This window comes from Filicampus tigris, chromosome 1 (assembly GCF_054856515.1).
Source record: "Filicampus tigris isolate MCC_2025a chromosome 1, RoL_Ftig_1.0, whole genome shotgun sequence".
Taxonomy (NCBI): Eukaryota; Metazoa; Chordata; class Actinopteri; order Syngnathiformes; family Syngnathidae; genus Filicampus; species Filicampus tigris.
This window is the reverse complement of record NC_141217.1, coordinates 30248788-30457448: the sequence shown is the minus strand read 5'-3', so window position 1 is coordinate 30457448 and position 208661 is coordinate 30248788. Positions and strand designations below refer to the sequence as shown.

Here is a 208661-nt window from a genome sequence, read left to right as displayed (position 1 = left end):
TAGAGCAGCTTGTGAATAGGACTGAAAGGAAAAGTGAATCAAATCAGTCACCAAGTTGCATCACATTATAGGTACAGTATGGGACTGGGTTGTCCTGCAGGAAATGTGATGCACATAATCTCCATCTCCCTCCTTCCTCCTCTGCTCTTATCTTACAGCTGCACTGAAAAGTGCATGTTCAATATGAACCAACATACTGGCATTTCTCTTGCATAGCAGTGAATGCAAGGCAGGTGAATGAGTGAGTAAAAGATAGAGGATGGCCAAAGTTTTGAGAATCATTTCACACTTAAAGGGGGAAGTAAATCCAAACCATTTTCTTTCCAGAAGATGCTCTATGTGGGCTCACTAGTCCAAACACGGCATTCTGATTAATATTGTGTTTGTGGAATATGAGAAATCTACCCGTTTTGGGCTAGCTCAGGGAGTGGCCATTTTGTCTCTTCTGTTGAATGAAGATGACATTGAAGTTGCTCAGATAATGACCAATCATGGCTCACCTGTTTTCTGAAGCTGAGCCATGATTGGTCGTTATCTGAGCCCTGAGCAACTTCGATGTCACCTTTAGTCGACAGAAGTGACAAAATAGCCGTCCCCTGAGATGGCTAAAAGTCAATGCATTTTGCTGCTTAAATTATATTCTACAAACGCAATATTTATCAGAATGCCTTGTTTCATCTAGTGGGCCTGCATAGAACATATTCTGGAAAAAAATATGTTTGGGTTGACTTCCCTTTAAAAAAATAACATATAAGCGCAGTGTGTCTACTGCAAAGCAGAACTGTCGAACTCAAATGGTTAATCGCCTATAGGCCAGTCCGACTAGCATTATAAACGGGCTACCGTTAGTGTTTCCGTCGACCAACTTCGACCAACTTCCACTCGCACAGTGATTTTTAAAACTAAAGACTCACCGCGGCATGGAAGCCTCACCACGAAAATAGACGATAAACGATTACATAGATAGAAAAAAATGGGCTTCCAACTATGCTTAGTCCGGCTATTTTTTTTAAGATTCCCGTGTTTTGTTTATCACCTACAAAATGAGTGTCTGTCATAGGTGGATAGACGGTCCGGTCCGTCAGATAGGCGGAATGCCCTGCTCTGCTTGTTCGAAGGAATTATAATCCCTCCACAGGGGGTCAAAAATTGATACTATATTGAGCAAACGGCAACAAAATAAACTAGCACATTCATAGAAGAGCTGCAACAATTGACTCCCAGGCACTCAACACGCGGATTGTCGAGCAGGTTAGCCTATTAATAGCCAGCCAACTCTCACCAGTTATAATAAATTTGGATTTTCAACGACTACGGCAATAGCGAAATGAATACAGTTCATTTGAAATGAACCCCGAAAGCTCATGTAGGATATTAATTGACAAAGGATATTTTTGCTATAAGTAGCGTGTTATAGCTGGTTTTATGTTTATAAAATGCTGTTTCAGTTAGGTTTCATTAAAAAAACAAAAACATTTTGTTTTATTTCGTTAACAAAAATGTTTTTTCAATTTTAATTTTAGTTATTTTTGTAGTTACTTTTAAATAGTAACTTTGCTCCACACGCTCCTTTACTAATGCACACATCACTTAGGCCAGGCCCTGCCTTTTAAAGCCAGATACAGTGAAAAATGACAGATACTAAAGTAGGATGTGAGGATGATGACCACAAGTGCACGAAAGTAATACCTACACCCCAATGCATATTTTGATATCAGGAAAAATCTGTTTTTATGCAGTTACTTGATTAATAGATGGGATGATTGGTAGATTAATCGATTCCAAAAATATTAGCTTGTCCCATCCTGTTTAGGAATGGGGCGGGCCAATACTTTAATTCCAATAGGAAGTTTTTATAAACATATGGAATGTTAATATGAGTGGCGGGTGAATCATAAAGCTGTAAAATGTGTAAAACATGTATGGTCACTACATTGTGGATTTTCATTTATCGCAGTATCATTTGTGACACTAGTCCTGGAACTTTTCGGTACCTCGTAAATTCTATTTGCCTAGAGGCTAAATTCAGCAAAGGGCCTCTGGGCCTTAACTCTGCCGTCTCAATATTTGGAAGACAAAAGACAAATGGGTGCTATCACGAAACCAATTTTGGCACACGTGACGTTTTAACAAGTGTCTGGTATAGAAATACACTTGTCATCTGACTCTCTATTACGTTATTAAATTAAATAGCTGATATCCAATGTGCCATCAGTGTCTTTTCGCACCAGAGGACACTTATATACTATGCAGCAGATATGAGAATGTTACCAATTTGATCCACTATGCAACATTGTGTTGCTTGCAAATATAAGATTGTGATTAAAGAAGTCGATTGAAGTCTAACTACGTGAGTGGATAATATAAGTAGGTGTTTTAATGGACTTACTGTGGAGGCACAATTTCCAGTGAAGGATTAGTGGCATGCTGAGATAAAGAAAATGGGCGTTTCCTGGGCGTGCAAACAAAACTCCCATGTCATTATCGTTGAACTTTATCTGTTAACTGAAATTTCACCGTCAAGTGAATTGAAGTCATTCTAGTCGTGTCATGTACTCATGGCTGGATGGTTCTGAATACTAAAATGTTTCCTAAGGCACTAGAGGCATTAGAAAAATCTCACAGCACACCACCAAACAAAAATGTCACAAACATGACAATATATACAGGTAGGCTACCGGTATACTGAAATAATGAAGATCTTGTTTCAGGTTTTTCCCAAATGTACTTAGTGTGTGCGTACTGTGACTTGTTCTGTAATATGACTGGCGATAAGTGGATACACAGCTTAGTGGACGAGCATTTAAAGTCCCTGTAAAGCAAAAATATGATTTGTAAATTTGACACACCACAGACACGAGTGCAGTTAACAACCGTGCCAAATTTCAATGATTAAAAAATTTGCCATGTGTATACAATGTTCTTCATAATGGTGAAAAATCAACCCGTTCTCTTCGTTGAATGCGCTGAAACCACGCCCCACTCGAATGTTCAACTGCCATTCAAATTCCATACAACAGGGAAAAAAAAAGGATCGTTTTTCATCCAGAATCTTTCTCCAGCCTACGCGTAACTGTATTTTTAAGCCACAAAAGTAGATATGGTTAAAGTCTCTGGTGACTGTAATGTATCCCAGTAGGTCGGTATCAGAGCTTTTCTACACTGTGACAATGAGGCGCTCTAAAGTGTACCATGCCAGCACAAAGGTCCTGTCCACGCACTGGCTGTCAGTTTGACTTCTTAAAAAAATGTGTCTGCCCTCCTCACGCCTACGCCTTCTCTCCATGATGTGCATGCACTCACGGCTAACAACGAGACACTCTAAAGTCTCCACGCAAGTGTGTAGCCCCAATCCATACACTGGCTATCAAATTGGACTTAAAAAGATCCCCTCCTTGATCTTCTCCCTTTCAATACCAGACATGTGCATACTCTGTACAGACACATGCTCTTAAGTGTCCTCGCCAGTGCAAAGCCCCGGTCCAGCCACAACTGAGCACTACACAATTCTCAGTCTTTGCACGTTTCCAGCAGTTATCTTCAAACATGGATAATGTATTTCGGAACAAATTCCTCTGTGTTCACCTTACAGGGCATTTTATTGTTCTGCTTGCCACTGGTATAGACAGTTGAACAAAGATACATTATTCGTAGTAAATGAACAATGAAGTGAAACGGGATAGCTACCCGCCACACACCTGTCGATGACTGACAGCGCGCTGACGAGCCGCCAAACAGTGGTTTGCAATCAGCGGTCTATAAATTCTGCCTTCCCTCCTCTCGTGTCTGGCTGGGGACTTACATGACGACTCACACACTGTTTCCACTCGTAAGCGCAATCACATGCTGTCAGCCTTAAGAAAGCACTTATCTACCTTATCTGCTTAACCAATATAGCATCACTGTGACTTCCAGCCTCCGTGAGGATCCACTCCTGCTGCAACAAAGCCCACCTCAGGTGACATCCGCTTTGCCACTCCTCTCCGCTTGCATAAGCAGCAACGGCATAGGAATGTGTCTCCGCTTCCATTTGCAGTGCACAGTATGTGACTGACTGACTTGTGCATTGCAGCTTTGAGCGACAGACCGTCGACATGCTTCAGCCGATTGCTTTCTGAGTTTCTTTCAGACTGTTGTGACAGCTTCCCAGTTCAAACACCCGCTTGTCTCGGAATGGGAACACTACCTGTGGTTGAGCAAAGGGTTAACTCGGGCTCTTCCTCTTCCCCCTCGCTCCCTTCCCAGCCGGTAATCTCTCTACTCTCTCCTCCCACCCGTCCTGAGGAGCTCTGGAGGGAGTAAAGCGTTGTAATTATACCCAGCAAAGGTCTGAGAACGGGGAGAAGGCGCACACTGATTATTTTCAGTGCATTTCAAGGACCTTTTTGTTTTGGTTTTTTTGTGGAAAGAAGGTCAGCTGTATTGTTTGACACCTGGGTGAGTGGCTTCATGCGAGACAAGTGTGTGTTGTGCATTTTGATGAAGGGAGTTGTAGGCAGTAACTGTCAATAGTGAGCCGCTCTTGCATCAGACAGCACCATGTGGTAAGCAATGCTGAACACAGAGAAGTTATAGGAATTGTTCCACTATTATAATGATTCATTTGTACATGCAACTTGTACTTGAAAATGTTAAATAATGTAAGCATTCGTCTTGTACATGAATTAAATTAAGTCTTAGTAAAAAACACAACCCCAAAAAAATCCACCAAACAAAAAAAAAATGCAATTTAATTTCCTGTTATTTTTGGGGTGAATTTGAGCCCATTCAATTCATAACGTTTCTAATTATATGGTTTACATCTTTCTTTTTTTTTTTTTCATATTCACAACTTTTCCTGATTTAATGAGGACAAGTGGCTAAACATAAAGTTAATACGATTACATATTTTCAATGTCCTTTACATGTTGTTCATACCGGTGTTCTTTTGGGCCAAAATATATATTATATATCTAATATAATATAATGTTATTCAAAAACTTTAACAATCATTAGTACTGAAATACAGATAGTTCACTCTTCACTTGATCGATTTTGAATTATTTCTCTTGCTGTTTGCTCTTTTTTTCTCAGTGGAGTGATGTCACATGTATTTGACTACAGAAGTGCCATATGCAACCTCAGTGCGGACCCCACCCCCCACCCCCCCTTCCGTTTTTGTCCATCTCAGGGGGCACACATTTTGCCCCTTGCTGTTGACTGAAAATTAAATCGCAGTTGCTCAGGGTTCAGTTAGCGACCAATCGTAGCTGAGCTACAAGTCAGTCGACAAAAGTGACCAAATGGCCGCCCCCTGAGATGGGCAAAAACGGGTAAATTTGGCTCCTCAATTCATATTCCACAAACGCAATATTAATCAGAATGCCATGTTTAGACTAGTGAAGGCACATAGAACATATTATTTGCAAAGAATATTTTAGGTTGACATGCCCTTTAGGTCATCAAAATGGTTCTAGATATGCTTACAATATTGTCTAAGATGTACATAAAGTCAGAATTTCAGCTGTTCATAATGCCAACAATCGACAAAAGATTGACTATCACCTGATTATGTTCCAGACCACCAATGCAAAGTAGTGACTATGTTTATACTCTAAAGATTTATGCGTAGTAACAATACAATAAGCATGTGAATTGAATGCATTATTTTTGTCCACTTGGGATCACCATCCTCTCGTTCTGCAGTACTGTATCTGTGGCTGTGACTGAATGCGTGTCACTTTAAAAGGTGGGACCTGGCCTGTTGAGTGAAGTCAGCGGATGAGCGTGTAGATTTGGCTGGCTGTTACCTGCTTACACGGTTAGCCACCCTGTGTTGAGTTAAACAAGGAAAAAGTCAACTGCGATGTGACGGTGGATGACTGCATGTTCCTTTCTGACGTTCTCATGATGTTTCACATTTAGAATCCTTCTAAATTTAGACATATTTTTCCCTGGGGTCAAATTGAAGCCGGGCATAATACAGGTGCATTGTTACTTTTCGTGATAACTGAAACAGGTTTTCATTTCAATTGTTTTAGAGAGCACAATCGTACTTGGAAATAAGACGAATGCATTTGAAGAAGAAACTAGAACTATGTCTCTTTTCAATCTTCGGTCAATCAGTGGGATTTAAAATGATCTACACATTTCTCAATCTTTGTGCAACAGGTATTTGGGATGTAGAGACGGTTTAAAATGCTGTGGTGAAATTGATCCTAAACATAAAAAATATTAGTAATTAATAAGGCAACAGGAGCTAAACCTGACGTGAAAAAGGAGTTTCAAGTTAACCAGGCTTCCCAAGATTCTTACTTCCCGAAGCCTGGATACATTCCACTCATCTGTGCTTTTGCAAAAGTTGCGTAACACCACTTTAAAAAAAAAAAAGAAGCTAGAGCACAAGTCAACCGTTAAAATAACAACATTCGCACAAGAAGCCTTTCAGTGCTTTGGCCGCTTTAAGGCTGGTTCTACGTCAGCAGTCCTCTTGTGTGACGAGTGTGGGTGTGGAGGAGCAAAAAGTCGTTGGAATGTCACATATGTTGTATGAGTGTGGCCTTTGGGCTCACATGGGCGCCCAAGGGCGTGCGGGTGACCTGCGCAAAAGGGTAGAATCTCATGACCCAGTGGCACGAGAGCAGACCTCCGCTCCTTGCACCACGTTTGTCATTTCACCCCGCAGCAGTCAGCTCGTTGGCAGCGTGTGGGTCTCGAGACTGCTCAACTCAAGTCACATTGTTTTTCTTGTTCCTTGTGTGCATTACTTGACGTTTATTCCATTACAAGTCGCTCTCTGTCTTGCTTTGTACAGTCTGAATAAAAAGTCGACACACCCCTGTTCAATTGCAAGGTTGTCATGAAATTTAAAAAAAAAAAAAAAAGACAGAGATGAAAATAAATCATTTCAAAACTTTTTTTTACCCGGACAACCCAGCTGGGAAAAAACATCCATCAAAGACGTAGAAAAATAACAGAAATAATATGTTTTCACGAAGTGCGCTTCCCTTCTGGGGGTGTGGCTGTGTTCAGAATGAACCGATGGCATTCAAAGTCATTTGAAATGCAGGTCAGCACACACCTGCCACCATTTAAAGGCCTCTGTTGAATCCAAATAGATGTTCTAGTAGGCTTTTCTTGACTTTCTGAATGTGGCCTGAATGTGACAGCATGATGATTCGGTGCTGTTTTTCTTCAGCCTGAACTGGGGCACAAGGCGGAAGGAGTTATAAACAATTTGCAGTCAGAGTTAGCAAAAAAAAAAAAAAAAGTATTGCTTCAGCTAGAAAACAAGCAATGCCCGTAAAAGCCTATACTAGAACTCTTGGATATGCTTTGGGTAGGACTGAGATGAGCAGATGGTGTACTGAGAGCAGAACAAGGTCTGTGTCAACTCGACCTAACCACCTATGCAACGTCATATCCTTCTAGTGTATCAACAGCACGTATCAATACGATCCCAACTGAACTAAAGCGTGCATAGATGATGGCTGCGTCTACAGTATATGTGAATACTGGAAGTGTCCTAAATTCATTGCGTCTGCTTTTTTTTCCCACTTACAGCTTGAAGAGGATTTAATTAGTTCAGCAAATCCAGCTTTACACTGTATCAGAATGGAGCTTCAGAAAATGAACGGACACAGTCGAGAAGATGGGTGAGATTTATAGCTGAATAGCAGAAATATTGTTTTTTATTGTCAGAAACACTTGACAGCAAACACATCATTAATGGCACACTCGATTGGGCAGTTTATAAAACGCTGAAACAGTAAGAAAACGGGCAGATTCTTGCTTAAGAAGCTAATGTTTTTATCAGATCCTTTACAACAAATTCCCTCATCGCGCCCACTTCTACTTCTTTTTGGTGGAAAATGAAATTCCAAAATGAAGCTTTTACATCGTAAAATAAGATCAAACCACAATACTTACTTCCTACTAAGGAGAAGAAGCACATTTGTGGACACGCGTGGACAGGGCCTCGACCAAACGTGACCGCACCAGTCCGGATAATCAAGCCTCGGGTGTTTCTGGTCACATGCTGCATGCATTCTTGATGGTCCTACTCCTAAAAGACTCACTGTAAAAAGATTTATCATAAAAAGACACTCTGATTTGTTACCTGGAAAATCGTATAGACATGTTAAATACTGGACACAAACACATCTAGTTATATACACAAATGCACAAAGTATAAGAAATCATTAAGGAATCCATCAATTTTCTTTTCATTTTGTTCCCATTTTTGACATGAGAAAAATCTCACCACACATCACCAAACAAACATGTCACAAAAAAGTATACATAATGAAATAGGATCATATCTCAATTAATACTCATTTTCAAATACTCCCAAATGGACTTAGTGTAAAATATAAGTTGAACACAAAGCAATTGCTATGTTGTATGAACGGCTTCTTCTTTGGCCAACTAGTGGAAGAACACTCATTCATCAGAGGTGGGCATTTTACTCATTTGTGCTGCTCCGTCATTGATTATCCGTCAGCGTCCTGAGTACCCGTCCGCCATTCATCAGTCTGTTATTTTTCAAGCTCAACCGAATTGTAATCAGCGGTCATTCCGTCAGTTAGGTCAGAGTGATTTGTCTTTCCGCCATATTGTAAGCCAATTTATTAATAATATATAAGAAGTAAACTCCCTTCTATTTTGTATAAATATGTATATATATATAAATTATATATATAAATTAATAATGCACTAATACAGACCGACAACCGGATGTCACTGGTGTGTAATCGTTGGATTAGCGTGACCTGGATGACTGACAATTTACACAGACCTAGAAAGGAAGTTGCACACAAAGCATGAGGTCAACCCAAATCAAACAGAAGCCAACTGATAATGGTCATAAAAGCTTTTCCATGGCTCGCTTACAAGCTGTACTTTTGTTTAATTTATGTTCAACATGTGCTATATTTGCATTGTAGATTTGATGGGCTGGATGCCATGGCTGAACATGAGGAATTTCTCCCACATAAAGATGGTGCTAAAAAAGAAACCCACTTCACTGATGTGAGGGTTTTTTTTTTTTTTTTAACTCTCTCTCTTGATTAATTCACCTAACGTGTCACTCATTCACTCATCTTTCTTTCTGTTACAGTTCGAAGGGAAGACTTCATTCGGGATGTCCATTTTCAACCTCAGTAATGCCATAATGGGCAGCGGAATTCTGGGATTGGCATTTGCCATGTCCAACACCGGAATCCTTCTTTTTATGTGAGTTGGACAGTGAATGACTGAGCGATTTGGTCTTCGATCCTGATTTTTGTTTGTTACTTTGCGCATTGTCAATGCATGTGAAGACCATCAACCAGTACTGGGCAATTAATCGAAATTTTAATTGTGATTTCAATTCTGGCTTCTCACCATCATAAAAAGAGAAATGAAGAAAAAAAAATGTGTCGAACGGTGCTGCGTGTGTATGGAAGTTCCTGCGCTGCAAATGCACTCTGAGTGATCTGCGTGACGAATGTTATTCTACCCTCCCTGAGGATGTTTTAAGATATTTATCGACACCAGTTTGAATTTATTATAAAAATAAACACACAATAAAAAGAACCACACACATTGTCTATTTACACACTTTAGTCAATTTTAGTTGCATCACCATTTTACTGTTAGTACTCAATGGAAAACCCTATTTAATTAATAGCATTAAATAGCATTAGACATCACGGGAGGGGTTTACCTTCAAAGAACAAATATTCACACACAAATGCTGTAGTAACATATATGGACAGTATATGGTCAATACCCTTGGGCATATATTACTCCTAATCTGTGAAAAAATAGTTTTTTTTTTCATTTTTCCATTTTCTTCTACTTTTTTTTATTTTTTAAATCAGAAGTGTACTATCTCCATGCTTGCACCACACTGCCCCAAACAGGCCAAAGTATGCACAGCAAGATTTATTGGGTTTTTTTAATGCTTTGATTTTAACATATGATTCTACTTTTTACTCATTTATATTGTGGTTGTTGTGGTTCGTTTGCGGCTGGTTTGATTTCAGTATCAAATCAAACATAATCGTGAGTACCTGTATATTTTTTTCCCACAATTGCTCAGCTCAACCATCAACCACAGTCAGGTTAACATTGGCAATGACTAGGGATGTAACGATTCACTCAAGCCCCAAATTGATTCGATTTTAAGGTCACGATTTTCAATTCGATTCAAATTTTTTTAAATCGCCACAATGCTCATCTCTGTACGCTCGTGTGGTGCTGCAACTATCCACAAACGCAATACGCAATGCAAATGATTATTATGCTACTCGATTAATCACCAACAGTAGTCGCAATAGTAGACTAATCGGATCATATGCACATCGCAGCATAATTACTCCAGTCTCTTATATAGCAATGACACACCACTGTGTCAGCAGAGTAGATGCACGAATCGTGAGTGTGTTCACACGTGCTCAGCAAAAAGTGATTGTCTTTCCATAAGTGGTGTAGGTGTAACATATACAGGTTCTGCAGCATGTAGCTTGTTATGTCACGTTGTACCTTGAAACAATTGTACCGCACAATGAGCTATAATAGACACGAGTGCGCATGTGCGCGCGCACACACACACACACACACGCATGCACCCCGGCACACACAAGCACGCAGCTTCCCTAAACCAGATTTAAGAAGTTAAATTTAGCCTGCAGTGATCTGATTCAAGACACGCCTGCCAGGATCAGTCGTGCGCTATCCTATGTTCAAGAGGAAGGGAAGGAAAGGGTTATCCAGCGGGGATGCATTGGACAGTTGTTAAATAGCAGTGTTTTCTTATTTCCTTTCTTTTTTTTTCTGTTTTATTTTATCTTATTATTTAATTGTCAAGCGTTTAACTTTCATAACATATTTTCACACATTTGGCAGATTTTGCTACGATCCGTTGAAACCAAGAAGGTCTGGCATCATGCTTTAGAGATGTTTTTCCTCAGCTGGAATTGGTGGTCAAGGGGAAGGATTTATGAAGAGTTCCAAATAATAGTCAGTGTTGGCACAAAACTTTCATTTATTTATTTTATATTTATACATATGTATGCATGTTGACACCATCCACGTCCATTTTCTGTATCGCTTATCATCACTATATGTCCAAATTAAATACAGTCACTTCATATACTGCCATATACTGGTCAGCCATTTATTTATTTATTTATTTATTACCTGCAAGTGACTCCAATAATACAGTAGAAGGAATGGACTGAGATACTCCTTCCTTTTTCACTCTTGTTCATAACCTGGCCTAAGAGTGGCTATTTATATGGCAAATAGAGAAAATGACATTGACGTATTAGTATAGTATTAAACAAAGGTATTTGCTTTTATGTGTTTCAGAATTTTGTTGGTGTTCATTGCTATTCTGTCCGCGTATTCAATCCACCTACTGCTGAGAAGTGCGGGAGTTGTTGGTAAGCCCAACAAATACAATGCTATTGCTACTGGACGTCAGGGCTCCAAAATCAATCTGCTAATGCAGACCGTGCTATTTGCATGCATTGTACCGCTTACTTTCTACACCGGGTGGCAAACAGGTGAAGTGAAGCACGGACTTGCATATGAATGGATGGACAATGCGCCGTAGGAAGAAGTGAAGCCACCGGCGACCATCTTATGTTGCCACATGCTAAGCCCGCCTAACTTGAACAGGCCTACCTTCATTTCTCTTTGGCGTTTTCATGTTATTTTTTGTCTCTACGTCTAAAATGCCACCGTGTATGGCATATGGTTCATTTACAGTATATAAATAAAGGAATATCTTATCTTCAAAACATTTCATTCATTTCGCCAAATAACTTGCAAGGAGATAACGGCATATCTTCACAGTCAGTACAAATCATGTTGTGGCACGTGAAGTTATTTCAAATAACTAAATTAATGTAATAATAAATAAATAAAGCTGAATATATATTTAAAATCTTGTAAATTATGTTTTGCCGTTCACGGCTTGTCTCTCCATGGGGTGACAGATGCACAGACTGTTTAATTTTTTACATTGTTTATTTTTTATTTTTAATAAAGTACACTACTGTAGAGAGTTTTTTTTCCCTATTACTATTGCGTTGCAAAATGTTTTTGTTGGTGTTTGTATGTCGCCCTTGGAAGAAATAGTTTGCACATAGCTCTGTGGCTGCTTTGCTAAGGTTTGGGTCTTTTCAGGAATCCGAGCATATGAGCAGCTTGGGAACAGAGCTTTTGGCCCGCCGGGAAAAATTTTGGCAGGGAGTATCATCACAGTACACAACATCGGAGGTAAAATGTGATAATTTGTTGTCTTTTGCTATTAAAACTGAAGGATTGTACTGAGAAAATGTGTTTCTTCTCAGCAATGTCCAGCTATCTCTTCATTGTCAAGTCAGAGCTCCCACTGGTTATTCAGGCTTTTCTTGGCAAACATGAAAACACGGGGTGAGTGTCAAATATCATCATTTCATTTGACTTCATTGACAACTTCAAAGATGAATGCACTGATTTTTATTTGTATGGTCTCAGAGAGTGGTTCTTGAATGGAAACTACTTGATCATCATTGTTAGCGCTGCCATCATCCTTCCACTTGCACTCATGAAACAACTTGGTATGATTTCACATCCTGTCATCACATTTCCCCCTCCCTGTTCCCTTTCTCCCCTATACATTTGTGCTCAGAACTTGCACTGGTATGAAACTTTATGTACAAATGGTTTTTGTTCATCATCATCATCATCATCATCATCATCATCATCATCATCAATGTTCATGTTCAATCATGTTGTTTCACTTCAGGTTATCTGGGATATACTAGTGGCTTCTCTCTTTCTTGCATGGTGTTTTTCCTCATTTCGGTGAGTCTGTTGAAAACAAATGTCATCTTAATTTTAAATCCAAATGTGTCGGGTCTGACGCAATAAATGGATGTGCACCCCCATTTCCCCTTCCAGGTGATCTATAAGAAATTCAACATCCCTTGTCCGCTAGAGGACAGTCACAACACAACCCTCATTGCCGACAACTACACTATCACAGAAGATGCGGACGACTTTTGTGACGCCAAGCTATTCACCATCAACTCGCAGGTGAGACCACAACGTGTTTCTTATCTCTCTCTCGTCGTCATTTGTCACTGCAAGTTTTTTTTTTTCCAGTCCAGTGAGCAGACTTTGTCACTAACCCTTTGCATGATTGTTTTTTAGACAGCATACACCATCCCTATTCTGGCCTTTGCATTTGTCTGCCACCCCGAAGTGCTGCCCATCTACACGGAGCTACGAGAGTAAGGAATGCTTTACACGGCGGAACCTCGGTTTTCGCATGCCCCAGTTTTCATAACATTTGCTCATTCATCCACTTAGTTTTCAGACACCCCCAAAAAACCCTCATTCACGAGAATTGCGTGCCCACGCTGCCGTGCAAAGAATACAGTGCAACATTGTCGAGGATTTTCTCACTGAGTGGGCATCGAGCCACACATTATTCGATCATTTCTAGTTTTTCCGTGACTCGCAATTTTGAGGGGGAAAGAATCTCCATTCAATTATTTCCCATAATCGTTCATCCCTATTCAAAACCAAAAGCCCCTATGATCAAGACATTGAATGATGTCAATCATCAATTGTATTACCGTAACGGCACGCAATACATGTTGTATCAAGCACATACACCAAAGCTAACATTGACGTCAACCGCTCTAGTACGAGCAAGGTCGAGTTGTCTCAGTAACCTTCTGAAAGAGGTGAAGACATCTCATTCGGGTGAAGCAGAGAGTTATGAATAGATTTCCAAATTCCCTATCCCAGAGCCATTTTCCAGTCACTGCAGCTACAGTAAGTGAGTGGAGTGAACAGACCTCTCTGTCGCAGACTTTTTGGCGCAGATAGGTATACACACACAAGGAGAGAAGGATATTGCTTTGTTGTTTTTAGCATTAGCCTTCCTATTAGCAGTGGCGTTACCAGGGTGTCAGTGGCCACCCACGGACACGCCCTGCCCACCCAATGAAAACTCGATGTAGTTCAGATGAATGGGTTATAAAAAATCAAAATCAACTTGTATTTGTTTAGCCAAAATCCCAACAACAGTTCTCTCAATAAGGAGAAAACAGAACACGTTTTAAGGTCCAGTAGCCCTACGCTGGATTTCGACTTACTTGAGCATTGAAGCACTTTTTTGCCCAGCCTGCCAGGTAAGACTAATGCCCACCCACACCTGGCATCCTGGTAACACCACTGGTTTTGAGTGTGTGCTACAGACTCCTACTTGACCTAAGTGGAACATCAACAACCGTTTTTCCAAGTTTATGTATATATCTATTCTTGGACCAAAATGTACAGTATTTGAATTGCAAAACTTTTTGAGTGAGATATTTTTATTCACCTTTATTACATCATTAATTAGTCTCAACTTGATATATTTTCTCACAGAGATATGTTAAAATGAGGGCGAAAATACAATCAACTGTTGTCTTGCCTCTAGTGCCACCAAGAAGCGTATGCAGAATGTTGCCAACATTTCCATCTTGGCCATGTTCATCATGTACCTGCTGACAGCACTTTTTGGCTACCTCACCTTCTTCGGTAAGACTCAAAGATCACCTTGTTCTTATGCTGGATGTGAAAAACACAACGTTTAAATGAATGACCGGCTTGTTGTTCTCCTTAAAACTGCATATACATTTTGGGGTGTGATGAATGAGGGGCAAGACAGGGCAGGACCTCAAAGCCTGTTTGCTTTTCTTTCTCTAGGTGCCGTGGAGTCTGAACTGTTGCACACCTACATCCGGGTGGACCCTCTGGACGTGCTGATGCTTTGTGTGCGCCTGGCCGTGCTCGTGGCTGTCACATTGACTGTGCCTGTGGTTCTCTTCCCGGTGAGAGTTGGATCATATTTTTTATCCAAACTGTTATTCTCAACTATCCTTAGGATTTTAGGAGCTTGATTTTTGAAATGCAAATGTCTGATAAAACAATTTCTTCCTCTATAGCGTTTTGGGCCATAGAGCATACACACACAACCCTACAAAAAAAAAAAATGTCTCCCTTGTCTGAGCGTTTAGAGTTAACTAAAGAGGTAACTAAATTGGGAAAAGAACAGAGCCATGCGGCACTCCACATGCTTTATTAGGAGTGAGAACTCATTAATACAGTTGAGGGAAACCCCGGTGGAATCAACATGAGTGGCAACACCTCGTGCTTTTTTACTCGTTTGCGCACTTTACATCTATGGGAATTCTCCTGTCCAGAATGCTGACACCGTGCGTGAACTGACGTGGAAATAGCAAAGAGGTGTGAGTCAATCCTGGGAACATGTACTTTTCTTGAGACTTGTCAAAGTCATTGAAATCTATAGAAAAGATAAAACACACTTTAAATTTGAAAATTGGTTACACCAGCGGATGTGTAGACAGCCAATCACAACATGAAGATTGCTTCAGTTTTATGTACTTAGCTTTTGAAAGACAGCATTTTTAAAATTCTGTAGGAACTAAATCATATCTTCTAAATCAGATCTCAAAGCCTCATTTTATAATAATAGACGATTTTTTAAACATTCAAATTTGCCGTGTTATTCTTATTCTTCCGGCTGAAGTGGGTGCAACCCGTGTCATAACATACTGTACGCTGCCTTTCCTTCCTTCCTGCTGTAGATCCGGCGGGCCATACTCCAGATCGTGTGCCCTGACAAGCCTTTCCACTGGGCCAGACACATTTCCATCGCAATGTTCCTCCTTATTTTGGTCAACCTGCTCGTCATCTTCGTGCCGTCCATCCGTGACATTTTCGGACTCATCGGTAGGTGTCTACGCACCATTATAGCCTTGGCTTCCAACAGCCTCACCGAATAGCCTCTCCTAATTCTTCCACAGGAGCCACGTCGGCCCCCAGCCTCATTTTTATCCTGCCCGGAATCTTCTACATACGAATCGTTCCCACAGAGCAAGAACCTTTCCTCTCCAGACCCAAAATTCAGGTAGTGCTCATCGCCGTCATACACAATATATGTATTGCTGTTGCGCTCATTTCACGCAGCAATGTTTTCACCTGTAGGCTGCATGCTTTGCTGCATTGGGATTCATCTTCATGGTTGTGAGTTTGTCATTTATCTGCATCGACTGGGTGAGCGGAGAGAATCGAAGCGGCGGCGGGCACTAGTTGCTTGCTGAGGTCCCAGCAATAACGCAATGTGAACTGAAGCCCTTCCCTGTCAATCAATGTATTGTTCTCCTGTAGCCACTCAGTACATGCTGGCCTTAAACAAAGAAACCCAAAAAAAAAAAAAGAATGTGACACCTGAAAGGCCATGCGATGGAGGAGAGAGAGCACGGGCTGTTGTGACTGAATTCACCCTTTGCTACAGCCCAAATATACTTTTTTCATCTCGCAAAGGGAGTTAAGAAAAAAGAGCAACAGTGTGACTCACATGCATATCCAATCTAGGGTATGTTCTGCGGAAAAGCAGCAAGTCACTGCCAAAGTTATCTTTATCTACTTCCCATCTCGGCTTTGCAAGAAACAGTGTTGCCTTGAGATACGAGCGACTTGACTGCGTGTCACGGCTGTTTAATGCCACTCACTGTTCAAGTTTACTGTCTAATTTAGCATAGAACAAAGAGAATTATACCTTGTCATTTGTATTTAACACAACCAAACAACTGCCTCAAGAAAGGCCAAGCTAGGATAATGCTAACATACAATGGAAAATACCATTGGCATGCTAACTATTTCCAGCGATATTTGGTGTCTTAAAACATAAGCATTGGCATGTTTAAAGACACTATTGGAGAAACACATGTAGATAGATAATAACAATATTCACAGGCATATATTTTTTATCCTCTGCATAAAAATGACTATTACAGCGTTTTCTAGAGTCACTTAGTGTAGTTGTGAAGCGATTCTTCATTTGTGTCTGCATGACTATATTATACTGCCTCCTGGTGGCCAAGCCACATGAGAAGCATTAGCACATTGAACTGGATTGTGGTATTAAATCATCATGCACAAGCTATTTAATTCCTTGCATTGTATTCTCCTCTTATTTTTTTTAAAAAGTGAAATATAGTTCTATTTTTCTTTCTTTTTTTTTAATTAAAAAAAACAAGAGGTTGTAACGGATTAATGGCATTTCCATTCATTTCAGTGGAGAAAGATAATTTCCATAGCGTGGTCACAGCATGAATTAAACTCATATCTCAAGGCACTGCTGTAAAGTCACCCGTCATCGTTTCCTTGTCATCAAAATGAATTCAACATTTCATGTGACACGTGTGACTCCATTTCAGAGTTTGTTCCTCCATGGTGAAGTTTTGTGCAGTTTACTTTCACTTTCTTTTAAAATAAGAATGATGAGGGAATGATGAGGGTTACTGCCACGCTGAGGTTTTTACACAAATGCCCATGTTGTTGACTTTAACAAGATATGTGAAATTTTACTAACCTACTCTGACAGTTTGTGGATGTGAGGATGTTGTGTAGAAAAGACAAAAAAAAAAAAAAATGCTGCAACCAAAAATGATGCAATTTGTGGGCTTTTGCTGCTATAAAAGAAGGTCAATTGTATCTGTTGTTGCAAACCAAAGAATGAATGCAGTTACTGTAACATGTTAAAACCATAGAGCATGGGTGTCAAACTCAGCATTACGTTCAGGGGACACAATCACCCCAACTTGCTCTCAAGTGGGCTAGGCTGGACTAGTGTCTTTGTTTTTGGCCTAATACGTTATAAATAATGACTATTCAAAATTTTCCCCATTTGTTTTGGTGAAAATAATTACAAGTAGATTCTGAAAAAAATATTCATATTTACTGATTATTAACTTGTTGCAAATCATATGGGTAATTTTGGATTACTGAACAAAAATGAGTGCAGTTTCAAAGATATTAGGAATCAGTTGTTCACTTATAGATGACAGTGGATCAATACATTTCCCTTTTATCAAACCAACTTCAGATATATGAATTATTTTAAAGTTACATCAATTTCCGCATCCATCTGGAAATCTCGACTACTTCAACTGACTCATCACACCATAGAACCAGAAATGGGAACTTTTTTAGAAGGAGAGTGCAGCTATTTACCTGGCTGCCTTGTAAACATAAAAGGGTCATTTTTGTATAATTTGATCATTAACATAAATACACTGGATTTTATTTTACATCTAATTTAGCAGTTTTTGTATGTCCCCCTGATTTTATGTGTACATTTCTCCCACGCTGAAATAGCCATGCTTAAAGTCTTCAAAACGTTATTGATAATTGAAAATTTTAGGCTTTTGCAGGAAAGGCATTCCTAAGTGACAGAGCAAATGGTGGTGGTCCACTGAAATACACTTCCTGCATAATAGTAAAGACAATTAAGCTTCATGGAAACTGTGTGAGTTTCACAATTTCCATGTGTTGCCCTTTGAACACTACAGATACAAATGCAATAATGATCCAAACTACTCATTAAATTCACTACTACTTTCAGTCATAATAACTGTAAAGATGCGCATCCCTTTCATAAATTCACACATACCTCAGAAATAACACCATTTATTTTGCTGTCTGCTATTGTGCAGACAGCTTAGGTGACAAAGACGCACCATTTGTATTAAAAACAACAACAACAACAACTAAGATGCATTTGTATAGTTTTGGTGGAAACAGCATATTAAGCAATAGGAGAAAAGGCCAATATATCAAAAAATGGAATTAGCATCTTCAGAAAACATGTTTCAAATCATGAAACTTTATTTGGGACACATAACCAGAAAAATATTTTGGCAATGAAACTTGGAAAAATACAACTTTAGAATATATTTTTTTCTGAGAAACATTTATTATCATTTCAATGATAATGACTGCCAATAATTCAAATACTCCAATCAGTCAAATGAATTGGTTTTCAAAAGGAAATACATTGGGCCATGTGTTTACCGTTGTTGATCAAATTATATGAAACTGACCTGTGCATTAAAAATACAAAGTACATACAAGTTGTCTGAAACTGGTGACTTGGCAATATTCAGTGTCTTTCAATAATAAGTATTCATTTTCACAGAAATAAAATGTATCACCAGTGCCCCCTCCAGGGGACCAAATTAGTAACAATAGTTGCTTTTATTGAAAAAACAAAACGGCACTTAATGTGTGTTCTAAGTTTTTTTCCCCACGGGCTGTATTGGAACCCGGATGAGGCGGTTCTGAGCCGCGGTCCGTACGTTTGACACCACTGCCACAGCGTGTAACGTAGCTGAAAAAGCTCAACCTATTTGTGTTAAGTTTTTACTAGAAAACATTCTTCATGACAATCAATGGTATGTACATTTTAAATCAAGTCTTTTCGTGTCTGTAAATGTTTGTTCTTCCTGTACAGTTTTAAGTTAATTTGAACTGTCTGTCAATAAAGAATGTCTCATTTGTAACCCTTCTGAGCTCTGAGAATAGAATGAGTGAAGTAAAGAAAAATGGAAGTAGCACACTATCTGAGAGAAAACAAGTGGGGGATGGAGAAGTATGTCTGTGCATTTCCTGCAATGAGTTGAAGTAACAGAGAAGAGACTCAACTTCCTCCATTGCGGTGGAGCGTGGGCCTGTGCTGAGAAGACGTCGTTGCACGCCACCGAGCGTTCGTTCCAGCTGCGCCATGAGCCGAGCGGCCAAAACCAAGACGGAGAACGCGCGGAGCAACCTGCTCAGCCCACAGGAAAGTCAGGCCTTGGACAACCTGCTTGGCAGAAGGTGTGCTGTAAGTTGTCACTCCAATCTCTGGATCACTGTGCGTGTGGGTGTGCGTGTGGGCGTGTGTTGAAATGACAGCTCTTTATTTCAAGTTGATGCATAAAATTGTTCAATTTTCAACAGCTAAGATCGCCTTCATATTATTTGATGAGCACACTAAAATGAATTCATTATTTTGCCAGGTGCTCACTTGTAATATTTGTGGAAAATACAAATCGGAATTCTAACGGCGGCTTGAAAATACACTTTGATATCCTAACCGAGGTTCAAAACCCTAATAGAGGCTTGAAATCCTACTTTAAGACCCCTACCCTGGTGTGAGAGTACCTTATTTTAAACTCTAACTCTGGCTTGAAACCTCACCTCGAAACCCTGACCCTTGCTTGAAACCCTTTTCAACACTTATCAAACCCCTGTAAACTTTGAAAAACCCCAAAATGGCTTGAAAGATGTCATTTGAAACCATAACCGAGGCTAAAAAACTCATTTTGAAAGCTTATCTCCACCTTGAAAACCTAACCCTGAGTTGAAATCACAATTCCAAACCCTAAAGTGAAGCTATAACCCTGGCTTGAAACCCCGAATTAGAAACCCGGACCCTTGTTTCAAGCCTTAACCCTGGCTTGAAACCCTAACCCTTGTTTCAAACCCTAACTTGGGAGGCCTAACCCTGGCTTGAAGCCACTAAATTGAACATAACCCTCACTTGAAAACACCCAACTTTGATGCCCTAACGCATGCAAACCCCTGGTGTTGGGTTGAAACTCTACTTTGAAAGCTGCACCCTGACTTGAAAGCCCTAAATCGAAACCCCAACTTCAGGCCTGTGTTGAAACAGTCATTAAACCCTAATCTGAAACTAACCCTGTCTTGAAACCCCCTAATTTATAACCCCACCCCTTGTTTCAAAACATAACACTTTCTTGCAACCCTAACTCTTGTTTCAAACCCACATCACTTTTTTCCAAGCTATCTATAAGGTCACATTTTTGTATTCAAACAAGCTGCTTGCATGAAGTCATCAAAAAGGAGGAAATGGCGCCTGAAGCCTTCTTCCTCTGGTGTCAGAATTTGACACAGTCTCTTGTGTCGGTGTGCAGGCGTCTCTTTTTGTCTGCCGTGCTCAGCGCTGACACAACAATGCCGATTAAGACAACTGCAAATGCATGCAAAGAAATCAACAACTCCAAAGTGAAAATATATGTTGCTGATTTCCACGAATGTGTATAAAGTGAAAATACGCGTGCGTGGGTGCGTGTGTGTGCGCGTGCGTGTCTCTACAGTCCATGGCCACTGCGGTGGCGCAGTTGTTCATGGCCCTGCCTCACCAGCCGTCCACGTGGAGCCTGCAGCACACCGGCGTGGTCTGCCTCATTAAGGACAACCCCCAGCGCTCGTACTTCTTTCGCATGTACGATTTGAAGGTAACGGCGGCATATCACATGTGAAGAACGTTCCGCTCAAGCCGCACGAGCCGCCTCGCGTCACATGACCAGGAAATTCGAGTACAGCAATCCTTCGTTTATCGCAGGGCTTCCGTTCCAGACCACCAACGCAATTGACAAACGCCACAAAGTATAGCAGCCAAAAATTCATTTTGTTATCTACATGTTGTAAAACTCCGTGTATATAAAACCAAAATATATGCACGTGGGGTGAAGGTATTATTTTCGTCCACTTGGGGACATCTAATTCGTGAAATTCAGTGAATGAGAATCAAATTCTCAATCAAGGTTGGCGGACTGTCAACAGGCAAAACCGTGAGCCACAGCGTGCTGAGCGATGGCGTCACGCGGTTCGACCAGCCCAGAAATAATCCGGCCATTCGGGAAAATCCAGAATTTTCCAGAAATTCCCGAGGGCCAACATGCTCCTGAATCACCACAATATATCAAATCATCCACAATAAACAGTAATTACGAGATAATGAGGTATGACTGTTTTCCTATGTATCGTGCAAAGCTGAGGTGGGGGATTCGAGTGACTCGACTTGAGTCGCCAGTTTTGGGACTTGGGCCTTATTTGTCTTGAACTCATTAACGAAGCAACTTGACTTTGCCTTGGTGTTCATGAGTTTTGACTAGATTTAGACTTGAACTACAACACGTGATAAAGTCTTTCCTGTCTACGAGGCGTGCAACAAAATCTCAATGGCACAGTACGATATCGTCACCGTAACCAAGTCAACGGTACGGTACGTTTTAATTCACGAGCATGGTCTCCGAATGAATTCAACTCCTAAATCAAGGCACGGCTGTATCGGGGTGAGCCGAAGATGATCCAGATTGGATTCAAGAATGACGTTTCTGGTAAAATCGGGAAAAAGACAATACCAACATCAGAATTAGTGACTCAAACACCAAAGGCACAACTACGACATCCAACCTAATCTGTCAATATTAAATCCTCAAAGACATAAAATACATTAACTTCACACTTGAGCTGACCAATAGCTAGTCAGACATTAATCAAGCTTCATCTTCACAGTAAGAGTTTACCCTAATCCGATAAAATAAAATGCACACATATTCAGAACCCTGCCCAACACACATAATACAAGTAGGAACAAATCAGAGTAAAAAGCAATGTTTTGCTGATCTTAATTTTGTATCTTAAGCCTTTTCCTTTGCCGTTTCTTTACTTTTATGTACTATCTCGTCGTCAACTTCGAGCTCATGCACTGATTCGCCTGTTAACAACCAATCAGTTGACTTCATTTTGCATACTGGGCATCGAGGGGTCATTGATTCAAATCCTATCGAAGAAGCACAATGACACAACAATCTCTTAATTCTTCACAAGTGTAAACATTGCATTTTACTTAGATTGGTTCTTGCTTGCCGCCGCCACCATTGGCTGCATATCTCAACTTGGCCATGTGCCAGACTGCCCCCGCTTGGGCCATTAGTAAACTCTATGATTGTAACAGTGTTACAGCTAACTAACTCAAGTACTGATATTGAGTGCAACGTGGCTAATTTGTGACTATGTTAGCCACTTGACTATAACTATGAGTGAGCAAGATGATGTAATTTGCTTAATCCAAATAATGGCTTGACTCGATTTAGTTCATTTTTGCAACAGTGACTTGCGTGAAACTTGAAAACACTTTAGGAGGGGTGAGCCTTACTTCTGACTTGTCTAATTCCCCACAGGCTGGGAAGCAACTGTGGGAGCAAGAACTCTACAACCAAATAGTTTACTCTGCATCTCCACAGTTGTACTTTCACACCTTTGCTGCTGATGTAAGCGTGCCCTTTATTGACATTTCACCAGTCTCTGTGCGCTGCTGTAGTGACTCACAAATTTCTCTTGGATCATTGCTTGGCCGCCGCTCTTCTGCCTGCCGTGCAGGACTGTCAAGTTGGACTGAATTTTGCTCAGCAGCAAGAAGCAGAAGCCTTCAGAAATGCTGTAGTGGGAAAAATCAACCAAAGAACCAACCGGCAAGGTACCACAGTACTCTGATTAAAAGCCATTTTATGTGTTCTTTATTTTTAATGGTAAACGCGAGAGCTGTGTCCAAAATTCTGCTTTTTGAACGAGAACAATACTGTCATTCATTCAACAATTTCTTTGTAAATGTAACTGTGGGGTTCACACTGCCAAATAATGAAAGCAAGATGATGGGGGGGGAAAAAAAAGATTGTTCATTGATTAAATGATTCGTCTCGAGAGTTGGCAATCGAAAACCGGTTCTTGTTGAGAACCGGTTCCCAGAATTTCACTTTGCATTATTTGCCGTTCTTAGAAACGATTCCCTATCGATTCCAGTCGGTGCAAATGACGTCAGCACGCACGTTGCGTAGCGATGTTATTTACTTATACGGCTAGCAAGAAACATGGCACCGAACCCTCGCTCTAATGTTTGTTGATATTGTACAAGAATGGATAAAAAGAGGTCAACTTGAAACACTTGCAAATTATATTAATATTTCGTCGAAGGGGGGAAACGAACTAAGCAAGGACGGAAGTGGGTTTTCTTCCGTCCCTCTATTCATCCCTAACTGGGTCAAGAACCGACTGAACTCATTAATTGCCTGCACAACGCTTTTCATGTGCATTCCCTGTAGTAGTAACATTGCACAGGCATAATTTGCCCTTTAGTGGTTTAACACATGTAATTCCATGGATTATGCCCCTATTTCACTGACAGAATCACGCCCAGCCTGTCTTGTGTGTGTGACTCTAGAAATCCGGGAGAAGGTATGTATTGGGCGTAGGAAGAAGGTGAATAGCAATGTTGTTTTGTTACCCAACTGTTAACAATTAGCACACACCTTTTCCCTTTGCATGCGAAGTATGTCCTTTTGTGCCACATCTTTAGAGCATAAAAATCTCTGCCAGCGTCTAACATACTCTTAAATGACCCGGAAGTGGGGCGGCACGGATCAGTGGTAGAGTAGTATTTGTGGGTTGTGGGTTCGATCCCCAGTCATTGTGACCATGTTGAAGTGATGCTGCGACATCAGGAAGTTAAATGAGGTACAGTGTGTGAAGCGCTTTGAGTACCAAAGGGAGAAAAGCGCTATATAAGTGACAACCCGTTTACCAAGTGGAAGTCATATGTCATGTCATGTCATGTCATCTTCCAAACCGCTTATCCTATATAGGGTCACGGGAAGTTGCTGGAGCCTATCCCAGCCGTCAATGGGCGAAGGCAGACTACACCCCGAACTGGTCGCCAGCCAGTCGCAGGGCACACATAGACACTGTCACTGAGCGGGAATCGATCCCACGCTGCCCGCACACAACTCAGGCGTGTGTACCACTACACTATCAGCGGACGGAAGTCATATGTTTTCTCCCAAAATAACCTGGCGTTATTTTACAGTAATTATTTTATTGCGAAATATAGCAATAAAAACTGAAAACCTATTGTGCTGTAACGCAAACGTTTGGCAATAAAACTCAACTGTATTGCATTATAAAGCAATCTTAAATATTCTCGCGAAGTCACCTGGCGGGCTCCAGTGTCTTACCCTTCGTGACGTCCCACCCTTCGTGACGTCCCACCCTTCGTGACGTCCCACCCTTCGTGACGTCCCACCAATGCTTAGTGAGCACGCATGCTCACAACACGGCAATAGTGAGGTGTCTTAGTGTTGAGTTTTTGTTTAGGTTAGGGGTAGGCAGTCTAATTTTATATATATATATATATATATATATATATATATATATATATATATATATATATATATATATATATATATAAACGATTAACATTTTTTAAGTAATTAATCACAAACATTTCCATAATTAATCGCGATTAATCGTATTTTGCAACTACAATTTTTATGAAGCTTGGAACTGTAAAATCTTGGAATTCATGTGGAAAAAAAATTAAAGTATATTTCGATTCAAAGACCGTTCTAATAGCTTTCTTTGATCCTAGAATACAAATTCTATTCCTGTAAAACACAACAGTTGAACAATTAAAGACGTACAACTAATATGGTATTTGAATTTGGCTTTATGAAGTGTGCAAATTGTTTTGGATTTCTCCAATGAGCGGTCAAACAACTTTTTTAAAGTAAAACTACATAAAAGTCCGTCTCTGCGACAGTGAGTCTCCTCTAAGTTTACCTGCACAGTGAGCAGAGGTCAGCTGCTACAGGAAGTAAATAAAACTGAGTTAACTGAGTTATTTTTTTTTTTGTGCGCCATGAAATTTAATTTAATCTCCATAGTTAATGCTTTAATTTGGATAGCACTAATATATATATATATATATATATATATGTATATATATATATATATATATATATATATATATATATATATATATATATATATATATATATATATATATATATATATATATATAGTTTGTATGTATATATGTATATATATTTATATATGTGTGTATTGTATTGTTAAACAGTCCTCTTCATCACGCTGTTTTAACACGATGAAACACAGATGACATACAACAATTGATCGCCATTTCAAGGCTTTAAACAGGTTGTTCTCAGATGCAGTGTCTACAGAGTTTAGAATGTCATCAGCAAGTTGCGAGAGAGAGACTGGAAGAGTCACAGACAAGTGTAGAAGTTTACATGAAAGGATTTGTTTCTTTCTGAAATGCCTGTGAATTTTGCTGTTCAGTTCCTTGTTGTCAAACAGTTGGACATTTGCATTCAAAAAATTATAGAAGGTCAAATTAAGGTCACCTGAAAAGGTGAAAGTGTGTTTTAGGATTTACACAATGTATACTGCTTGCAATGTATACTGCTTGCAATGGGTGTGCCTTAGTCATTTTCATGTTCTCATTTTTGTGTAGAAAGAGGGTCCCTTCCTCCTGTCCCACCAGAAAAATGTAACTCCTTCGCCTCTGTAAAATGATTACCACTGATGATGTGCAGCAATAAATGAATGACAAGCCTTTATGTACTGTCCTCCAAAGCGGCATCCAGTAGCCGTGGTTCATTTCACAAAGCCTCTGTGGATATCCCGAGCCCCGATACCTCCTCACGTTACCGCATGATTCCCTCGGCTTCCTCATTTCGGAGTGGCAAAGGGAAGAAGGACAAGAAAAACAAGAAAAAGGGAATCTCTAAAGCTGACATTGGCGCCCCCAGTGGATTTAAGTAAGTCATCTTTACAATGTGTGGGTTTTGATGTTTTGGAAAATATTTCTGGTGGCTGACGTGAGGCCGTCGCACGCCGAAAAATAATCGTCGACCAGGGCGGAGAGCGTGTGTTGGGGAAGGGCTGTTGCGGCCATCATGTGGAGAAAAATAATCGTTGACTGGAAAAGTTGTCGGCGGCGGGCCGTCATGCACCGAAACATAGTTGTCGGCGTGCGGCCATCATGTGCTGAAGACAGGCAGGCATTCATGGCTGTTAGCTCCTGCTAGCTTCCGCGGCTTGTACAGCCTTTTTTTTGCCCGCCGGAGTGACCAAAATTACAGTAAATACAAATTGTCCTTTAATAATGTTTGAAAACAAACAATAGTAAATGTTTAAATGCAAATTTTTCATACTTAGAGTTAAATACACCTAAATTCTACCATTAGAAAGAACCTACATATGAACGCTCCGCTTTGAGTATCACTGACCTCTCGCATTTGTTCCTTTATTCCTTCCTTTCAGGCATGTTAGCCATGTTGGGTTTGACCCCAACAATCTGGACCCCGACCTGTGGAACCTCCTCTCCCAAGCGGGCATCGGAGAGGATGAGATGAGGGATGAGCAGACATCCCAACTGGTCTATAACATCATCGAGCGCTCGGGTGGCATGGAGGCGGTCAAAAGGGAGGCCAAAAGAGGAGGTAATTGCTTGAATACAAATACAGAGGCACTTTGAGAGACGGGTAGACGAACAGAACTAGGCATTCCGTCCGAGGGATGGAACGGACCGTTCCATCATTTTTGGACGGACGGACGGAGGACAAGAAGTCTTTTAAAAAGGACGGACTAAGCAAGGACGGAAGTGGGTTTTCGTCCGTCCCTCTTTTCGTCCCTAACCGGGTCAAGTACCGACTAAACGTGTTGTGTTGGGTTCTTTTAAAAAGTTATAAAGCAAGACCACTGCATGTTCTCTTCTACAGAGCCGCCTTCATTAATTGCCTGCACAACACTTTTTATGTGCTTCCCAATAGTCACATTGCACATGCATATTCTGCCCTCTAGTGGTTCAACACCTGTAATACCATGGTTAATGCCACAGGAGTCAATACACCATTTCGTAACATGCCCAGCCTGTCCAGTGTGTGGGTAGCAATTTTGTTTTGTTAACTAACCATTAACATTTTGTACCTTATCCTTTTGCATGCAAGTATGTCATTGAGTGGGACATCTTTAGACCGCAAACATCTCTACCAGTGTATACATTTAAACGTCCCGGAAGTCTTTGTTTTCTCCTCAAATAACCTTGCTTTATTTTGCAATAATTATTTTATAAAAACTAAAAACGTCTTCCGATAAAACACAAAATGTTTGCAATAAAACGCAATAGTATTGCATTATTACTCAATCTTAAATATTCTCCTAATGTCCGCTGGCTTGCTCCAGTTGGCATCATCATCATTATCTTCATCACATCACGACGGTCTTGTTTTGCAGCTAAATGCTATCTTGGTTAAACATTTGAAAACAATTCAATCCACTCACGATACAGAGTCTGCTCATTGTCACATTGTGTGTGCGTTGCAGCCGCTGGGCCTCCAGCACCTCCCCCGGGCAGGCAGGGGCCACTCCCTCCTCTTCCCGGCTCCGGCCCGACGCCGCCGCCTCCACGGGGGCGTTCCGGCCCCCTGCCTCCTATCCCGATGCAGTCGCAGCGAGCGGCGCGGGGAGCCGTCCCGCCGCCGCCGCCGGCCAACCGAGGCTGCCCGCCACCTATGCCGCCGACACACGGCCCTCCGCCGCCATCCGCCCCTCACGCAGGCATCTCTCATAATGCGCGCCCCCCGATGCCGCCCGCCCAACCTCAGCACGCGTCGGCTTTCCCACCTCCGGTCGCCCCGTCCCCGCCCATCAGGGGATCTTGCGGAGATCCGGCGCCACCTCCGCCACCACCTCCGCCACCTCCGCCTCTCAAGCTGTCCTCGGACCCTCACGCGCCTCTTCCTCCTCCTCCGTTTAGCAGCCTGCCGTCACCCGCCACTTCGTCTGTGACGGGAGCAGACAGCAGAGGCGCTCTACTGGATCAGATACGACTGGGGAAGAAGCTCCGAAATGTAAAGTACCACTTCCACAGTTCAGAAAGCCTGAAACCCAGGCTTGAAACCCTAGTTTGAAAACTAGATTAAGTTTGAAACCCTAACAATAGTTTGAAACCCTAATTTGAAACCCTAACCCTAGTATGAAACCCATCCATCCATCCATCCATCCATTATCTGTACCGCTTCTCCTCACAAGGGTCGCGGTGCATGCTGGAGCCTATCCCAGCTGTCTTTGGGCAGTAGGCGGGGGACACCCTGAATTGGTTGCCAGCCAATCGCAGGGCACACAGAGACAAACATCCGCACTCACAATCACACCTAGGGGCAATTTAGAGTATCCAATCAACTTACCATGCATGTTTTTGGACTGTGGGAGGAAACCGGAGTGCCCGGAGAAAACCCACGCAGGCACGGGGAGAACATGCAAACTCCACACAGGGAGGCCGGAGCCGGGATCGAACCCGCGACCTCTGAACTGTGAGGCGGACGTGCTAACCAGTCGAACACCGTGCCGCCTTAGTATGAAACCCTACTTTAAAATCTTAATTTGAGACCTTAACCGTAGTTTGAAACCTTAATTTAAAACCCTAAATTTGAAACACTAAACTGGATTTCAAATCCTAAATTGACAACCCAGTCCTGACATGAAACCCTAATTTGAAACTCTAACCCTACTTTGAAACAATTTTTTGAAACCCTAACCCTAATTTGAAACCATAATCCGAAACACTAACCTGGATTTTAAAATCGACACCCTAATCTTACCTCTAAACCCTCATTTGAAAGCTCAACCTTAGTTTGAATCCCTACTTTGAAATCCTAATTTGAGACCCTAACCATAGTTTGAAACTCTAATTTAAAACCCTGAATTTGAAACACTAACCTCGATTTGAAATTCTAAATTGACACCCCAGTCGTGATTTGAAACCCTAATTTGAAACCCTAACCCTAGTTTGAAACCCTACTTTGAAACCCTAACCCTAGATTAAAACCCTATTTTGAAACCCTAACACTAGAGAAACAATATTTTGAAACCCTCACCCTAGTTTGAAACTCTCCTTTGAAATCCTACTTTGAAACGCTAAACCTAGATTAAAATCCTATTTTGAAACCCTAACCCTGGTTTGAAACTCTACTTTGAAATCCTACTTCGAAACCGTAAACCTAGATTAAAACCCTATTTTGAAACCCTAACCCTAGTTTAAAACCCTAATTTGAAACCCTAGCCGATGCTTGAAACCCTAAATTGAAACCTTATCCTTAGTTTGAAACCCTATTTGAAACTCTAAAACTCATGCTTGAAACCCTCATTTGAAACTCTAAAACTCATGTTTGAAACCAGTAACCCTGATTTGAAACCTTTATCTCAACCACGCCCCCACACACAGACACACACTCAAACACACAACACACAAGTAATTCTATTGTAATGTCCTAATGAGCGCTTGTACGTGCCGTTTTCCCACCATTGCATTGCGTTGTTGTTGTGCCGCAGGTGAACGAGTGTCCAGATCCGAGCACAAGCCTGCCGGCCGAGTCGGGCGAGGGCATCGTCGGCGCGCTCATGATGGTCATGCAGAAGCGGAGTAAAGTCATCCACTCCTCAGGTAAACACGTCGCTTGTCCTGGGCCGGCCGAGCGAAAACGAAAGATGACCGACGTGCGTTTACGTTCTCTTGCAGATGAAAGCGAAGACGAGGGCGGCGATGATGAAGACGACGACGACGAATGGGATGACTAACGTGACTTTGACCGATTCGTTTGTTGTTTCCAGGCAGACTTCTCAACATTTTTGTAATGTCAAGAGTTTTTCCACAATAAACTCATTTGTCTCTTTGAGCAAGTCAAGTCCGTTTGTGCCGTTTCGCCCTTAGTTAACCACAAAAGCATCACAGAGGCTTTCACAGGCCCACAGTTCACAAAGGTCGATGACATCACCTAATCCAGTGGTTCGCAAAGTGTGGTCAAGTTACCACTGCTGGTAAGCGGTCTCCCGCTAGTGGTATATGAAAAAAATCCTTTTATATGACAATTTACAGTACGAGTAACAGTCCTAGGACATCCCCTGCTTAGTGACCAGTGAGCTGAGAGCACATTCATACACGAGTATGCCGATACAGAATCCGCTTATCTTATTGGTCGAGGTACTGTTGACTCCAATATAGGTCGATAAAGTGCGAGAAAATATCTATCATTGCACTACTAGACAAATTTGTTGTCCACCAGGTAATGCCAGAGCTTAAAGAATGATTATTTTTTTTAACCATGTGATCAAGTTTATTATGGGAATGTGCAATGAATGTCAGCATTGTATGGACAAACACAATCATTTTTGAGTGGATTCAAAATGTACAATTGATTGACAAGTGCGTTAAATAGATTGATAATACATAAAAGTAATACATTAATAATAGATAAAGAATACACACACAGCCTAACATTAATTACAAGTTCAAACAGACGTGCATAATTCTTACTGTACAGGCAGTTGATATATTACTTTAACTATAAATATATACAGTAAAAACTTGTTTACATTATTTTTTTCTTTTATGAAGATTAAGTGGATAAATGTGCAAAACAAATGTTCTGCTGAACTGATTAAAGGTGCAGCAAGATCTCAGAAGAAATATAAATGGAAAAAATAGGCTGTCTCCACATATTGTGGCATTGAGCGGTTCAAAAGTTGTCAATGTTCTGCTTATTATTTATTGTTTTATATTCACTTATACAGTTTCAATTTCAGCAGGAAAGATTTGTGTTTGAGAGATATTTGTTTTGATGAGTACATTTTGTTAGTTTGTATTAAAGTACATTTCTGGATAATAACTTTTTCACGTGTTCATCCATCCATCCATTATCCAAACCGCAGCTCCTCACAAAGGTCGCGGGCGTGCTGGAGCCTATCCCAGCCGTCTAGGGGCAGCAGACGGGGGACACCCTGAACTGTTTGCCAGCCACTCGCAGGGCACACACGAACAAACAACCATTCGCGCTCACAATCTTACCGAGGGAGAATTTAGAGCATTCAATCGACCTACCGTGCATGTTTTTGGAATGTGGGAGGAAACCGGAGTACCCGGAGAAAAAGGCCAGGGCCGGATTCGAACCCACGACCTCTGCGCTGTGAGGCGGACTGCCAACAAGTTACCACCGTGCCGCCAACTCGGGTTTAAATAGTTAAAAATTGTTTCGCCCACAAAAAAAAAAAAAAGAAGTCACACATGGAAGGTTGAATCCAGTCAGGTCAGCTGTCTCTGAAGTGTCCCCTCATTTATTTTTCCGGGAGTTGGCAACCCTATCGGACAGCCAAGTATTTTTTGAGGTGGTACGCGGTTAAAACGTTTGAGAACCACTGCCTGGAAAAATTCAAACAACAACAATTTGGGGGAAAACTAGAATAGATATTCAAGAAGAATGACCAGGCAGAAATGGATGCCAAGTGGGTAACTTTAATCACATAGTGTTGTGCTGTACATTGTTATTAAAACAACATGAGAGTTTATTTCTTGAAATGAAGTGCTGCAGGTGGAAGTGGTTCTTCCTCAGGACCTGTCCCGCGGCGTCACTCGATGCAAAATCCTTACGGAAACAGTCTCACTTCCGTCATCTTCACTCACCTCCTCTCAGAGCAGCAGAGGAGGGGGGGTGAAGAGAGAGGAGAAGTGGCGGTAAAACAGACCAAAATCCAGATATCAGGGAGTAAGGCAGGGCAAGAGAACGTTTGCATCGGGGGAAGAGCGTAAAAATAAGTCTTGACATCGAGATTTCAACATTTCTACAAAGGGAGCCAATCAAATTTCTGCAGGTAGGGCATTCGAGAACTACAGCCTGAATAGAGAATACTGTAGAACCTGCCAAAAGACCAGCATGTTGTGAGCGTAGGTCTCGTGATGGGAAAAAACAAAACGTACAATTAAGTCAGCTAGATAGTAAGGTGCATATAAGCCATGTAATATTTTATGAGTAATTAACAAAACCTTAAAATTGCATCTCCTGTGGACTGGGCCCCAGTGCAAACTGGCCACGATAGGAGAAATATGATCAACTTTCTAGTCCTAGTCAAGAGTCTTGCTGCAACCATTTGTACTAACTGCAGGCTTTGATAGTAGACACGGGAAGACCAGATTGTGGCACGTCCCAATAGTTAAGACGAGACATGACCAATCCTTGAACTCACTAGCAAAAAGCCGTATCGTAGCAATATTGCTGGGATGAAAAAAACAAACAAAACACAGTCCCGGTAATGTTCATTTGATGTGCATTTGAATGGAGAGTTTCGTATAACCCATAAGAAGCATACATAAAACACTGAGTTGACATCATTCCACTTTTTATAACAAGACACTGTACATTAAAAAAAGATTTCACTTACCGATAACATCTGTGCAAACATCCCAAATTTCCCACCACCACCACCACTGACAAAGTGCATGACTGGAAGATCACCGTGAAATGCGTCTTCAACACTCACATACAGGGGGTGACGACAGCACAGGACCGGAAGGGAGGGGCGACATCCACATGGCTTAGCTTAACACGATATTCATATTTGACATCTAAGGACATTGTTTCACGGCAAAGCCCAAGAAAAGCGACAGACAACATACAGAAGCATGCAAACAGTGATGAAACGTCTTTGTTTCCTCATACAAACAGTAATCCACTGGCCATATATATTATATTCATCATCAATATATTACATTTGTTCTCAATACACTCAAAAGTAGCACACTTGTGGTTTTGCCGCTTGACACCTTCTTGTGACAATCGAGTTAAATGTTTCAAAACATCCCCATTTTCCCGGCACTGCCAGCTTTCAGTGTCATGCAGTCGGAGTATGAAACAATGGTGCACTTGCTTATTATAAACTACTCAGAAAAAGTTGGGGATATTCAGCTTTTAGGTGAACATTCAGGATGAACCTCAACTGCTGTGGAACCACTACAAGGGAGTTTAATTTGACCTTCTCTAAGCTATCAATTGTTGGCTGTGGTCTTGGTCTCCTAATGTCAAAATGTGAACAGCGTAATGAAGAGGATTGATGATATGGCAATGCTCATTCAACCGGGACATTATTTGGTCCATTCAAATTAGTGAAACACTGAACAGTCGGAAATGCATTCGAAAGTTTAGAGATGGTCAAATTTAAAGGGAAGTTACAAATTTAAACAAATACTTTTTCCATAAACTGGCAGTATAAACGTGACAATAGTACATGTGTAAAGTGATCGGGGGGGGTAAATCAGCCCTGCCTGGCCCCATCTTGTACCTGTAATATTAACGTGACAAGATTTCCTAAAAACGACAGTCTGTCAAAAATGCTGAGTCTTGTTGGAATTGTCACTTCAACCAAAATACAGAGCACCAAGAATTTGAAAATCTAATGATGGGTTATGGAGAGAGGGTTGTTTTTGTGTCAGAAAAAAAAAAAAAAGGACAGTGTTTTTTTTGTATGACATCACGTTTCGAAAATCCGGTCACAAAAACGTCTTCGAATTAGGGTAAAACAGTATCGGCTGTCTTTTTGTGTCAAAGTTACAAGCCGTGTAACTATGCTGCACAGTACATAATGCTGTAAAAAAACATGAAAACAAAAAAAGAGGACACATATACCTGCATGGGGTTGCGGCAGTGACCTGAACCGGAAGGTATTGCGTTGTTTTTTTTGACAAATGCTGATGTGAAGTGTCGTTTTAACATTATTATCACATTAAAACATGACATTTACCATTGTAAAAACATGAAAATATATAATATTGGAAACATTAAATTCATCACATTAAAACATGAAAATATTAATGTTAAAATGTGAAACTTATCACATAACGTGAAATTTATCACATTGACACGTGACACTGAACTTTTTTTTTCTGGTATCGCAGCAATACCCTTCCTTACGATATCGCAAATAAGCCGCGATATAAGTACAATAAAAAGTGTGCAATACACTGAACCTGCAAGAAGTCAACTGTAATATAGCGAGGAACGACTGTAGTGCATTTTATGTCCACCCTGATATTTAATCCGAAAGCCCAATATGTAATTTTTGGCAAGTTGTGTATGTCATAGCAGTCATGTGGTTGTGTCAGGAAAAAAAAAAAAAATTCACGAAAGGAATATATTATGGTTGGTCTAGAAAGGAACTTAATATTAAAAAATGACTTCAGTTGGGACTATATCCTGAACTTGAAAGCTGGACAAACAAGAGTGTCTAAAAGCTACACTGGAACCATTGGAATGCGCTCAGTGGTGAGGTGTGCTATCCACAAAATGTACCCGCTAGGCAGAAGACAAAACCACCAATATGGTACTCGAACGGGATGACAGCGTCGACTGTCAAACCAACGGAGGGGATATGCACAAACATGCATGAACAACACCAATAAAAGTCCAACCAGGCCAACTCAGACGACAGGAGCGCCCTAACCGAGACCGTGCTCCTGTCCCTCCGTATGCCGCCGGCTGGTGCGCTTGCGCTGGTGTTGTTTTTCTTTCGGACTGGACTGCTCCCAGTACGACTGGCAGTACTGATTGATCAGTCTGATCTCGGGCGGGAAAGGTGTGGAAGCGAGTGACGATCGAGGGTAGGGTCGCACGTCGTGAGTCTCGGGCTCGTCCTCGTCATCGTCTCGAGCGCTGAGAGCCAGAACGATGTCTCGATCGAGGATGCGCAGCGCCACGCGGGCCACCGTGTGTTTGAAGTTGTTCTCGGTGGCCAGGCAGTGGTACAGGCCCGCGTCCGATCCATTGAGGGACTTTAGAAGGATGCCGTGGTTTGTCTTCAGGACATCGCCAACACGGTTCAGCTGAAGATCCGAACAGTCACAAAAAGACAGTCTAACGTTTTTTTGTACCTTTAGTTGCACAAGGCATTTAAAATGAACACAAATCAATCATTTACAGGATATAACTGTTACCGTAGCAGCAACAACAATAGTCATATTGACAAAAGCGAACAAGGGACGCTAGGCACCGTTTTAACACGTAATCCTATTGGTTGACATCAAGGTGCTATGGCGCAGGGGTCTCGTCACACTACATGGTAGATATCACCCCCCAAGAAATCAAACACGCTCGACTTTTCATTTTGGCATCTTAGGGTTTCTCAGACGATGAATCGTCGTTCATGATAGCAATCACACTTATAATGAGGCTTATAGTCTGATCCAGCCATTATGTGTATGTATACCAGGAAATTATTTTTTATTTGTCATGATAAGCCTCTTTTTGATCTTATTTTTGACTTGTAGTTTGAGGTGTCACAAAAGCAAAAAATATTAGCATCAAAGTCACTGTTCAGCTTGACATCAAGTTTGGCTTGTTCGCCTTTTGGTCTGAAACCGGTGATTTTGGTGAAGCCAAACCATGTTGATTACGAAAGAACGGAAAGACCTAGAGACAAACTTTTTTTCTGGTGAAAGAAGAGATACTAATCTTACTTTTTGGTTGGTCGGTTGCTAAAATTGTCATAGAAAGTGCTCAAAAGTGATTGGCAATATAAGGATTTCGGCTTTGAAAAACGGCTGCCAGTCAATGAGTTAATTAAGGCGATCATAAAAAAAAAAATTGGGGGGTGGAATCAGTTACTTGCATTTTTTTCACTATTTGCAACAGGGCTCTGTGTCGATCCCCTGCAAGTATTCCTTCAAGAGATGTTCTTACCAATTTCCTTTTGCCATCCCTCTGGAAAAGCCACTTGACGGTGGCCTGAGGAGAGCGAGGCTGACACTCCAAAAAGGTGCTGCTACCTTTCACCCCAAACTGCACCGTTTCCTGCAGACGTTTCTCCACTGGAAGCACACACAAATATCTTGTAACATGGTTTTTGAACAGATACGAATGGACAAATTTGCATAAAACATTTGCAGATTTTTTATTTTTCTATTTTAATAAATGCAATAAAAGTGCGATCTTGTAAAATTGACTTTTTTTGTGGTATCCACCCATTATGAAAACACTCAATCCATCTATTTTCTATGGCGCTTATCCCCACTAGGAGTCAGCTGGAGTCAGTCCCAGCTGACTTCGGAGGAGAGGCTGGCTACACCCTGGACTGGTGGCCAACCAATCGCAGGGCATATTAAAATGCTGATTAATTCTATTGAAATGTCACTTTTGGCCCAATTAACAACAAAAAGAAGGGCAGCCAACCTTTGGCGTTAAAGCCTCGGCACTGCCTGAGAGGATCGCCATGCTTGACGTCCTGTCTTCTGCTCCTCCTGCAACGGACGACAAAAGCACCGTAAGTTGCACCGTCGCAATTTTGTCAGCAATGTGCTCGGCACCTCTTGGTGGAAGGAGTGAAGGCAGAGCAGCTCTCCCCGTCCCAGGCGCAGTAAGGGTCACGGGCCAGGCAGCAGTCGGAGCAGGCTCTGCCATAGACGCCGCAGCGGTGTAGCGATACCTGCGTCAAGCCCGCGTCCGACGATACGTACAGCTGTTGCTGAAAGACACAGGACAAAACATCGCAGAGGTGAGTCGCGGTGCCCTCACACAGGTGTGATGCGCCGAGACGCTTGCTTACTCGTTTAGAAGAGATCTTCATCGTTTTGACAGGAGCTCTGCTCTGTGAAGATTTTTAAAAGAGTACGACAACTGAATGAGACGTGGACGTTAAGATTGACACGGCCGCGTGACAAAAAGGTTAAGAGGAGACAAACCCGGAAAACTTCCACTTCCTCTAGCGTCAGCTCCTCCATGCTAGTTGGGTCTTTGGGCAAAACGATGACCTTCTGGATGGTGCCGCGATCTGAGGAGAGTGAAGGTACATAACATAAAACAAGTAAACACAAAACAAAGACAATTACACTTTGTGTATTTGAAACAGCCACATAGCCTAGCTTTTATGGCTGTAATCTTACAGCTAATGCTAAATAGCTTTTATGTTGCAGTGCTTTACCCCTTTAAGAATGCCCAGGGTTTTTTTTTTTTTACAACTATTGAACTACAAATCTGGGTGATATTGGACAAACAACTATGCTGGCTACAATTAGCCACCTTTCATTTGTAAATTGGCCATTACCTGCCAAAGCAGCAGGTGATATGGCGGTGTGACAATGTAAAGCAGAAATAGTCGAATGATAGGCTTCTGGCTATTCTAGTTTAAGTAACGGAATGAACACAAACAGTGCACCAATGCATGTAGACATACAATAAAACAGTACTTAGTCATATATTCTTTCTCCTCTAAAAAAATGACTAATATTAATGCTGTACTGTGAGCCGAGAGGGAAGTTCAGACAGCATTTATGTCTGACCTATTCTGAGCCCGGTTGGCCAAGGAAGGAAGCAGAAAGAGCAGCACAATGGCCATTCAATTGCTGCAATGTGACACTAATTTTTTCTTTTTATTTCTATTTCATTATGTCATGGCTGTATGTTGTTATAAAGTACAATATTATGGAATGCTGTTTTCCCCCAATGAAAACACATTACAACAATTTTTGTTGCTGTTTTGGGGAAGGCTGGAAAGGATTCAAAATGCTATTTCATCCAGAGGTACATATGAAATTTTAAATATTGTAAATATTGTTGTCATTATTGTTGTAAAACACAATACAGCATATGTATACTTTATACTGCATTTGCATGGATCGGCAGCCGGCTGGGTCTTGCTAATTTAAAAAAAGAATATGTTCATTTTGATTTGCTGTAATCTGTGCCATCACCACATTTTGCAATTTTGAATGAGTGAGTGAGCGGGCACTCATGAAACAAGTTACTGAACCCCGCACACTGCGCAAATGTTCAGTCAAGTTCCGCAGCATCGCTCGGTGCGCAGCAGGCTTCAAGGGACTGACTGGGAAGCAAACCTCCATAATCAGATTTGCGGAAGGTATTTTCTCACAGCTATGTAGAAAATGTTTGCTCGGGTTGTTTTTGAGTAATTTAGCAAAGCAAAGAGGCTAGCTCGTTAGCTAACACAACACATCTATTTTTTAATCAAGCTTCCTGTTCAAATGTAAACTAGAGCCAATGTTCTCTTTTGAAAGCAATTCATCTCACATCACGTGTTTTCGACTGATACTTCACACATTCAAACTTTGGTGTGAGAGAAGAATGCTAACATCATCATTCAAGCCATTGACAATGTTTTCTTAATTGCTCTGCTTTGGTCAAATAAGTAACAGTTTGCTTAGTATGGTGCAATCAGAGAACGATTGGAAGTATGGTGTTGCGTCAATGTGAAAATATGTATAACTGTCAATTACTTAGAAGAAAACTGAATTCCGAACCGCCTCGTGGATTGTACTGTGTTGTAGCTCTACTGTAAAAAGCCTCACCTGTGCCCAGAAAGAGCACCTCGTAGCGTCCATCCACAGCGTCCACCTGATCCACCACTAGGGCCGTGAAGCGATAGTCTACACCGGTCCTCACCACCAGGGGGCGGCGGTGGATAGGATAGACGGGCTGGAACATGAGGGGGTGAGCCCGAATGAAATTGACAGCCTCATCAGAGAAGCTCTTGGAGGAGCGAATCCCCGGGGTGAAGGTTCCTCCAGGGCACTAGACGACAAGGAAGAGGTGCGCATGAGTCTTTTGTTTTCGTGTGCTTGAGAGGAGCAAAGAGGGCTGACACGTACCGTTCCCGGTCGTGGGTACGGGATCTTGCCATTGTACTCTGTCCATTGGTAATTGTGGCCGTGCTTGTGGGCAAACGGCCCGTTGAAGACATTGCGGATGTCGGTCATGGAGTACACGCAGACAGCTGAGCCCTTGAACACTGAACTGGAACACAAACAAACAGATACCGTTACTGACTGAACTGTTCATTAGTTGAACTTATTTCCAACATGCGGTAAGAAAAAAAAAAAAATGAACACAGACATGGAAAACTTGCAATATAAATATACCATCCAAAATATATTTACGGAGAAAACCAGTAAGTGAATCCTAATCAATTTTAAAGACTCTATTTAATGTATTAAGAAAATGACACTGTTGGAATGTAAAAATCTGAAGATTGAGGCTGCTCACCCTGCGGTAGCGAAGAGTGCGAACACCATCGGGTTCCGTTCGTCCTGCGTCGGTTGAAGGAATACGTCACCTGCGAGGCAGAATGAGCACAAATCAATAAGAGAGAAGTTGCCGTTAAAATGCAATTAGTCGCAGTCGGCTCACGTAGTTCATCAAATCGCGTCTCCACTCCATCGTCGCCTATCACCGAGCAGATCAGACGCGCTTTGAGGAACGTCGTCCAGCGGTTCACCAGAGATTTCTGGCCTCCTTCGTCATTCTAGACACAAAGGAAATGAGGTTGGGGTTCATTATGTCCAGTTACGCATTTCAGTTTACAAGATTAAGTGCATAAAGTAGTGCCTCAAATTAAGAGTATGGTCACAGTTGGCCTCCTTCTTTTTTTTTTTTTTTTAGAAATTAGATAATTTCCCACAGCACACTGATAATATCTCGGGGCGCACTGGCACAGAGTTTGAAAAACACTGGATTAGAGGGACGGAAGACAACCCACTTCCGTCCTTGCTTAGTCCGTCCTTTTTAAAAAACTTTGAATCCTCCAACTGTCCATACACAAAATGGGTGTCCGCCGGACGGATGGACCGTTCCATCGCTGGGACGGAATGCCCGTCACAGGTAACTAGAGACATATTTTCTACATACATTTTGCATGTAACTTGAAAAGTTTGTAAAAAGAGTTGTTCGTGACTCAATGTTCCACTTTATTTGTTTCTTGTTGTGACGTTTGCTTTCACCATCTAGCGCTTGGAAGTTGAGATTTTGCTTGCAACTCAAAACAAGCAATTGCTTGTATCTCAAGTAAGTCAAAGCACCATTTTATTTGTACTGGTAACTCACCAGACACACTCTCCCCACCCTGGCCAAGATGTTGGGGCCGCCGCTCGAGTCTAAGCTCTTCTCGCGGAAAAAGAAATACAGCTTGTCATCATTGCTCTCTGCGCTGTCCGGGATCTGCTGGATTTGAACAAACACTGGTTCTGAAGGACAAAAAAAACAAAAATCAGATAAGCAGGGAGACGATTGAGGCAAGTGCCTGATGAGTAATGAGACAGGAAGCCTAACCTGTAATCGACAATGTTTACCTGCACACACTGTCCATTACTCACCATTGAGCCACCTGGAATCGTACTGTTCCGTCCGGATGGCGGTTCTCCCGCCCATGGTCCTAAAGAGAGCTGCATCTGTGCTCATAAAGTCAATATGGACACCTGCATACAGGTTGCCATCTAAAGTGGGGAACATTTAAAAACAAAAACAATTAAAAAAAATATCCATCCATCCATTATCCAAATCGCTTATAGTTTGTCTTATTATTTTTTTTTTTAGCTGTCTATCACGTAAGGGTCTTACGAATAAGAACTGCAACGTTCTCCTCTTTGGGATCATAGGAACATTTTCCCTTCCCGGAGTCGACGTACCCGGGAACCAGTCGAAAAAGGTAGTCCTGCAGAGACGGATTACAGTAGGCATAAAAATAGATGGCTTTAACGTCACAAGGGAGCACAGGAAAATCATAAACAAATCAGTGTCCCAGTTTGTACTCCTGAAATATTTAGCAGGACAAAGTTTCCACGTCTGCCGCGTGGAGACTTTATCCACGAATGCCGCTCGAGGCGGTGCGAATGTGTTCACCTCTGCCCTCCAGCCTCTGTTGATGAACGTGCAGATGGGTTGGTAAGCCCCCGTTCCGCAGGTGTAGAGATGGGTGCGGTTCCATGGCTCGATCAAGCGTACAAAGTTGGCGCATTCGCCCTGGACAACGAGGAATTTCAACATGCTCTTGACATGCTCTTAATTTTGAAAGCAAAAATGTAAATACATGATCACACCTGTCTTCCTTTTCCTGTCATCTGGCATTCCCCTTTCCTCTTGGCAGATGCTGGCCAGTGGATCTGGTTTGAAGACACAAATGACTTATTAGGGAGTCAGCATGTATAATAAATGTATCTAATATTGTCATTCATTATGTAGTGATTAAAAAAAAAGAATTAACCAACAATAAAATTGTATGCATGTACTGTAATGTCAAATCACAGATAGAATATTGGGAGGGGATAAAATTGAAATTTGATTCTATTCACAGGTACGAGAAATAATGTTGAAGCTGCGAGGATAATTTTCAGTTTTAGGAATATCAGAGCATTGCGAAAGCTTTAATGATTCATGGACAAGGAGAAAAAAAAACACAACATCTGGTTTCAGTTTTTCCCACATTGCTCACTGAATTGTTCTTCATTAATTTTGTGTATATTTGACTTGGTTTATGGGCTTGCCTTATGTAACTGCTATGATCTCAGCACAGCACACAATTCAACGTTTAAACATAAGTCAGTGAGATCAGTTTTGGTCACTCACAAGCAAGGCTTCAAAAAAAATGTTTAATGCAAGGTATGCTTTCGGAACAAAAACACTTTGTGAGGGAAGGAATGCACTGTGCACTTGAATACCAACAACAAACAATTTAAATAACTGAAATGTTCCCATGACTACATGGTAATTTTGTGTGATGGCAATTACTTTAATCATGAACAGTGCAAAGCATTGTAGGATCTTTAAACATAAAGTTTAAAATCATAAATCAGAAGTGCCTGAAGTTATCACACACTTCACTGAGGTTACACTGTTGCCAAAAAATGTAGACAAGTTGTTTCACTTCAGTTAGTTTAAAGATGGGTTTATGCAGTATGATTTTACAACTCGTTAGCCTCCTAATAGCGAAATAGCCGAAATCATTTTTCATTTTCTGTCACAATAGCAATAAAAACATAGCAGTGCGCTCGCTAAAAATGTTGTTCTTTTGTCTTTATGCCTGTTAGATTTTCAGTCATCCAGGTGATGGTAATCCACAAAGGTTGAGACGACTGGACTCGTGCTGTTTGTTTTTTTGTTTTTGTTTTCCGAAATCATTTAAATATGACTTCGGCAAATGTGCTATTAGGCCAACTAGGTGTTAATTACGACTCACACTGTGCAGTGGTGCCTTGAGAACCCAAGTAAATGTGTTGGGTTTTTTTAATAAGTAAATAGCACTCTATAATATTGTGTAAATTACATATATATATATATATATATATATATATATATATATATATATATATATATATATATATATATATATATATATATATATATATATATATATATATATATATATATATTATAGTCATGAAATGAAAGAATTAAATGTTTGTGCATCATGATTTATTCTTATTACTTTTGTGGTAAGCACAAAATGGCCACCGGGGGCAGTACAGCACAGTCATACAGCTACATATGAAGAAGAGGTTCATGGCTACCGTCAGTGATACAGTAAACCGGAATAATATTAGCTGTTTTTCACAGAGGATAAATCATATCAATTGCTCAAAGGGTTAGAGCACCGCAACTATCAATGCTATGTGTTAGCTTGTTAATGGTGTTTTCCATGATATGTTAGCAACATATAATGTGACATAGTGGACTGTGAGGCTAAGTTAAGTGGTTGTTTTTAAATATACAATGTTTAATTGTCTTTGTTTGTCCCTAGTTTGCCAGTAAGTGTCAGTAGCAAGCAGTAGCAAACTCTTCCTGACTGTCAAAACAAATCAAGAAGAAAAAGAGGATTTTAAATTGACTCGGAATACTAAAGTTGAACTCAAAGCGAAACATTTTTTTATTTTATTTTGTTTTAATCAATAAATCAATTTAATCTGTGTGTGCGTGTGCTTGTGTGCGTGCATGCGTACTATTAGTGGCTCTTTGTTGACATTGTGCATGTCCAGAGCCACCAGGTATTCTCTGCTGCCCAGGTACAGGCGGCCCTGGTCCTGATCCATCAAGAGAATTCGGTAGTCGCTGGTGTTGAAGGAGAAACTGAAGGGTCGCGCTGCCCGCGTGTCCATCAGTTCTGCGAAAGAAGTGTTGCCGTTACTTGCTTCTACTTCCTTATCTACTGAAAACTGAAAACACAGGTCATTTTATTATTTATCTCTGGCGTCCCTTCAGTTGTAAAGTGTAGTTTACTTGAATACTTGTGTCACATGAACGATGTTCATGGATCACTGTGACCCAGTGTACAGAATAAAAAAAACAAAACCAATATTTTTTCCCCATTATATAAAACAATAAGAAATTGGGGGGAAAAAAATAAGAGCAAAAAAATATAGCAGAAAGGAATGTCAATGTGGTACATGCAAAGTGACATAATTGAGATGAAAATTTTCCCGTCATAATAGAATCGTTTTATCAATTATTTAATCAATCAGAAAAGTATGTGTTTTTAAAGTTTATTGCAAAATATATATTTTTTTCCCACTGTTCATTAACCAGTTATTGTTTATTTGGTATTATTTAATGATGAAACAAAACCAAATAACAAAGAAGGAATAGCACACCAGAGGGAGTGACGTACTCGCCAAACTTTTTGAAATTGAGAGCAACAGTACTTCTTGGGCTACTGATTAATACGAATGAAAGGCTGATTTGCTAACCACTTCTGGGGCTTCTTCAGGTTCAACTACAGTACATGTCAATAACAGGTTAATCATACTACTGCTACAAATAACCATAATTTTATTAATACATTAAACAGGTTATTTTTTGCCTATAAATTGATTAGGATTCAGTTCCCGGTACTTGTTTGCTCCGTAACATGTCAGTTTCATGAAGGACTACATAAGTCACAGAATATCTATTGCTGAAAGGCTGAAAACAAAGGATTTGCATTATTTTAAGTTAAACGATAGCTTTAAACAATTAATTGATTATCAAAATAGTTGTTGGCTAATTGGATTTTTGATTAGTTGTCAATTAATGGATTAATTGTGACAGCCGTGGATGAAGAAAATTTGGCATGGCTCATCCGTAGCTCGAATGACATCACAGTAAAGCAACTGGGAAAGACAGATTGCGGTTGGAGAGCTTTACTTACAATTTTGATAGTGGCACAGTTATTGATGATCTAGAGCTAGAAGTAGGTCTATTTCACGTACTTTACCGAAGATGGTAGATAGTACTTCTCCCGGAGTGTGTGTCCCTGAGAATTAAGTTGATGTTGCCATTTCGTGTGTGTACAATTTCTTAAAGTTAAGTACGTGTTATGTGTTAGCATGTGCTACATTAGTTTAGTGAGTGCTATGATTTATGTCTCGAAATCAGACTTATATCCACCTTTAAATTCTGTCTGATAACATGTATTTTTACTGGTTACTGTGCCTTATTCATCTGTGGAATGTAACTAATACTATACAGTAGCTTGTAATCCAACTGAATAATTTTCAAAATCAAGTAATTAGTAAAGTTACTTTTTAAAGAAGTAATTCAAACTCTGATTGCTTTTTCAGGGTAACCGTGGCAACACTGATTATATGACTGATGAAAAGTCTAATGATGATTACAAATTGCGGTAGCATCAGCATGATTTTCAAAGTGTTATTTTAATAACCGAGCAAAGGTTGCTCAGTGTAATCCAAATATCTCTAACATGTTCCATGACAGGCTTGGATGAACGCACAGCCCCTGAAACAACAGCCTTCTCACTTGTTCTCTGGGAAATGCATGCCGCTGATTAAATATAACTCAACTTGGAGCATTTTAAGAAACATATTTGCTTTTAGGATGTGAATATTTCATGTGTCCTGACTGTGTGATTGAGCTGAAGGCACCACATGCCCACTGGAGGTATGTGAAAAAAGCAAGTCCCTTAAGGAACGCCGGTCAGCGTGGCAAATTCTTAAGATCAGGATTGTGCTCAGCCGAGCAGAACCTGTTAAGACATGCTCCTGGAAAATGTATTCAGCATTTTTCTTTCTTATCCTGAACACTCTGATTGAACCATTTTCATCTGCTGTGAGAGAAATGCACACTGTGAGATTTGGTTGCACGCTTCCGTTCAACAATTCACCGTGGCATTTGAAATACAATTTTAAAAAGAACACAGAAAATATATGGTACTCTTCTGTATCTTACACTAATATTCACTAATGAGACTGTTGAGTGTGCTTGCGGTTAGGCGTCATAGTTCCTGTTTAATCACATCAGAATTAGACTTGATCTTCCTGGGTTGTGAGATTTATGTTTATGTAGTACTGTAGTTATGTTTAGTGAGCATAATGTGGTCTGATTTTCCCAAACGTGTTTGGGAGATTCCGTTACGGTCCAGTGAACCAAGGTTGATTAGGTGTTAATCAGAGTTATTTTAAAGGGTGGCAAGTACCGTATGTGATGACTCCTATTTACCTGAGTTTGAGTGGGATTGATTCATTCTAAACGAATGAACGTCCCCAGTTTTGAAGAGGTGTGCTCACTTGTGCAACCACATTATTTCAGTTGCTTATTTTCATTTCCCCTCTTGGAAAGTTGAACTCTTTTTCAGAGGTGGGTATTTTACTCAATTTTGCTGGTCCGTCATTAGTCATCCGTCAACGACCTGGGTACACATCCGTCATTTTTCGCGATGAACCGAATTGTAATCGTCAATTGGCCAGTCCATCAGTTAGTCCATCAGAAGTCTGTTGGTCCGTCAGTTGGTCCGTCAGTCCCCCCCCCCCACCGTCACCCCTCCAAAAAACGTCAGCAAAACAAGCGTCAGAGACGAACTGACCGTCTCTGACGGGCGCCTGTTAGTGACAATCATGCTGATGGATGTAAATCCACTTCAGTGCTTAGTCCGTCATTTTTAAAAAGTGTCCAGTCACTCGTCAATCTTCAGCAAAACAATTGCCCAAATCAGTCTGACGGAATGCCCACCTCTGCTTTTTTTATAGGTCACAATGATTAAAAAAAAGTTTTGAAATGTTTATGTTCATTAGAGTGCATTGTTAGTGTGCTGTTACCAACACTCTGGCGCAAACATTAACTCATTTTGGGTGGTATGATGACTTTCTCCATCCTAATGTTACACATTAGCCAGCTTTCATCGATTGAGAAAAATAGAATTATTATCATGATATAGTATTATTTTGTGCATTAATATGGTATATTTTTGGTGTTGAATACAGCAAAGGCACAGGCAACATAGAGCATTTACTTACTCATTTATATTGTACATTTGCTAACTTCATAGTGTTATGCTCAACACTTAACAGTATTGGTTTACTCAAAATGTATTATTTTGCACTTGAATTTATTTTGAACAAAAACTAAAACTCAGTTGACAGTTTTGTCAAGTCAAGTCAAGTCAAATTTATTTATATTGCCCTTAATCACAAGAAAGTCTCAAAGGGCTTCACATGCCCATAGCTGACAATATATTAACAACATCCCCTGATCATAACCCCCAGCAGGGCCAAGGAAAAACTAAAAAAAACCCATCTGGGGAAAAATGAGAAACCTTGAGAAGGGACCACAGATGGAGGAATCCCCCTTCCAGGGTTTTGTTTTGTTTATTACAAATGAATCCTAAACTCAATTCAGGGTAAGTTGTTTGTGTTTTATTTTGGACATAAATTCTCTATTGCAGAGTGACTGACTGCCCTTTCGTCAGAACTAAACGAAATGTCTTTCTTTGAAATGATTGATCGCTAGAAAAAAAATTGAAAACAAACCCGATCGCGGCATGATGCATGATGTCGGCAGCATGCAACCGTCTCCAAACACGGAGAAGTGAAACCAACGAAGAAGAAGCATTTAAACCCATGAAGAAGCAGCAGCTAACCCAACGGAGCCCAGCAGCTGTGCGCCCTACTTGCGGCGAGTGAGCGGCGTAACTCCGTTCAAATAAATGACCAGTCGACTCAGTGTAACTCTTACAATAAAACGATATTGTGCATGAAAAGCCGATTAAACACATCCAAATGGAGACGTGATGTACAAGTAAAGGAGTTCTCTGTTTTTGACATGCTAGCGCCAGTTAGCCATATCCGACCCTCTGCATCGCACTCAAGTTAAAATCAACCAAGTAAAATATAAATGAACTATGGCAATAATGCGTCCGCTAAAAAGATAAAGTAGTCCTAAGACGGTTAGTCAACGATAATGTATGCACTGTAAGAGAGTATTAGTTCACTTACATTGTATGAACATTGAATGAAGGCCAATGTATGTGTATCAGTAGTACTGCTTTGGGGTAGCACCTAATGCAAATAAGCATTTACAATCCACTGGTGGAGTAGAAACTGCACATTACGCTAAATAACAATGTACACAAAAACAATTAACTGTTATTTTTTAAAAATATGTTAAAACAATCAATAATTATCAATATTGACTGATATGAAATATTTAGATTGGGACGGTTTTTCAGAATATCGCCCGGCCCTCCTAAGCACATTATGTTTAAAACGGAGTTTAATCTTTATATTGACCAGTTTTATCTGTGTTTTTTTTTCTTAAGGGGTGCTAGAGTGCAAATTGGGGTTTGTTTTTTTTAATGGGATGGCAATTTCACCCATTCCTGATGTGCGTGCAAAATTTGGTGAGTTTTGAAGCCTGTTAAGGGGGCAACGGCGTAGATGACATAGCGTTGGTCATGGTCTATTCTTGGCTGACTTATTCCTTACTTTTTTGGCTTTTTTTCTGTCCTCTGTTCGCATGTGCAATGTCGGGCCCCTCTGATTTCAAAACCCTTGTGAAATACAGCCCAGCTACGACAGTGCCCCGCCATATGAGTGCACCATATTTGGCTGGCTTATGTCACGACAAATGGTCACAAATGAGCCTCAGAAGCTGGCTTACGGGGATTGCGGATGACGCTCAATCTTTATTTACATCAAAGTGGCCACCGTCTTCCTTTGCGGGGGTCAACATTAAACAGGATGTAGGCAAAGTGCGACCAAAATAGGCCGTGCAATCGGATCTCCGGGATGCCGTCTTTGAGTTGGGACGAGGTAAACACAGGATGAGCGCAAGTGGATTCATTCAAGGGCTAGAATGTGAATGCCACACCCCTATACACGTCTCTGAAAATAGCCAACAATGTCCTGCCATCATCGGGTAAACATCCAGAGAAGCCCCGACAGCATTCTGACACTGATAGGGAAACACTGGGAAGGGCACACAAGTATTATTCAAGTATGACACTACAACTGTGTCATTCCAAGCTCTCTGGTTACAACAGACGACGGCCGCTAATGATGCGTTCGGACACGGCTCTCCGACTTCCATTACGTGGCACGTTTTGCTCTTGAGCAACGCAGACTAATTCCACCCCGCGTGCCTCCCGTTCAACAGAAACAAGAGAGTGAACAAGGCCTTGGGGTGTCACTTGGCCCAGCTCATAGGAGTCACATGGGCCCTCGCAGGCACCGCAACCTCCTCCGCGGGCGCCTCCAGGAACAAAGAGGCTCGCTGTGGCAAACAATGGACAATAAATCCTTGGAGTCGCAGAAAACATTTGGACTAAATCCAACTTTTCGCCTTTTTGTTTAGTATTAGGGGGAAGGGTCAGTGCGGTTAGGGAATGAGGCTACCAAAGCAACAAGCTAATAAGTGAACACCTCTCAGATGTTGTGGACGTGCCCTCGTGTCGTGCGTGTTAGGCGGGGGCGGACTTAGCATTAGGCAAACGCCATGAACTGCCTGCGGGCCCATAAACATCTCTTAAGAAGTGATGACTGATGTTTTCTTGCATTTATAGCAATTATTATTGTTTGAGTCTCAATTCACATACTTGAAAAAAATGCTTAAAGAGGGAAGTCAAACATTTACTTAAGAGGAAAATGTTCTATGTTATTATAACCCACATAAAGAAGCATGAAAATAAATCCTAAAAGCTATTAAAATGCATGAATAATTTAAACGGTTAAAATCTAATATTGTGTTAAATAAGTAATTAAAATAGTATGATAAAAAGACAATTTGACTGTCTATCAATCCATCTATACAAAATAGTGTACTGTTCCTTTAAAAGGCGCCGTGCCTGGCCGTGCATGCATGGTCTTGCATCATCCGCCAGCCACTCACACACACGCACGCACGAGAGCAGAGGAGAGAACAGATAATTACGACCGAATACAAAAATACTCTTGGAGACTTGGAAACATTCTACATGGTCGTCGATAAATAAAATACTTATTTAATCGATCTACAACCGTTTTGGTGAGTTTAAAGTTATCTTACCGTAACTTTCTTGTAATGCTACATGTGTGGATGTTAGCTAAATGTTACCATCATAGCTCGGTGGAAATGATGTGCACAATTTTATTAATTTGATTTATATGGGCACATTTATTTGCTTTACTTGGATTCCGAGAGGGGGTGGCGGAGGGGGGCGACTTATACTCCAGTGTGACTTATATATATATATATATATATATATATATATATATATTTTTTTTTTTTTTCTGTATTATGCATCTTATGACTGGTGCGACTTGTAGTCCGGAGCGACGTATAGTCCAGAAAATACGGTACATAAGTGCCAATGTTAAGATAATCCCAGTGTCTCTTTAATATTGCATTAGTGGAATATGAGTTAAGCATTAAAAGCTACACATTTTTGTCCATCAAAGGGGAGGCCATTTCACCACTTGTCGTCGACTGAAAATAACATCACAATTGCTCAGGGCTCAGGTAATGACAAATCATGGCTCAGCTTCAGAAAACAGGTGAGCCGTGATTGGCCGTTACCGGAGCCATGAGCAACTGCTAAATGTCAAATCATCTGACGAATTCTGTGTTTTAACATCACTCACTCAGATGTTACAGAACGAGACAAAAAACAGCTTCAATGCTGAAGAATGTCATAATTCTCATTCCCGGAATTTGTATTTACTTTTACGAGGTGGCGCGACATGTGCGAGTGTGCCAGATGAAGGGAAAACATGTTAGTGTAACAACAAAAATGCTCCTCCACTGTTTGGATCCCAGCTGAGTCAAGCACTACAAGGTGTTAATCAGAAATCATTGCATGGATGGCGCACTGGCTTGGATTAAAAAGAATCTCATTGTTGCCATGGCGACACCATGTCATCTCCTCTTGTGGTCAATAATGTTGGTGGACCAGCCAGGACACATCTTGTGTCAAGTTAGCACTAGTGGTGGGAAATCACAGAGTAACTCACAAGACCACAAAACACTAGACACCAAGATCAGGCTTGAAACCCTAATTTGAAACCCTAACCATGGCATGAAACCTTAATCATGTCTTGAAGCCGAATTTCAAAACCCTAACCATGTCTTGAAATACTACAAATTGACTTAAACCCAAATCTGAAACCCTAACTCAGGTTTGACATCCTAATTTGATACCATAACATTTGCTTGACACCCCAATTTGAAACCCTGACTTGGGCTTGGAACCCTAATTTGAAACCTAAACTTGGTCTTGAAACATAATCTTTTCTTAAAACCCTAATTTGAAACACTAATTTAGGATCAAGACCCTAATTCAAAACCCTAACCCTGGTTTGAAACCCTAATCATATATTAAAACCATAATTTAAAACCCTGAACGCATCTTGAAACCCTGCAACTGGCTTGTAACACTAATTTAAAAACCTAACCTTTGCTTAAAGCGCTCATGTTTTAAACAATAACTATGTCACTCTCAAAAGCCTAACCCTTGTTTGAAACCCTCACTTGAATACCCAACCATGTCTTGAAACCTTTCGACTAGCTTGAAACCTTAGTTATAAACCCTAACTCACAAGCAAGCCGAAAAATCTGCTCCTTAAATAAGTCTGCCCTGCCTGATACATCGAAGTCTCCTCGGTAATCATCAAAGAGTTGTGACAGCTGAGAGCGCGACGTACAGGTTAGCAATTGTGACAAGTCCAAATGACATAACATAACTAAAATAGAAGTTCAACGAGTGTAACTTATTAAGTGACGACCAGCAAGCTTGTTCCCACTGGTTGCATTTAACGAGGTCATGAATCAGCAGTGTCGTTTCTCGATAAGAGAAGTCGCGCACGTACCCAACAACGACGTCAAATGTATAAAACAGAGGAATCCCTCATTCTATGCTAATACTTCAATCAACCAAAATTGTGCCATTTGCGTCCCCATGCAATTACATGAAAATACATACAATATATGATATGTATTGTGTTTAAAGTTAACATTCAATTAGCGTAAACGTTATGCTATAGTGCCTGTATTTGCTAATTTTATGCTAAAAAAAACATTAAGAGTTTCAGTACAAAAACTGACATGATAAAACAAGTTCTGAGATGCACAACAATACACATTTTTGTTGTTCAATATGTATATCAACAAATTTAGGGCTTGAAAAAAGAGGAAAAAAATATATAGGACTTTGACTTTATTTTGAGAATATTACAAAAAACAATTGGCACTGATTTGGTGCGATGCTCCATATAATATCAATATACATAACAACTAGGGCTGTCAAGGTTAAAGCGTTAACTCTGGAGATGAATTTAAATTTTATAAAGCGTTAACAAAAATTAGCTCAGTTAACTCAGTTTTATTTACTTCCTGTGGCAGCTGACCTCTGCTCACTTTGCAGCCAAACTTAGAGGAGAGTCCCTGTGGCAAAGACTGACTTTTACTTAGTTTTACTTTAAAAAGTTGCTCAACGGCTCATTGGAGAAATACAAAACAATTTGTGTACTTTGCAAAGCCCAATTCAAATACCATATTAGTTGTACGTCTATGGTGTATCGTTCAACAGTTGTATTTTACAGGAAAAGAATCGTATTCAAGGATCAAAAAAAGCTAATAGAACAGTCATTGAATCAAAATATACTTTTAATTTTTTTCCACATTAATTTCAAGATTTTACTCAAGTAAATATCGGTTCCAAGCTTTGCAAAAAAAAATGTTGAAAAATACGATTAATCGGGATCAATTATGGAACTAAATAGTTTTTAAAAAATTAATCGCTTGACAGCACTAATACAAACATATAACATACATACATGTACAGTATGTATATCCATCCATCCATTATCCGAAGCGCTTCTCCCCACAAGGGTCGCGGGGCGTGCTGGAGCCTATCCCAGCTGACTTCGGGCAGTCGGCGAGGGACACACTGAATTGGTTGCCAGCCAATCGCAGGGCGCACAGAGACAAACAAACATTCACACTCACAATCACACCTAGGGGCAATTTAGACAGTCCAATCAACTTACCATGCATGTTTTTGGAATGTGGGAGGAAAGCAGAGTACCTGGAGAAAACCCACGCAGGCACGGGAAGAAAATGCAAACTCCACACAGATGGCAAGAAGATATTTTTTAAAGCAAGTCTTTTTCAACTGCATCGCCAGTTTACAATGCTCCCGCCTTCGGTCATTTTTCAGAATCACTCTGGTAATATCTGCGCATATTCAGGACTTGTTCCGAGATTGTTGGTAGAAACAGAATCTTAATGTGTGGGGTGCTCTGCATTGAGATAATCGAAGCAGACCACACACAATACAACCCAAACAGTTTAATGCCTGATTTTTGATCTTCATGTGTGGGGTCTGTCACGGATAAACAAAATCTTTTAAGATTTGAAAAATCCTAATGTGTGTTCCACGCATAAGCGCTGGTATCCGCTATTGCTGAACGGGCGTCATCACGTCGGATGTCCAAGCGCTGAAGGAATGACGAGTGTGACTTAAGTGCGTGTGAGTTTCAGGGTGTGGACTGGCTCCGTTTTCACCAACAGCCCTGCCAGTTGAAAAACACACGTAATATCCACCTTTTGTTTCCACTCTTGCACTCTTTCGACATGTGGCAGGAAACACGCTCTTTATATACTGTACGCATGAAGAGGAAGCCAACCCTGACGCGCGCAGGTCTGTGCAAGTGCAGAAAAAAAAAAAAAAAAGACGGCCGAGCGTTCCGGCTCACCTTTGAAGGAGAGGCGAACCCGCGGCGCCGACTGCTGCAGACTCAGGCCTCTGTAAACACACAAGGCCACCAGGAGGAGTTGGGCTCCAGATGTTGTCATGGTAACAGGCATACAGGTAGCCCACACAGATCTAAATCTGGACAACAACAAAAAAAAGACTGATTATTATAGCGTGCCCCATGAGGAATAAGAGACAGAAAAAGACGCACACTCTCTCTCTCTCTTGCGCTCCCTTTGAAGCCTCTGATCAGAAGTTTGGCCTGCAGCTGTCCAATAAGGCGAGACGCACAGCGCAGTCCAAATCTTCACACCTGCGCTGGAAAGTATGACAGCCCCATTATTTATTTAAAGAGTAAATGTAGTGAGGTGTGTGTCAAGACTGCATAATCGTGTCTCCAAGCACAGATTGGTGGAAAATGTTCATTCTACAGCATACTGTGATGCCTTGAGATGCGGGCTGAATTTGATCCACGACCGCACTTGTAACACAAAACACTTGCATCTCAGATCATCCTTACCCATTGAATGGAAATGTCTGACCAATCACGGCTCATCTTCAGAAAACAAGTGAGCCGTGATTGGTCGTTACCTGAGCCCTGAGCAGTTGTGATGTCATTTTCAGTCGACAGAAGTGACAAAATGGCCGCCCCCGGGGATGGTTAAAAACGAGTGGATTTTGCTGTTTAACTCATATTCCACAAACGCAATATTAATCGGAATGTCGTGTTTCAACAAGTGGGCCTGCTGGGAACGTATTCTTGAAAAAAATGTGTTTTGGTTGACTTCCCTTTAAGTGTACTGTGGCGCTGGCATGAGCATGAATGACAGTTTGGAGAGGTTTTTATGCTCTAGAGAGGTCTCAAACAAGGACATACTTCACATGGAAATGGATACGGGTATGTACTAAATGTAGGTAAGGATAACAGTAGGGTTAACAAAACAAAATTGATATCCACCTTTTTCCTTGTCAGTAAAATAGGCGTCCTGCGGCGTAATCCAAGGTATTACAAGTGTTGAACCACTAGAGGGCAGATTATGCCTGTGAGTGTGGTATCGCAGAAGAGAACAGTGGTCTTTAAAAGAACCCAAGACAGCACGTCAGTCGGCACTTGACTTGGTTAGGGACGATTACAGGGACGGACGAAAACCAACTTCCGTCCTTGCTTAGTCCGTGATTTAAAAAAATAATTCTCATCCTCCATCCCCCAAAATGGGCGTCCATCCCTGGGACGGAATGCCCATCTCTGTATATAAGGTATAATAGAACTTGAACGAAGTGGTGTCTGGGAACTCAAACAATCTGTAATTTTGATAATACACTCTGTTGTTTTGGATTTTGATAGGACTGTACAAAACTACAAATTTGGGTCAAGTTGACCCAAGTAGTGGATCAGTACATTTTTTTACTCCAAATTGTGTTATTTTTAACCCAACTGTTTTTAGAGTGTATGAAGATTCCACACGACAGCAATTACATACGTATATACAGTGGGTACAGAAAGTATTTTTCACTCTGTCATTGCAGTCATCTGCCAGAATAAAAAAAAACCTTCATTTTATTTCTCAATGTACACTCAGCAGCCCATCTTGACAGAAAAAAAAAATCAGAAATGCTGACATTTTTGCAAATTTATTAAAAAAGAAAAACTGAAATATCACATGGTCATAAGTATTCAGATCCTGACGCATTTTATTGAGTAGACGCACCCTTTTGAGCTAGTACAGCAATGACTCGTCTTGGGAATGATGCAACAAGTTTTTCACACCTGGATTTGGGGATCTTCTGCCATTCTTCCTTGCAGATCCTCTCCAGTTCTGTCAGGTTGGATGGTGAACATTGATGGACAGCCATTTTCAGGTCTCTCCAGAGATGCTCAATCAGGTTTAGGTCAGATCTCTGGTTGGCCAGTCAAAAACAGTCACAGAGTTGTTCTGAAGCCGCTCCTTTGTTATTTTAGCTGTCAATGTCCTTTTGAAAGGTGAACCTTGGGCCCAGTCTGAGGTCCTGAGCACTCTGGAAGAGGTTTTTCCTCCGGGGTATCTCTGTACATGGCCGCATTCATCTTTCCTTCAATTGCAACCAGTTGTCCTGTCCCTGCAGTTGAAAAACATCCCCACAACATGATGCTCCCTCCCACCACCATGTTTCACTGTAGCAATTGTTTTGGGCAGGTGATGAGCAGTGCTTGTTTTTTTTACTCCACACATATTAGAATTAACACCAAAACGTTAAATTTTGGTCTCATCAGACCAGAGAATCTTATTTCTCATAGTCTGGGAGTCCATGTGTTTTTCGGCAAACTCTATGCGGCCGAGGCTTCCGTCTGGCTTCTCTGCCATAAAGCCCCGACCGCTGGAGCGCTGCAGTGATGGTTGACTTTGTGTAACTTTCTCCCATCTTTCGGTTCTTCTTCACCTCTCTCACCAAGGCTCTTCTCCCACGATTGCTCTGTTTGGCTGGACGGCCAGGTCGAGGAAGAGTTGTGGTCATCCCAAACTTCTTCAATTTGAGGATTATGGAGGCCACTGTGCTCTTAGGAACCTTGAGCGTTGCAGAAATTCTTTTGTAACCTTGGCCAGATCTGTGCCTTGCCACAATATCTGTCTCTGAGCTCCTTGGACAGTTCCTTCGACTTCATGATTCTCATTTGCTCTGAGATGCACTGTCTGCTGTATCTTTTATAGGCAGGTGTGTGCTTTCCTAATCAAGTCCAATCAGTTAATTAAACACAGCTGGATTGCAGTAAAGGAGCAGAACCATCTCAAGGAAGATCAGAAGAAATCAACAGCATATGAGTTAAATATGAAGGTTTTTTGCAAAGGGTCTGAATGAATACTTATGACCAGATGATAGTTCAGTTTTTATTTTCTCATGAATAAGCCAAAAATTCTACATTTTTGTTTTCTTCTATCAAGATGGGGTGCTGAGTGTACATTAATGGGAATTAAAATTTGATTTTTGAATTTTGATTTTGGCAAATGGCTGCAATTGCTGCGATTACACAAAAAGTGGAAAATTTCAAGGGGTCTGTACAAATACAATTGTAAAAACATACAGTGATAACATAATTAAACAGAATGTAAAGAATTCATACATCATGATTTCATGCTTCAACGCCCATTGACAGTGCGCTGCTAGTTCTGGTGTGCCTTGGCCAGCCGGGGCAGTATAATATACATAGATAATGTGCAAAAATACGGTCACACCTACAATCTGTAAGCTTCAGTAATATATATATTTTTTGCAGATAATAAAAAATATATACTATTGTTATATTGTCTGTTGTTGCTCCACCGTTTATGTTCAAATATCTACTTCTTGAAGGTCATAAAACCGCTCCTATTGATGCTACGTGTTAGCCACCAATGGCGGGTTCTATTATGTGCTAGTATTTAGCTAGCATCCCTAAAGGAATACAAAATGTTTTTTTTTTCTTTTTACATTTAGTTTTCTGACTAGTAAACTTCAAGTGAAACAAGACGGCCATCGGCTCTTCTCTTTGCCTCGCTGCATCAGCGCAAGACTGCTGCGAGCCGACGCGGCACCGAGGTGACAGTTCAAAGATGCTGGGAGCCCCCGCACCGACTATTTCTCACACTTTCTCGGGTGTTGAAACCAAGACTTTAACTCAAGCATTCATTATGTAGCTGCACTTTGCCGGAGAGTATCCCATCTAAATTATGAATACTAAAAGCTGAGTCCATTAAATTGTCTCCCTGTTTGCTGGGCCGATAAGCCATCCCGCGGGCATTTCTCGCTCGTGAAATCCGTGGGGCCGAGGCCCACCGAGGCGCTCCACGCACGCCTTTTAGCAAACGTTTGACGACAATTTGAATCTTACCAATAAAATTCAAACAACTCACACGAGTGTATGACAGAGGTTAGGCACCAAATCCTGACGCAAATAGTGAACATCTGTGAGTAATTGAAAGTATCTATTGTTTAAACTGTAAATCATCATACCACACAGTATATTGCCTTATAACAATACCCTGACCGGTGATTTGATTGTGAAAAAAAAAAAAATGTAGCAGCGGTGTAAGACTTTGGTGTATGGCACCACTTCAGTAAATGTAAAAATACCAATTTCTACTTTCCAATTACGTTTTTGTTCAATGATACACAACAGTTGACCATTTTTTGGTATTGTGACCATATTTTTTCATTTTATGCAAATACAAGACAATATTTGTGTTTTAGAATATAGGAGTTACTGGATGTTATAGTTCATAAAATAAAACATACCTTAACTAAAATCATCTTTCCCCACTGAAATGAATGGAAATGCCATTAATCTGGACCAGGCTCCTCCAAAACCAAAATGTATGATGTGTAGATGTGCAACAATGAATCAACGACTAATTGATTATCAAAATAATCGAGAACTATTTTAAATCGTTTAGAGCCATTGTTTAAATTAAAATTGTCCAAATCCTCTGATTTTCAGCCTCTCAGCAGAAAATATTCTCTGATTTCTGCAGTCCTCCATGAAAGCAGACATCAGGTTTTTGAGATCATTTATTTTCTTTTATTTTGTTTGACCAATAAAAGCTTGCGCAATACGGATTTTATCGTGCGTTGTAATTTATAGCTATGCACGTTTCAGGAAAAACAATCCACATTTGGCTGAACCTAACCCTCAATCAATAAAAAAATTCTAAATATATTACTATATTACATATTATTATTGTTAAATTATTATTCAGAGGTGGGCATTCAGTCAGTACTGGGCGCCCGTATTGCTGATGAATGACGAATGATGGGAAACTTAAAAAAAAAAAAAAAGACAGACTAAGCACTGATGGAAGTGGGTTTTTATGTCGAATCAAATACCGACGGGCCTCTCAGTCTGTCACTGACGGACGCCCATTTTGCTGACAACTGACAGAACCAGGCCCACCTCTGTTATATATTATGAAAACCTGGTGTGCTAGAGAAAAAGACACGGGCATATTTGCAATCAGCGCAGAAAAATCCATCTCAGTTTATTTGAATCTCTGATTTTAAAAAAATGTAAAATTTTGTTGACCTGTGTGATTTTTGTGTTGAATGGAAAAAAAGACATTTAGTACCATCTGCTTTTAATTTGGAAAAAAATAAACCAGTAAGTGGATCATAATCAATTTATGTTAGTGAATTTTCTACGCTGACAAATTGAAATAATCCTGTTTTTGAATAAAGGGTTGGAAATTATTATCATTATTTCTTTTATCCAATTCATCGATTGATTTAAATAAAAAAAAAATCAACAACAACAACAGCACAGCACAGCACAAGTCACCAAAAACGTTCAGCCGCCAAATAGCAGACAAGTGCATTTTAAGTTTTGGAACAAAAAACTTTTATCACCGAAACAACGAAGCAGAAACTGTCATGTCCTGTGTTTTGGGCGATTTGTTAATGTGTTCTCTCCACCCACAGTCTACCCTAGTTGAGTGTGGGCGGAGTCACTAAGCTGCAACACTTGCAATTAGTCAGATCACCTGTCTCCAATCAGCGGTTGATAGTATTTAGGCTCTGCACCAAAGAAAGGAGGGTGCCGGAGTATTGTTTGTATGTTGTCTTGCTGCTTGCCATTTCCGCATTGTTCCAGTGGAACTTAACTATAAGTTCTACTGTGATTATGTTTCCATTTTTGTAAATAGTCCTTCGGTCCGCTCTGCGGCTACCTTCCTTCCGCTGTGGCTTTGTCCACCAATTTTTGTTAGTGTTTAGCATCACTTGTTATTGTTCTCACGACATTTTGCCATTGTAGTTTTGTGTTACCTTTTCTTTGTGCTTAACTACTCGTTGAAATAAAGCCTGTGTCGCTGCTCTCAAACCTTTTTGTCTGTGTAGTGATCCATTCTCTGGCCGTAAAGCCTACCATAATAGAAACAGGATGTTGTGATGACACCAAAAAAAAAAAAATGCAACCAGCATATGCTTGACTGGATAAAGGGTCATGAATCAGGGTTAGCCTCGCTAGCTTCAGCTAGCCCAATCACCGCTAACCTATAGTCTCATACCAGCAGGAGCTGACTAACCCCAGCCCTAACCCTTTGAATGGCAGAAAAAAAGTAAAGTGACGCTTTGTCCCGAGATTATGTCCAATAATACTCTACGCAGAGAACTTTACTCATTATAAATGTTGTAGTACAAGACGCACCAACACCGTAACACTGGCGGGAATCCGGCCTCCGACCCTTGCTGAAGCGTAATTAATGATGTGTGATATTTGAAATCATTTGGTTTTATTCGTTTCTATAACAGTCCTCCAAAATATTTCCTCACATGAAAATGGTCGTGCTGCTTGGGCCTTGCTGCCCTTATTAATAAAAAATAAATAAATAAAAAAGTTTAAGCTAACCATATAACAATGAGCAAAATTAGTTGTCGATCAATTTGATAATTTATTAGTTGTAGACTAATTGTGACACCTCGACAGTAGGTTGCTGCAATGACTTGGGGGTGGTACCTTCAAAAATGTTCTACCTTGGTTAGGGTTCAGCTTTTGACGCCATTGCTTGATCGACTATATGGGTAAAACTCACGAGTCATGACCGAATGTTCTGAACTCCTGCTCCCATGTCGTATGGAGCGCGTGCTAATAATACTCCAGGCAATGATGTGACGACAAACTCACAGTATAGTACTTGCCACTTTAAAATAATCACCACTTCAAAAGGACCTCTAGGAAACACAAACTTGAAATGAAAATCTGTCACTGTTCTCTTCTGTCATGTCAGTTTTACGTCTATATTTCGACTAAAATGTGTCTTCATGTACAAACAGCTTTTGTTTTTAGAACACCACATGGAGAACAAATAAAGTGAGTCGCTATGCGGACCTCCATGTGTGTTTGCTGTGGTTTTGACAGCTGGGTGTTGACTAGAGGACAGATTGGGGCCATCTCTTGTAATAATATACCATAGGGAGGTTTGGAGTCCCATCAAATAATTAAAGGACGAGCTCTGACGCACATGGGCGCAGTTTACCTGTCAAGTCAAACCATCCAGAAATAGGAACCGATCAAGCAAAAACGTTAAATTGTCCACCAAAACCACACGCACACGCATACACATAGAGAGTAACCAAACGCCGGTTAAAAGTTAAACTCAAAAAGTCCTACCTTGATGTCCACTATTCACAAAGTTGTCACAGCCACATTCCCCCACGCGTCGTTCCAAGGGCGGAAAAAATCTCAACGCGTGGAAAAATAATCCGTTTTGTCAGTGATTATTCTTGGCACGAATAAAAGTAGAAAAGCCTGCAACCAGTCGCTATTTAGTCGACTTTTGCTCCACAGAGGAAATCCTTTGGGCAAAATTTAGGAAGCCATCGCGTGGATTATGTGACTCCGCGTCACGCTGTTGTGGACGAGAAAGACTTCTGTGAGTGGAAATGGAGCGACCAGGTGCAGGTGTTGGTATTGAAAGTGTGTGTGTGAGTGTATGTTGAGTCCCGCTGTCCTCTCCCTTCTGCCAGCCAGCCTCAGCCTTCCCTTTCGTGGTGGACCCAACCCAACCCAACCTCCCGGTGCAGCATATGGGTCGGATTAACCCCGTACGTCCCTGCGGCTGCTGCTGCTGCTGCTGTTGCTGTTGCTGCTGCTGCACTTGAACGCATCAGTGGTCATGCCTCCTGCAAAAACAAAATGTCACCTCAACAACCTTGTCTATTGGAAAAGTTAATAATTTAGTGAGGGCTGCTGTTTTATATTCATGCGTGGCTGTTCTCTGAGTGATCCACTTCTTGGTCACCGTTACTTTTGCAAGCAAAAAAAAAAAAAAAAAATTCCCAGGATTCCACAGTGGCTGGCTCCTGCGTGCATGACAACCGTGACAAAAGAAGGGTGGGAAGGGTGAAGGCTGGATGTGTCCATCCTTGTTAAAAGAACCTGATTGAAAAGCAGGCGTAATAGATTCTCAAACGTTTTACACCGAGTAACACCTTCAAAAATACTGAGCGCAGGACCAAGGTAAAACAGAAAGATGTTACATACATTTGTTATTGCCACTGTAAGATTGTGCACAGTTTGAATATTAACACTGCATAATATACTCGTTGCATTTTTTTGTTAGCATTAAGATAAACACCATTTTAAGGTAACACTGTGTTGTCCTTTTTCTTGTTTAATTTGTGAGCACACTTCAACTGGGAGTGGCATTAAACAAGTTGAATCTTATTTTTTGATGAATTATTTCATGTGTGCCAAACTGCTGCTTATTGTGAAGTGAGCTAACTGATTTCACTGCTACCAAATGGCGCTTGCTTAAATACAAAGAGAAAAATCCAACACAATACGAATAATAAACATCATTTAGAATCAATAACAAAGTAAAAGAAATAGAAATAAATAAGACACCAGTCTCAAGTTCTTTTTAGTAATCTAAATGAATATTAAGGCAGGTTTTTAAAAATGGGCAATGAGGGTGCTTGACTGACATGCACTTGGGAGGTCGTTCCAAAGTTTGGGCCCAGCAATGGAAACGGCTCTTTTTATCCCCTCTAAGCTTCTGCTTAGACTTTGCTACCTCCAGGAGCAGCTGGTCAGCTGATCTGAGTTGCCAGGCAAGGGCGAGACCATTTTGACATTTGAAGACAAATAGTGGAATTTTAAAACGGACTCTAAGGCACACAGGCAGCCGGTGGAGGGAGGCAAGCACAGGAGGTAAGTGCTCCCTCTTACGTGTTCCAGTTAAGCAGCGAGTCATTTCAGGGAGGACGGGCTGACTTCAAATTAAATGCACTGCAGTAATCAAGCCAAGATGTGATGAAGGCATGGATTACTGTCACTGATTCAATTAAAATGTTTTGCATCTCGTCGCTGTCAAGCGGAAGGCCCGTCTGCCTAAATATGGTCAATTCAATATTTTTTAACAAATCGATACTATTAGGCTGTCTCCATGTCGTCTGTTATTCTTTAACATTATTAAACAGTAATATAACCATTATTAGAGCATTTAAAGTATTGAATCTTCCAGTCCAGGGTGTACCCCGCCTACTGTCCGAAGACAGCTGGGATAGGCTCCAGCACGTCCGTGACCCCTGTGAGGATAAACAGAAGAAAATATCTTGGGCACTTGAACTTCTGGATGGTGAGCTGAAACAGCACAAATATTGGACAGTGAAAATAATACACAAAAAAATCTATCTTTGATGAGTAAAGCGATGAGGAAAGGTTGTTTTAGGGGTATGGTTCTATATTTTTCATAACCAAAGATGCACATTCTTTGATGGAGCAAACAAATGGGGAAACGCTGGTTTACAGTATGTGTGTTGAATAGAATAACTGATTAAAACAGTTGAAGAAATGTAGCACCACATGCGTTACATTTCTTAAACTGGTTTGAATTATTCCGACTTCTTTTCGAACACTGCTATGTGTCTTTTTAAATTTATTTTGTTGATCTAATTGTGTATTTGGTCTTTGACATAAACTATTTCATGCATTCATTCATAAAAACTGTATGAGAACTGTCATAAAAATCCACCTCTTCCTCCCTCCGCAGGAGCGGTGCATCATTACATTGCCTCAAGACTGAAAGTCTGGAAGTTTCTTTCTTTTTAAGGCAAACGCTGCTTAAATTAGTACATGATTTTGGCTGGTGTTATGTTAATGTTAATGCAAATTTGGGGGGGAAGTTCTGAAGAGTAGTGGTGTTGGCGTCACAATCATATAAAAGTCAAATGCAAAATTTACCCAAACAAATGTTTGAAAAATAATGTTTTAATGCAAATGTGTTATATTTAAAAGTTAAAAACAATGGAATTTGCTTCACAAATTAACTGTGATGAATCAAAAAAAAAAACAACACGGTAGCATTAAGCACAGTTTGAACATTCAATCTAATGATTCTGTCACATACTACTAGAGGGAGTCCGCACACCGTGGGGCATGTTTTTGGAATGCGGGAATAATAACTAAAAAGCATCTGTTTTATCGAGCATTTTTCTGGACGAACCAACACAAGCAGAGGGATGTTTTGTCCAGGTACTCCAGCAAACAACACGTACGAAGGCTGAAGCCGAGATTTGAGCTGAGAACCTCAGTGCTATGATGCAGACGTGCGAGTTACCACTATTCTACTGTGCTACCTCCTTAAAAAAAAGGTAAAAAAGGGTAGTATGACTTTTTGTGGCACAGCACAGTATGGCGCACAGAGAAAAACTGAATAAACACATGAGGCAACGAGGTGTGTCAGTGTGGAAAAGGTCAACAAGGCAAGGAGCAGTTCCTGCAGGGAAACCATTTTAAAAAAACAACAAAAAAAAGAGCTTGAACTCGAACTTCTGAAATGCACACCGCTTGATGTACTTGATTGATCTGCACACCGAGTATGTAAGCAGTGGCCTTGTCTCCAGTTGGCTTCCTGCCACACATGACGTTGGCGCAGTCAAGACGGGTGTCGGATCTTTCCTTCATCCCCGTAGGAGGCATCGCTGCTTTTCCAGCTGAGGAAATGAGTCACGGATGTGTGCTGACTTCAGGTTTCCTCTCAACTTTGACACAAGCACACTTGTCGTGTGATTGTGCCAGCCTTTGACTGTTAAAGAACCGGCAATGTGAATTCAGAGACCTGTTCTGGACAAGAGATACATGTTTGATAAAAACTCGGAACCATATCGTATTCAATAGTAGAGATGAAAGCGTTAAACAATTTTTCACCTTATCAGTTTTCTTGATTTTTTTTTTGGGGGGGGGGTGGCTAACACAGAGCCCTGGCATGAGTCTTCCGTCCCCAACTGTATAAGAATTCAAGCGCCTTAAATGGCATCAGCGGTTATCTGACACAGATGTGACATGCAGTTAGTCTACACTAGAGACAGACTCATTTTTTGAGGGCCGATACCGATTATTAGTAGTCAAGGCGGCTGATAACTGATATTTGGAGCCAGTATTCATATTTTGTAAAAAATAACATTTTGTCAACAAAATCTAAAAAATAAATGTCCAAAATTCTTAACTTTGTTGAAACGTTTTCAAGCATATGTTTATTGAACAATTTTTCAGATTTACATTTTTTTTTTTATTATTACTAAAGTTTTTTGACAATATACATCTTTGTTATCAAATTCTAAAAAAAAAAAGTTCAGGGAGCACCTAGGGTCATCAGTATGTCTTTAAAACGTGAAATGAAAATTTAAAAAATAGCTCCATATACTTTTCTACAGTAAAGTAAGTTCTCCAAAATTTCAAAATGACAAAAAAGTTAAACTTTCACATATCTTTATCAACACAGTTTTAAATTGATTTATCATTGGCCATCACGTTTTGAAAAAAAGCCGATGCTGATAATCGTCAAAACGCTAAATATCGGCGCTGATAATCAGCCCGGCCGATAATCGGTCTATACCTTTTGAAACAAAAAGTCCAACTTGACAGGCAGTGTGTGGACCGGGACCTGGCTCATCGCCGCTTTAGAGCGCCTCGTTGTCTGTGAGTACACGCACGCCACGCAGAAAACAGGCAGATTAGTGAGGAGAAAACTGCATATCCAACGAGACAAGGGCTTTATGCTAGCGTGACCACATTAGAGCGCCTGACGTGTCAAATTCAAAAGACATTTTTCTTTCACTTTCTGGGGACCTAACACGTTTGCACAGGTGAGGAGTGAAGACTGGCCTGAAATGTCCCATATGATGGATGGATTTTGCCTTCTTCTTATTTATCCCCGGAGGCCGGCTGCAAGCTGCAGCTGGATCCCGCGCCACCAGACCCATCAATCACCTGAGGCACACATTTGTCCCCTTAAGGGAGAAAAAAAAAAATGATTTGACCAACTGACAGTCAATTTTGTATTGAGAAATTGCCAAGTGTCTGCACATGCCCAATGCTGCCGAGAGGCAACAACAGAGTGCACAGATGCATGTTGGGAAAGCAGGGTGACCCCAAGAGAAAATCAAAGGGTCGAGAAAATATACCGGCCTGTTTTCTATCACAACAAACATGACACGGCTCTTCCTCTGCCTCTAATTATCTTACGTACGACAACACATCAATGTGAAAAATACAAGAGCAGGTGCTTGCTGTTGTCCTTGAACTCAGCACGCCAGCAGTTACGAAAGTAGGGCAACGTCTTTAACACGTGGATGTGGGCCGCATCTGCGACACACATTCTCGGCCACTGTCCTCATGTCGTACGCCGGAGCCGAGCTGATTCTTTTTGCAGAGAAAGAATGCATATTTCCTCCCGAGATGAAGCGGTGTTCCAGTCTCCATATGTCCGCGGGGCCCGCCGCCATCTGCCGATGACACCGGGCTGGCACTTTCCCTTCCTCCCTCGCTCCCTCCCTCCCGCCCTGTAAAATGCTTCCAGGAGAAGCAACAGCTGTTGAAGACGAGCACCATACAAATAATGACGGGTTAGTCAGCTGCTTATTGTACATGAAAAGGAAGGTAGGGAGGATGCGAGCGGGCCCAAGGAAAAGTTAATCTGTCAGCACTCTTGCAAAAGTGGGCCAACTGCAAAGGACGTTCACACGGAAGGTGAAACAGCGCGTCGCCTCGCGTTTCTCGCGGGGACACCGCCGACATAGCTGCTGCATTTGCGCCACGCCAAATAGAGAAGAGGAAGAGCGAAAAGTATGAACATCGCTAGTCAGTCAAGTGGGCGGTGGTTGTGCTCAAACTTTGGCCAATGCTTAAATGCCATTGCCATCTTGTAGGCGTGCAATGAAAATCGATTTGCAGAGAAAAATCGGTTTTCGTTTAAAAGATGTGCTTTGAATCGAACTGAAACGTTGCATTCTAAAATATGCTGTCCTTGACTTATAACGCACCATATATCGAGAATTTTCCCCTCAACATCCCATAAAGGCATGAGAAAGATGTTTGATGTTTTTCTTAGATTTCTGCAGATTTATCACAAAAAAGCCCCACAAACAAATCATGTGTACATATGCTATACATAAAAAGTTTACATGCCACTGTTTCAGTGCTTTTTTTTTTCATATAAAAAAAATGTGATGACAAATCAATTCAAAACTTCTCCGAACATTAATGTGACCTATAACGCAAACAACAACAACATTTTTCAAAAGGGGAAGTACAACTATTTTTTTCAAAAAGAAGCGATTGTGGCCACACGCGTGTGCATACCCTCTTGTAAATAATTAAATTAATAATTTTGAATCAACCAATCACATTCAGACATGTTACATGGGACTCAACACACCACTTCCACCATTTAAAGTGCCTCTGATTAACCCCAAAATAAAGTTCAGATTTTCTGGTAGGCTTTTCTGAACATTTACTTTTTCTTTCTAGCAGAAGCCTGAAGGTTCTGCGCCAACCCTAACTGCTATTTGCAGCTGTTCATAATTCCATCCAACTTGACTAAGTCTCAAGTTCCATCTGAAAAAAAAAAGTCGGTTGATTGCTGCCACCAGCATGCTTCACTGTCGTAAAAAGTGTTCTTTTGGAGATGTGTGTTGCGTTTTCGCCATACATATCTTTTGGAATTATGGCACAATGTTGAATCTTTGTGGAACAGAACGCATTTTCTGGAACGTGCTTGGAGACCTGCTCCACATGGAACGCGTTTACCTGTGGTGAATTGGTAAAATTGGAATGAAATTGACTTGACTTAAGCAAAGAAAAAGGCTCAAGGGAAAGCCAGAATGTATTAAAAAAAACATGAAATATTAAAATACCCCGGTGTATGTGTGGACATTGCCGAGGTGAAATTCACTGTCAAATGTATTGGGGGAGGGGCAAAGGTAACAAGTGCTGCAATCTGTTCCTTTCTGTGTGTGCACTCACGTGTGATTGGTGGGTGGACGGGAGGCGGAGGGTGGGCGGGGGTGCCTTCATCTGTCTGGTGTGACCGTCTGTAACTGGGCCCGGGCGCGAGCATGCACTCTGCGATCTCCCAGATAAGAGTCATCCATCTGCTGTGTGTGTGCGACGGGGCCTAGACGGCTCCCCTTATCATTGCACTCGTCCATTTCCCTGTCTTGCCGCCCCCACCCCCCACACCTCTTTCATCACCCCCTGTCACCTAGCCTCCAATGCGGCTCTTTATCTTGATTAGATGACAAGCACACAATCAGGAAAACCTACAATATGTGCCGAAAATGTGTAAATACATCTGGAAAAAATAATTGCCTAGATCCCTAAGCTGAAGGGGGCCCCAAGAAGAAACAGCTGCAGTTTGGTTCATATCGCTGACAAATCAACGGCACCACGGCAAGTTATCGGTTGTCTCCAGCGTGGGGGTCCTTACTAGCAGAGCTGGGCATCGTTACTCCGTCCACAAGTTTTCATCCTGCATATTTAATCGACCCATTAACCATAACCAGCCATTTAGAGCGTTGGAATGTAGCACCCCTACTGCTGAAGAGGAGCTACTGCATGTGTATGTCTTGTCTTAAAATGCGAGTCAATAGGTAAAGCTTTGCGCACCCCGGATCAGAGGTGTCACATAAATTTTGAAATATTTTCAATATACTATCAATACATGTTTTAACAATATATCTATTGTGTTTTTGTTACTGGTTACTCATTCTCATTATATGGTTACAACAACGACCCAATCTTTCCCCGTCCCTGCACAAAGCTCTCTTATTTACAACAGATCAAGTTCAACTAATAACACAAAATATATATTTATACATGGATACAATTGAGGAAAATATACAATTTACAATATACAAAGAGCCACATTTATATTAGGTGCCACCCATCCATCCATTTTCAATCCCACTTATCCTGTTCAGGGTTGTAGATACATTAGGTACCTTGGAAAAGACAAAACAACAAAAACACATTCACATTCATTTGGCAAATGGGAACTCAAGGCTAAAATTTCTTTGGAATACTGTAATATGACCACTGTGCCCCCAGTACTCAGGAATCCTTTTAGGGGAGGGGGGAGTCCACCTTTTTTATTCTATGGGCCGCATACAGAAAAAAATGGAAGGATGCGATGATGGCCACATCCCTCACGAATGTGCACGGGCACTGGTCTCAAACACTGTTGCCTGGCCGTGGTCATCCACTGTAGCAGCAACAAACTCACAACTTCGTCATGTCTCGTTCTCTCTAAGTGCAAAAGATATCATTGTCATGAACGTAAGCAGCAAACTAACTCACAGCTCGACAGTTAGCTACATGTACGTTACATTTCATTGATTAGTTGCTTCTTCAGTAGAATGTATGAATATCAACACCGCATATCGTCTCTACTAAAATATGCGGTGAATTGATATCCTTTGTTGTTTAGAGTTGAAAAGAGGAGTAGAGCATGATTGCTTGGAAACGGAGGAAGATAGTCTCAGCCAAGCTCCTGAAGCCCAAAGAGGTCAGCGCAAGGCCGCAGGGGTGAGCCCGCTATCAGTGTGCACATGAGTGCATGACAAATGATTGACACCAGATCAACACATTGCGCTTTCTGCCTCTGATTTTTTCTCAGGTGCCCTGGTTTCATGAAACTTAAATTAGAGGCACAAAATGAAGCCAGAGAGGGATGTTTTTCTTTTTTTGGGAACAGATTATTTTCATGTATTTACAGTCAGGTCATGCTGGCAGTTTTAACATAAAACAAAAAACAAAAAGTTTTTTTTTCCTAAGCAAATTCTCCCTTTAAAGGGGAAGTCAACCTAAATTTCAGAAAACAGGTGAGTTGTGATTGGTCGTTACCTGAGCCCTGAGCAACTGTGATGTCCTTTTCAGTCGACAGAAATGACAAAATGGTTGCCCCCAGAGATGACTAAAAACGTGTGGATTAATTCTTATTCCACAAACAATATTTATCAGAATGCTTTGTTTCAACCGGTGGGCCTGCATAGAACATATTCTTGAAAAAAAATCTTCATCTTGACTTCCCCTTTCAGTACGTTTCATATCAGAAAATATATTTCTTTTATTTCCTCATGGTTCCTTACACACAGATTCACCTATTAATAGACCCCCCCCCCACACACACAAACACACACAAAATATTTTGTACTGTCTTTCTACAATTTTCAATAAGGGTGGGCTTCTGCAATAAAAACTGAATTAATTTCATGGCTTTTAACATATCTTAACCAGGGATGACAATATTTACTGAGGTCACTGTACTAGTACTTTTACTCATTTATCACTTTCAGGTATTTTACACAAGACTAATGCAGCAGGCTTCCTAACAAACTGATGACGGGCCGCAAATGGCCCCCTGGACATAGCTTGGACACCGCCACAAACTTGGATTGTTGCCATCCCTCCAGACACAGAACCAAGCATGTCAGGACAAACTTTGTCCCGATCGATATTGTGAAAGAACTATGCCTGTTATTAATTTGTGATCATGAAACGTGGCTGCTCTGTTCTGGTGGGGGTTGATCAAAGTGGAAGCAAAATGCCTCATTTCACATGGTGTAATGCGTTTCCAACATTAGTATTAATAGTAAGTGCCCATCGTAGGCTGCATACCCTGAGTGCTACCGGGCCTCCAGCAGGACAGGTTTTTGCGAGTGGAATATTTATAGCTGTGCATTAAAAGTGGAATCAAGGGTTTAAGTGTACCATTGCAACACTGCTGCCGTTCCTTTGTCTGGGCCTGTCCAAAAATGCCTCGCCGGGAGCTATTTACAGTGGCAGCTCGAAAATGGGAGTGATATCACATGCATGCCGCTGCACCGGCAGTGAAATCCATTAAAGTGTCACTCTGTTGCTTTTGTTTGATCTCTCTTCAAGAGTGGGAAAGGTGACTTCAATGTCACAAATGTCATGTAGGAAGCATTCATTCAAGTACCCAAGTGCAACAAAAACACATCTTTATTATGGTTTTGTAGATTATCAACAATTTAAATCCAAAATCTTAAATACTTCCATCAACGTATGATATGTGATATAGAATGCCTTTATTCGAATCTGCGCAACAGACACGTGTGACAAACTACACTACACAGCCATCTAGTGGCGACAAAACAAATAAAGACGGTCTGGTGTAGAGTGTAAGTGTAATATTAAGACACAGCCAACAGCAAACTGAAACAACTTCCGACTTTATTAGGTCTGACTTAAACGGTGGACATCTCAGCCTTGCCAAAATGAAAATAACCAAAGCAACAAATCGCTACAATGTTCTACAATAGGACACGAGGTACACCGCTGTGGACGGGTTCAAGAGCAAATGTGTTGCAATACCCTCCGAAGGAGTGACGTAAGTTTAACACAAACTGACACGATGCAAGTGAATTCATGGCCTCGTGAGCTTATGACGTGTGACAATAAAGAAACGAGATGTTCATTACTCAATTGGCTAACTGCTTATGTCAGTGTCGCGCAACAATGACACCATTTCTGATACACCAGTGATTCCCAGCAACCAATTTAAATTGAGATGAGATCATGATTTCAGTGGTGCCTTGAGATACGAGTGATTTGACATCGGAGTTTCCCGAGAGTTATCCTGAGGCTTTTTTTCTTTTTTTTGCTGCTGCTGCTTTTGAGCAAAAATTTTAAATTTTACTTATTTTACAACAAGCCACTTTGGCAGAACATAAACAAATCTTGAAAAAAGTGTCTCCAACCTGTATGTATAATCAGAATGCCGTATTTCAAGTAGTAGGCCTAGGCATAGAACATATCCTGGGGGGGAAAAGGTGTTTGGATTGACTTCCCCTTTAAGTATCGTAATACAAATCGTACAGGGAATTTCCAGCATGAGCAATGTTCCGGTACTATGAATTTATCAATCAGGAGATCTTGGGGTGTAAAAGTCATGCAGTCAGTGACACAGCTGAAACTTGGGAGAAGTTGGACCTTCCAGCAGGACAACAACGGCTGGAAGTTTCTGAAGTGGTCATCGATATCGGCCAACTTAAATCCCACTGAGAATTTTTGGTGGGACTTGAAGAAAACATTTGGAGCAAACAAGCCCAAGAATGTCAATGAGCTGGAGGCCTTTGCCCTCTAGGAATGGGCAAAGATACCTGTAGATTGCTGCAAGAACCTTATCTCAAGTTATATTTCACAGCTGAAAAATGTTATTGCCCAAGGATGTCGTACTATGTTCTAAATAGAGATGTGACTAAGGGGTCGAATAATTCTGTCAGTGAGGATATCACAAAACTACATTTAATTGGTGTGTTACAAAAAATAGTAATTTAAGTTGCATTTGCTCGTTAGTTGTCCTTCGTTGATCTGGTTACAAACAAGACCCCAAAAAATAAATGTCAAACTTGCTAAAACACTTTACTGCAGTGAGGGTTGATTAATTTTTCTTATAGTCTTTTGAAATCTGCCAATTCACTAAGAAATCACACATTATACCAAGTGGCACAATCTCAAGCGTTCTCCAATGGAGCCACAAGTAAACAAACACTGATGTCATTTGACCAAGGCAGAGCAATTGAAAAAAAAAACTGGGTAAAATGCTTGAAGGACGATTTTAATGTGTTAAGTGTCAGTCAAAAGAATGTTTCGTAAGGTGAAGCGCTGAAGATATACATTTCAACATCTAATTTGACAAAAATAATAAGACGTGGAAATTACAGACATTGCTAACCTAATGACTGAGGCTAATTAATTCAGGAAATAGAAATTAAATTCCTGCTGGATCGCTTCAGGTCAGCGGTATCACTCGGGATGGGTACCGAAGACGGTACTTTTTTGGGTATGGACCAATTTGGCTCGGTACCACCGAGCGCCAATTCACGTGAAATCCAACGGTGTCAGGTTTCGGTTTCGAAGCGCACCTTTTCTAAGTTATGACTGTGCGGGGGTAGAAGAGTTGGTGGTTTTCCTTGGCGCACGGGAACGCAGCAGGTGCATGCACACCAGCGTGATGACGTCCACCCGTTCTCCCAGGCTTTCACACATGCTAAAAATACAGATCCCCGTTCCAAGCGGGCAAGTCCTTCCCGCTTGGAACGAGAAGACAAACAAATACAATTTATGTAGAATATTGTAGTGACGGTGAAGCATCACACTTCCTCGCATGGTTTGGTTGAGCGTGGTGGGTCAATTTGTTGGTGCTGGCGCCAGGCGGTGGCTGGCGATGTTGGCCGGGTCCCCGCAACCGGTGGGCCTGCCTGACAGGGCAGACGCCGCGTCGCAAGCCTCTGCCCAGCTCCGACAGCGAGAGGTTTCCCCTCGCCTAATTGAATCATGCTGGGAGGTGCGTGGCTTTACCATTGTTACAATATATAAGTTCTTAAACATATTATAATTTCATATATATATGCATAATAGCGAAAGCTTGTGGGCAAAATGTAGTGACCATTACGCGTTGGGTGCACAAAAAGGATTTTGATCCCAATCATTCTCTTTGTTGTCGTCTATGTCCTCTTCCAAATGTCATGTTTTTGGTGGTTATGTTGTAAGCTGGGTTTGAACTCATCGCGCGGCCTGCACTGCACACGAAACAAACATAACATGAACATTCATCTTGTTCCTGTTTTACTTAATTCCTTCTGTTGTTCATTGCAAAGCACTTTGCATTTTGTAGTATTGATTTATTGTTTGTATTATTTAAACTTTATTAATTGTAAAATGTTAGGAATTTATTTTTACTCCATTCTCTTTAGCTCATGTTTAAAATTCTGGATGTTATTTTGATCTTTGTTAACGTTTATATCTTGAAAACTATGTTGAATTGAAATCTGTTTAGATTGTATTGTTAAATAAATTAACATTTATTACCACAAAGAACAGCACAAAAGTACCGAAAATTGGTACCGTTGAGTACCGGCATCGATTTCCAGGTACCAAGAATCAGAACCGAACCGGTTCAAATGTGAAAGTACCCATCCCGAAGTATCCCTCAAGCGCTGTCGCCAGGAAGCATCCTAGCACGTACCGTTGACAAATAAAAAATATTGGGAATTGGTCCACAAATTTGCATTTAGTCAATACACAGTGCAAGGAAAGAATTTAGATTCAAATGTAGCACAACTTCCAAAAGTGGCAACAAAAGGCTGTAATATTACAGGGGCAGAACATAAACACATAATTGCGCCATCAGAACATCAGTTTGCTGATACTATCATCTTCACAAGTGTGCCACGGTGTACAAAAACATCAAATTCTACAAAGAAAACCTTTACACAATATGTGAAAGCTGATGGAAATCTACTAAAAAGACAAAAGTCCACCTACAGCGGAATGTGGGGAATTTACTGATCAAAGTACATAGTAAGTGGCAGTATTCTACCATTATTACGTGGCATGTTTGCTGCATTACCATGTAGAGGAGCGGGGTGGGGGGTAAATAAAAAAACAATAAGCTTATGAAAACAATATCTGCTTCTCTTGACTACAGTAGAGTACACATTTTCGTCTTCACAGCCCCGAATTGCGTAATCGAGTGTGGGCCCGTCCCTGAGAACACATTTTGGTTCAGCTCTTGGTGCTCTGAAATGTGGTCAACATAATCGAATAGATTTAAACAGGAAAAAGAGCCAAAGTAAAACAGCTGTTTCCCATGTCTTTGAGATTCTCGTCATTTGATTGCTTTGCTAAAATTCTGCTGCTGAGCGACGTTTTCTAAAAGCAATCCTTTTGTACAGTGTACTGTATTAGAATATACCGTAAAAAATCCTAAGTCACCTTGCCTTGGCTTTATTCAGTTAACCCTGATTTTAAAAGCTTCTCTAGATCATATTTTGGTGTATTACAAAAATATGACATTTTGTGCATAACATAACTAACACCCGGAAGATGCTCGGGCATACCCACTATCCTCCCTAACTTCCTGTTTCAGGCCGCCTCATCTTCCGGCTCGCTGTCATCCGAGCCTGCCGCGTAAAAGACATACTATTAGTATTTTGCTTCACTTTGTTAAGGAAAGACTCACATAATCAATCGACCGAAAACTTGACTTACCATCAATCACAATTTCTCCACCTTCACCTTCTTCCTGGCTCTCATCTGTGGAGAAGACAGTTCTTAGTCTTGATAAGAAAAACAGAATTCATTCCAGGATTCCGACAATTTAAGGCAAATTCAATCTTGAGTCTTTAAATAATGTGCATCTGCTCTTAAGAGTACCAACGAGAGGTGCAGCAATTAATCGACAACTAATCAATTACCAACTTAATAACTATTTTCATAGTCAATTATTTAGAGAGGTTGTTTAAATTAAAAGTGTCAAGTCCTCAGCTTTCATCAGTAAATATCCTCTGATTTCAGTTGTCATGTATTATAGCAGACTGATCTTTGTGTTGAATAAAAAAAACAAAAAAACGTTGCTTTTTTTTTTGTTTCTACAATTTCTGCACTATCAATTTGAAAAAAAAAATCTTGTTTTTGAATAAAGAGACGGAAAAATTAAAACATTTTATATCCGATTCATTTACAAAATAATCGACATATAAATTGATTATTAAAATAATCATTAGTTGCAGCCCGACCACTGACAAAACATCACTGTTTTCTTAATTCCGCTATCGTGATTGTGTGATGCTACCATAAGAGTGATTTGGTAAATTATTGTTTTAGGAAAGCTAATTTATTTTGAGAATTTGAGAGCATTTAACAATTTACAATCACAAAATCCTACCTATCGTGTATTAAAAATGTTAGGACTTTTGAAAGATTGATTTAAGACATTTTAATGCCAACTAATGCTTAAAATTCAATGGTCATCATGCTGCTCTGCTCCTACTGGTAGGTGTGCCTTGGCCACCTGGGGGCAGTACAATACAGAAATACGGCTTTACAGTGCATGAGTGGGAGATGTCAAATCTGCTCAACATCTTTACTACACTGTTTGTGTTCAAATATGAAGTGCTTCAAGGGTTATATTATAACAAGGCAACTTAAATGCCAGTTAGCCCATGCCTATGGCATTACCCGTTATGTGTTAGCATTAGCATTACGCTAGTGGACTTAAAGTCCAAGATTTGTGGTAGTTTTGAATACAACCTTTGACATGCATATATATTTCTTTTTTTGAACCTCATCTACAAATGACCTGGCCCATCAGTCCAATGTAAAAATCAAATGTGGCCCTTCAGCACTTCAGTTTTCCACTGCTGGTCTAGTGTGAGTACGCTCTAAATCAAAATGGAACCAACCTGCACTAAGCACCCCTTCCTCCTCCTCCTCATCATCTCCTCCTTCCTTTTCCTCCTCTTCTTCCTCTCCACCACTGTGGCCTGGCTCAACCTCACCAGTTTCCTCGTCAGAGTCGGAGATTACCACACAGTCGTCGCCATTGTCGTTGCCGGGGTCAGCCGCTGTGGTGCCGTCGCCATCACTGGAGGGCGGACACACACACACACACACACAAAAAAATAAAATAAAATCACTCACCTGCACAAGTAGATCAGACGGAAGTTCCAAACGAAACTGCTCGGTCCCCAGGTCCCTCTTTTTCCCAGTATAGTTCTTTTGAATATTAATTACTTAAAAATCTTTTATTGTGCATTTAATTAAGTATAGACCTTCCCAATAACAATTGCATTCATATTACAGTATTTGTTGTAGCTAATGTGCATTCATTGTCTGTTTAGGCCTCTTTTTTTTTTTTTTTTACTTTTTTTTTTAATTGACTTGTTTTTAAGCGCTGTTTGTCATGTCAAATACCTGCTTGTCTATTTCATTGAGCAAATAAGAGTGAGTCTGATTCTGAAGGTAGGACAATTAAATGTTATTCCACACAATAGCAGAAGGAACAAATAAACTATACTTCCATCTACAGTAGGGGTGTCAAAGTCAAATGGATGGAGGGCCAAATAAAACATTTTGCGCCAATTATGGACTGATAGAATGTTCATTGAATTTTTTTTTAATGTCCAGATTGCATCGGGTCCTTCGTGCCTGCTGAAGACGATGTTGTTGTGCAAAGATAAAGTTAACCCATTATGGCTTAAAGCGCCTTTCTCAACAGCTCCCCAAAACCTAAGGTCGCCTTTGGAATGACCCTTGAAAACCTGAAGTTCTCCCAGAAATTCAACACTTACGAAATGATTAATATCTCAAACCCTGTAGCAAACATAATTCCAAAAGAATTAAAGAGCTTAGACATGTGGCTTTCACACAGGTAGAATTTATTATTATTTACTGTTTCAATCGAAGATGTAAAAAGAACATGTCAGTGCAAGAGAAGCACTATTTTAATTTTTTTTTTTTTAATCGAGTGGTAATTACCATCCTCTATTCTGTTACAAAGACGTCAATATCGCAATTGTCTACAAACCATATCATATCACATAAGACTGGTTCCACTGGTCATGCATGTCGTCTATATATCACTGCCATTAATTCAGAGCTCCTGGCGATGGACGGCGTCCGCCATTAGCCTACCTACGGCTCGAAAAAATTCCACGAATTGTATTCCATTTATTCTTCATTTTGCATTTTTAAAGTCCAGTTGATTGTTTAACAAGTATTTAGAAGTGTGGGAACCATGTCGAGGGATCGCAACAGCGTAACGGAGGCGCAAATCCCCCCAAATAAAACTGTACAATATATATATAAAATAATAATAATAATCATAATAACAATACTAAGTCCGACGCTACTTCGCGGTTTTTGACCTATCGCGCCGGGTTCTGGCCCCCCATTAACCGCAATAAATGAGGGATCACTGTATTGCGATTTTTACAACCCAACTCTGTTTAGTTGAACAACTAAACAGAACCACTTTTCACATGAGTAAGCAAATTGAGACGAGATTATAATCAAGTCTGAAAACCAAAGTTTTAAACACTGAAGAATGTTCTGCACTTGCCAATACTGACGGAGATACCAGTTTTGGCCCATGTAAAGAGCTCAAGTATTGTGTAAACATATTGTGGACATCAAAATGACTCAAACTCCAGTGTAAACCGCACGGATACAATAAACATTGGGAATGCGACCTACCTGCCGTTCTCTCTGGGCTGCCAGAGTGGTGTCAGGTAGTATCTCAAAGGGTCCCTGTATAGGTCGTCCTTCAGGATCTGGACGACCGCAAACAGATCAGAGAAAAAGTTACGTTTGGCCAGGTCAGCCTCCTGAATTGTATATTCTTAAAATAACAATTTCAATGCAAATACTACCCTTTTATTTTTCACACAGATACCTCGTGACAGGTTAGAAATATTGTTTTGTTTTTATAATGCTATTATGATGTGTGGGATCAGTATTTGTGTAACGTTGGCGGCCACTTTACTGTCCCCGCCCTATCTCCTCGTACTTCAAAGCCGCGCCGTCGTGTTATACCAATAAAATTCAAAGTTAATGATCATTTGTTAAAAACAATAACCTTTATGAGTTTGAACATTAAACATCTTGTATTTGTAGTGTATTCAATTAAATATAGGTTGAACATGATTAGCAAATAATTGTATTCTGTTTGTATTTACATTTTACACAACCCAACTTCAACTGAATTGGGGTTGGACATTGTGCTGCTCTCCTTCTGGTGTGCCTGCCTTGGCAACCGGGGGGTGAGTTTAAATGAAGAAAAGTCACCACTACGCTCAGTGACTCAGCAAGGTGCAATAATATTGGTTGCTTTTCATAGAGCAAAATAATATACAGTAAGGCTGGGAGAATTGTTGGACGTTTTCAAATATACATTGCTTAAATGGTTACCTGTAAACAATATAAGACCGCCACATAGATGCGATTTGTTAGCCTGTACATCTATGGAATTTCCCATTACAGTATGCACGAGCATTAGCAATAAGATAGCAGACTTGAAGCCTAAACTGTGTGATTGTTTTTAAGGAGTAATTTGGTTTGTGTTATGTTTCGTTCGACAGTGTTACCGAGTTTGCGTACCCAACCCTATTCGTGCGTGTTGCCGGTTGCCGTACATACCTGCGCGACATCGTCTTGTCCGGGGTTGCTGTGGTCGCCAAACCAGCTGAAAAAGGTCTGGTAGACGCCGCGTGACATCTTCCTGGGTTCGCTGTGGGCCGTCAGGTTGTGACCACGATTCCACAGGATGGTGTTGGACAAGGACGTGGCGGTTACTGCCAAAAGGACATTTTTTTTGTGGGGGGTTGGGGCGATAGAAGACCAAAAAATAAAAGAATAATTATGATTATTATAATAATAGCTGCTTACAATTCAAAATCATCTTATAATGAAGAACAAACTGGTCAAATTCACATTGAATTTGCAAATTAAAATATGGGCGACCATGCCTTTTCCGTTTTAACTGTACTTTTATCATGCAAAGCAGGATAAGAATGAAATGCTCAGTCACGGCAGCTTCCAATAGCTGTATTGGAAGTATTGGACTCGATACCGAGCCAGTGGATCGGACCATCCCTAGTATATATTTATATTTTTGTTTTCAATTAATCTGCTGATGAATTGGTTATCAGAATTTCTGCCAAATATTGTAAAAAATGCATAGCGGTCAAGTCCTAGTACCAGTGTATTCACTTTGGTTGTGTGACCTACTAAAATGTACAGAGGTGTATTGCTGCATAACCAGGGAAAAAAAAAATCAACATGTGACAGTATAGTGTGATAATTTATCACATCAAAAAGTGATACGTTTAACTTCCACACTCTGCAAAAAAACGAAGCAATTCATTGCAGTTCAGGTCACTGGCGGAGCCTTGCATGGGTATGTGTCTTCTTTTTGTATGTTATGAATCAAAGTTACTAGCTACATACTATACTATAGAACATATAAAGAAAAACAATGACTTGAAATCCTCTTTAAATAAAATAATTTAAATACAGTAATACAGAAAAAATACAGTAAAAAAATAAATGATTGAAATAGACATTACTTCATTTGTGATTGGATCAGTGATGAGTTATCTTTTTTTTTTTTTTTTTTAACTCTTATCGGTCCCAAAACTCTTGACCGTGTAAAGTCGAATCAATACCTCTGTTGGTAGTCGATCAACGCTGAACATCTTTTTTTGTATTGAATCTTTTTTCATGACGGTGGTGTACCTAATTTTGTGGCTCCTTCATTATGTGTCCACTGTCCAGTAAAAGCAAAAGCAACCCTGTGTTTATTTGTACCTCCAAGTCCATGGCGCAGCTCCTTCATGATGATGTTGTTCTGGAAGTACGGGTTGCGTCTGAAGTGGAAACGGATCTGGAATCCCACTTTGTGATTCTTGAAATTTTCTATCTAATGGAGGTGAAATATTTGAATGTCGTTAGAATAATACAACAGTGAGTCCCAACCACTATGTGCCACTTAGGAAATGACACAATTTCAATTAATGTGGCTGAAAATTGTAAAATAATAATAATAATAACACAGTATATTTGTTCAAGTACAGGAGTGATTCTCAAACTTTTTACACCAAGTACCACAACTAAAAATACTTAGCTACCACTGTAATGACCAACATTAAAATTCAGTAACATAGTAGCCGGCCTAAGAGGCATCAAATACAATGCAAATGTTTCACTCCTAAAAAGTCTATTAATTACAAACCAAAGTAACATCATGCACAGTTTGAATATTAACACTGCACTCCAAAATATATTAGAAGGGAAAAAAATAGTTTGATTAAAATGTATTGTACAAGCAGAAGATTAAATGCAAATGTATTTTGCTGTACTTAAAAGTAAAAAACTAGTGAATTGTACAATACAATTTTATTTATATAGCGCATTTTATGACAGCTACAGCTGTAACAAAGCGCTTTACATAGAGCAAAATAGCCATAATGTAATGAGAGCTTTCTGAGGTCAACTACGTCCAAAAAAACATAATATTGAAAAAAAAAGAAAAAAAAAGGTTGGTAAAGTTTTCTATAAGTGAACCCTAAATGAATGGGACGCTGCGAGTGTTTTGCCTACCTCCAGATCAGTCATGTAGCTGAGAGCATCCTCATCCGTCTCATCAATGTGAGCAGAGAGGTGTGGGTGGTTCAGCAGCTGGCGCCTCTCAGTCAAGGTAAAGCATAAACATGTTTACTTGCATTAGTAATTCACTCAAAATTTAGCATGCAAGGAGATGGGTAAAGTCTAGGGCGGAAGGATACAGCGGTCACCCAGAAGCCGGGGATATTTTTTGTGATGGAGCGGCGTTGGTCGAGATGAGGCCGCCGCATGCGGCCCATCTTCAGCTCCAGGCGCTGATGGAGCCAGGCGCTTTTCTTCTCGAGAGCTTCCAATCTCATCTGAACCTGCGCCAGGAGAGCCACTGACTGTCTCATCTCGGGAGCCATCTTAACAGATACAATGGCGCACTCACCGTCCTCATTGTCCTCGTTCTCGGACGGGAAAGAGGAGCTTGGTGCGGAAGAGGATCCAGACATTGATTCGTCCCCTTCGCCAGCATTTGCGGCATCATCCGCGTCTTCTCTGTCTGCACTGTGCCCGCACGTGGAGCTGTCAGCAGCAGCAGCCCGAGTTTTAGAATGAACTCCGAGGGCCTGCTGGTCCCCTCGCCGATTGGCTTTGCTCCCCTGCTTGGCTTGTTTGGCTCTTTTGGATGAGCACGGAGTCTCTCGACTGTCTTCGCCGTCACCTCCCGTGAGGCTGGCGAGGGCTTCGGCTGCTGCTATGGCTGCCTGGTCAGAATCAGACTGATCCAGAAGATTGCGGAAATCAGGTCCTGTGCTTGCATCTGCATCGTCCTTAGCATCTGCAATTCTGTGCGCCTTGGACGACTGGGCTTCCTTGGATTTGTGCTCAACAGAAATTGAGTTGTTAACAGGTGCAGAAGCAGAGCTCTGTGCACTTTGCGAACTTTCTGCTTCCCCTTCAAGCTTTGAATTTATCTCTTGTCCAGCCGCTTCGGTGCTCTCGCCGTTTTTGCATCGCTCCGAGGCATCCTGCACATCACTACACGCGTCGTCCACTTTCGAGGACTTGCTGGGTATAGAGATTCCCTCATCCCGGTCCGGTGACGGAAACCTTTTCCTCGATTCGGAGTCGGCGCTCTGCTTGCCGTCCGCCAATTCACTCATGCTGGCGAGCTAGCCAAAAACAGCTAACAAGCTAGGTCGCCCGCGAGCACAATTACGAGATGTTTCAACGTAGCCACTAACACTCGACTCGACACACCGAATAAGTGTCGTGGTTGCGCGATTGTGTGATTCGTCTCTTGACGTAACTTACATCCTCAATGACGACAGGACAGGATGGAGCTCGCTCGCGGCCTACGGGAAACGATTGGAAGAAGCAGTTAAATGCTAACGCTAGTTAGCTCAACGTTACCCATGTCGTGTGTCCTCGCGGTCAGGGCGACACATTTCCGCGAAAAGACAAGACGGTCAAGACAAAGGCCGATCAAATAAACTGAATCATGTTACTATCCTATAGTTCCAACGCGCGTTCTTAGTTTTGTGTTTGCTTAATCCTTTATCCTTGTGTCCGCGTTATCGCCGTTAAGGAAAAACAATATTCTGATTGGCTGTAGCACGTCGCGCTAAAAGCTCTTGACCAATCGGATTCAAGGGTGTGTTTACTGGCTGAATTGCGCAGAAGTGGTGTGCGATACGGCAACGTTTGGAATCGCGCTCATGCCGATACTTTTTCATCATTCAGGTAGATGTAGGTAACTTGAAAATGCTGCATAAATAGTAACAAAACAAATGTCCCCACATTGTCATTTATGAATTGTTTTCTTGAATAAGAAAGTGCACTCATAAATCATTTTTTAACAAGTCCATACATCTCATTACAAAAGTGTCAATTTTTTAGGTCTTTACATTTCTTTTCTGTTTATTTCGCAAACAAATCATCCCTCCACATCCCCCAAAACAACTTTTTTTTTTTTACCCAAGTAGAACGTGTGTTCAGAAAACACAATACAAGCAACAATAAAACAAAATGTCTCCCCTTCACTGCACCTCTTGTCTGGCTTTGAGGAAATGCTTAAAAATGGTTTTAATGATTAAAATACAACTGTAAAAACTTACATAACCGAAGGACCTCCAAAGCCCTGTGTACAGATACATATTATATATATGTGTAGAATATATATATATATATATATATATATATATATATATATATATATATATATATATATATATATATATATATATATATATATATATATATATATATATATATATACACACAGTCTAGTAGGGGTGTAATGATCCATCCATCCATCCATCCATCCATCCATTCATCCATTATCTACACCGATTATCCTCACAAGGGTTGCGGGCGTGCCGGAGCCTACGCCAGCTGTCGGGCAGTAGGCGGGGTACACCCTCAACTGGTTGCCAGCCAATCGCAGGGCACACAGAGACAAACAAACACTCACAATCACACTTAGGGGCAATTTAGAGTGATCAATGAACCTACCATGCCTGTTTTTGGAATGTGGGAGGAAACCTGAGAAAACCCACGCTGGCACAGGGAGAACATGCAAACTCCACACAGGAAGGCCGGGACCGGAATCAAACCCACAACCTCTGAACTGTGAGGTGGACATGCTTAACCAGTTGACCACCGTGCCGCCGAGTGTAATGATACAACTATTTATTCAATTTACAGAATAAACCTTTATGTTGCGATCGGCCCTGTGAAAAATATCCAAGTTTTACACTTGTATATATTTTGAAGTTCCACAAAAGTGAATAATGAATATTGTTCGGATATACAAAGCACTTTATCAAAAGGGTTTGTTTACATTGTTGTTATTGGTGATCTTATTCTGGTAATAAGGTAAATTAGTGTATAAAAAGTACTAGCTTGTTCTGTTGCACTTGTTTATGCTGGAACATTATAAGAACCAGCTTGTTCTGATATAAATGTTGTTGTTTTTTTTTACATTTTGGAAACAAAGTTAAGATGTTTTTTAAATAGAATCCAGTAAAATGGATTATATTGTGGTTATTTGGAGTGAAATTTAAGTACAGGTTTACTTAGAGAAAAGCCATTTTAATGTATCAAAACATCATATCGAAATCGCATTTATCGTATCGAATTGTATAATTCAACTAAGCAATGTATCACTTTGTGTCGTATCAGTTATATCGATATCATCTAATCGGTCAAAAACGTATTGTTACACTCCTAGTTTAAACCTACGATTAAAGTACAGCAGTACATACAGAAGAGTAACTCATATTTAAGTATTGATGTATTTAATTACATTTACTTTTATTCCTACCTTACTCCAATTTTTTATGTGTCTGCTATCTGTTTTATACATGTCATATCTGTATTTTATTGTTCTCTGTCTTCTGTGTTGGTGAGCCAAAGTCAATTTTGCACCTCAGTGAACAATAAAGAATTGTCTATTGTATTCAGTTCTATTCTAGTACTACTTGTAGTATCAATATACCCATAACACAGTGTTGTTTAAGGGCTAGCAACCATTCAGAGATAATTCATGAGAGAACGGCAAAAACTGAAGAAAAAAAAAAATACATCGTTAGAGGGACCATTTTTGAACACCAGAATGTGGTGTTTTTTTAGGCTTGTACAAGACAACACATTCATCGCAACTCATTCTACAAGTAGTAGTCGACAGCATTAATAATTCTTAAATAGGGCCATAGATGGGCATTATCTTGCTTCTACAAATGTGTTTTGCCAGCCATTCTCTGCTCCCTCGATCATGGTCCTCTATTGCTGCTGTTCCTGCAAATTTTTGCCGCCTCATAAGACCTCCAAATCTTAAACAATTAGAATCTTAACAGTAGTTTACTTTGCCTCTCTCTGTACGTCTTTTATCACAAGTCATCAATTTACTGATGTTGAAACAAGAGCCCATTTGAGCAAAATAGGGAGTACAAATAAAATGTCAGAAAAAGAAAAAAACAAATAAATAGGTACCTGAAAAATCTACTGCAGTACAATTTTGTTGCTTCTCAACGATATTGGTATCAGAATTGGCATAGTTGGATCAGTCTGCCTCCCATAGTGTGCAGACAGGCTGCAGAAACGAAAAAAAAAAAACCGATGACCGAAAATATATTGGCGGACTCTCATAAAACATTGCCGTTTTTAATTAGCTGTAATGATATTTGTAGTACATTAATTGACTTTATGCCTCCCGGGTATGCAGCCCGTAATATCACATTTCCAATTGTCGGCGTCGAGCCAGCCCAAACCAAACGAGACCCGTGAAGGGAGCGGGGGACTGGGGTGGGGGATCATACCAACTGGAAGACACATTGGGAGCATGGAGATCCGGTAGGTCAAGGCTAAAATTAGACCCCGACAGCGGCCAAAGTGTGATGTTTTAGCAGGGGATACACGATCACCAGGTCTGGCAGGACAAGTTTCCCATGTGTGACATTTAACGGCGCACGTTAAACTAGGAGACTGTGCATAATGCGCCGTCAGTGCGGGCCAGAGCTGTCGCTGCTAGTCGTGTCGTTCTTCTCGAGGGTCCTCGTAGCCTATGAGCAGAAATGTCTTTTTTAACAATACCAAATCAAGAGAGTCTTTTCGCTCCCATCAAAACTGCCAGGTCACCTGACGAGGCAGAGGGGCATTTGGCGGATGACGACGACGACGACGACGACGAAGACGACGATGAGGGAAGCGAGAACGTGCGCCTGATCCCGAGATGCTCGCCAGTGCCCAGGAGGCGAGGCGCGTCCATCCACGACGAGACCGCCGAGTACCTGCGAATCCAAGCGTCGCTGTCCCCCGGAAAGCGAGTGTCGTTCGCTGACACGACTGGCGGAGACCTGGTGGACGTCCGCGAGTTCGTCACCTTCGACTCGGACGACGAAGAGGACTCTGCGAGATGGGACGAAGAGCGGGCCAAGTATTGCCCGGCTGAGCGAGAGCCAGTCTTCCATGTGCACCCGGACTTTGAACCCCCCGGCGGAGGCGCGCTGCTGGAGGCTGTGCGCGCGCACAAAGTGTGCATCGAGCAAGTCGGGCCCGTGGAGGATGAGCCCCTCGCATTCAGTGGCCTGGTGCGGGTGCTTAACGTGTCCTTCCACAAAGCGGTCTACATCAGGTCCACAATGGACAACTGGAAGACATACTTCGATCACCCAGCAGAGTATGTCCAGGGATCCCACGACGGGGACACGGACACGTTCTCCTTCAAGCTGTCTTTTTCGCCCCCTTACGTCACCCACGGCTCTCGCATTGAGTTCGTTGTCCGCTATGAAACCACTGAGGGGGATCACTGGGACAATAACTCCCATATGAACTACGCGGTGTCTCTGCTTCTGTCCTATGAAGAGGAATTACAGGAGCCAGGCGGTGGGCAGCAAGAAGTGAAAGGCATCATGAGACCTCCCAAAGATTACAGGTAAATAAGACAACACTGACAAAGAAACGAGACAGTCAGCCACGCTCGAGACTCAGTGCCACTTGACATATTTCTCATCATTTGTCATTGAAATGAATGTAAGTGAGCTGTTTCGGCCTCATAAATAAATACCAATTGGAATGTTTTATTTCATGAGGAAAAAAAGCACTCTGCAATATTGTACTTTATCGAAACATGGCATAATTAAAAATAATTTAAGCAAATAAACACGGTGCATCATGAAGGCTTCAATTCAATACCAAACGTAATTGTCCAGATGGGAGAGTGGGCAGGGGCGTAGCCGTAACATTTTTAAGTGGGGTGGCCAGAGTGACGCAACACCTCAGTGGGGGATGCTGCCATCATTCTTTAAGAAAAACAATGACTTCTCGGCCATGTGAAAGTAATGATTTTGATTGATGTTGACTGTAAGAATGTTCTTTAACTTCTTTGATTAAAACAGATCATTTTAGAGTGAAACATTTATGGAGGGAACCTTTTATCTGCTTCTGTTCTTTTATCTTTAATGTTCGCTATAATTACCAGAAGACTGCATATTCTCAGTTGAACTATTTAATGGATGCCAGAAAGGGGGAGGGGGTAGTGTTGACCCAATGGGAATGTCACTCTAAAAACAGTTGGGTCAAAAATAACTATTTTTGGGTTAAATTTGACCCAATTGCTATGTTAAAAAAGGACCGACGCAGACATGGGTCAATTTGAACCAAAAAATTGGGTTATTCTGTTTTGACCCAACTTTTTAGGGTTTTTGTGATTAGGTTTATGACAAATTTTCCCGCCCTCTCCACTTACACAGGCTGAAGCGGACAAAAGCATGAATGCGCACACGAACCGCGACTAGTTTATATTTCTGACATTGAGCGACGCTAAACTCGTGTCAACTCATGTTTTTCTTTTAAAGCAAAGAAGCAGTGTGCGCTCGTCCCAGCATAAATCTATGTAGCTCATGCTCACGCCCACATTTCTTCATTCTCATAAATCAGCCACAGAGAGGTTCATCCTTTTGATATGTGGAAGTGGTCATTAGTAAGGATGTCCACATAAATTTTGGTGCCAATTGACAACCATTTTTGGACGTTATAAGCAATGAAAGTACAATGATTTCCAATGGAGGATTTGTAATCGGCCCCTCCAGTGACTCCGACCGAACAAGGATAGAACGGTAGGGGGCGCGGCCATTCTCCTCATTAACAAGAGGCGTTATTCATGGAGTCACTTATTTCCTAATTTCTCCCAAATTTATTGATAAAATAGAAAATGACAACTCTTTCCATTTTCCTGATCAAAAAATATATCAAATGAACTTGTTAGTGAACACATGGCCATTCCGGCCCCACCGTCCCTTTAAGTTTGCCATTTTATTTGAATATACAATGTGTTAAGACAGGAGGATGGTGCTCAGTGAGAAAATGGCTGCACATAGAGAGCACCTTGTGTCTGACACAGGTTTACTCTGATTTATATATTTGATTAAATCTACTGGTTAGCACGTCCGCCTCACAGTTCAGAGGTCCTGGGTTCGATCCCGGCTCCAGCCTCCCTGTGTGGAGTTTGAATGTTCTCCCCGTGAGTTTTCTCCGCCTTAGCCGCCTGGGGGGCAGTATAAGACACACATACAGTATATAATGAAACAATCTCAGTTCCTCAGTACAGTAGTAACAGTCCTTCTTTGCAGAGGATAAATAAATGAGTATTGTTACATGGTCTGTCTTCATGTGTTGCTGCAACTTTTGTGTTCAAATATCTGTTATCGAACTGAAAATGACAGCGTGAGTAAGTTTTCAGTTAACAACCAATCATGGCTTACCTGTTTCTTGGGGTTGGTCATGTGACGATCACAAGCTGAGCCCATAGGCATTGTGATGTCATTGTCAGGGCTCATCTCATTTGTCTAATTGCACATTCCTAGGTCCTCACTCCTGTTTACATGCTAGCACCTCCCACCAAAAATTCCATCGAGGAGGGAGGAGGTTGACAAAGGAGCGAGGCAGGAGGAGGTACAAACGTTTTGAGTAATGGGATAATCACTCGTTTGTCACTTCATGGAGATGTCCTCTAAAGATGACCTCATGTCATTTACACATCACAAATGCACCGTCTGTGTGTCTGAATTATTAGTCCCACCACAAATGTCCACTTTATGCTTTGTTTCAAGTGGGATTAAATTAAAATCAAATAACATTCAAACTAAAATAACCAAGAGATGACACAAACATGGATTATAACTATTTAAATTATAGTCCTGCGACAGTCCTGCTTATACACTCCCGTTTTCATACATCACCATCGAGGAGCTATGGGATTTCCGCAGAGGAAACACTAGATGTCGCTCGATTTAAGATAGCTCCGGAAGGTCCTCACACTTCAATGCGTGTTTAAGACAATGAGATGCTCAATGTTTTGAGGAGCGAGAAACGTTGCACCTATAAGAGACACGAGATGAGCCCCTAGTCAATAGCAATTGGCAACATGTGGCCACCCCTGACATGGATAAAAACGGGTGGATTTTACTGCTTAATTAATATTCCACAATCATGTCAGAATACCATACCACACACAATTTTTGTCTTGACTTTCCTTTAAAGGGGTTATAACACCACCACATTGATTCTAATCGTTAGACTGCACCTATGGAGTTTGCTATTGTTTTGACATGAATTGTGCTATTGTGGGTTTGAATCTTGACTCAGGCCTATGGAGTGGCGCTTGAACTGTATGTTCTCCTTGTGCTTGCATGGGCTCCCTCCCATGCATCTTACGTATGCGTGAAAGGGTTAAGCGAGTTATGAAGCCAGAGAACATGCCCCTGAAAATGCCAGTCATCCAGTGGTGAGAGAGGACAGTCAAAACAGGCAAAGGGCAGGTGTCGTTTTCAGCCTCTGCGTTCCTCTTTGCAAAAATTCACCTCTGAACTTTTCCATCTGCCAGCTGTCATTCAAGGATATCAATGCAAGCAGATTGTGAGGAGTGCCTAGTGCACACACTACTCACAAAAAAGTTTGAGATAGTTGGCTTTTGGGCTTGGAATTTCAGATGAACTTTAAATGCACTACAACCTTTACAAGTTAATGGAACCTTCTGGAATTTGTTTTAAGCCACAGGCCATTTCAAACAACTACATAGCTTTGACTTAGAAAAGTCTAACTTAATGCTAACAAGCATTATTATTATTATTGTTAAGCAATGCAAAATTCAATATATGGGCTAACAAATGGCATCGACGTTTCAGGTGTTTTAACCACTTTAAGTTACAGTTGTATTAAGTTGATTTTGTCTTCCATGTTATCTATTTTTGGTTGGTTCATATATAACACACAACCGTGATTTTAGGTCGTTTAATTACCTGACATGTTTCGGCGTGTACTTCCGCCTTCAGAGTGGAAGTACACACCGAAACATGTCAGGTAATTAAACGACCTGAAGCCTTTAAGTTACACATATTTGAACAGAAAGTGAAACACGTAGACAGATGGTTTAGGACAATATAACCATTACCGATATATCTATCCTCTACAAAAAATAAAATTAAATAAAAATATTACTGCATCTTATAGAGCCTCATTGTGGCTGTCTCTATATACAGTGGACCCCCGCATACTCGGTTCCGCATCCACATATTTATGGAATATTTGTCACTTCATTTTTTTGTATTTATCCGCTTTTCATATAAAGTACTTGTTGGGTTATTCCTGTTTTTTCAAGATTGTTTTTTTTTTACCCAATGCATTCATTTATCATGGGCGTACTAGTTATTTGCATGGGAAAGTAATATGTGTCTTTACATTACTGTCTTTGTAGAGTAATGAGTTACTCAAGTTTAAGTTACTTTATTTGAAAATGCTAAATTTGCTACCATACTGTACCTGGTAAAGTTAACTTGTAATGAGGATATTTAAACAGTCTGTAGAGATCACTATGTTCGATCAGTATTATATAAATTTGATTTATTTGTTAATATAAATACTGTAACTGATATTTTGTCCAGTAAATAATCCCAGACTGTAAACCACAAATGAAATTATCAACATACTCAACTACATTCATACACAATAGTGATATATGATGTATAATTGATAATTGCTTTAAGAAGACACATAGGTAAAAACAAAATGATTTTCTCCCTCTCGACAAAGGTTCGAGGTGAATTGAACAAAAAAATGGCCATAACGAGCGCATCATACAAATTTAATGGGACGTATTGTAGTTGCCAGGGCATGACGTCATCAATCGGATCTGCATTTTGATTGCTAACAGCCAATCAGAATGATCACTGTTTTACATACTGCAATTCATTGTCACGGTTTGGCTGTTGTGTTGTGCTCTCTCTCTCGGCAGCTCATTTGGAGCGGGTGCCGTTCCCTCCAGCCGCGCACCACCTAACCCATTTATTTTTAATCGTTAAGCATTCATCATAAACAAGCAGTCGTATATCCTTTTTTTTCTTTATTGTATTCATTTAATTGCTCTTTTCTTTCAGTGCGTGCAGTGATTTAGACTCTGCCAACATCGAAGGTAAAACTGTTGTTTGTAAGACACATGCATCTGTAAGAGACAATGTCGGATTATGTTTTTTTTTTTGTCAATTAGGTGAAACTGAGACATCCTGGTCAGCAAGTGAGGGTGGTGAAGGGCAATGTCCAGTCGTCATACGGCCTGAGAGCGACAATGAGGGAAGCTCAATCTTGGAAGAACTGGATAGAACGCATCAGATTCGTCTGTAGGGGCAACTAGTCCACCACAATCCGTTCTTGGATTACGTTAAAATGATATCAAATTGTATCCACGTGTTGAAACAGGCATTCAAATGTACAGTAGAGGCAGTACGTGTTCTAATTAGCATCCCGCACATTACCCTTCTGTGTAATTCCTGAGGTACATTTTTTTCATGTTTACCTGCTGATTTTGCACCCCATTTACATTAAACCGATTCAAGACAGTGTTATTAAACATGATTACTTCATTTAATCCTCAACAAGACTGTGGGTTACTTAATTCGAATTCTCCTTCCTTCCCATTGTAGCAAGCCAGGAGCGACCATTGAATTACCGACAAGAAGCCAAGGGTTGACACCTAGTGGTCATCCAGTGACAACATGGATTTTTTGTTGTTGAGCTCCGAGCTCCACACATGTATTGCTGCCGCTCCAATTTGACTTTCGCATTCAGCAAAACAAAACGAAGCAATTCCTTCCACTTCAAGTCAGTGGCAGAGTCCTTTTTGTGTCTTATTAAAGTAACACATGAAGCAAGTACAATACATTGTTCTTTTATAATATTGTAACAAAAATAAATAAGGCCAAGTGTTTAAAAATATGTATCATTTAAAAAGGAGACACATGCCAACATAGGGCCCCACCTGTGACCTCAATCGGAAGGAATTGCTTGATTTGATTTTGTCGAATCTGGCAGTCAAACTCATCAAGTAATATGATGCTGAACTTGTCTTGTTTTCCTGGTGTGGCATCAATAAGTTACCGCACATGAACTCCTCTTACAGTCAATGAGCATTAATAGTTTCACTATCACAAATATCATGCAAAATATTTGTGTAAAAAAATATTACTAGAAGTGTTTTTTTTTGGTTTTGTTTATAATGTCAGAGAACACCAAACAACACAACATTTTAAAAGCAAAAGCTTAAAAAGGTATGCAACAATTAGAACCAAAAGTTAGCAACAAAGTGAAAAGTGCACAAACTGATCCCAACGGCAACCAATAAAACATTTCTAACTACCATGGGAGGGACGCGGGTCCACGGAACATGATGCCGACAGCGTTTGAGGCCTGAGCTTGGGATCTATTGGAGAACAGCAACGTCAATGACAAATGAAAAACACGATTTTCCCACGACCATGCGAATGACTTACCCCTGGAACACACAGGGCAATGTAGTTTCGCCCCAAACAAACGGAACTGCTGCTTCGTCCACCTCTGCTGAACAAACAGGACCGAGTGAAACTCTCAGTGGAATAGCAGAGCATGTACAAAAAGGCAAAGGCGGGCATTTATTTGATAAAAGTAAAAGCTAGTTACTTGAGAATGGAGTTGAATCACACTTTTCCAGAGCTGGGCACTTGACCCTTTTTTGCCGGTCCGGCCGCGACCCTTCACCCTTGACCTGGGTACCCTTCCGGCCTCGACCCTCGCCCTTATCCTAAAAATAATCACCTCCCGCCCTGTTCCGCCCCCCCCCCCAAAAATAAATAAATATAAATAAAACGTGCATGACGCCACCGCGGGAGAGATGCTAAGGGAAATGGTTTATTTAAAGATTAGCTGGCTAATTTACTATTCAAACCCGCTGTGGACACGCTTCAAAAGCACCACTAGTACTTACCCAGCTGCGTGTGCTTACTTCCATTGCAAGCCCCGGGGTTGGTTTTGTCGTATTGTATAATTATTTGGGTCCTACAGACGACAAGTCGTCTGCAAGCATTCAGCAAGTTACTTATTTTCCACACTTGTCCTCCTTCGCACTTCCCAGACTTCAAAATAAAAGCATGCCAGCAAACCATTACACAGCAGGTTTGCTATCGCGCATTTCCGGAGCGAGAGAGAGCGAGAGCGGTGAATTAGAGCGAGGTTTGTTAATTTCAATGAGCAAGTCCTGCTGTGTTGCTTGTAGTACGGAAGACGCCAGAAGTGCATGAACTCCATCTTTATGTGCTAGCGTCATCCTTGAGTGCTGCACGCAGCTTGACTATACTCGTGGACACAAGTTGTTTTGAAACAGTTACGCTCCAAGTCGGGGGCGTCGATTCAAAAAGACAGCGAAAACAATGGATATTGTGCCTGCTACAACCATAAAGGAACCGAGATGACTAGACTATGCATTTCATTTTATTGCAAAAACGATCTGGAAGGTGGCGGCTAAGGGGGAACGTGGGTGAGTATCTTATTTACACACACATATGTGGCATAACACCCATGCCACTGCCAAACTAGTTTGCTTTGCAGCAGCAACGAGCTGCGTGGTCCATCCTCTCTGTGGGAAACTGTATGTCATCGCAACATGTGACATAATGGACCGATCAGAGCAGCAACAATTCCTGATGTGTGCGTGGCATGTGTTGTAGACCTGTCGCCAACAGCACAATGCGTCGGTCATGCGGCATGAACTGTCCGTGGTGAATTAGAAGTTTATTTAAAAACAACTAATGATTACAGTGGCATGAAAAGGTATCTAAAGCTTTTGCAATTTCTCACATTTTTGCATAAAATCATCAAATGTGATTGGGTAGTTTTCAAAATAACACAGATGAAAATAAAACGACTCCTTTAAAACCACCCAGACATTTATAGGTTTTCATAGTTTTAACGAGGATAACATGCAAACAATGACGGAAGAGGGAGGAATCAGTAATTGAACCTTGGGCCTAAGGAGACTCAGAGCATTTCATGCCTTTTTACCCACCCAAAAATTCAGTCAGGGATGTGTCCAATCACTGAGGAGTGTCTTAAAGCTGTCCTGTAAAGATTGTTCATTTGTAATTTATATTATTTTATCCTATGAAGTTCTCATTCTTTGCTCCTCCTTTCACGTACGTAGCTTTCTGTATGACGTACCTGTTCCAATTCCCACGTCGATTAGAAAATAAACATGCAAATTGTGTTGTGTACTGTATGTGTTTTCGAATCAAATTTATTCATCTCCAAATTGTAAAAATCCAACTCAAAAGGCTCCAAATGTAGCATCCTTCATATTTAAAGAGGGTTTTATTTTTAGTCTGTTCTCCTTTGAAAAACAATCCAAAACAGACTTGGTGTCCCTAATGGTGCTCAAGGTGAGTGCAGGCATTGAACTCCAGTCGCCATTATTTCATTCAATAATTAATTGACCCAATTTATGCTACACTAGAGTGGGACAAACTGGACCTGGGCTCCTTCTCGATTGCTGTCTCAAAAGATAACCCATCACTAAGACCAAAGCCCAAAACAGACTCAGAGCTAAATTGACTACTCTGAGAGTTAGCCTTTCCCCATTGCACCCAGACTGCATCCGATCGTGTCTGAGAAGGCTCAAGTGTGTCGGTAAGAGGAGACGATCAACTCAAGAGTTCCAACACGAAAACATTAGCAGTTTAATTAATTTACATACGTAGTTTTATTTGCACTTTTGTTAATTCTTTATATTTATTTCATCACATCATAGTATTTGTCATTTCAATATTTAACTTCTTTTTGCTGAGGTAAATTTTGTTCTTCAAAAAAGTTTGACTAGAGATCAAGATTAATTTGATTTAGGAATCCTTGTTGGGAGTCAAGGTGTGTGTTTGATGATCACATTGTATTATGTTTATGTGATAATGGCTTTGCAAACTTTAAGTAGATTTAGTTTAGTTATTGACCACAATAAAAGTGGTCCCCGTGCCACTTTGTACAGGAAAAGTTGGGTCCCAAGGTTTTTAAAAAAATAAATAAAAAATAAAAAAAAGGTTATGAACAACCACTGCGCTAGAAGAAGCCTTGGCCAATTGATGACATGCAGACCAGAAAATCCAAACTCTTTTTGAATTGTTCACTACTGCCGCTACCAAACTGTCATGAAAAGAGTTGAGTTCACTGGCGCCAAACAGCACGTGTATCTCCAATTTTTGCTTCCAAATCAAAGCGAGAAAAAAAAAAGAAAAGAAAAAATTCTGACAAATGACGGCTCGCATTTCAGAAATACTTTTAAGACACTTTCACCACAAGGCATCACTGTAACTCGAAAAGCTCCCAAGTTGGGGTGCTGGCTATGCAAGTCATAGTACAACTGCAGTTTACCGTTTTCAATCTTACCCTTATCCCAGTCCTCAGTCGTGGCTGCGGTGAACTGGGACCTGACCGGAACCTCCCATTTCCCTCCAGCTCCACCTGTCAACAGAACGGACATCAACTCAAAAGTCAGATGTCGAAAGGCACAAAGTTGGCATCTTACCATCCTTTATGCCCACTGAAATCCTGTCGGGGCAGGTTTCAGTATGGTGGGCCAGCTCATGCTTCGGGACCAGGTGGCAGGCGTTGAAGGGGCAGGTTTTGAGCTCCTTGGCCAGTTGCGGATGGTTCTGCATCAGTAACAGATGATGGTTAACCTATACTCGACTGTACCTTCAGGCTGATGGGGTAAAATGGTGTATTTTTGGTTGTATCGTTCATTTTTAAATGTAATGACAAAGCCCTATCAAATTGTAAAAACCAAGAGAAATATCTATTTTGTTAGGCTTGCCGCCCGTGATGCCAGTAACATGTTAAGTAGTAGTGGGGGGTGGATTGATCCAAATATCAATAATATTGAAACCAAGTCAGTAATAATTGATCAATACTGCTGCGATGAAATCAATACGTTAGTTTCAGTTTCGTTCTTGCATGCACCTCTGTGGTTTCATCTAGGGTTGTCCTGATCGAGCGACATGATCGGAAATAGAGGCTGATCACGTGATTTTCAGCTGGTCAGTATGGGTTGAAAAAGATCAGACTTAAATTTTCTTAAATTTCTCAAGTCAAGAATAACATTTTAGTTCTTGATTGGAACCACTGCTGATTTACAGCTATATGAAAACCTCTTTGCATACCTTTATTCAAGCTGGAAAAAAAAAAAAAAAAAAAGACAAGTTGGATGTGCTCTTTTTCTTCTTCATTGCATAGGTATCGGATCTGGACATTGTATTGGCGGATACTCAAAATCAAGTGACTTTGACTCAGACTTCTGTGCAAAAAGAAATATTGCAACATCCCTAGTTTCGTCAAACAGGTGACAGACTCGCCGCTTTTGTCTCAGTGCAGAGCAGGCACAGTTTGCTCCCCATTCCCTAAACATTCATTGAACTTTCAAAAGTAGGGATAGACCGATTATCGGCGCCGATATTCAGTGTTTTGACGAATATCTACCTTTTTTTAAAATTCTGATAGCCGCTAATAAATCGAATATATTGCCAGCGCCCAAACGGACACGATCGAGACACTCAGCGCATGCTCAACCGCAAGGAATGCTGGTCTTTATAGTGCAGGAAGTGCGTGTATGCGGAAGTGCGTTGTTTGGCGCGAAACCCATCACAAATACATAAGCAGAGGTAAACAAGCTCAGACGCAGCACAAAAGCACACTTTTGGAGTGAGGAGGAAACCGGCAGCTTCATTCATGTGGTGAGTGACATGAATATCAAGTGTTTTATTGACAGTTGAAAGGAACGCGCGGAAATGACGTCCATTTGAGTCATGACGCCGTACACAATGGTTATTCAAATGCCAGAGCAACTCTGTCCGCTCAATCACGTAAACGGGATATTCAGAATGTTTCAGAAATCGGAATTTTGACTTTAACCCGAATATTGACTGCATGTAAACATAGTCACTGTGGTGCTGTGGAAAAATGGAGGAGGAGGCACGGGCGTCGTAAAGTCGTATGTCATAATTCGAGGATTACCTGTAAATAGTTGTATTAAGAATAAAGCTGACTTCAAAAGGCAACTTACTGATCACACAGCAGCACTCACAGAAAAGGAGCAACACAATAATGTCAGCGCAGCAAAAAAAGTTGAAAACATCAGATAAATGTTGATCAATGTATCGGTGAAAGGATAATCAACATGGACAGCTGGCTCTAGTACTCACCTTCTTGCATTTCAAAAGGTGATAGGAGAGGCGACAAGCCCGGATCTGGTGACTTTTATCGAATGGACACTGGCGAAGTTTATCTGGATCAAAGTTGGTCTTTTCCACTTTAATATGGAACAACAAATGATGACATCATGTCGGTATTCGCTGTGAATGAAGCAGTCAAAGTTGTGATGTGTTATTTACCGGGTTCTATGTCCAAAGTTCTCTCTGCGGAGCGGGCCAGCAGAGATGGTCCAGTGCTGCTCCCCAACCTGATGGTTTTCATTCTGCTAGATGGCCTTTGAATTGTAAAATATTACAGTATTAATCTAGATTTGTTTTAGGAATAATACATGACAACCAAATTCAGTTGTGCTCAGATGTTTTTGCCCTGGAAGGAATCGACTCTTCCTCGCCACCATGATCTATGTTGATCTATTATGATGTACATTACGTTGCATGCTTGACGTAAATCCCCGGTGCCGACCGGAGATGACGTAAAAATAACATCCATACATCTATTATCCAAACCGTGTATACTCACAAGGGTGTGCTGGATCCTATCCCAGCTGTCTTTGGGCAGTAGGTGGGGTACACCCTGAACTGGTTGCCAGCCAATTGCAATTATTAAAAATAACATTCAAATCTGAATTAAAAAATACAAAGGTATTCGGACTTTTGAGTGTAAATTATATACACTCTAATCGATGAATAAATGGTAAAAATGATAGTGTCGGTGTGTGGCCAGCACCGATGTATGATTACTAGTCCAGCGCTATCGATGTAGTTGGATCGCATTGCTAACACATTGATTCTGTATCGTTACACCCCTAATGTTTACTATTTTTTTAAATAAAAGATGATCAGGCAAAAACAATGGGATTTAAATTATACTAGGGCCTACCTGCGGAAATTAGAGGCGCTACCTCAGTAGAAATGATCAAAACACGACTAAAGACTTATTGTACACTTCTGCATTTAATTGAACTATTTGTTTTGGCCTCTTTACTGCTGCTTCTTTCTTTTCTCTGCCTTTTCCCCGGCTTGGGAGTTAGGTGATGACGACCGAATTGGAGGTTGCCGTTTCAATCCCACAGCAACTGACCACTATAAAATCGGAGGTTGACCACATCCTCGGAGGCGCTGCTATGGAGATTTCTACATCGTGTCTAAGGATCTGTGGTCCTTATCCGACACCGGCATCGCACTCAAGTTAAAATCAAGCAAATAAAATATGAATGGACTATGGCAAAAATGAGTCCGCTAAAATGATAACGTAGTCCTAAAACGCTTGGTCACTTACATTGGATGAGCATTGAATGAAGGCTAATGTATGTGTATAAATAATACTGCTTTGGGGTAGCACCTAATGCAAATAAGCATTTACAATCCACTGGTGGAGGATAAACTGCACATTACACTACATAACGATGTACACAAAAACAGTTAAGTGTTATTGAAAGAAAAGGTTTAAAAAAAAAATCAAAAATTATAAATATTGACTGATATGAAATACTTATATTGTGATAGTTTTTCAAACATCTCTCAGCCCTTCTAAGCACATTGTGTTTAAAATGGAGTTTATTTACTCTTTATATCGACCACTTTATTTCACTCTTTCATGGTTACATTGACCTCTTGTTAAAGCTTAAGTATTATGTTAAAATAAAATAACCTAAAGGTATTTTTCTTCGGGTCATTATTTTCAAAAAGCAGCACGTGACGAAATTAACCCACGGAGCGTGTTTGCTCATGCGATCTAATTTAAAATGGTTAAACGTTCAATACTTACAGTTTGACTGAAGACATGTGGAAATGTGGCCAGGGTAAAAAAGTGACGACTGACACGATGAAAGCGACGTCCTTCGTTGGATTGTTGCAACACTAATTTAGACACAAACATATTAATGGTTTCTTTGGTCCGTTTTATGGGAGCCTAAGGTGCACTACCGCCACCAACTGGACTGGAGATATCATTGCTGTCCCTGCTTTTTTTCTTCTTGTTTCCCCCCCAAACTCAATAAGTACGGGAATGAAGTACTGTATTTGTACTTAGTCACTGCCCTAGCATTTTAGACGGGCTTCCGTTAGCGTTTCTGTCTACCAACTTCGACAAACATCATCATATCTTGGTAAGTGGACGTCAATAGGAAATGCCAGCTAATGAGTTTTAAAATGTTTATGAATTCGGCATAATTTTGGGGGGATGGCTGCGGAGACAGACTGACAGAATAAGAATGGATGCGCTTTAAAAGGGCGAGGACGGACGGTGTTGGAGGACGATTATTTTTATGAATAAGGACGAAGGGACGATGACGGAAGGGTGCCCAGGTCGCAGACCAAGTACGGAAAGGCAAAATAGGGTAAAGTGCTCAACTATGGTTAAAAATTCAACTTCTCTTGTAAGCGTATCTAAATCGTCAATGAAGGGCTGTACCACATACATTTTGCCTAGGGTGCCACATTGGCTAGGGCCAGCCCTGGGTACAAACAATATGTATCCACCTGTAGACATTCATGCAACAGAATACGGCCCGTGCAAGGCGCGTCATCGCTGACGTTCCTACCGGGGTAGCCGCCATGCTGGAAGCGCATTGGAGGTGATGAGACTACTGTTGTTATAAGCAAGGCAAACTCGCTGTGTTTCTCACGGAGCCCCCACGGAGGTGACATGGAAGTAAACCAAAAAAACCCTTTCCGTTCCCTCGCAAAAATTGCGAGATAACGCAAAGTTTTTTTCTGCAAGTGAACCTTTGTATTTATTTTTAAATGCGTGTTTATGTACTTACGGGTCATTTTCGGTGTAAACCAAAGCAACAAAAGGAGCGTTTTTAGCCGTGGGCGAGTTTAATTGAATTGCTTTGAAATTCGCTTGATATACAAAGACATAAAATCAGTTTTTGATGTTAAATACGGTTTCCGAATACTTCCATGTCACCTTAGGGGCTCCGTACGAAAGCCAGCTCTAGCTCCGCCAGTGACAGGCATACTGAATATAATTTCTCTACTAAGTGGGAACAACTATTACTGGAGTTTAGTTTGGAAACTTCTTTACTTTTTCTTCTTGGTCTTATGAGAGTCATGGGCTGGGTTCGCAAATGAAATTTAGAAAAGAATACGATTGTGACTTGTTGATGTTTCCATTGAAGAATGTTTCGCTTCTGAGTTGATATTCTCGTAACGTCCAGTCTCGCGAGATGTTGTAATTCTCGTAAAAGCTCATGAAACGTTCTCGACAAAATACGAGTACATGTGTAACTGATGGCATTCATGCTCCGTCCATCAACTCCGGGGTTCAAACCCGCATCTTTACCTCCGCACCAGCTTGGAAACGGAGCGTACTGACTGCTATCTTTTCCATGTGGAACAAGCCACATCTGCTACCTAGTGGAAGAGCATTTAATTATTCTGCTTGTCTATCACTATACGTAGCTTGAATAGATAGATGAACAAAGATACATTTTGTTTGGACCAATTAAGTGAAATTGGATAAGTTTCCAGTGAATGTAATAATCATCACGCCGAATCTTATGGACTCCATTATTTTCAAGCTATTTAGTCTATTTAATCATTTAAAAAAAAACACATGCCGATTGATTATGACATGACAGATGAAGGACTCAGGCAGTCATAAGAGAAAGAACGACTTAGTTTCTAAGGAGGTCATATCCCATTAACTACTTACTACTTAGCATGTACTTTTTCTGTTATTAACATGCCACAACAAACCTCTGTGAGTTGGAGATGCTATAGTAGGCATAGTTGTGAAGCTCATAGTTGTACTATGAGCACACACACATTTGCTCTGGTGTTCATTCAACAGAACAAGTTGTTTCTTATCTACAAAAAAAAAAAAAACAATCACAGTGAGCGCACAATATATTTTTTGTAAATCCAAATAAATAGCTGGCATTTTAAAAGACTTTACGGGACACCACTGTTAAAAGAATTTGATTCATTTATAGTGCGCTTCTCTTACATTACATAACATAATTAGGAGTCAGTAGCAAATTTATTTCAGATGATCATGTCACATACACATATAAGCTCCTATGGTCCTGTATCCGTCTTGGGCAACAGAAGATTTCAGACATAAAACAAGCAAACAAAAGACCTAAACCTCAAGATAATGTACAGTGTGTACAATGACGGATCAAAGGTAAAGATTCTTCCCTTTCACTTATGTCATTGTATTTGTCATCATTTCATTATTCAAGCTTCAATATTTGAATGTTAGCTACAGAAAGAAAGCTCTCAGTAAGCGGAATGAGGTAACTTCTTTGTACTGGCATATTGTTTTCAATTGTATTTAGTTTTCACCATGTCTGATGGCTGCACGTGGTATCTGCATTTCTGCAATCTATATTTAAAGTGAGGTCTGTGTCTGAGAAGGGCGCACCTGTTGGGCTGAGAGACAGCTAAAATATTTGTTGCTAAAATAGGCTGATTTTTTTTTTAATGTTGGTTAATAAGGTGTATTAAGTTGTTAAAATCATAGCAATCAAATTAACAGACAAAAAGCCTACCTGCTATACATTTGACTCCCACTGAGCCTCATTCCCAATTGTGTAATTTGTGCTGCAACTGTGCATACAAACAAACATTTGACGCACAAATCTGTGATTCATGAATTGAATTGATGTTCTTACTTGAATTTGTTCTTACTCTGAAAACAAATTTAGACCATGTGTATGCACAAATAATAAAGGGTCAGCTTTAAAAAAAAAGTGAAAAAAACTTTTTTTTTTACCCAAATTGGTCAACATATTGAAACTACATGCATTTATAAAAACTGCAATAATACAGTAATTGAAATGAACTTGAAATGGACACTTCTCCACCATTCATGTGCTCACAATCTTGAATTTTCAATTTAACACTTAATGTAGAACACGGGTCACGGATGGTGTAGTGGTACAGACACCTGAATTGTGTGCGGGCAGTGTGGGACCGGTTCCCGCTCAGTGACGGTGTCTATGTGTGTGCCCTGCGACTGGCTGGCGACCAGTTCGGGGTGCAAACTGCCTTTTGCCCATTGTCAGCTGTGATAGGCTCCAGCACCTCCCCGCCACCCTGTACTGGTAAGCGATTTGGAAGAGGACACATGACACACATGTAGAATACAAAATATGAGGATGCCAGTGAAATAAAACACTCTTTTTCAGTCATGCATTGCAAGATATTAACAATTCCAAAGAGGAATAAACAAACAAAAAAAAAACTGTAAGTGACAGTTTAAAGTCATCACTTTCACAATTTTTCCATTGACATATGCCAGAAATGATTGGCTTTCTTATTATAGGAGCCAAACGCTCATCTTGTGGAGTGTGATCAGGGTGTCCTTGTCTTCTTTCAGTGTCCTTTTTATTTTTCTTTGTCTTTTCTTTGCATCCATCCAAATATCAAACCACTTTTTCTTCACCTGAGGCACACTGCGTACCTCAGGTGACACTGCATTGACCGTCTCCGTGATCGAGGCCCAGTTATCGTTTTTGTTTTTCATCTACGCTCCAGTGGAAATGCTTTGAAAAAGTGCCATTTTCCTTGCTTACATCTTTGACACGATAACCTTCATTTCCGCCATGCTGTAATTTCTCTCCTAACTTCAAATCTGCTCGCCAATCTCATTTTGATGCATCAATTGTCCTTTTCTAGGAAATTAAGGGTGTGGCTTATGCAGATTGCAGGCACGAGCGTTTCGGTTAGAATGAATTTGGATTCACGAACAGAGCTGGGCACTTGACCCTTTTTTGCCGGTCCTTCCTCCGTCCGCAACCTGGGTGTATTTCCGTCCTCGTCCCCTTCGTCCTTATTCATAAAAATTATCATCCTCCGACCCCGTCTGTCCTGTCCTTTTAAAGCAGTCCTGTCCTTAGCCATTGAAGTCAATGTAGTTCGCGTGGGCAGGTGCGGATGATGCGTTTGGAGCGGTGTGACATCCTGACACACAGCATCCTGTACACTCAGCGGGTCTTGTGGAGAGCGCAAAATGGAGGAAAGGATTATCGTCGCGGTTTGTGGACATCACGAACCATATGACACGCCCAGCTACCAGTACCGGGACAAGAAAAAAGGAGACCAGGCTTGGAGAACCGTGAGCGAGGAGCTTGTTATACCTGGTATGTTTTTACTTTCTTTTGTTTTTTTACAGCTGTTGAACTTTACCAAGATGGGCGTCCGTCCGGGAGGGAAGGATGGACCATTCCGCCCCCGGGATGGAATGCCCAGCTCTGTTCATTAACATACGCACCTGGTGAGAAGTAAATAGGCCACATGTGTCATCAATCAGATGATGATGATTTTGCGTGTACACTGAACTTGTGCGCAGAGTACACCGAAAAAAATGGTGGTTGAATTTACTCAATCGTATTTTGTCAAATTGTTGAACAAACTTAAATCATCTGGATCCAGATAGATTTTTTTGCAGATGTACATCCTACTTAAAAAAACGACATCTGGATTCAGATGATTTTATTTCATGAAACCACTTGATGAAATAAAATGGAGTAAATGCAGCACAACATTTTTTCAGTGTAAGAACATTTCTATACATTTAATAGTGAGTTAACCCATTGTTAATGACATAGAAAGAGAATGACTTGCACCATAAAACAAATCAAACAAAGTCCACCTAAACACACTCACATCATTCCACCACTTCATCCCTATCCTGTCTCTTAGTTGTGCGGTGAGATCAGCATCTGATTGTCCTTCACTCACAATTGGGCTCTGCGGTCTGGCATCTTGGCACTTTGCTCTGGTTGGAGGTTTGTCTCTGAGTAGATCGAAATGGACGAGCAAAGCAGAAGGTCAGGGTGCTGCCGGAGCTGCAGTCGTACTTTCCATCCTGGTCGGAGACACAAAGAGAAGGGATGCGATACTATTTTTGAATCTTTTCTAATCCGCACACACGCAGGTGTGGTCCTGCCCGTGGCTCAAGCCCACACAACCACTGTCCCTCTGATTGAGTCCAGTGTACTAACCACGGAGATAAAAGCTTGAACCGCCAGGAGTGAGGAGTGTGGTTCGACTAAGGGTACATTTGCACAGCTCAAGGGTATGTGCTACAACAGCACGCAGTAAGGGAGAACTGGGACCATTGTGCTCAACTCACCTCTGCCATGGGAGATCTCAAGCTGTATGTCGCACCATTGCTCCTGCTTCTCCGTTTGGGCTCCGCTTCCCTTTGGGCTCGACCGACTTCCTCTCGCTGCCTCATGAACCTGTGGTTGACGATCCTGGTCACACTGTCGTTCCTCGACAACGAGGACGCAGAAGCCCTCACCGGAACGTGTTCCAGGCTGCTTTTCATCTTCTGGGCCGACCCCGGTCTTTCTGCCCGACCGCTCACTCGGCGTAGAAACTCGGTGACCAAACCCCCTGCAGATTTGTTGGGGGGCTTGAGATTCTGACCTGGAGGCTCACTAAGAAGAGGGCTGAGGTTCTGTCCTGCAGCAGATCTGTGACTCATTGGACCAGAGTGGCTTTGGTGACTCCACAGCGTTCGATCGCGAGCGTGTGCCGTCGATGAGGAGCTCAAACTAGAGGATGCACCAGCTGCAGATTGACTTCGATATAGTTTCGGGGAGGAGGCGGCCAGTCTGGACCTTTCGGTTCTAGTTGTAAGTCTGTCCAGTGAGGTGGTACTGCGAGAGCGTGAGGAGACTAGAGAGGAGTTGACCGTCCGAGAGGGGCTGTTTCTCACCGTGACGGGGCCCTGGGGTCCTTCCGTCTGCAGGCCAATACTCACCATCAACGGCCTCATATGAGTCTGTGTAGCAGAGGAGGCCACATCCACTCCCCGGCCCGCTAATCTTCTTCTGTTCACCTGGGAGCCGCTGTGACCCAGCTGTCTCCAGCCGCCCGCCATCTCCTTCATATCGTCGCTCAGGTTGGCCGAAGAGCCGACACAGAGCATGGACAAGGAGGTCGGCGGCGTCCACCAGGGAGACTGCGTGTCCACAGATTCTCTGTCACTTTCGGGGCTTTGCTTCAGCGGGGCCAGCTGGACTCTGCGCTTGGACGGGGGGCTGTAGTAAATGCGCAGAGCTGACTTCTCTGGAGCAGTGTGACTTCTCTCCATGAACATCTGCTCAAAGTCAAGATCGGGGAAGCTAAGTGGCATGATTAGATGGTCCCACGTCTTAACAGGCTGCTCCTGGTCCAGTAGGGCAGCCTGCTGGCTCAGATAACACCAGTTCTTCCTCTTGTAGGCGTGTGGAGAAAGCTGGCGTTTAAGTTTCTGCCTTATGGAGTTGCACATTCTGCAAGGCAAAACAGTCGAGGGTCGGTAAGCCACAACCGTAGGGACCTCATTGATGTAAATTAAGGATGTCCAAATTACGGGAGCCACTAACGGCCCTCTGTCAGTTTTTTTGCAGCAGATATGAAGAACAGTATTTGACACAGCCCGTGCTGCTGTTAAAAAAATAAAATGGGGGTCGGAAGTGTCAAAAGTGCGGGTTGAGACACGGCTCATTTCTATTTGTAACGGCGATGACGGCAACGATGAAAACAGATCATTTTGTTTCAGAATCACAATTGTATACTCAAATTTCTGCTCTGTGTTAGTGCCCGATTTGTGAAAGATGTCACACTAATGATCTATATAGTAGATCATTAGTGATCTATATAGTAGATCATTAGTGTGACTAAGTAGAACTAAAGAATTCAGAGATTTGTTTTGAAATACATTGCTTGAAGTTAATTGCTGGAAACATGCAAATGAAGTACTCAATTGTGCAGGCATAACGTTCAACTGTTTTTCACTATTTCAATTTTCTTGCTTTTTTTGAGCCATGGCTAAAACAGACCCCAGTGACACACTTCAGAGTCACCCATCCTCCTATATTTAAAAACTTAAGTGCCTTGCTTCACATCTACAGTTATTAACGTGCAGCATACAATTAGCTAGCTAACTATGCCTACACCCCGGAAATTCATCATCCCTTCAGATAGAACGCTTCGTTGTTGGCCATGAGTGGGCACATGTCCAGGCATAATAAAGATGCTAGACGGAGTAGCATACATTTTCACAGGTTGTGACAGTTGACAGTTTACTGGGACACACCCAGAGCATTTGAGAGCAGAGAGAACGACTTAATTTTCTATGATTTTGAAGCCTAATTTTTATACTTAGTGATTTATTTTTAATCAATCAAATTTAGCAGCGTTGTCAACAACACTCTTCTCTGTGGTGTGTCAGTTATAAAAAATTTCACTTTAGAGGGAGTTCAACAGAAAGCTGTAAAAGTTTTTCAGAATAAATATACTGTAAATAAAAACAATATACAGTATATTTCAATTTCTTAGCCTCTTTACCAAAACCATGTTTAATTGGTTAAAGGTGAAGAATGTCAAGTGGCCCTTTTTCTGTATGCCGCACGCAGAGAAAAAAGGTTTGGACGCCCCTGATGTAAATGTACGAATCACTAACCTGTCGGCGTCAGAGCGTCCCTCATCAGTGACGACATCATTGACAGCACACTGACAATGGAAAGAAAAATACATCAAATACAAATAATACAACAATACAAAAATATATACATTCATATTACTGAACATGGAAAGTCGTGGAACATGACTTATAATTTGTAATGATTCCATTCTGCGTGTGAATTGTCGAATGTGCGTTTGCGGCTCAGCGATCACATGCATTTATTTTTGACAAACGTCACGCCGTTTTGAAGATATTCACACACAGGTCTGGCTCAGAGTGTGTGGAAATAAGGCAAATGCCATCCCTCTTCCGTCCACGAGGAGGCAGTGTTGAATGGGAACGAGCCATCTCCCGTTTCTTATTTAAAAATTGAAAATTGAAAAAGGAATACGAGCCATTATCTGATGTATTTATGTAACACAAGTCGGGAAACAAAATACGACCGTAATGTGTTTCCCTATAGCTTGTTTTGCACTGACACGGAAGACCTTCTTCTTCTTTTTATCCGCTACCGCACCAGTGTAGAAGAAGAGATAGCAGCAGAAGAAGACGGTCTTCCATCTCAAGGATTTTGTTCTTTTCATTATTTTATGTACCATAAAGATTTTATTTTTGTTTTAGTCAGATAGTTGTTGTTGGACTGATTAAGAAAGCATCCGAAGTTACTCACCAGTTACACAGTACTTTAGGAGTTTTTCACTGACTATCTATTGACTCTTACTAAAGTAATTATTTGGAGGACTACTTTTTACTTTTACTTGAGTGCTGTTATTCTAAAGTAACAGTGCTCTTAATTGAAGTACATTTTTTGGCTACCCGTACCCACTCTGAGCGTAAGCATAATGGCTGAACATCAGCAAGGAACCTGCAGTCAATGTCTTGGTTTTGGCTGTTGAATAATTGAATCATTTTTGTTTCTTTCTGTATTAAGGGGAAGTCAACCCAAACATATATTTTTTCAAGAATATGTTCTATGCAGGCCCACTAGTTGAAACAAGGCATTCTCATTAATATTGCATTTGTGGAATAAGAGTTAATCCACCTGCTTTTAGCCATCGCAGGGGGCGGCCATTTTTTCACTTCTGTCGACTGAAAATGACATCACAATTGCTCAGGGCTCAGGTAACAACCCATCACAGCTCACCTGTTTTCTGAAGCTCAGCCATGATTGGTCGTTATCTGAGCCCTGAGCAACTGTGAAATCATTTTCAGTCAGCAGAATTGATAAAATTGCCTCCTCCTGAGATGGCTAAATTTTGTTGCTTAACTCATATTCCACAAACACAAATTTTAACCAGAATGCCTTGTTTCAACGAGTGAATATAGAACATATTCTGGGAAAAAAAATATGTTTGGGTTGACTTCCAATTTAAGGCATGTTGTGCATTGGTAGTTCTTAACCCTCCACAGACTAGAAGAGAAAAGGGAAAACAAGGATTAGAGTCTGGGCACTACAACAAAAACAATCCTCAATCCGTTATTGCCAAGCAGATCCTGATGTTTCACTTGCCTGAACTGCACATTAAGACAATAAAAGGAGGTTTCAAGATTTAGGTTTGAACATCAGAAGGATGGTTTGCTTTCATACAGCAAATTATATTTGAACTCTGCTGGCCTGTTGGGCTGCAGCCACTACAGGAGATTAGCCCCAATACTCTGGCACAAGTCCGCTCACGGGGCCTGCTCTACTGTCAAGAAGGCAAACAGCCAGAGAGACGGATCATCAGTAGTACTTCCCGTTGCATTCCACAGTGGGAGGACACATCCTCACCTCAGTTGCCTTGTTCCGGACACCAATGGCCTGGCCGTCGAGGGCTTCCTCCTGCAGTTCAGCACAGATGCTTTGCAACAAATCTCGCAACATGGGCATGCGTTTGTCCTTGGCCTAAATCAAATATAACAGAGAATTATCTTATGCTGCACATGTTTAAAGGGGAATCAAACACAAACATTTTTAAAGCAAGAATGAGTACATACTTAGTATGCGCCAGGGCTAGTCAAAACATGATACTCTGATATATATATATATATATATTAGCATTTTAAATCAGTGATTGAACATGATTTAGTCAGCTGGGACAGACCCCAGCCTGCCGGCGACTTCGGTGACGATAAGCGGTTCAGAGAATGGGTGGATGGATGAACTTTGAGATTCATGTAAACAGAAATTGATCAAGAAGACATGCAATTAAAAAATGGACATCTTGTGTTTGGTTCCCATTTGATGGTGAATGCCATCTTGAAAAAGCACGCAAAGAACCATCAGTTACCTCTTTTGCGTCCTGTACAGATTCTTGACACCACTGATGGAGGATCCACAGAATTTGCATGGACAGCTGCATTCTCTGGTCCCATTTGGACGACAGTCCTTGTGATGTTTGTTTTGCTGTCTCATCCACATCAATGGCAAGAACTTGAAGGCATTCCTGCTTTCTTGTTGATTCTATGAAACCTTGATTGACTGTGTAGGAACCCCAAAGGTGACCCTCCCGGTGCTGCGAATTTTTGCCGCTGAGAAGCACCTCCATCCTCACGATAAAAGCCTGCAGCATGGCCTGTAGAAGCTCCAATGCCTCGTTCAAAGGCGCTGGCAAGAATAACGACTGTGTTTTCGCAACTGTTGGTGGGGTGAGCGCACTGGAGGGCGATGAGCAATGGCCGTTTTTTGGCGGAGCTTTCATGAGCTGGATGGCTGAACTCAAAATGCAGGAATGATCTCGGAGAGCTGCAAGGGTTGCATAATCCTTGGTGGTCATTCCTTTCAGGCTGCTGTCAGGTGACTTGTTGCCAACGCTCTCTGATGGCTCCCACTCGCCCCCTACGGGACCTTCTCTTGTGACGTGACAAGAAGGAAGCTGCCCCTCGGCTTCCACTGCTGCCTTTTCGTCGTGCACGGCACTTGTCATTCTCAAACTCTGACTTCCTTCCTTCCTGTTCTTCCTCAAAGTGGAAGGCGACGGCCGCTCGTCCAGAACATTCCGAATCCCCTCCTCCTCGGCTGACCCTCCGCCATCTCTCTCTCTCAAGTCGTTCATTTCCGCTCGCAGCCCGCGGTTCTCCACCTCCAGCTCGACGATGCGGCGGCTCAACAGCATGGCTTCCTCTTCCACCAGTTTCAAGTGAACTTTGACCTCCGCCTCCCTGGCGTAGGCTGACTTTTGTTTGCCCTCAGGCGATCGGGAGGCGTCGAGGTCGCCGTAAGCTGAATGATACCCGGCCAGCTGCTCGTGCATGACCTCACTCTCGGACACCATCTTGGTGAGCTTTTTGCACATGAGAGCCAATTCTTCTTTGGCAAAGTGGAGTTGGCACTTGAGATCGCTGTCATCCTGCTGTAAAGGCAGGACCATTATTGGAAAGTCATCTGGAGGGATACCAAAATACACCGTAGGTCCGTACATACCAGAGGTGGGCAAAATCCACTTTTGTGTTGTAAAGAACACAGATAGACATTAATATACTGTAGATGTGAGGAAGAGGATAAAAATAACATAGCTGTAAGGACGGAGCAGCTTGTTTGTGGTTTTACTTTGCCCACCTCTGTAGTGTACCGATAATTGTATTCATGTACTGTATGTTTCTAAACAAGACAAGGACATAACATACCTCAATCTGTTGAGAGAGCCTCCGCTCGGTTTTACTGGCTGTCGATCTGGCGCTTCGCTTCTTTAAAAAGCTCTAAAATAAAAATCAATACAGGGCTGTGATTTGAATGTGATCATTTCATTAATTACATAAAAGAAGGCATTGATTAATTACAGTCAACACAAACCTTTCTCCGTGGCCTAATTTCTGGAACACCCATAACACTGATGCACAAGATGCATTAAGTGATGTGAAGTTTATTCTTACATTTAATGTCTGATGGAAGCAAGTTTGAGCATGGTTTTGTGCAAATTGCGCATCAAAGACTAAGCAGTCAATAACATCAGGCAAAACAGAGCTAACGTTAGCGTCGCCCGCTCTAATACGAAGACGGCTAGTTTGTCTGAGCGACTGGTTGAAAAGAGAAGAAGACATTTAGGGAGTCCCGACAATGATTTTGTACAGCTGAAGCAGCCTTTCAACCGGAATCTCCTGCCTATGGAGTGCCGCGTACCTCTGTACGCTCTTTCACGTTGAGGTTCTGCTAACCTGCTGATACATTCTCCACTCAAAAGGTGTTATCGCACTCTTAAGTTCCATCACTGAATTACTTAATATCTCCTCCATTTTCCTTCTAGTCACCTCAACTACCACAGTTTGACTTGTCAACGACACCTTTTTAGATACGAGGACACTCCCACCATCGAGATGACATCACCTTCGGCTGTCGCAGATTGACAAGTTGGCCAGCTCGGGGCGCTGAAATGTAGGGCCCCACCTTGGTCCTATCTTTTACATTGAAGAGGAGCTACTGAGCATGTCAAATTGTTAAATCGGAAATTAGTCACAAAATTAGACACTAGAGATCTTAACTCATCAATAACTGTATAGTACAGGGTGACACAAAATTTAAAAAAAACGGTCATCACCTAAACTTGAATAACTTTTGAAATAATTAATCAATTATTTTTATTTTTATGATGTACCAAGAAGAATTAATGTTCTAAGAGTCTACCAAATTTCACCTTCGACATGCCATGGACTTCGGAGCAAAAGATATTCATAGTTGAGGCATATTTTCGGTAGAAGTCTATCCATGCAGCTCAATTGCTATTCAAAGAACGGTTCGGATCTTGTGAATGTCCTGTCCACTCAATGATCTACAGATGGGTCAACAAGTTCACAACCCATGGGACTGTGCATAATGTCAATCGTAGAGACACTAACAGACAATCACACTCTGGACGACCCCAGTGTTTCGGACCGACTTGGATCACGTGGGTGGGCTAAATATGGGAACTTTGTGACGGTTGGGCGATGTCCAGCTCTGGTATTCATCCCGTTCATCCAAAAATAGATTTTATGTTTATAAATGTTAGTTGTTAACTGTTAATTGTCAGGGATGCCTCACACCCTCTCTACAATCCCTTTGAGCCGTTGCCATCAGGCGAACGTTTCTGGAGCGTCAAAGGGTAGAAACCACCAGAATGGTCAACGCTTTCCTCCCACAAGCTGCTAGAAAGCTGAACTGTGGAATTGTCTCATTTTGTCTGCACCACTTTTGTATGTACAGTAGACAGGACAATGAAGCTTTTGGAATCTTGAAATATATTTTGAAATACAGTATTTTCATTTAAATATTTCATTTCCATTATTTAATTTTGGTCTTATTCAAGGTGACTCATCTTAGTTGAGCGTTTTAGAGTATAAACAGAACTCATCTGATCGGAACTAATCACCCATTTGTTCCTTTCAGGACTTTTTATTTTGATAGTCACTGAGATGTGACAAAAGGGGTCGCAGAACATCAACCCAGGTGCAATATAAGAGTTGCCAATGTGCAAACTGGGTTTTGGGCTCCTGAATGAGGTAATCTAAGTGGATTTTCCCTGCAAGCAGCTGTCTGAGACTGAGCTCAGGCCAAAGTACAGAATCCTGGATTAAACGAGACATGTGTCACGAGTGAATAATGGCTGCCGGCCTCAAGGATAACATCACCGTGGAAACTGTGACACTTGACGGGTGTAAGAGTTACCTCTCAGTAAAAAAAACATTCACTGATGGCTGTAGGTCACTGTGTCGGCACGGCATGCCAATTCCCGCCTTGCTGGATGCCATAATACATGCTGATCCCGATTTAGCCAGGCTTAATGGAAGCAGAAAAGCTTGGGTCTATTTTGGTAATCTCTCACTTGCTTGTACCCTCTACTCGCTTTTCTCCGTCTTCTCGGTTGAGGATGTCAGCTGCGCTCAGAGGTCAGACTTCAGCATACCAGGCCGCTGCACCCACCACGGCACCAGGCAGCTGCCGGCCCGGCCCCCGCGCTCATATCAGGGTGTCGTCTCGTGCTTTGGATGAGGGGGGCAGCTGGCTGGGATGGGCGCAGCTGTGAGCGGTCACTATGGGGTTTGTTGGCGGTGACACTTTTTGACTTTGACTGCACATGTCCACCCAACTCATTGGTTTAGTTGTGTAAAATGCAAAAAGGTTTCACCTCTCTAGCTTTCTCCAACTCAGCCTGCAAGACGTGCCTGGCCACCTCCAGTTCTTGCGTCTTCTCTCGAAGCATCTCATTCTCCCAGTCCAACTGGCCGTTCTTCTTCTGCACCACCTCCAGCTCGTTGTACAGGCGCAGGGACACGCTCTTTGCAACCTGCATGCAAAAGCGAGAAAGGAAGATTTGCTGCTCCATCAAGTGAAAACGAGGAGCTGAGGGTTGTTTGGTTGAAATTTGCAAGAAACTCAACAATGTTGTGACAAATGTACATCGCTCAGACAGCGCTCATATCTCAAGTTTGCAAGTCAAAGCCTAAAATCTGGTCATATTGTATCTTGAAAAACTCTGTTGGAACAAGTGGGGTTTTCTTTTTGCCACAGCACTCACCTTGATATCATGCTCAAGGGTCCTGACCAGCTCCCCATCCACCTGTCCGGTCTGAGCCACTCTGATGCTGCGTCGCTCGGCCTTGCGGAGACGATACTGAAGGATGCGGCACGTCTTGTTAGCTTGCTCCAGCTGCTGCCGCAGATCCTGCAGCTGGCGCATCTCCTCCTCCTGGAACATGTCACGCATCTCCAACATCTCGCAGCGCAGCTCCTCCACCTCATCCTGGGATTTACACCGCACTGTGTTTATCTAGCAACACCATTACGTTGTCAGAGGCTATTTTGAAACTAAAGAATGTTCGTTATTGTTTTGAACGTCAGTACAAGCGGGCCATGACTATGCACCAAAAGGAAAATGTGCATTCCTGATTGACAACGGTTGAGAAGCACTGTATGAGAGGTGCAACAATTAAACGATTAATTGACAACTAATCAATTATCAAATGATTAATCATTTTCAGGTATTGTTTCACATAAAACTGTTGAAATCCTCAGAATTTCAGCCTCTCAGCAGTAACTGCACTAGGATTTCTGTAGCCTATCATGAAAGCAGACTGATTACCTTTGTGTTGAATAAAAAAAAAGACATTTGTAAACATCTGCATTTAATATGGAAAACTGATCAACATTTTTTCCGATGTTGTGAGGTATGTTGAAGGACCACACCAGTAACTGAGTCATAGTCAATTATGTTTGTGACTTTTCCGGACTGTCAATTTGAGATAATGTCCAGTTTTTGATTAAAAAGGTAGAAATTAAAACAATGTTTTTTACTGATTCACCAATTAATCGAAAAAATAATTGAGAGATTATTAATAGATTATTAAAACAACCATTACTTGCAGGCCTTGAATATATAGCATAGTCGATGCAAGTCAATTAGCCTAATGACTCTTTCACAAAGAACAGACTGTCTAATTAAACGGAATTGAAGTGCCTTACCCTCAAATACTCATTCTCTGACCTCAAATCTTCCACCTCCCTGACCAGGTCATCGGTGGTCTCTGCCATCATGAGATCCATAAATGCCCCCGACGAGGTGACCAAAGTGGGGGCTCCTCCAACAGCATCCAGGGGAGGAGAGCAAGCGGTGTGCGCTGCTTTTACGCGCTCTTTGCCACCACTGACCGGCCCCTGGTAAGCTCTCCGGTCTATCCAGCTTAATTCATTGTCGCTGATGGGAGAGTCGCGCTTGTTGCCCTCCCACGTACAATCGGATATTTCCGAGCTGCTGTCGGAGGAGGGTTTCCCCGACAAGCAGCCGGAGTCTTTGCTCAGGTCCTCGGACGTGATGCTGGCGTCCGAGAGTTTCCTCTGGGCATTGGGACACCTCTGGCATTCTGTCACGGCGCTCAGCGGACGTTTCCCCGTTGTTTTCCCCTCTTTCCCAGAGCCACGTGGACCTGCCAAAGTTCCTCTTGGCTGGCCACCACTTTGGCTCTCTTTAGATGTCGACTCTTTTTTCCGCCTCTGGACGGTTCCCTGTTGGGACACCCTGGATGGCTTCTGGCTCCGGGGCGCACTCTTTACGCATCTGTCTCCTTCTCTGTTCATCGTGCGACAGTTTTCCCCCTTTGCATTATACCAGCAAGAACAAACGAACTGGGCTTCTTCACTTAAGGGCTGAGCATTATGTGTTGTAAATGGGTGTTGATCCCGAACTCTGTAGAGTACGGACAGTCGGACACCAGTGGCTTTTTGATTCTCAAGACTCAAAGACTGAAAACTTGACATACCATAGCAGAAGAACGGTATTGGTGTAATACGTTTCCGGTCACTGTTTCAAAATAAAAAACTCACTACGATGACTCCGATTTATAAAATGATGAAAGTCCAGCTTCTAACATAATATATCCAACGATTTTCCTCGGATTGACGACTGAATTCAGTTCCACTACAACGTGTGTCCAGCGCCATGGCAAAAAGATACTTTTGCTTTATCATTCTATTTTCGGTTTTGTCTACCATGAACTTGACTAAAAGCTTGATGGCGCCGCATCTAATCAAGTGCGAAGTTTCACATAGTTTGTCGGAGTAAAACTCATATATCACACAGATTGATTGGACACAGGAAAATACTTTTAATAAGATCAATATTTTAATAATTTCTTTAAATGTTAATCGCTGTAATTGATAATTACTTTTTTCTGGGGTGAGGTAACGAATAACGATATGGTAAATTTAGGGTTTTCCACCTGTAAACCTCACTGATATCATGAAATGGTTTATTCCGTAGTGAATGTCATATGTATTTATAAGTTTTGCTTTTTCAATTGAACACTAAAAAAAAAAACATCTTCGAAATGCACTTTTATGAGCGTAAACCTTCAGACTGCGCTGTGATTGGCTAACACACACGTCAATCATGGTGTCCTTTCCACCTACTTCCGCCCGTCCGCAAATGCTCAACTGAACTGTTCTCGATTGTTTACGTTGGCGGCTCAGTCGTTGGCTTGACAGGTATATTTCCGTAAACTTGGTTTACATTCACGTCCCCAACCCGGCTGTCCTTTACTTGTTTGGGAGTGCATCGCTAACGTTAGCTAATGTCTCCTGGGCATGTTTGAACTCACTAGCGTCGGAAAGTGCTATTTTGCCAGCTAGCCTTGGCAAGCCAATTCAACATGAATAGCAGGCAGGCAGCTGTCGCCTGCTCGCCGTCCGTAACGCGTCCTCCTCCTTGCGTGTGCTTACAGTCGCTGTGTTTTGGCTCTCTGCGATGTTCGGAGGGAGTCTAGACTGGGGGACGAGCTCGCTGCTTTCAACATGACTTGTGAGTGACCGCCCTCTCGACTCACTATGAACGGCGAGGAGGAGTTCTACGATGCCGAGACAGGTGAGGAAAGCTGACCCGACAGCTGTCAAGTCGTCAAGTTTCTTCAATGCGAAACGTTTCTCCTCTTCTGCAGGTTTTAATGTTCGCAAATTTGGGGTAACACATGTCATGCGAACTTCCACCAAAAAAATTACAATTCAAATGAAGGCAATCAGAATATTTATATAAGTAGGCAAATATGAAAACGACCAATTTATTAAATAACTTGAGGCTTTCAAATTAAAATGTGCAATTATTCTACCATGTATCTCAACCAATTCCAACCAGCACATGTCAGAGCAACTCTCAAATCGCACTGTATTTGAATAAAAGGAACTAAACTGTAGAATGAACTAACACCGGAACTTGAGAGATTTAGGAGAAATATCTATTCTCCTGATTCCCATCCATTATTCATAGGGTACTGTTTTCATGTAAATATTGAAACTCCATATATTAGATTTTTGTTTCAATTTCAATTTTCATGACTGTAATAGCCATTACTGAATTATCAAAATTAGCATCATGCTCACTAAAACCTATTATGAAGTATTCATTTGTTTTACTCACTAGTTGTCAATAATTTAAATTCTTGAATGTTTCAATTCTTACAGTACGTGTATCGTGGTTGGGATTACTTTATAAGCTTTGCTAATGCAATTTAATTTTCAACCATTACTTTTCCCCCAATCATGTCCCTCCCTAAATTTGGACTGTCAAACAAATGTCTTTAGAATCCATTATCTTATGATTCCTCGATTATTGAATCGTAATTGAATTGAGAGTTTGCAAGTTTGCAACATCTGCATTGCACTATAGAGAGTAATTTCCTGCAAATATCTGAAAAAATTGAGTCAGACAGTTATGTTATTAGTGTGACGATTTATTAATTGTAAAAAGTATTTAAAAGGGTGGAAAATTTGTGTGTGAGGTGGATAGGCATTGGGGCTCCCGAGGACCGGACTTGGGCTGTGTCTGAATGTCCACCCTTATTCCCTAGCCCCTCATTCACTTTGCAGGCCCACACTATATTGTATGTAGTACTGTTTAGTAGTACGCAATGAGGAATAAACACTCATTATATCGTGCGGTTTTATACTGTGAACATACAAAAATAAAACATAGTAGTATACTGCTGTCATTAAACATGCAGTAATTGAACTATCAGCAAATGAGAACTAAACAGATATGCATAAACAGTTGTATGCTGTGTATCGCTGCTTTTTTGCATTTCATAATCATTTTTGTCAACTATTTGGTTTATATCTTTAGATTCGAACAGCCATCTCACTCCTTTCTCCTAATCGCATATTACATGACCACTGTACCTATCATGACGTACTTGCGCATATCTCCGACTATTTTTTGTGACCAAAAAAATGTATTAAAATATTTTATTTCCTTTGCTGTACATATTTTCAATAAAATAAATAAATTATTTCCATGGTTCATAGTCACTGTATCGTTTTGATACTTGCGCTTGCGCCAAGTTGTTTTCCTGATCGCAGTGCATTGTGGCCTATATTAACCTGTTGACTGAACATCGATGCACACTACTTTTCCAAGTGCATTGTGGGTAATTTTGAGTGCCCTACATTTGTCCTCCCTGGACATTGAAACACCCCTACCAAAAGGCGTAACCCCTTACTAGTACTAAATAGGGAATAGTTTGCACATTCAGACACTGCCTTGGAGACCCCCGTGCTTAGCAAATAAACTTGCTATTGTTGTGGTTGGTTCTCAGCCACTACCTGGTATGATGCGGTGTAGTTGTACAGAGGCTTGTGAGTGTATATTTCTTGATGTGCACAAATGAAAGGAATTGTCATGTCTCAGGGCTTGAGTCAGATGATTCCTTGGAGGTCAGTTTCAAGGACGCCCTGGTGTTCGACAGCAGCAACCAGGTCACCGATTGCTGCGCTGCAGAGTGCGATGCAACATGGCGGCGTAGGTGAGGAACCTCTCATGTTATCCATCCATCTTCAATAATTGCATTTTTTTCTCTGTTTTGTAAAGTTACATAAATACTAAAGGACAAACTATTTCAAAACGGTCAAATGTTTTGCCTGTAATTCATATCTGTTGTTGTAAGCGTTAAGGGACCAAAAATATGTTGTTTTCGTCATTATATAATATATTGTTTAAATCAATCAGCCGATTAACCGGTTATTGGAATTTTATTCTGCCAAATATCAGAATCAGCATCGGCCTAAAGAAAAAAAATCAACATTGGTCGGGCCATACAGTTTAGCCTCAACAGGGTCATGGGTGAACTGGTTTCTAATTAAAAAAAAGTAGTTATCCATCAATTTGCATTTGTGATCATACATTTCTTTGGTTTCACAGTCATGTGGCATGTGACAAATATAAGATGGTGAACCTTGATATGTTTTTGAAATGTGGGAGCGATCGAAACCCTGAACATCCGAACTGTGAGTTGCTACCCAGTCGGCCACGGTGCAGCCCACAATACCCAAACAATTTAACTACTTCCTAACATTCCTAATGTGTAACAGGTCCATTTGGCAGATGTGTTGGGGCCAATTGTTGTTTTTGTTTAGTAGAAACAAATCAGGTATTATGATTTCCAATTAAAAGGAAACAAAACATAACTTTTTTCTGTTGTTGTTTTCACAAGGAAAACCCTGCCTGCTGAAATGATCACCAGAAGCAATTTCAGCGTGACAAGTATATTGAGGAAATGTATCGGCATGGTGAGCAATTGACGGTAACGTCTTTACACACAAACAAAGCAGTCAAAAGCAGTCATAATTTGAATGTTCATCAAGACGTGATGGAAGGGAATACATATGTTTATCTTCACCCATCATGGTTTGACAAGCAATTCATTCATTTGTGAAAAGATGGCTTATAACCCAGCATGTCCAAACACATTGTGGACACAGTCTGTCCTGCAATGACCACAGCTATTGTGTTTCCTGCACCTTTTACTGATTGTTTCCTCTTGATTGTGTTGTTGCATATAAAACTCGGTCCTCCTCTCTGCTCAATCAGCTATATTTGGGTTGGCTATCACATTTTTAGATCATCACAAGGACCAAAATAGTAACTCGCAATATTACACTTTATACAAGTGATCCTTTTTTTCCCCTGCATTTTCACCCAATAAAATTGGCATTATTTCAAAAGTATCGTGTCAATGTTGTTTTATGTTGTGTTGCTATAGGAGCTGTCCAAAATAGCCATGCCGCTTGTGTTTAATGAGCCACTGAGCTTCCTCCAGAGACTCTCGGAGTACATGGAACACACTCATCTTATCCACAGAGCCTGCGCGCTGCCTGACTCCATAGATCGCATGCAGGTATGATCAACTAATGACTGGTGGCTGTCAGTACGTCAACAGTGTTAGCAAATCAAAATTATTAACTCAGTCATCACTGCCATTGATAAATTTACTTGTCTTTTCACAGTCCAGCCATTCAATCCAATCAATTTATATTTTTCTCAAATTTTTTCAAACGTTCGGGTAACAGAGCGTCTGAAAATGTCTGGGTGGCCCGCCTTAGTTTTTCGAGATACGAACCGTCGTTCATGAGGTTCCACTGTTCTTAAAAAAAAGAAATATAAGATGAAGACAATCTCTTTTACCTGACCTATTTAACTGTTAATAATTTAATGGAAAATCTAACAAAAAAATAATTTGTAATGTACATTGTTTATAAATTTAACTATTCAATTAATTTTCACTTAATTTTTAAATTTTTTGTTTTTTTTTTGTTTCAGGCAATAGCAAAAGCAACACAGTCAGTGTCATATTTCAACAAATAACAAAAGATCAAATTGGTAAAAAGTCAATTTTGCCTGAAAGTGGAAAGAAAACTTCTTCAGTCCCACCCCCATCCGTTATTCAAATTGGACATATTAGCTACTATGATACAATGATAAGTAAGTACCCAGAGAGCAATAACTATTACCTCATTCACTGTCAGCCATTTTCTGAGCAACCACCTCCACCTTGCCAGCCATTTTGAAGGAATTTGGCTGATCTTTCAAGGCCCACAGAATATTGTGTTCTATAGCTATATGAACACGAAACTCTTTTTTCATTAGAAAAAAAAGGTTTCTTACTACCTTTCTCCGTTGTTTAGTAATCAGTAGTAGGGTATAGCCAAGTTTCACCAATTTTTCCTTTTCTGACTAGAAAACCGAGAAAATTAGCCTTTTGTGAAAAGCTTCATTTCAAGCTGCACTTTGACTTTGACACCAATAAATCTCAAACATCTTTACAACAACATAACCAACTCTGACAAAATGGTTTTGATGGTAAAATAAAAATGTATTTACAAGTTTATATACAGTATTTACAATTTACAAATTTAACCAAACTGTATGAACTTCAAACTACCGTATATGCAAGTAGGTACATGCGTGCATGCCCGCACGTGCGTGTGTGTATGCGTGCGCGCGCGCGTATGCGTGTGTATTTGTTCACCCCAATTATAACTATTTACAATTTTTACATTTGAGAGAAAAAAAGTATTTATACTCTGCTCGAGCGTCAGCCATCTGTAATTCTCCATTCTACACTAAGTCCTTCCCCATTTTCGGCCCCCCATCCCCCCACCTTTTTCTTCCTTTCCTGTTTTCACATTGGCTGATGACTCATCCACCGTGGTGGTGCCAGCCAATAGTAGGGAACAAAAATGCTTCCTCCGGCCAGATCCTCTTGAAAACGTCAGAGAAGGTGTCTAGGACGTTGGTCCAGCCGCCTTGCTAAAAAAAACGATTAGACGAATTCATTCTTCAAAGGCAGTGGGCGTGACTCTTTTGTTAGGCGAATGAATTCGTCCAAGGCGGTGAATGTGACGTCATCTTAATTGCCATCTCCATGAAATTACGTTATCGATAAAGGATTGCCTTGTTTTTTGTTTTTCCTCCTGTTTTGCTGTTAATCTCCTCAGTGGCATTTCTGGTAGGAGGCGATAATATGTAAACAGGTCTTAGGAAGTAGGAAGTCCATTGTTTGTGCCACTGGCTGAAAACGTGAGTTGGAGCATACGCGACTTCACTCCCCAAGAAGGAAAAAGACAGCAAACACAATTTATCCCAAGAAGGAAAAAGACAGCAAACACAATTTATCATTTAAAAGCATGTGGGATGCCAGTTGACGCATCTTAAAGTAGAACGTTTATGGAGTCCATACACATGAAATCATAGCTGATGAGCTTTTGACAATTCTCTGAATCTTTTCATGTCACCCTGCAAATCATCACCGGTGACGTGATGTAAAGGAAACACAAATGCACACACAATGAGGAATGAAGACACTCGACACAAATATTTTCTTTTTTTTCTTGCAAGGAGAGCGCAGGGAAGTGTTCTATTACAGTTCCTAAAACCCTCTGCCAGGCTCCTGCGCCTCCTCTCTTTTTATTTTTCTTAGGAGTCCCTGATTACAAAGGTGTTCCAGCTCTAAGGGAAAGGGGAGCGAAAGTAACTGGAACACTATGAACTTGTTTTGTCTATGTGTATGTGTGTGTGTGTGTGTGTGTGTGTGTGTGTGTGTGTGTGTGTGTGATCCATTAACATACATATGTGGAAGCAAAGCACATCAAGCAAGTTGGGCCTAGATATGGAAAAAGCTAAAGCTAAACCCACAAGCTAATAAAGCTAACAAACCTAATAATAATCTAACACATGAATCATAATATACCTTATTATTCTTACACTTATAATGAACATGGAGCAAACACCCAAGATGGGGACTATATGCGTGTCATCACCCAGCTAATGCTTACTCTAGTTAATATCAATGGTCTCTGCAGCTATCTAGCTAGCTGTTAGCATGCAGGCTAACACGTCGAGCATTCAGGATGTTTGCCTTGAGGACTATTTACTACTATTTTACAACACTACAAATGTGCACTAACCAACCCAGTTTACTATACAGGGCAAATTTTACTTACCCCCGCAATAAGTTACAAATCCAATCAAGTCGAGCCCTTGTCTTAAAGTAAACTGGAAGTTATCTCTGCTTTTGATCCTTCGCAACAGGCTGTTGCTGCCTTTGCTGTTTCAGCCGTAGGATCTCAAAGGGAACGGACTGGAAAGCCATTTAATCCCTTACTGGGGGAGACCTTTGAACTCACAAGGTACGGAAGAATGCTTGTGAAGGCTCACGCTCACCCCCCCAAAAAAAATCATGTTCATTTAACCGTTTAAATATTTTCTTTTTTGAAGAGAGGAAGATGGCTACAGATTGATCTCAGAGCAGGTGAGCCATCACCCTCCCGTCAGTGCCTTCCACGCAGAGTCTCTGAAGCAAGAATTTGCATTCCACGGATCCATCTACCCCAAACTCACGTTCTGGGGCAAAAGTGTGGAGGCCGAACCCAAAGGCACTATGACGTTGGAGTTATTGAAGTGAGAACTTGTTCATATGCTGTTGGATTGCTTTTAGAATGTGTTACACGTAAAGGATGGGTATCGTTAAGGTTTAAACGATATTGCTACTCTTGACGATACTGCGTATCGATCTGGTGCTTTAAAGGTTTTCTTATCTGTCTTTTTTTGTTTAAAACGGCAAAACAAAAATACTAGAATTAACACTGCTTTTTCAAAAAAATGTTTTACTTGTTTTGCAACTAGAATGACAATGTAAAATGAATAATGATATGACCCGAAATAATTCCGGAACATCCTCGGCGGGTTTACGACACCGTCACATGTATATTCTGATGCATTTCATTGGTTAAGAGACCGAGAATTAAATAATAAATAGAAAATGACGTATACGCTCTCCCGGCTTTAAGGGTGGAAAGACGCAACAGCGCTCCCGGCTCTAGTGGTAGAAACTCGGTTATGTGCTCCCGTCTTTAATTGGATTAATCAAACTAACAAAGCAGTCTCAAAGATGCTGTTAATTTCTTTCAGACATAAAGAAGCATACACATGGTCCAACCCAATGTGCTGCGTGCATAACGTCATCATAGGAAAGATTTGGATCGAGCAGTACGGAACAGTAGAGATTGTAAACCACAGGTACTGTGACAGATATTTTCTTGTAGGAGTGGAAGGAAGCATTTTAAATGACAGACGACTGACACCGTACTTATGGTGATAATTTAGCACAGGAGAGAAGTGTGTGTTGAACTTCAAGCCGGGTGGAATGTTTGGGAAAGAGCTGCACAAAGTGGAGGGTCACATACTAGACAGCAGGTAAGAGCAGCGCAAAGTGTTCATGTTCAGTGTGCCCGAAATCTTTTACTGCATCTGGTTTGCATCTCTGCCGCTGAACCAGGAAGAAGAAATGCCGCATGATTTATGGCAAGTGGAACGAGTGCATGTACAGCGTGGAGCCCAAGCTTTATGAAGCACATAAGAAGTCTGATAAGAAGGCGGGAGCAGACGCAAAGAAGCTGAAGCAGGTGAGTGCATTTTGAATTGCATTGGTTTTATGCAGCGAAAAAGGCCTTCGGCCCCACCGCACACTGACCACAAATTTTTATGAGTGGCCGACCATCAGGTCGTAGTTTTGCTTTGTGTTGCAACGTAGATGTAACGGCCACCAAAGATGCCATATCTTAGCACATTTCACAACAAAAATTATGTTTCCTGGTTCAGCGAGCTTCAGCGATGCTTACACCTCTAAATAGGAATTTTTAACTCGCAACAGCCGTTTGCATTTAGCTAGCTAGCTATTCAGACAATATGAAAATGCATCCGTCCCTTGGAAAGTCCACTGTTGTGGCCACTCAAGGCTGACGAGCTGTCATTTTTGTCAAATCGTTTTATCGCGATGCAAAGCATTTCAGCACAGTTTGACCGTCAGATCATTTTCTGAAACTGACTGAAGGACAGCCATGGACCTGCTGCCACTGCCTTGGCATGATCTATATGACGACCAATCAGTGGGATCAACCGTAGCACACACTTCGCCCCCGCCCCGCTCCCTATTTTCCCAAAACAAGTTTGTTCCGAAGCAAATTCATCGTCCATGATATGGAACTAGTTTGGTTTTCACGCCAGATGACAAAGATCAAAAATTATACGCAAAGTGTGCAAGGAGAGCTTGAAGGCAAGTAACGGCAACACTACGAACTTGTTCAGTCACCTGAATCGACAGAATCGTCGACAATACAATGAGAGCTAAATGGCGAAAGCTAAAAACTCAAAAGCAGCGACAACAGCTCATGCTCGTCCAAAACAGCAGACCCTCACAGAAGCGTTCACCAACCTCATGCCGTATGACAGAGGCAGTAAAAGATTGAATACCGTCACAGTTAAGGTAACTTTTCACTTGGTGAAAGATTTATGTTCCATTCAAACTGTTGACGGTGAAGGATTTTCAAAAACATGATTAAAACTTTGGATCCGTGTTATGAGCTGTTTTTTTTTTCCTTTCGAACACCGCTATTCCCCGCATGTATGCAGATTGCATCAGGATTTTTCCTGCGTTCAAAATTGCAAGGCAGCCGCCTCCAGCTAATTTTGTGCCCACCCCCAGTCAGAGCGATTGATATCACTCAATACAGCGTAAAGCTCCAGCTGTGTTGATTGAGCGATTGATGTTTCCTCTACGGCAGCAACGTATTTTAACTGCAGTTAAAGCGTTCGCCACTATTGGTCGGCTTCTACGTCAGCACTTCTAAATATGGGCACACTGTTGCGCGAACGTTAAAGGGCTTGTCAGAGCGCGGCGATTGAACAGATTACATTCGGCAAGCCAGGTACCAGGTACGAGCATCTCACGCATGCACTTTAACGCAAATGAGATCGAGGGAAAAAACGTTGAGTAGTGTTGCCTACCAAGTTCACTTTCCAAATGGCAGGGGGGAAAAATCAGAGCATAACAAAAATATGAAGTCCTACACAGGGCGTTTCAACACAGTTTGTGTTGAATGTAATGGCAACCCCACTAAAGAAAAACAGCAACACCAGCACAAATACACATCAAAACTATCTTATCTTGTGAGCTCATCTGCTGGTCTATGATGGGAGGTTTTCTACAGGGTCATTCTGCCTCATATGTTTGGCATCATTTGAGCAAGACTTCACATATTCAGCGGTACTTCAGTTCCCTCCATGCAAACATCAACCAGGAATTTTTCCAAAGGGGACTGAACTTCGCAAGCACAAGTTGCTCTCTTTGAAAGTTCAAGCAGAAAAGTGGACAGAGTTTGAACAAGCCACTTTAAAAACCCTTTAAAAATTGTGGCTCTAGTTTTGATAAATGAATGCTTTAACGTGATAATAGTCACTCTTATTGGAACTCTTGGAAGTATGCTCCCCGTAAAAGAAAGTGAGTCAGTTGAATTTACAGAATACCCGCACGTCATGGCGCATGGTCAGGATGATACCACCTCTGCCTCAAGCTAGGAAAAAAAGTGCATTTTTTTGCAACAACAAGCGACCTCGGGTCCAGCCACACATCGGAACCAGACAGTACATCGATAAATGGGAGCTATTTAGTGCAACACTCACAGGATCAATCTCACAGGAGAGAGAGCATATAGAAGCAGAACTGCCAGACGCACTTGAAATGTGGGATCTTGAAGAGATAAAAAAATGACGACTTGACAGTGGGCCCAAAATGGTAAATGCACTGGATGTGATCTTTACATATAAAAGGTGCTCTTCTTTACTATAGCTGACAGCAGCATTTTTTTAAACTTCTTATTCACGTGCTGCTGCTTCTCTATCCATGGATTATCTATACCGCTTTATCCTCACGAGGGCCGCCGGGGTGCTGGAGCCTATCCCAGCTGTCTTCGGGCAGAAGGTGGGGTACACCCTGAACTGGTTGCCAGCCAATCGCAGACAAACATACGCACTCACAATCACACCTAGGGGCAATTTAGAGAGTCCAATCAACTTACCATGCATGTGTTTGGAATGCGGGAGGAAACCGGAGTACCCGGAGAAAACCCACGCAGGCACGGGGAGAACATGCAAACTCCACACAGGGAGGCCGGAGCCGGGATCGAACCCACGACCTCTGAACTGTGAGGCGGATGTGCTAACCATTCGCCCACCGTGCCGCTTTAGCTGTGCTGTAATTCTAAAAAATAAAGTGCGTTGATTTATTTTTAATGATGATTCCTTTATTTATTTACTCTTCATAGAGCTACAAAAAAAACAGCATCAATGGCAATCTGCTTCTTCCAGGACAACCGCGCTGTTTGCAGTTCAAGAAAATATTGAAATTGAGCCTCAAAATGTTGTTTCTTGACAATAACAGCAGAGGGTGCAGTTTTTCCATTGCAACCAACTGGTACATGCAAGGGACAACCATTAGCTCTTTTATGAGTCACCAACTGTAATTTGTTTTATTGTCTAGGTCCATCGTGTCTGGCCGCATCACTCAAGTGTGCGGTGGCCCTTAGTGTAGGACTTGGCAAGACAATGCTTGTCGCTTCTCTCACCGCAAAAAATTACATTGCCAAGATTGTTCCCGTCTTACACATGTTTTTTAGTCTTTTACTATGGATTTTGTGTATTCATTTTTCTTTTCTTTCACAATAACATGCAGTGGCATGAGTAGCAGGTAAGGTTGAACATTGTATTTGGCATCTGTAGTGTGCTGCTGCAGCTGTTATGTCCAAAGTGTAGTGAATGAGTAGCTCATTGCCAGCACTAATCCATCAGCCTTGCAATGACATGCATTGTTGCTTGACAGATGTGTATAATTTGTGGCAAGTGTAGTTCTGTGACCGCTGTTTGCGTCAAGTTCTGCCCTTCCACATATGATAGTTTTAGTGATTGGGGTGTGTGTGTGTGTGTGTGCGTGCGTGCAGGAACATAGTTGTGAAGATGAGAATACAGTTCAAGAGACTGTGACTGTGATACCAGGAAGCGCCTTACTCTGGAGGATATCACCACGGCCTGCTCACTCGGCACAGGTTGGCGTTACGCACACACCTTGCAGATCTAGCGGCTCATGCTAATCCTCGTCATCTCGTCCAGATGTACAACTTCACCGGCTTTGCCGTGACGCTAAACGAGCTGGAGCCGGGCATGGGGCGACTTCTGGCGCCGACCGACAGCCGGCAGAGGCCCGACATCCGAGCCATGGAGAGCGGAGACTTAGGTAGTGGCAGTCTACAACATCGCGACGGTTGCGGCTTTTTTTTTTTTTTCTGCAGTCCTGACTTGGTGTACTTACACAGATACGGCAAGTGCAGAGAAGGAGCGCCTTGAGGAGAAACAGAGGGCCGCACGCAAAGAGCGATCCAAGGATGAGGAAGAGTGGTTGACCAGGTATCGAACTGTGTGCACGAACTGTTAGCAAAGTCTTCTAGGATCACCTGCTTGTGTCAAGCATAAGGTCAATGTACAGGATTTTCCATGATGTGGGGAAACGGGCGAGCTGGAGACCATCTCAAATAGAGGTGCAACGGTTGAGCAATTAATCCACAACTACTCAATTATCACATTAATTGAGAATTTTGATTATTAAATTAAATTCTCATTTAGAGATTGCGTTTTATTTGAAATGTTCTAAATCCTCTGAATTGTAGCCTCTCAACAGTAAATATTCTCCAGTTCTCCAAACAAATTATCTTTGTGTTTTTTCAATAGAGGACATTTGAAGACATCTGCTTTTACTTCAGGAAACATTGTTTTGGGGTAGCTTCAAGTCTAAATAAGAATTTACAATGCACTGGTGGAGGTGAAACTACACATTACACTACACCACAATGTACACAAAAACAGTTCATTGTATTTTTTAAAATTTTGGATAGGTTGAAAAAAAATCACAAATTATCAACATTGACTGATATGAAATTCTTGGTATTTTACTATATGGTGAAACATTTTTCACCCATATCACCAAGCTCCACTAAGCACATTATGTTTAAAAAAAGTTTATTTCATCTTTATATTGACCAGTTTATTTAACTTTTTCATAGTTGCATTGACTTATTTAAGTCCTAATATTAAGTATTATAATTATGTTAAAGTAAAATGACCTAAATTCAACCTTTTTTCCCCCCGGTTCAATATTTACAAATAAAAATAATCAAAAATCAATATATGTCTATCAACCAACAGAGATGGGTAGAGTAGCCAAAAAATGTACTTAAGTAAAAGTACTGTTACTTCAGAATAATAAGACTCAACAAAATAGTCATTTTCAGGCAAATTAAAGTCAATCCAATCAATAAAATGAATAACATTTAATTAAAGAATATCTAAAAATAATCTTAAGGTAAATTCAAGTACTTTAATAAACAATAAAATAATAATAATATAAATAAAAGAAAGAAATGAAGCACATGTATCACAAAATTTCAGCCCCTGTACGTTTTTTTAACAGGCTTTGCAAAAATCATGAAGTTTAATGTGACTGTTGCTGAATGCCAAACAGCTAAGTAGTTACTAAAGCACACTGACACGAAAATAATTCCAAAACATTTTGCTCCTGCCCCTTCAGGTGGTTCCGGCTGGGAGCCAACCCTCACACTGGTGCGCCAGATTGGCTGTACAAGGGTGGATACTTTGACAGGAACTTCACCGACTGTCCCAACATTTATTGACTATAGAAGACGTTCTCACTTGCTTTCTCTCGGCATCTTAAGATAGCTGTGACGTGTTGGACACATCTGTGGTAGCGTTTGAACTGATCGCGTCAGTGTTGGTGAATTCCACCCACGGGAAAGATTCAACTAAGTTTACTTCCTGGAGATGTTGATCATAATGCCCGCTATCCTCACCTTTGATGTGCTCTACTAATCATAGTCCGAGTGAAGTAAATGTTACACAGCTGTAGAAGGATCAGTCTTGTCTCCGTTTAAGTTCAGGTGATGCTTACCTTCAATGTTTCATGTAGACGCACCACCTACTTCTATCAAGTTGTGTTCAAATATCAGGGGTTATTTAAACGCGTGTGCTACTTTCCTATTGTGCGTTATAGGATATTAAAAGCCAATCAACCAATCAAAGCTGATCTTTTACATGTGCTAAAGCCATAAATTGTCTTCTGCACTGAGGGGAAATACTCTAAATGTATTCAGGTCGGATTCAAAGCAAAGGGATTCTAAGCATTTTTGGTTTAACCGAAAACTGTGACTGTATTTTTGACTTTTTATGTTCACCGTTAATTAAGTTAGTTAAGAACCGTTAATTCCGACATGAGCGTGAAGACTTCTATCGTTTTCTTCCGACAACCTAAGTCCTGTTTCAGAACAGGGCCCGAACCTATGCAAGCTGATCCATAGAGTGAACCCTTCAGAAATGTGAAAAATGTAAACATTTAATTCCTGTTGAGCTTTGCAACCAACATGTGATCACCACTGAGAACCTGTATGGAATGTGATACAACACGCTTATTATTGTTTCTGAGGACTAACAATGTCTAAAACTGCACAGTAGAAGGCTATACACATGCTCTACATTAGGGCTGTTCGATTTTGCCCAATAAGGAAATCCCGATTATTTTCTCTCAAACACGATTTTACGAATACGATTTATTTGTAAAATAAAAAATAATGAAAAATGAAGTATTTTGAATGTCGTTTATTTAAACTTCATTTTTCTTTCTTTGAGCTCAAAATGCCAGTCAATTTAACGTAATACACACAGAACAATCCATTGGGATTAACAGCATTTTACTTACACAATTGATTTCAGATCTGTTCTTAATTGAACCAATAATGAAAGAAGAAAGTGCATATACCATCTGAAACGAAATCATCAACATGAGAGAAAGTAGACAGTCAAGTCTGTAAACGAAACAGTCTGGCAGCAAGTCATTTTGCCAACCAGCTAGTGACTAGCCTTTCACCTTTCTCCCTGGCCTTACTTATACATAAATCAATGATTAGTGCAAAACTGTCACTCAATAATACAATGCACTGTCACCTTAAGTACGAATGCATAGTCCAGCTGGGCCAGAAGTCCCTTGTAGAGGATCAAAAAAAGGGACGACTTTCAGACGTTGAGTTACTTGCTCACGGGTTGTATTGTACATGCGGGGCACACACTACACTACGGATCTATATTTGCCCGATTTATTAACTAACGCTCACTTGCCTTAGCAAATAGCAGAATCGCCGGTAGCCATGGATGTTGTTGTTGTTTCTGACTGCGCGCTGGTGGGAGGAAGTGGAAATGCAGAGGAAATTACAGTGGCTTATATACACCAAAAATAAAAAAAATCGAACATGGCGATTTGAACGTTTTTAAAATAGTTTTATCCAGAAAATTTGGTTACGGTTCAAAATCGTTTAATCGAGCAGCCCTACTCCACATACACAAATACACACATGCATACATACACTCATGGGCGCAGATGGCACTGGGGACGGGAGGGATATGTTCCCCTCTGTTTCGTAAAGACCACGATCCGTCCCCTCCACTTTCGCCATGTTAAGGCGACAAATATCTCCGGTAGAACAGAAGACTAATCTTCCTCTCCCATTGCCACGGACATGGAGCCTGTATCGCTTATGTTGCACACAAAAACTTTCGGAATTTGCATCTCTGATTCAGAATTTTAATCAACTCTCTTCCTGAAGTCGGATCTCAAACTCAACAAGGCAGACTTATCTTACAAGCCAGACATACAGTACAGTTTACGGTGTATGCTATCTGCTAATCATCTAAACACTACAGTTACGTATTTTGTTGTGCATTTATAAGGCTGGGAAGCACTGGGAGCACGCAACTCTGGCGTTACAGTGTTGCATGATTCAAATTCTGACTCTCAATTGAACACACCGTCACGGTATGCACGAGTTCTACAACCTGTAAAAAATTACATGTTTTCTCAACGTGAAAGATAAAAGGAATAATTTTAAGTTGATGTTTGTAACTTTTTCTACTTAGGTTTTGTGGCCTGTACTCAACGATAGCTGAATTGAAATATACGCGGAAATGGCTGCATCTTTGTTTTTATTTTAACCAACAGCTCTTTATTTGCAGGTTTGCTCTTTTTTTGCTGTGTCTGTTATAGTGTTCAGAAATAAGAGGTAACATGAAGAAACAAAATATAATCACAGCGTTTTCTCAAAAAGAAACAATTATGTAAGTAGACTATCACACCCTATGCCTGTTGCCGAGATGTGGCAGCTAATTGTTCTATTATGTTGAGTAGAGTCACAATAATAAAAGGTTGAGACAGAAACAATAAACTGCATTTACTCTGACCAATCAAGCTAAATATTAAATAAGAATATTTTATGATAGAAGCACTGTAGGAAAATCCTAATACTACTACTTCTGTCATTTAAATATTGATTTCATGGCTATTTTACATAATTATTTTTGACATTTTTTGTTTATACTTGAGTTCATACACAAATGTTAAAATATATGTATATAGGTGTATATATATATATATATATATATATATATATATATATATATATATATATATATATATATATATATACATGTATATAAATATGTATGTATATATATATATATACATGTATATAAATATGTATGTATATATATATATATATATATACATGTATATAAATATGTATATGTATATAAATATGTGTATGTACTCTATACGTGTGTGTGTATATTTTTAGTTAGTATAATTAATTTTATTATTATTAGAAATTTGGTCCCCCGGTTCCCATCTGCGCCCACGCATACCTAAGCACATACTGGATAATTTTGTGGAAAATTCTTACTTGAGTTCCAGGCACTTTCAACCCTGCAGACACTAAATGTGCAGGATTCATTATGCTTCCTGTTTATGATGTCACTCTAGTTGAGAGTTTATATTGTCTGTTCAGTGATCATCCCTCTGACATGAGCCACATCCACACATATACTTAAGAACGCATTAAAATATGGACTATGGAATATTAACTGGTCCTGTCATGTGTTATTTTATTCCTCTGTATTATCATAGCAAATTCTAAAATAAAATTGAGATACATTTATGAACCACTAAAACACATAAGCAACACTTGTTCAGGTACACATAACTTACCTTCTCATATTTTAATATAAAAAAAGATATAAACATGCATATTTTTCTTTAATCTAAGTGGTGTGTTATTGTATTTGTGGAATACGTTATAATAAAACCTTTACAATTTTGGAAAAAGTGCATTGATTGTGGTGACCAGAAATCAGAACACACTTTTTGAACGGTAGCGCTTTTCTGCAATAGGATATCCGGTCTCTGCCTAAAACCCGGCTCACGCGTACGGCAGGATAATAGGGACGATTATTTAGCCCCAAATCTCGCAATGGCTCCGAAGATAATCTCAGGACATAATCCTGCCGTTTGTTGTGTGCTCAGCCTGATCTCGCTCAGAAGGACGTCCGACATCAAATCGGGTATATTCAACATGTTGGATTGTTTTGGCCCGAGTTCGCACGGTGTGTGTTTGCCCCGAGGACAAACCGGCAAGCAGCCGGATGACAGTGACGTAGAACCAATCAGAAAGCGAGGGGTCGGGGCGGCGAAGAAGCGCGGTGGGAATCCAAAATGAAAATAGTCATGGCGCAACTGAGCGTCTTTTCTTTTTGTGTCGCCTTTTTTTCGCCAAAAAATATTTCACAAACTAGCGCCACCGTCAAGACACGGCCTGAGACCCCATCTGCCTTTTCATCGAGATGTTTGTTCACTCCCGAAGTCTCGTTTAATCTCGAGGGTGTTCGCGAGATTTTCCGTCTGACGTGCCAATATCTGTAAATGAATGGTTGGTGTGTGATGTGTTGATATGGCCGTGTGGCTACACACCACACACGGTACGTTCAAATCTATAATACGCGTGATTTCTCGTCACGTGTGGTGTCTCTCAGAGTTTGGAAGTCGGCCGACAATTTTAAAATCCTGCCGTGTGAGCCACGTTTAACACGAAATAAGATAAATCGGTCAATCGCAGTGAAGCACGTGACCATATTCTCCAATCATAGTCCTTCTTGCTCAGCTCAACCAACGAGATTGTCTCCACCAATCACATTTTATTTAGCACGTGACCATGCAAACCAATCATAATCAAGCTCACTCACATCGGCCGCTCTTCCGTTTTTGATCACGCACAACAACCGTACAACCGTAAGTAAAAATCTCTTTTTAAAACACCTTTTGGATTTATTTTGCACCAAAATGTCGTTTGTTACAATTTCAAGAATGCAACTTGAATACACATATTGTTCGTTGTGAACACAGAGTTGAGAACAGTCGTCTGGCTTCGAAGATGCAGCGTCATCCTATGCGAGTGTAGTCGAAAAATAGAATATTTTAAAACAAAAAGCTTTTAGGTTACGTGGTAAAGGCATACACAACGACATTTCTCTTACTTTAAATGCTGTCATTCCTGATCAATAGCAGCAGTCTTTGGGTTGGGCACGTAAGAGTGTTTCTACGTCTTGTGTTCCCCGCAGTAGTCGACGTCTTTCCTTCAACAACATCTTCATCATCATCATTATGGCTTCTGGAGCTTTGTTCCCCAGCATGGTGTCTGGCTCTCGCGGCTCCTCCAGCAAGTACCTGGTGGAGTTTCGAGCTGGTAAAATGACCATGAAGGGTAGTACGGTGACGCCCGACAAGCGCAAAGGTCAAGTCTACATTCAGCAGACGGACGACTCCCTCATCCACTTCTGCTGGAAGGATCGCACCACTGGCAATGTGGACGATGTACGTGGTTTCCATTCTTCCATCGGGAACATGTTTTCAAGACCTTTCTCCTAATAGACACTTACGCCCTACGTCATTTTTACTTAAAAAGGCGCAAGCATTCTCTTAGTAACCTCAGTAAACGTTTAAGCAAGCAAGCCACCACGATTGAAACTAAGAGGGAAATTAACCTGGCACCCATTACATTGGTCAACAGCAAATTTTAGAGATAGGTTTGTGTCCCTTAATGTATTTTTTACACTGATTTCAAAAACAGCTTTCCTTTTTTCCTCCCTGGCACATAGGTTTTCAGATATTTTCATTTTGTGGTTTTAGGTTTGACCTATCAAAGCTTGTGCAATACGAATTTTATCATGCGTTGTAATTTACAGCTGTAGCATCTCAGGTAAAAAAAAAAAACACCTGTTGCTAAACCTAACCCTTAATTCATAACTATTAGTAAATGTATTACTATATTACATATTGTATTACTGTTATTACTATTAGGAAAACCTGATGTGCTAGACAAAAAACGAGGGCAGATTTGGAATCAGTGCTAAGAAATAATCTCAAAGTTTACTTGCATCTCTTGTTAAAATAATTGAACAGTGTTATATATAAACATTTCAAAAAATCTTTTTAGTGTTTGGACTGCTTACTAAAAAAATGAAACTCTGAACAGTTGACAGCTATTCAAAAGCTGACTACTTCTACATGTATGAGTCTTTTTGTCAAAGTTGCACATCAATCACTACAGTGTATCATCCCATACACTGCCACTTGCTGGTCGGTCATTGTTATGGCAGGTGGTTCCTTAAAAGGAGCTCCTTGAATGGAAGGAAAGGGCAGATATATTGTGTTCCATGTTTGTGGACTTTTTGTGCAGCTCCAAATGCTGGGTGGCAACATACTGTATGGGATGGCACCTGAGCATCCACTGTAGTGACTAATGTAAAGAGACTTGTGCAAACAGAACACCGCTTTAGAATAGCTGTCCACCATTGTGGCTAATGCATGAAAGGGTTTTAATCTTGGCTACATGCTCAAATGCAGGACCTGATCATCTTCCCTGATGACTGTGAATTCAAACGCGTTAGCCAGTGCACCACCGGACGCGTCTACGTACTGAAGTTCAAAGCAGGCTCCAAAAGGCTTTTCTTCTGGATGCAGGTATATTTCCTGGTGGTATCTTCCCCCAAAACATCCACGCACACGTGTTGCATAAATGTCTGTTTTTATTTCAGGAGGCCAAGACTGACAAGGATGAGGAGTACTGTCGCAAAGTGAACGAGTATCTCAACAACCCGCCCATGGCTGGCGCTTTGGGTAGCGGTGGCAGTGGAGGACATGATCTGTCCGCCCTTGGAGGTAACACTCATGCAGAGTATACATACAAACTAACATTGGCTTTGTTATTGTTGCGCAAAAAAAAAAATCACAGTAAATTTTTAATGTCATATGCTCTTTCTGGTGGTCAGTTTGCTTTAACCTTGAAAATAGACGGATAAAGCAGAGCGCATACTGAAGTAAGCAGGCCAGTGTTTCCTCTAGGTTTTTTTTTTTTTTTTTAAGCAGCGGGAGCAGGACATCATCGTAAATATAATGGTGCATGCTGTGCTGTGCCAAGGGTCTGCACAGAGACGGTGAGACCGAGAGCGTTTCGGGGCATCAGCGGTATAGATATCAACAGATGTCGCGCGTTACCGTTTGTGGCTACATAAAGCAACTGAACCAGTTACGTTACCTGCAAGCACCAACACAATTTGACTGGAGTGGTGGCCAAACGGGTCATAGGAGAGCCACCGGCGAAACAGTCATCTCCATATCGCTGTGCTGCAGCTGCAACGTTAGTCAAAATAATACTGCCCTGGAGAAGTGTGCTAAACTAGCTGTTCACACATCTGACACAGCAAGAGGTGGCTAATTCATTTTTGGAACGAGACATGCAACTCAATTGTGTTAATATATTTTTAGGAAACAGTAAATAGTTTTGTTGTAATAAGGTACTGTAAAAGAATGGGAAAATAGATGTTGATGGTCTAGGATCTTTAAGTACAGGAGCCAAATCAATGCTACTTTTACTTTACTTTTTGAATACACAAGTTTCTGTACTTAAATGTAAGTACAGGGTGTACGTTTGCCACCTCATAATGCAACCTGTGACATCTGCTCTCATGCAAAGGCGAGGGTGGTCTGCAGAGCCTTCTGGGTAATATGAGCCACAACCAGCTCATGCAGCTGATCGGCCCAGCTGGACTCGGCGGCATCGGTATGTATGATGGCAATTGAGTGATGCTAGAAGGATTTTTGTGATGTCGAGTGACAAATGGAGCTGTCGGTTCCACTCGCAGGTGGTCTCGGTGCACTCGCTGGCCCAGGGTTAGCTAACCTCTTGGGCAGTAGCAGCAGTAGCAGCAGCAGCAGTAGCGTTCCTGCTGCCAGCAACTCTTCCACAAGGTGTCCAAGCCTTATATCCAAATATTGTTTATAAATGTAATTAGGCTGGTCAAAGGATGCTAAAAGCCCCCCCCCCCCCTTCCCCCCTTTTTTTCTCGTCTCCATCTGCTTTCAGCCCTTCTACTGTGGTCACGCCCACCTCGACATCTACCGCCAGTCGCCTCAGCGCCTCGCAGGCATCTGCCGCGCCTGTCAATCCCTCTGCCGCCTCTGCAGCCTCCCCGCCCGCAAGCACCCCGCCCACACCCACCCCCGCTGTGTCGTCCGCGGCAGCGGGGTCCACGGCGAGCAACCCTACACAGCCCATCCAGCTGAGAGACCTGCAGAGCATCCTGGCAACCATGAACGTGCCTGCCGGCGGCACAGGAGGTGAGGAGGTCACAGGAGTACTTGAACTTCATGAGGTTTTTTTTCCAGGCTCAAATTGAGGCAAATGTGTTTGTGTGTACACACTTTTTTTTTTTTTTATATCAGCATTTTTATTGACAAACCTTCAAAGATGTACAGTAATGTCATGTCATTAATACCCCTGAGATGCGCAAAAATTCAATGCCCTGTCTTCAAGACACTAACCTAGGGATGGGCGATATGACTGAAAAGTATATCACGACTTAAGTGTTTCATATTGGATATTGATGTACATTGATTTTATATAAATAAAAAAATACATATTTTACAAATTGTTGACGAATCTAAAGTGTTAAAAATGGCTTATTCTCTTTGACGACGTAATGTTAATGGTTGAACAAACATTCCGTTTTGTGGTCTTCTGAAAATTGATGAATTTCGGAGGTACTCGCCTGATGCCAGCGATATACAGAATTAATCTTGCAGTTGAGTATTCAGAAGTCATGGAAAATTGGACCATGTAAATATTGAAATTTTGATAACACTCTGTTTAGGCATGTGGTGAAAAGATGATCTGTTGAAGTGAAGGAAAACTTTTCAGTCCACATTTTCTGACAAAATTAAAAGGGGAAAAATTAGCTATTCACAAGTTTTTCCCTATAGCGTGTGAAATAATATTTTGGGGAAAATCTCCAAAGTGACGTCAAAATCCCGACAAACGTTGGCGATGCGTTAATATAACATTACTCAACGTAACCTTGATCAGATTTGTGAAAGACATTTTCTCGCATACAAACTTGAAAGAAGTTTAAAAATCATTCAATTACATTTCCATGACGCAGACGAGTTGGTAAACAGTTTTTGCCAACCTTCAACATGTGTCATGTCATGGTGAAAAGGTGTATGCGTACTTTCAAAAGATAGAGATGTTCCAGATAAACTGCAAGAGAGCGTAAGACTGGGTAAGAAAAACAAATGCAATTGTAAGCCCAGTTTGTTTCCCCACAGTGGACCTGGCCACTGCCCTGACGCCAGAGGTGATGGCTCCCATCCTGGCCAACCCCGACGTGCAGCAGAGGCTGATGCCCTTCTTGCCCAGCGGGGAGTCCCTGCTCCAGAGCACGGACGAGCTCCACAACACGCTTAGCTCGCCGCAGTTTCAGCAGGCAAAGTGTTCCTTTTTTTTTTTCTTCCTTTTTTCTTTTAGCATCTTAGCAGTTTGGCCAGTCTTATATCATACCTGAGTACCAGTAATGAGTGTATTTTGAAACTGGGGACAATGCAACCATTCAGTGTAGCAACTGGAAACCAGGTAATATTTAAAACATTGTCTTTTGACAATGGGAACATGTTTTTCAGTAGGAATAAAAGTAAATTGTTTTCTATTCAGTGTCTTTGAATTGTAACGCAAAATGTAACTTGTGCAAAATAGGGGGTCACATTTTAAGGCTCACCTACTTTGCTTCTGCAATCACAAATCTTGAAAGCAAAAAGTTCCCCGATTCGCCTGCACAAAATTGACATCAGAGGGCAGTGTTTCACTTCTCTAATCAGCCCACTCAATAGCGCCACTAAAAAAACTACTGTACATTGACAAAGAGTATTCGAAGTTCTCGTTTGGATATTGTCACATGCTATGGCATTATTCTGAGACTTTGAAAGCCAAAATGTTTACAGTACTGTTACATCCTTAACTTTTATGTATTCTCAAGAAATTTGTCTTAAAAAACAATTGTTTTCATACATACATAACTACGTATTTGAATCAACATCAAATCATTTCACGCACATGTTCTCTAGTTATCCTAAATCCTAAAGATCTTTGTTTGGTTTTGCTCCATGCAGGCTATGAGCATGTTTAGCAGCGCTCTGGCATCAGGGCAGTTGGGGCCACTCATGAACCAGTTTGGGTTACCCACAGAGGCTGTGGATGCTGCCAACAATGGAGGTCAGTGACATCGCACTTTATCACTGCTAGGGATTAGTAGTAACGCATTTCCAACAGCAAAATTTACACAGTGCAGTTGTACAACTACAATCCGATGTTTTTAAATCACATAATACATCCTGGCCAGTGTCAACCAAAAGGAACATTATCATTTTTAAAAGCAGAATTTCTGTTTTTCTTTTCCACTTTGTCCGCAGATCTGGAGGCGTTCGCAAAAGCAATGGAGACTGACACAAAGTCTGAGCAGGGCGGAGACTCCAAAGACAAAAAGGACGACGATGAGGACATGAGTTTGGATTAGAAAATAATACAAATGCATTTATTTAGCTGATGGGATTAGAGTATGACAGCTCCATCAATACGTTGAAATAATAAAGAAACAAAAATGATGAAATTCAGTGTTCTACTTGCATCTTACCCATAAAGAAGCATTAAAAAAACTGCCTGAACACAGGAAACAGCAGCACAATGTAGGCAGGAGGATACCAAGTCAACCTGCTAATTTTCCACCTTTTGGAGGTAGTATCAGAACTGTGATATTGTCGCATCTAATTACCTAGATTGCAGCGAATTCAGGAAATCCAGAAAGTTATTCATGAAGCATGTTTGGAAAGACATGGGACAAATTGCGCTGATGTTTCGAAGCGTGTGTTGAGAAATCTACCAAGTAGTTTATAAAGCATGCGACAGAGTGATCCGTTGTAAGCAAATGATGTTACCCGACGTATGAAGCCTTGCTGTTGCCAAGTGCTTAATGTGATGGTGCGATTAATCAGTGGGGGGTGGTGTGGGCGATCAGCAGAATAGATGCACTCAAAATTGTAAAAGGTGTTGAAAAAAAAACAAGCTTGTGTTGGAGCTTGGCCAATTGCCTGTGACAAATATGACATTTTAGTCATGGAGACTGCTAAAAATAAAAGCTTTTTTTTTTTTTTAATATTGATAATCCCATTCAGTATTGGGATAGGTTTATATAACCCAGTCAATAAATATATCAAATACACAATGCCACCATTTTTTTTAAATGCTGCAATTGTTCTATCATAAAGAACATGTCATATTGGATGTTTTGATTTTGTACCATAGCATTAACGACAAGTTAAAATCTAATGGCGTTAAAAGTTTTGCTATTTATTTCCATGCGACAAAACTACGGAAGTAAGTTGCTGCGATACAAAAAAAAAAAAAAAATCAGTATCACATTTTATGATTTTAATGTGATATGGTTCATATTTTTAACATAACTGGACATTAAAATTGGTTAAGTGACTTCGCATTTGGCAGCACAAAAATTAATTCCCGTTAAGGTAACTAGCGAAGTCCTTTTTGTGTTTTATGAAAAACAAAGTTGGTAGCTAGCTAATACCAGGCTGCTCTTCTATCACTGGGCAAGCGTTTAAAAACATTTAAGATTTAAGATGAGCTCAATTGTCTGGGGCTAATGCCCCTGTCGCCCATAGCAAACAGGTCCTATAGGTAAGGGACCAAACAAAGCACAGCTCAAAGACCATGAGAATGAGTAAAATTGTTTGACAGCAATTTTCCTTGCCTGAACATGAGTCACCAGGAACCCCCTCTGTAGCCAAGCCTGAAGGTGGGTCTTGATGGCGAACGTCTGTTGGGCGGGCTTGCACCCATAGGCCCCCCCCGGCCAGGCAATGCACGCATAGACAACATAGGTCCCCCTTCCCATGGACTCATCAAATATGGGAGTGGTAAAAGGGGTTAGGTGTAGTGTGAGTTGGACGTTGGCCGAAGGTGAGGTCCTTGGCCCGATCCCTGGCTACAGAAACTGGCTCTAGGGATGCTTCCTATCTGACAGGGAAGGAGCCCCAGAGTACTCCTGCCGGGGACTCCATTGTTCTGCTTGGGAACTTCAATGTTCACATGAGCAAGGACGGTGTGACCAAGAAGGGCGTGATCAGGAGGAACGTGTTCTGTGAAGCCATGTAGAACGACCTCTGGACGGCTTTGAGGAAATTCTGGTCCACCATCCGGCGTCTCAGGAGGGGGGAGCAGTGCCCCTTCAACACCGTGTATAGTGGGGATTGGGTGCTGCTGACCTCGACTCGGGATATTGTGACCCGTGGGGAGAATATTTTGAAAACCTCAAATTCACCAACATGCCTTCCCATAAAAAAAACAGAGTCTGGGGTCTCTGAGGCAGGCTCTCCTTTCTCTGGGGTTGTGGTCACTGAGGTGGATACAAAGCTCCTCGGTAACAAGGCGATGGGGGTGGATGAGAGCCGCCCAGAGACCTAAAGGCTCTGGACGTTGTGGGGTCGTCCTGGTTGACACACCTCTACAACATCGCTTGGACATTGGGGACAGTTGGGCAGACCAGGGTGGTGGTCCCTGTTTTTAAGAGGCGGGACCAGAGTGTGTGTTCCAACTACAGTGGAATCACAGTCCTCAGCCTCCCTGGTGCTGGAGAGGAGTGTTCGTCAGGCAGTTGAATCTCAACTTCAGAAGGCGCAATGTAGTTTTCGTCTTAACCAGGAAACAGTGGACCAGCTCTACACTCTTGGCAAGGGCCTGGAGGGTGCATGGGAATTCTCCCAATCATCAGTCAACATGTGTTTTGGGGACTTGGAAAAGGCATTTGAGTGTGTCCCCACACATTTCATCATTGCTGATGCGCCAGTGTGCGAAAACATCTGCATAGCCAAAATTACTTTCATTTTCTTTCCTTATGGAAGAGGGAAGTGTGTACTTGACAAATTCCAAAATTTTATGGCATTTCGGCTGTCAATCTTGTACAACTTCTGTAAATGTTCCCATTACGCTACCTTTTCCTGTCCATCCGACTCAAACTTGTCCTTGCATATTGTTCCTCAAATTTTCAATAGGATGGGGTGAATCAGGAATGATGTACGATTTTTTCATTATGCACAATGCATGGCTTCTCATTACTTACATCTTTACTTTGTATTCATTTCGACTGCGAAGGCTATTGGTCCATGACTATCACATCAACAGTCAATCCCACTGGCTTTACTGCCTGTAATGCAGTGATTCTCAATTAGTATGCCGCGAGAGATCGTGTTCTGTGGGATATTATCCAATGTCAATTGTTATGACAAGAAAAAATCTACTTTCTAATTTATAATTTGACAGAAGGTACATAACCCAATAGCCAGTTTTTGCGAATGGTTTTGTTAAGCGATGTGCCATGCGACGTTTTCCGATGTGAAATATGTGCCTTGGCTCAATAAAGGTTGAAAAACACTGATGTAATGCATCATTTATAATACAGTCCAGAAGTGTTGATTCAACAGAATGCTTTGTGACGTAGTACCCAATGATCTGCTTCCACTTCAGTGTCATGCCTCTCACCATCAGAGTGATACACTGGTCAGCAACCTGCGATGATTATCCATATTTCCCATGATCAACATGACCAATTACCAAATCAACTTCTTCCTTGTATTCAAGAGCCGGTTTTATGCTCATGCCATTCAATGAAAAAGTCACATGTTTCTCTTGGTCCTTCAGCATGTCCATTGTCCAACAATTTTGGGCATAATCCAACACCATTTAGAACATCCGAGTACTTCCTGCGTAAAGTAAATGGAGATGGTAGCAGGAATCCTGAATTCGGGAAGATGGAATCTGTTGAGGAGCTTTGGGAAAATAGAGCAAGACAGATTTCTAGCACTTCCTGATGCTTTTTCCATAAGTATGTTGTTTTTTCATCGTAATGTTAAGTAATCCTGCAGGTACAAGAGGAAGTTTTGGACAATAGTTCTTCAGTCATAGAATCCGTTTGCAATTTCGAATCAGAAATGGCATCCCGGAGAAGTCTTTTGGTCTCCTTGAGTCTGTTTGAGTATGCTGATGCTCTCCACTTTATAGCTCAAGATCTTCACTGATTTTCTGATTTCATCAGCTTGTGCTAGTGCATCATCCAATTTAGTTTGTACAAACTCACATGCTGAACACGAATGACATTCCGTTGGAGTTAGCTAGCTAGCTTCTGCAAGTACTGTATCATTATCAGTGGGTAATTGTGAAGTCTTCAGCTTCTTTTCTGGTATCACTGAGACGCGAGTAGTTGGCAGTTTACTCGCTTACTTCCCAATGGTGGCAGTGGATTAGGACAATTGACAATGGTAGGGATGGCACTTGGAAGCAGTCTGGATGCATGTATGTCTTTTGGACACGTGGTCTTGTGGACTCAAAGTGCTCGGAACAGAGCTTCTTTTTTCTGATACGTTGGATTGTGAGGTCAGCCCGGCGTGTGTTTATTATCCATTTCAGGCATCTGTGTAAATTAAGACAAAGGGTTCATGAAGTTGAGTTGATGGTAATCAGCATATTCCACAACATGAAGCCTAAATGGATTCACATACCTGTCAACTTGTACGTTTTCCCCGTATTTTATACGTTTTTTGATCATTTCAAATTGTGTACGCCGTATAACAATTTTTGTACGGGGAAAAAAAAATTAAAACTCGTTTTTTGCTCGACCGATCTCGTCTTGCCCATTTCGACTTTAATCCGAATCCGTTAGCGATTCCGACTGCAAACTTCGGCCGACATTCACGAGCAAAGTTCCTCCAAGCCACCCCGACGCAACCTCCCTGCTCCCCCCCGTTGAGCGATAAACACTGTGAAAGATTATATCTGGATACTGTGTAAGATTAAATCCAAAAATGTACGGGCAAATAACAATTGTTGTAAGATTCAGCACAGCCCAGGGTTGAAAGGTATGGATTCATGTCTTTGAATCTCAAAAGAAACAAATGGAAATAACTACTCATCCGTCGGCAAGTCCGACTATACTTTCACTCGCACTCAGGGCTGAAACGCTACTCTTCCGCATCAAAACAGAGGAGGTGGCGTGGGCATCTGATCAGTATACCTCCTGGACGCTTTCCAGGTGTAGTGTTCTGGGTAAGTCTCATTGGGAATAAGGCCTGGGGACGAGCCAGGACACCCTGGAGAGACTATGTCTTCTGGCTGACTGTCACGAGATCCCCCCCCAGAAGAGATGGACCAAGTGGCTGAGAAGACTTGGATAAGCTGCTGCCCTCGCGATGAAACCTCAGATAAGCAGAAGAAGATGAATGGATGTATTATTATTTATCAATATGATTATGGCATAGGTGCAAGCCACCTCTAGTTTTATCTATCTTTCTATCTATCTGTCTGTCTGTCTGACTGACTGGCTGACTGACCGTCTGTCTGTCTGTGCTATATGTCCATGCATATGCTATTCCAATCCAGTATAGAAGCGGACGCGGCTGGCACCATTGTCCAAATCACGTTACAGCACGACAAAGGATTGTACTGATGGCATGCAATGTAATTGAAATGACTCAACTGGGAGGTACTGAATCCCCCCCCCACCCCCCACCCCAATACACACACGCACACACGCATGAGCCTGGCATGTAGCACCCAGGGGGGCCGTGGAGGGGGCGGTGCATCGTGGCCTGCGCCCACTGGCAGGAGGGAGCTAGGGGTAGGCAAGCGGGAGGAGGAACTGCAGAGAGAGAGGGAGAGAGAGATAGCTAGAGAGAGAGAGAGAGAGAAAACATTCGCATCCGCTTGACACATCGGTGTTGACAAAACGAGTCACGTGACCCGCACGAAGATGGCGCATCTTACACTACATTGCAGCCTCCTCTCGAGTCCTCTTGCGCCAACTCGTACCTAGCTATGTTGCGACCTCGACGCTAATTAGCGTCTTATTGTCATCCCCTCGCGGCTCATCTGTGGACTCTAGAAGACTCCTTTTCTCCCTTTCTAAAAAGGCCACCGGATGAGAAGATTTTGAAAGCTACCTGCGTCCGACTCAAACTGCGGATGGAATAACACCTTTGTGGAAGCCGCGAGACACTTGCGTGTGTGCGCGTTCACAACCTGGTCACGGAGACTGCATCAGACTGGAGGCACACGCCGGGAAATAATAATAATAGTAATAATAATAATAATAATAATAAGAATAATAATAATAATAATTGAAGAACTAAAGCGGTGATCTTTGATGCTCTTTCCTCCTCGCCACCATTACTGCGCACACCGACGACAGAATTCTAGTGGAGACATGTAGTCGGAACAACATCGTCCTCGGCCTCTTCATCTCATTTTCTCAAGCCAACCTCATCTGCTGACATCGACACAATGTGGAGCAAATAACCAAATATGTGGATCCCTACCGAAGAGGAGAAAATCGGAGTTGGTGAGTCAACGGCACCTTTTATTGTACCTATTATTGCGACGTTTTTTGTTCCCTACTGGCGTAAGGTAAATCCATCGACACAAGCCAACCACTTCATTTTAATGCCCTTTTGAGTTAGCACATTGCACCCAATGAAAAACAACATCCACTTATAATGGCTGCATAGCGTGGAGGGTGGGGGGCGGGGGGTGCGTTTTGCGTGGGATGATGCAGCCTCCAGTCCGAGCCACCACCTCGGAGATGAGATTTCAGTGTGCTCTGGTGTTGATGGAATGAATCACACTTACACTCCCCGCTTGGTTTGTGTAAAAAGCGTCCATTTTGCATTTTTACAGCATTCTATTTACCAGCTAATCTGAAGTGGTGGGGGTGGGGGGGTCGATGGGTGTTGCAACAACCACCAGGGGGCACTCTGACCCTAACGGGTGTAAGCGGGGTCTACCTGTGGACTTCTCTCTGCATGGGGGGCCTTGACCCCGAATTACCCACACACACGCTTGAAAGAAAAGGACTACTACATATATAGTTAGATAGATACTGCCACCTTACTACACCCATGCACCCTCTCATACACACTTTGTTCGTACATGTAGTACTGTAAAAATCTACAGTCCAAACATAAACTCAACAGATGCTGTCATCACTCCAGACTGCATCTTATCCAGGGCTGAACAATCTTTCAAATTCAAATCGATGTCACAATGTAGTAGAATGCAATTTTCACACAGCAAAGGCTGTAATTTGGAGGGAAAAAAACACAACAAAAACCTCTGCTTCATTTTGGTCGGTCAGTAGGGTTTATTTTTTATGTATAGTGTTGCTTCGTTCGGTTATTTGAAGCAAAAATTGCCTACCTTAACCAGAATCCCGCATCACAATTCTGGTGGGCTAATGCGCCTTTTGGCGCAGTAAGTCCACGACTCTTCTTGTTCTTGTTCTTGTTCTTGTTCTTCTTCTTCTTCTTCTTCTCCTTCTTCTTCTTCCAAGAAGAACTTCCACCGAAAGTGGCTACAAGAATTTGCAGCGCCGGCATTTATTCTTCATTTAACATTTTAAAAGTTCATTTTTTAAGGGTAACAACAAGTATTTATTTAGAAGGGTGTAAACTGTCTGTGGGGGTTCTTGATGGCTTAATAGAGGCGTAAATCGGTCAACCTGTACTTTGCTTTAATTCACCTATCGCGGGGATCATGAGATGTATCAAATGATACATGGGCTATAAATTGAGGGAACACTATACAGGAAATCCTGCATTAAGTAAAATCCGTGAGATAGAAATACACCTAAAGCTTGTTATTTTTTAAGGTCTTTAAACACGATAAACGATACAAACACACTGAAACATTATTAAGAGACAGCGTGCTTAATGAACACAAACATATTGTACAAAACAATGTAACAATGTGTACTCATGAGGATTCGCAACAACGACGATGATGCTGAAGCTGCCGTAAAGTACATTCCCATTTTAACACTGAAACAAAGGTGCCTTTATGGTAAAAACAAACTTGTCATGAGTTGAAAGTGACCGTCAAATGTTCCGACTGCATGAGCATATTGTTGTACAAATGTGCATTAACATCTCAGCCCTTTTACATTGGTGACTTTTTTTAGCTCTTGTTTTGTAATGAACATGATTATGGGCAGTTGCTGTGTTCTTTTGTATACTTGTGTGGCTCCGCTAATGCTGTGTTGGAATGGCAGTGCAGACCAATGTCAGGATGCCACTCCGCTAACATTACATTTTGTACAAGAAGAGAAATCCCGGAAGTGAATCAGCAAGGCAAGCAGGGTGCTATGGCTCTACTGACAGAACTCAAAGGCCAGGCAGCTGCTGACAAAATGATACCGATGCTCTGATTGGCTGAATCAGTACATATGGGTATTTTTTTGTGATGCATGGCTTTTAAACTCAAGACAATGCAGCCGTGGTGAATATAATTCAGTGCTTAAAAAGTGCAGTTCACAAGTTTCATAAAACATGAAATGTGAAAGTGATAAAACCACAGATTAGTTTAGATTATTGTTGTAATATGATTTATGATTTACCGTTTCGTTAAGTCACACTTGTTTAGCAGAATTCTGTCAAGTTGTCGCAGTGAACGCTGATCAAGTCAAACTGGTTGGTATTCGTAATTGAAGTAGATAAATAAACTGTCTTTCATATACAATCATGGTTCATTTGCCTTTATTTTAGCATAAAAGACCAAAACATTTATGTTTAATATATCTGATATTTTTTGTTGTGATACTGATTATTTTATTACTTGTGTTTGTTAAAAAAAATACATGGGAAGAGGACCTTGAAAAAATAATCGCACGTTAAATCGCAATCGCAATATTGAGGAAAACAATAAGAATTCAATTTTTTTTCAAAGTCATTTAGCCCTAAACTCAACACAACAGCCTTGAAATGCGCCTTAATCTGCCTTTTTTTCAATGAAACAAGGCCGTGAATCTGATAGCTTCATGCAGTTCGCGGCTTTGTGCACGTGGTTCACACGCATGCTCTGCCAAGGCACATTAACTAATCAAGCCGATTACTGGTGCTAGGTCACCACTGTTTGTAACGGACACTATGAGTATCAGATGTAATCATGACAGAATGGTGAGCCCTTGCCTTTTGGTGGTAGGCCTAGCTTTCTGTGTGGATCAGACATGTAGGACGCTGTGGTTAAAAAAAAGGAAACGATTGAATGAATTAAAAAAAAAAATGAAGTAAACCATCATTGCTCATATTTTAGCCTCGACTGATGTAAATAATTTGTCTAGTACAATCTGAAATTTTGTACTTTATGAAAACTAATTTCTTAAAGCTGCACTCGGCAGGATTTTGAGTTTCTAACACTTGGATCTGCGAATGCTTGTTTGGCTCAAGACTTTGACGATCTGCATACTTATTCAATACATTGCATTGTAAACATACTGTAAGAGCAGACAAGGGTAGTGGGAGCAAGAAGAAAATGAGCTCATTTCTGTACTGGACTTTGGATGAGCACAGTGATGTCATCTCGCATAAAATGTTCTCGAACAACAGCAGCCAATTTATAAGCTTGAATAGTGTTTACTGTTGCACGGTATAGCTTTTTGATGATATCTCACCTTTCTTTCCATTCCGCCCTCGAGGGCTGTTGTACAATTAGGTAGGAATTGTGCCTCATTGGTCCTCAAGCAAGGTCGTTCAGCCACTTGTGTTTTTATTTTTACGAGCAAGAGCAGGGAAGCATTTTTCATGGCTACCTCCTCTGATATATGCAATAGAAAATGAATGGTAATCCTGCAGTCCTGTGGATGAAGTTACATGGGATTTAGTCTATCGAAACAACAAATTAGTTAGGCACTACTGCAATACAGGAAACCGAAATGTGCTGTCAGAGAAGGCCAACCTGCACCCATTAAGGCCATGTGAGTTCAAATGTGCACTAAATGTGACATGAAGAGATTTCAAACTCCCCATCATGTTGTTGTTTGCTAATGTGGTGCAGTTGCGCACTTGCGATGCTGAACAGACCATAAAACTATGACACACCTGGTGCAATATTCGCCCCAATTACCTGCAATCATCTCATAAAAGGCCCGCTGCAACACTGGGGTGTTCTCGTCACTAATGGATTTCTATACCCAAAAGAACACAAAACACACACGGAGACACGTGCGCACACACACACCCGCGCACCCCCCCCCACACACACACCACTGTGATTCTATTAAATTAAGCCTCTTTCTTGCATCCAAGCAAGTTTCAAAATAAAACGTTACGCACTTTTTACAGGCTTTAACTAATGCTTGTTGCTGTTGCTCACCATGTGGTGGCTGAAATCTAAACATTTAGTTTTATCAATCACATTTTGGGACATTGTAACCTATTTTGGGGTCTTTGCATACTAAGTCAGAGCTTAAACTCACCTCACCACAAAATTCTGTTGTCTGAATAATGTTGGCTTTGTTTTTTTGTTGTTGTTTTTTAACGTGCCTGACAGGAATTGCCTGTCTGATTGAGTGTCTGATTAGCTGAATGTCACCTCCTGCTGAGAGGGCTCTATTTTATCATGCGCAGTTTTTCTTGCTCCTTAATGGGAAAATTGCAATAGATTCAGACTTTAAACCAAATATCAAATATCAGTGTCAAAGACCGGAGGTCAAATTACAGCCATTCATCTGTTAGTAATTGGGACCTGTAGCACATAGCACAAATACTCAAGCCAATTTCGTTTGTATACCACAACAGGCACATTGAGCAGGTTAAGAATATTCCTCCATTTATTTGTCTAAAAGTCCCTGTAAAGTGAAAATGAATGTCTTCTAATTTTGACACACCACACAGAGGAACCATGCCAAATTTGAATGATTAAACTCCTCCACTTGGGACAGGATCTCATCCCCAACCTGGAGAGGCCACTTCACCCTTTTCCGACTAAGGACCATGGCCTCAGATTTGGAGGTGATGATTTTCATCCCAACCGCTTGACACACAAACCGCTCCAGTGAAAGTTGGAGATTGCAGCTTGAAAAAGCCAACAGTAGCACATCGTCTGCAAAAAGCCGAGAGGCGATACTGAGGCCACCAAGCCAGACCCCCTCAACACCTCGGCTGCACCTAGAAATTCTGTCCCTAAAAGTTATGAACAAAATTGGAGACAGAGACTGGAAACGAGTACGACTCACTGGCAAAGCGGACCAAACTCTGACACCGGTTTTACAGGTACTGAATAGCCCGTTTCAGGGGGTTTGGTACCCCGTACTCCTGAAGCACCCCCCACAGAGCATGTAGAGGGACACGGTCGAATTCCCTCTCCAAGTCCACAAAACACATGTCGACTGGTTAGGCCAACTTCCGTGCACCCTTTCGCGGGTGAAGAGCTGGTCTACTCTTCCACAGCCAGGACAAAACCTACACTACTCCTCCAAATACTGAGATTTGACCTCCTGACGGATGTTTTCGAGGCATGTAACCAGGACAGCCGACTGCCAAATACGGGCGCATTCGGAATCACGCTCGGTGTGCGCCCGGATTCACTCTGACCATTCGGAAACTCAGAGCTTTGCTCAAATTTGTTATTTGGTTATTCAGAGTGCACCAAAAACGGAGTGCCAGTACACAAACCAGCAGCTCTGGCTGGGGACACGGTGCGCCAGTGGTGACTGCCTTCGGAAATTAACGGGCGAGGAGTGCACACTGCCTCTCCGAACACACCCACTCTCAGAGTAGCGTACGAGTGTCAGAGTGAATTTCCGAACGTGCCCTTGATGTGGCGGCCATAGTGGATGTGGAAAATTCTGCTCGATCTTAAAAGCCAATCGGGACGAACAGGAAATTATGTCGGCTGTAACGGTATTGCCGTTTGAACGTTATTGGCTCGGGGCAGTGGAATCCAGCGCCCAATGGTGCACAATACTTGTGTATATTGAGTCTATCGGTGTTTTTCTGTGCGCCCAAACTGGAACTACGTCATCGTTTGAGATGTCAGAGAGAACCGCATTAATTTTACTCATCAATAACTGCATAAAATATATCCTGCTCATCTAAAAACAAATATACAATGCTTATATTTTGAGGTATGACTGGGCAATAATTCAATGTATATCATGATCCACACCTGGTCAATATCAGTAGAAATGATATTTGGACCAAGTGGTTCGTAGAGCTTCCCCGCTTTCTTTGTTGCTCCAGGCGTTGAGAGATTTAAACAGTTGCTGTCACAGTTTCTTCATAATATAGTGAACAACCAGACTTGGGGAACAAAAGTAGCATCACAACGCGGTGTGAAGGCTAAACAAACAAACAAAAACCTACTCTTGCTTTGTATTTCGAGAACTTTCTTTTGGCGCAGTCACAATACCCCCTGCGCAGTCAGAGCAAAGCTGAATTAAAAATGCCGCCTTTCAAAGACCAAAATTTCGACTCAACCTTGTGTGGTGCTGCGCTGCATCGCACTGAGAGATGTTTCTTATTTAACCTTGATCCAGGTAAAGCAATCAAGAACGCATTCTCATTTGCAATGCTGACCTGGCTGTTGACAGCAGAGTCAAACAAAACAAAAACAGGTACATATAACTGTACAATGTGATATTCATAGCATATGATGAATAAAAGTTCATAAACAGGCCCAAAACAGGTGCAGCTATTATGCACAGTATCCCTTCACTAACTTTTTAAACAATGATATTTGGATTAATGATGCGAGTTTTAGGATTTGTTGTAAAGTATTCCAGTGGTTTGGGGTAGAAAACTGAAAAGATTGATTAAAAGTAGTGCGGCCCTTGGGAACAAAGAGGAACAGAGAGTGCAGGTGGTTGTATGCATGGTGAGCAAAGAGGGAAGATAGGGTGGGGTCTTGCCAATGAGTGTTTTATAGATAAGGTTATTTTTTTCTGTGCATGAAGAGAGGGCCAATGATATCAGTACATGTCTAAGTGAAAAATGTTGCTTGGCTCTCGAACGTTGAGTCACTTGCATATCAAGGCAACACTGCACGTTGGTCACCTTGTTAGGCGGGCACAATATTAGAAACTGCTCTCTGCATCACAGCCAAAATATTACCACCATATTTAATGATTAATACCTTTCTGACAGTGTTAATCAAAAGTGAACATCACAGTCTTTGTAAAAGCAGGATTTTGATACAACTCTTATATTGAATCTCATTACAGTCTGCTGGGGTACTGAATGATGTGGTCAGCGTCAATTTTGCTTTACTATTTCCATTAGATGGATTTACATGTTGCACGTGTATTGGCATCACAATGCGGCAATTTGTTCGCTTCAGGAGTGTATGCAGTAAAACCACCTTGCAGCACGGGTTCCGGGTCCACAGTCCCGCTATTTTAATTATTTTTTAAATCTACATTTTTATTTTTTTTTTACAGTTTATAAGTGTTTTGTTATTTGGGGTGTAATTCCACTGAAGGCACATGATTATGTTTGACACTGTAAATTTGAAAGAAGAGTTAATTCACAGAGTATTCAAATTTTCAAGATGAGCCTGTTTTTTGCTGAAGATGATACAATGTCAAATCCTCCTCAATCCTGCCTTTTACACCTACAGAAATTGACGTCTTCAAATGTACAGCTTTGGCCATGATTATTGATTGTTTGTTAGTTTGGAAAAAAACAGGATTTGATTACTGTCAACAGAGGGGTCGTATAACACTGTTTGTACAATATTTTTGTATTATCCATTGCTCTTGCTCTCTCTCAATCTATTTTGTGTATTTAAATGTGTTTGTATTATTTTAGAAGTATTTTAAGTGCTTAGAAAATAATTGCCATAAATGCTATAAAAACATGCCATGGGAGATTTCAAGTGGGTATTTCTTGATCACGGATATCACTTATTGAGGGGGTCTGGAAAGTAACCTCTGCAATTTTGGGGGGATTGTATTTCATAATTTACATGCAAATGTATTGCAATTTCGGAATTTTGAGGCAATCGGTTTCCTGACTTTTTTTTTTTTTTTTTTTTTAAGTAAAGTGAAATTATTACATTTTACAGTGTAGATTTCTTATTTTTGAACCAAAATCTGGTGTAGTCATTGAATGCTGGTAAAATGGTGCGGGATAGTTCTTGAACCCAATATTTCAAGGCTGCTCACACAAATGTGACCATGCAACTCGAGTGGCACACACATTCTGCACCGATATTGCGTCCAAGAGCAAAAGTGATGTGGTTTTGCTAACATCCCAGCATCCTCTATTCAGCATGTTTTGAATGGTAACTTAGCTGGTTATGTTTTGGGGATATGCTAATGTGCTGCAGCTTAAAACAGTGAAAGCGTGTTTGCACAGCTTGTGAGTTTTCTGACGGAGGACTCTGAAAACATGAATCTCTCATCTTTTTCGAACATGACAATCTCATCTCCATTGGGTTTCTTCTTCCTTTGAAATCAAACAGACCAGACCTCATCCATCTACCTTGTAATGCACGACATTCAGTACTAGGGTGTTGACTTTGGCTCAATGGTGGTTATACAGTACCCTCACCCTCGAAGCAGTTACAGTGAAAAGAGCGCTGCAGTTTGTCGCTGGTCTGTTGCCATAGTAACCCTCGCAGAGGAACTGAGCGCTCGTTACTCTGAAACAAGCAGCAGATCCGAGCCAGAGCCCCTCCTTATCTTCCTCCCCCTCACTGGGTCCCGTGGCTAGTTCATTAGCATAATGATTCACAGCAAGCGGACCTTCAAGGGCCACCGTTTGTGGGTTTTAACGTTGTCAACGGAGCGCTGTCATTATTAAACAAGTTTGTCTTCACTGAAGCCTGGTTACTGTATATAGCGTGCTTCATTTTGCCACTTTACTGCGGCACTCGTTCCCTAAACAAAAAACATGTCCTTAATTCGAGTTTGAGTCATTTGTGGGTATAGTCAACGAATGCATGATGTTGCATTGCACATTACAATCAGGTGACACAAAAGACGTATGCAAATGCCTACTTACTATACCATATTCCCATAAAGAAGTCAACCCAAACATTTTTTTTCAAGAATATGTACTATGCAGTCTATTATGGCGTCCTCTGTGGATCTGTTTAAGTGGTATGCAAACTGGTTACGTTTCAAGTCTGGTGGGAGTCCTAGATTTAAGCTGGAGAACTAGTCTCTCGAAGCACTTCATGAGGGGGCCACAGATCCATACCCACTTAGGCTGGTGGTGGGAGACTTTGAAAATACTACGAATGCACTGAAAATTCGAGTACCGCAAATCTTTGGCCGAAAAGACCCAAAAGTGCATTTTGGGTTTTCAGCTGAAAGTCTTGTCATTGATACATGATGGATGTTGACGCAAGCAAAAACATTTAAAGGACGTCACTTTGGACAAGATACCCAGTGCGACCTTGCACGTCAATGCGTGGCCAACCAATTTGCATTTTATCTTAAGCTTGCGGAAAGATCAGACCGTGTCACGTCAACGTGACTGCCGACGGTGCACCTTGGTCGGCCACGGTGGCGTGCGCCGACAGTAGGGATTCTCGATTATGAAAAAAATATTAATCATGATTATTTGGGTAGTAGTTGAAGTCACAATTATTCAAACGGCCATATAATTTTTGGTACAAAACAAGAAAATGTTTAAACGTAAAAAATATAAAGACAAATATATGGAAGTAAGTTCCTTTGGACCAAACAAAATGTATAAAATGAGTTATTATAAAATTTTTAAAAAAGGTGCAAGTGTATACATTTAAGTATGTTTTCCCAGTTTAAACAAACTTAGAGCGTTGTATATAAATGAATATTAATAATCTTTTTTTTTCACAATTATGTCAATGTAATAATCGTAATTGTAATTGAATTTCGATTAATTGCACAGCCCTAGCCAACAGCCAGCTCAACTCGGCAGAGAACAGGTGCGACTCAATGCTCCTCTTATGGTCCATCTTGCCTTTGCCTCTCAGATCGGATCAAGTAGCCTTGCACAGAGCTCTGTCACCTGACCTGAAGGCAGCGTCGCAGGCTCATCACTCTTGTCTCATCACTCTTGTTGTTTTGTTCTCTTTGTTTTTGTCCAGTTATCTGCAACTTCCGGTCACCGATATGTCAGGCCCTGGTCCTGGAGATCGGGGAGACGGTCCAGATTCTGGAGAAGAGTGAAGGTAAGGTGTTTCCCTCACGCATGTGGCAAACAATGGCTAACCTAGTGATTTTCATTGTAAATAGTTATGAACTTCTACAGAGCACATTTTCATCATCGCGGGTATCCTAAAATGCTAAGTGAACAATTAAAATGAACACATATTCTGGAATTAAGGACATCTGCCGAAAAGGTCACCCTTTGTTTCATCTCATCATAAAACATTTTCCCACATGCTTTTGGGAGACTTTGTGTATGTCACCCTATGTAGCTTGGACACAGGGAGGGTATGGTAGATTGCTGTTACATATAGGACACAAGCAGTAGTTGCACAAGCAGAAGTCTTATTTGAAAAGCTAAACTTAATCAGAGTCACAAATAATGATGGCAGGTTTGTGTTGGCAACTATGCTGTATAACATGAGCTTCAATGTGATTGGTCAGTTTTGTACACAGTTATCACAAAAGCTGCCACAGTGTAGAACATGTGTCAACTGCACGAGCGCCAGTGCAGTGTTTGTTTTTAGGGGTGCGGTTATCAAATATCTTTGGAATCTATTATTCTTTTGATTATTCCATCGATTAGTCTAATAATCAGATAAATATTTATTTTTGCATTAAAGTTTATTGCATTACTCTTTATGAACTGATTATTGTTGTTTTTTGGAACTGTTTTGATGAATAAACAAACCAAATAAACATAATCTTCCATTTTCCGAACCGCTTGTCCTCACTAGGGTGTAAAAAATGTTTAACAATGAAGCTGAAACCAAGAGCCACTTCTTGATTACTGACTTGCAAACGAAAAGCTACTAATTTGATATGCACTTCGGAGGCTGCTTGCGTCAGGTTCAACTACAGTACATGTCATTTACAGGTTATTCATACTGAAAGGCTCAAAATTAAAAAATAAAATAAAATAAACAAATTAAAACAATTATTTTCCGAACAGATTAAACCGATTCAGTTACTGGTTTGGCATGTCAGGAAATGGGAAAACATTGTTTTCCAAAGTGGAAGCAGTTGTTTACAAACGTCTTATTTGGATTCAACACAAAGATATCATTCTGCTTTGATGGAGAACTACAGAAATCAGAGAATAGTTACTGTTGAGAGATTGAAATCAGAGGATTTGAACAAATTTAAGTTAATCAATGGCTCTAAATTATTAAATCTACCATCAAAATAGTAGTCGAGTAAATTGTCGAATAATTTGATAATCTATTAGTTGTTGATTTATGGATTCGTTGTTGCACCTCTAGTTGTTTTTCTAAATAAGCCTTTAGTTTTGTGCCCAAAGAGTTACAACATTTGTCAGGGTTTGGCGAAGCAGGAGGACAATTTATGGGATTTTAATGAAAAGAAAAGGAATATAATTGACCGGTTACTTGTATGACGAGGCTTGACTTGTCAAGAGGTAACTCAGTTCAAAAACAATTGAAATGACTGACAAGGACTAGGAGAACAGGGACCAGGAGAACAGGGACCAGGAGAACAGGGACTACACGACAATGACCCGACAAGAATTGAACAAAAACTAGCAACTTAAATACAAGCACACTGACGAGACAACGCGAAACTCCTGGACAAGAGACACAAGGTAGGAGGGAGCTGATTGGCCAACACTAGAGAGTGGAAGGCACACAGGTGGTCACAATAATCATGACGAGATAGACACAGAACACTGAGCAAAACATGAAACTAAAGAAATCCCAAAACCAAAACAAACCAAACATGACAACATTTCTCAATCTACTTTTAGGAGACCTGATGCATTTTTTTCTATGTAATTATTTTTGGTTCTTACCTTAAATGAGTTTTACGTTGAACATTTTCTGCCTAACAGATTTGTTTCTTTTTCAGTTTGAGTGTACATTACAATTTTGGAAAGGTTTTTCTGTCGTCACATTTTTTTAAACATCTGAATAATTTAGCATTTTAAAGCAGCATTTTTTATGGTGTGATGAATGAGAGACAGAATGCAAGATAGATAAAATATCAACGTATCTCTCTGTTGCAAACACTTAGCTTTGTTACAACCGACTATGAGCTTGTGACAGCTACATAATTGTAATCGTGCGACAGATTAGCATAACCGGTCGACAAGTAGTTGGCTCGATAACTATCAACACCTTTGTTGGAATTTCAGTATGTACTGCATGTATTTTTCTGAGCATTTACCTACCTTTTCTATTGAGTTAATTTATGGATGATTTTCTATATGCCTGTACAACAGGTGGCAACAGTGCTGTGGTTTAATAACACACCAAGGACACGATTGAATATGTTTTTGACAGATTTTGATTTTGATCTTGTCCTTTAGGTTGGTACAGAGGCTTTTCAACCAAGAAGCCTTCAATCAAGGTAACTTTTTTTAATTCAATCAGCAGATGGTACAGTAGTGACTTTTGTGTGTGTGTGTGTGTGGGGGGGGGGGGTGTATTTACTTGGGCTGTGCACGAATGTGTGGTGACTCAAATTGAGTAACAAATTGGCCTTTTGAAGACGAACGCCGAATCTGAATTTTCCCATTTGAGTCAGAACAGTTCATAGCATTCTCGCGTCACAAAGACAAGTTGAATGGCCACACTCCACGGACGTCCATGTCACACTCATGTCTCAGTATGTATGACATAGTGGATGTGGTAGTGGCACGAGTTGTGTGAAAAGCACACTGCCTTTGAGCCATGCACCCGGAATTGTTTGTGTGCGTATTGGGATATTTATCCGGCTAATGAACATTAAATTCAACTGCTAAGCCAATAAATCCAGCTAGATGGGCGATCAACGCCTATGTCTTTATTACTTCTCACGCCGTCATAGCAGCATATGAAGAGCATCTGACGCCAGACCAGACGGGTTAGCTTAGTGCTAGATAGCTGGTACGACACAATACAGATGGATATTCTGGACCAAAACAAGAAAAACACCCTGGATTCTACCGGTGGCCAGGGTATGACGAGGGATCTTGGAAGTTGAAGTAAGATATTTTAAACTAAAAAGGAAAACCTTTCCGTAGGATGACGCCGCTGCATCAATGCCCCATATACACTCCAGTTCAATACATAGACATGTCTTCAAATAAGTCAATGAATGAGGCATTGTAAAGTACGTTGGATACCGTATGGTGTAGATAAAGTGCTACATACAGTAAGTACACTCCATTTATCATTTCGATCAAAATTTTTCTTTGTTGGACTATGAGGCATTTTTGGGAAAAGTACAATAAGTAACCGATTCACTTGTAAACATGAACGGGAATAGAGAATGCAGATTTATCAGTTATACAGATGAAGATGGTGATGATGATGATGGCCCAGCAAATGAAAGCTTTTCAGCACTTTTGTCTTTTGAAATCTGTGAAAAACCGCTAAATAGCAAAGTAAACCCGCCATAGATTAAGTTATGGTCACAAATGAAAACCCAGCGATCGATTGAAGCTGCAATAATCGAACGAATGTAGCGAGGGAACACTGTGAGCTGTTTCATAGCCATTTTAACCTAAACTATGAAGCCAAAATAATGCTTAATTCATCAAATTTTGCAGTAACTATTGTGCGGTGCCCAAGCTTTTTAATCAAGACCAAATCCAAGAGACATTGCTTTTATACAGGGAACTCAATTCCGACATCATATTTCCCTATAGGAGCTCCTTTTTATGGAACAACATTATTAAAGCTGAGAAACTGGAAGAAGCAAGGAAGTCGACCGATTTAACACCATGACTAGGACCGAAATCAATATGCTGTACTGCAGAGATTGTCCGACACGTATGGCCGAATATTTTCTGCAGATGTAATATTCCTCCATTCAGAATAGTATGCTACAGAGTAGTCTGCAAACCTGAATAACAAGTTGGATCCTGAAAAAGAAAGACAGGTGCTTTTCAGGTACATTTGCACTGCTTTTAAATGGGTCTGAGGTATTATGGGATGGAACTGGGCTTGTTTAAAAGAAAGCATAATAGCTGTCCATTCTCTGTGAAATGTACTATAGGTGTTTGTGATTGCATGCTGTCATTGTCCAATCCCATCAGCTATTTACAGTTCTTACTAACAACCCTCCATTTTGTTGTGCGCTCTGCTGCCCACACTGGATCGCCCCCATACTCTCTGAGTGTTCACAGAGTTAATTTCACTCGTGGTGGCTAATTGTTCACATCTGGCAGATTGGAAAGACAAGCTGCAGAAGTGACACTTGGCACCGTCTTTTACCGTTCCAAGCTCTCTGCAATATTCTTCTGCATGTTCATCTTCTGCTTTGGTGCCACTTGAAAATGCTAGCCTTATCAAGGGTTTTTAAATGCTTTACAAATTGGTTATGTTGTACTGCAGTTAACACTTTTATATATATATATATATATACGGCAGTTAATACTATATATATAGTCACAAATCTACAGTCTGATCAAACCAATAACCTAATCCTGTCACAGTGTGTAACATGCCTGCACCTGTATCTGTCCACAGGGTATTTTCCCAGTCAGCTACGTTCACTTGAAGAAATCCACAGTGACCAACAGAGGGTAAGCTGGATGACTACAATGTTTATTTGTACATGAGCAGCAAGATTCTACACACACACACACGCTACACATGGTTCAGAACTAATAGGGGTTTTATTCAGGTTCATGAACTAGGACATGACCTGACCTGTGCTGTGCTTGCATTCGGTAAAAGCGGAATCTGCCCAAATTATATTATAACACCAACAATGGGGCAGAAATTCTCCACTGCAAAACAAGAAGGACACAGCTGTTGGTATACAAGTTATGCGGCGCCCCAGGCAAAATTTTAGACAACTCCACCCACCATTGACAATTTACATGTCTACAAAAGAAATTGAATAGCAAAATAACAAATCACCCAGTTTCGAATATAATACTGAATTTTTACTAATTTAAAATATGAAAATGACAAACCAGGATGATGATGATGATGATGATTCCTGGCTAGTTAGTTATTTTTGGATGCAACCCACAGAAGTTGCTCAGCATCTCCAGAGGTGGGTAGAATAGGCAAACAAAATAAATGTACTCAAGTAGGAGTACTGTTACTTGGGAATAATTATGACTCAAGTAAAATCCAAAAGTAGTTGTCCAAATAATTACAAGTATCAGTAAGCACTTGGTGAAGAAATGAGTAACTTCTGATTTCTTATTTTTTTAATCAGAGCACAAACATCAAATAAACAAACATATGAAATAGGAGTGTGTAGCTTGAAATATTTCAAGTCAAGTCAACCCTGAAAAAGTTCTATGCAGGCCCATAAAGCATTCTGGTTAATATTGCGTTTGTGGAATATGAGTTAAACAGTCAAATTTGTCTATGACTGAAAGTGACTTCACAGTTGCTCGGGGTTCAGATAACGACCAATCATGGCTCAGCTTCAGAAAACAGGTGAACAGTGATTGGTCGTTACCTGAGCCCGGAGCAACTGTGATGTCGTTTTTCAGTCGACAGAAGTGACAAAATGACTTCCTCTTTAACTAAAAGTTAAGTTAAATTTGATAATGACAGACAATTACAAAGCAAGCTGTAGCGTGTTTTTTTTTCAAGATTAATGCGTATTTCTTGTAGGCTGAAGTGGACGTTTTTAGACAGACACACATGACAGTGCATAACAGCATAGGTGCTTTACATCTATTGTTTTTGCAGGTTGCCCACTGTTGTATCTGCCATGCTTCACATAGAGTTATCACTTTGAAAACTGTAACTGTACTGTACAGTTACTTTTGTACCACTTGCGGTACACAATTTGAGAATCACTGCTATATGAAAATAATGAGCAGTAAAACTTTTTAGCTGCCTGAACTCATGGAACTTACCAGGACTTCCCCCTCCAGCTGAGTTTCCTCATGTTTGCGCTCAAACAATTACAAAGTACCAACTTTGAAATCAACATGATTCTACTTTCTCGCTCCAGGAGCTGCAATCTGCGAACTCTGTTTTGCTTTCTTGCGGAGTTAATGATGTGATGCATCTATTGCATTTTCCCAAAGTGTTCCCTGCACTGACAATCACTTAGATTCATGGAGCGAGTGGCTTCCCCTGTCATGACAACAGTTGATACACTGGCAACATTTTGGTTTTGGTGCTCTGACCGGGGAGCACAATGGTTGCCAACTTGCCTCACATCCAAAAAGTTTCAGCTTCAAATCTCAGGCCTTGCTTGGTTGAGTTGACCTGTTCTCATTGTACTTGAGACACTAATTCACTCCAGAATTACCAACAAACATGTTAGATTCGTTGATGTCTCGAAATCAAGGGTGTGTGTGGTGGGAACTTTTTAGAAAGAGCATGCAGTTTTCCGCCTACCTTGTAAATGTCTTCATGAAAATACATAAGATTTGTAGCAGTGCAGGAAAAAAATAAAATGGTTCCACCAAACCATCCTCTTTTCACCTGAAGGCTGTTGACCTATTTTTTTTTTTTGCAATATTCAGTGTCCTGAAATATTTGTACAGTCGATCATTTTAACATAACTCTATTCTTAACATCGCAAATGTGAAGCACTTAATATGAAGTAGGCTTACTTTGCTCGTGAAACTTGACCTCTTTTAGCGCTCACATCTAAGTACAAGTACATCAATATCAGGTGTCAAATCCTTACTAGCAGCCAATTTTACAATGTCAATTAAAGTGAACTCAACCCAAACATATTTTTTTCAAGAATATGTTTCCAGCAGTCCCACTAGTTGAAACACAGCATTCTGATTAAAGGGACACTTGGGTGAGCTTAACATTGTCACTGGCATAGTAGTATAATAGGATTGCGTGTATAAATGATATCAGTACTAAAGTGCCCCCCCCCAAAAAGACTCTGTCGTGAATTAAGGTATTTTTTTGTGATTAGACTTACGATAAATTACCACGCCCCCTTTTGGCCCCCCAGCGGTCTACGTCACGGGAGGGAGGCAAGCGTGGTAATATTGCTCGCTTTGTCAGTCTGCTGTCTAAAACGGCGACCGATCTCCACCAAAATGCAAGTTACTACTCTTGTCCACTTCAACCTGTGAAAGTATAAATAAATAAAAACAAAAGGTGTTAGCACAACAACATTAGCTCCTTACTGGCCGCGCAGCATGTGGAGGTGATCATGAGCCTTAGTGAAAACATGGCCATCCCGGCCCCACCGTCCCTTTAATTTTGTGTTTGTGGAATATATATTAAGCAGCAAAATGCACTTGTTTTTAGCCATCTCTGGGGGTGGCCATTTTGTCTTCTGTCGACTGAAAGTGACATCACAACTGCTCACAGCGACCAATCACGGCTGACCTGTTTTCTGAATCTCAGCCGTGATTGGTCGTTGTGAGCATTTGTGATGTTATTTTCAGTCGACAGAAGACAAAATGGCCGCCCTCCGAGATGGCTAAAAACGAGTGGATTAACATTTATTCCACAAACGCAACATTTATCAGAATTCTCTGTTTCAACTAGTGGGCTTGCATAGATCATATTCTTGAAAAAAAAATTGCCTTGACTTCCTGTTTAAGTGGTGGTCAGTGCGACCTCCACTGAACAAAATTAGCAGGGACAGTTACTTTTCGTGAAAAATAGCAATGGCTGTATTTTCTGTACGCGGGTCGGATTGGACCCCCTGATGGTCCAGTTCTGGCCTGCGAGCCATACATTTGATAGCCGTGCTCTACGTTGTCCGTAGGTGGAAATGGCTACCTCTATGTGTCAGTCCTTTGATTGACAGGCAATCAGTTAGGGAGCCGAGCCTCAAAATTCGGCTCTCGTAAAACACCCGAAATTGCCATCACTACTCCGTCTGACCCCGAACAACACAATAGAAATAGAAAACGGATGGAAGGATTTTGCGAGAATTTTATGGCACACTCTCTGCCTCCCAGTGGTTTGACCTTTTATTTTCAAGCCTAAATCATGCTCCTTCATAAATGGGTTTTCTGGTGATGTGTCTCTGTGCACCCTTTTGTTCATGCAAATGTTTGTCTCAGGCTGTGCGAGACGGTGGTGCCCCTCGAGGACCCCATCATCACCGAGACCACCTCGACACTGCAGGAGTGGGGCGTCTTGTGGAAGCAGCTTTATGTGGTGAGTAGCGCTTTATTCAAGCACACATTATCACAAATAGGACAACAAATCCCTAAGGCCCGCCACACACATAACGACAATCGGGATGTTTTTGCCCCGATTTTGCCTCTTCCTGCCCAAGGACGTCAAATGCCCGACTAGTTTATGTCTTATAAGATTGCCCTATAAGGTTATCCTTCCATCTGAGGTGTGTCAGAGTGGATTTGTTCTGATAATATGGTCCAAAACGAGATGGCCCGACAATCTTAAATAACACGTCCAAAAAGCCGATTCATTTGACTCCGTGGGTGGACTGTGATGTGGACGGAATGTCGTCAATTGAAGAAAAACAAAATGTCTTAGCTGATGTGGGTTTTTTTTTGTATAAAAGTGGGTTCCCCTGACAGTGTTGTACCTGAACACGTTCATATTTTGGGCTCATGTGAACCCAAAATAAATGTAGTGTATTTCTGCCTGATGAATGTTTTTCTGGCATCTGTGTATGGGTTTTGAACGTATTTGATTTTTGTTCAAGAGTGCCAGGTTTCGTTAGTCTTCCAGGAGAAAATCTGGCTAAACACAAGGCAAAACGACCCTTCACATATATGGGGATTAAGACCTTTTTTGGCAATCCACACCACAGAGTCGCGCGGCCGAATCCGTCATCAAAATGTAACGCATGAGACCTCTCTCTGGAAATCTGTATTGGTTGGCAACACATCTTGAGGTAAGTTTCTGTTTGTTAGCGTATCCCTTTGAATTTCGCGAGGCGAGTGAGGTGGGGGGGGGGTTCGGAGGAAGTTGCTGGTGGCTCATCACTTTACGGTCACCTGAAGAAGGTGCCTACTAGCGTGGACTGAATGGGTAGCAACCATGATCTTTATGTGTGGGGTCTATCAGTGATAAAGAATCTTTTAAGACCTGAACAACCCTCAGTGTAGCAGCCCCTTTGCAATAATCGCCAGAGCGGCTCTAACATGGTGAGCTTTTCTGAGGTGATTTGGAAGCAAAACAGCTTTCGTTGTTTCATTTGCATCCTCCGGAGGGGTTTAAGAGGAAGCTCAAGACACACCTTTTTAGTTTGGCTTTCAACAACTTTTAAATAATTTATCTTTTCTTTTGATTGAAGATAATTCTATGTTTTGCTTTGAATGTTTTAAAGCACTTTGAGTTGCATTTTTATGTATGAAAAGTGCTATATAAATAAAATGTGATTGATAAAATGTGATTAACGGAGTAGGCTTTTCCAACAAGCTTTTCCCCACGCACCCAATTCAACACATATTACCCAGACTCCTGTAAAAGTGATTTCGCATTGAAAGTACAGTACACCTCCTTTAGATCAGTCATGACTGTTGCCCTACTTTTTCTTACACTATCTATGTGGGACCAGAAATGGGTGCTGGACACAGATAATGGCCCACAGACCTGTCACACCCGATTTCATGCTCTGTCATTCAGCCCTTGATTGATTTTGGCCTGCTTCACTTAGTTCCTGTATCATCTTCACTTGCTGGGCAAAAGTGATTACTGCAAACTTAAAGCATCCTTAATCCAGCTCCAGGGCAGGCGGAATGGGTTGAGGCTGAGTGGATACATTGCTGGGCTGGCTCTGATTTTATTTTCAAATTTTTGTATTACAGTATATTGTTTTATCACTCGCTGTGGGCTGCTCATGCACTGAGCAACCAAGGCGCCCAACTGAAGGCATCACTGCAGTGACGTAACTTCTTCTGATGCTCGACTAATGTGAAGCGTTGATTTAACGGCGCTTGTTTGGGTGCTGCTCACCCCCTGTGTGATACAGGCCATGCTGCCACAGTTGGCGAGATAATAAAAGGATGGATCACGGAATGAATGTTGATAGACTTTATCTTATTGTTGCCAGTTTGAATTCGCTACATTAGCTTCAGCAATCGGCTGAAGATAATTTTGGAGAATGTACATAATTAGCACTGCACAATAGATGCCTGTAAAGGTTCATCAACCCCAAACGAAGTCTTCGACCCTGAGCAGTCTTGGATAACAAGCAGTGTATTATTCAAGCCTCTAAGAAAATAGTATTTCTTACCTTTTTTTTTTGTGTGCATGTTTTGGTCTTATTTGCGGTGTAAAATGTAATTGAATATTTAACATTTGACGTTTTCTTGGCTTTATATCTTGTTCAAGCCATTCCCTATGGAAGGGTTTAAAAATTTAAAAGACTTTTTTCAAGAATATGTTCTATACAAGCCCACTAGTTGAAACAGGAATTCTGATAAATATTGCATTTGTGGAATAAGTGTTAATCCACTCATTTTTAGCCATCTCTGGGGGCGGCCATTTTGTCTTCTGTCGATTGAAAATGACATCACAACTGCTCACAACGACCAATCATGGCTCAGATTCAGAAAACAGGTCAGCCGTAATTGGTCGTTGTGAGCAGTCGTGATGTCATTTTCAGTCGACAGAAGATAAAATGGCCGCCCCCAGGGATGGCTAGAAACGAGTGCATTTTGCTGCTTAACTTATATTCCACAAACGCAAAATTAATCAGAATGCCGTGTTTCAACTAGTGGGCCTCCTGGGAACATATTCTTGAAAAAAATATGTTTGGGTTGACTTCCGCTTTAAGCAGATGCCCAAAAATGTGCACAGCGCGTCAAAAAGATTAATGATGATTGATTCCGTTTAATTGTCTAAATATATTTCAAATATATTTCAAAAGCAAGAACGTGGTGATTTGATTCAAGAAATGTATAGTGGCTGGGTTGGGCCAGGGTCATTGAACTTCGTGTGGCCCCACACAGCCACGTAGAGGCCCCGGGCCACCGGGCCACCATTAATGTAGAATCCTGCAGGGGTGTTGTGGCTCTGCTTAATCTTTTCTTTTATGTAAACAAACTGAAGCAGTACTGCAGCGGTGTCTTCTCATTTGGGAGAAAGGAGACTGGTTTTATTTTTTGTATTGTCCTTGACTGCAAGAAATTACCACGAGCAGGTCAATGCAGTATTTGTGTTTAACCTCTGGGCTGGAATCTCAATGAGAACACATGGCAAGCACGTTGATGTGGCGCCTTTCTACTATCAGGGTTCTCAAACCACGTTTACTTTCTCTTCACACGATGATGATGAGGTATATTGCCATGGAATGAGAGTAATCAGATCATTCACAGACTGATGATGGGGATTCAATATCCTCCATTTGATATGATTGGTTACTAGGTATCGCACCAGATATCATAAAAATGCTAGATGGCCCCCGATAGACCGTGCAGGCTTTTCCAGCCAAAAAGGAGTGCAAACTCTACATGCCTGCCAAATTATTTAGATTCATTGCATCAGCAATTGTGCATTAGGGGCAAGTGGAGCAGTGATTCACCAGATGCAGCAGATGGTTCTGCAGTCAAAAAGCACATTACTTTTTTGGCTTGTATTATGTATTTCATTTTGATTATACAGCGTATAAATAATGTCATAAGTCATTATTCTGCTGTAATTAATTTCTTGTGGTAGCAGTGGAGTTCTCGGGGCTCAAGTTGCCCCAGACAAAAAAACAACAACATTGTGGGTGCAACTGGCATATGGCAAAGATTTCTCTGGCTGGTGAATTCTGATTGGCAACAAGTTGCAAATGACAGCAGGAAAAAGAAGGGGGGGCAAATTTGTTGCTGTCCATTGTTGTGCCTCACACGTGAGGTTATATGCTGAATCAATAAGCAGTCCAATTCCTGCCGATGAAAGTGAGAGAAAAATAAAATTCTCGGTTTGTGGCGTTACGGTAGTACAGTTCATGTTTCCCCAACTGATCATGCATGCATGCATCATGCTTTGGGCTGATTTTCTTCACTGTGAAATGGGGCCTTAGGCAACATGGAAGCAATTATGAACAGTTTGACATAGCAGTCAGTGTTAGAGATTAACATTTCAAGCTTTTGCTCGAAAGCAAAACAATAAATAGTAAGGAAAAGCTAACATAAGTTGTAAGAGGATGTGCACACCTGACACTATAGTCTCATTTTTTTTACATCACAAACACCTGGCATTTGAACAGGGGTGTCGACTTTTTACATGCACTGTATGATTGACAGTGCAATGCAGCAACACTGGTGGGTATGCCAATCCTGACAAACATTTGTTTTGCATTGCACCCTCATGGCACCGGAAGCAGGTTCCAGATGTCTGAATTGACTCCAACTGATGACACCGCATTTCCTTCGCCTTTGTAGTAGTTGAATCAAGCATTCTCGCAAAGTGTACTAACCGAGGCTTTTTGGCGGATTTCACAGAAACATAAGGTGGATCTGTTCCATAAGCTGCGTCATGTGATGAATGAGCTCATCGACTTGCGTCGACAGCTCATCCAGGGTCACCTCGCTCAGGACCAGACCCGTGAGATCAAGCGGCACATCACTGTACGCCTTGACTGGGGCAATGAGTGAGTCTCATTTACTTAGTACATCATTATCATGTGTCTTAAATCAATAAATACACAGATACTTTATTTATCCCATGAGGCAAATTTAATTTTCACAGTAGCAATATTCACAATTACGTACACCAATAAAAAAGCAACCATCACTGAAAAAAGACGGTGACCGTAGGGCTGGGCAATTAATCGAAATTTAACTGTGATTTCGATTTTGGCTTCTCACAATCATAAAAATATTATAATCGCAAAAAAAATATGTGTATGCAAGTTCCTGCGTTGTGAAAGCACCCTGAATGCCCCTGTGTTCCTCAACAGTGCTTTAAATTGTTTATTTACACCTCAATCAGATTTTACTGTAAAACTAAACACTCAACAAAAAGAATTACACATGTTTTATATTTAAATACAACATTTACTTTGTTTTAGAAACATTGCCAGTTTAAAGCATGGCAGGAACAGCCGGTATTTATTGTTATATTTCTTTGCTATTGTTTTAATATATCATTATTTTACGTGTTACTAATTTATTTTCAGCTGGTTGTTTCAAATTATATTTAAAGTTGGAGTTTTGGTAGTTGAATAAATACTCAATTTTGACATCAATGAATAATCAATAATCCAAATAATGATGATTATTTTGTTTCATAATCATCCGGCCCTGACTGACATTATATTTTTGTCCTAATTGTGTACATATCTACATTACTGTGGTTCATTGATGCAATTTCATGGTTATTAGACAACCCTTAATATGAAAAACTAGAGACTGTATCCCTCTTAAATGAGTTTATTATTGTAATTACATTGTTCATCTTCAAACCAACCAAGGACATCACGCTCACACTCTGTGATGAAGCATTAGTCATCGTAGTACATTTAGACTGATTTAGCATTTTCCTCACTGTCTGTCCAAACACATTTTCAAGTTGTGTTTGAAGATGAGTGTGTGTCAAGCAGATTCAAGTCAGTGCACTTCTCCCTGGAGGAACTGTAAGGCCATATTCTCTCTGCTGCCACATCTCAAATCGAACTGAGCAATGACAGACATCCATAACCCAAATAACGACGAAGGGGGTGGTTGCATCTTGATTGAGGCGGAGCTCAATTTGCCAATGCTGGCATTAGGATTCACCACATCTGAAAATAGAGATCCTTTCAAATGCATCTTTGGATGTGGAAACAGAAATGCTATAAGGAGGTAAATGTGGCTGTTGAGGTCAGTGCACTGCAGGGCACACTTAGCATGAGATAGGGCCTGATCTCATTTCATGGCCAACATATCACAGCTGTTCGTCGAGGCTGTACATTATGTCCAAGAAAAAGGGTTGTGTTAGTCAACAATGCTGCAGTGCCTGCACAACTGTAATGTATTTAAAAATATAACATTCCTTTTCGGCGTATTTTGGAAAACAGTCATTATGATTTGACAGCATTGTTTATACAACTTTAAAATAATAACAGGTTGTGTTATAGTAACACAAATTACAAATAAGGCCTGTAATGTTTGTCATCATTGTTGATTCCACTGCTCAAAGATGGGGGACTCGAGTCATATGACTTGACTCGAGTTAGACTCGAGTTGCTATTTTTAGGATTTGTGAACTTGCTTTCTCAAAACATGCAAATGACTTGACTTGACTTGGGACTTGGTATCTAAGTGACTCGACATGACTTAGACTTGAACCTCATGACTTGCCAAGTCATCTTGTTTATAGTTTGAAATTTGAAAACAGTTGGCCTTTTTAGGAGGGAAAGCAAGAAAGAAAGAAAAAAGAGGGGTTTTGATTGGCACCTGAAACAATGTTGTTTTTAAATCTGATGATTATACACATTTACACCCTCATTCAGCGTATGTCAGTATTTATCACCACATTAACAGTTGCCACTCATATAAAAGTTCCGATGAAAAAAATAACATACGTTCTTCTAAATACTTTAAGTGTAGATATTCATCTTATAAGTTAATTGTTTTTCATAAAACTTTTTGAGACTAAAAGGTCCGTTACGTTTTTATAGATAATGTACTTTTTGTAGTAGGATCAGTGATTTTTTTTTTTTTTTTAATTACTCCAACATATGTTTTACTGAGCAAGATTTTATGACTTGACATAACTTGAAATTTGGTGGCGACTTGACTTTCTTGATTTTTTTTCACAGTGACTTGGGACTTGATGGTTATGATTTGAAACTTACTCGTGACTTGCACATATGTGACTTACTCCCACCTCTGCCACTGCTTATAAAAAGAAAATGCAAATAAACACATTTGATCGGGAAAAGCGTGTCTATTTTGAACATGTGATGTATCTATTTTTACTTTTAATTTCTTTCTCAGAGTAACACAAAGTGTGTTCAAGCCATTTGATCTGCTGCTTAAGAAAAAGTCAGATGGTTATTGCAATGTGACATTGCTTAACGGCAATCATTTCTCTCTCACCAGGCACCTTGGCATAGACCTTGTGCCCAGGAAAGAGTTTGAAATGGTGGACCCTGACCAAATCAGCATATCTGAGCTTTACAAACTGGTAGGTTGCCCGGAATCATTGCATTCTACATGAACCCACCCCATGAATTAGTAAATGCAATAAATTAAATATGTGAATTAGTGGTCTCTAAATTATGAAGTGCACTGTGTGTCTGCAGAATGTATATACAACCTCTGTAGCAATAAAAGGTTGAGGCATACTTGGAGCTCTATGTGTATTTATAAAGGCAGAATTTACTGTATGTTTTGTGGGATGTGTAAATAAGTGTACCAATTAACAAATCATCCATAAGAAGGTGACTCACGAGATGAAGCACATTCAGCTGTTGGAAGAGCCTCCTGCGACCTGTCCTGGATGCTCGTTCCACCGCCATACTGAGTGCGTCGGTTCATTTGCAGGCGCGTGACTCTTGAAAGCCACTAATGCAGACGTAATGTAAACTGACAGAAGGGAAAAGGCTAAGGCTCAACCATTTTAAAAAAGAATCTCATTGAGATTTCCCCCTCTATATTGCGATTGCTATTAAATAAGCATTTTTTTTTCTCAAGGTCTTCTTCCCATGTATTTTTTTAACAAACATAAGCAATAAATTAATCATTAACAATAAGCAATAGCCCACTGCTAACTATAAAAAAAAATGCGGAAGGAAGGAAAGATGTACAGAAGTACAGAGATATCCTGGAGTAAAACCTTTTCCAGAGTGCTCAGGGCCTCAGACTGGGCCGAAGGTTCAACTTTCAAAAGGCCAATGACAGCAAAAATAACAAAGGAGTGGCTTCAGAACAACTTTGTCTCCGTTCCTGACTGGCACAGCCACAGCCCTGACCTAAACCTAATTGAGTATCTCTGGAGAGACCTGAAAATGGCTGTCCACCACCGTTCACCATACAACCTGACAGAACTGGAGTTATATATATACACACATGCATATCTATCCATCTATCCATCTATCCATCTATCCATCCATCCATCCATCCATCCATCCATCCATCTACAATCGATATATATATCCAATCAATTAATTGTTCGGCCCTAGAAGAAAAATTCAAAATAACTTGCATGCATTCTCAAAACCCACCAACTGGGTTTATTTTAAATAGTGTACCATGTATTGGCTACAGTATCTGATGAAAGAACTCTTATGACATTTCTTTGATTTTCCTCGCAAACTATTTATGACCCGCATGCCCCATCAACAAAGTTTGCAGTTCGTCCTTGCGAAAAAATTACTTAATGATCTCGAGCTTGTTTTTGGCAGGGCTCAAGGCTCTGGCACCTTTTCAGGTGTAGGAGAGGCGCTCTTTTGGGCTGCTGTGATGTGTGTGGGTGAGAGTGGCTTTGTCCTCGTCCTTCCCACGCGTCGCTTCTTTTAGCGCTTGCAGCCGCTTGGCACCGTACGTAGGTGAAACGTTGTCCCAGTTCAAATATAGGCAAAGGCATGAGCTGGTGTTTGTCTGAAGCTGCGGTAAATAAGTTCAAAGCTTTTGTGGGAGGAGACAGCAATGCCTTGATTGGTCTCGCTTGTGACCTTCACTCTGTTTTTTTTTTTCCCTTTTTCTCTCTTTTAGCATGTATCCAGCAGACACTGTGGTCAGCAAAGCACAAACCAGGTACACTCAAATCAACTTTTTTTTTTTTTCAGTTGTTGTTCAGCTACAATAGATGATTCATATACAGGTACAGTACAGCTAACCGATTACATCATATATAAATGTTGCGTGATTTAGTTTTTAGTCTAAATTGTATTGTATTGTATTGTATTTATGTCAGTGGTGTTCAAACTACAGACCGGGGCCATTTTGGTATTCAGGTCAAGCTTTTAGGGCATGTGGTGCCATTGGAAACGTTCCGGTAACTTTGACGCATCAACTTGGAGAACCCTTAGGAATTTCGTGTTGCTTAGGCTTTTGGTGGATATTTTTAACTGAAACTTCTCAGCCACTCGGATCAGGGGTTCCCCGAGTAGCAGACCAAACGAAAGGGTCGAGCATATGTGTTGAGAAATAATCAAGTTATACTGTTTCACCCTAATTTGAAGGTGTTTTGGACCAGATATTTTAGAGGCTATATCACACAAAAGCATTCCCCAAAAAGGCAATTTTTTCTACACACAAAAATACATTTCTCCACAACCCATCATCTGATTTTCAAAATTCTTGGTACATTGTACTCAAGCTCAAGTGGCCATGCCAGCCAAACTGTCGTTTTTTGGTCACGTTGCTACTTTTAGCGTGTTTAATAAATGAATGTCCAAAAATTCAAAGCAGCTCTGGCATCCTTCCATTTTTTTCTTGGAGCCCACTGCTTCATGTATACGCTTATATTTAAATAGATGAGGGACCACGAGTAGTGTAAATAGCATGTCATTCCAAATAACACTACAGTACAGTGTGGAATGGAGTAGACAACAAACAAGTCAATTTAACAGCTGTAATTTAGATCAGAACCAAATCGTACTGCATTGCAGATACCTATGCTTGAAATGTGTCCCGCTGATGGATGAATAATTCATTGAGGAAATTCAGAACCATATCCAAAAAGGACCCTCTTGCAATGTCCAAACACAAAACATCTGCCCCTTCATTCACCTGCACATCAAAATAGAATGGGCCCCTCCTCAATTGATCGACTATAGCACTGAATACTGAGTTTGACTTTACTCGCAATAGTTATCAGTTTATCCCTTTGTTGGCAGACTGACAACGTGAGACTACGCCATGGCGACAGTTGCCGTGTCCCGGTGTCACATCACCTCTTCATCAATCTGAAGAGCTTCACTTACAACAGTATCAGCGAGGACGCTGACGTCTTCTTTTCCCTGTATGACACCCGAGAGGCCAAACAGATCAGGTACACGTACACATATGGCACATTACCAGCCCAGACCGACCGCTTGTGCGGTGAACACGGATCAGTAAACGTGGTTGCTTTGCAGTGAAAAGTTCATGGTGAAACTCAACAAAAATGGAGGACCAAAGAATCCCGAGAAGGTTGATCGTCTTTGTGCTCTCTTCACGGTAACGCGCCTCCCCAGTTCGTCCATTCGGTTCAATTCAAGATGTTTAAAATCAACCAATTTTTTTTTTTGTTCACTCTGAATTTCCCGTGTTGCTCTGCAGGACCTTAGCAGTAAAGACTTGAAGAGAGACCTGTACATTGTTGCACATGTCATGAGAACCGGTACGGTACTAACTTTGTGTTAGGGCTGCACAATTAAACACATTTTAATTGTGATCTCGGTTTTGTCTGCCATGATTAAATGAACCTGTCGACATATCGTTTGTTGAAAAGTAGTGCTGTAAAACATTAAAAATATTCCCTTACATACTGAATAACTATGATTGATAGTCGTGATTCCAATATTGATCAAAATAATTGTGATCGTAGGTGAATCATTATCATTTTGGCCACGATTGCGCTACCCCACCGTGTGTGCAAGTATATTTATTTCCCTCTCAGTGAGTTCTTTTCTTTTTTTTTTTTGTTTTTTTTTTTGGTCTCTGCCCAGGCCGTATGCTTCTGAACGACTCAAAGAAAGGCCCACCTCACGTGATGTACCGACGGCCGTATGGCTGCGCCGTTCTTGCTATGAGTGACGTTTTCCACACCATCACTGACCTCAAAGAGGAGAAGGACTTTGTGCTCAAAGTTTATACGTGAGTCGAACAGCACAATAGACACACACATGCGTGCACACTATCTGCGGTTTCGGAATAGTTTTGGCATGGCCATGGAAGACTCAGAACTTGGTTCTTTGTCTCGCACCACATAAACATCTCTGGCTCAGGTATCTTTGTTTGTTACCAAGAATTGACGCCATATCCCATCATGCAATGCTGAAGCTGCACTGCATTGTGAGAGACCTTGGCCCTTTTGGGCGAGAAGTAACCACAGTGAATGCAGTAAGAATTACTGTACCCGAAAAGCTAAGGCACGGGACATTGATTTGCGAGCAAAGCCATTGTTATTTCATCATGATAAATTGTGTTTTCATCTGTTTCTATATAGCAGTGTTTATTTTTAACCACACATTGATCAAAATCAGGTAAATATAACACCATTATGCAGCTGGAAGGGATTGATTACATTTCCATTCATTTCAAAGGGAAACATCACGTCAGTTTGTGAATGATTTGATTTGAGAACCGGGTGACAATTTCAATTTGTAACCCGAGGTTCCACCTTACTATGTATTGTTGCTTTAACATTTTTGGGGTTTAGCAGGTCCCCTTTACCACTGCAGTAAATCTCCACAATTCTGTACTACAGAGTAGTCAGTCTTTGCACATGTTTTCCTCAGTTATCTTCAAATATTTATAATTGAAACTTAAATCTCTGATTTCGCGACTGGGTCTTTAAGAATTGAGAGTCCTCCTTGATCAGCGGGAAGAAAGACTAAGGCGAGGCACCCTATACAGATCGCTGAGCTAGAGTGCCAATCAAAATGATAAAAACCAGCTCAGCATTTTTCACAATTTGCCAACTGTGACAATATGTCCGCTTTCGGTCAGAGGTCACCGAGACACACTGTATCAGTAACACGGATGCCTTTTAGGGGATTTTGTATGGAACAAAAGTCTTGAGAACAAAGAGCTGTTTTAGTGGACCCCTCCGCTAAGGCAAAGAGTCCTTGCTTTTAAAAAGCAAGCCGTGATTCAATGCTGTGCTGCCTCCAAACTGTCGGCTCCTATAAGGATCCAGCCTATGCGTTTCCTCGTGCCTTTCCCAGGGGCCTACAGGCCCACAGTAATGAAAAAGACTGGTCGAGAGCTGGCTGTCAGCTTGGTTTAGTGCTCTGAGCGTTGGGGCTGACGTGCTACTTGATAGCAACTCCCCCATGCTGCTACCTTTTCTCCAGGAGGAAATCAGCTTAGGGACACATGCTGTTCGTGCAGTCCCCATGTGCACAATTCCTCCTCGCCCATCTGTTCCGCTAATGGCTTTGCTGCCAACTGCCCTACCTGCATGTTTATCTCTCCAGATGTAACAACGAGAACGAGTGGTACCAGGTCCACGAAAACATCATCCGCAAGTCCAACACTAAATACTCCGCTCCCAGCACCAATTATGGTAAACAGATTTCACATGGGGCTTCTGAATGTTCATTGCCTACAGAGGAGATGTCATCACTGTTTTTCCATTATATGGTTAAATCTTCGCCATGTGTTTTTTTTTAAACCACATTATGTGTCATTTATACCGCCTTTCTTCACTAGTTGAATTTCAGTGAAAAAATCAAAATAAAATTAGGGATGTACCGATGCCACTTTTTTTCAGAACGAGTACAACTACTTAAATTTAAGTACAGACACCTGATGATACCACTCAGTTTTGCAACTGTGATGAAAATTGTTTTATAGCAATTATATATTTTTTCCAAAAATACAAACGTTTCTGAAACATGGAATAGGTTTCACTCGGGTATAAAACTCTTTACAGTAATAAATTGTCATTACTGACATTTTAACATCCAACTGTATCTTTTTCACAGTCCTGCCGCACATTTTTATCAAGTGTAGTCTATATCTTCTCGGCGCCATTGATCTCGAAAGGTCATTGGGGAGGTTTTGTGTCTTGGGTCTTTGTTCAGGCTACATTTACTTAAGTCATTTTTATGGATGAATTTAAATTTGGATGAAACGGTACTTTTATTCAGTTACATGGAGCTACACTCTGCTCGGTAGTTTTATTTGTATGCATGTATTATTGCTTGCACAGATTTATTGTTTCAGTTAAAGTGATATTATAATATCTGAATTTTCACATTCCCATTTTATATATTTGTCTAGGTGATGATGCTTTGATTCAAAAAGTAAATCAGAAGTTATTCACAAATTACTCAATACTTGAGTATTTTTTTCACAGAATACTCAAAGCGGAAGTCAACCCAAACATATCTTTTCAAGAATATGTTCCCAGCAGGTCCACTAGTTGAAACAGGGCATTCTGATAAATATTGCGGTTGTGGAACAAGTGTTAAACCACTTGTTTATAGCCATCTCTGGGGTTAGCCAGGTTTGTCTTCTGTCGACTTAAAATGACATCACAATTGCTCACAATGACCAATCACGGCTGACCTCTTCTCTGAATCTGAGCCGTGATTGGTCGTTGTGAGCAGTTGTGATGTCATTTTCAATCGACAGAAGACAAAATGGCCGCCCCCTGAGATGTCTAAAACCGAGTGCATTTTGCTGCTTAACTTATATTCCACTTACGCAAAATTAATCAGAATGACGTGTTTCAACTAGTGGGCCTGCTAAGAACATACTCTTGAAAAAAAAATATGTTTGGGTTGACTTAAGATTATTATTTGGAGCTCTCCGTTTTATTTTTACTTGAGTCGTATCATTCTAAAGTAACAGTACTTTTACTTACAATTTGTGGCTCCTCCACCTACCTCTGCCCACAGGTATGTAGATGAGATGCTGAATTAGATGCTCTTTTCATTAAAAATGAAACGTTTTGTTATTGTTATTAAAAGAGTAATTTAGTCACACAGATCTCTTACTATGCTCACAATGCCCATTTGATAATCAGGCTGCAGCAAACAGATAAGCTCATCAACATGCCGCCTGGCTAACTTGTCTCTCACACTAACATACAATTCACTCAAATTTATTTGTGGGCACTGCCAACATTTCCTTCCTTGCCTTATTGCAAAATATTTCTCAGCCTCTCGTCTCGTCTTGCTCTCATCTCATGTGTCTATCGACCCTTCTGTCTGTCATCTCCTCCCCCACATTCTGACTAATGTCCTTTAAATAACCCTCTGTCCTCCCTTCTCTGCCCCTCTTTTGTCGTATCCCTTCACTTCACTCCTTCCACTTCTTCTTACTACCCACTTTGCTCTCAGGCCTCATCATTTCTCTGCAGCTGTTAAGGGGCGAGTTGGAGCAGATCAGACGGGAGAACCAGGCTGTGTTCAACCGAGCTCTGGCACTTACGCGCAAACTGGGTTTTCCAGATGTCATCATGCCAGGTAAGGAGGCAGAGAGCACGTGGACGTACTGGGCACGGAGATCCATCGAGCGGGCTGGAGACCAGAAGAGGAGGGCAGTGGAAGGTCGAAGATCAGTTTACACAGGATGCTGATGATAGAGGAGAGGAAAGGATGAGGAGGGCGAAAGGAAGCACTGTCAACAAATGGAAATAGGAGAGGACTGTACAACATGGTGTCAGTATGAACACTATATGGATAGAATCTGTCTTCATAATTTTAAACAATTATTCAATCAATTAACCACTTGTCTAAACACCGTAGACCCACCTACTTCCAAACTAAGGCATTTTGGGTAACTTTGCCAACAGCTGGGCAAAGACCTTATTCTGTTCCGCCGTGTGCACAAAATATTTATAAAAGCCTTGCTGGATAAGTTTGGTGTGGATAACTTGAGAGACCGGACCTTCTCTTTGGGACTAGCTTTACGAGTAAGCTGTCGACAGAATGAATGGACTGGAATCTTGTATAAAACTGGGAGAATTGCACGTTGTGTATTTAAAACAAACACGTAGCATAACCTTTAGTCCGCTAACTTAATGCTAATGCTAGCACATACTGTTATGGGAAATGAAAATATAAAGCTATTCATTATTTTTCAGAGAATGGATGGATGTTTGTTCTTGTGTCAGAAGTGTTTGTTTTTATAAAGCCCCAAATTGTAGAGTGCTACCTATCACAAGGCACCATTGTACAATGACAAGATGATTATAATTGCACGCATGGGGTTCCTAATTTTGTGGCTTTGCAAGGAGGCAAATTGGACGAGATGCTCGCGTATCCAAATTAAACACATTCATCTTGTTCCTCAAGGCACCACCTAATATCTATTCAGTCCTACAACTTTTATGACGCACCTCATAAGACCCTCAAGTGTCATTTCACCAGTTGGCCCAAAATACTTCCCACCTACCACTTTTTTTGACTCATGCCCCAATGGAAGCCACTTGAATACAAACAACGGTATTCAAACCGGATCAATATCATATTGTCCTGCACTGGCAGTCCAAAGAAACATGGCATTGCAATTGACATTTGCAATCTGCATGGTTCATTAACTGTAATCTATAATGTAACATACTTTTTGCTCATTTTTCTCTCCATTTTAATTCTCACAGGTGACATTCGCAACGACTTGTACTTGACCCTGGAACGAGGCGAGTTCGAGCGCGGTGGCAAGAGCGTCCAGAAGAACATCGAAGTGACGCTCTATGTCCTCTATGCCGATGGGGACACTCTCAAAGTACGACACGTGTTAAATGTGATTCATTCAGCAGATTTCCATTCCATTAGTCATGACAAGTACGTTAGTTCTCCCTTAGCATCCACTCATTACTTGCCGCATGCCTCCTTCCTTTGCAGGACTGCATCAGTTTGGGCAGCGGAGAGCCAAACATGACTGACTATCGCTCCTTCGTCCTCTACCACAACAACAGTCCTCGCTGGAGTGAGATGGTCAAACTTCCCATTCCCATAGATCGCTTCCGAGGCTCCCACCTCCGTTTCGAGTTCAGACACTGCTCCAGTGAGTCAGTCTCCGTGGGCCAGTGGCGGCCGTTGCTGATTTCATGGCCTCATTAGGCCAAAGTGGTTTATGAAGCATGTCCCTGACATCTATGTCATTTCAGCTAAAGACAAAGGGGAGAAAAAACTTTTTGGCTTTGCTTTCACTCCCCTAATGAGAGAGGATGGGACCACGCTGTCGGACGAGAGCCATGAGTTGTACGTCTACAAGGTGAGATCCAGTCCAATGGAAAGCAGCCATAGGAAAGACATTTGCTATTTGCGCATAATTTGATCAATCCATGTCATAAATCAGTATCAAATCTCTCCAGCCGCTCAATTTACAGGTCAAACAAGCTCTGCATTTACAGCACTTGCATGCTAGCATCCATCCACCCATTTCTCTTCTAGCTGGAGCCTATTCCATCTGACTTTGAGAAGTTGTCCTATGGCTCTTTACACATGGAGCAGGTCTAAAGTCACATGGCTCACTTATTAAAAGATCAATTGAATCCCATATGAGCAAGCAATAGGCGATGAATCTGGTTCAGTTACTGGTTTGGTCCGTAAGATGTCAGAAAATTGGCAAAAAAGGTTGATAATTGTTTGTCAAACTAAAAGATGTTTGCAAATGTGATATTTGGATTAAAGTCAAAGATAATCATTCTGCTTTTGTAGAGGACCACAGAAATAGGAGAATATTTCAGGGCAACACAGATTTTTGAAACATGATTGTTTAAAAAAAAAAAAATGTATAAACAGAAACAAAAACTTGAGTTGTAAAGTGTGTCCCGTCAGTGGGCATTGCTTTGTGCCAGTAGTTAGTTATTGAAGATTGGGAACATGTTGTAAACTATCACTTCCTCTGTTTTTGTCTGGGTGACCGTTTTACTAATAAAGCATTTTGCCTGTCTGTGTCTGTCTGTCCATTTGTCTGCTGCAGTGTGATGAGAGCGCCACCTTCAGTAACCAGGGCCTGTACCTCAGCCTGCCCTGCTGCAAGGAGGACTTCAACAGTTGTCCCAACCTGCCAGCTAATCTGCCTTTCCAGAGAAGCCCAAAAGAGACCTTTTGGGTTTCCACCATACTCTGCTCCACCAAACTCACACAGAATGGTAAACATTGCTTGTTCTTAATACACTGTATAAGCCAGTATTTCATACTTTGACAACTTTAATTTGGTTGTGTACTTCTTTTAGTGGACCTATTGGCCCTGCTGAATTGGAAGACCCACCCAGACAGGGTTCTGGACATCCTTGGTCGACTGCGTCAGATCAGTGGAGAGGAGATTGTCAAGGTCAGTGCTGTCAAATATATTCATTACCTGCTTGCCATAAGCAATTTGGCCCTTGCAAAAGCTGTAGAGTGAATTAATTGAGTTTGACACACATTTTCTAAGATATTAACCTTCAGCAGCTGTGACATTTCGTCTTATTGGGCCAATATTTAAGTACGACTTCACTAATTGTACACCTCATGATTAAACAGCGAGAGAATTGGACACAGTTGACTAATTGGCCTCAGCTGCATTATTATTTATTTTTTGTCAACGCAAGAGCCCTACTGATATTAAAGGAAGATGTGACATAAGTTGTTTGAGGTGAATGAAGTCAAAGTTTCATTGTCAATCGGCCTTCTTTAATGGATTAATTTCCTTTATATCCAATCAACGACCTTAGAATACATTAGAAAAAGTGCTCAAAGGCCTTTTAGCAGTATTTGTCTTTGTTCAGGAATTCTTGCTCAATGTGCTGATAATTGAGGATTTGAAAGATCTCCAAATCAAGAGCGACTGACATTCATTGATTGCATTGTAGGAATTACAAAATAACTTTCATGGCAGACCCAATTGTAGTTTTGGCTCCATGTACAGAATTGACTGTGTGGACGGATTATCCTTTTTATTCCTACAGTTCCTTCGAGATGTCCTGGACACACTCTTCTGTCTTTTAGATGACAACACTGATAAATATGGACCTCTGGTTTTCCAGTCTTTGGTAGGACAATTACAGTAACACAAGTCCAATGTTATAATTTTACAATTGTTCATATTTATCATAAAGTAAGGAGCTAATAGATAATTTTGTCATCTATGTCCATGTGTGTTTCAGGTATTCATTATTAACTTGCTCAGGGACAGCCGTTTCTACCACTTCCGCCCTGTAATGGACTCTTACATCCAAAACCACTTTGCTGGAGCTTTGGCATACAAGTACAGAAGCATTTGCTACATCCTCTTTAATAAGCCATTCATCAGTACAAAGCTGACAACGTGATTGTAACAATGTGTTTTCAGGGAGCTTGTTCGATGTCTGAAGTGGTACATGGACCGCTCGGCTGAGGTCGTCCGACAAGACCACATCCAGGAAGCCATGAGGGTAAAGGTTATGCTATGCTACTGGATGTGGTTCACTTTCAAGAAAGATTGAGGACTCGATTTTCGCAGCCGGCGCATGCAGAAATGCTGGTGTGTTCTAGTACAGGTGCAAGCGTCGCTGTGCTTGATTGGGAATTTGGCTGACGGTACTGCGCCAGGCTGGGCGGTCCGGTGTAGCGAGGGTGTGGCCTTTGACAAGCGCCTGGTGCATCTGCCAATGTGGTGGCAGAAATTAGTCTTAACTTTATGCCTCCTGGGATCTTGTCTAAGTCTGGCGCAGTATGCAGACTGCTGATCTCACGCAATTTTGGTGAATTTGACCGGGGCACAAGGAGATTCTAAAATTTAGAGTTGTTTAATAGAATGGTGGTGCCCATTATGTTGGTCGCGATCGACCGGTCCATTTATGCTATTGATATAGCTGCCTTTCAACAGCAGTGAATGAATTTAAAAAAACGTAGACTTCTACCTATCATCCATTTTGACATTTTTCACTTGTTTGACTTGACAGGGCGACCACCAGTTATATGACTGTTGAATACGTCACCACACAGCTTTCTGGCAAAACTCTAGCAAAATAGCAAGTTGCCTTTTTAGCACGGAGTTGTTTCGTCTACTCTTAACTTCATTCATCCATTATCGATACCGCTTATTGACAAGGGTCGTGGGGCCCATCCCAGCTGTCTTCGGGCAGTAGGCAGGGGACACCCTGAATTGGTTGCCAGCCAATCACAGGACACACGGAGACAAACATCCGCACTCACAATCACACCTAGGTGCAATTTAGAGTGTCCAATTAAGCTACCAAGCCTGTTTTTGGAATGTGGGGGGGAAACCGGAGTACCCGGAGAAAACCCACGCAGGCACGGGGAGAACATGCAAACTCCACACAGGGAGGCCGGGGCCGGGATCGAACCCACGACCTCTGAACTGGGAGGCGGACGTGCTTACTCTTAACTTAATAAAAAAAATATAAAAATGATGAGGGGACCAAGGAAATAAAGTATTTCCATACAGTGCGGGAGGAGGATTTTTTTCTGTACGTCATTTTCAGCCAGGTCACTGATGGTGTCGTGCTACTCACGCCTGAGTTGTGTGCGGGCAGCGTGGGGTCGGTTCCTGCTCAGTGACGGTGTCTGTGTGTGTGCCCTGCAACTGGCTGGCAACCAGTTCGGGGTGTAGTCTGCCTTTCGCCCATTTTCAGATGGGATAGGCCCCAGCAACCTCCCCGCGACCCTGTACAGGATAAGCGGTTTGGAAGATGTCATTTTCACATTTTCAGCCATTGCTAAAAAAAAAACAAAAAAAAAAATACATCAATAAGTCCAAGTCCCCTTTCACCATGACTGATGTTCCTTTGGTAGTATGCATACGGCTCGCTATTAGCAGCTGCTGTCCGGATTACATTTCTCGCAGATGGTATTCGGCATTCGGCGCAAGTCATCAGAGTAAAGTGAGGACAAAAAAATATGCACTAGTTATATTGTGCAATATAGGTTCATGCAGTTATGCAAAGCACACAGCTATATATTGTACATATTAGAAACAATTGACACCAGCTCATTCTGCATTCGTCGAGGGAACCCGCTTATGTTTTCTTTTGCTGCACTGGTCATGTGCAGTGACAATGCTCCAGTCATGCATAGATTGTGGTGTCCTTTTCCGCACAACAATGTATCCATTCAGGTTGGGAGTATGCCACATTTAAAGGGAATGAGAGGAGCCGCTTTGATTGGCAGCGAATAGAGTGGGCTGTGTTCACGCCCGCAACGGTGAAAAGACACCTTGAACGCATTTTACCAAAACATGTTCTTAACTGCAGCCACACAAATTTAGTCTTGTGCCAGTCATGAAAATAAGAGCCCAGAGAGTCTTTCATTGGCTGCTGTCGCGTGAATTGATTAGTAAAGAAACAGGAAATGGTCAAAGCAAATCACTTGATAAGGCGTAATGTGATGCCTGAGGCTGAGTTGGCTGCCGAAAGAAGATCAATCGCGGAATAAGAGGTTGTCTGGTGCACAGTGCAGCATTTCCATAGATTTGATGTTTTTAACGCACAGTGTGGTGATTGGTAACATAAAAACAATATGGGGCACATGTCATTGCGTCTGTGGGACTGCAAGGTACACAGCGCTGTTTTATTTTTTTATTTTTTCCTTACTCTGCCACGTGTCAGGAGTGCGGCACCTGCATGTGAGGGGGTACAGGTTAAGTCCGTTCTCGACGTCGTTTGGCTGACTCGGACCGCCTGGGACCACGTGTCTCGATTAAATATGTAGATGGGAAATAGGCGATGCCCAGCTCTGCTTATTCGTAAAGGAGTGTTTCTACAGATCTGTGTTGAATGTCTACTCAATTACAAATCAAAGAGCGGTGATAAATTTCACAATTTTTTGCTTCTGAATCCTCTCAGCTTTCTTTTGTTGCTCCATCTCTGAAATCAATTCTATTTTATTGTTTTTCCGCTGTGCTTCTGGTCAGCATTTTTTAGGTTTTTTTAGCAAAGCTCCCGACACTAGGGTACACCAACTGATTGACACCAGGCTCGCAATGGGGCCGGAGAGGGCTGTTTTTTTTTTTTCTTTTTTCCCTGAGATCATTTTACTGACAATTCTGGTACTGACAATTCTGACAAATACAGCGGTGCCTTCTGCGATACAAGTTTAATTCATTTGATGACCACGCTTGTAACTTTAACACTTGTATCTCAAATCATTTTCAGATGAAATGAATCGAAATGCCATTAATCCATTCTGGCTTCCCCCAAATAAACAACCAAAATAGCACTCCATAATATTGTACTTTATAAAAACAAACAACAACGACATAATTAAATAGAAATAGAAAAAAAAAATCCATCAGTTTTTGTCACGCTGCATTCTGTTGAATGGCCATTGTGCTGCTCCTTCTTGTGTGCCTGCTTTGGCCACCTGGGGGCAGTATAAGACAGACAGGAAGATATTCTGTTTATTCGGATGGCTCAACTCCTCTCAGTTTATCAGTACGGCAGTAATATATGTATTATATTAATGTAGCACTGCAAGATACAGTAGATGCGATTTAATACGCTAGCAGACTGAAAAGTGAAGCTGTGTAGATGTTTTAGTACACAAAGTGTAAGTCTTTTTTGCTGTTAATGTGAAATTAATGTTTAGTTTGACAGTAAACCTCTGCTGGGAGGGGCATTAAACGGCTTTAGGAGTTTGTTTTTTTTAAGAATTGTTCACGATCTGCTAACTATGGCTCAAATCTAAAAAAATATTCAAATCACTCGTATCTCAAGGCACTATTATTTTTTTTTTTTTTTCGGATTACGTCAAGATCATTTGTTTAACATTTTCAAATGGGAAACATCTTCTGTTCAATTCCTCCCTTAGGCTCTGGAGTACCTGTTCAAGTTCATTGTCCAGTCCAGAATTCTGTATGCACGGGCCACCTGCGGGATGGAGGAGGAGCAGTTCCGAGCGAGCATCCAGGAGCTCTTTCAGTCCATCCGCTTTGTGCTAAGCCTGGACAGCCGCAGCTCAGAGAACCTTGTCTTCACGCAGGTCTGAACGGAGACCGGCTTCGCTGTTTACGTGCAGACGTTACCTTCTCTTTGGAAGTCTTATTTTTCATTGTTTACATTTTTCATTTGTTCACTCACTCACAGTTTACATTTATGTTTCATTCATTAATTTTTGTGTTGTTTATTTTTTATTTTTTTGTATTGTTTTCTCTTTCATTCTGTACATTGTCCTATATTGCCCCTTCTCTTGGCTTGATCTTGGAGGGGTGTGATCCGCTGCATGTCTCTGTGGTCCAGGTCTGTCGTCAGTCTCAGTAAGTCACAACATTACGCGTTGGTCCCACAACTATCCAAAATGATCTGCCATTGAGGTTTATCTTTGGCACCCGTTCTCCTGTTTTGACACTAAAGACCGGAGAAAACGTAAAAAGTGACGTCTTGTTTTAGCATCTTCGACAACCGGAATATGAATAACTAACTTCAAACACAGGAATGTTTGACATCGCTGAGTTTTCTGTAATCTGTTTAAACATTGTCCTTGTTTTTGTTCACCTCCCAGGCGGCTTTGCTGAACAGCTTCCCCGATATCTTCGACGAGCTGCTGCAGATGTTCACAGTTCAGGAAGTGGCCGAATATGTCCGCGGGACCCTCGGAAGTATGCCCAGCACCGTTGACATTGGCCAGTCAATGGATGTTGTCAAACTACAATCGATTGCGCGCACCGTTGAAAGCCGTCTCTTCTTCTTTCCTGGTGAGAATTTGTCTGTAAAAATTCACAATGATGACATCATAGTCCAATGTAAATATGTGTATTTGAGGCTAATTGTACTCTACTGTGCATCTGAAGTCCATCCGTCCTCTTTCTCTGGTGTTTCCCTCAGAGTCTCGAAGCATTTTGCTTCCAGTTGTTCTGCACCACATTCACTTGCACTTGCGCCAGCAGAGGGAGCTCCTCATCTGTTCTGGGATCCTTAGCAGCATCTTTTCCATCATCAAAAGCAGTTCTATGGTATGGTGCATCATCACGCAAATGATAGGGCTATCCTTAACTTAAAAATGATTCTAAATGTATCGCACATAAAAAAAAAAAATAATAATAATAATTTTGCCTGAATTAATGTTTGAAAACAAACAATTCAAAGTGTTTAATTGCAAATGTATTGTACTTAAATGTTAAATATAGTTGAACTGTACTTAAAGTACTCTTGCGGATTAAAAAAAAAATCCACTTTAACATTTTGCACAGTTTGTAGGACTAATCAAGCAATTTCTTCCTGTGCCACTATAGGGAGCATGTGTACCTCCAGTGGTACTCATCACACATTGAGAATCACTGGTCTCGAATGTTAGCGGTGTCTTTTCAGATTGCGTTAAAGTCTAACTCGCCCACCCACAGGAGTCATCTGTTCAAGAGGAAGTGGAGATGATGGTGGAGAGCCTCTTGGACGTGTTGCTCCAGACTCTGCTGTCAATCATGAGCAAGTCTCACTCTGTGGAGACATCCAGAGGGCAACGCTGCCCCCAGTGCACTGCAGAGATCACGGTAAGTGCCACAAACCCGTCTCATGTGGGACCGAAACCATTTATTTGTGCATTTCATTAACCATACCAAACTTTGATGTGTGATTTTTCTCTCCTCTAGGGGGAGTACGTGTCCTGTCTCCTTTCTCTGCTCCGACAGATGACAGACATCCACTTTCATCATCTGCTCAACAACTTCCATAGCAAGGAGGAGCTCAAAGTGGGAAAAGTGGCTTAATATCTGAAATGTTTGCCCCCGAAACATGCTTTCCTCATCCCTAAACTACATATTACATATATTCGTCTCAAGGAGTTCCTGTTAAAGATCTTCTGCGTATTCCGCAACTTGATGAAACTGACAATCTTCCCTCGAGATTGGAGTGTCATGAGACTTCTAACCAGTCAGTGAGTCTGACTTCTTTCTTTTGCGACGTGCAGTCATTGTGCCATTGATGGTTTAGGGACACAGGCTGCCATTAGATCAGACTCTCTTCAAATTACCCTGTTGTGAAGGTTACACTTGTGCTGCGATCCCTTTCATCTATTTTGGGTAGCTACCTTTTTTTCGGCGCTGACAGTGACATGCTTGCTTTGTTTTTCACAGTATCATCGTTGTGACAACGCAGCTTCTTTCCCCGGCGCTGCACAAGAACTTTTCCGAGGCCGATTTCGATTTCAAGGTGTGTCTGTGTAAATGCATAAAACATCTCATACATTTCCATGACGTGCGTGGACTTTGTTTTCCTTTGTTAGGTGTGGAACTCCTTTTTCAGCTTGACCGTGCTCTATATCAATCAGCCCAGTCTTCAGCTGGAGGCTCTTGGGCCCGCCAAGAGAAAGAAAGTTCTGGACAAGTAAGCAGATATCATGTAGTTTGCAGGCTTTCCAATTGCATACGGATCAATATCACTATGAAGTGCCTTTGGTGTCCTCATCAGAATCAAGGCCAATCCATACTTGAGTGCGCCCCCAATTTTTGCGACCTCGCGTCGGTGTTAAGATATCTGCCGGTATCCCCGTCTTTATAATTGTAATTTAAAAGTATACAGTGTAACCTTAATTTAACGGACCCTTAACCAACAGAATACAGATTTAATAGACGGAAAATAATGTCCAGTCCAGTCAAAACGCCCCTTTGTACAGTAAGTATCAAATTCACTTAGTTTCAAAATTGGCCGCAATTGGCAGGGAACAGACAGGGGCGGTGTCCAAATTCACATGCTGGGTCCTCCGAAGATCGCATTTTCGGGAGCATGACGTCACTTCCGACGCGACTCGACTGCACGTGGTGTTTGAATTCACATTAAGCCTGTCCAAATTTGCGCCAGTTTATGCAGTCCACTGAGGCTACAAGCGGAGGATCCTTTGAAGGCGTCAAAGGACACAGCCCAGGAATTGTCTCTCTAGAATTTGGAAATACCCATGTTAGTAGGGCGACTTTCCCATCGAAGGCAATGATAATTTTGTACAGCATTGGTTATTTTTAGGCCACCAAAAATGTAAAGTAATGTATAGGTGAGCTATCGCAGACATTACAATAAACACAGGAGCGGTTTGTTTTTGCTTTCTCAGGGTTGGCTTTTGGATAGTTCATGTGCATGAGCGCAGTGGGGCTGCGTTGACCAATTGCACACGGCGTGGAACACATATGGGCGTGAACCCCGAAATATAGTCTGAATGGAACGCCGCGTCCGTGATCCGTGTGCAGTCTGTGGATGTGCACTGCGGAAAGATATGAATTGGCCTCATGAAACTGTCTCAGAAACATGGAACTCTGAGGTCTTATTTATGAGTGGCCATTGCAATCTCTTGCGGGCCGCCATGCAGTGGCCTGCGAAGCACACTAGATGCATCCGAATTGTCGGTTTTGATGACCCCGAAAATGTGTTTGTCAATGAGGGTGTAATGCGTTTAAACATCATAACAACATCTACCAAATACAATGAATATGGAAAACAACAGAAAATATCAGAAAAATGGGAAGTGTCAAAGGCACCCGTTGATGAATTTGACTCATGCACACGTATGTTAACAATGTTCTACTCATGCCTTTCTGCAGGTATGGAGACATGCGCGTACTGATGGCGTATGAGCTCTTTAGCATGTGGCAAAAATTAGGTTTGACTCCTACTGTATATCAATCCAATCATAAACACATAACGCCATGACGCTCAAACTCACAACTTTTGACTTATGTTTTTTTTTTTTTTCATTTAGGTGACAACAAACCCCACTTCATCCCAGGAATGATGGGCCCCTTTCTGGGAGTCACCCTGGTCCCTCAGACCGAAGTTCGAAACATAATGATTCCAATTTTCCATGACATGATGGACTGGGAGCAGAGGAAAAATGGAAACTTCAAACAGGTCACCATGACATTTGATTGTTGCAGTTGCCTACTCATAGCAAACAAGGCCACACAATTTGCCTGATTGCGTCTGTGTGTTGTTCGTAGGTGGAAGCGGAACTGATGGATAAGCTGGACAGCATGGTGTCGGATGGTAAAGGCGACGATAATCACAGGGAGCTCTTCAGCCTTTTGTAAGTGTCAAACTTGCTTTATGACATTCAATATGTTCTTATATTTAAAGGTCATCCAACAAACAGATTTTTTTTCTTCACGTTTCAAGTTTGGTGTACTGTCACCCAATGTAGCCGTTTCCTCTGGATCTACATTTGCCCTCGCTGATTTGTTGGTTGCTCTGCACTTCAGCGCGATTCATTTTTAAACTACTAGACAGTTGTAGCGCGGCGTGTTCTTGTCTCCCTGTGACACCAACCTCTTGCTTCCCCTTCCCAGTAGTATTAGGAGATGCCCGTGCTGCTTGAGGTGCAGCCAAAAACGGCACCGCTCTTTTTCTCTCTCTCTCTCACTTGCTCTCTCACTGTCCTGTCTCTCTCCTTTTCTGCTCTAACCCAGGGGTGGGCAATTAATTTTTCAAAGGGGCTATGTTGGAAGCTGAAACGGTTGTCAAACTTCACACCGACATGCTAACCTCAATTGGGTTGAATATGAATTTAATGTCTTTGTATAGCAGAATAAATTATATTGTTTTAATGAAATGCTACTTGTTTAGCTGTGGTCCATGTTATCAGAAAGAAATGAAAATTACAATTAAAACTGTAAAAAAAAAAAAGTTTAATCAGTCACATTAAAATGACATATGTACACATCTTATCATTAAATCATTATTTAATAAACATTAAAAAAAAACATCGACAATGCCCATATGCCCCCCAAAAAAATCATTATCAGGGCAAATTTGTCTCTTCCCTCTACTGTGCCATTTGTGCTATTGGTTGAAAAATAATTCATAGAATCGTTGGAAAAGTCACAAAATGCAGTGCTAATATCTGCTAGTTGGAAATGCCCACGACAAGTTGCTGCTCTTGTTCACTTGCACTGCCAACACAAGTGCATATACGAGTGAAAGCAGTGCATCGTTTACATTTTATTTTGACTTCATAAAGGCCATGAAGGCTGATCAAACACTGTGCATGGGCTCCCAAAAGGGAGTTTTGGCTTGCCCCCGTCGCCAACTGCTTACTCATGTGGGATTCAATTGGTCTTGAAATTAGGCGAGGAGTTTGCTTTTCGGCCTTCTCAATGTGTAAAATGAAATTCTCTTTGTGTATTTTACCCTAGGACCCAGTTGTTTGGACCTTACCCAAGGTGAGTTACAGAGTTGCCACAGAATTTTGAGATCTGCTTGCAGCCGCATTAAGGACACGTGACCGTTGTTTGTGCTCAGTCTACTGGAGAAGATAGAGCAGGAAACCTGGAGAGAGACGGGCATCTCGTTTGTCACATCAGTCACAAGACTTGTGGAACGACTGCTGGACTACAGGTAAATACAAAGAGTCACAGAGACTAAATGGGCAAAAGTATTGGGACACTTGGTCACAACAACAAAAAAAGGCAGTTAAAATGAAAGAACCACCAGTGTTGCACTTTAAGGCGTATTCAGTCTTGGGAGCGGGCTCGGTTGCATGCCTGAATGTGTGCGGTGTGCAAAACAAACATACACAGTACTTTGTTAACTGAGTTTGAATCAGCTCATTATATTCCAAAAATGGTGGGTTGTCTGTGGGACCTTTTGTGCATTAATCCAGAAGACCTTTTGCTTCAGTTGTGAAGCGGAGTTTTGTCCGACGATTTGAGTCTGTTTAGTATATTTCAATAATAACAGTCTGTTTTGTTTGTTTAGGGACTGCATGAAAGGAGATGAAGTTGAGAATAAAAAAATGGGTGGCTCTGTCAACTTTATGGTGAGACATCAATTTAATAGTGTTACTGTCTTCTGGTAATGTGTTTAAATGTTGTCAATGTATGTTCTATTAGTAATTTTGTAAAGCTACTTAAATTTTGTAAATTTTTCCTGTGATTGTCTTTAGCTGTTGTTTGTAAATGCTCTTGTAGGTGCTGCATCTTTGCTTGTGTGAAGCACACTGAGTTGCCTTGTACATGGAATGTGCTATAAAGTTGCCTTGTCTGTGTTCCCACGCCAGAACTTCTACAAATCGGAGGTCAACAAGGAGGACATGTACATCCGTTACATCCATAAACTCTGTGACCTGCACCTCCAAGCAGAAGACTTCACAGGTATATGGCTCCATGGGAGCGTGAAGTTGCAGTCAGGCGTTCTGAGTCGGCTGGGTTCATGTTTTGGCTAGTTCGCTCTGTCACGGCTGAACTAGGTTTGAACCCAAATGCAAACCCAAACTCAAACAAGACAGAGTTCAAATAATAAATTGTTTGATGAATAAAGTTCAACACAAAGTAACTCATGAGAGGAAAAATGCAACTGTGACAAAAACACAAAATTATTCGATTGAGGAGAAACGATAACCAAAACTACACAAAATTCAAGTTGCCCGAAATGAGGGAAGAGACAATTACAAAATAAAAAAGGAAGGGAACACAAGACAAACTCAACCTGCCTTTAGACATGACATTAGTGTTGTTATTTTGGCATGGCGATGGCCAACAGTAATCATTTTAGGTTTCATCAGAGTTTGTTGCCCGCTCGCTGCTTCGTCTGATTCATTCTGCAATGCGTCATACATACTGAGACATAACTGTTTTGACTCGAATCAGAAAATTCGGATTTGGCGTTCGTTTTTAACAGCCAATTCCCTTCTCTATTCGAGTCACCACCGATTCATGCACAGCCCTAATACACGGTATATATAGTATATATTATTGTGAACAGGACGTCAGAAGAGTTTTCAATAAATCTAAAACAAACAAAAAAAGTTCCATCCAGTGCATTGTACAACAAGTGTAATACAATGCACAGAAGTTGTGTAACTGATATAATTTCATATGTGAGAAATTGCCAAACTTTGCTCCTTTGCTCATTTATTCAGCAAAAGACAGTTGCTACGCTCCAGGCGGCGTCTGACATCTGTTCACAAAAATATAGCCCAAAACGTCGCCAAGGTCCCGGCACGCTCTGGTGGCCAGGCTGTGCAAACTCTCTGACGTGTCGGTGTTGTGACACAGCAGATAAACAATAGTACACGTTTTCGTCACACTTTGATCCTGAACTGTGTAAATCGTTACTGGCAGAGGCTGCATTCACCCTGCTACTGTACTGGGAGCTACTCCATTGGGAGGACCGGACCCTGAGGGATTTTCTCCACTATCCCTGCCAGAGCGAGTGGCAACGCAAGGAGAACCTGAGTCGAAAAATCCTTCACTACTTCAACAAGGGCAAGGTAAGGCAACGTTGAGCTTTAGCACGCTGACAATGGAACTTCGAATTCCTTTCTGACATGTACCGGCCTCAAGAGACGACTAGATGCGACAAGAAAATTTGAACCAATCTTTTCGTATGTGTTCCTCGCCAGCGGACCAACTATTGGCAGTTAGAAAGCTACCGTTACTTGTTTACTCTCAAACTCAGTCGTAAACATGAGTGATGTCATGCATGCTGCAGGGTCTGACATTAGCGGTGGCTCAGTGGCCCGGGGCCACTCCGGTGTGACACCACAAATGCTGGCTCAACCGGGCTCGTCCAAATTTAATAAATAAATACAATGTAATCAAACAATCTTTAAAATAAACAACAACAAAAAAGCATGGTGTGCCCATGTAGAACAATCACCAATCATCACAAAAAAAAAAAGTGTCAGTCCAAGTGAAGCACTGTTTTAAGAAAAAAAAAAGAAAATCGAGCGGTAATTACCATCCTCTATTCTGTTACAAAGACGTCAATATCGTAATTGTCTACAAATCATATCATATCACGTTCGATTGTTTCCACTATATATATCACTGCCGTTACTTACTTTAATCAGAGCTCCCGGCGATCGTCGGCGTCCGCCATTAGCCTACCTACGGCTCGAAAAAATTCCACAACATCCTCCGCGGTCTCGCGACACCATCACGTTTATATTCTGATGCATTAAGTTGGCTAAGAGACGGAGAATTGGATTAAAAAAGGACGGTGATGTATCCGCTCCCCCGATTTGAAAGGTAGAAAGACGCAACGGCGCTCCCGGCTCTAGTGGTAGAAACACGGTTATGCACTCCCGGGCTTAATGGGTTAATTGTCCTCAACGGGTGATGTATTTCCGGGCCAGTCTTGGCCATCACAGCCCCCAGCACAACCCCCCCAATGATTACGTTTTCAGTTGCCGTCGCAGCCGTGTTGGCGCATGACGGCCTGTCGACGACAACTTTTCAGCGCATGACAGCCGCACGTCACCCATCCCAAACGCAAATGCATTTTTTTCATCGAACCAATTTATGCAACAGTACATAGGTCAGAGGCTGTCCATGGTGGATCCGTAGAAGTTTATTAGCAAGTGTTGGGGGAGCCGGGCTTGGCGTAATTTCCTGACGAAGTACAGTCCTTGGTGTGCTTTCCGCTTCTGATGGTTATTAATGTAAAGTTGCAGTCATTCACAAGCTGTATTTTTGAACGAGAAAGGAATAGTGGTACAATTTTTATACAGGATGTTCTAAAAAGCATCCTTTCATCCAGACTGCAATTCAGGTAGAATATCTGCTCAAATGTGATATGCTCCCTCCACATCCACAAAATGTAATTATTTTAGAGGGCTCTGTACTTTGGAGAGACCGAATCCCCCAGGAGTGACTGAGAAGGAAATTGTGGCAAGATGTGACCAATCAGGCTGTAGTGCTGCTAACCAATGCACCACTGTGCTGCCACCTGTAGTACATCAAGTATACAGTATGTCTGACTAAAAATGTTACCTGTATGGTTCCAGGAAATCATTTCATGGCTAGGATGCTGAGCTTTTACAGCTTTGTCTTTGCTCGGTGTCCTCATTTTAAATTAGAATTTCATTTTCCTGCAGTGTTGGGAATATGGTATCTCTCTGTGTCGGGAGCTGGCTTTCCAGTATGAAACCTTATATGATTACCAGAGCCTCAGTTGGATACGGGTAAGTCAAGTCGATGTGCTCCTTGCTTGTGCTCTCATTGCCAACAACGATCACGCGTGACTTTGCCATTTTCATCCCGTGTTATTCATTCTATGTCAGAAAATGGAGGCAGCCTACTATGACAACATCATTGAGCAGCAGCGGATTGAACCCGAATTTTTCCGAATGGGCTTCTATGGCAGGAAGTTTCCCTTCTTCCTCAGGGTAAGTCTTTCTGAGGATGAGAGGATGTCACTAAGACTCACTTGGGGAAGACAGAGAGCATGTGCTGGACAAATAGTTCGAAATCAGGGCTTTCATAAGTCTGGCCTAGGGGTCATTTGCGTGCCGCTGTTTCTTTTTCTTATTGAACCGCTGTATATTCTATTGATACAATTAAATACGGTCTGCATCAAAAGGTTAACGAACAAGATAACATGGTGAAAGATGGCATACAATTTTTTTTTAAATGTAACAAAATTGAATGTTACAATAATTTTAACAATTTTATTTTTAGAATATAGAAAAGTTTTACGGATGGATGAATACATTTCTTCCTGTGGCAGCTGACCTCTGCTCACTTTGCATCCAAACTTAGAGGAGAGTCACTGTCGCAAATACAGACTTTTACGTAGTTTCACTTTAAAAAGTTGCTCGACAGCTCACTGGAGAAATCCAAACTAATTTGCCCACTTTGCGAAGCCAAACTCAAATACCATATTAGTTGTACACCTTAGGTGTATTGTTTATTTGTTGTATTTTACAGGAAAAGAATCGCATTCAAGGATCAAAGAAAGCTATTAGAACTGTCTTTGAATTGAAATATACTTTTCATTTTATTCCCTCATTAACTACAACATTTTACTCAAGTAAATATCTGATTAATCGCGATCGATTATGGAAAATTTTGCGATTAATTAATAAAAAAATGTACCAGGTAATCGATTGACAGCGCTACTATATATAGTGAAATTATCATTAAAATGCTTTAAGTTAATTTTTAAAAAATATAAAACATGAACATTTATCACAGGTTTATTTATTGTTTTTTTAATGATATTTCAAAACATTTCAAGTTGTCAAGTTGAATGTTACAAAGTATCATGCTTTTTATTACTGTATTTAAAAAAAACTTTATTAAAAATGAATCATGCAATTTTTCATCAGTTTTCTTTTACTTAAATTAACACTCAAAACATTTCAAGTGGAACATTTCAAAATATCACTTTTTAATAACATTTTTTTGTTAAAAGGCTTGATGAAAATTTACAACACTGTTTTTTTATTTATAGTTTTCATTAAGTTCACTTAATGTTACATGATGTTACTATTGTTGTTACACTTTTTGTGATTATATGTATTTTTATATGCAAAAAACCTGATGAAATGATGAAAATCCATTCTTTTTTTCATTTAAAACAGATATCACACTTAAACTAATAAGTTTTATGTCCCTTCAAATGTATTTAAGATCTTCCCATATGTTGACACTTGCAGCATATTAAATTATTTATAGAATGTTTCATAAACACCTGGTGGTGTGACCCTCGCGTTGCCTCTTTCCAGAACAAAGAGTTTGTCTGTCGTGGCTATGACTACGAACGGCTGGAGGACTTCCAGCAAAGGATGCTGGGAGAATTTCCGCAAGCCATCGCCATGCAGCATCCCAACCAACCCGATGACACCATCCTGCAGAGTGATGCTCAGTGTATCCCACTCACTGCGCTGTGGCCAAAATGTTTTTATTCTCTGTTGATGCAGTGTTGTGTTTCTGTTTTTCTAAGATAGTGAATCATAGAGGTAATATCATAGTAGTGTAGCAAAAGAGAAAATTCAAATACATAAGGTGAAATAACTGCTTCACCAATGTCATCTAAAACTTACAGTGGATGCCAAACACTCCTTCTGCAATTACGGCCAAAAGGTTTAGCCTTGGTTTAAGTGGACCGTAACAAAATGTCAAACACAAGTGGGAAATGTGTTACAGTCCAGTGAAACCAAGGTTGAACTTTTTAGCCTTGAGTCCAAAAGATATGTTTGGCACAAATTCAACACTGCTCATCACCATTCCGACAGTAAAGCGTCGTGGCGGCAGCATCATGAAAGGGGGCTGGTTTTTCTTTCGGCGACAGACATTACGAACAGTTTGAAATAGCAATTACCACAAAAACTTCAGAGTTATGCTAAAAAAACAAAAACAAAAGTCAAGCAAAGCTGAATAGAACAGCTGAACTTTATTTGGGGTTAATCAGAGGCGTTTTAAAATGTAGCAGGTGTATGTTGACTCACAGTTAACATGAGTGATGAATTCTTAACACAGCCACATCAGTTTCAGTTGATTTTTACTACCTCTCTCGGCAATGTGACATTTTATTTAGTTGTTTTTATTCATTGATAGTGGATAATGTTTTAAATTTGTTTCTTTGTCTCATTTTTTTACATCACAAAAAGTTTGTAGATCCACGGTTTGCATCCCACAAGGATTGACAGACAATGCATTTATTTTCTGTTTCAGATATTTTTAATGTGCAGTTTTACTTGGAACAAAAGTACATTTGTTGTCTTTGTAGCGCAAAATGTTTTCTACATTTTGAATTTTGACAAAATAGATTTTAAAGTAATTACACTGCATTAATTGTGCTTTCACCCCGTTGTAGATTAGTGTTCATGAGAATTCCAAACAAAAGGAAAACAAGCTAGTCTGGCGGGATATATTGTGGTCCTCATGACCATGCATCTGCAGCTTTCATTTTAAAAACATTATTTTTTGTCATTTTAAATTATTATTATTTGGTTTTGGCCAAATATACAGTACGTTTGGATAATAATAATAACATTGAGAATATGTACGGTCTGGTCCTTAAATGTTGGGCCATGGAGACATTTATCATCTTTTTGGCTCTAAACAACACCATAATTGATTAGAAATTTAAAAAAAAAAAAAAAAAAAACAACAACTTGGACTGAAGACTTTTAACTCGAATATGGGGATGTTTACAGTTCACCCAAATCAGGTGAACGAACGGTATAGGAATTACAGTTGGTCCAGTTGGTCTATGTGCCTCTCACTTTTTAAGAGATCAAATATAATGACACAAATTAAAGATCCCAAATCAATATTTCTCTTTGTAATATTTGGTTGCAAATCATTTGCAGTCAATTACAGTCTGGAATTCATCATCGGCATCAGCAGACACTAGACTTCATCCCTGGTGATGCCCTGCCAGGAGAAATCAATCAGATTCAGGTCAGGTAACTGACTTGGCAATTCCGTAACTTTGTTTTAGCTTCAAAAACGTCTTTGGTTCCTTTCGCAGCATGCTTGGTGTTATTGCACTGACATCTTCATTTTGAAGCACCGTCCAGTGGGTTTTGAAACATTGAATATGAGCAGATAATCAGATTGCCTGAAACACTTCAGAACTCATCCTGCTGCGCTGCTTTTGTCAGCTGTCACATCACCAATAAGTACAAATTGGCAGCCATACATGCCCCCCTGGCCATAAAACAACCGAGCATTCAATTGTCACAATACTTTTGCTCCCTTCCAAAGTGGGAGGCACAAATACAAAACGATTGTAATTCCTACGTCTTTCACATAATTTAGTTGCAAATACCCTCAAATTTAAGCTAAAAGTCTGCAGTTAAAGCACATCATTTCATTGTGGTGTTGTTCAGAGCCAAAATAGTGAGAACTGTTTCCATTTTCGCAATATTTATGGATCTGACTGTGTAATGGTTATAAAGCGGACAGTAAATCAATACAAGTAATATTATAGTGTACTTTGTGCCTTCCTGCCTCCTGACTGTCAGTGTTCCTTGACACTTAGCTTGTAGATTTGCAGATCTATGCGGTGACTCCAGTGTCAGACATCTCAGATGTGCCTCAACTGGAGCGCGTGCCCGAGAGGATCAAGAGCTTCTACCGCATAAACAATGTCAGCCGCTTCCACTATGACAGGCCTTTCCACAAGGGCCCCAAGGACCGCGAAAATGAGTTCAGGGTACGGTGAGCTACTCGCTCTTGGAATTTAGATGTAGCACTACTTGAAACGGGGAATGCTGTGGCGATCATTGAAGTCAGGCCCAGATGCTGCTATAGCAGGAATCACGCCTCTCCGTGGTCACAAAGGAGAACTTCATGCAGCAGTGCAGTGCTCAGCGACAATGATTACAGTTAACCTATTTCTCAGTGAAGACAAAACAATTCCATTTAGAATTTGGATGATGATTGGAGTCAGGTGTATTTGCGGTTAATTGGTGTGTACAGTCGTCCCTCGCTAAAGATTCACCGTATCCCATTTTAAAAAAAATCATGCTTGTATTGTGGATTATTCGGTATATGGTGTGACCTTGCGCTTATTATTTTTCCACATGGACAGTCACTACAGAGTCACGTAGCAATCAGCGCGAACCAGGAGGAAAGAATGGAAAGTTTGGGATCATTTTATACTTAATTAAAAGAAACTTAAGTACAGTGTGTGCACCACAACAACACGCGTAGGATTGCCAACAAAAAAACAACATGCCGATATTAGCGCATTTAATTTGAGATAGACCACAAATGATGAGAACAGATTCTCATTCACAATGCTGTCCGGGCTGCAGACTCAAATTATGAAAACAAAGTATATAGATGAGATTTAAGTCATATTACAATATTAAAGTCATATATGTCCAATATTTCAACAACACTTTAATTACAGTAAGTGGAGATGCAGTCATTTTTGTCACCAACACGACAGTAGCAGTGCATTGTAGCAAGACAATTATTATACTTGTGAAATTATGTCGACGGGAGTTTAGGACAAAAAGGACCTACAGTAAGTTTGTAATATTATAAATCATGTTTAATCAGCTTCCATTATCAAAATGATAAGAAGAGAAGGAAAGGACGATGAGTAAATTATCATTCAAACTGTTGATTCAGACAATCATTTTACTTTACGTTTACATTACTCATGCTTTCCTACCTCTACGTTGAGAAACTGCACGTTATTAGAGGACCTCACATGGCACACACATGACACAGTGACATAAATATGAAACCAAGAGCTTTTCAGTTCAACTCCTGACTGCGCCGGACAACTAACGCGACGCTTTGCAGGGCTGCTGCTGCCCGTTTCGCAACTCTTACACAATGAGCCCAATGTGCCCCCCAACACCTGGAGGACTGTAGATGATGCGGGACAAATCTCTGTTTGTCTGCTTGTTCCAACAGAGCCTGTGGATTGAGAGAACAACGCTGATCCTCTCCCGCCCTCTCCCGGGCATCTCCCGCTGGGCCGAGGTTGAAAGGAGAGAAGTGGTGAGCAACGTCGTTGCATGTCGCATTTACTCTAACCGGGTTTTCTTGAGGCTCTTTTGAATCATCATTTGCCTGCTCTTCAACTTTTCAACTTCAAGTCGACAAAGGTCCCACGATCTCTGTTCCCCTCAAATTGAAATTGGTTTATTTGATAACCATGTCAGGAATTCAGAAAGATGACATAGGTTAGAATAAAGTCAAAGAGTGGATATTTTGAGAAGGTCGCGTTACTCATAATATATTTGTAATATTATTATAGTTACTGAGTCCTGTAATGGAATCCAATATTATATCTCAGTCACGGTGCCCTCATGCATGTACGTGGAACAAAACTAATCATGAAAAGATAATAAAATACAGGAGCAGATCCCATTCCTACGTAAAGGCACACAGCAAACAACTCTACATTATAGAATACAGGACATACAAAAATGAGAACTACAGTGTTTTAGAGCTTGAAGTAAAGCATTCTGGGAATTCACAATAGTAATTTCGTCTGAGAGGGTGATGTCACACATGCATCATGTTACGTTTCGACCACATGAAAAATAACAATGAAGGAAGAAGAGAGAATCACGTTTTGAAGATTGTTTGAGTGTACTGTTTTAAGGTACGTTGTTGATACACTTTCTCAGTCTTTGCAGGACTGAAATAAGACGGATTTTGAAATGTTCAATGTGCGTCATTATTTATGTGTGTGAGATTCTCGTGGGATTCAGGAAGACTTTACTCTTCTCAGTCCATGTCAGGAAACTTTCATTTCTTTTTTTTCTTCTGTGCCTTCCTTGTTCCTTGTGAGTAGCATATGAAATAAGCTGCCATTGCATATGTCCTTGTGATACATTGTAAAATTCTGTTGCCAGAAATAAATGAGGAAAAAAACAAGAACTATACTTGCAGGTGGAGGTGAGCCCTCTAGAGAATGCCATCTACGTGGTGGAGAATAAAACCCAAGAGCTGCGCACTCTGATCAGCCAGTACCAGCACAGACAGCATCACGGCAACATCAACCCGCTCAGCATGTGCCTCAACGGGGTCATCGACGCCGCGGTGAATGGAGGAATCGCCAGATACCAAGAGGTAGACACGGAGCACCAGCTCAAGTCTGGAGTCGTCATGGTCTTTTGACACCTGATTCTTCAACAGGCATTTTTCGACAAGGACTACATCAGCAGTCACCCTGAGGATGCGGAGAGGATCACGCACCTCAAGGACATGATGCAGGAGCAGGTCAGATTGAACTTCTATGCCACCCTCCACCCCAAAAAGAACATTTTTTGTAATGTGTAATCTAACGAGAAAAAATTCCACTCTATTGTACTTTATAAAAATATGCTGCAATGACATCATTAAATGCTGCTCCTTCTAGTGTGTTCGCCATGGCCACCTGGGGGCAGTGTAAGGCTGTGTCCATATTGCAGGTCAATTCAGATTTTGTGTTTTGCCCGTGACATGTATCTCATTTTCTTCATATAAATGCGAACACTACAAGTTTGATTTTACTTGAGAATATATTGAGGAATTCTTCAAAAGAGGCTTCAAGTTGTTAAATTCCACTCCCAATTGAAGCTTACTTCAAACTAAACATCAAACAAAGAGACTTACACTTTGTGTGTTAAAAAGACAATATAAGACAATATATTAGACAATAAACAGAACTCACAGTAATATATTATTTATCCTCTGGGAAGAAAGAAGTGAGGAATTGCGCTGTCTCAATGAACAGTATATCCGTCTGACTGTACTATACTGGCCCCAGATGGCCAAGGCGGGCACACCAGAAGGAAGAGCATTCAATTGATGCAGTGCTACAAAAACTGTTTGATTTTCGTTAATTATATTTAATTATGTTCAAAGGAGTAGATTTCCCACATTTGTTGATTTCTTGTTCCAGGTGCACATTCTTGGGGTGGGTCTGGCTGTTCACGAGAAGCTGGTCCACCCGGAGATGCGTCCACTGCACAAAAAGTTGGTGGACCAGTTCCACATGATGAGGACTGGGTTGCACCACGTGAGTTACGGCTCAGACAGTTTTGCACCTCGCTATTTTTTTGCTTTCTCCCTAAATGCAGTTATATGATATTGGTTTCACAGAGGGCTGCACAATTAATTGGATTTTAATTGTGATCACGGTTTGGGCTGCCACAATGAAATTAAGCTGATTTTTACATTTAAAATGCGTTATCTGCTGTATTTCTTATCACTTACTCAACCAGTAGTCAGCCAACCACCATGGGGCGAACGCATGGGAAAACTTGATTTAGCTGCCAAACAACAAGCCAGCCATGCCGAGAGAAGAAAGTACAGCAGAAATTGGAGATGAGGAGCATCAAGGGGAGGAGCTAGTGTTTCAAAAAGGATCATTATCCATTGTCTGGACTTGTTTCAGATTCAGATTCCCTAACAAGATGAATATTTGTGATTAACAATGGTAATTACAATATTGAACACACACAATTAAAAAAAAAAAATCATTGTTATTATTTTGGCCATAATCGTGCAGCCCTAGTTCCTTTTGTGGTGAATTCACAAACAAAATAACTTTATAATTAGCAGTACAAGTATTTTTACACTATTAATATGTGAGCAGTGTAAATATTCAGAGTAGTATATCTTTGGGACACAGCAGGGTGTGTCCGGCGCGGACCGATTTGGCCCTGCTGGCTGCTCCGGGGTCAATTCTCCCAGAGGCGTCCTTTCCTCCCACAGCCACATGAGCCCTGAGAGTCTGCGGCTCATACACAGACACAGGTCAGTCACCGAACACACACCTTAGCTCACCTGCACCATACGCTGAGCTCAAATCTCTCCTGCTATTCGGATGAAGGATTTCGGGAAGTTTCATTGACCCTTAAAATGGAATACAGTGGTCCCTTGCAATATTGTGTTTCACGTTTTGCAAATCTAATGCAAATTGTTGGATTTTACTGTAATAATTTTTTTCATGCAGGTTCTTCCAGCTGAATCATGTAGCAATAAGTGCCAGCCAAGAGAAAGGCGTGTGTAAAAGACAAAATACCCAAAGTTTGATCATTTCACAATTGATAAAAAAGCTAAAGTACATAGTCACTTTTGTGAAGGACAACTGTCTTAATTTCAGAGTTGGGAGGGATTCTTTCGAAATGTATTCTGATACAGTTACTAGTTATGTGTTAAGTATGTTCAAATAGGGTTCTATGTGTGAATGAAGTGGTCTTTAGAACAGAATTCAAATCCCAGATTGACTCTTGAACCAATTGTCTTCTGCAGCCCTCTGAACCTGCAGGGTTCGATCCGTCACTCGTCCTCCTCGCTGTCCTCTCACACTTCGAGCGAGGCAGGAACAGGAAACCTGGCCATAATGACGGAGGGTCTGATGGGGGAGCACCCCGAGGAGGCCATACACATGCAGGTAAGGCTTGAAATCCAAAAAGTGACTGTTAAGCACTTTCATTTTAACTTTGAACAATTTTATTTAATCATTTTCAAACACAAATGCTTTATTGTGTTGACATTTTTGGAATACAGTGGTACCTTGACTTGTCAGTTTAATACATTCCGCGACCGTATTTATGACTCAAAACACTCTTATCTCAAATTAATTTTTGCCATTGAAATGAATGGAAATGCCATTAATCTGTTTCAGCCTTCTCTACAATCAATGTTTCAGATGTGTATTTTTTAAACAAGAAAATTTTATTCTTTAATACTATACTTGCAATGACATAATTAAAGCAATGACATAAATAAATAGAATGTGAATACATTTTTAAAAATTGCTAGCGGTACATTTTTTTTTTGCATCAATTCAATGGACATTGTGTTGCTCTTTCTGGTGTGTGCACTACCAGAGCCAGGATGATATAGACGTACTGCACTGTAAGTCAGTGATAGTAGTCATTCTTTGCAAAGGATAAAGAATCTATGACTGTGACTACTGTTATGTTGTCTGTTTACATATATTGCTGCACTCTTGTGTTCAATCCGTAATAGCACAGCATTAAGATGCTATTTAGCGTTAGCATTAAATCAGTGGGCTGCTAAATTTTGCAGTTGTTTTAAACACACCATGTGTATTTAAAACAGCAACTCTGTTTCATGTGTACTTTGACAGTGAACTTCAACGAGGAGTCGCGGTAGACATCTTGAAGCCTGTTTTTGAACAATTATTCACTATTAACCAAGCTGCTGCTTAATTTGAAATGAGTTGTGTTAGGTAGACTGCCATTATTCAGCATTTGTCAAGTCTGCGCTTGCAAGTCAAAGCAAAAAAAAAAAAAAAATCTCCCGAACCACAGCTGGTTTCTTGAAAAACCTCGGAAGTTGGGTCACTCGTATCTCAAGGCACCACTGAGCAAAAGTAGAGATTTACTATAGATGTCAGTGCTGCAGCAGCCTCATCTATCAAACCGTCAGGGATGATGTGTCTCATAAAGCAAAACCAAGATTCTGGATGACACCGTACATTATATAGAACCTGCCCATATTTGTGGTCTGATTCTTTTTAAGAACCTAGCCTCAGATATTCGATGAACGACTCTCGCATTCATGCCTCGTCAATGTATTTTGCTTTGCAGCCGAGCCCTTCATCCTCCAGCCTGAGCTCGATACGTTCCAACTCCTCTCAAATTATAAACTCTGCTCCCTCGAGTGCCAGAGGTATGTAACTGGTTGTAAACGGTAAACGGCTTTGTGATAGCCTTCTGTGATACAGTAGTGTATTGCATGACATTTTCACTACTGGGAACAATAACATTTCCCCTATGCATGTATACTGTACATATAATACATACTATTATATAATATATACTATTTAAATTTAAATCCTTTCATCGCTTCTATTTCCCTATGAAAGAAGCGTTACAGAAGCATATTGCTGCCACGAGAAAAAAAAAAAATTATCATGTTTTAAACATGATGAATGAAACTTTTTACTGTGTTTAGTAAAACATTGCGAGGCAATTTATTCTGGTTCAGGTCACTTGTATTGCCCCATGAAGGTATTTGTGTCTTTTTCTGAAAACTTTCATCTTTTTAAACACTTAGGGCCTTATTTTGCGCGCTCTGCGTAAAAACAAGTGCAACTACATTTTGGTGCTGGGGCAAATCTAGTCTAGCATCCTCGGGGCCGTGTTGTTCCTCACTGGGCGTTCCGACGCACAGAGCCGCCAGACCCCCGACACACCTGCTAATTTGGCCACAGAAAATACACAGTTAATTTTGTAGAGTATATTTGCTCTAAAAACACTGTATCTGGTCCCAGTCTATATAGAGTCAAATTTGAGAGTAACACACGGACGCACAATCGTGGTAACAAAGCGGTCTCCGATTGCCCATGTCACATGCACGGCCGACTAATCCGCAATGGTAGGTCTTGCAGTTTACCTGCCAGTGTTAGGCACGGACCCCAGCAAGTCTATTTCTGTTCCCGCAATGTCAAGCATGGCACACTCGGGCATACTATGCTCTAACCGCCATGATTATAAGGCAAATAAGAACTACCTGAGGATAGGCCGGGCCAAAAGAAAGAAAAACCCCAGCCCTGTGCACAGTTAGACTGTGCTATGCGCTAGACTTGTGCTGGGAATGGAAATAGGGCCCATGGCCTTATTTTTTCAGAGTTTTGTAGAGTTATGTATCTAGTAACTTTGATTTATAAGACATAAAAAGGACTCTTGTCAGTGACCTTAATCGGAAAGAATTGCTTAGTTTTGTCTTGCCAAATGCGTGAGTGGAAATGATCACTTTAGAATGTGACAACTGCTATCACGTTATAACATGAAATTTATCACGTTAAAACGTGAAATTAATCAGGTCAAAATGTGAACTTTATCAAGTAGTGTAAAAATTGAAAAAATGACCTTTTTTTTTTACTGATGTGGAAGCGATAAGCTTCCTTAGCCTTTTTACATTCACAATACATTTGACATGTATTGATTCTTACCTTCGCAGGCTCGCCGTCCTTGCCTGACAAGGCCAAACACAACAGGGAAGTGATGATCTTGCTGCCATCTCATCGTGAGAGGGCCAACAACTCCATGTACTACAACATGGCAGAAAACGGACAGGTAGGGAGCAATGTGTCCAGATCATGTAAGGGACAAACAGTGGACTGCCCTTTGCTGACCATTTTAGAAGCTCGCGCAGCCTCCGACACTGTATTTGTCATCTTGCACAGAATAACCACGTGCAGCGTGCCTTACTGCAGCAAGTTAGCCCCTGCAAGCCGTGTACAGATCCTCACATGACGCTGCCGGAAAAAGGTGCAACATAAAGCTGGTGAACTACTTGATGCTTGTGTTATTTGCAAGCATGATAACCCCTTTCTGTTGCCTACAGTGTTTCCTAATGCTCCCAGCAGCTGGAACCTGGATGGAGAGAACAGGGACCAGGTGTCCTACATGCCAACTTCTGCTGGAGGTGGAATTATGCCCCCCGTCCCTCCGAGATCTTTTCCACCAGGTACATGTCCTGTTTACAGCACGTTGTGCACAATCTTATTTTGTTCAAGTCAACCTGCAGTTGCTAGCTCCTGAATTGGGGCCAGATGCTTGACTGTATTCACCCGAAATAGAATATAAAGATGTTTATGTTTTGAAAAAGATTTGTCATCTGTGATTTTTTTTCTAGGACACTTCCTGATGCACTGTGACGCATTTAACCCCCAGAACAGCGATCCTCCACCTGCCCTGCCTGTGCGTTCACTTCGAAAGGTACAAACGTGGGAGGGGGATTATGATGGTGGGGTCTACCTGTAATTGTAATTACATAGATTGGGTGGGCCATAAATTTCAATACATTTTATGTTAGACATCCGTTTTTATTTATACGACGTGCTCTGTATGTTCACCATTGTTTTGAAAACACATATTAATGTGTTTTCCACTGTTGATGAACTTGCATTAGCACAGCTGAAGCTATGCTTGTTGTAGCGTTGATCATACGCTCCTTGAGATGATTTGTCTTGTATCTTCCCCTGTTACACCAAGTGTACGCCTTCAAGTGCCCAAAAGTTTGAAATCAAGAGATGAGAGATCTCGATCTGAAACATAAAAAGATATATATTCTACATTTTGCTGTGTATGGAAACTTATGGCCCACCCTGTATATATACATGTCTAATTTTTTTGGCCATGACTCTATATTGATTTCATAAATTTTCTGTTTGTAAAATATATTTATTCTCTAGAAAACTATAAAAAGAGGTCGCTGATGATGTAGTTGCAGGCGTCTTCAATCCTGTTCCTCGAGGGCCAATGTCCTACCTGTTTTCCTTCATTCCCTGATGCAACACATCTGATTCAAATGATCAGATAATCAGCAATGTCTGCAAAAGCTCTATAATGGTCCTGGTCATTTGTATCAGGTGTGTTGCAGCAGGGACACATGTAAAACAGGCAGGACAGCAGCCCTTGAGGAACAGGATTGATCAATTGAACAAATAATCAATACAAACAAAATATTGCTATGGATTGTTGGGTAGATTTAGAAAACCGTATTCGTTTTCTGTGAGGTCTTTTGCGCGTGTGTTTTGCTCTTTTGCTTTTTTTTTTAACATTAAACAAGGGAAGATTTCTGACATGATTTATCTTAGTCTCATTTTTACATCACAAAAAAGTCGCTTTTATTATCCACTGTATGGTAACTTGGAAGTTTTTCTTCATCACCTTGCTTTTGCATGCTCAAAGATGCCCATTTTTCATCTCCCACACAGTCTTCACTCAGACAAAAGTGTAAAAAAAAAAAAAAAAAGAACATAACACTATTTTCATCTCCAGCAGCAACATCCTCATCAATACACTCCTGACATCAGTGTTTGTCACAATGATAAAGATGTGGTGGCTCTCCATTGTTGGATTGCTCTTACCACCAGTGTTAATTTTGACAAGATATTTTAATTTAGTTTTAGTTATAGACTAAAATTAATTAAAGGTTTAATCATAAATTAGTCATCCATTGTATTTTAGTTTTAGTCCAATATTTTTTTAAATAATTTTAGTTTTAGTTTTTTTAGCATACATTTCTACTTTTATACTAAAAGTATAGCACACCTATTTGTAAGTGCAGTTTTACACGTTTAACACACATTTAACAGAACTGTTTCATTATTAAACTTTGTTTCAATGAAAAATGTTGAAATGACAATATTATGCCATCTTAAAACTTACAAAATAGTTTTCGACAAAATAAATGTAAAGAAAAAAAGGACTTGGGGGAAGCTAGCATTGTCAACAAATTCAATGCTAATGGTGTCAGACTGCTGTCATTTACCACAGCGTAATACGCACGCAATTATTTTCAGTTCTCCACAGTTTAATGCTACCACAATGTTAGCAAGGGCAACACATTTACCTTAGAGAACATCTCGGGATGTACATTCTGTTGATGTTGCTTCAGTTCCAATTTGTCATATTCTTCCCACAAATGACCGTTCCACATTGGTGTTACCAGGATGCCAGGTGTGGGTGGGCATTAGTCTTACCTGGGGGGGCAAAAAAGGGCTACAATGCTCAAGTAGGTCGAAATCCAGGGCTACTGCACCTTAAAACGTGTTTTGTTTTCTCCTTAATTGAGATAACTGTTGTTGTGATTTAAGATGAACAAATAAAAGTTGATTTGATTTTGATTTTTTTATTTCCCATTCTTCAGAACTACATCCAGTTTTCCTTGGGTGGGCAGAGTGTGTCCATGGGTGGGCACAACGCCCCTGCCGTTCCACATTATTTACACTTTGTCTTTTTTCTTCATCGTTAAGGTGAAATGGGCCCAGAAATCCTTTTGTCGCTTTTTACCAGCATTCTTATTATCGGTATATAATGGACGTTCTCGCTGACTTTCACCATCTCATTTGTCGACTGCTTCCGGGTGACCGCTCAAGTTGGCCTCTGATTGGTTCTCTTCTCACTTTGTCCCGTCTCTTCCATTTTCTGAGTGGTTCTTTTCTCCTACCCGCATATGTTCCCTTCTTCTGATTGGATTTTGTGACTGTGTTTTTTCATTTCGTCTTTTAATTTTTGACAAGATTTTCAAGTCAGTGTAGTTATCGTCTCAATGAATGACTTCTACTTTTGTTTTCGTTTTATTTTCGTCTGAATAAAATTATTCGTGACGATATAAATGATGAAAAACGTTAGTCCACGGAATTAACATTGCTTACCACATGTGTTACATGTGTCTGTCTCTCTCTCTCTCTCTCTCTCTCACTCAAGTCTCCCCTCCACCCAATTCCCGGATCCCCCACCAGCCCTCAGTCAGCTTTGGGCGGCAGTAACTCCACCCTGTCCGGCAGCGCCAGCAGCGGCGTTTCCTCCCTGAGCGAGAGTAACTTCAGCGGTCAGTATCCCGATCCGGGCCCTATCAGGAATGACGCCTTGGAGCCACTCCCCAGCCACTTGTGGTCGCCCCCCGATGAGTACCTGGCCTCTTCCTACCTGCACATTCACTACGGCACCGCAGAAATGGACTCGGTGGACCCTGTCCGCCCTTTCCACTACCGCAGCCCCACCTCGCACCCTCACTCCCACCCTCACACTCACGCTCACGCTCACTCGGGGCTGGACGGCCACCCCCACGGGCCGACGGCTCACCATCACCCACCCACCCACGGGCCTCATCACATCCCCTATCGCAGGCCTCAGCCCCCGGCCATCCCGCCCAAACCCTACCTGAGGGAGGGCTGCATCCCGGAAGAGGATCTGCAGCCTCAGCCCATTCCGCTGCCCCGCAGGATCTTCCACTCCCCCCACGGCCACAGGGACGATCAGGGCAAGCACCCCTGGGAGCAATGCATCAGTGAGGAGCGCGAGGAGGCGCAGTGATCCCAAAAGGGGTCTGCCTTCCCTTCATGTGCACTGAGTGAAAGTAGCGAGAAAACGTCCCACAGGAGAGGGTGTTCCTTGCCGCGTTTTTAATTCAGTGCACATGAGGGCGCGGGTGGGGGCGCGTTGCTCATTTGGCCTCTTCGAGGCGTTTAAAATAGAACATGAGCTGCTGACTAAGAGGGTAGAAAAAAAAGATCTCGATTGTACACAGTTGTACAAGTTGTCTGTGAGCATGTTTTCCATTTGAGAATAATTCGACAGCCGTTTTGTGAAGTCTAGCGACCATGATCACGCCTGTGCGGGATGAGCTCACAACGCAGCGTCGGGCGGTTGTTATTCACAGTGACTTCAGACTTCTTCTGCTTTCGATGCTTCATATAAAGGAATTCTTATTTTGATAAATTTGCTACATGGAAGTGTTTTCAACGGCCTCATACGTCCATTACACTGTTAAGTGCTCCTTAATGGTGACTCATAACTGGAATGACGCGCTCTATTCCGCGGTACGGATAAGACGTAGAGTAGATTGCGAAGGTCGGGCCGCCATCTCAAGGGACTGACTATTCTCCATCCGTATCATGCGTACGGAAACCCACGTGAATGTATTCCAGATGATCTACTTGTACAGCAAACCTCAATTTGCAGACCTGAATATTCAGATTATTTTTGTCCAAGTGCTTTAATTTGAGTCTTTGTTGAGGACCTAAAATGATACGCGGAGAGGAACGGCTGTAGTGTGACAGGCTGTCTGGAATGAGTCACTCCCAAAACTGTCATGTGACATGTTCGCTGTGCTTGAAGGCTGGAAGGACTCTCCACTTCACACCTCTCTATGTCACGCTTTCTGCTTCCCTCTCCTTTCCCGTATCAGATCCTGTTAAGCAGTGAGGGCTAAACCTGGATGATGACACTGTCAAGCCCATGACCCGCTCAGAACGTGTTGGAATCGCCTACTTGCCTTAAGTGCAGTCACATACAGGTTGACCTCTCATCTGGACTGTAAGCTCTTCTTTGTGGTCATTGACTCCCTTGAAGAAAAAAAAAAAAAAAAAATAGACCCGCTTAGTGATGTTTTTCTTCTTTTGCTTTGGTTTCAGGTTGTGTTTTTGTTGATAATACTGCTATTTCTTACCCTACGTGCAGCTCTTTTCCTCCCGGTCGCAGCCTGTTACGTGAAAATGAATCATGTGTTTCAGACGGAGAACAAGTGTTGTTTGTTTCAACGCGGTGGCTGGGAAGGTGATGTTGAACTTTTGTTTCTTCTTTATCCCTCGGTGTTTAATTTGGCAGGTGGAGGCTTCGTGTTACTGTATATCACATTTCCAGCTGTCTAGACAACATCTATTTTTGTATGTGAGATCATCAGTGGTGTGAGCTTATTTACAAAGGGCCCTCGTACCGCACGCGTTGCTGTACTTTGTATGGAAATGAGCCTGAGGTTAGATATAAACACCATGCGAGTATCGACGGCGGAGGAGAACTACAGGATGAGTCGATGCTCAAACTATAGGAGCAATTACATTTTTCCAATGTAAATTCTGTGACTGTACATACAGCGGTATTGTGAAATATTTTTGAGAATTATTGCAGACACCCCTGAAAAAGATTTATTGTTGTTTTGTGTATATACATGTACTCCAGAGATCAATGTAATTGATAACTATCTATAATCAGTGTTTGAAAAAGGAAGAATCCATTAGACTGTGGCTGTCTCCACCATTCTTGACGCTGAGTCTCATATAAATAATTTATACACTTTTCAATGTGCTTTCCTGTACATATGGTGTTAGCATGATCGGACAGTGTTTGGTTGTAAAAGTGGTTTTCCTACTCCCATAACTGCTGTGGTATGGAATTCATTAACAATACCAAACAATAAAGACAATCTTTTATCAGCATCACCCACTGGCGCCGCCCTTGTCTTTGCACGGCTAAGAGAAGTAGCCTGGCCTCACCAGTAGGTGGCAGTATAAGTATTAAAATCATTGTTGAAATACTTTTGAGCTCCTGAATATGGAGGTACTCTGTATAAATGGCTGTAATTCATATCCATTTGAAGAATTAAATCTGAAAGTCTATACTTCAGTCAAACCCTGTTGGTTGTTATTTCAAACCCGCTGTATGAAGCCTTCAAAGTATGATATGTTGAAGAGCTCCGGAAAGCTGTTGGAAGGAGATTGGTGAGTGTTGTACTGTTTGTTACTCATATCTGGAACTATATGCAACCAAACTTGGGGCCCTGAGCAGCAGTGTGTTCTGATTTTTTCTAATTCAAATCACTGTCAGGTTTCATAATGATTCACCGCAATATACCGGTACTTTTACTGTAGATTGCCATTTCAAATGAATTTGGTCAGGATATGGGTGAAGCCAATGGCTGCTGACATTGTTGTAATGTTGTAATCTTAAACATAGCAAACAAAATCGGTTATTAATGAAGATATTTACATCAACGGCTACAATCTTTAACGTGCCGACGGACAAAAAAAAAAAGGGTTGTGTTGTGTGTACTGCATTGTTTCGTCGACTTCAAATGGACCAGGGTTCGTTTCCCACGCTGGTCCGGACCATTGATGCAGTTGTGACTACAAGCAAACTTAACCTGGTGCTGGTCACACAACCGGACCGAGACCCGCTTTCTGAGGTGGTCTCGGTCTGCTTCCAAGCGGACTCGGTGCGGTTCGCTTCAGGTGTGAATACGAAACTAGGGTCGATCAAACTAACTCCAGGATACATGCGCCCGCCATTTTGGTCTTAACAAGCCACCGTAGCCTGACATTGTGGCAACAATTTGCGTT

At 41.2% G+C, this 208661-nt stretch overlaps 10 protein-coding genes and 1 long non-coding RNA gene across 17 annotated transcripts; 7 read left to right on the top strand and 4 right to left on the bottom strand.

Annotated features, from left to right (window-relative positions):
* Window positions 1–4053: 4053 nt before the first annotated feature.
* LOC147153518 (sodium-coupled neutral amino acid transporter 3-like) lies at window positions 4054–19376 on the top strand. Of its 2 annotated transcripts, none has more exons than XM_086031279.1 (16): window positions 4054–4437; window positions 7543–7634; window positions 8925–9009; window positions 9098–9213; window positions 11335–11408; window positions 12157–12249; window positions 12324–12405; window positions 12490–12572; window positions 12761–12819; window positions 12916–13050; window positions 13168–13247; window positions 14447–14547; window positions 14716–14840; window positions 15618–15762; window positions 15837–15940; window positions 16018–19376. In XM_086031279.1, exons 2-16 carry the CDS (start codon window positions 7594–7596, stop codon window positions 16120–16122), a joined length of 1428 nt encoding a protein of 475 aa, XP_085887405.1. In that variant the 5' UTR covers window positions 4054–4437; window positions 7543–7593; the 3' UTR covers window positions 16123–19376. The 2 variants fall into 2 exon arrangements, with proteins under 2 accessions (XP_085887405.1, XP_085887413.1); XM_086031287.1 differs by having other exon boundaries at window positions 4385–4544.
* A 125-nt stretch (window positions 19377–19501) lies between these two features.
* wasb (WASP actin nucleation promoting factor b) lies at window positions 19502–30209 on the top strand. The gene is made up of 10 exons (XM_086031266.1): window positions 19502–19699; window positions 20976–21116; window positions 22848–22937; window positions 23047–23143; window positions 25976–26011; window positions 26099–26282; window positions 26788–26966; window positions 27850–28376; window positions 29857–29968; window positions 30044–30209. The coding sequence occupies exons 1-10, from the start codon at window positions 19598–19600 to the stop codon at window positions 30100–30102; spliced, it is 1527 nt and encodes a 508-aa protein (XP_085887392.1). The 5' UTR covers window positions 19502–19597; the 3' UTR covers window positions 30103–30209.
* A 2468-nt stretch (window positions 30210–32677) lies between these two features.
* LOC147153516 (semaphorin-3F-like) lies at window positions 32678–60762 on the bottom strand. The gene is made up of 19 exons (XM_086031252.1): window positions 60176–60762; window positions 53273–53379; window positions 53063–53199; window positions 43067–43227; window positions 41171–41233; window positions 40974–41093; window positions 40692–40785; window positions 40448–40567; window positions 40179–40318; window positions 39486–39600; window positions 39342–39411; window positions 38948–39092; window positions 38648–38870; window positions 37025–37113; window positions 36889–36930; window positions 36650–36807; window positions 36516–36583; window positions 36027–36154; window positions 32678–35170 (listed from the first exon to the last, which is right to left on the bottom strand). Exons 3-19 carry the CDS (start codon window positions 53172–53174, stop codon window positions 34787–34789), a joined length of 2232 nt encoding a protein of 743 aa, XP_085887378.1. The 5' UTR covers window positions 53175–53199; window positions 53273–53379; window positions 60176–60762; the 3' UTR covers window positions 32678–34786.
* A 10449-nt stretch (window positions 60763–71211) lies between these two features.
* tspy (testis specific protein Y-linked) lies at window positions 71212–81352 on the bottom strand. The gene is made up of 8 exons (XM_086031239.1): window positions 79936–81352; window positions 79751–79828; window positions 78959–79070; window positions 77789–77943; window positions 76847–76923; window positions 75055–75236; window positions 73862–73906; window positions 71212–73773 (listed from the first exon to the last, which is right to left on the bottom strand). The coding sequence occupies exons 1-8, from the start codon at window positions 80863–80865 to the stop codon at window positions 73736–73738; spliced, it is 1617 nt and encodes a 538-aa protein (XP_085887365.1). The 5' UTR covers window positions 80866–81352; the 3' UTR covers window positions 71212–73735.
* A 2654-nt stretch (window positions 81353–84006) lies between these two features.
* On the top strand, window positions 84007–90122 carry LOC147153514 (protein phosphatase 1 regulatory subunit 3A). The gene is made up of 3 exons (XM_086031198.1): window positions 84007–85136; window positions 89635–89669; window positions 89745–90122. The coding sequence occupies exons 1-3, from the start codon at window positions 84277–84279 to the stop codon at window positions 89876–89878; spliced, it is 1029 nt and encodes a 342-aa protein (XP_085887324.1). The 5' UTR covers window positions 84007–84276; the 3' UTR covers window positions 89879–90122.
* Window positions 90123–90453: 331 nt separating this feature from the next.
* gtsf1 (gametocyte specific factor 1) lies at window positions 90454–97689 on the bottom strand. 2 transcript variants are annotated; one of them, XM_086031209.1, is made up of 7 exons: window positions 97526–97689; window positions 95938–96032; window positions 95749–95855; window positions 94077–94203; window positions 93938–94012; window positions 91024–91090; window positions 90454–90953 (listed from the first exon to the last, which is right to left on the bottom strand). In XM_086031209.1, the coding sequence occupies exons 1-7, from the start codon at window positions 97540–97542 to the stop codon at window positions 90887–90889; spliced, it is 555 nt and encodes a 184-aa protein (XP_085887335.1). In that variant the 5' UTR covers window positions 97543–97689; the 3' UTR covers window positions 90454–90886. The 2 variants fall into 2 exon arrangements, with proteins under 2 accessions (XP_085887335.1, XP_085887344.1); XM_086031218.1 differs by having other exon boundaries at window positions 90461–90953; window positions 91024–91087.
* A 24-nt stretch (window positions 97690–97713) lies between these two features.
* On the top strand, window positions 97714–112398 carry LOC147153512 (uncharacterized). The gene is made up of 3 exons (XR_015086871.1): window positions 97714–97865; window positions 101641–101852; window positions 111636–112398. It is a non-coding gene; the product is annotated as an uncharacterized LOC147153512 (long non-coding RNA).
* Window positions 99709–113333, bottom strand: LOC147153511 (uncharacterized). 3 transcript variants are annotated; one of them, XM_086031155.1, is made up of 10 exons: window positions 112587–113333; window positions 111643–111894; window positions 111253–111411; window positions 108779–108850; window positions 107443–108504; window positions 106944–107057; window positions 105170–105219; window positions 103019–103997; window positions 102848–102956; window positions 99709–102580 (listed from the first exon to the last, which is right to left on the bottom strand). In XM_086031155.1, the coding sequence occupies exons 1-10, from the start codon at window positions 113196–113198 to the stop codon at window positions 102450–102452; spliced, it is 3540 nt and encodes a 1179-aa protein (XP_085887281.1). In that variant the 5' UTR covers window positions 113199–113333; the 3' UTR covers window positions 99709–102449. The 3 variants fall into 3 exon arrangements, with proteins under 3 accessions (XP_085887281.1, XP_085887264.1, XP_085887273.1); XM_086031138.1 differs by having other exon boundaries at window positions 102848–103997; XM_086031147.1 differs by having other exon boundaries at window positions 102848–103997; window positions 111643–111867.
* On the top strand, window positions 112665–127922 carry LOC147153510 (oxysterol-binding protein-related protein 2-like). 2 transcript variants are annotated; one of them, XM_086031176.1, is made up of 14 exons: window positions 112665–112781; window positions 114341–114480; window positions 116296–116410; window positions 117098–117173; window positions 117647–117781; window positions 120475–120572; window positions 120661–120843; window positions 121354–121461; window positions 121549–121638; window positions 121721–121847; window positions 125217–125321; window positions 125386–125509; window positions 125589–125679; window positions 126857–127922. In XM_086031176.1, exons 2-14 carry the CDS (start codon window positions 114444–114446, stop codon window positions 126957–126959), a joined length of 1392 nt encoding a protein of 463 aa, XP_085887302.1. In that variant the 5' UTR covers window positions 112665–112781; window positions 114341–114443; the 3' UTR covers window positions 126960–127922. The 2 variants fall into 2 exon arrangements, with proteins under 2 accessions (XP_085887302.1, XP_085887293.1); XM_086031167.1 differs by lacking the exon at window positions 112665–112781 and adding an exon at window positions 114031–114104.
* Window positions 127923–131279: 3357 nt separating this feature from the next.
* adrm1 (ADRM1 26S proteasome ubiquitin receptor) lies at window positions 131280–137157 on the top strand. The gene is made up of 10 exons (XM_086031187.1): window positions 131280–131449; window positions 131779–132031; window positions 133064–133180; window positions 133255–133378; window positions 134193–134279; window positions 134362–134467; window positions 134583–134836; window positions 135824–135981; window positions 136661–136763; window positions 136961–137157. Exons 2-10 carry the CDS (start codon window positions 131822–131824, stop codon window positions 137062–137064), a joined length of 1263 nt encoding a protein of 420 aa, XP_085887313.1. The 5' UTR covers window positions 131280–131449; window positions 131779–131821; the 3' UTR covers window positions 137065–137157.
* Window positions 137158–142269: 5112 nt separating this feature from the next.
* dock3 (dedicator of cytokinesis 3) lies at window positions 142270–207764 on the top strand. Of its 2 annotated transcripts, none has more exons than XM_086031075.1 (54): window positions 142270–142950; window positions 152457–152540; window positions 154841–154881; window positions 156987–157042; window positions 160481–160577; window positions 164825–164973; window positions 167408–167492; window positions 169022–169063; window positions 170149–170303; window positions 170389–170470; window positions 170573–170633; window positions 170962–171109; window positions 172435–172523; window positions 174307–174432; window positions 175569–175693; window positions 175813–175975; window positions 176079–176185; window positions 176897–177068; window positions 177153–177250; window positions 177867–177950; window positions 178065–178165; window positions 178250–178331; window positions 181708–181878; window positions 182398–182590; window positions 182721–182848; window positions 183236–183382; window positions 183482–183580; window positions 183671–183765; window positions 183965–184040; window positions 184114–184214; window positions 185420–185478; window positions 185578–185726; window positions 185816–185901; window positions 187007–187033; window positions 187113–187208; window positions 187569–187629; window positions 187870–187963; window positions 188933–189081; window positions 190690–190776; window positions 190876–190980; window positions 192322–192463; window positions 194593–194759; window positions 195977–196063; window positions 196964–197143; window positions 197210–197293; window positions 197958–198074; window positions 198690–198814; window positions 199313–199454; window positions 200620–200701; window positions 201995–202110; window positions 202221–202305; window positions 202382–202504; window positions 202673–202755; window positions 205252–207764. In XM_086031075.1, the coding sequence occupies exons 1-54, from the start codon at window positions 142914–142916 to the stop codon at window positions 205858–205860; spliced, it is 6249 nt and encodes a 2082-aa protein (XP_085887201.1). In that variant the 5' UTR covers window positions 142270–142913; the 3' UTR covers window positions 205861–207764. The 2 variants fall into 2 exon arrangements, with proteins under 2 accessions (XP_085887201.1, XP_085887193.1); XM_086031067.1 differs by having other exon boundaries at window positions 142271–142950; window positions 198672–198814.
* Window positions 207765–208661: the final 897 nt, after the last annotated feature.

Coding starts and splice junctions, on each gene's coding strand:
- LOC147153518 (XM_086031279.1), top strand. CDS start 7,594: ATGGAGCTTCAGAAAATGAACGGACACAGTCGAGAAGATGG. Junction 12,406..12,489: donor GGCAAACATGAAAACACGGG/GTGAGTGTCAAA, acceptor GTATGGTCTCAG/AGAGTGGTTCTTGAATGGAA. Junction 15,763..15,836: donor TGACATTTTCGGACTCATCG/GTAGGTGTCTAC, acceptor ATTCTTCCACAG/GAGCCACGTCGGCCCCCAGC.
- wasb (XM_086031266.1), top strand. CDS start 19,598: ATGAGCCGAGCGGCCAAAACCAAGACGGAGAACGCGCGGAGCAACCTG. Junction 19,700..20,975: donor TGCTTGGCAGAAGGTGTGCT/GTAAGTTGTCAC, acceptor GTGTCTCTACAG/TCCATGGCCACTGCGGTGGC. Junction 28,377..29,856: donor TGGGGAAGAAGCTCCGAAAT/GTAAAGTACCAC, acceptor GTTGTGCCGCAG/GTGAACGAGTGTCCAGATCC.
- LOC147153516 (XM_086031252.1), bottom strand. CDS start 53,174: ATGCCTGTTACCATGACAACATCTGGAGCCCAACTCCTCCTGGTGGCC. Junction 43,228..53,062: donor GGTTCGCCTCTCCTTCAAAG/GTGAGCCGGAAC, acceptor CTTCTTTCGCAG/AACTGATGGACACGCGGGCA. Junction 39,093..39,341: donor GCACTCTTCGCTACCGCAGG/GTGAGCAGCCTC, acceptor TTTGTGTTCCAG/TTCAGTGTTCAAGGGCTCAG.
- tspy (XM_086031239.1), bottom strand. CDS start 80,865: ATGAGTGAATTGGCGGACGGCAAGCAGAGCGCCGACTCCGAATCGAGG. Junction 79,071..79,750: donor GCTACATGACTGATCTGGAG/GTAGGCAAAACA, acceptor CACCTCCATTAG/ATAGAAAATTTCAAGAATCA. Junction 77,944..78,958: donor GCTGCGCCATGGACTTGGAG/GTACAAATAAAC, acceptor TCCTTTTGGCAG/TAACCGCCACGTCCTTGTCC.
- LOC147153514 (XM_086031198.1), top strand. CDS start 84,277: ATGTCTTTTTTAACAATACCAAATCAAGAGAGTCTTTTCGCTCCCATC. Junction 85,137..89,634: donor AGACCTCCCAAAGATTACAG/GTAAATAAGACA, acceptor CTTTTCTTTCAG/TGCGTGCAGTGATTTAGACT. Junction 89,670..89,744: donor AGACTCTGCCAACATCGAAG/GTAAAACTGTTG, acceptor TTTGTCAATTAG/GTGAAACTGAGACATCCTGG.
- gtsf1 (XM_086031209.1), bottom strand. Junction 94,013..94,076: donor TTCAGTGGGCATAAAGGATG/GTAAGATGCCAA, acceptor TTCTGTTGACAG/GTGGAGCTGGAGGGAAATGG. Junction 90,954..91,023: donor TTGCCCTGTGTGTTCCAGGG/GTAAGTCATTCG, acceptor GTTCTCCAATAG/ATCCCAAGCTCAGGCCTCAA.
- LOC147153511 (XM_086031138.1), bottom strand. CDS start 113,198: ATGAACAGAGAAGGAGACAGATGCGTAAAGAGTGCGCCCCGGAGCCAG. Junction 103,998..105,169: donor GGACGCTCTGACGCCGACAG/GTTAGTGATTCG, acceptor TTTGCCTTGCAG/AATGTGCAACTCCATAAGGC. Junction 102,581..102,847: donor TGAGATCTCCCATGGCAGAG/GTGAGTTGAGCA, acceptor GTCTCCGACCAG/GATGGAAAGTACGACTGCAG.
- LOC147153510 (XM_086031176.1), top strand. CDS start 114,444: ATGAACGGCGAGGAGGAGTTCTACGATGCCGAGACAG. Junction 114,481..116,295: donor GTTCTACGATGCCGAGACAG/GTGAGGAAAGCT, acceptor GTCATGTCTCAG/GGCTTGAGTCAGATGATTCC. Junction 117,782..120,474: donor ACTCCATAGATCGCATGCAG/GTATGATCAACT, acceptor CCTTCGCAACAG/GCTGTTGCTGCCTTTGCTGT.
- adrm1 (XM_086031187.1), top strand. CDS start 131,822: ATGGCTTCTGGAGCTTTGTTCCCCAGCATGGTGTCTGGCTCTCGCGGC. Junction 133,181..133,254: donor GGCTTTTCTTCTGGATGCAG/GTATATTTCCTG, acceptor TTTTTATTTCAG/GAGGCCAAGACTGACAAGGA. Junction 135,982..136,660: donor GCTCGCCGCAGTTTCAGCAG/GCAAAGTGTTCC, acceptor TGCTCCATGCAG/GCTATGAGCATGTTTAGCAG.
- dock3 (XM_086031067.1), top strand. CDS start 142,914: ATGTGGATCCCTACCGAAGAGGAGAAAATCGGAGTTG. Junction 200,702..201,994: donor TGCTCCCTCGAGTGCCAGAG/GTATGTAACTGG, acceptor TTACCTTCGCAG/GCTCGCCGTCCTTGCCTGAC. Junction 202,505..202,672: donor TCCGAGATCTTTTCCACCAG/GTACATGTCCTG, acceptor TTTTTTTTCTAG/GACACTTCCTGATGCACTGT.